Source organism: Dendropsophus ebraccatus, chromosome 2, assembly GCF_027789765.1.
Source record: "Dendropsophus ebraccatus isolate aDenEbr1 chromosome 2, aDenEbr1.pat, whole genome shotgun sequence".
NCBI classification, from domain to species: Eukaryota; Metazoa; Chordata; class Amphibia; order Anura; family Hylidae; genus Dendropsophus; species Dendropsophus ebraccatus.
This window is the reverse complement of record NC_091455.1, coordinates 162,180,487-162,468,844: the sequence shown is the minus strand read 5'-3', so window position 1 is coordinate 162,468,844 and position 288,358 is coordinate 162,180,487. Positions and strand designations below refer to the sequence as shown.

Sequence of the window (288,358 nt, the reverse complement as noted above, 5' to 3'; positions counted from 1 at the left end):
TTAAATTCTACTAACCTGCAGTTAGTTTTTTTTTTTTTTTAAAGGAACCAATCAGCATGATTGTGCTGATTAGGTTCCCAGCCTAATAAATATTGTATTGAGCCCCTCCTATTGTCTGGGGTTCCCTCTTTGGTAACTTCATATCCTGGCAAAATGTCTTTTAATGCGGCACGTAAGGCAGGGAGTGAGGTGACAACTAGTCATTTGGGCAGTGTCCGGCCTGTAACTAGTCACGGCTCTGGCTCTCTGTCAGCGTGCTCTACCTGGGTGATATACAGGCAAAGAAACCACTAACTGGCTTTTTTGTCATTTACCCCCGCAGAGTGTGCTGACAGAGAGCTGTGACTAGTTACAGGCCTGACACTGCCCAAATGACTAGTTGCAACCTCACTCTCTGCCTTACATGCCGCATTAAAATACTTTTTGCCAGGATATGAAGTTACCAAAGAAGGAACCCCAGACATGATACGGGGGCTCGTCACAATATCTATTAGGTGCTGCTGGGAACTTAATCAGCACAATTGTTCCCTGTAAGTCACCTATAACTTTTATGAGTGAAGTATGTTGTATAGATCAGGAACACCTTATCCATGAAGAGAAATTTAGGCTAAAAAGTTGATATTTGACTTGTCCTTTTAAGTTGTATGATAGTTCTGTCGAATATTTATAGTAAAACCAAGGGGACTTTAATAGGATACAGTTTTCAGACAGTTTATGCCCATTGACCATTCAGACTAAACACTTCTGGGCTGAATGCTCCTCACTCTTCTCCATTAATAATCATTGTTGGATCAGGCCTAGTGCCAGAATTTTGTGTAAGCAGCAAAGAAATTAGAGTCTCAATGTGAATTACATATGTCTACATGAAGGTGAAATGTTCCTTTCCACGCTTCCTCTTTCCTGTTTATGGGTAATCTTCTTATGTTTACACAGGTAGATTTGCTTCTATACTGTGCACACAGTTTAGATTTTTGAACCCACATGTGCTCAGAATATAGATGACAGTATTGCAGTTTTGAAATTGCATACTTATTATGGGAATTTTAAATGTTGTAAAAACTGTCAAGATGAAACGCGAAAGTTTTAGTAAAGAAAACAAAACTACTGTAAAAGCAGATTCCATATGAGATATGTATGCTAACATTTTATATACATAGTGTGCCTACATTGTCTAAAGTGTTTATAAGCCGTGCTGCCTGTAGGCAGAGGGTAAAAGCATGGTGCTATACAGTATCCTTCAGGACCACCGACCAATACGTTTGTAGAGCCACTGTGATGGGTAACACCCAGACACATGTTGTGGTTTTATAGGCCTTTACTGTGGAACATCACAACTCAACAGCAAGTGAGCTTCAGATATTCCCAGCTGGGAAGCACAAAGCTGAAAGAGAATGTCTGTCCTTGCTTAACTATTTGCCTTTGGTCTGTGGCTGCAAACAGTAGAGAACCGTGACAGTCCCTCTGAATCACAGCAGGACAGAAGGCGCATTCAGGCAGCCTTCAGAGCTTATAGGGATTGTTTCTCATGGATCTCTTGTACCAACTAATTCTATAGGGCATGCAGAGCATTTCCCAGCACCTCCTGAGCAGTAGGCCCCTCCTGCACTAGTGGTTTCTAATGCAACTGACCCTCCCATGCCCGATGAGAGTCCAGCTACTGTACTTTACAACCCTGCCTGTCACATAGGCTGTAGTAGTTTTCCTTCTAAAATCACTTGTTCTGCCTTTTCATTGGTTGCCACACTCTAGAAAACAAGGAAACTAATATTGCCTGCCTGTCAGAAAAACCCGATGATGCAGGTATTAAACCCAGGTACAATGGCAACCAGCCCCTGAACTATATGTTTGGACAGCAGTATTGCACAATTCTGTATAACATGATATACAATACAGATATAGAACTTAACATATTAGCACCAAAAAGCAGCACTTTACAATAGTTTCAATGAAGTAAGGATAGAAGCAAAAAAAGTGGAAGTCAGCACCTCAAATCAGGATAATGTTAGTCCCATGATACATTGGTTTGTTAGTAAGCACGAAGAGCTTCCTTTGGACTCCAAAGTAAATAAGTAAATATATATGTAAATGGAGTTTATCCATTTACATATATATTTACCTTGAAGTAAGGATAGCAGTGAGGTATAAATCCTGATCAAAATCCATGTTCAAATATGCCAAGAAGTTGCATTACACCGCTCATTTCTAACCTGCTGATAGCTCCCTATTGGACACAGGGCGCTGAGGATGAAGGCATGTCTCTAAGTCTGGGTTCACACTACGTTTCTGCAATTCGTTTTTGCAATCTGTTGTTTTTTTTTGCAAAAAAAACAGATGCATTTGCGTGAATCCATTTTGATCTGTTTTTCCGTTGACTTCCACCATAAAAAAAGGATCAAAACAATGCTTTTTTTTTATGTACACAAAAACGTAAAAGACCTATTTTTTTTAAGTCTGTTAAAAAAAACGGATACTTTTTTTCATCCATTTTTTATACTTTTGTTGCAAAAAATGGATGAATAAAAAACAGATTGCTAAAATGTAGTGTGAACCCAGCCTTACCTTCATCCTCAGTGCCATTCCCGTGCCTGCTCCACTCATACTCATTAGGGGAGGCGGTCTGGCCAGGGACCAGCACTATTGGGGCAGAAGCCCCCATCCCCAGTGCTCCATATGGCCTTACTGGACACAGGATTACACTACAAACTGCACACAGAGGATAAAGGTAAGATATTTACCTTCCTCCTCAACGCCCTATGCATCATAGGGAACTATCAGGTTAGATTCGTCTAATCTGGTGATAATTCCCCTTTAACCCATATATATATTAATGCACAAATTGTAGAAAAGTCAAGAGCATCAGCTGATCAGAATTTAAAAACACATTAATACTTACAGTATAAACTGCAATTAAAAATAATGTGTACAACTTAAAAACACATTTCATGTCCAAGCAGGAGACTTTGTCAGGTAGCATACCCACAATGCATCACAATACATGGCAGTTAAATACAACTGACTGGAGAAACGCCCTGAAAATAGGTGTTCCTATAGCTTAGGGCTATGGTTTAACATAAATGAATTCTCACATACATAAACAAATGGCATGTACACAATCTTTAATACCATTCTTTTTTTTTTTACTTTTAACTGACATGCTTTGCATTCTTGACTTTTTCTGCTGATATTAGGATCAGTACTAATATATAGCACAACCTAACCAGGTCAGTGGATAGTACCTGGATTATTTCAAAGAGTATATACCATCCATGGAAGTAAAAAAAAAAAAAAAAAAAAAAAAAACACTGCAAGAGTTGATTTTTTTTTTCTTTTCCAGTACTATTCGCTGTGTATATGACATAATAAATTTGTTATTGAGATAACATTTTATTAACGCTATCTGTGTTTGGTTATTAAGATGTCATATCACAGATGAATAAATTTATATATAAAACATACATAATACAGAATAATGCAAAAACCCATATTTGGTATCTACGTCTGGAAACCCAAACATAGCTCATATGAACCACTCTTATATGTGTATACAACAGAATACAGACTTCTATAAAAAAAAAAAAAGAAGTTTGACTTGTCCTTGAGGCTATGTTCCCAACATCTTTTGTAGGAACATAGCCTGAATATGTTTGTTTGTTTGTTTGTTTGTTTGTTTGTTTGTTTTGGCTTACCGAAAAATTATATTTGTATACTTTTGGAGCACAGAGTCTTCATCATCAGGTATTTGAGTTTGTAAGGCAATGATGTGTTGTAAAGAAGTATTCCAATATAACAAGTCCGGTAGAGATCTGACTCATCACAACAATCCTGATAAAGTACATGTAAGTCACGTCTAAAAGAGATACAGAAACTAGAAAAAGTGGGCATTCTGCACAACGTGCCATAAAATGTGTGCCCCCCCCCCCTTTTTACACCATTTTTAAAAACAAAAAATGTTGCAACTAGACTTTTTGTTTATTTGCGTCTCCTTTGTGAGTCTGGCTTTGGTCTGGCATGAGTCAAAAGCTTATAATGATGAAGAAAAGTCTGTGAACTAGCTGTCCTCCAGAAGAGAGAAAGTTGCTTCTCCAGTGCTTCCTATTGGAAAAAGCTACCTTTTTAGATCAATATCTGACCTTTTAAAGAGCCTTGAAGCATGACTGGAGATTATTAGTTAATCCAGAATGTCCTTTAAAATAAAGCATACCCATATATCAGTACAAAGAATGATGCTAGTTAGCAGTGTAAGAAGCCTTTGATGTGAGTCTGATGGAATATTGTATCTTCTGGGTAAAGCCCCTATTACACAGGGAGATCAGCAGGAGGAAGCGAGTACCAACCGGTCAGGTCAGCACCCGCTTGCTCCTCCTCCCCTGCTTGCTGTCGGCAATATTACACGTGGCATCAGCAAGCGGGTAAGTCTGGGGGGCGCAGGAAGTTGAGGATGGGGCCCATAGGAGATACGGTAGTATCGGGGGTAGTGTATTTGGTGGAATTTAGGGCTTTACATGTCAGTAACATCATTATGTTTTTAATATCTCAAAGTCAATTTATTTATTTATTATTTTTTTTTTTAGACTTCAATATTCACCATTACAGGGTCTATGTAGGAAATTCACCATTACAGGGTCTATGCAGGAAAAACGTCACAAATGCAGTAAAGGAGCAGTCTCTCCACTACACTCTCGCAAGGGTACAACTATAGTACTTGTATATCTGTATAGCACTTTTTTTTAGAGTTTTATTCTACACACATGCACGAGGTATATATTTGTGCCTTAGGAAAACACCTAAGTCATATACACTCTCGCAAGGGTGACAGTATAGTACTTGGATATCTGTATAGCACATTTTTGTTCTGTGCACCCTTTGTTCTGTGCACCCTCTCCTATGCCTAATCTATCTACCTATCTATCTTTCACCCTCTCTATTTTTCTCTCTCAATCACTATATGTTTCTCCTCTCCGCTTTCCTAATAATCTTTTTGTCTTTGCTTTTGTACAATATCTTCTCAGCATAGCAGCGTACAGCAGCAGCGTTTTGTCACTGACGAGCTCTGTGCACTGCTAACAGTCTCCTTCCTCTCTCTGTGCAGACTGCCTCATGCGGTCATGTGACCGCTCCTCTTAAAGTAGTACCGACGTCACACAGGGGGTGGGCTAGTGCAACATCCTTGCTGATTGGATGTGTTCCGGGCATCATGGGAAAGCGCTTTTCCCACCCAGAACACTTCTGCTTTCTAAAATGACGGCTGCCATTTTAGAAAGCAAGAAAAAAAAAAAATTCGGAGCGGACTTTCAAAAATTTGAATCCGACCAGACTCGTACTTCTAACATCTAAATCGGATCCCATACCGGCCGAACCAGTTCGCTTATCTCTAGAGATAACGCCCATCTGCTACCGCCACTCCTTTTACACAGATCTATGGCAGAAGATCATTGCTATCGTTGTTGTTTGTCTTTCAACATATTGAAAGACTTTAAAAGAGAACGATCAGCCGGCATCGTGCATGTCAGCGCATGTCCTTTTATTGCAAGTGAATATCGTTCAAATGGTCAATAATTGTTAAAAAAAACGGCCGATAACTGCTTCGTGTAACGGGACCTTTATACTACCATGCTTGAAACAAGAAATCTTATCAGCCAGGCAATGCTCTTTGGGATTAAGGATTAATGTCAATAAGATCTGCCTTTCTAGTGGCATCTATTTAAAGTGGTACCTACCCAGTAAGTTGGTGTAACATCTGATTATCAGCCAAGTAAGGGCCCTATTACACGGCATGAATATCCTGCAAAAAAAAAAAAATTGTTATATTTGAATGTGAACAATTGTTTTGTGGGAATGCAGGCCACAATTGAAAAATCGTTCGTGTGTCGTTGATTGCATCTTTTGAGCTGAACCTAAAATCATCAGTAATTGCTAATCATTTGCTGCAATTCCACATTCATTCGCTAATCGTCCCTTATAGCAATGATACCACAAAAAATGGACAGTTATCAAAGGTAGGTCCTTGGAGGTAGGTCCTTGGAGTCCAAGGAGTGGTCCTTGAGAAAGACTGGGAGGGTGAGGTGGAGGGGTCATTGTAGCATGTTGGACACTACCTTGCTGTATTAGTGTGGCTCACCAAGCACCATTGTGGAGGCAAATTAGCTCTTGATTGTCTATATATATTGGATGGATTCTACACAATCTTATTTATTGTATTATATTGCACTGGCATTTTAAAAAGTTTTCTAGTACAGCATTGATAATTTATTATGATATGTGTTTAGTCCCCATTGCCACATGATGAATGAATTATTGTGATCTTTGTGTTATGTTGCCCCTCCACGGTGTGTTTAAATGTTCTTTGTGTATATGTTGATTTTAGAGGATGTCTTGGAAACCATGGATAAATAAACTTTTTGATTAACTATACATTTTTTGGTGGTATCATTGCTATAAGGGTTCAGTTTTGTTTTACAGATGGAGTAACAGATTGTGGTAACAAACGTAACTAACGACTATTGTTCTATGTAATATGGTGAACGATTTCAGGTAGTTCTCGTTTGCAATCACTTATTGTTAATCATTAAAAAAAAACTCTTCATCTAATAGGAGCACTCCTATGGACAAAAATCCATATGAATATGTATGGGTTCAAATGTTTCTACAATGCATCCTTTAAAAACTACACTAAAAAGACCATTAAAAACACTTTACAAGTCTTAATGTGTTTACAGTATGTTGCCATTTTCATGGGCTTTTGTTTCATTTTGAAACAGCTTACTCTAAAGTTTCAGACTTTCCTGTGATGGTATTCTTTATTTATACGAATGAAGCCACTGTATAGAATATACATGTCTCTTTCCATGTTACTTAAAGCCAAATGTGAATTAGCACCATTATTTTTGGATTTGTAAGCTCACTGAATGCCTCTTTATATTAAAATGACAGTATGGGGCCTTAGATGTCATGGCGTGCCACTTGAAAAGATTAGGGGAAAAAAGTAACCTTTTCAATACATTGTTCACATCTGTATTCTCAGAAGGAGGTGAAATGCCAGGCAATATATTTAGTAACAGTAATGACATTAAATGTAACATCGAAGCACAGGACACCAATAGCGTATGTTCCCACAGCGTTTTTTTTCATCCATTTATAAATGATGACCGACATTTCATTGACTTCAATGTATTGCCTTGCAGTCAGTTAAATCATTGCAATAACGGACGACTTTTTGAATAGAAAAAGTGGACGCCTTTTCTCTTTTTTTTTTTTAAGTTGTTTACACATCTTATAAACCATACTTGCTCATTTGCTCACATTGTGAAAGTTGTTTGTTTAACAACACAATTATTTTCTAAGGTTTTTTTATTTTTATTCTATCCTAATACCCCTTTTTAAAGGCAATGTGGCTGATACAACAGGAAGATGCATAGACTGGGACTTCCTAATGTCTGTTTCCTAAAAGCTACTTTACACACATACATTTTCCAGCATTTTAAAATGTGTAGCGCATATGTAGGGAATGCTTTTACATGATCACTACTTGCTAAGTAATATTATATTAGAGAATGTTATTCCAAGAGAGGGAACTCCACTTTAGGTGGCTCGCATGGTTGCTGTAAAATGTGAGGAGGAAAAAAAACATTATATACAGTATATTTGCGCCATGCTTTGATATTTACATACAGTACTATGCAAAAGTTTTAAGCAGATATGGAAAAATGCTGTGATTGTTATCAGTTAACAAAATGCAAAGTGATTAAACAGAAGAGAATCTACGCCAGCTCACCGTGCCTGTGCATCCACCCCAGTCTATGCTCCATTCATTCTCTAATGGGCCCATGAACATTTCCAAGCCCTGAACAGGTGCAGTGAGCGCTCCATACATTATCCCCATTTTTGGGATCAGTGGGGGTCCTAGCTGTCAGACCCCTAGCAGTTAGCTGGGATGGAATACCCCTTTAAGAACTATCTTAGGCCTAAGGCCCGGTTTACATGTACCTTATACGCAGTGGATTTCACGCTGACATACTCGCAGCGGGTTTGTCATCCCGCTTCGAGTATGTCAAAATTAACGCCCTTAACCCTCGGGTTATACTTTACCACGCCCCCACCCCAGCTTGCTTCGGCAGCTCCCGGCGGCCCCTAGCGCTTAGCCAATCAGTGCGCTGCAGTGGGAGAAACACACTGATTGGCTGAGCAATGGGAGATGCCGGAAGCCCCCAAAGCAACCTAGAGCTGGGACCCGGTACAGTATGTTCCCGGGCCGCTGGGCATTAAAGTCACTCTGTACCCACAGTCTGTCCCCCCCAAACCACTTGTACCTTCAGATAGCTGCTTTTAATCCAAGATCTGTCCTGGTGTCCGTTCGGCAGGTGATGCAGTAATTCTCCTAAAAACAACTTTTAAACTTGCAGCGCTGTGTCTAACGGCCGGGGCTTACATTAGTATATGCATTAGGCTGGCACAACCTCTTCTTCCCTCCTCCCCACCCTCCTCATGATTAGGAATGCTCCAGGCAGATTGCTTCCTATTCCCCAGCTTTGTGCATAATGAACATGGACTGGATCATTAAGACACCTGTGCAAAGCTGAAACAGCAGTAAATGTTCCTGGATCATTCCTAATGCTGAGGAGGGAAGGAGAGGTGTGCCAGCCTAATGCATATACAAATGTAAGCCCCGGCCGTTAGACACAGCGCTGTAGGATTAAAAAAATTTTTAAAACAATAACTGCATCCCCTGCCGAACGAACTTTGACTCACATGTGGGATGACAATCCCGCTGCAAGTATGTCATCCCATTGATGGAAGAACGTGTGAACCTAGCCTGAAGAATAATGAGTCCTGGAACTAAATACATGGCCCCCACAAAGCTCTCATCTGAACAACATTGAATCTGTCTGGAATGACATGAAGAGACAGAGGATATGAGTGAGTCTGTATCCTGGATCTGTAGTTGGTCCTCCAAAATGTTTGGAACAAAATACGGTACCTTTAAAAAGTGTCCACGTTCCCTTGAAGAATTGGTGCTGTTTTGAGAGCTAAGGGCGGTCACAGCAAATATTGATTTGATTGGAATTCTCTTTGGTTCATTCGCTTTGTATTTTTTTTTTTTAATAATAAAACATTTTTAGAGCTTTCTTACTTTGCAGCATTTTCCCCCACACCTGCCTCAACCATTTGCACATTATATAAGCAGAAAACAGTTCAGCTGTGTAAGTATGTACAGCACAGTGGCTCAGATGTTGGCATTGAAGTGCTGATGTCCTGGGTTTGAATTTAGACAATGGTCTCATCTGCTTGGAGTTTGTATGTTCTAATTCAGTTTCCCCCCTACTCTCTAAAAGCATACAGATAAATGCATTTTGGATCTAGATTATGGTTGGCAGTGGAGATTAATGTGAATGCTGACATCCTCTGTACAGTGTCATGGAATAGCTCAGTGGATCAGTATTGTTCAGTTACTTTACTACTGAGTTGCTTTATTTAAATAGTTAAAAGCAAAACGTTTCCTGCCTTCCTGTTTGTAATGTTTCTGTACTACACCCACACCAGGTTGCATAGAAGTGAGTCATAGTACACACAGTAAATTTATAGCAGTTTCTGAGTTATTGTGTACTGGAAGGGAGGGAGGTGGTGGGTTATTTCATCATCTTGATGACACTTATGCAGTTCTTGACAAGATATAAACATCTCTTAGAATCCTATGGGAATTTGCCCTGTTATGAGTTAAGGCCCTATTACACAAAGCATGCACAATGTCGGCTGATCATTGTCTTTCAATGTCTTCCAACATGTTGAAAGACAAACGACCACAATAGCACTGATGTTCTGACATTGCTCCGTGTAATAAAAGCGGTGGCAGCAGACCGCCACTATCTTCTATGGGTTACCCTGATAGAACCAGCAACAAGCGGGGAAGTGAGGAGCAAGCGAGTGCAGATCTGACAGGTCGGCGCTCGCTTGCTCCTCCGTGTTATAGGGCCTTTAATAATTTGCTTTGTAATACTTTATCTATGGTCAATTCAGACTCATGGTTTCTAAAGTTCTTCAGCAAAATCCTCTGTGATGCTCTGTAGTGTCATTTTCTATGAATCTATATTCTTGCTGTGGATTTTCATTCCACAGTGAGAATTTAGCCCCTGCCTACTTAACCCACCATTGTCGGTCTAATACTTTACCTGTCCACGATCCTGGCCTTGAGGTTTTTTTTCTTTGTCTAATGATCACATAAATGAATCAGGTTCATATTGAGTACTTATTAGGAAGGGGCATAAAAAGCACACCATACCAACATATCATGTAATAGAGCCAGCAATCATGCAAACGGCTTGTCGCTCATTTCTGAAGTGCAAAAATCATTGGTTGTGATGCTTCCCTGCTAAATGGTCCTTTTAAATTTCCTATGTACTGTATGTGCGCGCGCACACACACACACACTCACACACACTCACACACACACACACACACACACAGTGTAATGATAATTTGCAAATCTGCAAATCATTTGTGTTAAACTCCTGGAATCTTGAGCTGGGATTATGAATCCTCTCCAAAATACTAGGTCTGGTAATAAGCTTTAACTCCAGAAAAGTGCCAAAAAATCATTTCCTGACTTGTTACTGCCAAAAACCCCTGTAACACAATATATAAAATGCTTCATGTATAAAAAATAATGAAGAAGTAGAGCTCACCCCAATAGGGTCCAGTCAGCAGTGTGGTGGTTAGTTGGGGGGTAGACTTCTTTTTGTCTCTTAATGAACTTTTATACATGAGTTCTTAACTATTTATTATCTGGAATTACATTTATGGCTAAGAAATCTTAAAATCTGTAAAAGCTGCGGGGTTTCATACTGTGTATAGGTAATCAATATATATATATCTGCTTTTTTGTACTAGCTCCTTTGTGGTTCTTGTTTATGTGGCTTATCACAGATTTGCAGCTGTATTCTAGAACAGCAGTGCATCATCCAGTGACCCTGGTATCACTCTCAGTTTGATGCAGTAGCTAACAGGAAATGTGAGACCAATATCAAATGTCACCAGAGATGTTTCTGTTACATTCACTTCATTAGTATACAGTTTCAGCGTGCTGACATTTAATTCCTTCACATTTATGTCTGTGCAGATCATCAAACTGTAATATTTAGTGCTTGGTGGAAAATATGTCTTTTCCCAGATTATGTTTATATTGCCTCATGGAAGTAGTAAATCAGGATTGCTTACGCACCATTTAACTCTCAGCGTGTGCGTTTTAACACCGCTTAAATAGAAATGTGACATTTACAGAGCAGAGAATATAAAATGCTAACTGTTCCCAGTCTTCACTGATCACTGTATTGTGAAATAAATCATAAGCTGTATCATCTTATTTGACTGTAATCTTGGCTTCGAAATGAGAAAATTTTGTGTTGATCATAAATAAATATGCTTAAGATTCTTAAAAAAAAAAAAAAGAAAATGCAAAAATATAATATTCAAGTAAAATGTAAAAATATAATATTCCAGTGTATGTGTGTATTTCAGATGGGTGACCAATGTAACTCAGACCATGGGTGTAACTATGGCCATAGCAGCTGCTTTAAGACAAGTGGGAGGGGATTCAATCTGATGCAGGAAAGTGGTTTAATGAGTAAAGCCCCTTTTACACGGGGTGACGAGAGGGAGCAAGCTCACTGCTGAAACTATTACTTGCATCTGCAGAGAGTAGGTAAGTGGAGGAGGGGGCTGTCCATGCTAGATCATCCGGGCAGCCCATAGACGATAGCTGCAGTCTGCTGCCGCGGCTCCTTTTACTCAGTGCAACGGCACCAGATTGCTGCCATCCTGATCGTTGATTTTTTAATGTGTTGAAAGACAACCTCATGCATGTCGGCTATTACACAAAGCGTTTTTCGGCTGTATACGGCCGATAATCGCTTTGTGTAATGGGGGCTTAACTCTATGAGTTAAAAAAGTTGTTGGCTTTCTGCTATAATATCTGACACCGCACAGCTCAGGGAAACCTAAACCTTCGCTAGCTTGGCGCGTGTGTGTGTGTGTGAAAGGAGTGGTGCAGTTCTAGTCACGCCTTTGAGTGGGAGCACTGCAGATGTTCAACTCTCTAATGTTATGTTAGTAACTACAGTTGGTTCTATTATGGATATCTGTAATAACACTTGAATAGATAATGCTGTTTGTGCAAATATGCTAATTTTGGATTGGGCAAAAGCTTGTTATAGTCACAAAGACCGCATTTAGTTAGCAGATATTGCCCTGTGTTATCGAGGCAGCGATCAGCCAAGCAGCTGATCTTCAAATGATTGCCATCTTTAAACATATTTTAAAAATCATCTGCACATCTCCCCATGTAATATGAGATGTAAGCAATTAGCGTTTGCTTTCAATAAGGGGTCGGGCCATGTAATACAGCCCGAAGGGTCCCCAGACATGTGCATATTTGTTCCTGTTAACTTATGAAAGTGTTAGACCAGAGTTGCAATCTACTGTATATAATAAAGGGATATTCCGGATTAAAACAAAATATATTTTTTTCAAATCAACTAGTACTTATCATCTGCTCTATGCCCTGCAGAAAGTGGTGTATTCTTTACAGTCTGACACTGTGCTCCCTTTGCCACCTCTGTCCATGTCAGGAACTGTCCAGAGCACTAGCAAATTCCCATAGAAAACTTCTAGTGCATTAGACAATTCCTGTAACAGACAGAGATGGCAGCACTGTGCACTTAGGAGCACTGCTGCAGCATCAAACCCACCCCCTCTATTGATTATCATTAGAAGGGGCAGGCGGGATCACGTGGCAGTGCCCCGGAGCGGAGTTTACAGCGCAGGACCGGTGCCGTGGAAGACAGTAACACACATACCTTCCTCCTCAGCGTCCATGGCGCTATAGGGGACTATCAGTAGGTTAGATTCATTAGGCATCTTGTGGCCATCATCTTTGTTTTTTTTTTAAATTCTTTATTTATAAACATTTTCAATTATTTTCTTTTTGTATACTGGTATCATTGCATATAACAGATAACAATGGGTAATGCAAATCGCATAACCGCAAAAACATATGCAAGCATAGTAATACAACAGCAATATAAGTGACAGAATGTCCAAAACAAGACACAACAGTAGGCTTCAAGCCAGCATAATCACCCTGGGTACATCGTAGGGTTCAAGAACCCCAGTTTTGAAGCCAAAACCAGTAAAGAAGAAGTGAGAAAGAAGAAGGGCAGAAAAGAATACAGAAAGGGGAGGGGAGCTAGGATAGGGGAGGAAGATGGAGAGGGGGTCAGCTGGGGAAAGGGAAGGGATAAATAAATAATAGAATAAGAAAACAACAATAATAATAATTTAAAAAAAAAAAAAAAAGGGGGGGGGGGAGCGGGGAGAACCACTGGACCGGAAACAAATAGTTTCAAATGATGTAAGCATGCGGGCAAAACCTGCAGCTTCCGGCAAGGCCCTCAGGAAATGTGATAATTGCCGCACTCTCCAGTCTCCCAAGGGGATCGGTGCCACAATGTCCATGAGCCCCCGTGGGGAGAGCCAACCGCCATTTTTGAGAAAGTCTTTCGCCCTATGTTTTCCCGCCTGGAGCCATAATTTAAAAGGGCCAGGCAAACCCCCAGGGGCGAATTGTGGGTTACCCAATATAGGGAAGAGGGGAGAAGGCCGGGGTGAAATGTCATCTCTTGGGAAGATAGACTGACACCTAAACAACGTCGGGCCTATGGTAGGATGTACCGTCATATCCCCCAGGTGTGATGGATGTATCCAGGGGAGGGACGTCAGGGGAGCATCTGAAAAGGTTTGTTCCAGGCGCACCCACTGTTTAGTAGCCGCATGCCTGTGCCAGTCCAGCACCCTCTGTAGGATAGAGGCCTCATAATAACTTTTGATATCTGGTAGGCCTATGCCACCTTTATTTTTCCCAACATACAGGAGTGTCCGCGAAATCCTGGCCGCCCCCCCCCCCCCGCCCATATGAATCTAGTTAAGTCCCTGGAAAGGAGACCGAAGAAGCGGTTAGGGATTTTAATCGGCAGGGTCTGGATCAGGTAAAGAATTCTGGGCAGAACATTCATTTTATAGATGGCACATCTGCCAAACCAAGTATACAGGCCTCTGGACCAGTTCCTTGTAGTGAAATATCTTGAATATATTTCCATAACTTATAATGCCTCTGCTTTGGAACATTTAGTATTTTGTACTTCTTTAACGCCTATACTTTGTGTGTGGCTAATAACAATTTTGCTAAAAAAAAAAAAAAGGAACAGAATCATTGACATTTTTAATTATCTCCTATTTTTTGCACAGATGATGGGAGCTTTATGCTAAACAAGCCTATGCCCACGTTATGTGCATTTTGTGATGTTTTAAATGCAACATGTACAGAAAGCAAAGGGAATTGCAAGACCACCTGTGACTCTGTGTCCTATTGTGAGAACGCTGATGAAGTTTGTGTTACCTTGTGGTAAGTATTGCTTTTTAATAGACAAACATATTTAGATATTTTTTATTCTACATGGCCAGATCATTCTCCGTTACAAGTGCTCAGCCACGATGTAGCAAGTTAAATAAAAATATTTTTGGACACATATTAGTGTGTCAACTAACCAGTTTGGGCTTTTGTATAGAAAAGCTAATTTCAACCATATTATTGTAATATATGTAATGTGTTTTGTGTGTGTTTTTTTTTAGGAGAAAGGAGGGTTCCAATGTAACAGAAGAAACTCTATGTCACAATCCCCTAGAATCTCTGTACGGACACATGTTAAATGATTTTAATTCCTCAACATGTCACATGAAAAGAAGGAGATCACATTTAGGAACTATGTTTGTGTGTGCTTGTAATGAAGATTTATGTAACCAGGAATTTACATTTGACAAAAGTAAGTTGGTCTTTTAAAGGGTTGTCCAAAATATGGTCTCCATGTAGATTAGATATAGAGAGGTGGTGGAAGCAAGCAAAACAGTAGTGCTAATGCACATAAGTTCAATGTGTATCCTTGTGTGCTTGTATCTTTGTAGGCTGAGATATACAGCTGTAATGCAATAAACCACTATTGCAATGCAATAGTTTTTGCACCCCACATATGGGAATTGTAGTGCCCTAGTTTGTGCACCCCACAGCTGGGAATTGCAGTACCCTAGTTTGTTTACCCCACCGCTGGGCATAGTTTGCTGCTCTAGTTTGTGCACACCACAGCTGAAAATTGCAGTGCCCTAGTTTGTGCACCCCACAGCTAAGAATATCACTGTCCTAGTTTGGGTACCCCACAGCTAAGAAAATCACTTTTCCACAGCTGGGAATTGCAGTGCCCTAGTTTGTGAATTGCACTTTTTGATACTGATTAGAGAGAAACTTCATGTTAGTCAGTTGTCTGTCGCCACCACGCACGTTTCTGTTGGCTATGGAAGCAATTTTGCACAGTAAACCAATTTGTATATATAGCCTAAAAAAAACTCCATCAAAAGCTAGGGCCTTATTACACAGAGCGATAATCTGCCGAATCAGATCATTACTCCATGTAATAAGACAATGATCAACTGATGGCAATGATCATTGGCTGATCGTGTCTTTAGGTCCTGACAGAAAATCATCGGCCACCGGGTGCGCATTGCTACGTGTAATAGTGATGCGTGGCCGACTGCTGATAACTGTGTCAAAAAAAGGAAAAGAAAAAATGACAGGCCGCTCAGCCAATCACCGGGACAGTGCTGCATGATTATCAGGCTGTATAAGGGCTCAGTAAGCGAGCTCTGATCTAGGAGTCATCAGTCCATGTAATAAGGCCCTTAGTTATTTTAGTAGTATAAATAGATTTTAGTGTTAAACCTAGTTAAACCAGTACTTTAAACTATACAATTTAACAGTGAGCTTCAAAGTACAGTTGTGTGAAGTCTATTCAACAGTGTTGTTTTTACTTTCAGGAGATCATCAGAAAACTATCTCAAGCCACAAAAGAAAAGAAAACAGTGAAAAACCATGGCAGAAATCAAAACCGTTTAAAAGTAATTTAACCCTTTTTTTTTTAAACTTTTGACATGTCACAAGAAAAGTGTAGGTCCAACTGAGCCTTGATAATCAGGAAAATGGGGAGCAGCAAGCAGTAGTGTGCTCCACTTGCCCACTGTCAGTCATCTCTATCTAGCGGCCCTATAGACTTATAATGGAGCCACATGGACAGAAAGTGGTGATTATTTTTAATGTGTTTTTTCTGTTTGTGTCTATTATGACTTTCCATTATTTTCCAGATGCAACCAGTCTTTCAAGTGATTCTAAAGGGGTTATAAAGGTGCCACAACTATGCAAATTTTGTGACAGCTTGCCTTCCCCGTGTAAGCTTAAAGAACCAAATTGTAAAAGCATTTGTCATATAACTTCAACGTGTGAAAACGTAGGTGAAGTGTGTGTGGCAATATGGTAAGGCTCCGGTTTTTTCCATCACTTAATCCTATTAGCCAATTGCATTTGTCTTGATTGTATCTGCGGATAGCTCTGGTTTAACCCCTTGCCTCCGCAGCCTGTTTTGGCCTTAATGACCAGGGCCTAATTTTTAAATCTGACCTGTCTCTCTTTATGTAGTGATAACTCTGCAGTTCTTTTAACTATCTTGGTTATTCTGAGACTGTTTTTTTGTGACATATTCCCCTTTATGTTTGTGGTATACTTTGGTTGATACACTCAGTAGTTTTTTGTAAAAAACACAACATTTGTGCAAAAATTCTTTATATTCAAAATTCTCTTTTTCTAAAAAAGATAGTCATATCACATAAACTAATTATTACTGCAACATTTACAACATGTCTGCTTTATGGTGACGTCATTTGGTGAACGTCCTATTACTTGTTAGGATGTTAGAGGGCTTCAAAATTTTGCAGCGATTTTTCACATTTTCAGGAAAATTTCAAATTCTCCTTTTTTGGGGGACTAGTTCAGTTCTGAAGTGGATTTGTGGGGCCTGTATGTTAGTTACCCCCATAAATCCATCCACTGTAAAAACTGCACCCCTCAAAGTATTCAATGTAACATTTTATAAGTTTATTAACCCTTTAGGTGTTTCACAGAAATTTAAGCAAGTTGGAGGGAAAATTTTAAATCTTATTTTTTTTTTACAGATATTCTATTTTAATCATTTTTTTCCTCTAACACAGCAAATACTAACTAACAAATGCAACTCAATATTTATTCCCCTTATTCCAGTGTTTCTAGAAATCCCCTATAAGTGGCCGCAGTGCTTCACCTGACTCAGGCCACAACCACAGGCTGCAGACATGACAGAGACCTGGGGAATTTTGGGGCCTTTTTTTATTTCAGGGATTTTTTAGCCATTATACCATGTGACAGAGGCCTTATGGTGCCAAAATATTTGTGTAAGACAAGTTGTTGTTTCCATCTGTACCATTCTGGTGGCCATGTGACACCCTGATCATTTTTTATGATTTTTTTAATGAGGTGGTACGATGAAAAAACACAATTTAGCAGCTGTTTTTCATCATTTTTTTGTACCTCGTTTATTACACGTTGCGTATGACAAGTTATTGTTATTCGTCAGATCGGTACGATTACAGTGATACCCATTTTATATAGCTTTTTTTTATAGTTTATGGCATTTATACTATAAAAACTGTTCATGTCTTGTATATTGTAAGAGCAGCAATATTTAAATTTTTTCGCCAATGGAGTTATGTGAGGACTTTTTTTTGCTGCATAAGCTGACGTTTTTAGTGATTCACCTTTTGGGTATATGTGATGTTTTGATAGCTTTTTTTTCTATATTTTTTAGGGGGAGGGATTAACAAATAATTGTCATTTTGGTTAGTTTTTCATTTATTTTTTTTATGGCGTTAATTGGGCGGGATAATTAATGTAATCGGTTAATAGGCAGGGTCATTACGGACGCGGCGATACCAAATAAGTGTACTTTATTTATAGGGGATCATTTATAAAGGGGGATGGGGAATGTGTATAATTATCTAATTTATTTATGTATTTATTTACTTACTTAATTATTTATTTAATTATTTATGTATTTATTTGTGTGTGTGTTTTTACTTTTACTTTTGCAGGTACTTATATAATGCAGTACAGCACCTGATCTGTGCTGTACTGCATTATATAGTGAATGGGCTGTCAGAGTTACACACTGACAGCTCATTTTAACGATCCGGTCCCTGCACTGTGCAGGGACCTGATCGTCACTAGCCATAGTAACCCAGACGCACCGGGATAGCATCTGGGTTACTATGGTAACCCCCGGGGGACGGGCTGGAAGCTCCGAGGGGGGGGCGCGGCTCCGGGGGTCGGCTCTGGGGGTGGGGGGGCTGGAAGCTCCATACGGGGGGCGCGGCTTCGGGGGGGGGGGCTTCTCAGGGGGAAGCTCCGGGCGGCGGGTGGTGGTGACTGCAAGCTCCGGCAGGAGCTGGGGGGGTTGTAAGCTGCGGGCGCGGGGACTGGAAGCTGGGGGCGGAGGGCGCGGGGACTGGAAGCGGGGGGCGGGGGCACTGGAAGCTCCGGGCGGGGGGCGGAGGGGCTGGAAGCTCCAGGCGGGGGGCTTGAAGATCCGGGCGGCGGGCTAGAGGCACTGGGAGCAGAAGGAGCTGCAAGGGGGGCTTGGGGAGCACATTAGTAGTGGCGGCAGGAGGAGGCAATGTGCCGCAGCCTCCTCCTGTCGCCCGATTGGTGAGGGAGACAGTAGATCTCCCCATAGACGCTGTGGTCACAATGACCTCAGCGTCTATGGGGTTAACTGCCCGGTGGGAGCACGGCTCCCCTCCGGGCAGTGGCAGCAGGGGGAGGCTGTGTGACCTGCCGAGGTTCGGGTTCGTGGCAGCAGACTCCCGCGGGCGGATCCAGCGGGAGGAACGCCTGGAAAACTGAGTAGAGATGTCAGAATGCAAAAAGGAGGTGACAGTGTCACTTTAACTTGCGGTTTGGTACTCAAAACAACGGCTTTTATTTTAAGTATCAAATAACAGCCGTAGAAAATCATTGTATAAACATAGACTAAAGGGGCATTTCGTCAATACAAAATTCTTTCTTTCTTTTTTTTTCCCTTTTCATTTCTTTCATAAAGTTCTATTACTTTGTAACTTTTATAACCTTTTTTTTTTAGTGTTTTCATTGACTGGCAGCAGTATGGGACTACATGGCCCCTCTACTGCCACCAGTGGCTGTATGGAGAATTGCAGGGCTTCAGAATCCATGGTCCTGGCACAGTGAGATATCATTTTTGCTGCTTCACTGTGCAGCTGCTGAAAAGCTACTGACAAAGGCTGCCTCCCCAGCATAGTGGTAGAAAATACATTTTTCTGCCACCAGGGCTTCTGAAGCCCTGCAGTTATAAAAGACATGTAAAAATAAATAAGGTTTTTATTTCCCTGGACTACCCCTTTAAGTTTGATTGCTTAATTATGATTTGTGATTCTAAGTTAGTTATATCAGCATTCTTAGTGTTACACAATACATCTTTTTAAGTTCAGTTCTAGCATTTGCTTTTTTTTTTATTCTAAGGAGGAACAACGGCACTCACGTAACTGAAGAAGTTCTGTGCCATGACCACACACAGCCTATATATGGTTACAAACTTGATGACTATAACAACAAAAAATGTATCATGAAAGAAAAAAAGGCAGCTAAAGGAACTATGTTCATGTGCTCCTGTGATGAAGAAGAATGTAATCATGAATTTATATGGACAATTGATACAGAAAGTGGTACGAACTTTACTAATATGTACAATGTGCTGTTATTTAATTTTTCTACAGTATATGTTAGCAGACGGCCAGTTCCCGACACGGGCAGGGCGTGTGGTCGGCCCCTTGCTGACGGCATCCCTGGCAACCGGGCCGACCTGGTGCAGGGAGCACGTAGACGGCATCCCTAGCTACCGAACGGCCGGGTTGCTAGGGGCGCGGCTGTGTCCTTTGATCTTTCCGGGAGTTTTTCACCCCCGGATGAGCTGCAGAGCTGTCTGGCGGCCGGTGGTCAGCCTGTGGTATTGCATCAGGAGCTGGATTCTCAGCCCCAATGACGCTGTGGGGCTGGGACTCCAGGCTCCATAAGTATCTTCCCCTGTTGTACTGCCCTGTCTGTGATTGAGCTTGAGTACCTGAGTGTATTCTTATATATAGGCTAAGTTAACACTATGTAAAATTTCATTAACTAACGGCTGTAGTTGCAGTTTTGCAACCACGGCCTTTATTTAATAAAATTGACGATAACATTTATCTCAGTCGAATACCGGACAGAGTGTATACACTCCGGCCGGTATTCCTTGCGGCCACAGAAAAAACTGACATGTCAGTTTTGTGCAGCATCTATTCATTATAGTAGCGGCCGCAAAACACTGACAGTTCAAACGATGTAAAGTGTGGTTCCAGACGGACTTTACATTGTCAGCTATGGGCAATCGGGATGCGGGCACACTGGAAAGTTCATCCGACGAGTACTGCAGTACTGGCCAGGATGAACTTTGCAAAAAACAGAAAAATCGCTACACCCATATACATGCCTGTAATGCAGGTCTGAACCTTCTCCTAGATACTGGCGTGGTATCGGAGGCGTCGCTAGTGCCCTGGAACTCACAGGGCTGGTCAAAAGGCAATGTCCAGAAAGTATTCCAGCGAGACAGCCATCCTTAATAAAACCCACTTTTATTTAGCTTGGACAAAAATAGAATAAAACATCCAACACATGGATAGTGCGACGCGTTTCGACGTTAGTACGTCTTAATCACTGATTAATCAGTGATTAAGACGTACTAACGTCGAAACGCGTCTCACTATCCATGTGTTGGATGTTTTATTCTATTTTTGTCCAAGCTAAATAAAAGTGGGTTTTATTAAGGATGGCTGTCTCGCTGGAATACTTTCTGGACATTGCAGGATGAACTTTACTGACACCGGCCGTTTTTTGACACGGCCGGGTCACAGAACAGCCGGTGTCTTACATAGTGTTAACCCAGCCATAGAGTGTATTCACTGTATGTCTCATCATGTATAGTACTCTACAAAGACCTAATTCGACCCTTATTTCGACATATCTGGAGGACATTTCAAAGTTCTACAGAAATGACAGCACCACTTTAACATCATAGTCCCATCAAGGTTTTTCCCTACAAAGTTTTTTTTGTATTGTCTATGTACTATATTCATGTGCAACAATGTTCTAAACATGAATAAAGTTAAAAAGTACTAAATATTTGATGCCTTTTTTTCCCCCCAGAAACTGAAGCATGGCCAGGCACAACATTTGTGGCACTGTCAAGTTTACTTCCCCCAGTTATGATTGCAGTAGCAGTGATTGGTATTTTTTATTGTTACCGCGTGTATAGGAAGAATAAGCTCAGCAAAAAGTGGGAAAATAACCAAAAATGTATGAGACACCCAAATATGGACTGCAGTGATGACTGTCGCATGATGATTGATGATGACCGATCGGACATAAGCTCTACCTGTGCCAACAACTTGAATCACAACACTGAGCTACTACCTATTGAACTAGACACTTTAGTTGGGAAAGGGCGTTTTGCAGAGGTGTATAAGGCCAAACTGAAACAAAATACTTCAGATCAATTTGAAACAGTAGCTGTTAAAATATTTCCTTATGAAGAATATGCATCCTGGAAAATGGAGAAAGAAATATTTTCTGACATAAATCTTAAACATGAAAATATTTTGCAGTTCTTGACAGCTGAAGAGAGAAAGACCGATGTTGGCAAACAGTACTGGCTGATCACAGCTTTCCATTCCAAAGGCAATTTACAAGAGTACTTATCAAGGCACATAATTAGTTGGGAGGACTTGTTACAGCTTGGTGGCTCTTTATCTCGTGGTGTGGCACATTTACATAGTGACCACACACCTTGTGGAAGACCAAAGACACCAATTGTTCATCGAGACTTGAAAAGTTCAAATATACTTGTTAAAAATGATCAAACCTGTTGTGTTTGTGACTTTGGGTTATCCCTATGGCTTGACCCATCTCTGTCAGTGGATGACCTTGCCAACAGTGGGCAGGTAGGTTAAATAAGTACAGTGTTTCCATATAGTGGATATTAGCATGACTTTTTAGCATGTATAAGATTTTTGTATAAAGGGGTATTCTGGTGCAAAACACCAGCTGTGAAAAAAAAACAACAACCAAAAAACCTAACCCGGTTTCCCACAACTCCTTTTGCAGCTGCTTTCCATCCCTACACTGCTTTTCTCTTCTCACTGCTTTAGAGATAAAATGCCAGACAAAGACTTGCCTATTAAGCCAATCACTGGCCAGTTAAGGCCGTTCACACTATGGAATTGTCACAGAAATTCCTTGCGGAACCCTCAGACATGTCTAGAGGTGCAGAGAGTGGAGGTGCTCGATCCCTCCCATTCAAACAGATAGAATGCAGGATTTAGCCAAGTCCCGCTGGGGGGGGGGGGAGGGGGTGTTCCGCACAGAATCTCAACGCCGATTCCGTAGTGTGAACGGGCCCTTATTGACTATTTCAGCAGGCCCTGCCAACACATTTTGTTTTGGAAGTAGGGGGACATGTGAGCAACAAGGTACTGGAAGGAGCCAAAATTGGATCTGTGGAGGACCAGGGTAGGTAGGTATCACTTGCATATTAGTTTAGGCAATTATTGCAGTGCTTGTATTTTTTTTTTTTTTTACCTGGTATGGTCTATCCTAAATGTTTGGAGACTACAGGAAAACCCTTTTAATGTATGTATGAATAGATGTATGCTCTTGGTGCCTAAGCACCTCTTAGTGGTAGCTGCATGATATTTTTATATCAATGTTAGTGATGAGCAAGCATGCTCGTCCGAGCTTGGTACTCGATCGAGAATTAGGGTACTCAATGGTACTCATTACTCGGACGAGCATTTGGAAGGCTCACTTGCTTCCTCACTCACTTTTAATGGTTCTCCGTGTGCTCACTGCCATGCTGTGTCTGCTATAATTTTTGGAAGGCTCACTGGCTACCGCTTCTACCTTGTTCACTCTGTCCTAACTGCCATGCTGTGTCAGGCTAAATTTTGGGGTGGTTCATCATATACTACCTCTGTTTTAGGCCAGGTTCAGACTATGTAAGTGTGTGCGGCTGTATTTGCGGCTGTAATTGTGCTGCGGTATTTTTGGTGGTTCATGCGTACGCTGGAAAGTATACGATATATGGCTGCACAGTGCACACTATGTATGAATCTACGGCCCTATCGTAAACGGACCCGTAAAAAAATTAACAAGACCATTGTTTGCAGCTGGAAACGCGGCCGTGGATTGACAGGCGGTCCGTACGGAGTACTTCAAAAATAGCCGGCAATGATGCCGAATGCTGATGCCTCTAATAGTTAATATATTAAATTAATAAAACACATTTTCTTTGTAATAAAGTCCCTTTTGTTGTTCAATAATTTAATTCTAATGAATCCATCATTTTGCAATTAAATATACTGTTAAAATAAATATATATATAAATAAATGTATATTTATATATATATTTATTTTTTGACAGTATATTTAATTGCACAATGATGGATTCGTTAGAATTAAATTATTGAATAACGAAATTGAATTTATTTCAACGAAAATGTGTTTTATTCATTAAATATTAATTAGTACAGGAAGCTCCATAAGCCGTTAATTCATATTGCCGGCAAAAGAGCATTCTGTACTAATCATCACTTTACTTTAATGAAAACATCAAATGTTTCTTCTAATTATGTTATCACAATAGCATTATTAGAAGAAACATTTAGAATTATATGTGCGCTCAGCTGATTGGCTGATCGGCTGAGCTCACATATAATTAGCGGGTCCGCAGCACAGTGACTTCATTGTGCTGCGGACCAGCGAAGAGGACACATCGGGGTGAGTATAGAGTTCTCCCCACCCCCTCCCCAGCACTGCACCCCTCCCAGCAAGGAAGGGGGGTCACTTAACCCCTTTCTTGCTGGGATGGGTGCAGTCTGACATCAGTCTGGCCCCCAAGGGGTTAAGGGGGATGCAATACATCCTCCCTTAACCCCTTGGGGGCCAGACTTTAAGCAGCGATCTGTAAAGATGCTGCATACTGTAAGGAGCACAACACCGCTCACAATGATGGGTGTTGTGCTCCTGTTTGTGTGTTTTTTGTGTGTTTCTCCCTTTTTGTTTTTCAGATATCGGTATCCTGGGGATTACGTCGGACTCCGTGGACTACGTCGATGACCAGCGGTTTTTTGTTGTTTTTTTTTTTTATAAAATGGTCAATGAGGGGTGTGGGGGTGTTTTTATTTGAATAAAAAAAAAATTAACTTGTGTCTTCTCTTTATTTCTTTACTTTATAGACTTAGTAGTGGAAGCCGTCTAATAGACGGAATCCATTACTAAGTTGGGGCCTAGTGTTAGCCGGTATAAAATGGCTAACACTAACCCCCCATTATTACCCCAGTACCCAATGCCACCAGGGGTACTGGGAAGAGCCGGGTGCCAGTGGTCCCGGAGCGTCAAAATTGGCACTCCTGGACCGGGCGGCAGCAGGCTGGTAAGATTTAGGCTGGGGAGGGCCACCCTCCCCACCCTGGTGTTACCAGGCTGCTGTCATTTGGTTTTTAACCCGGCTGGTTATAAAAATAGGGGGGACCCTATGCGTTTTTTTTTTTTTAAATAAATAAATAATTATAAAAAAACGCATAGGGTCCCCCCTATTTTTTAACCAGCCGGGTTAAAAACCAAACGACAGCAGCCTGGTAACACCAGGGTGGGAAGAGCCATTGGTTTAGGCCCTCCCCAGCCTAAATCTTACCAGCCTGCTGCCGCCCGGTCCAGGAGCGCCAATTTTGACGCTCCGGGACCACTGGCACCCGGCTCTTCCCAGTACACCTGGTGGCATTGGGTACTGGGGTAATAATGGGGGGTTAGTGTTAGCCATTTTATACCGGCTAACATTAGGCCCCAACTTAGTAATGGATTCCGTCTATTAGACGGCTTCCACTACTAAGTCTATAAAGTAAAGAAATAAAGAGAAGAAACAAGTTAAAAAAAATTTTTATTCAAATAAAAACACCCCCACACCCATCATTGATCATTTTATTAAAAAAAAACAAAAACCGCTGGTCATCGACGTAGTCCACGGAATCCAACGTAATCCCCAGGATACCGATATCTGAAAAACAAAAAAGGAGAAACACCCATCATTGTGAACGGTGTTGTGCTCCTTACAGTATGCAGCATCTTTACAGATTGCTGCTTACAGTCTGGCCCCCAAGGGGTTAAGGGAGGATGTATTGCATCCCCCTTAACCCCTTGGGGGCCAGACTGATGTCAGACTGCACCCATCCCAGCAAGGAAGGGGTTAAGTGACCCCCCCTTCCTTGCTGGGAGGGGTGCAGTGCTGGGGAGGGGGTGGGGAGAACTCTATACTCACCCTGATGTTTTCTCTTCGCTGGTCCGCAGCACAATGAAGTCACTGTGCTGCGGACCCGCTAATTATATGTGCGCTCAGCCAATCAGCTGAGCGCACATATCATTCTAAATGTTTCTTCTAATAATGCTATAGTGATAACATAATTAGAAGAAACATTTGATGTTTTCATTAAAGTAAAGTGATGATTAGTACAGAATGCTCTTTTGCCGGCAATATGAATTAACGGCTTATGGAGCTTCCTGTACTAATTAATATTTAATGAATAAAACACATTTTCGTTTAAATAAATTCAGTTTCGTTATTCAATAATTTAATTCTATCGAATCCATCATTGTGCAATTAAATATACTGTCAAAAAATAATTATATATATATATATAAATATACATTTATTTATATATATATATATATATATATATATATATATTTATTTTAACAGTATATTTAATTGCAAAATGATGGATTAGTTTAAATTTAATTATTGAACAACGAAAGGGACTTTATTACAACGAAAATGTGTTTTATTATTTTAATATATTAACCATGAGAGGCATCGGCATTAGTGCAGAGGATCGCAAACCCCGGTAATAGCAATTCATGTAAACTGTGTTCCCTGCTTTCCCAGATGCATCCAGAGGTGTTTGCATCACTTTCTTAAGATTTTATTTGTTATTTTTAGTTGAACCAGATTTCCAAGTAATTGACCGTATGTTTTGAGCCGCATGTCTATTTTTTCCCACGGCCGTAGTTTCATCCGCACATTTACAGCCGCATAAAAAATACAGCCGCACAGTTACATAGTGTGAACCTAGCCTTAACCAGGCTGTTGCACAGAATTAGGCATAATGGTGCCATTAGGCAGCCTCAGAGGCATGCATACATGCTGCCCCTGCTGTTTCCTGTCCATTTCCGTTGTGTTTTGATCAATTTCTGGGGTTGACAGGTTTTCACATGACCTTCCCTCTACCGATCTTGACTTCAATGGGGTTCGTTACTCGAAACGAGCACTCGTGTATCGGGAAATACTTGTCTCGAGGAACGAGCGCCCGAGCATTTTAGTACTTGCTCATCACTAATGAATGTCTATGCAGGGGATTTGGAACTCTGTATCAGAAAAAAAAAGCTATGACCATTATAAAGATATATAGAGAGACTGAATGTTTAAACTCTTTAGATAGCAAAAGCACAACAGTGTCTAACAGTAGATTTTCACTGTTTCTTAACCAACGTACTGAGGTCCATATTAATTCACGTCTCTTTAGCGGACTTTCTGTTGAAGTTCTCATTGCTTTTATCTACAGGTTGGGACTGCCAGATATATGGCCCCAGAGGTCCTTGAATCAAGAATTAATTTGGAGAACATGGAGTCATTTAAGCAAGCAGATGTGTATTCTATGGCTCTAGTCCTATGGGAAATCACATCCCGCTGTAATGCAATTGGAGGTAAGCGAAACGTGGATGAGTCTGTTGTGACTTTATTATTGTGGTGCAGCAGAGTACAAGTCACCATTCATCTGTGATGTGGAGAATAATGTAAATGTTAACAGTTCCTGATTATCCTACTTTCCTAAATACTTTGTTACTCAGAAGGAAGTGAATGTCTATGAAGCGTGAACTTTTCTAATAAACATTAGAATTGTATACAATTTGTCAAAAAAACTGCATTGAATCTAATGACTCAAATGGACCTGCAAAGTGCTTGAGTGTAGCTAGAAATTAAATTACAGCTATATAAATTTATGCAGAAATATTGCTTGAACCATTGCAGCATTATCCCGTCACCCAGCTTCTGTACTTATTTTCTGCTGTAGTGTCAGATAAGGTGAACTCAGGTAAATGCATTAGTAACCATGCCATGGCATACGGATGCAAATGAATATGCTTTGTATCTTACACAGCAAACCTTAAGATGCCCCTGCAGTGTCTTGATTTTCCTAAACAACATGAGTTAAATCTATCCTATTCCTTGGTATTTTCATTAGTCCTCAGCAGTAAAAGTACTGTATGAATATTTACCGGTACTCAATCCCCTTGAGGCTCTGATGCGTAAATTGCTCTGCTGCTAAACATTATTTAAAGGTTACAATAACAAACTACTTAAAAAGCTAGATTATTATTCAAATACTGCACTGAAATGGTATAATATGTGGATCTCCAAGGTGTCTGGACAATAACCACAAACTTTATTAGTCTGTTTGTCTTGTACAATCTTGTGGTGTCCGTTAACATACAGAATACAAAGATACTTGTAGCATGATTTAGGCTACATTCTTTTAACCCCTTATAAACATTTTTTGTTATTCATATATTATATAGTATATTTTTGTTGTCTATAGCTGTTGGTATGATACATTTTCTTAATGGCCTAGTTCTATACTGGGCCATTTCCCTGCTGTATGACCAAAAACATTTTTAGTACATGCTGGCTTAAATCTTATATATTTGTTTTTTTTTCCACTTATTCTAATAGTTTTTTTTTTCAGGGATACATAGGACTTTATTTTTGTCATTTCAGTTTTACATGAGTTTTTATTACTTTTTTATGTGTGGAAAGAGTAATAAAGAAAATATTTTTCTTTATTTATTTTTATAGTACACAGAGCTACAAAAATATTCCTTTACACTGTGCCTACCATAGGTTTCTGAAAAACACTTAAAGGACATTTCTATATACTATATATTTTTTTTGTTTTATTGATTTTCACTGTGACTGGGGACTACATTTTGCTAATCAAAAAGGGAAGGAATGATAATAAACCATTTATTCCTTATCAATGAGGAGTCTAGCTCTAACAGCTGGCTTCCCTCTCTCTCGGCTACATAATTTCAGAAACGCCCTTCAAAAGTCATGTTTCTTACCTTCATCATTTGGGCCTTTATCTTGTAGTTAAATTCCTGGACTAATTGGGCGATTTGGAGCACTGGGTGTAGAACTCCCGCCCACTCAGAGCATTGATGAGCCTGCCCGCCCCTCATAAATGAATATCAACAGTTCCCTTTGGGGCCAAATCGGTGTTTAGGGGATGGTAGTCCCACCTCCAGTGCTTAATTGGATAATTAACTACCTGTAAAATAGGCTGCAGTTTGTACAGATTGAGACAGCAGATTATTAAGTAGTGTGGGTGCACCCCAGGGAACTTGTCTGCCTTTCTTTTCACCTTGTATACAGCATATTTTTGTATATGCCACCTCCAGAAGATCTTGAATGACTTAATGGTTGGATGTTATTTGGATACTTTCAAGGAAATAATTCTTTAGAAGTAACCTTGTAATTCAAATGAGATGAGAAAGAGAAAAATAATGACAGCCATGGCATTGTTAAAACTTTTACATTAACTGTGTAATTCAATGTCATGACATAGTATTATTACTGCTATATAGACTGTGATATCAATATCAATTGTCCCCTCATGTGACTCATGTCTTTGTTTTGCTGTTGTGATACTAAAGTTTCCTTTGGGATCAATAAAATGTATTGTATTGTATTGTATATAGGGTCTCCATTCTTATTATAATAATTAGACATCAACTTGAAATCAAAGATTCCGTTTTTTTTAAATGACGAATTTCCGCTGTTTGTTCAAGTATACTTCTTTTATTGAAAGGTCAGTCATCAAATATCACAATAGCCAGCCATTTATTCTTTGATATTTCTGAACAGTAACATTTTTAAAAATTACACAAAGATGCATTTTGAGTCTTTTCAAATATATCTGACACAAAGGAAATCTAGCTTGGGAGTTGTTGTTTTTTTTTTTTTTTTTTTAATGAAAGCAAAAGATGTTTCACTGATTTCCTATGATGTTTTGCAAATAGATGACTCATTAAGTATATGGCCTTAAGAAGATTGTTGGTCAATAACAAATATCCAATTTATTTTTCAGATGTAAAGGACTATGAACCACCATTTGGCTCCAAGGTACGGGAGCATCCATGCGTTGAAAGCATGAAGGACAATGTTCTGAGAGACAGAGGTAGACCGGAAATTTCTAATAGCTGGTTAAATCACCAGGTAAGATTTTATCTTATGTTTTATACTGTATGTTGCTGTGATGCATTATCTTTGTAACATCAAAAACATTTGCTATAAGATACCAATTCATTACTTAAATATAAACTTATGTATAAATATACCTGTTTTTATATATTCCCTGGAGAGTATGTTCTGACAGGTCCATACAAGTTTAGCATACTGCTGCATGACAGGGCGTATCACCTGTCATTGAAGGGTTCTTGATGCTTGCACCCCCTGATTCCATAGCTGATTGTAATATTTGGAAACTATGCTGTACCTCATAGGGTGTGGTGGGGAGTTCATAGATGGGGAGTTCAAACCTAAGTTTGGCCCTGTATAAATGTGAAAAGCACAATAACTAAACATCTTGCAAACAAACATTGTTTTAAGTACACTGAGTACTTAAACATGAAGATATTTTTTATTTAAAGTTAAAAAAAAATTGATATATTATATATATATATATATATATATATATATATATATATATATATATATATATATATCAGTCTCCTTTCTGGGTACAACTTGACAAAAGTGCTGAAGTGGATGCCCAGGTGTGGTGAGTGGGCTGCCTCTGAGGCTGTGTTCTTACGTAGCCGTTAATAAGTGCTTAACTAACACTATTTTGCTGAGAATTGCGCAATTTGAGGCAAAATAGCTAATAAATGCTTATTTACCGCTATGTGTGAACATAGCCTCAACCTGCTGCATTTTCCTGTTCTACCATGAGCTGAAGCTAAAGCAGTTGCTAAAAGAAAGCTTAAAGCAACTCAGTACCCACAATCTGCCCCCCCCAACACCCCCAAAATCGCTTGTACCTTTGGATAACTGATTTCAATCCAAGATCTGTCCTGGGGTCTGTTCGGCAGGTGATGCCGTTATTGTCCAAAAAAACTACTTTTAAACTTGCAGCCCTTTGTCAAATTAGCATGGCCTAGAGTGTCTATTCCTTAGGCTTGCACCGCCCCTCCATCCCTCCTCCCCACCCTCTTCTCCATTAGGAATGGAGGCAGCATTTCTCCTTTTCATCACTTGTCTAAACACTGCACAGGTGCCTTAACAATGCAACACATGTGCAATGTTTAGACAGGTGATGATTAGGAGAAATCCTGCCTGAGGGCATTCCTAATGGTGTAGAGGGTGGGGAGGAGAAAGAGAGACACAATACAAGTCGAGGGCATAGATACTCTAGGCCCTGCTAATTTGACACAGGGCTGCAAGCTTAAAAGTTGCTTTTAGGATAATAACTGCATAACCTGCTGAGCGGACCCAGGAGAGATCTTGGATTAACCCCTTAACGACCGCGGGCGTATATTTACGCCCTGCGGTCGGTAAGGACGTTCAGAGCGGGGCCGCGCGGCGACCCCGCTCTCAACCGCGGCGGTCCCGGGTGCCGCTTGTAGCCCGGGACCGCCGGTATTAGCGGGCACGGTCCGATCGCCGTGCCCGCTAATACAGTAATCGGATGCAGCGGTCAAAGTTGACAGCTGCATCCGATTACCGGACGCAGCGTCATCCCTGGTGTCTAGTGGGGAGATCGCTCCTCCGGGATAACAGAGCGATCTCCGTAACTGAAGCCGGCCGGGGACCGCTCGGCACTCGTCCCCGGCTCGGCACTCGTTTACTTCCGGCTGCAGCAGCCGAAAGCAAACGAGTGCCTATCTCATGGATCTCTGCAGCATATCTATGCTGCAGAGATCTCAATGAGAGATCAGAGCACTTATACTAGAAGTCCCCTAGGGGGGCTTCTAGTATAAGTGTAAAAGTAAAAAAAAAAGTTTTGCTATTAATAAAAAGCCCCCTCCCCTAATAAAAGTCTGAATCACCCCCCTTTTCCCAGGTTATTAATAAAAGTAAATAAATAAATAAATAAACAAACATGTTTGCTATCGCCGCGTGCGTAATCGCCCAAACTATTAATTAATCACATTCCTGATCTCGCACGGTAAACTGCGTAAGCGCAAAAAAATCCCAAAGTGCAAAATTGCGCATTTTTGGTCGCATCAAATCCAGAAAAATGTTAATAAAAAGCGATCAAAAAGTCGTATATGCGCAATCAAGGTACTGATAGAAAGATCACATCATGGCGCAAAAAATGACACCTCACACAGCCCCATAGACCAAAGGATAAAAGCGCTATAAGCCTGGGAATGGAGCGATTTTAAAGAACGTATATTTGTAAACAATGGTTTTAATTTTTTACAGGCCATCAGATACAAGAAAAGTTATACATGTTACATATCGTTTTAATCGTAACGACTTGTGGAATATATATATATATATATATATATAACAAGTCAGTTTTACCCCAGGGCGAATGGTGTAAAAACACACATCCACTAAAAACTCAAAATGTGTTTTTTTTTTCAATTTCACCACACATTGAATTTTTTCCTGCTTTTGCAGTGTATTTTATGCAAAAATTCAGCCTGTCATTGCAAAGTACAATTAGTGGCGCAAAAAATAAGGGCTTATGTGGGTTTCTAGGTAAAAAAAAATGCAACTGCTATGGCCTTTTATGCACAAGGAGGAAAAAACAAAATCACAAAAATAAAAATTGCCCCGGTCCTTAAAGGGTCAAAAGCAGCTATCCACAGTTACAAGCGGTTTCCGGGGGGTCAGTTTGTGGGTACAGAGTCACTTTAATGGAGGTCTCCTATTCTAACAAGCAAACAAGAAACTGCATCAGTGCTGTCATGGCAATGGTATAGATGTGAAAAAACTTAGGAGGGCTATCTTTTTATCAACTTGGAAGAGAGATACGAGTATTTATACACGTGGCTTCTCTTTGCTGAGAAGGACAATGTCCAATGTCACAGACTGGGTCACACATATACCCTAGCAATAAAGCCCACAAACTGCCTATATGATAAAATGTGTATTAATAATAAAAAACAACAAGATCGATTTAAACATTTGCACTTGATTGCTTGCTTTAAAATGATGCAGTGTGTGTATTCCTGTAATTTGTGGGATTCCTACTTCAAATTCAGTCAATAGACAAATATATTTAGTTTTTGTTAAAGACTTGGGTGGTGATTAGACAAATCCTAATTTTACTATTTGATTGTGCCTCATATGTAAACAAAATGTAAATTCGTACATGAGCACTACTGGAAAATTTGCCATTCCAAAGCTTAGGTGGCCTAATATATTAAATAACTGTTGGGGTCAAACAGAGTTGAACACTTTTGTATCTTACAGTTAATTATCCTGGCTGAGTGTGCATGTGTCCTTCATGGGGATATGTACTACCCAACTGTGTGTCACAGATATCATAAAAATTAGGGAAATCTAGCAAGGGGCGTTTATACAGTGTAAAGTTATGTACCCATGGTGGTCTTATAATATTGATAGTCGCAAATAATGATCATGATCATTATTTGCGACCTTCAGTATTACGAGACAGCTGCATTCCCGAAGTGGAAGCATAGCTTTTTATGTTCCCAAAGTGGAAAAATAGCCTTACAATTTCACAATGTCACTTTGATAAACCTTTGGCAGGTTGAAGAAGCATGCCAAACGTTTTTCCGATTGTGTAGTCTTGGTTAAGGCTATGTTCCTATTTTCAGTAAAATATCAGGGAAGGCAGCCATCTTGTTAAATAGACAGCAGCTAAATATGATCATGATATCTATGTTACAAGATGTCCGCCTTCACTGATAATTTCCCAAAGTTGCCCTAAATGTATTCTCTCACGACTATGTGTCATGTCAATGGGAACACAGACACAGATAAATTATTAGGACCCCAATTAATCTTAACTTTGACATGTCTCTATGACACATTTAAAGACTTGAGCTTGAAACATTCCTGACACATTACATTTAGTAAACAACATTATTATTACATACTAGAGATGAGCGAACCGGGTTCGGGTTCGAGTCGATCCGAACCCGAAAGTTTGGTATTTGATTAGCTGGGGCTGCTGAACTTGGATAAAGCTCTAAGGTTGTCTAGAAAACATGGATACAGCCAATGACTATATCCATGTTTTCCACATAGCCTTAGGGCTTTATCCAAGTTCAGCAGCCACCGCTAATCAAATGGCAAAAGTTCGGGTTCAGATCGACTCGAACCCGAACCTGGTTCGCTCATCTCTATTACATACTCATCGGACCTAATGTGTTTTTAATCAAGACGGGTGGTGATTATCGATTGCCTTATATAAGGATGGCTTGGTTTGTGTTTGTAATGGTGAGCTGGATTAAATGAAGATATAAGCCAGTTAAATTCCAAATGCCTGATCTATATCTTCCTCCCATCCTCTATAGGGGGAGAGGAGGAAGGCCACCAAACATATTAAATGGTCAACTGGTCCCCTAAAACCAGCATGTTTGCCCATCAGTTGTATTGTTTTTATAGCTTGCTTTAGTTACGTTTCTGACAAATAGCAATAGCTTGTTTTATGATAATCTCCCTTTATGTACAAGTTTAGTAAAATAGTCCATTAGACACCATGTAAGTCATTTTACACTCTATTTATGATAAATATATTGTAATATCATGCTAGGTTAAAAGGACAAAACCTATTCTGCGATAGTGAACAATGATGTGTTTATAGAATTGGAGGTATTCATATAAGCATTGCATATGTGTCTGTATTAACTGGCATATCTTTTCTCAGGGTATTCAGCTAGTATGTGAAACCATCCAAGAATGTTGGGACCATGACCCAGAGGCCAGACTTACAGCCCAATGCGTAGCTGAGAGATTCCATGAGATAGAACATCTTGACAGAATCTACGAGAGAAGCTGCTCAGAAGAAAAAATACCAGAGGACTGCACAGAAAACACAAATAAATGAAATATACATTGCAGCGATGTTATCTTTTGTGGAAATATATCAGCGCTGTGATTGCAGCTGCGTAAATCACTTGGAAATCTATGCAATATGTCTTTCACTCCAGGATGAGTTGTTTAAAACTGGAGCAATATCCAACATGCTTTCCAGCTTGAAAGTTGACGTTGCCTTAGGGTGATAAGGGTCACTCGGACATTTTGTTCTTAAAATAGCCATACTTAATGTGCACTTTATCGACATTTGTATAAAACTACACATCGGCTTTAATATACAGACACATTGTCTAAAATAAGCCAAAAAGTTTATTACCAGGAAAATGCACAATGCATAGGAGAATTGATTTATTATGGATAAAGAAATATCTCAAAATAACTATTCAAAAAGTCAATACATAAGCTGTGGTTTTGTTTTTATGATTGTTTGTTGTATAAGAGACTGAATATTTTTATTTTTAGAGAAATCTTTTGTTATGTTTGAGCCACTACCTAGTAACTTTTTTTTTTTTAGGGAGATCTTTTACTTTGGGTTCTGTAATCAAATGTTATTATACCTATGAAACCAGGGATATCCAAAAGTTTATAGAGCATCTCCACTTTGAGAAACTGTTTGTGGGACTGCTCAATGCCAAATATGTCTAGGATATTTTTTTTTATATAAAAGTTACAAAAAAACCCTCAAAGAATCCATTATGCATAGCTAAGTAAAATACGTGAGATGTGTTTTCAAGAGGACTCTGGTTTATGCTCTTTCTATAGATTGATTTGCTGTCATTTTATTACAAATAACCAAGATGTTGATCACTGTTTAAGTATATCAATTGTGAGCACAAAGAAAGCACTGAAATACATGAATAAGGAACAACCTGCAAAAGTTACATTTTCATCGTCCATTTTTTTGTAGTTTTAGACTACTGTATTTTTTCATTATTGCATCATTGAATATTTATCTAGTGTTAATAGTTGCGTTTTGTTAAGTACTTGTTTTTATAAGAACTTCCTCAATGATATCCTTGTGTCTTCATACCAAACCATATATCTGCGCATTATGCACATGCTTTAAAAGAAAAAAAAATGCTCTCTTACATCTGTTTCTGTATCTCCCAAAGACTATAACAGAGAGGGCCTTCTTTCCCACGATCCTGTCTTCCCTGCAAATGGAGGACATGGGAACCCTGTTTTTAGGATCAGTGGTCACACCTTATCGATTTTCTTAAAGATGTTTTCCCAGAACTTTTTTTTTTTTTTTTGTCCATTTGAGGCCAAATAATGGTTATTATTGTACAAATGACAGCAGTCATTATAACAGCCGTTATTTGGCCTCAAACGGTTAAAAAAAAAAGACTTTGTGGGAACATAAATATGTATTAAGGGAAAAGCCTCTGAGTGCCTATTGTTCTAGACAGGAACACAAAGATCTGCTTTAATATTTAAGTGCACACAAAGACTGCATAATAAGAAAATATTTTATTCTAAGGCACTATCCTGCTAGATAAACAACATAAAATATTCAGCTGTTTTATTTTAGATATACATAGCTTTCCATTACATTTTACATCTTGCTTATGTGTATTCTGGAATACCTGCCATGCAGGTGGCTGTGGATAAGTACATTGATGTATGTTACAATTAGAGATGAGCGAACCGGGTTCGGGTTCGAGTCGATCCGAACCCGAACTTTCGGCATTTGATTAGCAGGGGCTGCTGAACTTGGATAAAGCTCCAAGGTTGTCTGGAAAACATGAATACAGCCAATGACTATATCTATGTTTTCCACATAGCAGGGTTTATCCAAGTTCAGCAGCCATCGCTAATCAAATGCTGAAAGTTCGGGTTCGAATCTACTCGAGCATGCTGGAGGTTCGCTCATCTCTAGTTACAATATTATAATAGGAGCAAAATACAGCGTTAACTAAAGAGAACATATTGTTATAATTAGCATCTGATATGTTGTATAAACAGAAGTCTGTGATCTTGGTCCAAAATTATTTCCAAAATGGTAAGGCAATAAGGTTTGTTTAAAAAAAAAATAATAATCTGAACATACACTTCGGGAACATAGCGGGGAAAGGCAGCTATCCCTGCTATGTTTCCATAATTGGAACATAACCCAATACAGTTTTTTTTCCCACACTTTTGAACAGAAAAGAAAACCTGGCTATAGTCCTAATTTTTAAAATATGACCGTATTTTTGCCTCAAAATGACGTCCTTCCAACAATGTGAACAAAAACAAGTGGACATGTTTGAACATAGTCGTAGACACAGGTCTTTTTTTTTAGTCTATCGTTAATATCAATGGCCACTTCCTTTTTGTCCATCATAAAGACTAACACAATTTTGGTCACTTTCATCAATGAAAGCAGTGAGACTTATTTATTCAGTATATATAATCGTTATGTGAGACTGGAAAAGAGCCTCAGTCTCTTCAAATTAAAAAAAAAATTGGTCAAACATTGCCCTATACATCATCTCACTTGACCTGACTGAATTGAATAGGAAGAATAGGTTATTAGTTATGCTATAATAGTCACCTCAGTTTTTAGATTTAGAGTGGTTGGACTTCCAGACCATCGATTGACAGATAAATTATTCTTTAATTCGTAACCGAAAACCTTCATGCTGCCCAATATAGTATATACTATAGCTAATGAGAAAAAATGGGGGTGTCCACTAAATGAGACTTATGCAAGGATTAAAACAAGCAAAAGAAACAAAAAACTATTGCTTAAAAATATAAATAAATGCATATATTTTAAATAAAGTGAAGTGCATTTAATTGAATGCATACACTACTACTAAAATACATTGATACCCTTTCTGTATAAAGAAATGTCTTTTTATATGCAGTAACAAAGATAATATAATAACCAAAAATATTTCATGTAAAAAAGTAAACAAGTTTATGTCACACAAACTAACAAAATATTGATAATAAATTATAATGTTATGCCGGATTTTTTTTATAAATGTGTTTCTATGTTGTTGTATTGATTAATAACATCAAGTAAGACAGCTTTAGGCTATGTTCCCACATTGCCCTTTTATGCAAAATAACGGCCATTGTTTTAAAAAAATAATAGCCGTTGTTTTACAATGACAGACGTCAATAATGATCATGATCATTATTAATAGCTGGCATTATCAAACGGCCATTATTTTGCCTGAAAAAGAATAATAAGGGATTGTTGCATAAAGAGGAACTCCATTTTTACATAATTACAGTATCAAAAGTTATGTATAAAATGCATAGAGGTAAATGTATGTGTAAAGGTGGTGTAATAGGAATCATGTAACTGAATCCATGTATAGGAGTAATGGCATCACATAAATTAAAATCATGGAAAAGGCATTATTTAGGTGTTGCAACCCACACTGGAAAGGCCTGGTATATTTTAATATGCTTTACCTTTGAAAATAAAATGCGAATGACAATCTATTGCAATTATTGTTTATTCTGTTATACTTAATTTGTTGAATCAGAATGCATTGTTGAAAGATATTAGAAGGTACAAAAGGAACAAAATACTCTTGGACATCTACAATTTAAAGGAGTTATTCTAGCTTAGAAAAACATGGCCATTCTTCCACTTTTGTCCTCTGTTTGGGTGTGGTTTTTCGGCTCAGGTCCATTGATGTAAGTGTAGCTGAAGTGTAATACCACATGCAACCAGAGCAGAGGTGGGAGCAGAGGTGGTGCTGTTTTTTCAAGAACGTAGCTGTGTTTTTTCTAATCCTGGATAACCCCTTTAAGAGTGTATCAGTGTTATATTATGGCACAGAATGGCTATGTTCACACAAAGTCTTTTCATCTCCGTTTAAAATTACGTCCGTCATTTTGAGTCTAAAATAACGGACGTTATTTAGCAGCCTGATCTCCCCTTAGTGCACTGACGGGTGTTTGTACATTATTCTAGTTTGGGGTTACTAATTGGCCTTTGGATGCGGCTTAATTGAAAAGTCCATTGAATTTAATAGTAAAAACTGAGACAGAACGGTGACAAACAGAAAACTGTGTGTGAACTACAAATAAAAAATGTCCGCTGTTTGCAAAAGACGCCCGAAAATAATGATCATGTTCATTATCTTGACGCCCGCTGCAAAAACGTCCATTATTCAATAAGCTGTGTGCATTGGACGTCTGTCTTCCCATTGACTTCAATGGATTGCACTGCAGTTAGTTAAATCTCGGCAAAAACAGACGTTATTTTAAATATGAAAATCGGACGCCTTTTAAATATTTTTGACGTTGTGTGAACATAGCCAATGACAGTATTATGTTGTATTGTCACTGTACGGATGTATTATGCAGACATGTATGGGACTATTATTTGGGCATTACTTAGGTATTATTAATCTTCATTCTTTTCTTTAAGGAACAATGAAGTCCCTTCATATAAAAAAAGCCAGATAAATACCACAAAGATATTTCCCAGAGTACAGCTGGTTTAAAAGATATGGACACCATTTTTTTAGTCACAGGTGTAAAGTTAAAGAAAACTGTCTTTATTTTCCTTTATGTATCACAGTGCATGTTGAACCATGTTAAACATTTGCCAATGATTGTTTTAACAATACCAATGATTTTTTTTCTTGGCTTAAAGGGGAACTATTAGCTGGTTAGACAAATGTAACCTGCTGATAGTTCCCTAGTGGGCATGGGGCGCTGAAGGTAAATTTATGTTTCTTACCTTCAGTGCCATTCCCGTACTGTTAGTCATGTCTGGTAAGCCGATAGGAGCGCTGCGGGCGTAGCTACCACCCCAGAGCACCTATCTGGGCAACCCCAGGGCCAGTCCCTTACTTTGATAATCATTAGAGGTACAGACCGGCACGTTAGATGAATCTCATATGCTGAGCTCTCTGGAGCGGAGCCCACCTGAACTAACAGTGTAGGACGAGTGTTATACTGACAAAAACATACTGACAAAAAATCTAAAATATATTGTCTAGTTCTAAACACAAAACATTATCTAGTAAGTGGAATTTTAACCGTAACAAAAACTTTAAAAAAAAAAGTTTATCCCATGAAAAAATGGTGTTTAATTCAAGAGTGAAAATAAATGTTTTATCCATAGCGAAAATTCCGTTTCTGCGTTCTCAACAGGATACGTTTGTACATCATATACTTTCTTTACGCACTTCCATATGCATGTATATGTGAAGAGGGATAAAACCCCACATAGAAATGTATAAAAATCCCTGTTTCTTGAAGGTGTAGTGCTATCTTTATCCCATTACATGTCCAGGCTTATGGAAGTGCATGACAAAATAATATGAAACACAATATTAAGATGTGTTTTTGGGAACAGTCGAGTAGAAATTCATGGGGAATTGCATCCCAAAGCAGTATTTATTATTGAGAGCTCTTCAACTGTGTGTGAGGGATTACTTTTTGTGCAGATCAGTGAAAGGAGTCAGGAGAAGCGAGCTGTGATAACTAGGTAGTTACTAAGGGAAATATGGCTGCTTCCTGGTCACATGAACACACCAGTGGCAGCTCACACAAAAAGATACCAGAGCTGCAGAGATGAAAAGTCAGATGATAGTAGAGAATGTCTGTTTTTACAAGGGGGTTGAAACTTTTTTTTTTTTTTTTACCTGGGATAACCCCTTTACTTAACTTGTGTCTGCAAACTAGGATTGCTTTTACATTCATAATAATAATCCTGTTTAGAATAACTACAATTTCCATACTTCATATATGTTTGGAAAACCATTTATAGTTCATATTCACTTTTCATGTTTTCATGTCATTTGATACTGTAATTGATATTCACCTGTAGCCAAAATCTATGATCTGTCTTCTTTCAGTTACCAGTAGAATCAGGATAGCAGTACCAGTAAAGTGCTTCATAGAGTGATACTTTATATGATGACAGACCTATCTACAGTATGATTTTGTTAGGCTTGCCGTACTATCTATTTACGCTCTATTACATTATGATAATCATAGTTCCTGAAAAGATCATATCCATTTGTACAGTAGTTGGAGGAAGATATCAAATTGTGGTCATATTAATAGTACACTTGGGGGTTTCTAACATTTATACTATGTCACTTTCTGCCTATAATTTTATGAAATAGTGTTCAGGTAATAAAATGGTATACAAAAGACAAAATCATTATGAGGATTTATCGAGTTAGGTTAGGTTCACACACAGTAAAACAAAAACCAAATATAGGTGTTTTTCTTATCTAATATTGAGCTACAATAAAAACCGGGGGGGAAATGTCCACCTATACCCATGCTGTAAAAATGAACATTTTTACTTTTACAATATGTGCACAAACAACTGTTTTTCATAGACTTTATTGTAACACATTATAAGATTTAACAAAAAGGCTGTATTTTTGTCTTTGCGGCTCACACCATCAAAATGCTGGCCATTTTTTGTGGATGAACGTCACTGATTAGCAAGTGGCCCCTGTTATTTTATAACAATGGCCATTATACAAATTTGAAATAACAAATAATAACCATTTTTTGCCATTTAATGAGGACCTTTCCTATTAAAACGACCATCATTTTGACAGTGTGTGAATATAGCCTACAGCCAACTTTCCCCACTATATTTCCGAAGCGAGAACATAGCCTAAGACTCCTTGATAGGTTTCCCCCTATGTCTGTGCAATCTAGTTTCTTGATTTCAAGGATCTTGAGAAGACATTTTAAAATTTGTACAGATTTTTTTTATTATTATTACCAAAGAAAATGTATATTTGTTTTAATTTTTTTTTTTTTTATGTCAGGATGTTTCTTTATGTGTAAGACATAGGAATGTGAACTATACCTGTATAAAAATATCACAATATTTAAGCACTTGTTCTTGTGTCAATGTGTATACATGTATATAAAATAAATACAACTATAAATTCATTGTTACTAGTTGTTTTGTCTTTTGTCTATATTCACACATTTGTTTTCTGACATATTTTTGGACAGCCATCATTTAGAGGCAGAAATAAATGACCACTGTCTAATGGGAAGTTAATAGCAGGTTAGAATATATTTATTGCACAATAGGAATAACCATAAAACTTAACATTTAATATAATTATAAGACTATGTTTACACAACGTCAAAAATATTGAAAAGGCGGCCGATTTTGATATTTTTTTTTTAAAAAGTAATTTTTTTCCGCGATTTTACTGACTGCAATGACAATGCATTGAAGTCAATGGGATGACGGACACAATGCACTGAATAACGGACCACGAACGTGATCATTATTTTCGGACTTCTTTTGCAAACAGCGGCCGTTTTTTATTAGTTGTTCACACACTGTTTTTCTTTTGTCACCGTTCCTTCTTCGTTTTTTACTATTAAACTCAATGGAGTTTTGAATTAAGCCACACCCAAAGGCCAATTAGTAACCCCAAACTAAAATAATGTGCAAACGCCAGTCATTGCACAAAGGGGAGGCCAGACAGCTAAATAACATCCATTATTTTAGACTGAAAATAGCTGACGGCATTTTAAACTGAGCTGAAAAAAACATTGTGTGAACATAGCCTTAAAATGAAAGCTCACCAATCAAAATACAGGAAAAAACAGAAAATGTGATACCATCACCATAAAAAAACACATGATACATTCTGTGCTAATAGCTAATGCAACAACTGAATGAAAGGACACCATGGATGGGGTCCAGGGACTCAAGTCTGTGCATAGGATGCGGTAGGTATGATATGGAGGGAGTGAAGTGATGTGATGTGGCTGGTTTCCTTAACTATTCTGCCATAGAGTTTGTCCTAAGAAAGGAGGACCCCGCTCTGCAACTAACCTTCAGTGGACATTAGTGACCTATTATTAAGGAGATATTTTACCCAAATGCACCTTAGCAATTTAAAATTAACTACCAGTGCAGATTGTTAAGGCAGAGGGTGAGTATATACTAAAGTATACAAAGAAGATGCCTATTCTGTGTCAAGATGATGAAGGTCCTAATAGATTTAAATGATAAAGGTATATCCTTGTTTAGCTATGTCAGGTAATAAAAGATAGTATGTACCCATAAGTCATTAGACATGCAATGCCTTGATAATTGATACAAACATGGAGTACATAGGAACACCCCCCCCCCCCCCCCCCCCCCCTCCAACATTACAAAGGACCATAATATGTCAAGGGGCTGAAGAGGAGGACTTAAACATCTACTGAGAAACGGGAGTAGGTGTGGCAACCGTGACATTACCCCCTCCTTTGTCCGCCTTTTTTTGCCTGCAGGAATTTCTTGATGAGAGCTTAATCCAGAGTGTTAATCCCAGGCTCCCAGGATGTCTCTTCAGAACCAAAACCCTTTTTTAACCAACCTGAAAGAACCTTCTTTATAGCCAAGATGTCTTTGACAGAGTGGATGACCACTGGCTTTAGGAGGGAGATGTGGAAGGCATTTGGCATGGAGGGAGGCAGACAGAGCTTGCTGGCCACTGAATTGATGCGTTTCAGCACCTTAAATGGTCCAAGAAACCAGGGGCCCAACTTGTAGCTTAGGATTGAGCCGCATGTACTGGTGGATAACCAGACTTTGTCACCTGGAGCAAAGCTTATGGCAAGTCTCCTCTTCTTTTCTGCCGGGGCCTTCAACTGACCAGAAGCATGCATCAGGGATTGGCATGTCTGTTCCCACATGGAAGCAAAGTCTTTGACCAGTTCAACCATGGCTGCTATCTCTGAGAAAGTTGACAGAGGCAACTGAGGAGGAGGATGTTGTCCATAGACAATAAAGAATAATGATATGCCAGTGGAACTTACAGTAAGTCCAGATGGTTATAGAAAAACTTTGCCCAAAAAAGCAAACTCGACCAGTTGGCTAGCAGGGGCAATTTCCCAGGACCTGATAAACTCTCTCTACTTGCCCATTGGTCTCAGGGTGGTAGACAGAAGAAAAGTCTATGTTCACATAGAGACGGGAATAGAAAGCATGCCAAAACCTGGAAGCAAACTGAGGTCCCCTATTGGAATTGGCAACCAGAAGATGGGTTGAAGAAAAATAATGACAAGATGAAGAGCGGAGGGCAAATCAGGGAAAGGCACAAAATGGGACATCTTGGAAAACCAGTCAGATGGTGTTGCCTGCTGAAGGAGGAAGGTTGGTGACAAAGTTCATGGCAATATACTCCCAAGGGTGATCTGGAATGGGCAAAGGCTGGAGCAGACAGGTTGTTTTTAAACAGGAAGCCTTGTTTTGGGCACAAGTGGTACAAGAAGTTCTTGGCCACCAGTAATGTCGGAAGATCAACTGCCTTGTCTTTTTGATACTGGGATGCCCAGCAATCAAGGAAGAATGACTTCATTACAGTATTCTCCTCCGAAGCGCTGGGCGCAAAGAGGTCTTGGCAGGAAGGACACTCTACACAATTGAGGCGACCACAGGAACCAGGTGTTCAGGAGGGATGATGTAACGAGGAGCTTCTTCTTGCTCCAGGACAACAGATGCCCATGAGAGAGCGATGGCTTTCACATTCTTTTCTGCCAGATGGAAGTGGATAACAAAGTCAAATCTAGAAAATAAGAGAGGCCATCTGTCTTGCCTGGGATTAAGACGTTGAGCCATTTGAAGATAAAGGAGTTTTTTATGATTCATATAGTTGTTAATTAGATGCTTCGCTCCTTCGAGGAGATGTTGTTAATTTCCCAGAGCCAACTTATTCACCAGTAGCTCACAATAACAGCTCACAGTAACTCTCCTATAGTGTATTTGCTCTCAGCTGGAGAAAAGGTCACATTTTCTAGTCCTCCCTGAAGAATCCTTTTGGGTGAGAACAGCTCTGACTCCCACAGAAGAAGCATCCACCTCCAAAGAGAACACGTGCAGCTGCACTTCTACAGACCTCCGTCGCCTTGTTTGTCTGGCATCTGCCATGTCCATTGTTGTGTACTATGTCCATTTTTCATCTCCGGTGAGTGCAACTCCTGTTCCTTCTATTTTGAATATTTTTGCATTGAACTTCACACCTCCTATAGTCTTTATCCGACAGCAGCTTGCCATTGATTACTGTGATGACACGTCATCTGTAGTGCCGCTATTTCCTACTCTTTGAGATTGGATTTGGACTTCTCTGTAATCTTGTTGAGGCTTCGGTAGTCAATGCTAGGCTGAAGGGACCCATCCTTCTTCTGTACAAAGAAGAAACCAGCGCCTGCTGGAGAGGTGGACTTGCGGATGAAGTCTTTCTACAGATTCTCTTTAATGTAGGCAGACATAGCTTCAGTTCAAGAGTGGATCAAGAGTGGATACACCCTACCACGAGGTCGGCGCCAGGAAAAAGGTCTATGGGGCAATCGTATGGTTGATGAAGTGGGAGCGTGTCAGCCTGCTTTTCGGAGAACATATCTGCAAAATCCTGGAAGTCCAGGCAATGGCTTGGAAGAGTCAGATGGTGGCAAAGATGACCTTCTGTGAGAGGTCTGCAGACAGCAGTAGAAGCAATCCAGACTGCGAATCTCCCCATTTTTCTAGTCAAGGCTAGGGAGGTCCTGGCTGGCATAGAGCTACCCAACCGGATTGCTAAAGAGGAGCAAGGCAATACATAGAAGGTGATCTCTTTGCAGCTAACAGAGGAGATGGTTAGTGGTTTTGCCAGTCGAACCTGCAGAAGTTGCCACTTTTGAACAAGGGAGGCATGGATGAAGTTGCCTGCTGAGGATACATACACATTTAGGAAAGCCTCTGCTACATTACCTAGGTGTGGGAGTTTCCCGGCCGCTGTGAATGCTGAGGGCTGTTGAGGCAGAAGTGGTCAGGGGTGGCACAATAGAGGCACAAGATCTGATCCTAATGGCCAGTTTTCTTTCTTCAGGTATAAGGCAAACCCTCTCTACTTGCATGGGATCAAGTCGTTAAAGGAGAATGGAAAGTTCTGGCTGGAAAGACCCTCCTTGAAGATGGCGACTAGGGTAGCATTAATTCAGTCAAGTTCGACAGCCAGCATGCAGAATTGTATTGCGTAGTCACCAATGAAAAAGTTTCCCTGTCACAAGTTGAGGAGGGCGGTCTCCCTGGCAGATGCTCAAGCTGGCTCTTTGCACACATACCGGAACTCCAATAGGAAGATCTGGAGATTAACAGTGACCAGACTATCCTGATCCCACAGTGGTGTTGCCCAGGCCAAGGCCTTCCACTCTAGAAGGATGATGACAAATGCCATCTTGGAACACTCTGTAGTGAATTGGTTGGCCATAAGTGCAATGTGCATGGTGCATTAGGAAAAAAGGCCTGAACATCTAGGGATCACCACCATATATGGAAGTCAGCGGAGAGTATATTCGGCCCCTGGGGAAAATGCTATCTGTAACGGAGGTGATGGAGGAGCTGGTGGAACTTGTTGAGCTGGAAAGAGCTACTACAACTGCTGTAGCTGCTGTGACTGCTGTGCAATCTGTTGGTTCTGCTGGGTGGCAGGCAGGCAGGCTGGAAAGCAGCTGGACCCACAGCTTGAACCAGGGTAGGAGTCAAGGGCTGGAACCACAGGCAGCAATCATGGGCAGGAAACACAGGCAGGAGAGCTGGGAGTACAAACTAAGGATTAGCATTCAGAAACTCTTATGGGGGGATCAGGACAGGGGCAGGAATTTATAGGGAAGTGCTTTGTGCAATTAACAAATTAAGGGCATACTGCCTCTTTAAATCTGCAAGAGCAGGCACGCATGTGCCCTAAAATGCGGAGACGTAGCAAGGAGAGGTAAGGCATCTTGAGGGCCCAAAGGGGAGGCAGCGTCTGGCCCCAATTTATGGGCTCTGGCATCCACTGAGACACAGGAGCAAGGCACAGCAACAGTCCAGTTATTTTTCTCCTTGGCCCAGGTAAGATGCTTCTGGCATTGACTATAAGTCATGAGTGGTTTGTCACTTGACATGAATGAAATGTGACACTTGTAATCCATGTCCTGGTTACCTATGTGTGTTGTGGCTCTTGAAGCACTGACTCCAGCAGCAGTTCACTCGCAATTTTTTTCATCTTTGGTCTTTTCCATTCTGTCAAGACTGCAGTTATACTGGTTGTGTTTTTTTTACCACACTTTTTTCTTCTACACAACTTTCCATTAATATGCTTTCATACAGCACTCTGTGAACAGACAGATTCTTTAGCAATGACCTTTTGGGGCTTACCCTCCTTGTGGAGTAGATACGACAAATAAACATTAGAAAAAAACAGGGGCACTATATTGTGTAGTAAAACAATGTATAAAATTTAAACATCAAACGACCATGAGTCAAACTAACCTGGTGGAGTTGTGCAATGATATAGGCACAACTCTATGGAGAGCAAACTGAGATGAATACAGCCAGACTATTGATCCTGGAGATTAGCAACTGTCATAATGTGATAGCCCAAATGTGCAAATAGAAATCTATAGATCATCCAGGTAGTCTTGGCGCAAACAAGTAGTGGGTACCATCAGAATCCAAATACTCAAAAGACGAGTTGAGAGTTTTTTTTGGATAATATTGTTTTCCCTAGTATTACTGACCTGCAGAGGGCGGAGCTGGATGCTCCCATTATGGTTATAGAGTTAAATAAAGCACTGGTTGCCATTACAGGTAATTTGGCCCTGGTGAGTGATGGCTTACCTTATGAAATTTACAGAGTCCATAAGGAGGTATTGTTGCTAGGGTTGCAGCAAGTAATAGAGGGGGCAGGGGAGGAAGGTAGTCTGCCCGCATCTATGGGGGATGCAACTATTGTGTTGTTGCAAAAAGTAGGGAAGGAGGTTGGGTCTTACAGGCTGATCTCATTGATTAATATAGATGCTAAATTATTTGCTAAAGTCCTGGCTATGAGTCTGCGTAAGATCATTGGGGAGTTAGTCCATGAGGACCAGTGTGGTTTTGTGCCCGGCTGGATGACCAGGTACAATATCAGGAGATTATTTGAGAACATGCAGGTAGCTGAGAAAGGAGGGTCCCACTCCATCCTGTCTTTAGATGCTGTTAAGGCATTAGACAGGGTGGCATGGGACTATCTAAGGAAAGTATTGAGGCGTTTTGGGATGGGGGAAGGATTTATTGGTATGGTGCGCCTCTTATACTCAGATCTAAGGGCTTCAGTTATGGTTAATGGCGTAATATCTGACTCCTTCAAGCACAGTAGAGGGACAAGGAAGGGTTGTCCCCTGTCCCCGCTCCTCTTTGCTCTTGGAGTGGAGTCCCTGGCAATAAAAATTAGAGCAGAGTCACAGATCGAGGGTTTTGGCGTAAGTGGAGGGGCAAATAAAATTTCCCTATACGCTGACGATCTGTTGCTGTTCCTTAAAGATCCAGATAACTCCATACCAGTTGTGATGAGCGTGGTACAAGATGTAGGTATATTTTAGGGGTTAAAAATTAATTGGAGAAAATCTGTGTTGATGCCATTGGAACAGGGAAGTCATCTATCCTTTTCACCGTAACGGGTATTGGGGGAGGGGGAAAGTTTTACTTATTTGGGGATAAATGTCTTGAGGAACATAGGGATTTTCACAACCTCAACACTATACGTTAAGTAAAAGAGTTAAAGAATAAGGTTAATAAGTGGCAAAATCTCCCGATTTCTCGAGCTGATAGAATAGTTCTCCTGAAATCTATTTGTCTGTCTAAACTTACAGATAGAGAATATGCTTTTTAAAAGAATCCGGATGAAGTTGGTGGGGTTGTGTCTCCCATTAGAAAGAGGGAGTTTAAATGTCCCAGATGTCAGCAAGTATTTTCTTGGTCGCAAATGTTTTGGCTGCTGAAATGGGAGAGCAGTAATTTTTAAAAAATGTTGGGGATGAGTAAAGATGGAGGGGAGAGAGATATTTTTTTCGTGTCCTGGAATCTGGATGGTTGGAAGAGAATGAATGGAAAGGATGTAGTATGGTGGTGTTATTGGTTAAAGTTTGGAAGGATTTGAAAAAGGTGCTTGGAATAGAGGGTTTGTTAGATTTTGCGCCCCTCTGGGACAATAGTAATCTTGGTGAAGTTAAAAAGATAGGGAGGCTAAAAGATCTGAAGGAAGCTGGAATAGTATGTCTGGAGGATGTTTGGGATATGCAGGGGAATAAAAGTTGGGAAAGGCTAAGGTGTGAATTTAATGTTGGGCAGAATGGATGGTTTGAGTATATAAGACTGAGACATGCTCTCCGGTAATGGTATTGACGGGGAGGTTTAAAGAGGATGTACCACCTGGTACATCCTCTTTAACCTGAACCCACGGTCCGTTTTCGGACCGCCACCCGGTTTCTGTGCACGGCGCCGTTCGATCCAGCGGTACCAGCCAGTGCTCAAGCACTGGAGGCCGGCCGGGCCGCCCCCAGTGGGAGGGAATTCCCTACCCTGTATGACACGGCTCGCTTAGAATGAATGAAGCCGCGTCATACAGGGGAGGGAATTCCCTCCCACTGGGGGCGGACCGGCCGACCTCCAGTGCTTCAGCACCGGCCGGTACTGCTGGATCGAACGGCGCCGTGCACAGGAACTGGGCGGCAGTCCGAAAAAACGGACCGCGGCACCGGCTTCCCCGTGCCGGCTCCGATCGATCCGTGGGTGTAGGTTAAAGAGGATGTACTGGGTGGTACATCCTCTTTAAAGTTTATGGGAATAACACCAAATAAGACAAGATAGGAAGGGAGCCCTATTCGGAAAAATGTATATCTAGGATTTATAAAAGCCTGGTGGATATGAATGTGAGTATGATGAATAGTAAACAAAAATGGGAGACAGAAATTGGGAAGGTAGGGGAAATTCAAATGTGGTGGTGATCTGTGGTGATCTGAGGAGAGTCTCGCCAGTGGGAAATCATAGGGTAATACAGTTTAATTTTATACATCGCCTATATTACACCCCCCATCTTTTTGGCCAAGATAGGGAAGAGGAAAGAGGATAGTTGCCCTAGATGTGACGCAAGGCAAGCGGGTCTTGGCCATATGATATGGGGGTGTGTGGAGTTAACCAAATTCAGGGAACAGGTATTTGTTAGAATCTTGGGGAAAGTTGGGGTGGATTTACAACAGTCAATAGAGTTGGGGGTTATGGGGATACTTCCGATATTAAGGTTCAAGAGAAAATTAAAAGGAAAATCATCCGGTATATATTCTACGCCAGATTACTAGTTTCTAGAAGATGGTTCTCTCCTAAGGGTCCGGCCATTGAAGAGTGGGAAGGTTGTGTTACAAAATTTGAGAGATTACGGGGGAAAGTTACTAGAAGGTAATATGGGATAGGAGTATTTTGGTTTATGTTTGCTTATTTGTATTTCTGCTCTCCTCTGAAAGTCCTCCCGGGAGGGGGGGGGGGTAAGAAATTAGGTGATGTATCATGGGGTATTGTAATATGTGATCTGTATTGTTTATTTTGTAAAATAAAATAAAAAGTTTAATAATCAAGTAGTGGGTACCAGATTCTCATAAGCAGATACTTTTATTTTTCAGGTACACACAAAAAATGCACCATTGTGCATGTGCAACGGGTTTCTTCACCACTCTTGCAGCTTCCTCAGGTTCATGGTGGAGTATGTCAATGACTTTCTTCTGGACAACTGTCAAGTCAGCAGTCTTCCTCATGATTGTCTACTGAACCAGACTAAGGGACCTTTTTAGACTCTTCTGAAGCCTTTGCAGATGTTTTGGGTTAATTATTCTAATTTTCTTAGATAATGAATTTTGTGTTTTCCTTGGCTTTAAGCCATAATCATTAACATAGATAAACATTAGAAAAAGTTCACTCTGTTTGTAATGACTCTATTTAATATAAATGTTTACTTTTTTAAACTGAATTACTGAAAAAAAAAAATAAAAAAAAAGTTTTTGCTGATATTCTTATTTATTGAGATGCACTTGTAGAACATACACAACTAATATATTTTGGGACAGTACTTCTTCAGTACTCGGATGCACGCCATTGCATAATATTTTGAGAAAAGCTTAAGAAGCTGTAGGAAATCTCCAATGCTTGTCCACTAGAAATGAGCGAGTAGTACTCAATCGAGCAGCTATTCGCTCAAATACTACACTATTTACCCGTTTTTGATCTAGCATTCGACCGAAAACACAATAAAAATGTATTTCTCCTCCCACCTTCCCTGGTGCCTTTTTTTAGCCAATAACTTTGTGTGACATGCCCTTGGAGAACGTTGGCACTGTGACAACAGCGTCTACATTCATTGGCTGGCTTACTCATGTGACCTCCAAAGTATAAGAATTTGGCTTTTCCTGTTCTTCAACAGATTCCGTCTTGAAGGTAGTCAGGGAGAGAGGCTGGAGCAGGGAGAGTGAGAATTTAGCTGATTGTAGCCAGGAAAGGCCCCAAAAGCCCCTGTTAGGGCCACAGTTTACACAGCACGGCATATATCTGCGGATAATCAGCAAATCAACCGGCTATCAGATTATCCTCACAGACAGGCAAGCAGCTGCTTCTCACTGTGAAAAATTAGGATGCAGTGTATCTACTTCCTTCTTCAGTGTAGGTGTTGCAGGTAGTTGAGTGGATAGATTTTGGAGTAGGGATAGTGAGGATTTTAGAAGATTGTAGGCAGGACACACCATAAAAGCTCTAATCAGGGCTTCTACACAGCACAGGCAGCATATAGCTGCTTCCTCCATTAAGAAAGCATAGACTGTCTAGCAGCATATCAGATAGTGACATAGACAGGCAGTCACGCAGTTTATAATCTTGCATACACTTGTGTAGGACTATTTTGTCCTAGTTAGTAATTGTCGCAGTAGTAAAACGCCTGTCACCTGTCACCTGCTGGCACACATAAATGTTAAGATATAGTATATACGCCTGTGTAGGCATAGCTGAACCAAAAAAAAGTGTTACAATTTTTTTTTGTGCTTTGCGTCTCATTGAAAGCAGTGAAACATCTGGCACCTGTCGCCATATAATGTATTTGGAGTGTATTTTTCAGAGCCTGTGATGGTGGTGTAATGCTGCTACTTGAGCGTGTTAAATACACCCAGGCATGCTTCCCATGCTGTCCCAGTTGCATTCCAGAGGTGTTTGCATCAATTTCTAAAGTGTCATTGTGGACTTGGAAACCTAAATTCGACCACTTCGAAAAAAGCATTATTCTTCCGTAGACTTTAATGGGATTCAATATTCAATCGAATAGTCAAACATTGCAGTCTGTTCAAATCGAATTTTGAGCTTTCGAATATTTCACTACTTGCTCATCTCTATTGTCCACTAAAGACGTTTTCTGTTCTTTTTTTTTTTTTGTAATGATATTGCAGATGAGGTGGTTTTATGTCCAAACTTAGAAGGACAACACATTGCTTATGGAAACAACAAAACATGGAAAATATGTCAAAAGAGGAACTTAGAATTACACTGTTTAACTATATTACAGTACCTGCACTGACTCTGGTTTACCCAGATCTCTATTCATAATTTCATGCTGTTCATTTTCTAAACAAGCTTCTTGGCACATGCCACCCTAGCTTATGGGACCTTCAAGATCGCCTTGGGTCAGTTTAGGAAGACCATTGAGCACTCGACATTTTATTTCGGTAAATGTTTCAACTTCTCATGACATACCAAGTCTGGAAACAGCTGGCCTCTCTTATTCCTTGTGGAAATGTATAAACTCATATCTCATTGTAGTAGACTCAAGTCCTTGCACAGTTTTGGGCTGCCTGCATTGATAGGACAGTGTCACAGTGTTAGGCGACTCATCATTGTGGACAGTACAACAAAAATCAGTACCTCCTTAGCCTAGCATTCTCACCGTATTTTGCAATAAATTCCTATTAAACCCAGTTTACAGATAATAAAAACCATATATCTTGGGAATGGGGGTGGGCTGGGGGTCAGTTTGTGGCAAGAAGGTAAAAATACCATTGGAATCAGCTGGATATCTATGATGTAGTAGAGTTTGGTGTATATTGTGCAAGCTGTAGAGCTGTGTGTGTATTTTGATGTAGCAGAGATGGGTGTACATGCTGAAGAAGAGGTGGGTGTGTATTGTGCACGGTGCAGAGCTGTGTATGTGTGGGTACAATTTACTGTCACAGAGAGTGAAAAAGTGTCCCTGTCATTTCAATAAACTTTGACCCCTTTACTTCTTTAGACCACCAGGGAAATTTAATTAGCATTACATTTTTTTTCCCCTGTTTTCAGTTGTCTAAACCAGGAGTGCGTCTTATAGTCAGTCTATATATAGTCTATATATAGTCTATATAGTCTTATAGAGTGTCTTATAAGTGAAAAATGCGGTATATATTTTGATTTTGGCCCTTTCTACAAAAACGACAGATTGTGTTAGTCACTGAACAACATATTCAGCTTACTTTCAGTAAAACAAAGATGTTGGAAATGTGTTGCATACATGAGGCCTTGTGTGTTAATTCCTAATAATAAATCATGAAACAAATTTTATTCTCTAATGAATATGATATTCAGATCAATCATGATCCTTCTGTAAGGATCATATTCCTGCACATAAGGTTCTGCATCAGTCCTTCATGGCACCAGAAGAAAGTTGCTGGTAATACACTGTACATCTCAGACATTTAATAACATTTAATAAACTTTCTTTAATCTTAAATCCAATAAAAACAAAGACTGTTATATCTTTTAGACTCTCTTACAAAACAACAAAACAACATTTGATATGTTTAAAGCAAAATCTATTCTGCTAAAGGGGATCACCATCACATTTCCTAATGGAATCATTCATTAGGGAATGTTTTGGATTAATGATGGTTAAGGACTACTTGGCAAGGCCAGCCACTATCAGCAGGTGACACATACAGATTTGTTGCATGTGATATTGATGTGTCACTCTCATCATTTAAACCCATCACAACCAGTTTCTTTTTAGTACCAGAACAGAAAGAATTGGCCTCTTCTTTTTATCTTGATTGGAGGTGGTGGCTGAGATTCTGCAGGCACCTTCATGTCTCCTTCATGTCAATATTCACGCTTCTATAAACAGCATCACAGAGGTCTACTGTTTACTTATCCCTTGTTTTCACAATTAGGAGTATGTTCACGCTATGGAATCCCGACGGAACACCCGTTGTGGATTTCACAGCTCGCACCCGCTAGTGGCCGCGCGCCTCTCCGCTGCTCCCATAAACAACATTCTATGGTTTGCCAGATTTCCTGTCCGCCCAAAGAATGAACCTGCTTATTCTTTGGGTGGATGGCATAATCTGGCCAATTACTGTATACAATGAAGCCTATGGAAGTAGCAGAGATGTGTACGGCTGCCAGCGGCCGCGAGTCGGTGTGAGCTGTGAGATCCATGTGTTCTGTTGGGATTCTGTAGTGTGCACATACCTTTATTGAGTAAGTATACTCCAGCCCCTACAGACCCTTAAAACATGGCAGTTCTGGCATCTATGTGCTAAGGTTTGTCTGTTATTCTAGCCATTTCTATAAAGAACAACTAATAATGCATAGTTAACAACAATACATTTAAACAAATGTATAAGGCATTGAAGCTTCATTTCTTATCAGGATAAAGGTACTTATAATTCAATTGAACTTGGGATACTCTGAGATAGATTTATAGTCCATAAAATTTATCTTGTGGCAGCCATGGGCCACCAAAAGTTCCATAGCTATAAAGGGAAGCATGGGATTTGGGGCCATGAATTAATTAAATAAATACAGTTCAGACTATATAATATTAGGAAATGAAATATGCTGCTAAAAGAAATAAATATATAAATGATAGATATACTTTAACGCCAATTTTTTTTTCTATATTATCACATATTCCTTCATAATAATCTACAACATAAATATATTGGTGTTTATAGAAAAAGTGCTTTCAAATAAATTATTATTATTATTATTATTATTATTATTATTATTATTATTATTATTATTATTAATAATTCTATTTTATTATTCCCAAGCTTAAGCATAATTTAAAGGTTGTATTTCTAATGAGAGGCCAACTTGTGCTCTTCCATAGCAGCAATGGTAGCAGTGACACACCTCACTTACCTACAGTAGGTGAGGAGTGAATATATTAATATCACATGCATATTAGACATACACATAAACTGTGAACCCTCTATAATGCTAGACCAAACTAGTTCACAAGCACAGTGCGGTTTGTTTTTAAAGCAGAACATGGTTATCCCTCATTTCACTCTCTATAGTATTTTCACAGTATTGATTGTTGCTTTACCAATTATGCGTGATTTACATGAAAAGTAATGACAGAAAACATTAATATTTGAGAAGATAGCAGTCTCGACTATGGTTGTTCAGTGTGAAATGCTGCAGTCTCTGACTTCAGAACCCAAGCAAAAGCAGCACGTTGTGCTGCTAGGCCACAGCTACAAGTCTCTGCCGAGTAGTTCAATCTCATCCAATACAAAATCCATGTCCTCGCGGCTGACTTGAGGGCTGATGATAATTTGACGGAAAAAATTGACTTTATCCCGGTGAGGCTGATATCCTATCATCATACTTCCTTTTTTCATCATTCTTTCTTTTATTGTAGGAGCGACCTAAACATAAAAAAAAATATATGAATACATTTATTTATAAAAATATATTTATTTATTTTTATTTACACAATAAAGCACAAAAATAAATAAACAAAAATGATGGAAACCGCAATCAAAACATTAAAGGGAAACTAACAGCCTAATGTTGTGCACTGGACATACACTAACGTTTTACCTTTAATCTGTCTGCTTCTTCATTTTAGCAAAAAAGACATTTTTTTATTCATTTACAATGTGCCTTTAACACTGCTGGTGTGCGACCTGGTGCAACGGCCTAACAAAGACCCCGACAAATTGACTGAGAAGCTGGTCTCCCACAGGCCTGAAATCCCCTCCAGGCACTCTGGAGTCCGCGCTTGCTTCAGGTGCTGCAGGTGCAGGTAGGCCACAACATGACGCTAGAGCACTTGTATGGGTTTTTAGCAGGCCTGTAAGAGACCTGTTTTTTAGTCAATTGGGGGGTGGGCAACGTGAGACAGTGGCAAATCAGGGCAGGCACCACCAGTTTCCAGACACATCTGTATCACAGGAATAAAAAGAATGGTAATCCATCGCAATTTATGCCTGGAAGCAATTTACCAACTATTTTCGTCTTCAGTTTTCCTTTAAATTCAATCATATTAAAGGGGTAGTGGTAGTGGTAGGGGTAGTGCGGCGGTAAAGAATTATTCACAGAATAACACACATTACAAAGTTATACAACTTTGTAATGTATGTTATGTCTGTGAATGGGCCCCTTCCCCGTGTCCCATCACTATACATACCTGTCACGTGCCGACTCGTCTCCAATCTTCAGTCAGTGATGTTGTCTTCCGACCGTCCTGAGTGCCGGATGCCCTCTGCCGCGTCATCGGCTGCTCAGCCGCGAATGGCTGAGCATAACTGTGCTCAGCCAATCGCGGCTGAGCATCTGATGAAGCTGAAGAGGGCGGCCGGCACTCGGGACAGTCGGAGGGATTCTGTCCGGCCGTCTGAAGACGACATCACTGACTGAAGATCGGAGACGAGTCGGCACGTGACAGGTATGTATAGCGCACCACACTTCCGGGTACACGGGTGGGGGTGGTGGGACACGGGGAAGGGGGCAATTTATAGACATAACATACATTACAAGGCTATGTTCACACTACGTATATTTGAGGCTGTATAGCAACCAAAACACAGTGGATTGAAAACACAGAAAGGATCTGTTAACATAATGTTGTAATTGAGTGGATGGCCGTCATTTAATGGCAAATATGTGCTGTTACTTTAAAACAACGGCTGTTGTATTGAAATAATGGAAGTTATTTATCGTTATATGGTGGCCATCCACTCAATTACAACATTATGTGAACAGAGCCTTTCTGTGTTTTTAATCCACTCCTGGTTTTGGTTGCTATGAGGACCTGACATGACGACCAAATACAGCCTCAAATATACATAATGTGAACCCAGCAAAATTGTATAACTTTGTAATGTGTGTTATTCTGTGAATAATTCTTTACCGCCGCACTACCCCTTTAATGATAACAGTTCTCTATATCTCCCTGTAAATACAATGTAGTGAAATAACACATTCATGTGAACAGAGCTTTATGGATACAGGGGAGATATAAGGAACCTGAAAACACATTGCAAAATTTTAAACATAGCCCGAGAGAAAACTTTATTTGAAACTGGATGCCCAAGCTGTAGGTGCCATCTTACCCCTTATAATTCCTAGGGAGGTGATAGATGAATAAGTGTATAAGAAGGAAATATCCTGCATTGCACAATCATGTTTTATTATCTAAGCAATGAGTCGGAGGTGAGTAATCCTTGGATTTCTATCTTAATGTCTGCACTATTTACTAAATGACTCATTAAGGAGAAGCATTGTGTGGAAGTCACGGCTTGCATATGTTTTATTATATGGAGTATTGACCAAAGTCAGGTTTATAGCTCAGCACGCTCAATAATCTAAAGACTTTCTCATTTAAGGTGGGCACATTTTGCTTCTTGTAATCACTGAAATAATAGTAAAACAAAATATATGCAGTTTCTTTTTTTACTTGAGAAAAAGTATTTGGCTATTTCCTGAAAAATACTGTCAAGAGATGAAGATACATTTGTCTGTCAATGATCTGTGAAGACTGTATTATATATGAGCTGTGCAGAGATAATATATGAGTGCCTAATGGCAGATAACATGTGTAAGTCAATATATAGAATCTTGGTTAAAAAAAAAATACATTAAGTTTTCAGATTTTCTTAACTCCTAGACTGATACATATTTTATAAATTGGGCCCTTTCTTGTAAGACCAAAACATTACTGAAGTTTCTCTTTTCAGGAAAACCATGATCAATTGACCATCAAAAATTCCTATACCTTTTAGAAGTATGGTAGTATAAGGCTGGGTTCACACTGCGTTTTTGCAGTTCGTTTAACGTATCTGTTTAATGGAAAAAAACAGATGAAAAAACAGATGAATTTGTGTGCATCCATTTTTTATTTAAAAAAAAAACGGATCAAACTGATCTTTTTTTTTTGCGTACACAAAAACATGACTGTCCATGTTTTTGTGTAGATTAAAAGTAACCATCGAAAAACGGATGCGGTGAATGGAGAGCAAAAACGCAGTGTGAACCCAGCCTAGCTGTGTGCTACTGTGAAAACATCTGTTTTAGCTTTAGTTACAGGCATGATGGGAATTGTAGTCTTTGCTGTTGAATGGTGAGAACCATTATATGTTTCCCCTCTAGGCTCTGCATTGCAAGCATGACAGAGAAATTAGCCCTGGGATTATGAAAAGAGATGGGAGGAAAACTTCAAACACCAGACCCTTCTGTGTTACCTGTCAAACCCATCACAATAACTTTTTTACTACTAAGATAGGAACAAGGATAGAATAATGTGAAGTCCTAGTCCTAAGTATTTTTTGGCATGCACTGAGCATAATGCTACCACTGCTTTTTGCTGGCATGGTAAGTGGAAAGAATTGTAACAACTAATTTAACTTTAATAGGGCTAATACAAGTTGGCAAAATATCATTGTTACCAGCATGCTGAGCTACTTTACAGAATGGCATAAGACAATATGGGTCCATTTGAAAAAATAGCTTCAGAGAAAAAGAAAAACAGCCCCCCCCTACCCTTGCCCCACCTATTATTGATTGACAGTCATCACTGAATCACAGCAGTCATTGGAGGAGGGGATGAGAGGTAGGGAAAGCACCAGGCATATCTATCTATCTATCTATCTATCTATCTATCTATCTATCTATCTATCTATCTATCTATCTATCTATCCATCCATCTATCTGTACTGTGTTCTCTGTTCAGATTTTCCAGTGATTTTTTTGAACCATTAGATATAATAGCTAGTTGGACTTGCAATTATAATGTCCTTTTAGTACTTTAGATTAAATAATATTTTACATATATAAAACATGGATATTAATGTACTAGTAATGAAAAGGCAGAAAAGAATACTATACTATACCATCTTTTACTGAGAAAAAAAAGGCCAAAAAATCTTTATAATTGTAAAATGTTGCAGAATTTATTATTTGGTACAGATTATTTTTTGTACACCATTATTACTATTATTATTCTCGTCATTTTAAAATTTGTTTTAAAAGTTTCTGTTCCAACATAATGTTAAAAACAGAGATGTTACATTTTTGTACAAATGACATTTTGCTGTTCCATAGTTGCAAGTGAATGTTCCTGCAAATAGAAATGATAGATTTCTAGCTATTGTCCCATAGTCTTGACAAGTTGTCACCTTTAACAGTAGTGGTGAACAACAGGCAGCTGCAAGGAGACATGTGGAGGTGGTGGAGGAGTTATTAGAAGAAATGTAATAAAAAAAAATAAAAAATAAAGAATATAAAAGAGCTAAAGGTCAACTAAAGCAACCAAAGTTTTTTTCTGCATGTAATCACTAAGGCTGTAATCCCAAATTGTGAATATTTTTTGTCACACAGGATATAAATTAAGCAAAGCTGCCACAAAGGCAAAGGATGAACTAAACTTTATAACACCACTACATTATTCTGATTCAGGGAGCTCATGATTAGAGATGATCGAACTGCTGAAAATCTTTGGTCTTATAGAACTCGAACCTTGTTGAACCTTCCACATTTGATTCCCGGTTCGTTGGGAAGGAGGAGACAGCCCGGGTACCGCCTGGAAGTTTGGGGATACAGCCTATTACCTAGGCTGAATTCCAGAATTGCAGGGGGTACCCGAGCTGTCTCCTTCTTCCCCACGGACTGGGAAGGCATTAACAATCAAATGCAGAAGGTTCAACAAGGTTCGAGTTCTATAGAACCTAAAATTTTCCGCTGTTTGATCATCTCTACTCATGACAACATGCAAATGTGTAGATGGGGTTGAGTTGAAATGTTCTTTGTAAACAGGGGGCTTTCTCCATGGGTACTTTGGATAGTGCATAGGAGTGTGGTCTTCTTAGTATCTCTTGGTAAGGTGGGGTGGTACTTTGTGGCCGACTTGTCCATGTGAAGGAAACAGGTTAGATGATCTATGTAAGAGAGGTATATAGGGTAAGACAATAGTCTCCTTAATGCAGGGGGGATATAAATTGAAATTTAGATTTATGTATCATGTAGATCTGTGGAACTAGAGCTGTAAGTATTTGACCTGATTCTCACCTCAGTCCGATCGGCCATTATACATGGTTGGAAGGGAAGGATGGAGTGAGTGGGAGAGTGTGGGGGGCCTCATGGTTGTGGGGTCGTGCACACCAGTATGGATGTGGAATAAGTAATGTATCTGCAAGCGACCTGACTGTTCTTGCTCGGAGCGTAGACGGTTGAAAGCAGAGCGTATAAAGATTAAGTGTGAATGAATTGGTTTAAACTCAGTTTGGTCAGACAACATAAGCAAGAGAATTAATAATATCATGTGCTAAGGGTAATATAATTTACTTTATATAGAATAAAAACTACAAAAAGAACTAGTGGTTTCCAGAAGGTGAGCCTGTCGTCCGTGGAGTCGTAATGATTTTAGACTGGCGAGGAGTACAGGAGAGGGGAGGAGACAGAGTAGATGTAGTGAAGCATAGTAAAGACAGTGATCAACAAAGGCCTAGGTTTCCCTTTAATGGCTTGGGTTGGAAATATAGTTAATGTTTTATCATAACCGTGCCATGGTCTTTTAAAACTTCTTTAAATGGTCATAAAATAAAATTTCAATAAATTCTTTAAAAAAAAAAGTTATAACACCATGTATAAAAATACACTCCTTATTATTACCTGCCATAATACATAAATGCAAGAACATTTCTGATTATTCTCCTTTTTTTAAGGATTGGACCATGCACTGCCCCGTGTGCTTAGGACGCTCAGTTCAATGACATGAAAATAACCATAAATCGCATCTAAGAAAAAGACATGTCATACAGAATCTCAGGTGTCCTAAGAGAGACAAAACTCGTGGGGATGAGTGGACCCCAACATGGACCTTCTTGATGTCTCTCATGGTGAATTTTTTTCTTTTACCTTTGTCCCTGCTTGTTTTGCTAATTTATACTTGATGTCATTCCATCCATTACATTCACAGGCACTGGCATCTTAATAGGGCTATGGAAATAGATATTTTACATTGAGGATTTGGTCCTATACTTGTTATGTCTGTGTGTTCTGGGTTTCGTTTATACTTTTATCGGCCTTTGGGTCCTACATAGTTTTAAGTGTTTTTATCAGTTTTTTTCAGTGCTTATGTTCTTATCATTAGCCAATAAAGAGGGGCTTTTTTGTAACTGTATCTATTATCTTGGTGTGCCAGTTTCTGTATGTCACATGTGTTTTTCTTAGATGCGATTTAAAGTAAACGTACTCTTAGGTACATTGCTTTTTTTTTTTTAACCTGAGTGGAGCAGTGCTGGTGTGGGGATGCCAAGGGCTCATCGGCCCCCAGTGGCAAAACCCCTCCCCTCTGTGACAAGGCTTCATTAGAATCAATGGAGCCAACTCATAGAGGGGAGGGAAGAACTTCACATTGGGAGCCAGCGGCCCGGCCTGTGCTCAGGTATAGACAGCACCATGTGCCGAAATCAGGCAGTAGGTCAATAACAGGACCCCGCCACCAGTCCATTAATGTAACAAGACCATAGTGATAAAATTAGTTGTACATTCACTTTCAGAACAAAACTTTTGACATGTGTCTAACTGTAAGGTCAGTTTCTCACAAGTGTAATACTGGCAATTTTCTGTGTCTGTATAATGGCTCTAAGCCCTGTTCTGTCTGCAGGCCTAATGACCCAAACTGAAAGCATCATGGAGATCTATTATAGTGATCTATGATGCTGTCAGTTTGGGCGATTAGACCTGCAGTCAGGATGGGGACAAACTTAAAAATTCCCTGACATTACTATGTTAATCCAGCCTAACTTGGATAACTAAACATAATAAGATAACTCCATTGCAGTGTACACCATTGCCATTTGTTTCAGTTGTGTGAAGATGATGACACTAAGCTAACCGACCTTTAGTAGACCTCCTGGGAAGATTATTAGTGGGAAGTATTTTTTTTCCTCTTTTCCATTGTTAAAACCAGGGGTGCATCTTATAGTCTTGCATCTTATAGACTGGCTGTAAGCCCTCACAGGAAGGGTAACCCTATGTACCAGTCTCTAATTTACTTTTTTTTATAGTTTTTCTTGATTTTATGTTACATTCTGTATGTTAACCCTTTGTAATATGTATACTGCTCTGGAATGAAGGGTACTTCACAATCAAATATTATTATTATTATTATTATTATTATTATTATTAACCCTTTGAGGACCAGGCCCAAAATGACCCAGTGGACCGCGCAAATTTTGATCTTAGTGTTTCCGTTTTTCCCTCCTCCCCTTCTAAGAGCTCTAGCACTTTCAGTTTTCTATCTACAAGCCATGTAAGTGCTTGTTTTTTACAGGAATAGTTGTACTGTGTAATGGCGTCTTTCATTTTACCATAACATGTATGATGGAATTCCAAATATATTATTTATGAAGATATAAATTGGTGAAATCGTAAAAAAGAATGCAATATGGTAACATTTGGGGGGGTTCCTGTGTCTACGTAATGCACTATATGGTAAAAGCGACATGATAACATTATTCTATAGGTCAGCCCGAACACAACCATATGCAGGTTTACGCAGATTCTCTAATGTTATATATATTTTTAAATGAAAACCTTTTTTTTTTTGGCAATTAATTATAAATAAAATGGGCCTATTTTGACACTTATATCAGAGTTATATTTTTACCTACGGGGCTGTATGGGGTGTCATTTTTTCCGCCATGATCTCTAGTTTTTATTAATACCATATTTGTGAAGATCGGACGTTTTGATCACTTTTTATTAATTTTTTTTTTATATAATGTAACATAAAATCGGTAATTCGCAATGACGCTTGTTATATTTTAATAGATCGGACAATTACGCACGCTACGGTATATTATATGTTTATTTGTTTATTTATTTTTATATGTTTTATTTATATAATGGGAAAGAGGGGTGATTTCGACTTTCATTGGGGGAGGGGTTTTGGGGTAGTGTGTTAGTGTCTTTAACTTTTTTTTTTTACACATTTGAAGTCCCTTTGGGGGACTTTTACATCCAGTACTTTGATTTCTACACTGATCATTGCTATGCCATAGGCATAGCATTGATCAGTGTTATCGGCGCTCTGCTCATTGAGCCTGCCTGTGCAGGCTTAGTGCAGCAGATCGCCGATCGGACCGCAGGGAGGCAGGTAAGAGACCTCCGGTGGTCCGTTTTACTGATCGGGACCCCCGCAGTCACACTGCGGGGGTCCCGATCGGTAAGTGACAGGGGACTCCCCCTGTCACTTACACTTAAACGCAGCGGTCGCGCCGGGAGGGGTTAAGTGTAAGGGGGAGCGGCGTTTAAGGGGTTAATGACACGCGGCAGCGTGATCGCTGCAGCGTGTCATTACCGGTGAGGTCCCGGCTGCTGATTGCAGCCGGCCCCCACCTGCTATGAAGCGCGCTCTGCTCCGGAGCACGCTTCATAGCCCAAGAAACACCCAGGGCGTACAGTTACGCCCTAGGTCGTCTGGGGACAGACTTCCATGGCGTAACTATACGCCCTGGGTCGTCTAAGGGTTAATAATAATAAAAACAGGTGTGTCTTGTAGTCCAAAAAAAATACTGAATGTTCATACTGTAGAAGGCACTGGGGCCTGCACTCACCAGCCAGGGGGCAGGTGAGAGAGAATAATGCCATGCAACCCTCTCCCCATTCTAGCAGATAGCAGCTCCTACTACACTTAGGGCCCTATTAAACAGAGCGATATTCTGCTGAATGAGGCAGATTTGGCAGATTATTGCTCCGTGTAAATAATAATAAAGACAATGCTCAGCCGTAAAAAAAAAAATATATATATTGGCTGATCCTTGTCATTTAAACCTGCTTAAAAATTGCTAGCAACCGGCCGTGCATCACTATGTGTAGTGGTGCACATCTGACATCTGACGGCTGTTGACTGTGTAAAAATAATAAAGTTTATACTTACCTATTGTCCCCCGTTGTGGTCCAATTTTCCGACTGTGTTTCCTGCTCACCTCTGACACCTCTGGCCCCATCTCTTCAGTGACAGGTCACTTAGCCAATCAATGGCCGCGCTACTATCCCATCCCAGCCAGTGATTGGCCTGTCACTAAAAAGATGGGTCCAGAAGGGTCAGTGGTGAGCAGGGAACACAGGCCAAAGATCTGTAAGTATAAATATATTTTTTCAAGCCGTGTATCAGCTGAGTGTCGATAAAGCAGATTGGCGCTCGCTTACTGTGAAGGGTCGGGCTATGTATTACGGCCCTTACAACCAGTGGCAACATTAAATCACTGTAGAGAAATATACTGTACAATGTGATGTGGATGGTAAAAAGCTAGCAGGGAGCTGCTTTTGCTACAATGGCTATATTCCAACAGTCCAGGACTTCTTTCGAATGTGGATACTTTCTATTACAGTCACTATCTTGGGACTACTAGCCTCTCTTTCTTTCTTTCTTTCTCACGATATATATATATATATATATATATATATATATATATATACACACATTTTTCAATATAAGAGAGAGGACTTGGAGGTGTTTAACTAGGTTACTGTTTCTGCCTGTTTCAGATGTTACTGAAGAAAAAGGACAAGTAATATTTTTGCGGTTGTGTAATTAACATGTTTGCCCAACAGCTTGTGATAATGACAGACATAAAGCATGTATCAGCAAGTGAATGATGTCAGGTGTTTCAAGTCTGAGATGAAGGAATGTAGCCCTGAAAAGGGTCATTATCATCATGTTTCAGCATGAATAGAAGAACATGAAAAAGTAGCAATTATAGCACATGCTAAATATACAAGCCCGGCAAAAGGAAATAGTGTCCAGAATGAATGACTGGCTGCAGTATAAACAGTTTTTCCATTCCTGGCTCCATGGGGCACATTTATTAAAATGTAGAGTTTTGATGGCAATTTTCCAATTGTGAATACGGTGCTACAAATACAGGACATGCACCATAGTAGATCTGTCCATCAAGACTAGAGGGCAGGCAGAAGCTGCCAGAGACTGCCACAATGATTCGTGGTTCAGGTAGCATGGAAGTGATGACAGGTTTCCCTTAAGATAGAAAAGGCACATTAATCCTGGGGCACCTAAACTAATAAAACGCTTGTATAAAAGACCCATTAAAGGAAACTGTCATACAATGACCTCTTACACTGTGAACATGTGTATTTCAGTATTGGTAGTCAGTGTGATGATGAACTAGTATTTCACCTGAGGAATTATAACAAAATTGCTGCAAATCAGATGGGGCTCCTGCACAGAAGGGTATCAACATTGGAAACAAAGTGACTTTTGCCATGACCTACTGTATGTCAAGCAATCTGGAAATTGGGCTCAATTTTGCTGGACTCACTTACTAGTGGTTGATATATGCCAAGAAAAATAAAGAAATAAAGAGAAAGAGATGCAGGCAGACAGTATAAAACAGTCTAGAAAGATGAGATTTTTGCGCTCTGGATAAGGGGAAGCTGTATCGATGACAATTGGGTAAGCCAATGGTTGCCCTAAGACTGAGGTACATAATGAACACTTGAAAAAGTTTTTAAAAATATGAAACAAGGAAAATTAAACTAAAAAATTGTTAGGGCACCTTCACACAGGAGGTATCGCATCTAAGGTCCTGGCAGTTCCTTGTGATTACATAATTGCAGCGGATCTTTCAGACTGCTGCCAGTATGTACAGTAAATGACCCACCCCCTTAACCCTTTAATTGGCTGCTGCTGTATACATTACCTGTCTTCAATCCTTGCTGCACGGGGTCTCGGCTTCCTGCTCTCCCGCCCAGCCAATCAGTGGCTGCAGCTGGGCAACACACTGATTGGCTGGGCAGGAGAGCAGGAAGCTGGGACCCCATGCAGCAAGGATTGAATACAGGTAATGTATACAGTGGCAGCCGATTAAGGGCTTAAGGGGGCGGCTGATTTACATACTGGCAGCGGTATGAAAGATCCGCTGCGAGTATGCAATCACAAGGAACTGGCAGGACCTTAGATTGTTGCAGATCTCGCTGCAAAACTCACTGCGATCCGTGCTGTGTGAAGGCACCCTTAAGGGTAATCTACAGTATAAGCAGGTAAAACAAATCCTAATAAAGGAAAGGAACAGGGAGGCTGCTGTAAATGAAGGTGTATGGAAAGCCCCGTCTTCCCTTAACCTGGGTGGATTTAAGGGGATAGAACTTTACATACTCGCATACTCGAATGAAAATTCCATAAACCCATACAAAATGACAGTACTGGGAATCATAGTAGATTTCGCTTTGGAACTTGTAGCTTGATATTTGATGTGATCCGGTACGTGTGAACCCACCCTTAGGCGGCAAAAAACATCCTTTTTTCAGTGCCTGATACAAAAAACAAACAAATATAACAGTCTCTCTACGACAGGGTATACTAGTCACCAGGGGCAGAAAGCACATTGCTGCGCAAAGCTAAAACAATTATAATCCTTAGTGGTGGGGTTGTTAAGGCTATGTTCACACAACGTTTTTTTTAGCTCTGTTTAAAATGACGTCCGTTATTTTGAGTCTAAAATAACGAACGTCATTTAGCTGTCTTGCCTTCCCTTTGTGCAATGACTGGTGTTTGCACATTATTTTAGTTTGGGGTTACTAATTGCTCTTTGGATGTGGCTTAAATGAAATGTCCATTGAATTTAATAGTAAAAATGGAGAAAGAATGGTGAGAAAAGAAAAACTGTGTGAAAAACTCTGTTTGCAAAGACATCCGAAAATAATGATCATGTTCATTATTTTGCCATCCGCGGTAAAAACGTCTGTTATTCAATGCATTGTGTGCATTAGACGTCCGTCTGCCCATTGACTGCAATGCATTGCCATTGCAGTCAGTTAAATTGCGTCAATGGACGTTATTTTAAATATCAAAAAGCCTTTTCTTTATTTTTAATGTTGTGTGAATATAGCCTTTAGCTGCAAAACATGACTAGGGAGTCCAGAGTCCAAATAGTTTCAGTTTCTGACATGCACAATAGTTAGAAATTGAATATCTGCTCTAATAATGGTAGTTTTTCTATTTATATTGATTTATATTTCAATATAAATCACTGTTCTTTCTCATTTCTCTGTTCTACATGTAGGGGTAACTCTGCAGTACAATAAACGTCACGTAAGCATCAGCTTTTTATTGCAAAACAACACAACATTGACCTTCGCTTCTAATCTCCATAAAACCATACCGCTGTTTATGCTCGCAAAGACTGTCATGGGAACCTTTGATATGTGCAACCTTATAATACTATTAAGGCGTCACAGTGATCTAACCTAGATACAGTATTGTGTGTGCTCACTGAATCTGTAGGCAATAAATACTTGGACCAGTTATTCAGCATGTGCTAATCTGTGACTTCGAAAAAGACATTTGTAATGTTTGGGTATAAAATTAGCTGCAGATACAGATTAGTTGCAGAGTTTTTCTTCTTATGCTAATTAGAAACAAATGCCATCATTTGTCAGTTGTCAACAGGGACAATGGAATTAGGAATTATCTGCAAGTCAAACATGTCTTCTCTTTTGGCTGCTGAATTGTGCAAGGCTGCTGGTGCTTTTCTTCTGCCTGCAGCACACAGAGTACTTTTCTATAGCAATACACAGAGGAAGACTTTGCCTCTCGCCCTCCTACCGCTTTGTACTCTTCAAGTAGAATAAACTTGCATGAAGAAACTACATCTACATTGCTAAGAGAGTTTATATAAACTTACAGAAATAGCATTTTTTATTTATGCATAAGCAAAGTAACAGTAGCTTATATATATAGTGCCAAAGTATTATGTTCTAACATAAAGGCTATGTTCACACATCGTCATATTTCAGTAAAGAACGGACGCTGATTAGAATGCAATTAGTGTCCGTTCTTTACTGCAGGGTTGGCATTGCATTAAAGTCAATGCAATGCCGCCCACTGTGTTCACACATTGTTATTTTAACGCCCATTCTTTAGAACGGACGTTAAAATAATGTACATGCGAATTATTTCCCGACGCTGTCCACCGAACAGCATCTGAAATAATAGCTGCGGCCACACTTTGCATTGAAGTGAATGGCTAATTGATTTGCGGGCACACCCGATTATGCCTGCAAGTCAAATGTAAAAAAAAGAATGTTCCTGCAGCTGATACAGAGGTATCATCTGCAGGAACGTCCTGCTACGTAACAGACGCTGTTAAATGTTGTGTGAACATAACCAAACAATGTAATCTAAATGCCCACTCACAACGTCAGCACAGTAAAAGGCTATGTTCACACAATGTTTTTTTCCTCTCCGTTTAAAATCACATCTGTCATGTTCGTTTCAGGTTATTCCACTGTTTGGCCGACCGTCAGTGTAATGGTGGCTGTTGATACATTATTCTAGTTTAGGTGGACTAATTGGACTTTGGGTGTGTCTTTAATTGAAAAGTCATTGAATCAAATTGTAAAAAAACGGTGAAAGGACGGTGAGAAAAGAAAAACTGTGGGGAAAACGGAAAAATAATGTCCGCTGTTTGCAATAGACGAGAATTGGCAAGAATAATTGACATGACCATTATTTTGATTTGGGCACAGACAATGTCTGTTATTTAATACACTGTGCACATTGGACGTTTGTCCTTCCATTACTTCAATGCATTGCACAGCAATAACGGAGTAACAGACGTCTTTTCATATAGAAAAAGCGGTTGCCTTTTCTCTTTTTTTGACGTTGTGTGAACATAGCCAAATTCTTACTTTCCCATATTTTCCCCAAGAAACAATACTGCTCACAGAGTACCATCTCACAAGCAGTGCCAGTATAGTGCCTAGATTCCCAGTTGTACAATATGATCATAGACTTTTGGCAGCTTGAACCTGCTACTATGGGAAGCTCAATACATCCTTGAAGGTAAGATAAAAAGTATCAATACATATATAGCTCCCCTAGTAATTGCTGTAGGAAATGGTTTAGGAGACCTCCTATCAATCCACCAGTGTAGATTGGGGGAGTATATAATACTAAGCATGTTATGATTGTTTTTAAACACATCCCAATTACATAAAAATGTTTTGCACATGTAGATCTGTTTCTAATAAAATACTTGACGTCCAGGCAGTTTCTCTACTTAGGCATCTGGACAGAATATATTTTCCCTTCCCTGACAAGTAATAGAACTTGTGACCTAGATGTGAATAATTGACTCTTTTGAGCAGCATTGTAAATAAACAAAATAAAATATGATAGGGCTACACAGCATAGATATGACAAATACATTATCTATTATAGATCATGATGCCCTGTGGACAATCAATGATCTATCAGCTTCATTGTGACTTCAGCAAAGTTTTGCTTTCAGACATGAAGCATTAGTAGTGATCAAAATGAGCAGTTATAGAGATATACTATTGTTAAGATAACTCATAATCTACTAATAAAATACACATTAGCCCCGGGGGTGAGGTGCAGTTGCCAGAAATATTTGGAACCACTTATCTCACACTATAGAAGATCAGTGGGGGGAAAAAACTGAAACAATTTCCAAAATTGTCAGCAAAGAGGAAACAAGGGGCAAACAGCTATGGCAATAGGTTAAGGTGGAGAATAGAATATAATTTGTATTCAAATTGAATCTGTGCCCATGCAGCTAAAATACTATTTATTAGATTAAGCACATTCATAACGGTGTTTGACAGAATTAAAGTGTACCTGTCGTTTGTAAAAACTGTTAACATCAAAAGTTTTGATTGGACGGGGTCTGAGTGTTTAGAAAAAAAAAAGTCAGGCTCATAATATAAGTCTATGGAGCCATACTCTTTTTTTTCTTATACACAGAGTCGGGAAAGGACACTCTGCAGTACAGTCTGCTCTCTGCTCGTTCTCACGATTAGTACGGGTCTGAACACTCCAGACCAATGAAAACTTTTGATGTCTCTATGATATGTCAAAAGTTTTTACAAATGACAGCTACACTTTAAAATCAGGCTGTGTTTCATCACACCACACTCCACAGTCAGACCATGTTTTCATGGACCCCAGTTCAGCTACACAGGGGTCTGAAAGAAAGAGTGTGAACCTCTAAAATATGCCTCCATTTTAGAGAAATCTATTATTTATACAATATGTTAGCTTGTGCCAAGTACATTATGTAAAGAAATGTTTTTTTCAGGCTAAATTCACACATAGTAGTATGGCCAGTGTTTCTGTCAGTATTTGTAGCCAAAATCAGGAGTGAAAAGGACAGGAGAAAATTATAATAGAAAGCTTTGCACAGTTTCCATGTTTTCAACCCACTTTTGGTTTTGGCTGAAAAAACACTGACCAAAATACTAACCAAATTCTGTGTGTGGACATAGCCTTAAGATGTGAAAAAGAAAAAACAAAACCGGGCGCAAAATATTAGTTAAAGGAAAAATAAACCGATAAATAAACCAATACAAGCAAATGTTAGAAATAAATCAAACTAATCAGGAAAATGGCTAATGCTCTATATAAGCCTTATGTTCTCCATAGTATACCGCAAGTCAATGTTAAAAAAAGGATGTTCCTGCAGCCAATATAGAGGTATTGTTGTTTACCCTTAGGTGCGGTATTATCATTTAGCGCCCAAATAACGGCCGTTGTTTCAAAACAACAGATTTTTTGGGGAATAATGGACGTTGGTTTGAAATAAAAACCCTTATTTGGGTGCAAAATTACTGCTGTCCAAATTACTGCTCAAAAAAGACGTTGTGTGGTCGTGGCCTTACTCTATATGTACTATGATTACTATGTGTTATTGTGACCTATATTTGTACTTAACACTATTAATAATTTACTGCCATGGTTTTTTGGGGTCTTTTTTTCTGCCCATTTATGACTTTTAGAACTGTCTTTTAAATTTTATTAATAACTACTTTAAAAAAAAAAATGAGTGAACTAATAAAAAGTACAATTTGGTCTAGTACTATTTGGATTTCTGCTATTGTCTGAGCGTCTGTCTTTTTTCTTTTTAGTTCGTTATTAGCCTCCTCTACATACTTCACTTCTGTGCATTCAGTGTGATTGGTATCTTTAAAATTTTAGCACTTGGACTCAGTGCACTTTAGAAACAGGAAACTCTTCAACTCATTAATTCCTGAGTAAAATATTGTGAATTTTGTATAACATTGCGTACACTGACATGTGCTCTTTAAATGATTTGTATCACAGTCATACATTTTTATAGATGCATTTTATTTGCCACGTTGTGGCTCATGTGATCCCAGAGAAACATTTTGACTAATTATCTTTAGAGGCTTGGAGAGATATTTGAAACCACAACTTCTGCTTCCATTTGATTGCTGCTCTTTTCCCAATGGAATGTATTTGCCAAGAAATCACAAGCAGTCATGGGGACTGTACATGAGCAGTTTTCTTCTGCTTTTAACTAAATAACTACTTCTCATTAGCATCAGGTTGCCCATACAAAATCCTATTAACATAGAAGATTGTATGCAGAATATCATCCATTTAGTCTTCTATATTATTCTTGTATATATTATTGTGCATATATACATATATTAAAGATGTATATATTATATATGATGTAATTAAATTATTATATCATATATGTTATATATGATGTAATTAAAACTATAAAACTGTATATATATATTTTTTTATCTATATGCTGTTATATGTTGATCGGGCTCTCTGCCACTCCAGCCCCACTGCTATGATAAAGCACTGCCACAGACACAGTGCTACTGATACAGAGCCCCTCCCCCCTTCCCCTTCCCCTTATTATGCAATAGAATATGCAGTACATAAGGGGAGGCTGACAGTAGAGCAGTAGTGCTCTGTGAACATAGTGAGCCCTGATTACTATCTCTAGTGGCTCTGCTAGTGGCTCTAGATATACTCCCTTAGGCTAGGTTCACACTGCGTTTTCAGCATCCGTTTAACGGATCCGTTTTTTTTAACGTCCAGAAAAATAGGGTCAGCAACGTTTTTTGGTCCGTTTTGGTCCGCCAAAAAAAACGGATCCGTTTTTTTTATAATGGAAGTCAATGGAAAAACGGATGCACACAAATGAATCCGTTTTTTGCAATCCGTTTTTCATGCGTTTTTTGAAAAAAACGGATGCGTTAAACGGATGCTGAAAACGCAGTGTGAACCTAGCCTTATCCACCAAGCCCCTGGTCCTTTGTCCTCTTAGCTAATTTCTTCAGAGACCAGGCAGTTAATGAGGGGGTTGGGGCCTGGTAACATTGGTGCAGCAGCTGTGAGGCATCAGGTTAGGTGAGCATACCTTCTCTTTTTTTTTTTTATACCCAAATAGCACCTTAAAGTATGATACAGACTTAAAACACAACTCTTTTATGATAAATAATCTGCTTTCTCAATGTAAAAATAATCAGTGTATCTCCCGGCCGGCTACGTCACAACCCAGCTGACCGATGCCCCACTCGGCCAATCAGAGACTGCACTGGTACAGGCAGCCTTGCAGTATCAGTTTAGGTTCTGTAGGACCAGCAATGATATAAGGTCCTTAACCTAGTGGGCAGCACAAGTGAACACTGATAATGTAGTGAAGAGGCCTCCTTTCCACCACCAACATCTCCTGGACAGAGATGAGAGCTTGTGACCCTTTTCTTCCAGCATCACCTGGGAAGAAGTAAGAGTTCCTGAACCTCCTCCAGTATCATCTAGGCTAGTCTAAGGGTGGTATTACACGGGCCGAGCAGGGCCCGATAATACCTGTAAACGAGCAGCCATTTGCTAGATCGTTGCTCGTTTACTGGGCATATTACACGGCCCGATAATCGTTTGACAAGAGCTGCAAGGACATCGTTACCGATGTCCTTGCAGCCCTTGCTAAACTGGCATACATTACCCATCCACGTTCCAGGGCTGCTCCTGCCGTCCGCTTCTCCCGGGGTCCCGTGCGCGCTCTAGCTTCACAGCTTCACGGGCGGCAGGAGCAGCCCTGGAACGTGGATGGGTAATGTATATCGTTAGTCGCCGGCCACGCACCGCTATTACACGCAGCGGTGCGCGGTCGGCGCCCGACAAAAATAGGGTCTAACCTATATCAACGATCAGCCGATGATCGTTGTCATCGGCGGATCGTTGCATTTATTACACGGAGCGATAAACTGCCAGGGCTGAAAACTGCCAGGTGGGGTAAGGTCTACTGCTCCGAGGAATTGTTGGTTTACTACAGGTGGAGTAGTATTTATTTCTGCAATGTCATGTTGGTTTTCTATAGATGGGGCAATATTTATTGCTCCAGTGCAGTGCTGGTTTACTGCTTGAGGAATAATACTTATTGTTGCACTTTGGTGCTGATTTGGCACTACTATGGTATATTATTTACAATACATAGCAGTATTTATGCAGTAATATGCCTTTGCTGGTGAGGCCCCAGCATCAACATTGATTTCCTGGTGAGGCCTGGGTACCAATGGTTTTAGGGGCCCTACTTTAAAGTGGTTGTCCAGCATTCGGTATCTTTTTATATATTGCTGCTAGTGCATATAAAACAATAAACATTTTATGCTTACCTCTTCGCTCTCCCTAGTGTCTTCTTCTGGGGACACTTGTGTCCACTGTTGACTGCAGAGCCTCCACTTTTTAGAAAAACTTGTCTCAGGAGATCACAGATAGATAAAAACTGAACTGGCACAGCTGATCCAACATACAGTCATGGCCAAAGTTTTGAGAATGACACAATTATTAATTTTTACAAAGTCTACTGCTTCAGTTTTTAAAATGGCAATTTTCATATACTCCAGAATGTTATAAAGAGTGATCAGCTTAACAGCAATTACTTGCAAAGTCAATATTTGCCTAGAAAATGAACTTTATCTCCCAAAACACATTTCAACATCATTGCAGCCCTGCCTTAAAAGGACCAGCTAACATCGTTTCAGTGACTGCTCCATTAACACAGGTGTGGGTGTTGATGAGGACAGGGCTGGAGATCAATCTGTTATGATTAGGTAAGAATGACACCACAGTCATTTTCTGTGATGAATCCCCTTTCCGATTGTTTGGGAAATCTGGAAAACAGCTTATTCGAAGAAGACGAGGTGAGCGCTACCACCAGTCTTGTCTCATGCCAACTGTAAAGCATCCTGAAACCATTCATGTGTGGGGTTGCTTCTCAGCCAAGGGAATCGGCTCTCTCACAGTCTTGCCTAAAAACACAGCTATGAATAAAGAATGGTACCAGAATTTTCTCCAAGAGCAGTTTGGTGATCAACAAAGCCTTTTCCAGCATGATGGAGCACCTTGCCATAAAGCAAAGGTTATAACTAAATGGCTCAGGGAACAAAACAGAGATTTTGGGTCCATGGCCTGGAAACTCATCAGATCTTAATCCCATTGAGAACTTGTGGTCAATTATCAAGAGACGGGTGGACAAACAAAAACCAACAAATTCTGACAAAATGCAAGATTGTGCAAGAATGGACTGCTATCAGTCAGGATTTGGTCCAGAAGTTGATTGAGAGCATGCCAGGGAGAATTGCCGAGGTCCTGAAGAAGAAGGATTAACACTGCAAATATTGACTTGCTACAATAACTCATTCTAACTGTCAATATAAGCTTTTGTTACTCATAGTATTAATGAAATTATATTTCTGTATGTGATAAAAACATCTGACAAACACACATAAAAACCAGAGGGCAGCAGATCATGTGAAAATATAATATTTGTGTCATTCTCAAAACTTTTGGCCATGACTGTATAATCAGGTTGAAGCTCTCAAGCTAGTGAACTCCTCACGTGAAAACACTAGTTCTAGGTGGTGCTCAGTCCCACTGGTGAGCTGGATGAAGCAGCTAGTCACTAGAGGTGAGCGAAATTTTCAAACGTTCGTTCCGACTGGACTTTTTTAAAAAGTTCGGTTCGAACGAATTTCGGATTTCTTCGGATTTAATAGTTTAAAGCATGATACGGGGGTGGTGTATTTGGTTGAATTTAGGGCTCTACATGTCAGTAACATCATTATCTTTTCAATATCTCAAAGTATTTTTTTTTTTTTTTAGACTTAAATATTCACCATTACAGGGTCTATGCAGGAAATTCACCATTACAGGGTCTATGCAGGAAAAAGGTCACAAATGCAGTGAAGGAGCAGTCTCTCCACTACACTCCAACTATGGTACTTGTACTTATCTGTATAGCACTTTTTTTTAGAGTTTTATTCTACACACATGCACAAGGTATATATTTGTGCCTCAGGAAAACACCTATGTCATATACACTGTCGCAAGGGTGACAGTATAGTACTTGTATATCTGTCTAGCACATTTTTGTTCTGTGCACCCTTTGCTCTCCTATGCCTAATCTATCAACCTATCTATCTTTCGCCCTCTCTATTTTTCTCTCTCAAATACTATATGTTTCTCCTCTCCGCTTTCCTAATAATCTTTTTGTCTTTGCTTTTGTACAATACCTTCTCAGTACAGCAGCGTGCAGCAGCAGCAGCAGCGTTTTGTCACTGACAAACTCTGTGCACTGCTAACATTCTCCTTCCTCTCTTTGTGCAGACTGCATGGTGCGGTCATGTGACCGCTCCTCTTAAAGCAATACCGACGTCACACAGGGGTGGGCTAGTGCAACATCCCTGCTGATTGGATGTGTTCCGGGCATCATGGGAAATCGCTTTTCCCACCCAGAACATTTCCTACTTTCTTAAATGGTGGCTGCCATTTTAGAAAGCAAGAAAAAAAAAAAAATTCGGAGCGGACTTTTGAAAAAATCCAAACTGGATGCCATACCGGCCGAACCGGTTCGCTCATCTCTACTAGTCACGTAAAACGGCCGTCGCTCATTATCTGTGAAACGCACTTTGTGTTGCCCTGCTGAATTTTTTGAATAAAGCATTGTTTTAATTCATCGGTAAGTGCTGTGATAACATCTTTTTTGGTTGAAACTCATCTCAGTAATGACAGCCTGCTCAGCCAATCACTGACTGAGAAGAGTGCCAGCCAGTAATTGTCGGGAGCTGGCACTCCCGAGACGAGTTTGTCTCAGAAGTGGTGGCTCTGCAGTCAGCAGGGGACACAGGCAACACTAGAGAAGAACACCAAAGGAGCGTGGAGAGGTCAGCATAGGATGTTTATTGTTTTATATGCCCTAGCAGCAGCATATTAAAAATGCCAATTGACGAACAACCCCTTCAAGTCATTTTCTGTCTCAGTCTTGATATATGCAGGTATAAGTGAATCAGATCACTAACGCTGTAGTTTACAGCTCAGAGAAACAGTTATGGCTAGGTGGTTTAGATCAAGTTTAGATCAAGTGCTCCTGATCAGTGCATTGTGATGGTCACCAACTCCTACACTACATTTTGTTAAAAGTAATTCAACTGCACTTAAAGTGCTTCAGATAGCAGGGTTAAAAGCAACCTATAAAAAGGTAATACCTGGAAATCATCCTCCATCTGATCTCCTGCTGAAAGCTCCTATAATGGCTTTTTTTTGCTATTCGAGTCAAAGCTTACATAACGCACATCCAAGACTTCAGTCCAAACAAAAGAGCAGCCATGTTAAATCATGTGCAGTTTTATTATTTTATGGTTTATATATTTTATATGTTACAATATTTATTACTTCACCAAGTGTCCTTGTGCAGTATATAAGTCTATTGCTGCGAAATGTCCCTTGCCCATCTCTAAAACAGGCCAAAAGCAGTTGTCATCCAAGAAATTCATTAATCCCTGGTTTGTGATTTAATAAATACTTGGAAACTGCTTTTGTACTCCTGTACAACTGCATAAGTTGTACATGTTATAACATCAATGTTGCTTTTTAAATGATGGGACTGGGAACATCAATATTTAAAGATATGATTATTTGATGCATTTGGAAAGCAAAAAGCTATACAGGCACTTTTCCAGATTCTCCCACCTACATAAACTGCTTTGCTGCTTTACTTGTATGAACATGTACAGAGTTTTTAATTATTCTGTATAAGAGGAAGCCAGACTCATGGGCTTAGTCTATCAGTTCAGGCAGAAACTAACATTTACACTACAATAACAATGTCATATAAAACTTTATGTTTCCCAGCTCAATCCCCTTAAATCTACAGTTCCATTAGCTAGAATAGTACAGTAGACTTGACTGATCTGCTTTAAATGAGGAGGCTTTGTGCTCCTTCTGCATGAAGAGGTCACCATGTATAGTTATCATCAATGGGAAATGCATTTTGAACAGTTTTGTAAAAAATTTTGAGGCAGCTTCCAATACTAAACTTCAAATGTTACTGTCAGCAGTGTCAGAGGAAATCATTCGAGTAGCTAATGACCTTTTTGTACGTTATATGGCTTGAGACGTTTTAGCCAGTCAGCCTGTTCATGAAAGGATCTGACTAAAAATGACAAGGTCTGATCTCTGTAAGTGTTCATTTCCCTCCTGGTGCTATTTTCTCTGATTCTGCCAGAAAATAATTACTTTAATTTTTCTCATTCTGTTAAGACAGACATTCTCCGCCTAATCAATGATCCATGTAAACTTCACTTTTACAAATGATTCCTGCTAAGTATATTCCAAATGCTTTCAAGTTTTAGGTTAAAAAAGACTAATCCCTGCATAAATGAATAGTAATAGCACTTTCTAATATATGTGTTTCTATTTATCACCATTTACAAGATATTAGTTTGTAGTCAGTGAAAGAGAAAAGGAGAAAGGATCATATGACCTGAGGAAACCTATAATGCCTTGAAAACAGGTCTCACAGTCAATCAAAAGGTGGGATAGGGGTCATAGCCATCATTAAAACCTCTATACATGGCTCCAGAAGCAATTTTAGAGACAGTAGGTGTTAGGAGAATATGGAACAATGATCAGTGAAGAACACAGATAGGAGTAGGCCCACTCAAATATAATAATTGTAGTTAACCATAGAGTATTCTACTCTTGTCCTGGTAGTGTGAAAACTGCTTAATTGTGAGTTAAGTGTGACTTTTATTTAGTTTATTTATTTATTTTGGGGGGGGGGGGGGGATTATGGTACACTAATTGCTGTGAAAAAGTATTGCATAAAAGTTTTGATGTCACTTTTGCTTGTAAAAAGCCACTATTTGGAAAAGGAAAGGATAATATGCTACGCTTGTACTCTGTTTTGATCATTGAGACGAAAAGATGGGCAAGGCCGGTGCTTGATAATAGATCAAAGCCGTGTGCGTGAACTGGGTAGCGGTTTAAAGAAAGGACTGTGGCACTGGCATCCCCACAGCGGTGCTGGTCAGTTCATGTAAAAAACAAAAAAAGCCATGTATTGGTGGTACATTTGCTTTTATCACCAATGTATTTTATGCCTTGTATTTAACTGAAACTGTGCTGTGGGTGGCTGATTTATTTCCAGATACAATTCTTTTCACTTAACACGAGCGATGCTGCTTTTATAACAAGCCATATGGAACATCCCTTTGCACTGAAGCTATGAAAATCGCCTTTGCCAGTAAATGTTTCACTTATTTGCTTGTCTGGAGCAAGTTGAAAACAGAGAAAGTGCTTGTTTTATATGCCCTTGGGAGCAATACTCAAAACATGTCCTCAGAAGACTCTTTAACTGGGCTGGAACATATGTGAATTTACTTCAAGATCAAACATCCTCTATTGTATCAGGGTTCTCTGAAGGATACTTCATGAAAAAAAGATTTGTCTTTACTAAAAATTCATGGTTGAATGTACTGTATCATAACTATCTCTCCTTTTATAGTATAATACTAGTTTAACAATGGCATGTTTGTCTACTGATGTTACCACATTGTTGACAAGAAATATTTTGTTGTACCGAATGACAAACACATTCTAGGAAAACTTCATTCTCTATGGCTTTTGCCTGCAGGCAAGTTACAATGTTGCTATGGTATGTTTCCAACCAATGTAACCAATGTCATTTGAGATTTTTCCTGTTAGGTCACTTTCATATAGTAATATTTATTATTTTGTCATCATTATGTATATGCCAAAACTAGGCCAAGCCAAGAAAAAAAAGCATGAAGGGAAGATTTGTACCGCTTTAGACCCATTCCTCGTTTTGGCTCACAAATACAGATGCAAAATTCTGACCACCCTGTTCATAGCTAAAAGTGGTCTTAAGGAAACAGGAGAAAGTCCCTGACTATTAATATGGCTATCATTTAAAACATGTGGGATAACACTTTTGATAAAAATTAAAGTTAAAAAACTTTGATTAAATGGTCAAGATATATGTAATTCCATAGAATTTAACTGCTCCCGTGTCGCCAACACATAGAACAAGCAGGTAAGCAACAACAAGAATAGCAATAAACACCTTATAAATAAAGTGACTGCGGTCCCAATATATCCTCTTTCGACTGCCGAATAGCAATTTTTATATGGATTAGATGCTAAGCCGTACACCTCCATACCTCACCCCCCTTAACCCACCCCTCCTTCTTTCTCTTCCCCTCCTTTCCCCCATTACCTCAGTTATGTTCACTGTGTTATACTGTTATATAGCATTCTTACTGTTTGCAATAAAACAAAAAATTACTATATTTTTATTATATTCATACAAAAATAGAGAAGATGAAAATACGTTGTCATAACCACTTCAAGCTTCCATAGAACCAACTTAAACCAAATACATATGTAGTCATTAACTTTGTGATACTATTCCTTTTATCCAGTGGAAATATGACATCCTTTATTAATATCAAAATGCTATGTTATATGTTATATGAAACCATCTTCTCTCCTTCAATAAACTTTAAATTTGTGAGAATCTAACTGGTTTATAGCATGATCCTTTCGCTTCCCATCACAATAATGAAGCCTCAGCCTTCGCTACACTTGTTGTCAAAATACTAGCAGTTCAACGGAGCAAAGTATGTGAACGCTAAGCCTAACCAGACTTTTAATTTATCGAATGATGCTTTTTTTCCTATTAAAAATGTTGAATTACTATATAACATAATAAGACTAATATAAAATTACTTGGCTATATCATGTTGAGGTTCATTGTGTCCCTCCCACATGTTCCCTCTGCTTGAGTGTATAACTCTAAGACTATACACTATTTTTATTGCATTTTGATGTATTCTATTATTTTAAACAAATGTATCATTAATACCCAATAAATGTGTCTAATGAAGCATAGACTGAATCTTTATTAGAGGTAATGTGACGGAAATCTGGAATAACTCCCTCTAAATTAAAGAGATTACTTTTAGAATTGGTAGCGCAAAGTTTGGCTATGTTCCCATAATGTAAAAGTAAGGGCAAACAACATCTATTGTTGTAAAACATATAGCCTTGCACTGAAAAAGTGTTACAATGCATTCAGATTTGCAGAGGCAGGTCCATATCTACATTTTAAATTGTCCATAACACATACGTATTGGTGCTATATAAGGGTATGTTCATATCTCGTTTTTAGCCACACGTCGGGCTACACGGCAGAAATCTGTGAAAAAAAGGATGCTGCCGTGCAGCCCGATGTGTGGCCGACGGCCAAATGACGGCCACATTGACTTTAATGAGCAGGACGGAGTCATTATGTGACTGTGTTCTGCTCATTTGCGGGACATACGCGGCTTTTGTGCAGGACTCAAAAGCGTAGTCGACCACGCTTTTGAGTCCTGCACAAAAGCCATGTACATCTCGCAAAGGAGCAGAACACAGTCACATAATGACTCCGTCCTTTTCATTAGAGTCAAGGTGGCCGTCATGTGGCCGTCGGCCACACGTCGGGCTGCACGGCAGCATCCTTTTTCCACTGATTTCTGCCGTGTAGCCCGATGTGCGGCTAAAAACGAGATATGAACATACCCTAACAAACATAAAAAAACAGTACTATGCTACACACATACTGTACAAGCATCCATTATATAATTATATTGCAAACGCACATAGAACTGCTATATTGCATATACTGTAGATGTAGCCAGACTTAACATGAGTTGTAGCCTGGGCTAACTTGATCACAATAACGCATTTAACTTGACTTTCTAATTGACTTAACATAGCTCCCTGACAGAATTGTCGTGTCAGAGATCAAGTTAACCCTGGCTAAAACTCATGTTAAGCCTGGCTACATACACACATACATACGTACATGCGTGACAGATAAGAACGCTATGGATCCAGCAATGTAGTGACAGTTTGTTTCCTTTTTTTCAGGAAGATAGTTTCTATTGTGCCAAAGTGATCATAGTAAAAAAATGAAAAAATTATTCGCGGACATCTTTTGCAAACAACAGACATTATGTTTTAGTTGTTCACACAGTTTACCTTTTGTTCACTGTCTTTACTATAAAACTCGATGAAATTTTCAATTAGAGACACACTCAACGGGCAATCAGTCCACCTAAACTAGAATAATGTACCAACAGCCATCACTGAAATGACACGCGTCCAAAATGCAAAACAAAGGGTTTAATTTTGAGCTTTTATCTTTTAAAAAACTGACAGGAAAAAACTTCATGGAACATCGCCTTAGGGTGAAAATAATAGTTGAGACTTTTATAAAACAATTAAAGGAGAAGTCTGGCCTTAGATAACTTTTGATAGACGGCAAGGGCAGGGGAGAGTGTATTTTACCCGCGACATGCAGCCTGATCGGCCCCTGAACCCCTACCAGAGAATGTACATCCCTGCTGATGGACATCACGCTCAGCCAATGAATGAAGTGGCCTCCCAGTGGCTGACTAGCTGAACGGCCAGTCCATCAGCCGGGTTGTGGCGTTGTCATTGCTGGAGATTCTGGAGCCCAGCAAGGGTCCTGGAGCCACGATCTAGGTGAGGTTGACGATAGAAGGTGAGTTGGGACCATTTGTTAATTCCCCCCCCCCCCCCCCATTTCCTGGAATTAAAAAAAAGAGTGGATGCAGGACTTCTTTAAACTTTGCACATGTATTTTGCATCTTACAAACTTACTAGACCATTTATTTTGAAACTAGAATAATCTCTGCTCTCTAGATGCCATTATTATTGTTGGCAGGATCACCCCTTCAATATTGGGAAATGAAGGTGCTCCTGCCAACAAAATGCAGTTACTGCCTTAGAAATAATGTTCTTTTTGTAGCAAATGCTTTTCCTCTTTGGCTCATAATTCTCACATGGACATTTGGCTCAGTTAAGGTATCTGTATTATAAGTGTTACACAAAAGTCTGAAAGTATAAAAAGGTGTTTTAAAGGGAATTTGTCTATAAATTACATTGTTTGAATGAATTTGAATCATGCCCATGGAGGCATAGTTACGGATGATTGTTCCCGCCAGCCGTGACTACTTCGTCAGATCACCACGATAATTAGATAAGTGTCATTTATATACGGTGTGGGAAATTTACGAAATTTTCAGAGGATATGAGTAAAGCTGATAGCAATCAGTTTTATGTATGGAAACAGTGCTAGAGTCTTTATTACACTGTATGTTTAAGTTCATGGACAATATGTGGTGATTGTTTCCTGTTAATATTGCAGACAGCCTTACAATGGCAGGTAAAACATATATATATTCTTCCCCTTCATGCACAATGACATCTGGACAGGTCACACAGTATGCCTAGAAACCTTTAGCAATTTAGTTTTTCACCTATGTCTTTTGTCTCCTTGCCTTCTACAGCTATAACATTAAATTTTTCCATTGACAGCAGGAACTTATTTTTTGTGGGACAAGTTGTACCTTTTAATGGCACCCTTCATTTTATCATAAAACCTTTTCATATCATTTCATATCATTTGGAGGGAACAAATGTAATAGCTAAATGTTTGCAATGTTATTCATTTATTTTTTTTCCAGTTTTTTTTTATGGCATGAAGCGTGCAGAATGAGTAAAGTTCCATTTAATTAGATCAGTCATTTCCACTCATTGAGATACAAATAGAGATGAGCAAACCGGGTTCGATCCGAACCCAAACTTTCGGCATTTGATTAGCGGGGTCTCCCAAACTTGGATAAAGCTCTAAGGTTGTCTGGAAAACATGGATACAGCCAATGACTATATCCATGTTTTCCACATAGCCTTAGGGCATTATCCAAGTTCAGCAGCCGCCGCTTATCAAATGCCGAAAGTTCTAGATACAAACTATGTTAATCTTTATCCACTTTTAAGTGTTTTTTTTTTTTATTAAAACAGACCAAAAACAAAGTATGTAAGGCTATGTTCACATAACGTCTTTTGAGCTCCGTTTAAAATTACATACGTTATTGTGAGTCCAAAATAACAAACATCAAATAGCTGCCTAGCCTTTCCTTAGTGCAATGATGACTGTTGGTACATTACTCTAGTTTGGGTTCACTAACTGGCCTTTGGTTGTGGCTTCATTGAAAAGTCCATTGAATTTAAAAGTAGAAACAAAGAGAGAACAGTGGAAATAGAAAAACTGTGTGTGAACGACTAATAAAAAACGTCCACTGTTTGCAAAAGACGTCCGAATCATGTTCATTATTTTGACGTCCGTGTTAAATATGAAAATCGGCTGCCTTTTCTCTATTTTTGGACATTGTGTGAACAAAGCCAAAAACATTAAAAAAAATTCTTAGCCAGAAAAAGAAGGGCTTTGCACTTAAAGCACGAGTATAAAATTTTTTTTGTTTGTTTTTTGTTAGCCTAGGTCATGATAATAATTTTTGCAATTTATTATAATAACGAAAAGTGAATGGTTTTGGAAATACATGCAGATGAATGTTCCCTCAGAGCTGTGTTTGGCTCTGAGCTATTTGTTCAAAACTGTCCTACATTCCTGAGAATCCGTCCTCTGCCTCAGCAGCAGCTTTGTACGGATTCTCAAATAGGTCCCCGCCCAAGTCCCGCCCCCCTCCCTTCATCTCTGTCCATCACTGTCATCATCCACTCTCATCATCCCCTCTCACTGTCATCCCATCTTACTGTCATCATCCACTGTCACTCTCATCCCATCTGACTGTCATCATCCACTCTCATCATCCTCTCTCATGATCCCTCTCACTCTCATCATCCCTCTTATTATGCCCACTCCACCCTCCCTCCACCTTGCCCCCTCATCACCTCTTACACACACACACACACCCCCGACCTTTCTTCTCCACCTCGCCACCTCTCTCCATCCCTCCTCCCCTCCTCATTCTCAAAAAAATTGCACACAAAAAAAAGTTGAAGGGGGAGAATTATTCAACACAGTGTAAAGTGAAACTGGCTCAGTTGCCCCCAGCAACCAAATCTGATTGGTTGCTAGGGGCAACTGAGCCAGTTTCACTTTACACCATGTCTGATAAATCTCCCCCGAAAAGTTTATACAATTCTCCTCCACTTGGTTTTATGTCAGTTAACCACCTTAAAGGGTTAATAAAGGTCCTATGGCTTGTTTTGAATTCTTTGAGGAGTAAAGTTTTAAAATTATGTGCTTTAGGGTGCATTCAAACACACTGGATCCACAGCAGATTTGCTGCAGATTTCATGCTGTGTTCAGTTATTTAGATCTAATCTGCTGCGGATCCGCTGTGATATGGTGTGTGTGAAGCTACCCTTATGGGGTTTCTAACACAATTCAGAAATAAACTAGTGCGGAGGGCGGGGCAGGGGAGGAGATAAGACGGGAGGGGAGGAGAGGGGAGACCACGCCCACTTTCTGTCAGCCAGGATAAAAATTCATTTATTCTTCAGAGCCAAACAACTAGTGATATCTCAGTGAGCGCATAAGCTATCAACACAGTTTATGGCTCTTTTTAAAGGGTAACGTGGACTTTTTATCTGAGAAATTTCATTAACTATAGTTACGCTTTAAGTTTTATAGCTATAAAATGACAGCCATAAAACTGTACTGAATGTGAAAAAACAGCACTTTTCAACAGGACTCCCTAGTCAAAAAAGCAATTAAAAGTAAAACCAAGATTTTTTGTTTGTGCACCAGAAAAGATTATAAATCTACATTTTCTAATGGGTTTCTTCAGTGGTGATAGGTCCTATGTGTTAATATATCCTATGGATACATCAGGTTTTTCTCAGTAGTTGGCTATGTAGTTGGTAATTAATTGTCTTATTTAACGCCATAAGTGTTTGAAAAGTGTCTGAAAGTCATCATAAATGTGGTACAGGCCATGTATTTTAGTGCACACAATCTTATTTACAAGAATTTAAAGTAACTCTGTGGGGGATCAAAGGATGGTAACAATTTTATCTATAAACTAACAATTGTTTGGTTAAGAAATTTGTAAATTTAAGCGCTTGCCTAGAAATTGGCACTATCACTCTCAGCAGAATTCCCTGAACAGTGCCAGCACTGTGCTCTTGTGTAAAGTCCACACATTTATAATTTGTGGTCCACAATAGGACAGACTGTAAAGAATACATTAAAGGGGTTATCCAGTGCTACAAAAACATGGCCACTCTCTTGTCTCCAGTTCAGCTGTGGTTTGCAATTAAGCGCCATTTACTTCAATGGAAATGAGTTTGAAACCACACCCAATCTGGAGACAAGAGAGGGGAAAAAGTGACCATGTTTTTGTAACGCTGGATAACCCCTTTAAAGTTTATGGGTCAGTGCACATAAGCCATGAATGCCACAGTATGTGGATCTGCCTGGAGTCCCAACTCCCTTTCACAAGTGGACAGTCAGTCTCTCGAATGGATGTGTGGAGGAAACCTTAGACTAAGGTTCTCAATAAGTTAAAACAATAGTTATCCTGTTCTAATTTGAGCACTCCCTTAGTTACTGTGATTGCACATATCTGAATAATTTTTATTTATGTAATTATCAATACTGTAATAAAATTTATATAACACTCAAAATCTGGTTCCCAAACCACACAAGCACTATGCATGCCATTAGCCAGCAAAAACAAACATTTAACGCTATATTAAAAGTATATGTTAAAATGATTTCTTAGTCATTGTATAACCTACTTTAGGTTAAGTAAGGAAAAAATGGAAACGTCTAGTCTGTCATTTTATATAATGTGCCGTTACCTCATATACCACAGAATGCTTCAGTGGTATCAAGCTGTGATAATCTGAACAGTTTAGATACCTCACTATAACAGATGGGAAAAGTGTTATTTTTATGGTCTTAATACAATTACTACACCAGAGTGTGTTCTCCAGTTACCTCACAATCATGTTTGGAAAAGTATTTTTTTTTTTAGTAATTTAACATAGCCACATGTTTCCAATTATTTTCAAATCAGCGTTATTATTTTTATTGTATATTCTGAACACATTTGGATTGGTTGTGTTTTAAAGGACCCTACACCACTGAGCTGAAGCAATATTGTAAGGAACAGTGGGGAAACAATGTGAAAGACTAATGAAAAAAAAGTTTATAAAGTTTACTTTAAAGAGGTACTGTCACAGTTTTTTTTTTTTTTTTAAACCTACAGGCGTTGTGATCAGCAGTTATGAATTATATTCTATTAGTGTATGTTTTCTACATTTAAATCAATATTATACACATGCCCACTAGGTGTCTCCCTTGCTTTCAAACTGTGGCCCATGCTCCCTCAGTGCTGGTCTTTTCTCTGTTCAAAAAAGAGACCAAACACAGGAAGGCCCAGGCCTTTGTGCAATCATAGACAAAGCTTAGCATTGATTGGCAGCCTTTCCTGAATGTACAGAGAGCAGGACAAGTCCTCACTGCATATGTGTAAAGCTGCTGCACGTCTACATTCAGTAGCAGAGAATCCTGGGAGTACTCGCATTATACAGTCAGCTCTCCTGTCACACAGCACCAAAACCTCTGTAACCACACAGTGACATTATACTGACTGAATTGTTGCATAAAAAAGAGCATTGTCTCCTGGGAAGCATGCAGAGTTATATATAGAGTTAGATATAATTAGCAAAAGTTAAGTGTTTGGTCTCTTTTTACATAGAGAAATGACCACAGCACAGAGGGAGCATGTACCAAAGTTTGGCTGTATGTATAACGTTAATTTAAACATGAACAGGATGGACGTAGATAAATGGATGGCTTCTAAAGGCGCTTGTAACCTTCAGGATCAATAGAAAGTGAACAGCAACTAAAATGGACAATGCGTTTCAAGGGACTTATTGGTGCCCTCTGCATCAGAAGGCACCAATAAGTCCCTTGAAACCACTCCTGCTGGCGGCAGCTCCCCATCTACTTTCATGCTGTATTTTGAGTCATGTCAAACAACACAACTGTTCCAGGGGAGCAATACAGAGAGGTTTGGATTCTTAATAAGTTTTTAAAGGATCTGACGGCACATGGAAGCACCCCTTTTTTAATTTATAACTACAAGCAAGTATATTGCAAAACTACTGTTCATTTCTTTAAAAAACATTTTTGTGACAGTGCCTCTTTAAGTTATGTTACTGATGGTACTTCTACATGTTACTGATTTACAAGTTGTATTCCATTTTTTTCCCCGCCATGTAGAAGACATTGTAATTATCCTTTTTCATGGCTTCACACTGCCATGATAACATGTACCAATCATATTTTTAGATCATGATTCATAAGGCTTAATCAATAATGCCGCCAGCTTGCATGAACGATCACTGGGTCATAAGTGTGGCCTATTGACTTGGCCAATTGGGTTAATATTTGTAAAAATGTCAATAACTACCAAGTGTGTAGGGCCTCTGTGTTAAAAAAAGATTCTGCCACTAACTGTCTGTGGCACTCTAGTTGGGTAATACTCCACACCCTTTTCACAGTAATAAAAAGAGATAGTACACCCTTTATCAATTCAGTGTTGTCATTTATCAGGGACTAAAAAAATGAAAATAAAATAAACCTGTTCTGAAAGGTTTTTATTGCATATCAATAATGTTCTGGTATAACGTGAGGTTAATCCATCCTAGGTGGTAGACAAGTATGATGTCTTTGGTCCCTCTCACATGTGGAGGTCTCTTGAACGGCATAATAGTTACATGGGATGTATTTCTCTTGGCCTCAGGGGAGGTTGCACCACAAAATTGCTGACCGCTTTTACCTAAGCCTTTCAGGCTACAAAGAGTCCAAGGGAGTCTACCCCTGCCCAAGAGGAGGTTTAGAGGACATGACACCACAGAACCACAATGTATTAAGTCACCTTTAACCCCCCTAGAGGCACTGCAATGTCCACCACATCATGACCTTCCTAGTTTCCACCTCTACTTTCTGCAGGAAGGCAATCTACTCCCTAGTATAAACACTAACATACAAATGGTGACACCCTTTCTAAAATGGTTTAAAGTTCCTGTCTACACATTACAGGGGCTTTCTGGACTCTGCAGGTACTCTAGTAAACGCCAGTCTTGCTAAATGTCCCCCAAAGTGTTAAATGTGGGGCACACTGTAACTCATGACACCAAAGCAAAGTATAAAATATGGATTTTGCTTCAGAAAAAAAAATCCTCTAAGGTAAAACAACTATCAATAAAATCAATACATTGATAATTATAATATATAGCTCTACAAAGAATTATTTATAGGCAAATGAATATGGCTGGCTACTGTTTACAGTTTTTTGTGATCTTGTTTAATAAAATGTATGAAAGAATTCCTTCTATCTAGTAATATTTTTCTGGTGTTCTGTATAGCACTTCATGTACCTTATGCTGTTGTGAGCTTCCTTGGAAATTAATGCACTAGATTTCAACACCATCTAGTGAACACATATGGAAACTGCATGCATTTTTCTAAAGCTCCCAATTCAATAAGCTTTAACCATTTAACCAATCTGACTACAGTTCCTAAAAGCTTAAACTCTTATAATTTTTGCATTATCATCGACATTGCATAATATAGGGCTGGAAAAATGTGAGTGAAGCTTCTGTGTCTCTGGGGACACCCAGGACCATGTGAATACAATACTGACATGGGTTATTGTAACTGCTATTTATTCTTGATCTTTAATTTTGTGTAATGAACTTAGTAAACCCAATATATCATCTAATAAAAAGCTATATGTATATTCTTTATTTTACCATTTGCCTATGCCCATTCAAAAATTGCATTATTAGTTGTATAGTTCAGTTATCACCATGCTGAATAAATGGTTTATGATCTCATAACCGTAAGCTGTATTTATTGTCACACTGTAACCTTGAGTCCAAGTCTAGTCCCATCAGTAATTGTTCTTTGTCAGATATTAATATTGAGTTTGCTACCCTCTCAATGCGAGTAGACACAGATGTCTATTTTGGATACTTTATCATCTGTTGTTATTTTATTTTGGCTGAAATTGCTGGCATTAAGAGTTGTTTCCCCTGTTATAGTTACTATATCACTGAGACTTTCTGGTACTCAGGAGGTATTTTTGTAGGAAGAGAGTAAATAAAAAAATATGCCATAGCTCTATTATAAGAAAAAAGAAAAGTACTATATTCCTGAAATCAGAAATTCAATCTAAACTACCAGGTTTATATCTTTAGAGTTCCTCGGGCAAAACTCTTTGACTTCAGAACAACACATTATTTTCTAAGGGAAATGCAGCTCAAAGTTCAAAGAAAAAGTACATTCAATACAAATTGGATTTTTATTTTTTTTTGCTTTCTGCTGACAGACCTCCATGGAATTAGAATTAATTTTAGTTAAATTTCCATAATTTTTCAATGTCAGATAAAATTAACCCCTGGATGCAACATTACCCCCCCCCCCCCTAGATGACTTACGCTTCATAGTGGGTGAAGATGGGTCCTCAAGCTGGGTCCTTACCATCAATGACAGCCAGCAGTGATCATGCTCCCACCTTTTATTTAGTCCTTAAACGCTGTTTTTATGGCATGATCAAAGTAACTGACAGTAGCTGCTCCTGTCACTTACCAATCTGGACCCCCACAATAGCATGCGCTATTGTCTGGTCTATCAAAATGTAACAATATTGTTCCAGCATAATGAACAGTATAAAAGAAAAAAGGAAGGTTTGCAAATTTTTTATTTCTCTCTTTCTCTCTATGTTAAAAATTGGTCCGATGTACAAAAATATGATACCAAGTAAAAGTAGAGCTAAAAATAACTTCAGTGAATAATTGTCACGAACATTAATTTGATGTAAAAAAAAATAAAATAAAATGTTTGCGACTATACTAATGTGGATAGGTGTTTTTTTAGTTCCAATATACTGTGTGTGTGATTCTTGGAAAATGCACACTGTCATAGTAAATTTGTAGTAAATAGGTTGCAAAAAAAGTTGCAAACAAAATCACCTGGTACTGACCAGACGTAAGCCTACACCAGTTTTGGCGACTTTTTAAAAAATAGCAAATGATAAATTGGGTGCAAATAATGCAAATTTTTCTAACAAATATTCGCCTGTCGAATACTGGTTCATAAATAGAAATAGAAGTTAGAGGACTGAGCAGTACATGGAAATCTGTAGCATTGCCCCAAGTGCACCAAAAGTCCTAATTTAGACATTAATAAAACACAGGAGTAATGAAAATGATGCTGAGCATAAAGGTAAGAAAATTATCTTAATCCCCAACATCCTCTTCTAACTTGCTGTTAATTTCCCTTTAAGAAACTTTTTAAATAGTCCAAAAGTTTACATTTTGTTGCTTTAGGATAGGCATTGGGGACCTTTGACCCTCCAGTTCTTGCAATCAACAATTCCAAGCATGCTGGCACAGCAAAAGACTATGAAAGTAGTTTTGCAAGTTGCTGTAGAATCTGCATGACTGAATTATATATAAAAAATGAATTAATGTCATGAATGTCAAGTATTTACTTCTAAGTTTTTTTTTTTAACACTTTGAGGACCAGGCCCAAATTGACCCAGTGGACCGCACAAATTTAGATTTTTGCGCTTTCGTTTTTTCCTACTACCCTTTTAAGAGCTCTAGCACTTTCAGTTTTCTATCTACAGGGCCATGTAAGGGCTTATTTTTTACAGAAGTAGTTGTACTTTGCTGTGTTCACACTACGTATATTTTAGTCAGTATATGTATATTTCAGTCAGTATATTTCAGTCAGTATTGCAACCAAAACCAGGAGTGGATTAAAAACACAGAAAGGCTCTGTTCACACAATGTTGAAATTGAGTGGATGGCCGCCATTTAATGGCAAATATTTGCTGTTATTTTAGAACAACGGCTGTTATATTGAAATTATGGCCGTTATTTACTGCTATATGGCGGCCATCCACTCAATTTCATCATTGTGTGGACAGAGCCTTTCTGTGTTTTTAATCCACTCCTGGTTTTGGTTGCAATACTGACTGAAATATACTGACTGAAATATACGTAGTGTGAACGCAGCCTAAGGCTCGGTTCACACGTTGTAAGAGTGCGGCTGTATGTGCGGCTGTAATTGTGCGGCGGTATTTTTGATGGTTCGTGTGTATGCTGGGAAGTATAGGATATGCGGCTGCACAGTGCACACTATCTCTGAATCTACGGCCCTATCGTAAACGGACCCGTAAAAAATGAACAAGACCATTGTTTGCGGCTGGACATGCGGCCGTGGATTGACAGGCGGTCCGTACGGAGTACTTCAAAAATAGCCGGCAATGATGCCGAATGCCGATGCCTCTAATAGTTAATATATTAAATGAATCAAAGACATTTTATTTGTAATCAAGACACTTTCGTTGATCAATAATTTATTTCTAACGAATCCATCATTTTGCAATTAAATATACTGTTAAAAAAAATAGATATATAAATAAATGTATATTTATCTATATATTTATTTTTGACAGTATATTGAATTGCACAATGATGGATTCGTTAGAATTAAATTATTGACCAACGAAACTGAATTTATTTCCAAGAAAATGTGTTTTATTCATTAAATATTAATTAGTACAGGAAGCTCTATAAGCCGTGAATTCATATGCCGGCAATAGAGCATTCTGTACTAATCATCACTTTACTTTAATGAAAACATCAAATGTTTCTTCTAATTATGTTATGACAATAACATTATTAGAAGAAACATTTAGAATTATATGTGCGCTCAGCTGATTGGCTGTTCGGCTGAGCGCACATATAATAAGCCGGTCCGCAGCACAGTGACTTCATTGTGCTGCGGACCAGCGAAGAGGACACATCGGGGTGAGTATAGAGCTCTCCCCACCCCCTCCCTGGCACTGCACCCCTCCCAGCAAGGAAGGGGGGGTCAGTTAACCCCTTCCTTGCTGGGATGGGTGCAGTCTGACATCAGTCTGGCCCCCCGGGGGTTAAGGGGGATGCAATACATCCTCCCTTAACCCCTTGGGGGTCAGACTGTAAGCAGCGATCTGTAAAGATGCTGCATACTGTAAGGAGCACAACACCGCTCACAATGATGGGTGTTGTGCTCCTGTTTGTGTTTTTTTTGTGTGTTTCTCCCTTTTTGTTTTTCAGATATCGGTATCCTGGGGATTACGTCGGATTCCATGGACTACGTCGATGACCAGCGGTTGTTCTTTGAATTTTTTAAATAAAATGGTCAATGAGGGGTGTGGGGGTGTTTTTATTTGAATAAAAAAAATTTTAAACTTGTGTCTTGTCTTTATTTCTTAACTTTTTAGACTTAGTAGTGGAAGCCGTCTAATAGACGGAATCCATTACTAAGTTGGGGCCTAGTGTTAGCCGGTATAAAATGGCTAACACTAACCCCCTATTATTATCCCAGTACCCAATGCCACCAGGGGTACTGGGAAGAGCCGGGTGCCAGTGGTCCCGGAGCGTCAAAATTGGCGCTCCTGGACCGGGCGGCAGCAGGCTGGTAAGATTTAGGCTGGGGAGGGCCTAAACCAATGGCTCTTCCCACCCTGGTGTTACCAGGCTGCTGTCGTTTAGTTTTTAACCCGGCTGGTTATAAAAATAGGGGGGACCCTATGCGTTTTTTTTTAATTATTTATTTATTTAAAAAAAAAAAACGCATAGGGTCCCCCCTATTTTTATAACCAGCCGGGTTAAAAACCAAACGACAGCAGCCTGGTAACACCAGGGTGGGAAGAGCCATTGGTTTAGGCCCTCCCCAGCCTAAATATTACCAGCCTGCTGCCGCCCGGTCCAGGAGCGCCAATTTTGACGCTCCGGGACCACTGGCACCCGGCTCTTCCCAGTACCCCTGGTGGCATTGGGTACTGGGGTAATAATAGGGGGTTAGTGTTAGCCATTTTATACCGGCTAACACTAGGCCCCAACTTAGTAATGGATTCCGTCTATTAGACGGCTTCCACTACTAAGTCTAAAAAGTTAAGAAATAAAGACAAGACACAAGTTTAAAAAAATTTTTATTCAAATAAAAACACCCCCACACCCCTCATTGACCATTTTATTTAAAAAATTCAAAGAACAACCGCTGGTCATCGACGTAGTCCATGGAATCCGACGTAATCCCCAGGATACCGATATCTGAAAAACAAAAAGGGAGAAACACACAAAAAAAACACAAACAGGAGCACAACACCCATCATTGTGAGCGGTGTTGTGCTCCTTACAGTATGCAGCATCTTTACAGATCGCTGCTTACAGTCTGACCCCCAAGGGGTTAAGGGAGGATGTATTGCATCCCCCTTAACCCCCGGGGGGCCAGACTGATGTCAGACTGCACCCATCCCAGCAAGGAAGGGGTTAACTGACCCCCCTTCCTTGCTGGGAGGGGTGCAGTGCTGGGGAGGGGGTGGGGAGAGCTCTATACTCACCCCGATGTGTCCTCTTCGCTGGTCCGCAGCACAATGAAGTCACTGTGCTGCGGACCGGCTTATTATATGTGCGCTCAGCCGAACAGCCAATCAGCTGAGCGCACATATAATTCTAAATGTTTCTTCTAATAATGTTATTGTCACAACATAATTAGAAGAAACATTTGATGTTTTGAGTAAAGTAAAGTGATGATTAGTACAGAATGCTCTATTGCCGGGAATATGAATTACCGGCTTATAGAGCTTCCTGTACTAATTAATATTTAATTAAGAAAACACATTTTCGTTTAAATAAATACAGTTTCTTTGTTCAATAATTTAATTCTAACGAATCCATCATTGTGCAATTCAATATACTGTCAAAAAATAAATATATATATAAATATACATTTATTTATATATATATTTATTTTAACAGTATATTTAATTGCAAAATGATGGAATCGTTTACATTTAATTATTGAACAATAAAAGGGACTTTATTAGACAGAAAATGTGTTTTATTAATTCAATATATTAACCATGAGAGACATCGGCTATAGTGCAGAGGATCGCAAACCCCGGTAATAGCAATTCATGTAAACTGTGTTCCCTGCTTTCCCAGATGCATCCAGAGGTGTTTGCATCACTTTCTTAACATTTTATTTGTTATTTTTAGTTGAACCAGATTTCCAAGTAAATGACCGTATGTTTTGAGCCGCATGTCTATTTTTTCCCACGGCAGTAGTTTCACCCGCACATTTACAGCCGCATAAAAAATACAGCCACACACTTACAGCGTGTGAACCCAGCCTAAAGGTGTCTTTCATTTTACCATAACACGTATGACGGAATCCCAAAGTTATTATTTATGAAGATATAAATAGGTGAAATCGTAAAAAAGAATGCAATATGGTAACGTTTGGGGGGTTCCTGTGTCTACGTAATGCACTATATGGTAAAAGCGACATGACACTATTATTCTATAGGTCAGCCTGAACACAACCATATGCAGGTTACACAGATTCTCTAATGTTATATATATTTTTTAATGAAATCCTTTTTTTTTTTGGCAATTAATTATTAATAAAATGGGGCTATTGTGACGCTTACAACAGTTTTATTTCTTCACCTACGGGGCTGTATGAGATGTCATTCTTTCCGCCATGATCTCTAGTTTTTATTAATACCATATTTGTGAAGATCTGACGTTTTGATCACTTTTTATAATTTTTTTTTATATATAATGTAACATAAAATCGGTAATCCGCAAACTTTATATTTTGATTGGCCAATAACGCAAGCTACGGTATATAATATGTTTATTTATTTTTATATGTTTCATTTATATAATGGGAAGGGGGGTTATTTTAACTTTTATTGAGGGAGGGGCTTTGGGGTACTGTAATAATGTTTTTAACTTTTTTCTACACATTTTAAGTCCCTTTGGGGGACTTTTACATACATTTTAGTGATTATTCACACCAATCACTGCTATGCCATAGGCATAGCATTGATCAGTGTGATAGGTGATCTGCTCATTGAGCCCCCCTGTGCAGGCTCAGTGAGCAGATTGCCGATTGGACTGCACGGAGGCAGGTGAGAGACCTCTGGCGGTCTGTTTTAACAATCAGGACCCCCACAGGGGGCCACGGCATTTAAGGAGTTAATGACACGCTGCAGCGCGATCGCTGCAGCCTGTCAGTAACGGTTAGGCGCCGGCTGCTCACTGCTCCCCTCCGTAGCGCGCTTCATAGCTCAGGACGTACCGGTACGCCCAAGGTCATCTGGGCACAGACTTCCAGGGCCTACCGGTACGTCCTTGGTTGTCTAAGGGTTAAAATTGTTTTTATAGAATTTTTACAAACATTTGTGCTAATGTTTTTAACAGTCTGTTTCCTATTCTGTGTCAGTGAAAAAAGTTGGACTCATAGGCTTAAATTATAAGTCCGACTCATCACGTGACATATAGACGGGAAAGAAACATGTCTGTGTCATGTCAAAAGTCTTTGTTTTATTACAACAGTAATACTTTATTGTTGTGGAGTTTGCAATTTTTTAAGTTTTTTTTTAAACACATTTTTCAGTGTACATGCCTAAATCAAAAGTCCATCATCTATGTATGCATATCTTAGTTTAGATTTATTTTATACTTAACATTTCAGTGCCATTATGCAGAAGGCCATAGGCCAACCAACCACCACACAACATTGTTATTGCTATTGTCTTCTAGTTTGACAGGAGTCTTGGACGTCTTTTGGATTTTCTTGTATAAGCAAAATACGGTATGTTACATATTCTTTTTAGAATAATTGGTTATGTTTTTCTAATTTTACAATTTATTAAGACATTTATTTCTTAACTTGTCTGACGAAGGGATCTTTTAAATCAAAGCACACAATTTTTTGTTGGCCAGTAAAGGTATAACTCCCAAAATAATTTGATCAAAAGTATTTACTACCACTATGTGTAATAGAAATGAATACTTCTGATAACAACCAGGCTGCTGGAAAGTGATATACTGTATCTACAGCATTATAGTAAAAGGTGACAGCAGTAGATAGAGAAGACAACAGAAGCTTGGCCTTACCTTCCCCTGTAAAATCCACAGAGGTCACAGAGCATGCATATTATACAAAAATAGGGTCTGGAAATTTTCATTGTGTATATATCCACATGGCTTGCTATAAAGCTTATGACTAAAATATGTTACAAAAAAAAACAACTCAGACGTGATTGCTTCCCTCTTAGTAATGTACTTAAAAAATAAAATAAAAAAATCATACAAGTTAGTAAAGCTAAAGATTCAAATAATCTAAGGTAAAAACAAAATGAAAGCAAGAAACTGTACAGTTTACTAAATGTAATATTTGTAAAACCTCTTTTTTTTCCTTTTATTCTCCTTGCTTGTATTCATCCTCATTTACCACATGGGGGAGTTAGAATCTTATTAAGCCCTAAACAACAACTCATTTTCTATTCTATTTTGTATAGTGTACATTTGAACTAAAGTAATAACAGATCCAAACCTATCTATGGAAATCTACTTAACACTTACCTGGTTTAGTCTTTGCCAATATTCTGGTCCCTTTTCCATTTTTTGTAAACTTGGTGGAATGTACCAAAAACAGACATTTGCATACTCTGGCTAAAAGAGAGAGAGAGAGAGAGAGAGAGAGAGAGAGAGAGAGAGAGAGAGAAACATATTAAAATGAAATAACACTGAATAAGGAAAAAAATAATACTCAGATGTTTATGCTTAGTTATTTAACCCTTTGAGGACCAAGCCCAAAATGACCCAGTGGACTGCGACAATTCAAATTTTTGTGTTTTTGTTTTTTCCTCCTTCCCTTTTAAGAGTTCTAGCACTTTCTACAGGGGCATGTAAGGGCTTGTATTTTACAGGAGTAGTTGTACTTTATAATATGGTAACTTTTGGGGGGTTCCTGTGTCTACGTAATGCACTATATGGTAAAAGCGACATGATAACATTATTCTATAGGTCAGTCCGAACACAACCACATGCAGGTTTACACAGATTTTTTCATGTTATATATATTTTTTTCATGAAATCCTTTTTTTTCCCAACTGATTATGAATAAAATGGGCCTATTGTGACACTTATAACGGTTTTATTTTTTGAACTACGGGGCTGTATGTGGTGTCATTTTTTCTGCCATGATCTCTTATTTTTATTAATACCATATTTGTGAATATCACTTTTTGTTAATTTTTTTTTTATCTATAATGTAACAAAAAATCGGTAATCCTGGCACTTTTTCCCCTCTTTTTGTCTATGCCATTCGCCGTTAGTGATGACAATTGTTATATTTTATTAGATCGCACAAGTACGTACGCTACAGTATATTATATGTCTGTTTATTTATTTATTTCTATATGTTTTTTTATATAATGAAAAAGGGATTGATTTAAACTTTTATTGGGGGAGGGGCTTTGGGATAGTTATAAAGACATTTTTATTTATTAATTTTTCTTACACATTTTAAGTCCCCTTAGGGGACTTTTACATACAATTATTAGATTATACACACTGATCATTGCTATGCCATAGGCATAGCATTGATGAGTGTGATAGGGGCTCTGCTGATTAAGCCTGCCTATGGCGGACTTAATCATCAGAGCGCCGATCGGACCACACAGAGAAAGGTGTGAGACCTCCGGCGGTCCACTAAAACGATCGGGACCCCCGCAGTCACACTGTCACTTACTCTTTAAAATGCCGCGTTCACTGCAGCCTTTCACTAACGGAGTGCGCTTCATAGCCCAGGACGTACTGGTATGCCCAGGGTACTCTGGGGACAGTGACCCATGGCCTACCGGTACGTCCTGGGTTGTCTAGGGGTTAATGCAAATGCGGACGTTCATATTTGTCTTATATTGTATATATAAACTGTGACCCAAATATGTAGTTTTTAACCCCTTAAGGACAGAGCCTGAAATGGCCTTAATGACAGAGACAAATTTTATGAATATGACCAGTGTCGCTTTATTCATTAATAACTTCGGGATGCTTTTACCTATCCGGCTGATTCTGAGATTGTTTTCTCAAGACATATTGTACTTTACATTTCTGGTAAATTGGAGTCGATACTCATAACAAATCTTTATGAAAAAAACCCAAATAATGTGAAAAAATGTGAAAAAATGCATTTTTCCAACTTTGAAACTTTTTTGCGTATACAGAAAGTGGTTATACCACATAAATTATATATTAAATAGCATTAGCAACATGTCTACTTTATGTTGGCGGCATTTATTAAACTATCTTTCATTTTTTTTAGACAATAGGGAGCTTAAAACATTAGCAGCAAATTTCCAAATTTTCAGTAAAATTTCAAAATCAGATATTTTTAGGGACCTGTTCAGGTTTAAAGTGTATTTGAGGGGCCTGTATGTTAGAAAGCCCCACAAAGCACCCCATTTCAGAAACTGCACCCCCACACTCTGAAAAAGCATATCCAGAAAGTGTTTTAACCCTTTAGGGGAGTCACAGAAATAAAAGCTAATTGTGTAAGGAATTTGAAATTTTTAATTTTCTGTGCAGAGATTTTATTGTAATCCAATATTTTCCATAATTATAAACCTATTACCAAAGAAATGCACCCCAATAATTATTGTCCCGTTTCTGCAGTTTATAGAAATACCCCACGTGACCCTATTGCGCTATTTGACGCAACCACAAGCCTTAGATATAAGGGAGCGCCTAGTGAATTTCAACGCCTCCGTTATATTTGGTCATTTTTGACCGTACCACTTCAGGTTGGCAGAGGCTCTGGGGTGCCAAAACCTAAAAAACACCCCTAAAGGGACACCATTTAGAAAACTACACCCCTCAAGGAATGTAACAAGGGGTGCGGTGAGCATCTGGACCCCATAGGTGCTTCACAGATTTTCCGAACAATATGGCGTGAAAAAAGAAAAATTTATTTTTTACACTAAAACGTTGTTCTAGCCTTCAATTTTTCATTTTCTTAAAGGGATAAGAGGCAAAAAAAGACACAAAATGTGTAGCACAGTTTCTCCCGAGTACGGAAATACCCCACATGTGGCGATAAAGTGCCAAGGGGGCGCAGGACGAGCCTCCAAAGGGAAGGAGCGCCAATTGGCTTTTGGAAGCTGAATTTCACTGAAAAGGATTTCAAGCGCCATGTCGCATTTACAGAGCCCTCATGCTGCCAAGACACTGGAAACCCCCCACAAGTGACCCCATTCTGGAAACTACACCCCTCAAGGAATCTAACAAGGGGGGCAGTAAGCATATGAACCCCACTGGTGACGGGCACAAATGTGGAACAATGTGACGTAAAAGTAAAAAATTTCATTTTTTCACTTTCATGGCACACATGTGCCCGTCATCAAGGGGTCTATATCCTCACTGCACCCCTTGTTAGATTCCCTGAGGGCTGCAGTTTCCAGAATGGGGTCACTTGTGGGGGGTTTCCAGTGTTTTGGCAGCACGAGGGCTCTCTAAATGCGACATGGCGTTCATCATCCATTCTAGCCAAATCCAACCTCCAAAATCCAAATGGCGCTCCTTCCCTTGGGAGGCTTGCCCTGCACCCACATGGCGCTTTATGTCCACATGTGGGGTATTTACAGACTCGGGGGAAATTGCTGTACACATTTTGTTTTCTTTTCCTCTTTTAACCCCTTGTGAAAATGATAAATTCAAGGCAAAACCAACATTATAGTGTAAAAAATGTAATATTTCATTTTCACGCCACATTGTTCCACATTTGTGCCCGTCACCAGTGGGGTGCATATGCTCACTAAACCCCTTGTTACATTCCTTGAGGGGTGCAGTTTCCATAATGGGGTCACTTGTGGGGGGTTTCAACTGTCTTGGCAACACAGGGGCCTTTTGAATGCAACATGGCCCCTCGAAATCCATTCCATCCAAATCCAGCCTTCAAAAACCAAATGGCGCTCCGTCCCTTCGGAGGCTTACCCTGCACCCGAATGGCGCTTTATGTACACATGTGGGGTATTTCCGTACTCAGGGGAAATTGCGCTACACATTTAATGTTTTTTTTTTATCTTTTAACCCCTTGTGAAAATGAAAAAATCATGACAAGATTAATGATTTAGAGTAAAAATTTTACAAAAATTACACTAAATGTTGGTCTAGCCTTGATTTTTTTCCATTTCCACAAGGGGTTAAAAAAGAAAATGAACACAAAACGTGTAGGGTAGTTTCCCCTGAGTACGAAAATACCCGACATGTGGGCATAATGTGCCATATGGGCACAGGGCAAGTCACCAAAGGGACAGAGCGCCATTTAGAGGCTGGAATGGAGGATAGAGGCCATGTCGCAATTACAAAGCTCCTGTGCTGCCAGGACAGTAGAAACCCCCGACAAGTGACCCCATTCTGGAAACTACACCCCATAAGGAATCTAACAAGGGGTGCAGTGAGGATATGGACCCCACTGGTGACGGGCACTTACGTAGAACATGTGCCGAGAAAATAAAAAATTCAATTTTTTTCATTTTCACGTCCCAAATGTGGTCATCACCAGGGGGCCATATCCCCGCTGCCCCCCCTTGTAAGATTCCATATGGGGTGTAGTTTCCAGAATGAGGTCACTTGTGGGGGGCTTCTACTGTCCTGGCCGCACAGAGGCTTTGTAATTGCATCATGGCATCCTCTAATGGGAATGGCGGCCATACCTACTTAGCTGGGGAAAAGGGACAATTCTAATTTATTTGGGGGTATTAGGCCAATTATTAGTTTATAAGGTTGGAAATGACAAGTGTCCATCAAACTCAACCTGTGTTGATCCAGAGGAAGGCAAAAACCCCTCGTGAGGCAGACGACAGTAGCCTCATCACAGGGGAAAAATTCCTTCCCGACTCCATAATGGCGATCAGAATAATCCCTGGATCAACGTGACCCCTGAAATAGGAATAAGGGACAGAATTTAGATAATGTAGAACCCCAGTGACGTGTGGTGCGCCTTGGAGCGATCCAGTATGCAGAGGCCCCTGTTACGCCACACTCTGCACTTCTTCTGGGGTCTCCCTTTCTCCAGTGTGGGGGACGTCACCTGGAAAATGTTGTCCTGGTGCGATCCGGGGTCCTTCATATCCAGAAGCGCTGGGTCCGCTCCATGGCTGCTAAATATTAGGGCTCTATTACTGCTTCTGATATGTTCGGATCGTGCCGGAAGCTACAGTAGCTCGGGCAGCGAGGGACCGGAAGAGGGGGTGCTGGTATAAAAGTTATCCCCGTACAGGTGGTGACCTTTATCCAGCAGTGGGAAGATCAGTTCCTGGACGATCTTCCCACTTGTTCCGAGGATAGGGGGGGAGTGGGCATCTGGGGGCATCTGGGGCTGGATTCGGGTGTCCCTTCCTACATACACTCTAAGGGTACGTGCACACTGCGGAATCGCGACAGATAACCCTTCGTGCATTCCGCAGTTGGCACCCACCGGCGGACTGATGCAGGCGCACGTCTCCGTCCGTGTCATAGACTCCATTCTATGCACGGGCGGATTCCACTCTCCGTCCAACGTGTTCATTCTTTGGATGGACGACGGAATCCGCCCATGCATAACATGGAGTCTATGACACGGGTGGAGACATGCGCCCGCATCAGTCCGCCGGCAGGTGCCAGCTGTGGAATGCACAAAGGGTTATCCTTCGCCATTCCGCAGTGTGCACGTACCCTAAATCTGTAAGAGTACCCAGAGGTACGCTCACACAGTTTGTAGAATTTCACGCCATACCGTCATCTCTTATTGGGACTGTACTGGCGGAAAAGACGTGTCTGGGGGGCAGCGTACGCTACGCTACCCCCAGACACGTCACTGGATGATGAGGATGAATGGAGGAAAGAAGGATCCCCCCCCCATTCATCCTCACTGGCTGTTTCGGTGTCGGAGGCAATAACGTATGCGTCCGACACCGAAAACACCCTGGGGGCCATCTTTATATGGGGACTAGTATATGGGGTATGTAGTGGTGTAGTGTCAAACTTTATTCCATGTTGTGTGGTGTAATGTAGTGTTTTTTACGTGTTTTTTTTACAGTAAGTATAAAAAAAAATACCTACGCCAACAAAGGAGTTGCTGATAAATGCCGTACTTATGTGCGGCACTTATAAGAAGACCGTGGCAGTAGAATATAGAAAAAGAAACACCCTACGCCAAAAAGGAGGAGTTGCTGATTCTACATTCTGAACATCCCTGTAGCTGCTGATAAGTGTATTACACATATCAGCCGCTAGAGGGCAGCAGAGTGCAAAATACGGAAAAAGCCGACACTGGAGCCTAAAATAGCCGAGAGAAGCCGAACGTGACGTCACGGAGGAAGCCGAAGACCCGAACGAAGACGAGGACGCCGCGAACCCGGAAGACGCCGATCAGGAGCCGGGGACAGGTGAGTAATGTACAAATACCTGCTCTGGACCCCTCGGCTACCTAGCTGAGGGGTCCAGGGCAGGTATTTACTATTTTGTGGGACTCTGATCGCCGTGCCACCGGCCCGATCGCCGTGAATGGCCGGCCGTTCACGGCGATCGGGCCGGTGGCACGGTGACCACCATTACTTTTTACAGTAATGGCGGTCGGTGCCGTCCTCAGACAGCACCGACCGCCATTTTTTTCCGGGTCATCGGGTCACGATGACCCGGAAAGGTTCCGATCGCCGCTATTGGCTGATCTGAATTGATCAGCCTATAGCGGCGATCGTAAGCACGGGGGGTGTTAACCACCCCCCGTGCCGTGAAGCTAAGATGGCCTGCTATGATTTATAGCAGGCCATCTTCCCCGACCGCTGTGTGTGAACACACAGCGATCGGGGAAACATCGGGTGTACCTATACGCCCGTTTGCGTTAAAGCCCACCCTGCGGGGGCGTATAGGTACGCCCGATGTCGTTAAGGGGTTAAATATAGAAGAAATAAGAGGAGATTAGGTAAAACATGTTTGTAATGTATATAATATTTAACTACTCTTTTACAAAGGATACATAATTAGAATCATTGATATCTAGTAGTCTTGGGTCACTGCAATAATAGATAGTATGAATTCTTCATACAGTATGTACAGTATATTAGAGAATTGCAAGACTACCAAGTCTGTAATATATGCTTTTTAATGGAATCAATCTTCTCCAGGAATATTGTGCTTCATCATATTATTGCATTAAAATTCTCTGCATGCCTCCACCAATAATGAATATTACTCTGGATTTTGCAGAGCTAGAAGTATTCTCACCCATTTTGATGGGGAAGTAAAAAAATGAAGTTTAATTTTAGTTTGCATTTGTGTCTATTGGATTCAGGGGATTCCTCAGGAGGTTCAGCTTTTATGAAAGTACACATAAAACATACATCTATTGTTAGAGTAGTTCTCCTTATGAGTGGGAGTAATCCAATAAAAGAATAGCCACAGGGAAATAAAATGGGTCCATTTAGAAGGGATACAGAGGTTAGAACTTCCTGTTTGTGGCACACTCCATCACATTGCATAATACTGTATGGAGAAATTCTGCCTTACAAACATTCCTTCTAAAAGAGAACCCAGAGGAACCATTTGACAACAGATAGGTTACCCAGGACAGGAACTCCATGGGAGAAATAAAATACTTATAAATGTATAAATAATTTCTTTCTTGGGTACATTCATATAGAAGTCAAAAATTCTGGATACATTTTAGTGGCCACAACAGGTACAGTATGACCTTAGTATTTTGCCCACTATTATGTAGAAGAGACAAGTAAAAGGGTGCAGCTGTTTTTACAATACATTGTTTCTAATGCTGGTCTGTACATGATGGAGCTGTATAGAAAGTATCTACATTATAACATATATGGTACATTATAACACATATGGTCATGATTATGGGGCTTGTCCCCAAAACGCGTAGACGTGCTGTTTTTAACATGGTTGTTTTTTAACATGCTTTGCAATAAAGATTTTTGGACATTTTAACTCCTTCACGTTTTTTTAAAGCTGTGCTTTCCTTCTACTTTTATGGACTGCATACTTGGGTGAACGGCCCATTTCTTATAACCTGCTCCTTACCAAGAGGGTTGCCGTTAATATTGGGACATATTCACACGGTGAGCTGACCTTGTTCTCTATTTTTTTGTATAACATATAGCGTATTATTTAAAAGAAAAAACTTATAAGAAAAAAATGCACAGTTTTATTAGATTTTATTAGAACTTATTTTGTGGTGACAAAGTGATTTTAACACCTTCACTACCATTATTGAAAACCTGAGAGTCCCCTCCATGGTGCACAGCTATTAAAGGGAACCACTCACCTCAAAAACGCATATCCAGCCTTAAAAAATGTGCTGTTAGACCACACAGCACACTTGCCACACATGTTTTCATAGCCTCCTTGCCTCCCCCTGTAAGCCGCAAAGTAATTTTATAAAACTGGCGCCCTGTATGCAAATTATCTCAGGTAGTCATCCGGGGGCGGTGTGCGGCTGGCAGGTAGTCACGGTCCCCTGGGCGTGATTCAAATGGCCGATTAGCTGTGAAGTCACTCGGGAACTGCGCATGTGCGGCGGTGTCAGAACATAGGCGCGCCGAAGTCGGGCACGGCGCGCCTACGTTCTGACACCGCTGCACATGCGCAGTACATCGGCTTCCGTCCCGGCTGTACTGCACCTGTGCAGAATAGCCTCGAACTCAGAGTGAGCCGGAGATCACTGAGTTTGAGGCTATTCCACGCAGGCGCAGTGCAGCCAGAATGGAAGCGGCTGTACTGCGCATGCGTGGTGGCGTCGGGCACGGCGCGCTCCCGAGTGATGTCACAGCTACTCGGCCATTTGAATCACACCCAAAGGGGCGTGATTACAGTGAAAGAACGCCCAGGGGACCATGACTACCTGCTAGCCGCACACCGCCCGGATGACTACCTGAGGTAATTTGCATACAGGGTGCCAGTTTTATAAAGTTACTTTGCGGTTTACACGGGGGAGGCAAGGAGGCTATGAAAACATGTGTGGCAAGTGTGCTGTGTGGTCCAACAGCACATTTCAAAAGCTGGATATGCGTTTTTGAGGTGATTGGTTCCCTTAATGTTCACACTCTATATCCGACCGGCCGTTCCGTGACTCTCTGCCCGGATGATCTTTCTGGCCGTAGTGTTCTGATGCGGGCGCATCAGCACGCGCCCGCATCAGATCTTGCCACAGCACACAATGAAGCAAGCGGCTGGAGCACTGATACGGGTTTTTTGCAGCCACAATTCACTGAATTGCGGGCGCAGAAAACTGACATGTCAGTTATTTCCGGTTCCGCATGGGGGGATGGGGGGATGTATATACGCTCTGGCCGGAATCCCATTAAAGTAGAGGCAGTGTTCACAGGCGCATAAAGTATGGCTGTTGTGGCCCTACTTTTATGTAGTGTGAACATAGCCTTAAAGTGCTTGGTTACTTATGTTGCATATTATGGGTACACAGGCACATCTTCACGGCAGCAAAAAATAAATAAAAAATGGATTGGAGATGTAGCACTGGAAGCTGATAGGGATCAAAATGGGGAGTTTTGTGAGTTCTGAAGCTCTGATAGGACATTGGCAGGGGGCCACAAGAGGGAGTATGAGCATTGTGATACGTTAAATAATAATGATGATGATGATGATGATAATAATAATAATAATATTAACAGCAATAATTTATATAGCACTAACAGATTATGGGGGTACATACATAAACAAAAATCAGACATTACAGAGAAACAAATGTAATTATCAAGCCAAACGTGAGGAGTGAAGGCCCTTCTCGTAAAACTTTACAGATAAAGCTGGAAACCAATAAAGAAGGAGACAACCCCATCTAATCTCCTTTTACATTTCTAAATTGCTATCTGTGTGTACTGTTAGAGGATGCATATTTTATTATATAATAATTAAAGAAAATTTCTGTCACACAATTATATAACCACAAGAGAGGTTAGCCTTGGGTGGGACATAGCATTGCTGATGGAAGGGTGAAGCCTGATCATGTATTCAACCAGGTCATTTAGGCTGGGTCTGGACACAAGGATGAACTTTATCGAGGGGAACCACAAATAGGGTGTTAATTAGTGATGAGCGAATACTGTTCGATCGAATCCAAATGGTCAAATAGATGTTTTTCACTAATCGAATACTTGTTCCCATAGACTTTAATGGGATCGAATATTCGATCGAATATTCAAATATTCGCGGGATATTCGTACGAATATCGAATATTCGAATATCTCACTATTCGCTCATCACTAGTGTTAATGGAGCCCCTGGGTTAATCCACTAATACTTTAAGTTAATTTACAAACATTGAGTAAGGGCCAGCAGATGAATGCAGCAATTTGACCAGAATGTATGCTTTAAGTTTTAACATACCTCCCAGAGAAGTTCAAATCCAACTCTTTTCTTAATTTCATTAGCCAGATATCTGTGAAAGAAAAGAAAAAGGTGTAAAAACCTTGCTTATTGTACCACATATGGCAATAGCTATATATATATATATATATATATATATATATATATATATATATATATATATTACAGTATATCTTTACAGTGTCCCTAGCTGTTTAAATGAGCCTAGCACTCCTAATCCCAATTTCATGGCATGTCACAGCAGACTTGGTCCTCCAATAACTCCTATAGGCTTGGCATGCCCGTTCACTCACACTGGGAGCCCCTTTTTTGCTCATTGTTATACCTGAGTTTGCCCAGTAATGAGCCAGTCTCCGGCACCTGAGCTGTCCGAGGCTGAACCATTAAGCAGAATGGGAATGACATACTTCACTAACAACCTGTCTGTGATTTCATAAAAATCCAGACTCTGAAGACTTTCGAGAATTTCGAGAAAACTGGTTTTCTGGTTAGGATAGTCCCAAATCCTGAAATTGACACATCTAACCCATTTTCCCAAGTGCACTTCCTGTAGTCTTGTAGTTACAAGAGACCAATACAGTAATTTTTAGTGTAGCAGAGCAACTCTAGGGTACTTTAGTGCAAACCTCATGATAATGTAGCATGCAGCAAAAACAATAGTATGCTGCAATGTGTATGGTTATCATTGTCTATTATATTTATATTTAAACCCTTTGCTAGACTTATAGGCAAACTTGCAGATTTGAGTTCAGAAATGCACAATGCCCAGTCAGCTATATACAGTTCAGAGAAGAAATTGTATAGACTCTTCAAATCTGGGGTTAATATCAGTAGGATGAGAGAGGAAGATTTTGGATCTGCTCTGCATGGTGAACATTTCAGTTCACTACGGCCGTTCACTATGGCCACAACAACCGTTGTTTAATTATTTTCGCGGCAGTACCGAACAACGCCCGTTGTTCAATACAGTGTTTAAGCAATGGCCGTTACCGTAGAGTTCAACACAGATCATTATTTTAAGACAATAATGGCCGTTGTTTAAATTAGCAACAACAGCCATTCTTGCCTTAAAGTCTACCTGTCACTTGTAAAAGCTTTGTATTCAGTGTTCAGACATGTACCGATCGAAAGAACAAGCGGGGAGGGGACCATACTTCAGCGCATCCACGCTCCACTCTGTGTAAGTTAAAAAGAGTGGGGCTTCATAGAGCCTAATTTTTTTTTAAACACAGAGCAGGAGTGAACCACACTGCAGCGCATCCTCTCCTGCTCGTTCTCCCAATCGGTGAGTGTTCAGTCCTGGACTGATCAAAACTTTTGACATGTCTCTATGACATTTCAAAAGTTTTTACGAACAACAGGTAAACTTTAAAAGATCATAGAAGAGTAGAATAATATGGTTGCTTTCTCCTGACCATCCCTTGTCCATGATTTACGTATGGTACAGCTCAGCCCCATTCTCTGGACTGGGACAGTCAATGAGTGGAGTGTGTGTGTATATATAACAGCTCAAAAAGAGAGAGGGAGCACTGAAATACCACATCCAGGATCTCAATGAATGAAATATTCCAGTTACAAATCTTTATTGATTACATGGTGGAATGGGTTGACAACAATAAAACGATAAACGATAAAATGATCAATGTAAATCAAAATGAATATCCCATTAAGGTTTGGATTTGTTTGGAATGATACAAATCAAAATGGAATCATCTTAAAATCAAAATGGAAAATCGAATTACAGGCTAATCAAACTTTAGTGGAAATGCCTCACGACAAGTAAATGAGGCTCAGTAGTGTAACCTTCACATGCCTGTATTACCTGCCTACAATGCCCACAAATCAAAAATGAAAAGTCTATCATAAATACCCACTGGAACACCAAAGAAATAAAGAAGAAACTATATATCTTTATTAACCCCTGAGGAAGTTCCCAGTGAGAAACGGAACGTGTGGAGAGCAGTGGACCCCAACATGGACCTTCTGACAATTTGGTGATATTTTGGTCATACCTGCCTTTGCTTGTTTTGCAAATCTTTTGGTAGTTTTTCTACCTCATCATCTTTGTTTACAGTAGGGGGCACAGTTATCACATCATATTCATTTGTTAGATTTTTGCTTGTCGGAGTGTCCTGGGGGCTCCCCTTGTTGTATTTTGTGTTTTTAACTGTTTATGTCCCAGTGTGATGTTTGTTACTTTGATTTATGTGAAATAAAGATAGATATTTTCTTCTTTATTTGTTTAGTGTGCCAGTGAGCCTTTCCTTTTCGTTTTGTTGGTACTATTCATATTCCTGTCATCTTCTAAGCACCCTGTAATTTTGGAGGTGCATAGCCTACATATTTTTCTCACTGCCCACAATGCCTGCGCTTTCTCCTGATGAGGTGGCTGATGTTCTCCTGAGGGGTCTCTTCCCAGACCTGGATTAAAGTGTGGACATTAGGCCCTCATGGCGTCTGTTTCTAACAGTTTGCACAGACACATGGATATTAGTGACCTGCTAGATGACATTTTGCAGGACTCTGGCACTGCTACTCCTGTTTCTTTTTGAAAAAAAGGAGGTAGCATTCCTGCTGCTGGGTTGTGGCCCTTCTACGCCCCCTCCACATCTCCTGGTGTACTGGTCTGTCATGATACTGCATCATAACTGGACAGGTTGATTTTACAATTGTATGATTGACTTGGAGTTTCATTGTGTTGATTAAGTGTTCCTTTTTTCTTAGCAGCTGTATATTAACATTTTGATTATTGAAGTCTGACTTTTACTTTATCCTCTAAATTTTGAGAATGAATAGAGCAAAACTCTTCTTGAGTGGTGTTACTAGCTTGGTGGGATGATGGGAAGCATTGCTGTGCACGAAAAACTGTACAGGAATTGCAATGCCTAAAGGACACCTGTCACTAGGTTTATGCTAGGTTTATGCCTAGATGAAGGTAGCATAAACTAGTGACAGAAATGCTGAATAGAACGGTGTGTTACTTATTTGCAGGAGAATGGGCTCTCTGCTGCATTACTTTCTCAGTCCAGTCCAGTGGGCAGAGGGAGCTGGTGCTCCTGAATATTAAGGACTACTGAGCACACACACATAATGGAGAGGACTAGTGTCCTCTTTATTGAGAAGAATATTTCTGAATTGACTGTGTAGAACAATAAAAGTGATACATCATTCTTTTCAGCTATTTTGTCACTTGGTTTATGTTATCCTTAGGGCCATATTAGACGGCCTGACATCTGCTAGACGGCTCAATAATCATGCAGTTAAGGCTGCACAGACATCCTTAGTAATGTCAGTGAAGCCCTTGCTTTAAACTGGTAAATTAATAAAGATGTTCTATACCTACCTGTCCACGGTCCACCTTTGTCCGCCTGACTATTCCCTGCTCACCAAAGCTGCCGCTCACACAAAGGAGCCTGTCTCTGAAGTGACAGGCTGGTCAGCTAATCACTGTGCTGTCCCATTTTCAGTGATGAGCAGCCTGTCACTTCAGAGACGGACTTGGAAGTGTGTGCAGCTGCTGCGATGAGTGGGGAAGCAGGGACAAGGCAACAGGACATCAGGGAGCACAAAGAGTAAGTATAATGTTTTTTATTTTACTTGACACTGTCATTAGCCCTTGGCGGCACATCACTAATACATGTACTGATGAGCAGTTGGCAACCAATTATTTTTAAACTTGCTCACAGACAATGATCAGCTGATCATCAGTTTCTCGGCCGATTGTTGTTTTATTACACAGCGTGATATCTGCCTGATTCTAACTGACTGGACAGATAAACGCCCGTGTAATAGCATAGGGCAGTATACACCTCCTGACAAAGTCTCTTTAACTGCCACTGTAAAGAATTTAGTCCGGTTGGCGGTCGCTGACCGACACGGTGTGGAGTTAGCGTAGGGACCCGTGTGGACCAGAGGACCTGCGCGGTGGTACACGGGGCAATATGGCTTGATCAATTCATATACAGACACTCTGGTGTTGATTTTTAATATAGGCCTAGCGGCATTAGTATCAGCCATAGATGGGATGTGCAGGCGTTCCATTCTCTCCAGTTCGTGTAAAGAATTTAGTGTTCCCAGCATCCATTTTATAGGAAACATCTTTTAGGAAGGCTTTATAATATAATTTAAAACATTCCTTTCAAGAATGTGCTATAAATGTTTCCTTGTGTGTTAGAAACTGTCTATTAATGGTGAAGTAGATCAGTATTGTTAGTGACACTAAAAAAATAAGCAAACTTCATTGTAATATAGTGAAATGCTGGTAACGTGTCTAGCATTGTAGGAGTATGAATCTCATTTAGTAACATTTTCTCATTTCTTCTATCAGATGCAGATAAGAATAACTAAGATTGAGTAGATAAAACATTGCGCTAATGAACTGACATTTCAAACAGACGCATGAAGGAGAAGAAAACAATAATGTCTGAATTTTCTCTTCAAAACTTGATATATTGACATCTGTAAGGATTCTCTTTTCAGATAGAATGGAGACCACAGTTTTTTTTTATTTGAACTTCTTTTCTATCATGTGAAAATGTAATTTTAAATAAAAGGGTTATTTAGCTAATGTTAAATGGAAATATGAGCTAAAGATATAATTATACAAAAATACAACGTGTCACCCATTAATATTGAACCTTGAGAGCAAATGTTCTGCAAAGATGGCATTTCACAAATGTTCTGCTATTAAATCTGCCAACATTTATAGTATACAGTTTATAGTACATGCAGGGTTGGGGGAAACATAATGAAATAGTATAGTTACCGGATCCCGTGCCTGTGCTGCACCACATTACCCGGCTCCCGTAACCCATTGGATGTAATTTTCTTCTGGATTCGGGGTTTAAGCTGGAATGGTGGGAGAAGGTGGGATATAGCTCGCTCAGCCAATCAGTGACTGGAGTGGAGTCCTGCCCCAGTCACTGACTGGATGAGTAGGACATCTGTCAGCCAAGGCGTGACATAGCAGGGGGGAGAGATGAAGAATGCCAGCGGGGGTCCAAGAGCAGGCCAGGCCCTGCATGGGCACAGGGAATGGTTAATATACGTTCCGTATTATGTTCCCCCATCCCCTGCCCAAACTGCTTTTTTTTCCCAGACAGACTTCTCTTTCAGATAACTCTATACGGTAGATAAGTATCACAATACTATGAAGAACAATGTGGTGAAAATAGCTGCAAGCAGAAGAAATCTTAAAACTACAATCCCAAAGTGTTACTGTTAATTTCCCTAACCTTTAACATGTCATTACAGATCAGAGTCAGTCTCTGCTAATACCCACTGCCAACCCGAAATACAGTTGGGGCATGGGGGGGGGGGGGGTGTACAGCAACATTCTTCCCATTCTTTACTCAGTTAGGGTCTATGGAGCAGTCAAGTCAGATGTCCTGGCTGGAACACTCTTCAGCCCACTCCCGCCACCTGTGTCTCTGCTATAGCTGTATCCAGGCATTTTTAGGTGGTCCCTGGGCAGTGTCCCCCTCTATCTCGTATGTTGCCTGTCTCTAGTAATAATAATAATAATAATAATAATAATAATAATTATTATTATTATTATTATTATTATTATTTTCATACAAGATGCCAAGAAGAATATTATTACCATTTTCCTCAAGATAAAATAAAGCAATCCAATATGTTGGCAGAAGTATTTAGTCCAAGTAAATTATTGTGCTCAGAAATGCAATGTTTTGGCTGGGTAACAGCCTTTATTAAACTGGATAAATGTTACACGGCTGAATTGTGTGTTTGTGAGCAAAACAACAGTACACTACTTCAACTAAGTACTTATTCTATGTGGTGCTGTCACTGACATATTGGAATACTTTGACTAGTAGGGGTGAGGTGTATGAAGACCCCCGAGGCAACATGCCCCAGGAGACACTGTTTCATGGGGAAAAAGTATGCATGTTTGGTCAAGTCCAACAGTAAGAGTCACCCATATGTAGCTCTTTGAGAGTTCTTGGTCTTCATCATTACAAAGCAGGTTGTTGGCTGTAGGTAAGCAAGAAATGGCAAAGATAGAAGGTCAAGACCAGACATGGTTTCTGTCTGCAATCTCTATACAGAATACAGCAGAATATCCCTTTTAACTTTACTCTGCCACTGTATGCCAATCACAAAAAAAAAATTACTGTGTATTATATATATTTTTTTTTACTTATGAAAATCAATGGGCTATGTACAGTATACAACAGTATCACATATGGTTGGCTACATCAGGTCCATATGTTCAGTGTATACGGCAGGTGAATCTGATGACTGATAGCTCAGCATGCTTATACTTGAACAAAAAGAAACATCTCTCTGAAAATTTGAACACTGCATTTATAAGCAGATCATTGAAATACAATCATATCCACATATGTTCAGAATTCTTCGTGAGCATCACATGAATGTTGTTTCCTTGTCCTTGACTCATTACGAAGCAGTAGAAATGCCAGTAAAATCCAAGGATTTTTAAATTGAGAAAAATGGACTCATTCCTCTCAAGCGTGACAGACATGAGATATATCTCCCTGATGGATCTTATAAATAAAGCTCAAACTAATAACCCATAATTGATGTAACTGTACCTTCACTGGGAAGACTTGAATGAATGAGTCAGTGAAAAAATGACACCTATGACAACTTTAACACCTCAGAGCTGGCCTTGTGCAGTGGAAAAGAACTGTCCTTAAGATATAAGGTCAGAAGACTAGCTCAGAAAGCCAAATCTATTTTCAGACTCTGAGGCACATTAGTTCTGTATCCTTCAAGTAATCCCCAATGTAATATATCAGCAAGACATAAGCAATTCAGCTAGCCAAAACAGCTGAAAACTTGGATAAAAGAAATCAAAAAATAAAACAGACACTTGACAGATACAATAAAACCTTATCAAATCTCATCATGACAATGGCCTTCAAAAGCAAATCAGAGCATTTTGTGTAGCGGCATCAGATAAGATCACCGCTATAAAAGCTCTGATGGATGTAATAATTTCATTAACGCTACAATTTGCTCTAGAAACAAACTAAAGTAATGACAGCGATATGTTAAAAGGTTCGAGCCAATAGACAAGTGGACAAGATGTAGCACCGCAAAGTGTTCACTAAAAGCCTTATCGGGGGATCTTGTTTTCAATTAGAGTTATAAAGGCGGAATGCTAGGTTGACTTTATTTATTACACTTTACTAATAAGGTAATGGATTGATGCAAAACCCAGCATAGGATAAATGAGTGTAATGTCAAGAACACTTAGCAATTGGAAAAGGAGGCAAGAAATAAAACACACAAAAGCTTGCTTATAGAAAATTGTGCGGCTTTATAAATCAAATGTTTCAAGTTGTAAATATAAAATAAAAAAAAATGTTACATTGAACTATAAATTTAGAGAACTGGGGTCCTATGTTACTCAAAAGATTTTTTTTTTTTTATATGATTGATCTGAATGTTTACAGGGTATAGTATATGCACAGTTCAGAGATATTTTACTACAGGTTTTAAAAAGCTGTCTTTTTTCTTAGTCTGTCCATCTATACATACAGTTGTCACCCAAATGCAATATTTGCATACTACAATGCATATACTAGACCACTGTAACGGCATTCAACAACAGTGCTACATACAGTCCAGATCTGCAGTACATCTGATTGGCTGGAAGATCCAACTGAATACCATGCTGATGAAACACCTGAATTACTGAAGTACAACTGTACATACACTGTGTGGATGCATGATATCACCTATCTACACTACTAAAATGCCACAATGTCTTTTGCTGAACTTTACTTGTGCAAGGATGAATCTATCTCTTGCACACTAACATTTTTATTTCATTTTTTTTTTGTTACTGGATGTGTATTGTACAGAAGCTCTAAAGAAGCTCCTGTACTCGGTATACTAAGTGATTTGCAGTTCCCAGCTGCTCTTTGTCTTTTATAGGACTTTTGTTTTTTATCTGCTTATTCAGGGTATGAGCCCTATTGTACACTGCCTTTACTTTGTCAGTAAAAGGCTATGTGGGGATTTATCAAACACAGTGTAAAGTGAAACTGGCTCAGTTGCCCCTAGCAACGAGACTCCACCTTTCATTTTCCAAAGAGCCTGTGAGGAATGAAAAGTTGAATCTGATTGGTTGCCAAGGGCAACTAAGCCAGTTTCACTTTACACCTTGTTTGATAAATCTCCCTCCATAGTTTACATAATGTTCACACAATCTTGAAATGACAGACTTCTTTGGGACAACAATCATGTAATGATAAGAGACTATTGTCTTTTGATAATTACAGCTGTAAATAATGTACGTGATGATTACTTGTGTACATCTTTGGACGTTATATGACGGCCATAAAAAAACGGCCATCATTTAATCTTTTAATTTAATTGCTGTCAGATGTTGTTTAGGCCAGGACACACATGGTACCTTTTATATATTTCTGTGAGTCTCTCATGTAGAAAAATTATTAATTTTTTTTTCAAGTACAAAAGAGTCAAAGAGCTTCTTAAGTGTGCCAAGCTGTTTTACCTCCTTACTCCCCCTCCCATACCTGATCCTGCTTGGGACTCAATCAAGCAGGAAGGAGGAGAGGGGAGACATTTCAGCTTGGTGCAGTTCAAGAGCTTGGAAAAGCTTTTTTGACTCTTTGTGCCAGAAAATAAGAGCATTTTTGAACATCATGGAAGCACAGATGGATTTATAAAAGGTACCATGTGTCTGACACTCTATAATAGTGTCAGCCATTTAGAATGTGAATCGGAGCTGACAGATTTCCTTTAAGCTCTGCAGCTGGTAACACTGTGTCTATCTATCTGTGTACCTTTTAAATTATTGGTGTCTTCTTTTGTGGCTGAATATGTCTGAATTCTCTAATCATTCTTCTCATGTCTTTTGCTTGTTTAAGATTTGCTTTTGTATCCTTTTCAGATAACACTTCAGATATTTATCACCTGTCTTTCAGTGAAATGTATGTAGTAATTTACTTTTTTTTTCTTTTTACTATTTCATAGAAACATAGAAAAAACTCAAACATGTGTCATCTTCAAATAGAAGCTATTTATGGTCTCATTCACTAGCACAGAGGAAAAGTCAAAAGATCATCTGCCTCTTCATTGAGATAATCAGCGAGGGTCTCCGAGGACAGATTGCCACAATAAAGTGATGAAACAAAAGAGAATATTGGTCAAGAAGTAATAAATGTTCTAGCACAGTATTTTATGGTTGTTACATCTGATTCTACAAAGAATTGTTTGGCTTGGCATATTATTCCCAATGATCTAAGACTTCTAGATAGAGTGAGACTTGATTTGAAGGAACATCTCTTTGCCTATAAGGTGTTATTTTGCATATTCTTTCTTCCCAGAATTCCCAGTGGAGCAGCAATGGTCTGTAAGTCTCCACACGTCTTTATGACAGACTCTCCTTAAGGAGAATTTGTAACCCTTCGACCCATCTGATTCTACAGTCATTCCCAAACTGATAATATGTTTGCAAGCCTATATTCATACAGAATGTTCTGGAGAGCATTGTAAGACATACAACAATGTCTATTTCAAACCTCAAAAATGCCAATTATTACTTCAGTCCCCCCCCCCCATTTAATTGTAAAGAATTTAATAACTGGCCCAGATTTACTGTTGCATATGTTCCTGAATTTCTATTACAATTCCATCAATAAAAAACAAAAAATGCATTATATGACTACCACCGCATTTACTAATCTGTTTAATGTAAAGGGGGTGGTGGCCTCGATATAAAAAAGGGGCATGGCTTCAGGTGAAAGGGCATGGCTCGAGGTGTACAATTAAAGGGGTACTCCAGTAATTGTTTTTTTTCTTGAAATCTTTTTATATTTTTCTTTCAAATATTTTAATTTTTTTTAGAAAGGTATATTGATTTGTAAATTACTTCTATTAAAAAATCTCCAGTATGTCCTGCAGGAATTCTTTCCAATGTGACACAGTTCTCTATGCTGACATCTCTGTCCAAGACAGGAATTATCCGGGGCAGTAGCAAATCCCCATAGAAAACCTCTGCTCCTATGGACAGTTTCTATCTCAGACAGAGATGTCAGCAGAGAGTACTGTTATCGACTGGAAAGAATACAGCATTTCCTGCAGGAAATACAGCAGCTGATAAGTATGGGAAAATGAGATTTTTTTTAAAGAGAAGTATATTACGAATGTATATAACTTTCTGACACCAGTTGATTTGAAAGAAAAACATTTTCGATAAAGTACCCCTTTAGGTCAACTTACGGTTGGTCTAAATTTAAACTATATCAGGGGAGTCAAACTCAGGCCCTCTAACTGTTGCAAAACTACAATTTCTATCATGCCTGGACAGCCAAAGCTTTACCTTGGGCTGTCCAGGCATCATAGGAATTCTAGTTTTGTAACAGCTGGAGGGCCTGAGTTTTACACCTGTCAACTAGATAGTCTTTAGGTGCACCAGATTTATCAATCAGCCTGACATATGATGCGTTTACACGAAGCGATAATTCGCCCAATTGATAGTTTAACGATTTTGAGGCAACGATTTGGTTTTTATAATGATCAGCGTTTAGACGAATAAATCGTTAGAAAAATCGTTAGAAAATTTGTAAGAAAAAACATAATTGCAATCGTTTTTAACCCTTTGAGGACCAGGCCCAAAATGACCCAGTGGACCGTGCAAATTTTGATCTTAGTGTTTCCGTTTTTCCCTCCTTCCCTTCTAAGAGCTCTAGCACTTTCAGTTTTTTTATCTACAAGGCCATGTAAGGGCTTATTTGTTACAGGAATAGTTGTACTTTGTAATGGCGTCTTTCATTTTACCATAACATGTATGATGGAATTCCAAATATATTATTTATGAAGATATAAATTGGTGAAATCGCAAAAAAGAATGCAATATGGTAACGTTTGGGGGGTTCCTGTGTCTACGTAATGCACTATATGGTAACAGCGACATGATACTATTATTCTATAGGTCAGCCCGAACACAACCATATGCAGGTTTACACAGATTCTCTAATGTTATATATTTTTTTTAAATGAAATCCTTCTTTTTGGCAATTAATTATAAATAAAATGGGCCTATTGTGACGCTTATAACGGTTTTATTTTTTCACCTACAGGGCTGTATGGGGTGTCATTTTTTCCGCCATGATCTCTAGTTTTTATTAATACCATATGTGTGAAGATCAGACGTTTTGATCACTTTTTATTAATTTTTTTTAATATATAATGTAACATAAAATCGGTAATCCGCGCACTTTTTTCCCTCTTTTCGTGTACGCCGTTTACCGTTCGCAATGACGCTTGTTATATTTTCATAGATCGGACAATTACGCACGCTACGGTATATTATATGTTTATTTGTTTATTTATTTTTATATGTTTTATTTATATAATGGGAAAGGGGGGTGATTTCAACTTTTATTGGGGGAGGGGTTTTGGGGTAGTGTGTTAGTGTTTATAACTTTTTTTTTTTTTACACATTTGAAGTCCCTTTGGGGGACTTGTACATAGATTAGTTTGATTTCTACACTGATGAATGCTATGCCATAGGCATAGCATTGATCAGTGTTATCGGCGATCTGCTCATTGAGCCTGACTGTGCAGGCTTAGTGCAGCAGATCGCCGATCGGACCGCAGGGAGGCAGGTAAGAGACCTCCGGCAGTCCGTTTTACCGATCGGGACGTGACAGGGGACTCCCCCTGTCACTTACACTTAAACGCCGCGGTCGCGGCGTTTAAGGAGTCAATGACACGCGGCAGCGCGATCGCTGCAGTGTGTCATTGCCGGTGAGGTCCCGGCTGCTGATTGCAGCCGGCCCCCACCTGCTGTGAAGCGCGCTCCGCTCCGGAGCACGCTTCATAGCGGGAGAAACACCCAGGGCGTACAGTTACGCCCTAGGTCGTCTGGGGACAGACTTCCATGGCGTAACTATACGCCCTGGGTCGTCTAGGGGTTAAGATCGCTTATGCCCATCTGTCACATAGGGTGAATTTTTGAAAGACTGTTTACACAAAGCGATCTGCGAATTTTTAGCGAACGATGAACGACGATTTGAGAACATGTTGAAAGATCAAAATGAACGATTTCTCGCTCTGCGCTTGATCGTTTGCTGTGTTTACAAGGAACAATTATCACTCAAATGCGATCGTTATTGCGATAATTCGAACGATAATCATTTGGTAAATATGCACTTCAAATCAGTTTGCACTGCTAAGCCCAGATAGACTACAGAATGAGACTACACCATTTTCAGTCTACCATATATCAAGTCTATTTAGGAGCTGGAGATACAACATGGGCAGGCAATTTTAATAAAATTGTTTGAAAAGTAGCTTTTTTTTAATACATTGAGACAAAAGTGATTGTAAAGGTGATACAGCCATTAAAGCAGTTGTATGGATTAAAAAAAAAAGATCTTCTTCCCCGGAAACAGTGCTTGAACAGGGAATTTAGTGCGATACCAGACACTACCCATAGAAATAAGTGGCACTTCCCAGTAAAATAAACCATTTTCCCTAACCTCATACCTCTTTTATTGCCAATTTGTAATCTCCTGCTGTCAATTCAGCTAGTCACAGAAGGAAAAACATATGCTTTGAGATGTTTTTGCTCCAAAGATATTAAAATAAGAGCAAATTACCCAGAAAAAATGTTTCTGCTTGTCTAAGAACAGAAATCACAATGGGATTATTTTGAATAACATAGCTGATTCTTTTATCAAAATATAGCAAGGATGATATGTTTAATAACAAAGATGTCATGTAGATGAAAGAAATATGAATATGATAATTGTACCTTACAGCAAATATTTAAGTATACTTTGTTCACACATGCTAAGTGATCCATCAGGCATGTCATATACATCAAATTAATGATGGTCCAGCAGCTGCACCTTCAATCAGAACCACAGTAATGACCTGGTAGAGACAGCGCTTATGTCCTATCATACATCATTTAAAATAAGTATACCTTAAAGCGGCACTATAAGCAGGTTCTTCCCAATGAGCCTACTGATATGCAACAGACCTTCTTTACCTGATAACTGCAGCACTGTTACCATTCTTCTCTTCTCCTCTGCATTATCTTCATATTCCCTAATTGCCCCTATGCTAATCAGCGGCTTAAGCGCATTTGTGGTGTCACCCGATGGCCTGGAGCACCAGCTTGGCCCGCCCATACACCCTCTCCTGTGCCGCCCCCCTCCTGTGTCGTTCAGTATGCATAGCTTTTCTTTAATTATTAATTTTAACACAACATACAGTGTAGAGGACGTAGACTGTCAGTTGTACGGTTCTCAACATGATGGAGATTAGTGGTGATTGCCTCTTGACAATTCACATACAACAACACTCCATAGACTGAAAAGAAAAGAGGTTACCCTTCTGGAGTATGTACCAGAGGCTTTCTCAAAAAGAAAACAAAAAAAAACACAGAAAACTAAAAACTGGTGAGAGTCTTATGCTTGATTAGCATGTATCATGCTAAAAACACCCTATATGAGAAGTCACGCATATGTAAGTAAGTATAGATATTGAGAGGGAGGTTTTGTAGATACAAGATATGTATTTTCTGATTACAAACCTACTTTAAGATGTACATGGGCAAACATGGTGAAGCTGCGCTGATGTATAATGAACAAGTTTTAATTGATTTATTTGAAACATTGTCTTACTTGGATAATGCTAGAGTGCGGTTCACTCTCTCTTCGAGTCCTATGGTCCCTAAAGCTTTCCACATCATCCAGAATTTGAATGCGTCGGCTCGTCTACTGCACTGAATAGACTTGTCCCCAGTGTCATATCGAACATCATAGAACTTATCCTGCTGGAAGAGATAGGAGGCTTCCGCTGAATGACATCTTTTTAGCAGGTCCTGAAAAAGATGAAGAAACAGACAATAAAACTCTACAGTGAATTGTATCTACTGTTCACTGATTATACTAGGAAAATGTCATCTTTTCAAAATTCAAGCAAAATTGTCTAATAACTGCATCATTATGCAATTAGTATTATACTGTATAATAGCACGAAAAAAATATATTTTCTGTTTAATATTTAGGGCATTATAAAGGCCATTGGAAACAAGGAAAACTTGTGTCATTTTTCTGACACCAATTCAAAAGTATTCTCTGATTTGTCATGATGCATGATAGAAGCTCACAAGCGGGGTCAAGTGAAGAGTCACAAGCGAGGTCAAGTAAGAAGGAACGGGGGGGGGGGGGGGTTACAGCATGCTGCATGCTGCACTTCAAGAACTTGGGAAAACTCTGACTCTTCATACTATAGAATGGAAAGCAATTTTTTTCTACATTCTGGAAGCACAGGCAGGTGTATGAAAGGTACCATGTGTTTTCCTAATCTGACAGCTATCTAACTGGAATGTGAATTGCGATTGACAGTTTCCTTTAATGAAGTGCAAATAAAGTGTAAATAACACTTAAATTAAAAGTAATAATAATCTAAGTCTTAAATCTAAGGGGGGCATTTATTAAGTCCGGCGTTTTTTACGCCGGACTTATAAATGCCCCCGCAGCTCCGGCCGCTGAGGACTGGAGTAGGTTTTCGGCGTACATTTGGGTGGAACGGATGGTAAATCACGCGGACTCTGAGTCCGCGCCCTCCGTTCCGCCCACTACACGGCCCCTTTCCGCCCCCCCTGGCGTACTCGGCGGAAAGTGCCGATTTGCGAATATTTTATTCGCAAATCGGCCATTTGCGAATAAAAAAATACGCAAATCGGCACATTTCGCAAAAAATCATCCGTTCGCCGGATGATACATGTGGCCCTAAGTCTCTAAGTATTAAAAGATTTAACCCTTAGAGGACCAGGTCAATTTCAATTTTTGTGTTTTTCCCTCCTTAATAATAATAATGATTTTATTTGTATAGCGCACACAGATTCCGCAGCACTTTACATAGTTCTGCCAATTATTGCTCCCTGTCCCCATTAGGGCTCACAATCTAAATTCACCTATCTGTATGTTTGTGCTTAAAAGGCCATAGCATCTGCGTTTTTTCACCTAGAAACCCACATGAGCCCTTATTTTTTGCGCCACTAATTGTACTTTGCAATGACAGGCAGAATTTTTTCATAAAGTACACTGCGAAACCAGAAAAAAATTCAATGTGTGGTGAAACAGAAAAAACAAACAAAACGCATTTGTTTCATTTTTTTTTTCTTTTACGCCATTCGCCCTGGGGTAAAACTGTCTTGTAATATATGTTCCTCAAGTCTGTACGATTACAATGATATGTAACATGTATAACTTTTATTGTATCTGATGGCCTGTAAAAAATTCAAACCATTTTTAACAAACATATTTTTGCACAAAAGGATAAGATGAAGTGCGGCAGCTCACCAAAAATCGGTTAAAAGATGCTTTATTTGGACATAAAAGGCATCAATAGCAGGTACTATCCACAAATAAACAGAGCGACGGCTGTTTAACGTATAAAACGCTTCTTCTCGGCTGGGGACAGTGCCAGCATTGTGTGAATCTATGTTAACAAATATATGTTCCTTAAAATCGCTCCATTCCCAGGCTTATAGTGCTTTTATCCTTTGGTCTATTGGGGCTGTGTGAGGTGTCATTCATTACACCATGATGTTTTCTTTATATCGGTACCTTGATTGCGCATATGCGACTTTTTGATCGCTTTTTATTACAATTTTTCTGGATTTGATGCGACCAAAAATGTGGGCGATTACGCACGCGGTGATACCAAACATGTTTGTTTATTTATTTATTTTATTTATAACATGGGAAAAGAGGGGTGATTCTGACTTTTATTAGGGGAGGGGGCTTTTTTTTATTAATAACAACACTTATTTTTTAACTTTTACACTTATACTAGAAGCCCTCCTGGAGCACTTCTAGTATAAGTACACTGATCTCTCATTGAGATCTATGCTGCATAGATATGCAGCATAGATCGATGAGATAGGCACTTTGATTGCTTCCGTCTGCTGGAGCCGGAAGCAATTGAGTGCCGAGCTGGAATCAGCGTTATTACGGCGTTGAGCCCGGACGGAAGAGGATGTGTGGATCGCTCCTCCGGGACAACACCAAGGATGGCTGCATTCAAGTAATCGGATGCAGCTATTAACTCCGATTACTTTATTAGTGGGCATGGCGATCGGACCATGCCCGCTAATAGCTGCGGCCCGGGCTACGAGCGGCACCCGGGAAAGCGGCGGTTAAGAGCGCTCCCGCTGCGCGGCCCCGCTCTGAACACATGGAGGCGGCCCTGTGCGTACATGTACGTCCAGGGTCGCCTAGGGGTTAAAGATAAAAAAAAGTTAAGTTTTAATATTAGTGGTCCCATAGACTATTGGATCCTTTAGTTGTTGCTGTTGTTAGTAACTAGTCATGGTGACAAAGGGGCTTTTGAAGAGTTGTTTGAAGAAAGAATTTCGAACACCATTATGCTGCCTCCATCAACCTGAACTGTTTAACCCCTTGCCGCAAAATGACGTTTCGGGAACGTCATGTAATGCAGGTAGTTCCTGCAAAATGACGTTCCCGGAACGTCATTCTTTCCCTGCCTCCCCCAGCTGTCCCTAACAACGATCGGCCAGCGGGAGGAGGCTGTGTCACACAGCCTCCTCCCGCTGCCTCTGCCCGGAGGGGAGCCGCGCTCTTCCCGGAAAGTTAACCCCATAGGCACCACAGTCCATGGGACCACAGTGTCTATGGGGAAGCCGGAGGGAAATCCGCTCCCTCCGACCCCCGCGAGTGATAGTTAAAAGCATCGCAGAGTTATCACTACATAAAGAGACAGGTCAGTTTGAAAAAAAGGCCAAAAGAGGCTGAAGAGGCAAAGGGTTAAATGTGACAGGAACAGGAATATGACATGTGACAAATTCTAACCCTGCCATCAACATGGTGCACCTCATGTTCATTTGTCTCATTTCCTACAGAGAAGCTCCATTGTGAGAGCACAGGTGTATTTAGTAAAGTGGAAGTTCATTGTATACTCCTTTTTAATAAGCTATATTCCCCACAGTTTGCATGCTTCCAGTATAAATCTAAATAAGGAGGAAGGTAACAGACAACGCTATAGACAGACAACTCATTTATGCTGGAGTTTTAACATAATTGCTGTCGCTAGTGTTTCTAATCACCAGGCCAAGTTTTGTGTAGGTGTGATAGATATAAATACGCTTACCCATTGTTCCTCTTTATCATACTTTTAGACCAGCTGTTGTTGCTGGCTTTAATGATCGCATAGTGTAGCGCCTGCTAACAGAAATGACAGAGCGCGCTACATTTTTCGTATCACTCCTAGTTTTATTAATAATGAGAAATGTTGCAAATCATATTGGGCTGTGATAGGAAATTTGTTCACTCGGCATAATGCAAACCAAACCAATCCCTGTAATGATTGCTATAGTCCCCTAAGAAATGCCATCTGTTTATGCCTATGCCTATGCTTTATGATATAAGTTGGCTGCTCTGTACGTTTCTGCTATAAAAGTTGACAGTATTTCAACAGTGCATTAACTACTGACAGTGGAAGAAAACACACACACACAAAAAAAAAAAATACAATCTTCTTCAAGTCGTAGACAAATTACATTGCATTGAAAGAAAGATAGATAACATTCAGATCTTAATCTAAAAATTAAAAGGTTAAACTATCACAATTGCTACTAATATATGACAATAATAATATATTTTATTTAACAAACGTATGCAGTTATGAATGGATTCAAATAATTCTACACATGTGTCTAACCTAGCTGAAGGGGAGCAGCTATAGGCCGGGTTCACCCACTGTATGACACTGGCCATTCTGTGACCCGGCTGAGTCACAGAACGGCCGGTGTCAGTGAAGATCATCCCAGCCGGTATTGCAGTGTCAGACGGATGAACTTCATTTATGTTGAATTGGGATGTGTGCACATTCGTGAGTGCCTGCATCCCAATTCACCTTAGAACACAATGGAAAGTGTGGCTAGAGCCGCACTTTCCATTGTGTGAGCTGACAGTTCTGTGTGGCTGCTATTAAATGAATCGCGGCTGCACAAACCTGACTCATTTTTCTTTGTGGCTGCTTGCAATACTATATGTATACACTCCGTCCAGAATTCTATTAATTTTCAATGCCAAGTATCTTTTGAATTAATCATGGCCGTTGTTGGCCAGGCTGCATTCCAGGACGTTTCTGCAGCCGATTTCTCTGTATCAGCTGCAGGAACTTTCTTTTTTTTTTTTACAATTGATTTGCAGGCACCATCAGGTATGCCCGCAAATCATTTAACCATTTACTTTAATGCAAAGTGCGGCCGCCGCTGCACTTTACATTATGTGCACAGCTGTTTTTCTGGACATTGTTCACTGAACAGCATCCGGAAATAATAGGCATGTACATTATTTTAACATCTGTTCTAAAGAACGAGTGTTAAAATAACAATGTCTAAACAAAGAGGGCGGCATTGCATTGACTACAATGCATGAGTTTGAGTCGAAACGTTGCTGTACGTGTATGGGTGAATAAATCATCACTTGTTTAACACTATTGGAGTGCCGTCCTCATCTATATTAATAAAAAAATCTAATGACTTGTAATGAAAAAAAAAAAAAAGCCGGAGAAAGAACACAAAATAAAAACCGCCTATCTACTAGACACTATGACAAAATAGGAAGTTTTGGGAACTTTTGTGGCGTTATTTCAGGTGTTTTTTGTAAGCTAAACAAAAGATGTGTCTGCTACAAGCCTTATGAATGTAGGTGGGGAGCCCTGGTATAGATTTTGCACTTGAGGCCAAGGGCATCAAGTTATTCCTGATGACAAGGAAGAAAACCTATTATGTTTCTGCAGTAAAACTTCCACATAAAGTTGTTTTTTTTCTAATGCAGGTCTCTTTAAATGAAAATTGTAAGTTCAGTCTTTTTGGAGTAGCTCGGCCCAGCATTATAGAAAGATATCTATAGAAAAAGAAAGACTTGAAAAGGCTGAGTGGCACTTTGACTAAGAGCCTGAAAATGAGAAAGCCTGTACTGATTATACGGAAGAACAGACTCGCTAAAGATAATGAATTCATACAAGTGAAGCTTTTTTTTTTTTTTTTTTTATTCCCACTGTGATAGTCACAGGTTGATCCAGGTAGAAAATTACTTTTTGACTGCAGAATTGCAGTTCTTTAAAAGACAGGTAAATCGATCAGTTTATCTTACAATGGAGTAAGCGTCATGGTTCCTTAAGCCAAAAAATTAAGTGGCAATAGTTCTATTCATTAAAACTACAACAAAATTGGTGAAGTGTGGAATTCTTTTATAAATAAACATGGGCCTAAAGCAGCAGCACAAACACAAATTAGAACGTCCAACTACAGAGCAGCAACATCTAAATTACTGCAGACACCAAGGCATTTATGTAATGAGAAAGAAAACCCTATGCACACACCCTTCTTTTTTTATAGGTCTGACGGTTAGGGAGAAGAAGTGGCAGTCTAGAGTCCACTTACATGGTGGGGCCTACTCATGGATCTGATACAGCCGGTTTTATATTGTTATTCCAAAGTGGTTCCTAACAGCTGATTTAGGGAACCAGGAAAAAGTTGACAAATACCATTTTATAACCATGCACTTTTACTTCTCTTTGTAGTTGGATATTAGTACGTAAGAATTTTACTGGGACAGTGAGTAATATAATTTATATCAGGAGTACAGTGTATGTAATGATTATGTTTTGGAGGACAATGGTTTTTCTGGGGGTACAGTACAAGGTATTCTTGGTTTTACAGTGCTTATTTTAGACTGCACAACTTGTTGCATCATTATATTAAAGTGGCAGAGAGAATAGAGCTCTTGCACTTAGCCTCTAATGGAGCTCACAATCTTATCCACCCTAAACAAATACATACTTTGGACCAAGGCTGAATTAAAGGGGTTATCTTGTCTCCAGTTCAGGTATGGTTTGCAATTAAGCTCCATTCAATTCAATGGAACTGAGCAGCAAAACCCCACCCAAGCTGGAGACAAGAGTCTCCATGTTTTTGTAGTGCTGGATAACCCCTTTAAGTTTGATAAAGGTGCTGGGCCTCTGAGACTGACACCCAATAGATGCCACACATGCATGTACTTTCAGCTAAGGTCTATGGGACTTGTGAAGTCAGTTAACCTAATGACCTTATAAGAAGATAACGGCGTTCATAAGAAGATCACATGCATGCATGACCATCTTTTCATTTTTTGGTAGCTTGATAGGATCACTGAATGGCCTATCATAATGCACTGAATCGATTTATTTGTTTTCTGTCTGTACAGGTTGCCTATGGCAGACTGTCGAAGCAGATCTACCAAAGTAGTCACAAGGCTTTGAACTGCCATGGTAATGGATCAGTCTATTGTAATCAGACCCTTATACCACCAATTGTGGCAGTGAATTTAGTCTCCTTCCTGTTTTTCATGTATGGATAGGCTGCAGTGCGCTGTCCTTATAAGGCTTCTTCTGACTGGATGACTGAATAGCCTAAAGGAATAGGGAGTGGTCGAAACCCTTTATATCTGCCACATCAGTCGTTATAATGTGACCCTGCCATGGGACATTTTCCAATGAATTTAACTAACCTAACAGATCTAATGCTGCGTTTACACTAAACGATAATTGGCCCGGTCGTACGATGTCGGAGTAACATTTTTTTTTCATAATGATCAGCGTTTAGACGGTACAATATATCGTACGGAAGATTCGTTTTGCGATCGTTTTGCGATCGCTTAAGCCTATCTCACACATTAATTAAATCGGCGAACGACTGTTCATACGGAACGATCTGCAAATTTTTTGCAAATGATCAACGACGATTTGGGAACATGTTCAAAGATCAAAATGAACGATATCACGCTCGTCGTTTGATCGTTCGATGCGTTTACACGTACGATTTTCGTTCGAATTTGATCGTTATCTCCCAAATTTGCACGATAATCGTTACGTTTAAGCGCACCATTAGTCTGATATCTCCAGTTAAAGATAATAAATATATCTTGGAGTGATAGGCACCAAATTCAATAAATGGTTCATTTCTTTTGAAATGATTAGTGCATTTTGAACTTTCCAACAATATGGAAATGTAATCTAAATCAGCTCAATGTGGATTTAGAAAAAATGCGGGAGAAAGGCCACAGATTTTACAACTAGTGTCAGGAACTTACCTGACTACGCTCCAGTGACATCTTCCCCTGCTGGAGTGCCTTCCTGGCTGGTGCTGTGTGACGTCACGGAGACCCGACGGCGTCCCTACCAGGGGCACTGCAGGCTCCAGTGATGCGCGACCGCTCGGCTGAGCAAAGTTACGCTTAGCTGAGCAGAGTTACGTTCAGGCTGAGTGGCAGACGCTACTGCGACCCAGCCTGCAGCTTCACATGTGCAATGTATCAGGACTCAGGAGTCTGGACCGATTGCGTTCTGGCCCGGGCTCCTGGTCCTGTATTTATAGACCCAGAGGTCAGTTCCTGGTCACTGGCTATTAAAGGGGTTGTCCAGCGAAATTTTCTTTCAAATAAAATGGTATCAAAAAGTTATATAGATTTGTAATTTACTTCTATTAAAAAATCTCAAGTCTGCTATGTCATGCAGGAAATGTTGTTTTATTTTCAGACTGACACAGTGCTCTCTGGTGACATCTCTGGCCAAAACAGGAACTCTTGTCACGTTTTTCTATGAATCCTAGAGCTAATAAGTATGGGAAGACTATAGATTTTTTAATAGAAGTAAATTACAAATCTACATAACTTTCTGGCACCAGTTGATTTGAAAGAAAAATATTTTTGCTGGACAACCCCTCTAAGGTTTATCCCCTTATCCCAGCTCGCCCTGTCTATTCCTGCAATCCACGTACCTAACTCCTCTGCTCCATTTACCTGTTTCCTGATCTTCCGCCTGACCTTTGACTATCCGTTTGATCTCCAACTTTGTACTGTGTTGCCTGTTTGGTTCTGACTTGGCTCCCTGACTCCTCTTTATCGTGCCTGTCTGTCTGCCTTGTTCTGTGTTGCACGTATCTAGTACAGGGAACGTCTTTGTGGTTGTCCACGGCTACCTATGGCCGATTGAGGCAAGTAGGTAGGGACACTGGGTGGGTTCAGAATAAGGGCACACTGTCTTGACTTGTTCTCACCTCCCTGTCTTGACAACTAGATTAGGTTAACATCACAATTTGGCCCGCTAGTAATCACTAGCTGACTATGATCTGGCCATAGAAGTAAATGGGGTAAGTGCCAGTCTGTGCACAGGTATGTTGGTGTGCAACTTTCACAGGGAGTCAATGTATTTGTGACTTGATTGGTACATTCATAATGTGAACCATGTGTGTGTGAGCTTGAGACCAAGAAAAACTAAACTAAATTCTCTTCAGAAATACTATAAAACATTAAATTATGGAACATTTATAATATACAGTACTTGCCACAATATAAAGAATTAGCATTAAGTGTTTTATGCCATGTTATGATTTAAAAAAAAAATAAATCAGAAACCAGTTATTAATTCCCTCCATAATGTATACACAGGGTATCACATGTTACTGTTAGGATTCTAGACCAGTTGTGTAAGAGATAAGAGCTTCTTTTCTATTATTGTGTTACTCATCTGACTATAGACTACAAATTACAGATGATCCTAATGTGAAATAAGTCCCAGACTTGGTTGTACCCTGCTGTGATAGAAATTGATGTCGGCATCTCTGTCACAGCAGAATGCACAAGAACTCTCTTGAATCTCTGCTATGTTTATTAGATACATTGTGCATTCAAACAAAAATTGGCTGATTTCATCAAACATGTAAAAGTGACTCTGTACCCACAATCTGACCCCCCAAATCCACTTGTACCTTCAGATAGCTGCTTTTAATCCAAGATCTGTCCTGGGGTCAGAAGGTAGTGCTGTTATTGTCCTAAAAAACAACTTTTAAACTTGCAGCCCTGTGTTGGATTGGCGTGGCCTAGAGTGTCTATGCATTAGGCTTACAGCGCCTCTTCGCCCCTCCTCCCTGCCCTCTTCATCATTAGGAATGCCACTGGCAGGATTTCCTATTCATCACCTGTGTGAACACTGCACATGTGCTGGATCGTTAAGGCACCTGTGCAGTGTTCAGACAAGTGAGGAATAGGAGAAATTCTGCCAGGGGCATTCCTAATGATGAGGAGGGTGGGGAGGAGGGACTGAGAGGCCGTGCAAGGAAAGGGCAAAGACACTCGAGGCCACGCCAATTTGACACAGGGCTGCAAGTTTAAAACTAGTTTTTTAGGACAATAACGGCATCATTTGCCGAATGGACCCCAGGACAGATCTTAGATTAAAAGCAGCTATCTGAAGGTACAAGCGGTTTGGGGAGGGCAGATTGTGGGTACAGAGTCACTTTAAGCCATTTCTATACATACACACATATATATGTGGATTTGGATTACTTTAGATTACTAGTATAAAATTGTTCCGGGACCATGCTTGTAATCCAAATCACTCATACCAAAACAAATTTTTCAAAAAGAAATCATTGAAATACAGACAATTGGTTCCAAACCCCTAAAATAATTATTTTATTTTCGGAATAACATGTAAAACAAATAAAACAAACATAAACAGCTGAATATGTGATATTATAAGTTACTGTACAGTATAGCAATCAGCATGTGAAGTATAATGCATAGTAAGTGCAATGATGCAGTTACGTAGTACAACAGCCTAGAATACAGAAGGCTTCGGTCAAAAGTCTGTGTGGTCACATGACTGGACTGCACCAATGGGCAAGGGGTGTGTGTTAAACATGGACCAATAAGAAAGTGAGAGTCACAGAGTTGTGCAGGAGGACAGTGACAGAAACTTCCTGGGTCAGAGTACAGTGCTGTAGACCCCACTATGCAGACCATGCCCACTGTGTGTGTGTGTGTGTGTTTGTATATATATATATATATATATATATATATATATCATAAAAATGAAAGTCTGTCTGTCTGTCCTCTATAGACGTTCCAAATGGTTCAGGCGTTCCAAACGCCTGAACCATTTGACCCCAAATTTGGCCCACAGATACATTGGGTGCCTGGGCAGGTTAGAGCGAAGGTCCCGTCCTTATCAGATGTACAGGAGGGGAGGGGGAAGAGCACCCCATAGAAATGAGAGCTTCCAGCAGAAACGGCAGTTGGAGGCCTAAGCAACCAATAGGATTACTACTTTCATTTTCACAGGGAGCTGAAATCTGATTTATTTCTAGGGCCAGCTGCCTCACAACAGATCCACAGAAATAATCACAGTAAGGGTACAAACACACTGGGCGAATCCACTGCGGATCCCTGCCCTGTGCACTCAATGGCAGACAAACTCACAGCAGGATGCACATTCCGCTGAAAGTTCGTCAGCAGCCCGCCCCGTTAACCCCCTGGCCACCAGAGCGTATACATCACCTGCTCCCCGCTCTGGCTTGCTTCGGGGCAAGCTGGAGCAAGGAGCAGGAGATGCATACGCTCCGGCGGCCGGGGGGTTAACATGGCAGGTTGCTGACGAACTCGCAGCAGGATGAGGCCCACTGCAGATTTGCCCAGTGTGTTTGTACCCTAACAGTGTACAGTGTATATACATTGTATACAGTAAGGGGCTTACCTGCTGGGTGGTGGGGTTAGGGAATGTATACAGCATGGGGTCTACCTAAAGGAGGGAGTGTATACAGCATGGGGGCTACTTGAAGGGGGGAGTGTATACAGCATGGGGGGCTACCTGAAGGGGGGAGTATATAACTATGAGGGCTACCTGCAGGGGGGAGTGTATACAGTATGGGGGGCAACCTGTGGTGGGGGGTTTATACAGTATGGGGGCTACCTACTGGGGGAAGTGTATACAGCATGGGGGCTACCTGCAGGGGGGAGTGTATACAGCATGAGGGCTACATGCAGAGGGGAGTTTGTACAGCATTAGGGCTACCTGAAGGGGGGAGTGTATACAGCATGGGGGCTATCTGCAAGGGGGGCAGTGTATACAGTATGGGGGATACCTGCAGGGGGAGTGTATGCAGTATAGGGGATACCTCTAAGGGGGAAGTGTTTACAGTATGGGGGCACGCTGCAGGGGTGAAGTGTATACAGTATGGGGGCTACCTGCGGGGGTGGAGTGTATACAGTATGGGGCAACCTGCAAGAAGGGGGAGTGTATACAGTATGGGGGCTACCTGCGGGGGTGGAGTGTATACATTATGGGGGCAACCTGCAAGAAGGGGGGAGTGTATAGCGTATGGGGGATACCTGCGGGGGTGGAGTGTATACAGTATAGGGACTACCTTCAAGGGGTGGGGGGTGGCGTGTACAGAGTATGGGGGTTACCTGCAAGTGGGGGGAATGAATAGAGTATGGGGGCTACCCGCAGGGGTGGGGGGTGTATACAGTATGGGGGCAACCTGCGGGGGTGGAGTGTATACAATATGGGGGCTACCTGAAGGGAGGGAGTGTATACAGTATATGAGGGCTACCTACAAGGGGGGGGGGGGTTACAGTATTAGAAACTTTGAAACCTCTTCTGTGTTGTCCTCACCAAGGCTGAAAGGTAGTGCCTAAGAGGGTCAGATTACTGGATGAGATGATGCAGGATTGTGTATGCACTTATTATTATAAGGTTTTCTACACTATACACTACAGGTATACAGGACCCCAGAACTATACACTACAGGTATACAGGACCTCCACCAACTATTTACTACAGGTATACAGGACCCCCAAACTATACACTACAGGTATACAGGACCTCCACCAACTCTATACTGCAAGTATATAGGACCCCCAAACTATACACTACAGGTATACATGACCTCCACCAGCTTTATACTACAGGTATACAGGACCTTTACTAACACTGTCAATGTTGTATATAACCAGGCTCAGCATAACACTACTAATGTTGTATACAACCAGGCTGTATATAAAACTGCCAATGTTGTATATAACCAGGCTGTATATTACACTGCCAATGTTGTTTATAACCAGGCTGTATATAACACTGCCAATGTTGTATATAACCAAACTCTGTATACAGTCTGATGACATGACATCTCAGTTTGGCTATTAGGTATTTAGGATGTTTAAAGTTTTTAATTTATTTCTAATGTACATTAGCTACAATTTACATAAACAGTGCAGAACTGTTGGGGTATATAGTGTATAAAGGGATATATAGGGCTCCTGGTGAATTATCCTTAAACAAAAAAAAACAAGGGCATAGATTTGCCACCTGGGTGACCTTGGAACAAATCTAATTAACACACTGACACTTTATACCCGGACAGCGCCGGGTACATTTTCTAATATATATATATATATATATATATATATATATATATATATATATATACAGTACAGACCAAAATTTTGGACACACCTTCTCATTTAAAGAGTTTTCTGTATTTTCATGACCATGAAAATTGTAGATTCACAATAAAGGCATCAAAACTACGAATTAACACATGTGGAATTATATACACAAAAAAGTGTGAAACAACTAAAACTATGTTTTATATTCTAAGTTCTTCAAAGTAGCTACCTTTTGCTGTAGTTACTGCTTTGCACTCTTGGCATTCTCTTGATGAGCTTCGAGCGGTAGTCACCTGAAATGGTTTTCCAACAGTCTTGAAGGAGTTTCCAGAGATGCTTAGCACTTGTTGGCCCTTTTGCCTTCACTCTGCGGTCCAGCTCACCCCAAACCATCTCGTAGCCTACGTCACTCTCCTTCTTCTTGGTCACATAGCCATTACACAGCCTGGAAATTTGTTTGGGGTCATTGTTCTGTTAAAAAAATGAATGATGGTCCTACTAAACGCAAACCGGATGGAATAGCATGCTGCTGCAAGATGCTGTGGTAGCCATGCTGGTTCAGTATGCCTTCAATTTTGAATAAATCCACAACAGTGTCACCAGCAAAGCACCCCCACACCATCACACCTCCTACACAATGCTTCACGGTGGGAACCAGGCATGTAGAGTCCATCTCTTTTCTGCGTCACACAAAGACAAGGTGGTTGAAACCAAAGATCTCAAATTTGGACTCGTCGGACCAAAGCAGAGATTTCCACTTGTATAATGTCCATTCCTTGTGTTCTTTAGCCCAAACAAGTATCTTCACTTGTTGCCTGTCCTTAGCAGTGGTTTACTAGCAGCTTTTTTACCATAAAGGCTGCTGCACACAGTCTCCTCTTACCAGTTGTTGTAGAGATGTGTCTGCTGCTAGAACTCTGTGAGGCATTGGCCTGGTCTCTAATTTGAGCTGCTGGTAACCTGCGATTTCTGAGGCTGGTGACTCGGATGAACTTCTCCTCCGCAGCAGAGGTGACTTTGGCTCTTCCTTTCCTGGGGCGGTCCTCATGTCAGCCAGTTTCTTTGTAGCGCTTGATGGTTTTTGCAACTGCACTTGGGGACACTTTCAAAGTTTTCCCAGTTTTTCGGACTGACTGACCTTAATTTCTTACAGTAATGAAGGCCACTCGTTTTTCTTTACTGCTTTTTTCTTGCCATAATAAAAAATCTAACAGTCTATTCAGTAGAACTATCAGCTGTGCATGCACGTGACTTCTGCACAACACAACTGATGTTCCCAACACCATTTATAGGGCAAGAAATCGCACTTATTACACCTGACAGGCCATACCTGTGAAGTTAAAACCATTTCAGGTGACTACTTCTTGAAGCTCATCAAGAGAATGCCAAGAATGTGCAAATCAGTAATCAAAGCAAAAGGTAGCTACTTTAAAGAACCTAGAATATAAGACATATTTTCAGTTATTTCACACGTTTTTGTAAAGTATCCAACACCACATGTGTTAATTCATAGTTTTGATGCCTTCAGAGTGAATCTACAATTTCCATAGTCATGAAAATACAGAAAACTCTTTGAAAGAGAAGGTATGTCCAAACTTTTGGTCTGTACTGTAATATATATATATATATATATATATATATATATTCCGCTTAAGGCTATGTTAACACAACATACGTTTTGCATAAATAACAGCTGTTGTCGCAATTTGCAACAAAACATACGTTGTATTTGAATAAATGGAAACCATCTGGCCGCAAGAAAAACGCTACGGCAGCACACTCTATTGTGTGTAATGGTAAATTGGGATGCAGGCACACATGGATGAGCCTGAATCCCAATTCAACAGAAATGAAGTTCATGCAGTACCGGCCGGGATGATCTTCTCTGACACCGGGCGTTCTGTGACAGAACGGCCAGGTCACAGAATGGCTGGTCTTATATGCCATGTAAACATGGCCTAAATCTTGGTCCATTCTGCAGTTTTCATTACAACAATATAATGTTTCATAGATATGAAAGTAAAAAAGTAAAACACTATTTTCTGCACAAGTATAATAATAATTACTTATACTTTTAAGTTGCTGGTTTCAGTAAAAAAAAAACTTTCACTAGTCTTATGCTATAACAATAGTGCAGGAAATTATGACAATAGTGCATTTATCTGTGTTCTGCTTGTACAGATTGCCTATGGCAGACTGTTAAAGCAGATCTACCAAAATACTGAACTGCCATGGCAATGGATCAGCCTATTGTGATTTATCAGTCTGCAGCCATAATGTCTCCTCTTCTGAACTTTCTTCCAAACTAATTTATGACCACGTCTTTGATCTGATCATAAATCAACTTAGAAGACTGTTCAGAAGTGAAGCGATAAGGAGGAGTAAAGGTCTGTCAGGTCAACGCTCACTTCCACCTCGTTCCCTGCTCGCCGCCGGTGCCATTACATGCACAGACAGCGAGCGTGGAGCAGCGGGAGGGGCCTCAGGGAGCAGTGGGAGAGGCTGCCCAGATGATTCTTAGATTGAAGTCATTGGCAGTCTGCTGATGCTGCTCCTATTACATGGAGAGAATTGTAGCAGACCACCTCTGACATGATCATGATTTTTCGAAAAACCACGTTAAGCCAACAATGTGCATGTCAGTTGATTGTGGTCTTTTAACATGTGCGATTACAACAAACAATTATCTTACAGAATGGCCGTTGGACATTTAACTATTGCCGGGGTACTGTACCAGTTTTATGGATTGCACTTTGCCAAAAAGTTTATGGTGCAAATAAAATAACACAAATTACCATATTAAGTGTAAAAAGATTCTCTCCTTGTCAGTACAAGAATATTCAGTCATGACAACCGTGGGGTTAATAGATTCTCTTCTACATTATACATATATTCTGAATTCAATAAATGAGTTGCACAAAAACAGAACCCGATATACTGGACAGTTTTCTAAAATTTCTAAGTATGACAGGTATTTTTGGGGAAAGTAGAGAGATTACTGAAGCAAATCACATCTTTTGGAGAAATAGATTTCTTGAAGCAAGCTTAACTAACTTTTGCAGAGGTCAGTGTATGTATTGACAAGGGCAGCAGAGTAGATTATGTGCCTGCATTTCAAATTTGCTTACGATTTTGTTCCACTGAAAACAAAATTATACAACTAAGATAGAGAATAATGTAAATATTTGGATTTGAGTCAACTTTTGAATATTAATATTGTCTAAAAAACTCTAATTTGATGCTTTATGTTTGAAAGCCAAAGAAGATAAAAACACAAAAGATTTTAAAGAAAGTAAAGTCATCCAGTATTTGTATCTATACTATGTAGTATCTACTATGCTTTCTATAGGATAGGATACTGTATGTGTACAAATGTGTATATGTATATATTTAACATTTTTTGCACCTTTATTTATTTTAAATCTTGCAATGACTTATGGGCCAATGGATTCCTGACCTTGTCATTTTGGATCTAAATTCTCAATTAGCACTTTCTAGGCCATTCTAAACCTAGGATAGACTTTGAAAATTCAAAAAAGTTTTAATCTAAGACAAACAAATAAATTGGCCAGCACAGGCTGAAATGCAGACTCAAAAACAGAAAAGTAAAGCAGCACACTACAAATGCTAAGATATGTGGATTTTCCATTCTAAGACAATTAAGAAGAAACCAAAGCCTGAAGCCAATGAACAAAGAAGAGGCAAAGCCATCTTTATACATTACATTTTAGACAGGAATAGACTGGAATTTTATTATGATCTTCCTTTGTATAAGCCCATTAAGAGGTAGCTTATCTGCTATAGATAGGTTGTCTCCAAAGTGATGAAGACACACACAGTGGAACACATTGTTAGCCTTTTAACTTAGCAATAAAGGTCATCTGTTTTATATAATGACTTCAAAGGTAGTCTATTATGGATGTCATATTCTGTATATTTAGTGAAGCCATTACAATATGGCACTAATCTTCCAAATACATAGAGATGTTTACATTCCTGAAAGCTCACATAAGTTGAACACAACTGCTATGAAAGTAACTTTTTTCATACCTCAGCCTATGAAGTGCTGACACAAGCCTAATTAGAAGAATAAATGTTCCCAGGATACAGTATATATATATATATATATATATATATATATATATATATATATATATATATATTGGCTGACATCTTTCAATAAACAAGATCCACCTTGGCCATTAGTGTGTTAATGTGGCTATAGTGTGTTAGTGTGGGCTATAAACTTTATAACTGTTAATTTGGAACAGACAGGCAGCACTCTTGTGGTACATCCTTATCAATAGATAATTAGAACTGCACACATGATAAATTAGTATGTACCATTCAACCACACTAAACTGACTTCAAAGAGGGATGGGCCCTACACTGTACACTGGTCTATCCTGGGCTAATACTATTCCACCGGACGATTATCGTTCAGATTATCGTTAAATCGTTCGAATCTAAACGATAATTGTTCGGTTGAAATGCAGTAACGATTAACGACCGAACGAGAAATCGTTGATCGCTTTATAAGGGCCCTATTCCACCGGACGATTATCGTTTTGCATAATCGTTAACGATTAACGATCTCAAACGACCGCTATTGCGAAAGACCTGAAAACGTTCACTCATTTCCATGGAACGATAATCGTTACTTATGATCGTATTTGCGATCGTTTCTTCTTCGCTATTTATTCGCTATTGCGTTCGTATCTATTGCGAACGACCGAACGATGTCTTATTCAATGCGAACAATTTACGAACGTTTTGCGAACGAGCAACGATAAAAATAGGTCCAGGTCTTATAAAGCAATCAACGATTTCTCGTTCGGTCGTTAATCGTTACTGCATTTCAACCGAACGATTATCGTTTAGATTCGAACGATTTAACGATATAATCTGAACGATAATCGTCCGGTGGAATAGGGCCCTCAGTATTATTCCAGGAGAGGTCAGTATACAGAATAGGGTCTGTCCCTCTAAGGTCACCTTATTACCCTATTTTTTCTATAGCAGTTTCAAAATTCTAAAATCACAATATCTATATTAACAACATATCTTAGCATTTGCATTGTGTTTTGTGTGTTAGTTTGGCATTAATAAAATTGTATTTTTGTTTATAGTATTTATATGTGTTTAACCCCCCCAATATGACGTCCAGGGACATCATGAAAAGCAGTGCCAGAACGCATCATGACGTCCCTGCCTTCTCTGCCTCCCCCCACTGTCACTATCAGAGATCGGGAAGCAGGAGGAGGCTGTGTCACACAGCCTCCCCCTGCTGCCACTGCCCGGAGGGGAGCTGTGTTCCCCCCTGGACAGTTAACCCCATAGGCGCCGCGGTTGTTGTGACCGAAGCGTCTATGAGGAGATCTGCTGTCTCCCTCGCCGATCGGGCGCAGGAGGAAGCTGCGGCACATTGCCTCCTCCTGCCGCCACTACTGATGTCCTCCCCAGGCCCCCCATGCAGCTCACCCCACTTCCCCCATCCTCCCCGTGCCTCCAGCCTTCCACTCAGGGCTTAGAGCGCCACCCCCGCCCCCGGAGATTTCAACCCAATCCCCCCCGCCGGGAGCTCCCCCCCCCCCCCCCGGGGCTTCCAGCAAGCCGGATCTCAGAGCCGCGCCTCCACCCCGGGTTAACATATTAACCCAGACGCCACCCAGTGCGTCTGGGTTACTATGGCTAGTGACGATCAGGTCCACGGACCGGATCGTTAGAATGACCTGTCAGTGTGTAACACTGACAGCCCATTCACTATATAATGCAGTACAGCACCGATCAGACACCGATCACACACAAATAAATAAATACATAAATAAATAATTGAATAAATAAATAATTAATTAATTAAATTAAGTAAATAAATATAAATAAATATAAATAAATATACGCATTCCCCATCCCCCTTTATAAATGATCCCCTATAAATAAGATACATATATTTGGTATCGCCGCATTCGTAATGACCCCGTCTATTAACCCGTTACATCAATTATCCCACCCGATGAACACTGTAAAAAAAATAAACAAAAACCTAATCAAAATGACAATTTTTTGTTAATCCCACCCCCTATAAAATATAGAAAAAAAGCTATCAAAACAACATATGTACCAAAAAGGAGTACCATTAAATATGTCAGCTTATGCCGCAAAATAAAATCCCCTACATAACTCCATTTGCAAAAAAAAAAACCTATTAACGCTGTTACAATATGCAAGACACAAACAGTATTTATAGCATAAATGTCATAAAATATAACATGGATATCACTGTAATCGTACCGACCTGACGAATAAAGATAACATGTCATATGTGAGGTATAGTTAATGGCGTACAAAAAAATGGTGAAATACAGCTGCTAAATTGTGTTTTTTATTCGTACCACCTCATTAAAAATTAAACAAATATTGATTAGGGTATCACACGTCCCCCAGAATGGTATCGATGGAAACGTCAACTTGTCTTACACAAATATTTTGGCACCGCAAGGCCTCGGTGACATGGTATAAAGGCTAAGAAAAACTGAAATAAAAAAGGCCCCAAAATTCGCCAGGTCTCTGTCATGTCTGCGGCCTGAGTCAGGTGACGCACTGCGGTCACATATGGGAGATTTCTAGAAACACTGGAATAAGTGGAATGAATAGTGAGTTCCATTTCTCAGTTAGTATTTGCTGTGTTAGAGGAAAAAATGGATTAAAATGGGATATCTGCCAAAATAATGAAAATTTAAAATTTCTCCTCCAACTTGCTTAAATCTCTGCGAAACACCTAAAGGGTTAATGCACTTATGAAATGCTACTTTGAATACTTTGAGGGGTGCAGTTTTTACAGTGGAGGGATTTATGGGGGTAACTAACATACAGGCCCCACAAATCCACTTCAGAACTGAACTAGTCCTAATAAAATCAGAATTTGACATTTTCCTGAAAATTTGAAAAATCGCTGCAAAATTTCAAATAATAATAATAATAATTTTTATTTATATAGCGCCAACAGATTCCGCAGCACTTTACAATTCTGGGGGTACATACATAGACAGAAATCAGACATTACAGAGATATACATATAATTATCCATACATGAGGAGTGAGGTCCCTGCTCGCATGCATGAGCTTACACACTATCAGGAGGGGGTGCGAGACAAAATGGCAGAGCGGCAAAGTGCATCATTGTTCTTGTGGTCCAGCCATCTTTATAAATAAGGCAGTGCAAGTAAGGGTGGGTGAGCCTGTCACCGGCCAATCCATGCATGCACAGGTCTAAGTGCTTAAATGCTTGGTGTGTGTGTGTGTGGGGGGGGGGGTCGGAGGGGGGGTTGGCTTTTAGGGTAGCAGTCAAAATTAGGGAACCTGGTAAGCCTGCTTGAACAGATGAGTTTTGAGGGCACGTTTGAAGCTTTGTGTATTAGAGGTAAGTCTGACAGTCTTGGGTAATGCATTCCATAGAACTGGTGCAGCTCGGGTAAAGTCCTGGAGACGGAAGTGAGAGGTGCGGATTAAGGTGGATGTTAGCCTTAAGTCGTTAGAGGAGCGTAAGGCATGGGTAGGGCGGTAGACAGAGATGAGGGAGGAGATATAGGGAGGTGCAGCACTGTGGAGAGCTTTATGGGTGAGCAGGAGGAGTTTGTATTGAATCCTGTGTTTAATAGGGAGCCAATGTAGTGACTGGCGCAGTGGGGAGGCATCTGTAAAGCGGCTGGACATGGAGATGAGCCTGGCCGCTGTATTAACAATGGACTGGAGAGAGGAGAGTTTAGAGGAAGGAAGGCCAATTAGTAAGGAATTGCAGTAATCTAGACGGGAATGAATAAGAGCGACAATGAGAGTTGTCAAAGCCCGCTAACATCCTAACAAGTAAAAGGACGTTCACCAAATGTCGTCACCATAAAGCAGACATGTTGTAGATGTTGCAGTAATAATTAGTTCATGTGACATGACCATCTTTCTTAGGAAAAGAGACTTTTGAATATAAAGGATTGTAAATTTTTCTAATTTTTGCGCAAATGTTGTGTTTTTAAAAAAAAACTACTGAGTGTATCAACCAAAGTATACCACAAACATAAAGAGGAATATAAAACAATCTCAAAATAATAGTTAAAAGCACCGCAAAGTTATAACTACATAAAGAGAGACAGGTCAGATTTGAAAAATAGGCCCTGGGCATTAAGGCCAAAACAGGCTGCGGAGGCAAGGGGTTAATCATTTGTTTGCTCTTTTCTCAAATATTACTCAACAAAACTCCTGATACATACCCTCATTATCTTATGCTTGAAATACTGCAGAATCCTCCTCTCTGGCCTTCCATCTAACAACCATTGCTCCTCTCCAGTCTATCCTCAACTCTGCTACCCAACCTTTTTACCTCTCCCCTCAATTTGTCTCTGCCTGTCCCCTCTGCCAATCCCTTCACTGTCCGATATCCCATTACCGTCCCTCACACAACATGTGATCCTCCCATGACATCCGTTTGTGCTCCCCCTTATTCATACCTCACACAATACCTTATTCATAGCTCCTCCAATCTTGTTTTGCAAGTTTCCCTCATACTCTGAAACTGATTACTGTCACATATCCAGCTCTCACTCACCATAATGACCATTAAGAGCAATCTGAAAACCCTACTCTTAAAACTAAAATAACTCAGCACCACACTGACAGCTGCCCCCCCCCCTTCCCCCCAAGAAAATGGACTTTTGATTGTTTTAAAACTTAAAAGGACTGACAGCTATTTCTCATTCTCTCCATTTGTTGGAGCAGAGCTTCTCCAGCCAATCACAGCACAACACATCATATACTCCTCCTTGCTATACCAAGACATTGTGCTGGTAATAGTACATAGCCTAGGGTAGCATTACACGGGCCCGTGGGGGCCCGATAATAACTGTAAACAAGCGCTGATCTGCTAGGTCGGCGCTTGTTTACTGGGCCTATTATACAGCCTGATAATCGTGTAACAGGGGGCTGCATGGACATCGTTACCGATGTCCTTGCAGCCCTTGCTTAAACTCTATACATTACCTATCCATGCTGCAGGGCTCCTCTTGCGCTTTGCTTCTCCCAGGGTCCCGCGCGCTGCAGCTTTAGAGCGGCCTGTTTGAGCTGTCAGGCCGCTCAGCCAATCACTTGCCGTGGCGGTCCCAGCCAGTGATTGGCTGAGTGGCCTGTCAGCTCAAACAGGCCGCTCTAAAGCTGCAGCGCGTGGGGCCCTGGGAGAAGCAAAGCGCAGGAGGAGCCCTGCAGCATGGATAGGTAATGTATAGAGTTTTGAAATTGTCAGCCGGCAGCTGCTCACAGCTATTACACGTTTCGATGTGCGGTTGGCGCCCGACAATTATAGGTCCAAACCTATATCAACGATTAGCCGATGATCGTTGTGATCAGCTGATCATTGTGTTTATTACATGGAGCGATAATTGGCCGGATAGGGTCATTTCATGTAATAGGGCCCTTACTCTATCATTGGATTTCTAAGTAAAGTAATCATAGCAGAATTTTGGCTATTAAATTTGAACTGAACTTCAGTGACAAAGTATAGTGTAAAACAACAGACTGTGGATTCTAAGCACGCTGCAGATTTAAGTTATTAAATTGCAATGAATTGAAATCTTGAACGATTTCTAAGTGAACAAGAAGACGATTTCTAAGTGAACAAGAAAGTACGGCCACCACGGCCGTATTTTACATTGTGTGAACAGCTTCCGGAAATAATAGGCTTGTTCATTATTTTAACGCCCGTTCTTTAAAATAACAAGGTGGGGACACAGCGGGCGGCATTGCATTAAATTCAATGCAATGCCACCCCTGCAGGAAAGAACGGATGCTGATTTCATTGCAATTAGCGTTCATACTTTTGAGAAAATAAACATGTTAACATAGCCTTTTAGTGCATTTTCACATTTTGCACAATCTAATGTGTACATAATGCTGTCTCTTTTTTATTATTATATCGTAATAATATTGTGCCTAATAATATTTGTGCCTACGTGATAACCACTTTCTTTATGCTTAAGTTTCAGGGTAATGTGGCGGTCACCTTGCTAGAGGGAGCTGTATATCATATTAGTCTACAAAATGATTTATACACTTCTTCTCTGTGTGGGAAGTAATATTTCAGCGTGTCATTCACTCACACAAATCTAAGAACAACACAGCACTAAGCAATGGAAGCAGACGCTTCCTAATAATAATAACACAGAGAAAAAGCATCTACAGTATGTTAGGCTTTGAAATCAAACATTACAACAGCGGCTAAGCTGTTACTTTATCCAATAATCCACAGGTACTGTGGGTAAACATTTTGTATAGTGTGTTTGTCCATACAAATATTTTTTACATTAATACATTAGAAAGCCCCTTGACACACTGTTCTGTATGTCCTATTTGATGAAGAGACCTTAGGCAAAACAAAAAGCTTCATCTTGTGCTACTCCTGACTCTTCTGGATTAAAAGGAATTTATTGAATCCATGCACTGGTTTGCAGTAGGTATGAGGTCTAGGCACTGATGTCACAACTCTGCAGAATGAATTCTAATCTTTTGTTCTTCAGAATTTTTCATAGCAATATAAAAAAACTTTTCATTTCATTCATTGGAACCTTCTACTCTGAACAAATACAAAGTAAAAAAATACATAAAAATAAAACAAAAAGTAAGAAATTCATGTCCATAGAGGTTACAGACCTAATTTTTATCTATATTAAACTAGTACATAATTTCCATATGCCAGCATATAGATACAAAAAACAGTTCACAACAGCACAAACCAAAAAATAGAATGAGGCGGGTGCCCGTCTCACCACTCCGGCCCAGGGGTGGTAGCAAATCCAAAAATGAGATGAGAAACAGCACATCCATGGAAAATGTGTGGTATTTTAATGACACACCAGTGTACGACGTTGCGGCTATGTAAGCCTTTCTCAAGCAGTGATACCACTTCTTGAGAAAGGCTTACATAGCTGAAACTTCGCACACTGGTGTGTCATTAAAATACCACTGATTTTCCTTCGATGTGCTGTCTCTCATCTCATTTTTAGCATATGGATACAGTTGCTTCAAAGATGCATACAGTATACATTATTATTTTTACTGAAAAGTCACTGAACTGTGAGACTTGGACACACATGACCACAGCGCCACAAAAGTTATGCACGGTATAAGCTAGCACTTTTACATAAGCTCCCCTATTGAAGAGGTGAAACATGAATCAAGGTGTTGCTGAATACATGGGATTCCAAGAGGTTGTGTCATGTCTGCGCCAGGTAATGTTATTTATGATATGTTTGTGACCATCAATGAGATGAATTATTAATAGTATTATCTTATCCTTTGGATTAGAAAACTAATAGTGTTTGTTTCATACTTTGGTGTGGGATATTTGGATTTATTCTGCTGTATGATTAACTGAAGACCCTTTCACACTGGGTCTTGGGCTCAAAATAGAAAGCACCAATCCCTGTGATCAGAACACATTTGTAGAACCTTTAGAAGAGTCAAGCAATTTATTGACTGGGCTGCACGACAAATCGCTTGATTGTTAGTGCAGCCGTTAAAACTTGTTATTATTGGCTGCATGTGCCCTAATACCTTGTTTTGACTGACTACACAAAATGTATTGGAATTCAGACAATTACAATATACTAAAAAATATTAGTTGAAAATAAAATAGGATAGAAAGATACTTATCTTATTTTCCCTTTGAGGGTGGGTTCACACTACGTATATTTCAGTCAGTATTGTGGTCCTCATATTGCAACCAAAACCAGGAGTGGATTGAAAACAAGAGAGGCTCTGTTCACACAATGTTGTAATTGAGTGAATGGTCGCCATTTAATGGCAAATATTTGCTGTTATTGTAAAACAATGGCTGTTATATTGAAATAATGGCAGTTCTTTACCGTTATATGGCGGCCATCCACTCAATTTCAACATTGTGTGGACAGAGCCTTTCTGTGTTTTTAATCCACTCCTGGTTTTGGTTGCAATATGAGGACCACAATACTGACTGAAATATAGGTAGTGTGAATCCAGCCTTAAACTGTTTTTGATATATTGCTTAAAAGGGTAACCCCATCTGAGCTTGTTATTCCCTATCCAAAGGTTAGGCTGGTTTGACTGCTGAGACTGCCACTGATCCCATGTACCTGGATGCAGTTACCCCGCACTGAATAGAGAGCTCCACTCATTGCAGGTCAATTGCATCCCCATTCTCAGGATCAGTTTGTGCCCTGCTGTTCAGACTCCTTGCCATCAGCTTGTTATCCCCCATCCTATAGATGACAGCTAACAAGCTGAAATGGTAACACCACTTTAAATACTCCTTTAATAGAATCTGTCAGCAGCTTTAAGCCATCTGCTGACAGCCATATACAGAGGTCAGCAGGGACCTTTAAGGGTGAATTCACATAGTTTTAGAGGCAAAATCAGAACAAAGAAGCAGTATTCCTTTATATTTCTGAGATATTTGAATCAAGTTTTAGCTTTAAATAAAAGAAAATTAATAAAAAAATGCAATAACTGCAATAACAAGTTGTGTGAATCTCCCCCAGCAACAACCTGCTGTTCCAATCTTACAACTTACACAAATTAAAAAACCACTGATTAATATGTTGGCCACTGGTCATTGAGTAATGTCCTGGCCATTGCAAGCATATAGGAGGCCAGCTCTTATGGTTAGGTGCATAGTGAGGTTTCCCTGCCCATCCTATCAGAGTCTGTTGACAAATCTGACATCCAACTAGGAGACCCTAGAGCTGTCAATCAGAGATGTGAGGAGGGACTGAGAAAGCACTCAATACAGAGATTTCAGGGCACCTGACTAGAAGAGATGAGCTCAGAAAACGCTGTTATATATACAGAAAACATGTCTCAACCCCAACCCTAGAAGTGCTGCACGGTGAGACTAGCACATAATAATTGTAGTGGCAAGGGATTGAGGAGGGAAATTACAAGATTTTTTTCTTCTTCTTCTATTACCTGCATTAGCAAATTATTGACAACAAAATAAAATCATTCCCCCAGAATACCCCTTAGTATGGTATCCAGAATACCCCTTAGTATGGTATGGCAACTTTAAAGCTAACAGAAAAATTCCTCCAAGCAGCAGGAGTCTACCAGTTTGATGCCTAAATGGGAATAACAATATAAAAAATGGAAAGACCACCACAATAAGGGTTAATTGTAAAGAAGAAAAAATTCCAGCTGCAAAATGCAAAAATCTTGTTCACAACTGTAAACAAGTCCTACCGCAGGCCTACATGCATCTAGCAGTATGGAGATCATGCGTTAATTTTTGTACAGTTTTTTTATGCTCTTAACTTAATTTTGATTTTTAGATTTTATTGAATGCTGATGGAATTTTTAATTCTTTACACTTGTTTTAAGGCCCAGTTGTCTGTGGGTGAGGATCCCTGCGTTTCCAATACCAGCACTTTACGCAGGAGGCTTGTGAGTTGACATACATGGGGAGCGGAAATACCCTTTGCTAAACTTAAAGGGTAAATTAATACCTAGGAGTTTTTTTTTTTTTTTTTTTTTTTATAAATTTCTGCTACTGCCCATATATCTGAATGAAGAAATCCATGCTCCTGCTACACATACATATTAATATTGAGCAGGTGCTGAAAGGCAAGTTGTAGATTTATAGAGAGACTCGAAAATGAAAATGTAAGATTACTGTGCAGGAGCAAACTCCCAAATAAATAAGGGAAATATTGGAATTGGGATATCTGAAAGGAGTTTTCTGAATGCTCTGTTTTCTTTTACACTTTGAAGTGGCGGCATAGACAGCAGTAAACCTGGAGCCTAGCATTTTAGTCAGGCAGCGAACCATGTCACAAATAAACAGTTCAATCTATCTAAATCTCAGTACAACTTTCCAAGAGTGATTGCACTCCTTACCTAAAGACAAGGGCAAGATTGGCTAACAAAGCTGTAGAAGCTACCAGATATTGCCGTTCGTCATAATCCTGCTTGGTTCCTCATGCTGTAATGTTAGCCACCATCTGCAGCTTTCTCGCTCTCTTGAAACGATAGTACGCCTAATGAGCAGTCAGCCTGCTTGGTGTCAGTGCAGCTTAAGAGCAAATATATCAAGGCATAACAAAGCTAAATGTGTTCCGGGGAGGAAGAAAACTGCAGCTTGCTGAAGAAACCATACACAATGTGATTGCTAGAGCAGCTAAATATATGGCGGCTGCCATGTGAATTGAGGAGAGCAAACTGTCAAGTGCTGCAATCAAGGTAACACTACTTTAGTACGTGCAGTATTTGGAGGCTGCTAAATGAGAAAATTTAATAAGCTTGATGTGAGCCACTAGCTTTAATGGACAATTCTATTTATTTTCTGCATTAGCAAATAACAAGTTGAAAGTGCCAGAATAATAAAAAATAGAAAAACATTTCATCTCATTACAACAAATCAAACTGATAGGTAAACATTGAAGACTCCAAATTACTTTGAAGGACTCTGACAGGAGAATGGAGCGGCAATGTGGCAGATGAAAATTACAAGGTTTCATGGTGTACTGTACCTTACAATGAGATGTGAGACAAGAGCTTATTATGTAGATATGAGTCGCACAGAACTAGGCAATTGTCATCTGGTAGTAAACAATTAATTTAACACAACGCTATCATGATAGGCAATAAAGGAAACAAATGCGTGCATGAAACCTTTCATTTCAAAACAATTGGAAAGTTGATTTATGCAATTCATGTTTCTGAATAGTGCAATTTCAGAGAGTCACTTGATGACTTGACATCATGAGGAAAGTTAAAGTGAAGTTAAAGGAAACAACACATTTACAGACCCTTAGGCTATGTTCAAACTATGTTCTTTTTATGTAAAGAACAGACACTGATTGCAATGGAATTAGTGGCCGTTCCTTACTGCAGGGGAGGAATTGCGCTGAAGTCGATGGTTAAAATAATGTACCTGCCTTTTATTTCCGGCTGGAAATAATAGCTGTACACACAATGTAAAATGCAGCAGCGGCCACACTTTACATTAAAGTGAATGGCTAATTGATTTGCAGGCACACCCGACGGTGCCCGCAAGTCAATGTTAAAAAGGTACATTCCTGTAGGCGATAAAGAGGTATCTGCTTGAGGAACGTCCTGAATGCAGCCCGGCGGCCGGCAGATTAACAACATCCGTTGTTATGCTTTGGACGCTGTTAAATGTAGTGTGAGCATAGCCTTAAAATGTAACAACATAAAAGAACATGTAACAATAGACTTGCTGTATAGAAATGTAGTGTAAAAATACTGTATGATATGGCCTAGACACTGAGATGTGAACTGTGGGAGGGAAAGAGCAGCATGTCAGGAGAAGCAAATGTTTGCCAAATGAATGCATTGCAATGAATGAAGTTTGCCAAATGAATGCATTGCAAAAAAATTTAATGTATTTTATTTTTTTATTTGGAAAAACCCCTTTAAGGGATTTACAGAAAGAGCAGCAGGCAGACGTGTGTTCTCCTATTGTGAGAGGGCCCAGAGGCAAGAGTTGCACCTTTAATAATTTACTGTGAATATTTTGTAGAAATATTTAGTCTCTTTAGCATAATGTGCAAAACAAAACCAAATTTATCACAGGTTTTGTGTTCCAAGTTTTATTTATTTATTCAATGCAAACAAACAAAGCTATTGACCTGAAGAAAGGTCCTTTTAAATATTAACAGTAGACTCACCATATTATCTTTCACCAGCAGGGCGCAGCACTGTATCCCGGCCATTAACATTTTATGAGGATTCCATGCCACTGAATCAGCCCTAGTAAGAAACAGATATTCCTGGTATGAAATTCAGTTCTTTTCAGTCAGATTTTTATAATTTTTTTTGTAATGTTAGAAGAAGGAATCTGCACAAACCTGCTGATACCATGTAACAGTTTCCTATACTTTCGAGACAATAGTGCTGATCCTCCCCAAGATGCCTACAAAATGTATATAAGTATTCATAAAATATAAAAAACATAATGACAATAAATACATATTAATTAGAGATAAGGGAACCAAACTTCCTGAACCGAGATTTCTTACGATTTTGGCTGTATGGGCTCAGTCTGCTCAGCCAATCACTGGCCACAGTGCTGTCTCGTCTCAGTCAGTCAGTGATTGGCTGAATGGGCTGTGACTCCTGAGATAAAAGTGACAGCGTTGTCTTAGTTAATGAATGGCTGTGTGGACTGTCAGTCCTGAGACGAGATTGACAGCCCACTTAGTCAATAATTGACTGAGTTGGGACAGTGGCTTGTCATCTCATTCAGGAAGTAGAGGTAGCTGCAATCAGCAGGGGACACTGGGGGATCAGGGGCATGTAGGCAGTAATAACCGAACTTGCCGAACCTGCACTGCAGATAGATGTATTACTTACATAAGTTTGTTCAGTCGTTCTCCTAATATGCAGGAGAATAGGATTCTTGCAACACCCCTTTCCCCACCCTCCAGCTGCTGATTGACAGTTGACTGTCTATACACGGCATGGATAGATAACTTCCAATCAGCAGTTGGTGGGTGGAGTTTTCTGCTTCTCATGAATAATGAGGACTACTGGGCCTTAGGCCATAATAGAACAGATCCCAAAAAATTCTTAGAGGGTCTTTCAATAACTTGCCCTTCAGTGTAGAGTTGATTAAGCTTCCTCTCCTGAAAAAATAAGCTTCCTGGATTACTAGCAGCCTCCTGCCACACTAAGAGCCCTATTACACGAAAAGTTTACCATGCGAAAACTCATTATATTGTCTAATTTAAGCAATAATCTTTCCATGTGTATGCAGGAAACGATCAAACGACTAATAAAAATTCCCTTGTATATCGCTGATCGCATGTTTTGAGCTTACCATAAAATCATTGTTAATTGTTTGCTAATCATTCATAAATTTTTCAATGTATTTACCCATCCTTTATTATTATGATTGATTGTATACTAGAGCATACAAACAATCATAACTAACGACTATCGTTCTGTGTATTATGGTAAAAGATTTCAGGTTGTTTGCAAAAGTGTTTGTTTGCCTCCATTTATAGTTAGTCAGAGAAAGCGAAAAATCACTTTGCCTGATAGGAGCCTAACTCAGTCCTTGGTGAGCGGGCTCCTAGTAATCTCCTCAATACCTCACAGCATGTAATCCCCTCTGATGATGACTCTTCCACAGCTAACCTTGAATTTCTGTCACTCCAGAGTTTTTATCTAAAGCTCATTTACATAGCGCTATCCACTTTCTAGATCTTTCTTTAATAACAGCTGTACTTCTCCCAGGAGGCAGTTGGTGGTGCTGTTGTCTTACTCCCTGAATATGGTGTGTGTGTATGTGTAAATGGTGACCTATCTGTACAGTATCTCAACTCATCTCTATAATACACAATTAAACAAATACATTTTAATAAATAATGTCAATAAAATATGTGCCCCAATATTTAAGTGTACCTGTAATTCAGGTGAAAATTAATTATAGTGCAGCCCTATACACATAGTTTTTCTTTATAAAGTATTGGCTTGAGTATTGGGCTACTCAAAAGTACTTAATACTTGAGCGAGTATTTGATGACAAAAAGCTTGTTGAAAGGCTGTTGAGCACAATTCATTACAGAAATGCAACCAGAAGATAATGCAGAGGATCTTGTCGCTGAGACGGAAGGTCTCTTTATGACAGGTACACTTTAAACCACCTAAGGGGTGGGAAGCAGGGAAAATGTACTTACAGCTCTGATAATCTATCAATTAACAGCTAAGCTTGGGCCGTTGTTGCTAATTGGCTGAATGTACTCCACTCAGCCAATCAGCAGCTGCAGTGGCGTCAATAGTGAAGACAGATAGGTATACTTTCTTTGTTCCACCCCCTACCAACAGAGCAGAGAGTTAAATACTCAAGTCTCCCATTGTTTTTACTGGGGCTCGTTACTCAAGTTGAGCATTTGAGTATTTTGTAAATAACTGTATAGAGTGGTAATAGCCCATGCCTCTGGCGGCTCATAACTATGTATTAGGAGAAAGAACATCCTCCTCTGTTTCAATAGCATCTGTAGCCAGGGTTAAACTCAGTGTCATAGAAAGTAATGTAGTTCTATGGGGCAGGGTCTTACACTATCTATGGGTGCTATGTAGATTTTTAATGTATATGGCAGATAAAATGCATGGTAAATAATGTGTGATAATCCTTAACAGAATTAACTTTAAAATAGTTGTGCACCCCGCCCACAAACACACACACACACACACACACACACACACCGAAGCTAAAATGAAGAGGGGCTGCTAGTTTCATAGAAGTCAGCTGGTCCAGAAATTATATGATTGGCCTATCAATGGAATGGCCACTGCATGATATTGCTGTTTGTTCCACTGTTTTTTATTTTTACATCAGAATATTTTGATGCACTATATTAAATTTTGTAACAAACAAACAAACAATTTTTGAGCAACTTACATCTACATGGAACCAAAGTTTATGCTTCTCGCAGATGTGTGCAATGTCATCTAAAGGATCAAATGCTCCTAACACTGTAGTGCCAGATGTGGCAGCAACAAGGAATGGCACAGCTCCCTGCAAAAACACAAACAAAAAAAAGCATACTGTACATACATTTTATTACTGGAGCAAAAACATACTTAACTGCTAGCAATCAATGCATCAATACAGTATCACAAGGGTGGCTAGTCCCAGTACCATCTATGCCTACTAGAAGCATAGTGGAATAATCTTTATTTCTATACCCTCCTAAATAAGCTGAGAGACTGTGTGCAGCCAAAAAGAGACGTTGTGGGAATATAGCCTAAAGCTAATGCTAGCCTAGAGTAAGGCTATGTTTCAACAAAAGGATATCATGGCCATCTTTTTGACAGCTGTCTTTTGTTAATGACGACCACAAATAATGATCTACTCATAAATGCCCGTCATTACCACTAAAACGGTGGTCGTCCATAAAGAATTTATGTAGTGGGAAAATAACCTAAGTGTGTAACAAAAGCTTTAATACCTACATCAGTAACTATGATGGGAGCTTCTTTTCCCATACCCTTTAAACATCCTGAGATCATGACCCTATTGAGTGCACAGAAACTTGTGTAATTTTCAGGAGGTCACCATGAGATGACATGATCCAACTGAAGGAAAGGAGTAAAGGGAATGTGTCGGCTGCAATTCATGTTCCAAATTGTTGACATTGTTCGATAGCTATTAGTACAAGGAGACACGTGTTACCTTTCACATTTCTGTCTGTGCTCCCAGAATGTAGAAAAATGCTTTTATTCTAAGGTCGAAGAGGCCTTCCCGACTTTACACCTTCTCATTTCCCCCCCATGTCAATCATGCGGGGGGGGGGAGCAAAGCCTTAGGGTACTACTACTATCTGGCCGATTATCGTTCTGTGTAATAAAGACAACGATCGTTGTCATCGGCTGATCGTTGATATAGGTTCTGACCTATAATTGTCGGGCGCCAACAGCGCACCGTTACGTGTAATATCGGTGCGCGGCCGGCGCTGACGATATGAAAAGAGGAATACATTACCTATCCAGGCTGCAGGGCTCCTCTTTCTCTGTGCTTCTCCCCGGGTCCCGCCAGCTCCAGCTTCACAGCGGCTTGTCTCAGCTGACGGGACCCGGGGAGAAGCACAGAGGAAGAGGAGCCCTGCAGCCTGGATAGGTATGTATACAATTTAAACAAGGGCTGCAAGGACATCGGTAACAATGTCCCTAAAGCTCTTGTTAAACGATTATTGGGCCGTGTAATAGGCTCAGTAAATGAGCGCTGATCTAGCAGATCGGCGCTCGTTTACAGGTATTATCGGGCCCCCATCGGCCCGTGTAATACCATCCTTATAGCTTGTAGCAGATCATAAGCATGGAAAAGCCTCTTTGACGTCATTACCAGAAAATAAACATTCTAGAAGAATGGCCGGTTAATGGATGTTGTCAGCAGTTTGGAAAATGAATTGCAGCTGACAGATTCCCTTTCAGACAGAAAGAAACAAGATGTTATGGGAACATAGCCTAAGGTGGCCTTTGAATATTGCTGCTTCTCCATGCTCATGTGTATAGGGTGAAAGGGAGACTGCTATTGACTATAACCACCTTTAGGTTATGTTCAAACACAGTAAAATAACACCAAAATACAGCCATAATTTTGAGGTAAAATAAAACAAGGCGTGAACAGGTTAAAAAAAATTGCAGTTTTTTTTTGTTGTTGTTTTTTTTAAAACAGATCATAAATAATGAGCATTTGGAGGTTGCAACAACTGCCATTGTTTATTAGCACTGCTTAAAGGGAACCTGTGACCCCCCCGTGACCCGACCGGATCCAGAAGCGGGACTCGGTGGGATCAGGTGAGTATAAGGGGCTGTAGGGGGGGTCGGGAGCCTGTCACCCTGGCACGGGGGGTGAGAGGTTCCCTTTAATTGCATGGCAGTGAATAGGACAACGGCCATAGTGTATACACACTGTATACACTTTGGTCGTTGTTCACTGCGGCAGCAGAAAATAATTGACAGTTCTATTTTCTATAGCCGCAGTTCGGTGAACTTCGGCTGTAGAAAATAGGCTGTGCTCACAGAGTAAAGTATGGCTCCCGGCCATACTTTACTGTATACTGTGTTCAATGGTAAATTGGATTGCATTCCAACTGAAATAAAATGATGTTCTTCAGGCTGATACTGCAGTAATGGCCAGGTGAACATGTAAGACAGCGGTCATTGTTTGACACAGCCATGTCAAACAACAGCCGCTATTCTTACACAGTGTGAACATGGCATTAAACTGTACTCAATTACACAATTTTACGAGTAAAGCTCCAAGTCTTAGGCTATGTTCAAGCACAGTATTTTGGTGTGTCTTAATTGAAAAGTCCATTGAATTTAATAGTAAAAAAGGAGAAAGAACAGTGGAAAAATAAAAACTGTGTGTGAACAACTAATAAAAAACGTCCTCTGTTTGCAAAAGATGTCCGAAAATAATGTTCATTATTCATGTTCATTATTTTGACGTCCGTGGTAAAAACATCCGTAAAAACGGATGTTTTTTTAAATACCAAAATTGGGCGCCTTTTCTTTAATTTTGACGTTGTGTGAACACAGCCAAATGACGGCCATCCAATCAATTTCAACAGTGTGTGAACATAGCCTTTCTGTGTCTTTAATTCACTCCTGGTTTTGGTTACAAAATACTGACCAAAATACTGAGCAAAAATACTGTGTATGAACATAGCCTTAGGCTATGTTAACACAATGTTTTTTTTAGCTCCGTTTAAAATGACGTCTATCATTTTGAGTCTAAAATAACGGACGTCATTTAGCTGTCTAGCCTTCCCTGCAATGACGGCTGTTGGTACATTATTCTAGTTTGGGTTTAATAATTGGCCTTTAGGTGTGGCCTAATTGAAAAGTCCATTGAATTTATTAGTAAAAACGGAGAAAGAATGGTGACAAAAGAAAAACTGTGTGAACCAGTAAGAAAAAACATCTGCTGTTTGCAAAAGCCATCCGAAAATAATTGTCATGATCATTATTTTGACGCCCGCTGCAATCATGTTCGTTATTCAATACAATTTGCATTGCATTGCAGTTAAATCGCTGCAAAAACAGACGTTATTACAAATCGCAAGAGCGACCGCCTTTTCTCTATTTTTGACGTTGTGTGAACATAGCCATAGGGTGGCTGGGGACCTTTTTGTTAGATTTGCAAAATAGCAGACTTTATTCTTCAACTTACTTCTTCTTTTGCTTTCTGTACTTTTTTCTCCAAATCTTCTGGTATCATTTTCCCTCTAAAAATAAACAAAAGTATTTTATGAATGAATGAATAATTAACTAATAAAAAGTTAAATGCATGTGACAAATAGTTAAACATTATTCCACTATGGTAAAGAAGAAGAAAGATGTCATAAAAGACAATAACTATGTTAAAAAAAAAAACTGTGAATCCAGAAATATAAAATAATTTTGCAAGATGAAACTGGAATAATGTCAGTTTTCTCAGGGATGGGAAAATAGAAAATATAGAGAAGTCATAGGTTTATATAAGATCATATAACGTAAGGATGTTATTAATGGTAAAGTCTGTAGAACACTAAAGACAATCATTTTTTCTTGACCACATGCACACAAATACACAGTATACTAATGAATCATTATAATGTTCTCCTTTATATGGTTGTCAGGCAGGGAATTTATCTAAAATATATGTCTGCAAATGAGTTTACCCGTGCAATTTTCTAGCAACGAAAAGGAAACTATGTAAAAGAGGCAGAAAAGAAATCAATGGAAATTGTTGTTTCTATTTTCAGCCTGCCTTGGAAAAATGAAATCTGACTGGTTGCCATGGGCAACACTCCCATACATGAATACATAGGTCTTCATGTGAGATGTGTATTCAACATAGTTAATGAGAACAATATACTGACAACCCGATGTTTTACGCTATTTGTTAACTTATAGCCTGTACTGCGTTGCATGGTGTCAGTATGGCTTGTATAGTACAGATTTGAGGTGGTTCATAGAGGCTCTGTCAATCTCTGCATGTACAGTATGGAGATCTTTAGATTTTTGGTGGAGACTTAAAAGAGAAATCCAGAGTAAATAAAAACTTTCAAGCAGACAGGGGCAAGGAGGAACATAATAAACAAGCCCCTACTTACGGCACCCCGTGCATCTGTACTGCTATTTCAATGCTCTAGGATCCCAGCCGGGCTCTGGGATCTCCTGCTTTAACGACATCACGACTTAGATGATGGATTGCCCACTGCAGTCACTGATTAAATGAATGGGCAATCCATCATTTAGATCAAGAATTTTCCCCCAAGTCATGACATCGGAACCCAGGAAAAAACTAATTCTATCAGGGATCCTGGAGCCTTTGGCCCGGAACTTCAGGGACACAAAACAAGGTATGTAGTCTATGTCCCCCCCCCCCCCTGTCCCAGCTTACAAGCAAATTATTATTTTTTGTGGACCACTCCTTCAAGACACCCATTCAAATTAGACTAAAGTAGATGAAAATAGATAATTTCTGCCAAAATGATAATTTTGCAAGTGAAATTTAACAATGAACAATCATTGTAGCTACCACGTGTCTGGAAAGAAGTCGACTGTGTTTAAAGGGAATGTGTCACCTAGATTTTCTTTTACTGATAGGAGTCAGATACTAAAACCTGTTCTTTTATTCTAATCTGTTTCTATTTTCTGACTGCAATTTTTTATTTTACTGTTTTTACATTGTTATGGGGGCTGCCATCTTGCCTAAACTGTTTTTAAAAGCGTTTGGTGCTTGCTTTACAGCAAGCCTCATGGACATAGAAAACAATAGACAGACTCTGTCCCCTTGAGATGAATTTAAAACATCACTGAGCGTGCTCTGTAGGGTCATTCCACAGGGAGCTGTTATTGTCTTCTCTATCTACTGGTGTTACATGTCTCTGCAATGCTGTACAGATCACGTTACAGCAGCCTTCTCTCATCATTACTGCAAGATATCAGGATTATTTTATAATCCTGATGGCAACATGAAAAATTTTGGGGGAAAAAAATCACCAAAAATTCTTTAAAAATATGTTTAACAAAACAATAATTATATATATATATATATATATATATATATATATATATATATATTCACACGATAGGTCCTTTTCTGGTGACACTTTCTCCTTAAAGAGAACCTGTCACCGGGGACGCGGGCACAGAGCCCGCCCGACCCCCCGGTGCAGCTCCCGGATACTTACCCTTTGCGATGAGTCCCGTTCCTGGAGCCGGTCCGGGGACGAAGATATGAGCGCCCGAAGCCGTGCACGCGCGCCGCTGAGATGAGTCCGACGCTCATAGAGAATGACGGAGCCGTCATTCTCTATGGGCTTCGGACTCATCTCTGCTCATTTGCATACAGCGCGCGCACGGCTTCGGGCGCTCATATCTTCGTCCCAGGACCAGCTCCAGGAACGGGACTCATCGCAAAGGGTAAGTATCCGGGAGCTGCACCGGGGGGTCGGGCGGGCTCTGTGCCCGCGTCCCCGGTGACAGGCTCCCTTTAAATGTTTTTACAGATAATTAGACAAAAGATTTTTTTGCCCAGGAGAGATCTTTTGTCTTTCTCAAAGTGTTACCAGAACATTCCTAAAAAGATGTTTATCTTTTATATTGACTAACATGGACTGAAATGTTTATGGCTGCTTTGTAAAACCGCTGTTTATCAGACGATTATTCCCTTAACCGTTGTTTAATTGTTAACCTACTTCTATCTAATGTGTATGACCAATGTGTATGACCACCTCTAAATGCAACTCCACAACGCAAAAGGAACAACACTGCTTTGTAAAATCTTGAAATATATTGAAACCAAAACTAAATAACAGAAATTTCAAATTACTATAAACAAAATGACAGACTACTCTTTCTACTAGGGATGGTCCAAACCTGCCGAGGTTCGGGTTCGTACGATCCCGAACTCTTGGCAATGATTCTCGCTGTCTGCCCGCTCCGTAGAAAGGGTGGATATAGCGGGAGGACCGCATGGAAAACTGGGATACAGCCATAGCCATAGGCTGTATCCCAGTTTTCCAGGTGGTCCTCCCACTGTATCCACCCGCTGCACAGAGCTGCCAGATAGCGGGAATCTGATGCCGAGCGTTTGGGTTCATACGAACCCGAACCTCGGCAGGTTTGGGCCATCCTTACTTTCTACCATAAAAGTTACATCTCAGTGTTTACTATTAGCACATTATTTTCTATAGTATGTACTTTACATTTTCTATTCTTCATCTAGATCTTAATGTCTCTTAATGTCAATTTTACAATCACAAGATAACATGCACGAGTGGACATTTAATTTAAATTAATTAAAATTACAGAAGATATAGAATATGTTTCCTTTTTTATAAAAAATAATTTCAAGGATATTGGGCACATGATTAACACCTGGAATGTGCACAGGGCTGTTCAAAGAGGAATAATGAGGAATATCGAAATGAATGAACGAGGCTACAGGAGAAAATAAATCAATAAAAATGTTCTACAAGTTCGTTCAAAAAAATAAATCTCTCTAAAAAACAAACAAACAAACACAAACAAACACACACACACACACAAAGAGATACTTCTAAGTCTAAATTCCACAAATACTGTATATCCAGGGAGATAAATGTGGCAAACAATTGGCCATACAAGCTCACGTACATTTGCTGGGATAACAATGTTGAATATAAGATTGAAGTCATAGCGGGAAGTTTCAGTAATTATTATAGAGATCACTATAATCTTAAGCAAAGCAATGCCAGCATAGATAACATGAAGAAAATATTACAGAGATCTCTAACGCAATAAAACTAGCATTACTCATAGAAAGATAAAGCAAATGAACATGGCCTTTACAGTAAAAGACAATAAAAAAGCAGTCTGAAGTACACATCACAGGAAAATCTCAGGCCATGTAGGCCCAAATATTATAACAAAACTTTCCCCAAATTGATGTAATGCTTAGACAACATTTTACAAGAATCACCATTCTAGAAGGAAATGAAACTTCCCACATCTACAATATACCAGGTGAATTTCGGCCAAATTTGCCAATTTTAGCAGTACTGGTTGATGTGTGGGGATTGTGTTGATGTGTAGGGATTTATTCCACACGGAAGATTTTAGTTGAAAATAGAATAGAGAAGTTGGACTTCAACTTGCTGAATCTGATTGGTCTTAGGGGAGATTCAGTAACTTGCAACCAGAGGTGAAAATCCATATACAGTATATGGGGGTCAACTCAAGACATTTTTTACATGTCACCTGGAAATCCAAAGTCCGATCAGACAAAAAAGGGGGAGGGGGGGGGGGGGAGAGAGAGATATTTGGACTACAGAGCTTTAAAGTCATAGAGAGGCAGCATACTATGACTGGACTATGGTATGTTATACCATCTAAGGCTGGGTTCACACGCTGTAACTGTGCGGCTGTTTTTTTTATGCGGCTGTAAATGTGCGGGTGAAACTCCGGCCGTGGGAAAAAATAGACATGCGGCTCAAAACATACGGTCATTTACTTGGAAATCTGGTTCAACTAAAAATGAGAAATAAAATGTTAAGAAAGTGATTGAAACACCTCTGGATGCATCTGGGAAAGCAGGGAACACAGTTTACATGAATTGCTATTACCGGGGTTTGCGATCCTCTGCAGTATGCCGATGTCTCTCATGGTTAATATATTGAATTAATAAAACACATTTTCTGTCTAATAAAGTCCCTTTTATTGTTCAATAATTAAATGTAAACGATTCCATCATTTTGCAATTAAATATACTGTTAAAATAAATATATATATAAATAAATGTATATTTATATATATATTTATTTTTTGACAGTATATTTAATTGCACAATGATGGATTCGTTAGAATTAAATTATTGAACAAAGAAACTGTATTTATTTCAACGAAAATGTGTTTTATTAATTAAATATTAATTAGTACAGGAAGCTCTATAAGCCGTTAATTCATATGCCGGCAATAGAGCATTCTGTACTAATCATCACTTTACTTTAATTAAAACATCAAATGTTTCTTCTAATTATGTTGTGACAATAGCATTATTAGAAGAAACATTTAGAATTATATGTGCGCTCAGCTGATTGGCTGTTCGGCTGAGCGCACATATAATGAGCCGGTCCGCAGCACAGTGACTTCATTGTGCTGCGGACCAGCGAAGAGGACACATCGGGACATCGGATGGTGAGTATAGAGCTCTCCCCACCCCCTCCCCGGCACTGCACCCCTCCCAGCAAGGAAGGGGGGTCACTTAACCCCTTCCTTGCTGGGATGGGTGCAGTCTGACATCAGTCTGGCCCCCAGGGGGTTAAGGGGGATGCAATACATCCTCCCTTAACCCCTTGGGGGTCAGACTGTAAGCAGCGATCTGTAAAGATGCTGCATACTGTAAGGAGCACAACACCGCTCACAATGATGGGTGTTGTGCTCCTGTTTGTGTGTTTTTTGTGTGTTTCTCCCTTTTTGTTTTTCAGATATCGGTATCCTGGGGATTACGTCGGATTCCATGGACTACGTCGATGACCAGCGGTTGTTCTTTGAATTTTTTTAATAAAATGGTCAATGAGGGTTGTGGGGGTGTTTTTATTTGAATAAAAAAATATTTTAAACTTGTGTCTTGTCTTTATTTCTTTACTTTATAGACTTAGTAGTGGAAGCCGTCTAATAGACGGAATCCATTACGAAGTTGGGGCCTAGTGTTAGCCGGTATAAAATGGCTAACACTAACCCCCTATTATTACCCCAGTACCCAATGCCACCAGGGGTACTGGGAAGAGCCGGGTGCCAGTGGTCCCGGAGCGTCAATATTGGCGCTCCTGGACCGGGCGGCAGCAGGCTGGTAAGATTTAGGCTGGGGAGGGCCTAAACCAATGGCTCTTCCCACCCTGGTGTTACCAGGCTGCTGTCGTTTGGTTTTTAACCCGGCTGGTTATAAAAATAGGGGGGACCCTATGCGTTTTTTTTAATTATTTATTTATTTTAAAAAAACCGCATAGGGTCCCCCCTATTTTTATAACCAGCCGGGTTAAAAACCAAACGACAGCAGCCTGGTAACACCAGGGTGGGAAGAGCCATTGGTTTAGGCCCTCCCCAGCCTAAATCTTACCAGCCTGCTGCCGCCCGGTCCAGGAGCGCCAATTTTGACGCTCCGGGACCACTGGCACCCGGCTCTTCCCAGTACCCCTGGTGGCATTGGGTACTGGGGTAATAATGGGGGGTTAGTGTTAGCCATTTTATACCGGCTAACACTAGGCCCCAACTTAGTAATGGATTCCGTCTATTAGACGGCTTCCACTACTAAGTCTATAAAGTAAAGAAATAAAGACAAGACACAAGTTTAAAATATTTTTTTATTCAAATAAAAACACCCCCACACCCCTCATTGACCATTTTATTAAAAAAATTCAAAGAACAACCGCTGGTCATCGACGTAGTCCATGGAATCCGACGTAATCCCCAGGATACCGATATCTGAAAAACAAAAAGGGAGAAACACACAAAAAACACACAAACAGGAGCACAACACCCATCATTGTGAGCGGTGTTGTGCTCCTTACAGTATGCAGCATCTTTACAGATCGCTGCTTACAGTCTGACCCCCAAGGGGTTAAGGGAGGATGTATTGCATCCCCCTTAACCCCCTGGGGGCCAGACTGATGTCAGACTGCACCCATCCCAGCAAGGAAGGGGTTAACTGACCCCCCCTTCCTTGCTGGGAGGGGTGCAGTGCCGGGGAGGGGGTGGGGAGAGCTCTATACTCACCATCCGATGTCCCGATGTGTCCTCTTCGCTGGTCCGCAGCACAATGAAGTCACTGTGCTGCGGACCGGCTCATTATATGTGCGCTCAGCCGATCAGCCAATCAGCTGAGCGCACATATAATTCTAAATGTTTCTTCTAATAATGCTATTGTCATAACATAATTAGAAGAAACATTTGATGTTTTAATTAAAGTAAAGTGATGATTAGTACAGAATGCTCTATTGCCGGGAATATGAATTACCGGCTTATAGAGCTTCCTGTACTAATTAATATTTAATGAATAAAACACATTTTCGTGGAAATAAATTCAGTTTCGTTGGTCAATAATTTAATTCTAACGAATCCATCATTGTGCAATTCAATATACTGTCAAAAATATAGATAAATATACATTTATTTATATATCTATTTTTTTTTAACAGTATATTTAATTGCAAAATGATGGATTCGTTAGAAATAAATTATTGACCAATGAAAGTGTCTTGATTACAAAGAAAATGTGTTTTAGTAATTTAATATATTAACTATTAGAGGCATCGGCATTCGGCATCATTGCCGGCTATTTTTGAAGTACTCCGTACGGACCGCCTGTCAATCCTCGGCCGCATGTTCAGCCGCAAACAATGGTCTTGTTCATTTTTTACGGGTCCGTTTACGATAGGGCCGTAGATTCAGACATAGTGTGCACTGTGCAGCCGCATATCCTATACTTCCAAGCATACACACGAACCACCAAAAATACCGCCGCACAATTACAGCCGCAAATACAGCCGCACTGTTACAACGTGTGAATAAAAGGTAATAAAGCATGAGTAGAAAAAAAACTGTAAAGGAAAGATTTAGGGCCCTTTTACATGGGCCGATTATCGCTAGTCAGTATTCCTTGGAAAGGTACCAGAGATCAGAGAGCAAACACCTGCTTATCTGTTGGTTTGATATCTTGTGGGTTTGTAAAAATCATTGCTGCAAACCTCTCTATGTAAAAAGATGTGTCGCCCATAGCAATGCATGTTTATGCTCACATGAAGGATACAGCAATTGTGTGGTCTGGACATTTGTCATGCCTTGTAAAGTTACTGGCCATGTAAGTATAATTTTATCAGTAGAAGTCTAAACTGATCTTTCTCAATCATGAAGGGAATCAATCACCAGATTGTGCTGATTTGGCTCCCAGCAGCACAGTATAGATCTACTTTCAGCGAGCAGTAAGAGGATGATTGACAGGCTGAGAGACCCAATTTTAGTGGCCTCTCTGCCAGTCAGTCATCCCCGTACTGCGCACTGGCACTCCCCACTATAGAAAACTGCCTTGTACCAACCCTTGATCTGGTATAAAGGGAGCTTGTCAATCCCTATTGCAGTCCAATAATCAAAAGGATACCAGAGATTGCAAAAATAGCAGCTTTACTTTTCCAAACATGAACGGTACAAACTATTCACCACTAGTGCATGTTCAGACCATACATAACACCCCACCCAGATGACTAGTTGCCCCTCTCCCGGCCTTGCGCAGTTCACACAGTGTCACAGAACGGCGGCTGTTTGTGAAGATCATCCCGGACGATACTGCAAGAGCGGTCAGATGATCTTTCTTTGTGCTAAATTGAGATGCGGGCGCATCCATGTGCGACAATAGAGCATGTGACCGGAGTTGCATGCTGCATTGTGTGACTTGTCAGGCTTGTGCGGCCGCTATTCAATGAATAGCAGCCGCACAAAACCAACATGTCAGCTTTTCATGCGGCAGCTAGGAATTCCAACCAGATTGTTCACTCCAGCCAGGATTCCCTCAACCTGCAGTGCACGTAAGTTTTAAATTAATCACAGCTGTTGTTGGGAATCTGCAACAACGGCCGTGATTAATTCAAAACATACTTAGTGTGAACATGGCCTAATAAAACATCTTTTTCCACTTTCTAAAGCTACTGCTGCAGCCGTGGCTGGTATGCTCTTCCAGCTGGACAGTAGATCTATGCTGTGCTGCTTGGAACTATATCAGCACAATAATGCTGATTGGTTCCCTTTAAAGACACAAATCTATCTTCCTTAAAGTGTCACTGTCATTATAACTTTCAAAATCTATATCAACAGTAGATGTAATATAAAGCAAGTTTGTAATTTACATTGATTTTTCTTTTTTTTTTTAGTTATCATGAAAAAATGGCACTTAGTGTTTTCTCAAAAAGTAAAAAAAAAGAAAGTCCTGTGTATCCCAGGCCATCTGAGCACTCACAGAGAAGGCAGTCATGTGATTGATGGACACATTCAGCTGTGACTCTCTGTACTGGGTGGAATTCCTGTGTTTAGTCTGTTTTTTTTCAACCGGCACAAGTCACAAAATCCGCCTTCAGGAGACTGGACCTGGATTTCTGGTAAGCTCAGCTTTGTTTTACAGGATGATAACCACAACAAAAATAATGAATGTAAATTGCAACTGATTCCAATATTGAAAATAATCTACATTAATAAATGAATGGTTGAATAATGTCTGTATGATAAGCAGATTACAAAATAAAGAAAAAGCTAGACCAGAGAAAGAAATGTGAACAATGTCCAAAAATAAGCATAATAACTTGGTAACTTGATAACTTGGATAAAATCTAGATACTCTTAACTCTGTTAACTGAAGCAATATCAAAGAAAAGGAAGGTACGTTTTATGAAAGGGAATGACATAGTTTATTTGATTGCTTGGGTTTCTTGAGCTTCTCTCCAGCTTAAAAAAAAATTCTGATTTAATTAGTTTCTTGTCTCTAGTGTTTTTTCTGAAATAGGAAAAAATTATGAGAGCCTTATTGGTGACAGGGTTGATGTGACTGGTGGCAATCTATGACAGTAATATTGAACATGTTGTTATTATATAATAAACATAAACTAAATAAATTAAATGTGTGCTATGTGTGCATGCAGCAATGCAGTATCTCGTATTACTGTTTTTTTCCTGTTGGGTGATCTTAATAAACCTCATGATGGTACAAATAACATACAGTACTTAATTCTCCAAGGTGTGTTTGTTTATAGGGAGACCCTTTATTTCTGCCACTTTTACCACCTTAGAAGAATCAGACTGGCCCACTAGGGAGGTGGAGAATTCCCCAGTGGGCCCTACTCTCCTGATGGGCCCTTAAACAGGAGGCAGGAGAGTTATTACTAAGGACCATCTTGCTGGTGTTTGGAAAGTAAAACACATTCTTTTTTTGGGGGGGATGGTAAGAGAAGTGCTACTTTCAACATTGACTGCTACATAGCCAAACATTATCTACCAAATAGTCTGTCTTATGTGATCTATATATTTATCTCATAGCTCAATGTGCACAGCACATTACTATAAATCAGATTTCTCTGTAATTATTTGTAGGTGAGGAACTTCTTTGAATTGCTTGTTAAGTTTTGAAAACCATTTTTCATATCCTCTTTCAGGTAGTAAAAATGGATTACAATGACCTAAATGACCTGTCCTGACAACCCATTGATTTAAATGATAACCATATAATTTTTTAATGGAATTTAAACACCTACCCTTGGGTACTTTACAGGGGGGAGGACCCTCTAAAGTTATGTTCCCATGTTCAAGTTGTTAATTGTATATCATAAATGGTAAACTTGAATAAAGGAAAGGCTAAGACTTTTTCCTTTTTGTATGAACATTGTGTTCAAAAATGAAAAACCTGACAGTGTAAACAAACCTTTAACAAATAAGGATTATCCAAAGTAAAGAACTCCTTTACGTCGTTCTCTTCTATGTAGTTATTTTCATATTGTGGCATACAAAACACTTAACAGTTACAGCTAATTCATGTGGGATAAATTGTATTTTAGAAATATTGTACCATTGACAAGCTATTTATTGTGTTTTGGCCATAAATAATAAATCACAATATTAATTACTTTGTTCTCAGTTAGTTTTATGAGTGCACATTTTTCTTATGTGCAGGACAAGATCCTTACTAAATGCTGGCGAGAAGACAGTTCTAGTCTCAGAGCCATGCTGCAAAACTATACTCAATGCATTATTAACATTATATAAGGCACATTAGGAACAGATATAACACACACTATATGACAGTACTCTGACATCTTTCGTAACAGTGCCAGTATCATGTCAATGGCTCTTAAAAATGATCTGTTGAACCCTGCCGTACAATGCCCAATTAAATCACTATGACGTTGAGGCCAATTTTAATTCAGTTTCTCAGAAGCTAATGATCACCTGTCATTTTGTCAGCATAAGACATAAATACAGAATGAAAGTTTTGCCATCAATTTCTGAGACATTAACTAAGGTCTGACAATCAATATGGCTGCACTTATCCTTTTCAATGCCACAAATTTACAAGCGTCTATTGGAGCATCTAAATGTGAGTTCTCTCATTCATCTAAGTTGAATGACTGTTTATTATAGTGCTTGTAAAAGCACTATATTGTAATCTGTATTCTTCTTCTTCTTCTTCCAGCCATTGTTCTGCAATTAATACAGCCCGAACCGTTGTGTGCACAGACGCCGTTCAAGATATTTACGTTTAAAGACCCCTAATTTCCCATAGAAAATAATGGCCCAATGGAAATAATGGCCACACTGTAAACACTAACAGCCAATCACAGCACATAAGCAAATAGCTGAAATATAGCAGCCAATAGAAATTCTAAGGTACCCAAGTTGCTTTTAAAGGGACAGACCCAAGTGGCTCTTAAAGGGACAGTACCCAAGTCGCTCTTAAAGGGACGTTACCCAAGTCGTGGGACGGTACCCAAGTCACTCTTAAAGGGATGGTACTCAAGTCGCTCTTAAAGGGATGATACCCAAGTCGCTCTTAAAGGGTCACTATTTAAGCTGGTCTACAAAGGATGGTAAGTTTCTTTTATAGGGACAATACTTAAGCTACTCAAAGTGTTGGCACCAAAGTCGCTCCTTAAGGGACTGTACCAAAGTTGCTCTTAAAGGGACTGTATCAAAGTTGCTCTTAAAGGGACTTACCAAAGTTACTCAAAAAGGGACGGTACCAAAGTTGCTCTGAAAGGGACTTACCAAAGTTACTCTTTGATGATCATCAGTGATGTCAACGATGATGTCGATAAAGTTATCATTGTTGTCAATTATTGTCATCAGTGATGTCAACGATAATGTTGTCGATAAAGTTATCATTGTTGTCAATGATTGTCATCAGTGATGTCATTGATGATGTCATTGATGATGTCATAAAAGATGTCATTGATGATGTCATCACTACTCGATGTCATTGATGATGTAATCAATGATGTCATCAGTGATGTCAACAATGATGTTGTCTATAAATTTGTCATTGTTGTCAATGATTGTCATCAGTGATGTCATTGATGATGTCATTGATGATGTAAGCGTTGATGTCATTGATGATGTCATCAGTGATGTAATCAGTACTTGATGATGTCATCAATGATGTAATTTGTGATGTCACCAGTGATGTTGTCAATAAAGTTAGCATTGTTGTCAATGATTGTCATCAGTGATGTCATTGATGATGTAATCAGTGATGTCATTGATGATGTCATTCAGGACGTAATCAAGGATGTCATCAGTGATGCCAATGATGATGTTGTCGTTAAAGTTTTCATTGTTGTCAATCATTGTCATCAGTGATGTCATTGATGATGTCATCAATGATGTCATCACTATTTAATGATGTCATCAGTGATGTCAAAGATGATGTTGTCGATAAAGTTATCATTGTTTTCAATGATTGTCCTCAGTGATGTCATTGATGATATAATCGAAGATGTCATCGATGATGTCATCACTATTCAATGATGTAATCGATGATGTCATCAGTGATGTCAAAGATGATGTTGTCGATAAAGTTATCATTGTTGTCAATCATTGTCATCAGTGATGTCATCGATGATGTCATCGAAGATGTCATTGATGTTGTCATTAATGTTGTCATTGATGATGTCATCAGTGATGTCATCAGTACTCAATGTTGTCATCAATGATGTAATTGGTGATGTCAACTGTGATGTTGTCGATAGTTATTATTGTTGTCAAAGATTGTTATCAGTGATGTCGCCAATGATGTCTACGATTGTACTATTAATGATGTCATTATAGTGCTTGAAAAAGCACTATATTGAAATCCGTATTCTTCTTCTTCTTCCAGCCACTGTTCTCCGATTAATACACCCCGAACCGCTTTGCGCACAGACTCTGTTCTAAATGCGTTTCAAAGCACTCGGCGATGACAGGTGTGCTATCTGTTTTTGGATTCAATCGGAATTGTTGTTTTTAAGAAAAACACATAAAAAAAAAACCTAATGTCGCCGTGCGGCATTGCTTTGAACACCCGTAGGCGGCTCTGGACGTACAGGTATGCCCAGGGTCATCTAGGGGTTAAAGGGACGGTAGCCAAGTTGTTGTTAAAGGGACGGACCAAAGTCTCTCTTAAAGGGACATTACCCAAGTCACTCTTAAAGGGACGATACTCAAGTCGCTCTTAAAGGGACAGTACCCAAGTTGCTCTTAAAAAGACAGACCCAAGTCGCTCTTAAAGGCACATTACCCAAGTCGGACCAATTTCGATTTTTGCATTTTCGTTTTTACTCCTTGTGCTCAAAAGGCCATAGCAGTTGCATTTTCTCACCTACAAACCCACATGAGCCCTTATTTTTTGCGCCACCTATTGTAGTTTGCCATGACCGGCTGTATTTTTTCATAAAATACACTGCAAAACCAGAAAAAAAATAAATGTGTGGTGAAAGTATTTGGGGGATGCTCCAGGCAGATTGCCTCCTATTCCCCACCTGTGGCAGCCCGGCACATGGGCTAGATTGTTAAGGACTTGTGCAATGTTCAGCATGGAGAAAATGTTTCAGTGGCATTCCTAATGCTGAAGAAGGTGGGGAAGAGGGACGGGGGGTGGTGCAAAGTTAGGGCACAGGTACTCCCATTTGGCATGGGCTTCAAATTTAAAAGTATTTTTTTAGGACAATAACTGCATCACCTGCAACGGACCACAGGACAGATCTTGGATTTAAAGTAGCTTTTCGAAGGTACAAGTGGTTTGGGGGGGGGGGGTCAGATGTGGGTACAGAGTCGCTTTAAAGAGACTGTTCCATAGTCGCTCTTAACGGGAGGGTATCAAGGGTTAAAGTTTCTCTTAAAGGGAAGTCACTGTTAAAAGGGTGCTCTTTTCAAGCACTATGTATTTCCTTGGAAATGCAAATATAGTTTCACATATTATACGGAGTTCGGATGGGTTCACAGTATGGCTGCAACCATTTTTACTATGTGTTTTTGGCATATGTTCTTTTCCTTTTAACTCATATTTAAGACAGACTGTAGATTTCCATCCATTTAACATATGCAGTACCCTTAGAAAGAAAAAGATGGCAAAACAGACCCTACAGTATGCCATGCTGCAGATTATATTATCCATTGACTTACATTATTAAAAAAATCATGTTTTTCTGTGTGTGAAAATTATACTTAAAGGAGAAGTTTGGTGATTTCACAGCCAGCAGGGGCGAATATAAGAAACAGTTATTACTTACCTCTCCCCGTGCCTGCAAAGTTCCTGTTCAAAGTTTCTAGGACCCCTGCATTTCCCCTGAGTTATGATGACAAATGTCTGTCCCAGCTGATAGATTGCGCACTCAGCCAATCAGTTACTACAGTGGTGTCCCACCCCAGTCACTGACTGGCTGAGCTGGCAGTCCATCAACCGAGTCGTGATGCCGGCTGTGGTGGAGATCCCGGAGGGGTTCCCTGAGTGGCAATCCAGCACTGCTTCGGCACAGGGAGAGGTGAGTTGTCATTGTTTTTGTTTTCCCCTGTGTCTGCTGGATGAAAAAGTTTAAAAATTTCCAGACTTCTCCTTTTCTAATAAAAATAGATGACAAACAAACTTAGTGTAAACCCAGCCTTAGCTGTTGGCTTAAAAGAATATTTAGTTGACAGCTATGTCTCCCAATCTCCCCATACACATGAACAGTTGGCAAGGTCGGAAAGTCAGATCTTAGAAAAAGAGAGAGGAATAGTAAACTGTTGCCAGCAGTTTACTATTGACAGCTTTTGTAATAGCTTATTTCTCTGAGAACAAAAGATAGGGGTAGTCAAAAATTGGGTTGTCTTCATATACTTTAGACAGAAGATCAGCCCTAACATCCCCAAAGTTGACAGGTTTACGAGTAATCATTGAGATAGGAAGTGATGTCATTTAACAAAGGTAGATATACTGTAAATGTAATTTGGAGCTGAAGGGTACATCATACCAAAAAATCATTACCACCTATGATATTGTATGATGTATCTGTCACATTCTATAGGTACTGTGTCATATTGTTGTTGCATTCAGGCTTTATAGTTACCATACCTATCTATATCTTAGTGAGCCACCCATAATTTTTTGAAAAGCTTGGTATAGAACAGGTTAACATTAAACATTTCCCACTTTTAGCAAACATTTATATTGTTTTGTTGAGTAGGTGATCATTTCTACACTTTGAATATCCTTCTACACAACTTCTGGAAAACAAAACTATATCTCTTTTTGACAAATGTTTTCAGAGGAGTCAATGATAATTGAAAATGCAAACTACAATCCAACTCCCATTCTTTTTGAGGAAAGTATCTGTCACGAATATGCTTATAAAGCATGTGAATGACACTTTGTAAAATTGAAAGCACTTTGTATAATTAAAAAATGAAAGTTTAAATTACATATCCACTTACTGATCATCAGCCTTAACAAAATACACATTGTGTGTGCCAATACCAAGGAAAGCAGCTGCCTTCTTCATGGAGTAGTGACACTGTTGAAAACAAAATAATGACTGTACATACAGATGGAAAATTAACAGAAAAATTTCAGTTTGTCTAATATAAAGTAAAGGATTAGACATGCTAAAATATTTGGAAAAAGCAAATATACATATCATACAATTATAGGAAGTTCATGTATTATTCAATTATTTAGAGGCAAGGCAATGTGTAATGATGAAATATAAGACGCATACATTAAACTAGATTCTCCTAGTCCAATTAAATCCCAACACTCCAAATAATTGTGATCAAAGGGGTATTCCCATCTGGGACAGTTATGGCATATCCATAGGATATGGCAGGAGGACAGTCCACAAGATATGTCATAATGCCTCTAGATATGGGTTCCACCTATATAACCTGCATCTAATATTAGATTGCCCCTATTCAACCTGGTTGAAGTTGCCATAGGTGCTTGGGAAGCCAACAACTGCTAAGGTGGCTGTTGTAAGCATTGTGAGTAAATCTTATTGAATGAGAGTTATGGAAGAAGCAGGCCCTGTATTTTACTTCCCAACCACACTCGGCAGACACAAGTATGCCTGAAGAGTTCAAGGAGCTCTTCTTTCTGGGGAGAACACCTGTTTAAGGGTGAAGTCACACATGGAAGATTTGCTGAAATTTCAGAGACTAAAAATCCCTTCATTTTTATTTGAATGGGGATATTTTAGATAAATAGTACAAAAATGTATGCAGTAAATATTTTATGTGTAAATATACCCTTAAAATACATTTTTAAAATAATGTTAAATAAAATAAAAGTGAAGCAAAGTTAATTAAAGCACAAGTTGCTGATATTATTATTATTATTATTATTATTATATTAGTGTTGAGCGGACCCGAACTGTTCGGGTTCGGCAACAGTCTTCGTAACCGAATGCTCAGCATTTGACTCCCAGCGGCTGCCATCTTAGGGCTTTCAGGAGAACAAGGATACAGCCTATGGCTATGTTCCCACAATTTACTTTGTCAGGAAACAACTGCCTTTCTTTAAAAAAAAAGGTTGTTCTTTTCTATCTGCGAGGATTTTCAAGTCAATGAAAACAAATGCCAAACAGCCGTTGTTAGTATGTCATGTGAACATAGCTTGTGATTGTATCCATGTTTTACAGGCTTCCTAGGGCGGCATCCAACTTGTCCAGACTTTGGGAGTCAAATGCCGAGAGTCTGGGTTCAAAAATTAGATTATTAACCCTTTTACTCTGATCTCCATAATGCAGGTTTCTAGGGTCCCTTTAGGAGTTTTCCAGCATTAGAAAGAAGAGTCTGCTTTTTCCTAAAAACAGTGCTGCCATGGTGATCGACTTGTCTGGTATTACAGCTTATCTCTATTCCACTAAATAAAGGTTTAGCTACCGTACCAGCCAAAGAGTGGCTCTGTTTGTAAGGGGGGTGGGTGGGGTATGTGGGGGGGGGGGGGGAAACATCCTTCATTTAATCCTGGAAATTTCTTAACATACAATTTTTTTTGTTTTATGTTTAATATCACAAATATAAAACTACATATTGCATACATGCGTACATAGTTATTATGTATACAACAAATATTTTCTATTTGGCAAAATACCAATACTATTGACATCTCTCTGCATCTATTGGGTAAGACTTTCTGCTCCGATAGCCCTAGCACACACATAATTCTGTATTACTGCGATGGGAGTTGTAGTTTTGCAACAGCTGGAGAGCCAAGATTCCCTACCCCTGTTCCAGAGGTTCTCTGGTTCCCTCCCACATGCCAATAAAATAAATTCACGCCCTTCAATAAAATCAGCCCTATGTTGCAAGATAGGGAAAATAGATTGTGGTCCCCAATGGGGACACATAATGAGTAATAATCTGTGTTTAGTGCTGAGTAATTCGTATGCACAATATAAACAGGATATAAATTACATCCAGCATCTAGTGAGAAATAAGATGAGAATTATTTCCTTTACAGGATCCCAAGGAGCTCATGACAGCACTTATTACCTGAGAACTAAGCATACAGCAATGGTAAAGAGGCCACTTGTATAATTACCATCAAAGAAGGGAGGGATAAGAAGTAAGTGGAACAAGAGGTCAATAGGTGTGGGATTCAGGATTAAGCATAATGTATGGATTTATGAAACAAAATTGCTTTGTAGTTATTTTTTTATATACTGAAGAAAAACTTAAAAAAGTATCTCATACCAGATATACATCTATTCACATGGGCTAGTTTAAATATTTTTAAGCAAGTCTAATCCCCAATGATCTACGTTCTGGGCTCCCCAAAGTCTATAGATTATTGTATTCTCTAGATAAGCCAATATGGTTTGTAATAAATTGGTCTCTCCAGATTTGTCATAGAGCAAAATGGAAAAAAAATGTTAATTACTAAGGGATTGTTTGCCGAGGTTTTGTTTTAATTCTCTCCCAAATGATTCTCTAAAGCATTTTTCACAATCAAAAAAATCAATCTCTTTAAATTCCTCTGACTAGGCTGTTAGCTGCATGAAATATTTAATACCACTGCCATGCAACCACTGGCATTTTCTAAATTACCACTTAAATAATAAATCTCCCTTTTTCTTAACTTCTTGTTGTTTCTTTTCTCTATGCCTGTGCTCCCGTTATCCACTTTTATTCAAATGGAAGGAACAGAAAAATGTATTTCATTTACATGAAAGGAATAATATATGTATTAAATTGAATATATCAATAGAATTCTAACATAATTTTTTTACTATTGTTAAAGTGGAAAGAATATTTAGATTTTTTTTCTTAAATTATTAAATTACATTATTACATTTATTATTAAATATCTGATAAGTTTTGTTTTTACCTACTAAACTCCTATATTTTCGGGAAATAGTGTCACATGATTTCCACTATCTAGCAGAAATTGGGAAATAGGATTTATAAACCCCTTCACTTCAGCAATCCATATATATACATTCCTACTGCACATACCCCATACAGTAGGAATCTATATATACATTCTTGTCTGAAGGGGCTGTAGATGTGTGTGGGACCGCTGCAGTGAGAGCGGTCCCGCACACATCAGTGTGTCCAAGGCAGGAGGTAATGACGAACAGCTGCAATCCGGCAGCAGCGTTTAAGGTACTCAGTGACAGAACAAGCTTCTGTCGCTGAGTGATTGGCACCCCTGCAGCAATGCTGCTGGGGTCCCAATCGCTTGTGCTGATGGGCGGGGGTAATCCACTTACCTCCGTCCTGTCGGTTCGGCCATCTATGTATAGAATCTGCTCTCAGGCAAGCTCTATACATTGATCGGCGATAGCATTGATCAGTACAGGTATATGCAATGTATTGATTGCATGTTTTAAAGTGAAAGTATAAAAAAAGTGTAATTAAAAAAGTTTTAAAAGTATTTAAAAAAAAAACTTATATCCCCCCAATAAAAGTTTAAAATACCCCCTTGCCCATTATAAAAATAAAAATATTTAAAAATAAATGAATAAATAAACATATTATATATTGTAGCGTGCAGAATTGTCTAATCTATTAAAATATAAATATTGTTCCAGCATGGTGAACCTCTTAAATGGAAAAAAAACAAAACTGATTGCTGATTTTATAAAATTATAAATCAGAATTTTTTTTTATAAAAAGCGCTAAAAGATTTTCTGTTACACCAATATGATATTAATAAACTACAGATCATGGCACAAAAAATTACACCCAAACTATGGCTCTTAGAAGGCGGGGAGGAACATTGCATTAATCTGACCCGGATATCCGGGCATCAATGGGATCTGTCTTGAAGGGGTTAAGAAGAGAAGATATAGGATTAAGGAGATCACAAATATGAATTTTTCCTATATAGTCTATATATGCACCACTGCTTAGTATTGTACGGGAGCTGGTAGAGCATACCTTTCACTCACTCATACAGGGCACCCTGGGAGGCATTATTTGGGGCTAGGATGAGGCAAGGTAAGGAAAAAGTGGTTAATACACAAGAAAAGTGCATGGCAAAATCTGCACAGATGACATATAGACAACGACTCCAAGAAATTCAGCCTGTAAGGCAGTAGATGTAATTGCACTGTGACCACTTATACAGTTTTCAGAGCCTATATAGCTCGAATCACCAGTATACCTATGAACATTGTATGGGTGGATATTGGGCTGTGTATAGTGGTGATATTAGTATGGTGGAATTATCTTGTAACTATATGGTGGTAATGGTAGCAGTCATGGTGTGGTGGAATTATTTGTTCCTTTATATACAGGTTATATTGGTAATATTGGTCTGTGTATAGAGGTATGATCCCAAACCTTGAATAAATCCTGTTTGTGACCCTGGTGAGTAGTGATGTATAAACTATACACTTTGCCATTAATTCATGGGCAGGGTATGAGCTTTGCCCCAAGTGTTACGAACCCATGGTAAGTGTTGGGCCCTTTTCTTGGGCAATTTATGTGACAAAATATGGCTATCACTTGGTAAATATTTTGTCACATCCCAAAATTAAAATAGCTCAATTTGGTGCTACCGCTTTTCTTGTACCAATATATATATATATATATATATATATATATATGATAATATGATATATATATATATATATATATATATATATATAAAATGGTGAAAAAAGAGCCAAAAATATCCTAAAAGCAAATAAACTTTTGTGAGAAACCAATATCATTGCCAGGAAAACAGCCAAACACTATTAACAGGCCCCCAATATAATGACAAAACTCTGGGAAGCAGACCCAAAGGTGACCCTTAGATGTTCATGTGAGTCCACCACAAGGCAGAATTGAGTTGGCTTCTGGCCACTTGTGGTAGCCAAGTGTAATATCAGAATAATGGTGCAAAAATGTAGGTTGCAGACCTTTTTTGATGCGCAAAGTAAGAGCCTCAAAGTGAGCAAGCCTAATAGTTTATTCTAATATTTGACTATGCCATAAACGTCTGTCTGGACACCCCTATGAAGTGGTTGTCCCATCTGAATAACTCCTTCTTAGATTGAAGCTGCCACAGTTGTTTTCTTCATGGAGCTCCAGTGAAAGAAGGATCAACCAATGCTGAAGCCACTTGTGGGTAATACTCTTCTGTGATGTCCAAATTTATTTATTTTTTGTTTGTTATATAAATTGGTGTTGTATAGTTGGAACGACCCCTTTAAGAAGAAAGGTAAATAAATACAAATCTGGAAAGATTTTGAAACTACATAGATTGCAGCATAAATTTGATCTTGACATAGTCATGATGGCTTAGTCATTTTGTTTTCTATTTATAGCAACATCTAAGAGGTTAAACCCTTATAGGCAGGTGTGTACTGTATAACACAGCTGGCATCTGTCGTGCATGGAGCTCAGCCGCTGCCTGCGTTTGACATATATGTGTTAAATGTCAATAGGGATTTAAATAATTAAACTATATAATTTACAATGAACTTAAAGCCCTATGGTAAATACTGCACATGTGACATTTTCCATGATAATATAAGAACAACTCAACGCTGCCTGAATAGGTCTTTGATTAGTTTTCTGCTCCTGTCTGATTTTCCAGATACATTGCAATAAATGTTATAATGCCATGAGGGGTTTTGTGACCTTTTAAAGTAATTCTAGAACAATTAATATCAATGTCCAACAAAGTAGACAAACTTAAGGCAAACAACTATATAACATTGAGATGTAACTTTTTATAGTTTATTTTTTATTTGGTAAATAATTGGTCGGTTTAAATCCCTTTCAAGCTATGTCCTATAAAAACAAGCTATAACATACTCATGCGCAAATGACAAGCCAATCAACCCATGTACAGTTTTAATGAGAGTTCATTAGGGTTTAATTTTATTCGCACTCCATTCTCTTGTCTTTCTGAGGAAAGCCAAACATAAACAAAGGGATGCAAAGCTTAGCAACAGAATCTGTTGGCACTAAACAAATAAATGTTATTATTATTATTATTATTATTATTATTATTATTATTGTTATTATTATTATTATTATTATTATTTTCTGTTCCTTCACTCTTGTTATCACTAGGAGTTTCTGAACTAGGACCCCCGGATGAAACCATCTGACATGTCACTATGGCATATTGAAGATGGCTAATTGTTCCAGAGAATTCTTAAAGGACAACTCCGGCCAAAAGTATTTTTTGATATGTTATTACTTATGAAAAGTTAGACAAATTTCTAATATACACTAATTATGGGAAATGCACATAAAGTGCTGTTTCCCTCAATTTAGGGGGCGTGATTAAGTGGTGCTTCGACCGTGAAGCCCCTACCAGTTATCCCAATCACAGATGATAAAACATCACTTTTTACTGGAACAAGCATCATGACTTTTGATATAAAATGAGGTATAAAAACTGCTAAATTTACCCTTTACACCTGTGTAGAGCAGTCAGAATACAAAAAGGGGGTGACAGTGTCACTTTAATGTTTGATAAATCTCCTCCATGTCTTTACTCATAATTCTTGTATTTTTGTGTATTACCTTTGCCTAGATTGCTCATTTAAAAGGTAATGTAAATGACGATATTGACTGTTCATTGAAATGAACACTTAACCAGTATCTATCATTTAAAAAAGTGTACATGACTCCAAGTACTGTGTCCTACTACATCCCTTCAGAAGTGCCATCAGCCCCGTCCACAGCGCTTAGGACGGGGCTGGTGGCACTTGTAGTGTGGCTGCCCCCTCTCTCTTCCCTCCCCCTCCACTCCACAGGACAGTAGACCCCAGACCAGCCACCCACCCCCCCTAAAAACACTTGTAGTGCTGCTCCCGCCCCCCCCCCCCTGCGCGACAGCAGACCTCAGACCAGCGGACCCCTCCCCCCCAAGGACCCCCATAGCTTACCCCTGCACAGCCTCTTCCCCCGGTGCCCCATCCTCCTGTGCTGCGGCATCTCCCCGCTCTGTCTCTCTTCTTTCCCAGCCACTGTACGGGAGACAGAGTGGGGAGATAGCCCCCCCCCCCAGTAGATTGGCCCACACCAATGGCTGCTGAGGGGCGTGGCCTATGTGGCGATGACAACACAGAGGGGGCATGGCTAAGTGGCACTTCGGCCTTGAAGCCCCGCCCAGGTATCCCAATCCCAGATGATAAAAGATAACTTTTTACTGGAACAAGCATTATGACTAGAGATGAGCGAACCTCGAGCATGCTCGAGTCCATTTGAACCCGATCATTTTGCATTTGATTAGCGTTGGCTGCTGAAGTTGAATAAAGCTCTAAGGTTGTCTAAAAAACATGGATACAGCCAATGACTATGTCCATGTTTTTTACATAGCCTTAGGGCTTTATCCAAGTTCAGCAGCCACCGCTAATTTAATGCCGAACAATCGGGTTCGGATGGACTCGAGCATGCTCCAGGTTCGCTCATCTCTAATTGTGACGTATGATAGAAAATGAGGTATGAAAACTGCTAAATTTACCCATTACACCTGTGTAAAGAAGTCAGAATGCAAAAATGGGGGGACAGTATCACTAAGTAAAGTGAAACTGGCTCAGTTGCCCCTAGCAACCAATCAGATACCACTTTTCATTCCTCACAGACTCTTTGGGAAATGAAAGATGGAATATGATTGGTTGCTAGGGGCAACTGAGCCAGTTTCACTTTACACCATGTTTGATAAATCTCACCCATAGTACTCAAAGAACACACAAAAAAAGTCCTTTGTCATGCAGAACCTTCTCTAGGCTTAGCATGCTGTGTTAGTTTTGACTGGAGTTCTGTTTTGAAAATTAGGGTTAAGGCCAGTGCTGTTTAAGGCCAGGTTGTATGACCGGCCGGATAAACTTAATTTCTTTTGAATTGGAGTGTGGGCGCATTCGGATGTTCCAGTTAACCATTGCAAACAATGTAAAGTGCGTCCGGAGCCGCATTTTACATTGTCTGCACTGTCAAAAAATAGCAGCCGCACAAAATTGACAAGTCAGTTTTTTTGTGCGGCTTCATGAAATCCCAGCCAGAGTGTATACACACTGTATACACACTGAGATCAATGTGATCGGCCGCTGTAATTAAATAATGGCCATTGTTGCAAACCTGTAACAGCGGCCAATGTTTAATGAAAATTAACGTGAGCGAACTTAGCCTAAATGTGTTTTATGTATGCTTACCTTTCTAAAAAAAAAAAAAATCTAATTTTTAAATTAAAGCATACTTTATCTCATTGGAAAAAAAAAATACTGTATATTCACCACCATATTCTGACCACTACATTTTTTCACTATGTAGTTTTCTTCTCCGAAGCTGTCTCAGGCTCATTTTCTGTGTTGTGATATTTAGTTTTCAATCATTTGTATTGATATGACTTTCTGATCACTTTTTATTAAATTTCTTCTGGTTTGTCAGAAAACAGTAATTTTGATGTTAGTTTATTTTTTATACCATTAACGTTACCATTTACATTTTTTTTATTTAGAAATTGGGAAAAGGGTGACTTTAATTGGGAGGGTTTTCATAAGGGCCCTATTAGACCAACAGATTATCAGATTATTAACAGATTATTATTTTTTAATCCAAAACCAGGAATGAATTTGAAAAGAGGAGCAATCTCCTTTATGACCTGTTCTCTGCTTATAGTCCATTCCTGGCTTTGAGTAATTTGGCCCTAAAATATATATTTTTTTTCTTTTTCAACACTTTGTTAGCCCCCTTGGGATCTATCATAAGCAATCACTGATTGCTTACACAGCATGCATGCTATGTTATTTGTGATCTTCCATATACTATACTACTACTACTACTACTACTCTTGTCTTCTCAGGGCAGCCACCAAGGTCCTTAGGCTACTTTTTTTAACCAATTAGCAACCTGAAATTACATCAGACACTAGACACCAGGATGCAATACAAAAGCACTGTAAATGCAGCCACCCCTATTGGCAACAACATTTAAACAGTTAACTTACTGTCATCAGGGTAATCTCATTACCAGTAGGTGTCAGCAACAGATAGCAGCTGGTACCTGTCTTTTATGGCATAGGCTTGGTTTTCCGAACACCCGCACCATACTCCCATACCCGACCTTTAACATACAAGTACATCATAGATCAGGAAGGGGTTAGTAAAGGTCACGGTGGTCAAGAGGTTGCCATATCATATGTCCAGATGCTGTTTAAAGCTAAGGGTTAACCTTGGTGGGTTGTACAGTAAGAGCCCGAGAAGTTCCCTTGAAAATGAATCCCCTTAAATATTAAGATATTTTGCAATATACTTAGAGTGGGTTAACACATATCTGGCATAGATTTTCTCTGGCATTCAGTGTTCAATCCAGGGATTTAACAGGCGGCCGTAGGTCTGGTACAGAGACCCATGCAGTTCTAGAGGGGACCCCAGGAGGAATGCATCCAGCTTGTTTCGAACTGGGGTGGCTCTAGATCACCAAACATATGGTAAAGAACCCTTACAGATTAATTTTCTAATTTAAGTGACAACAAATGTGAAGCCTATAGAACTAAAGAATTCCAGAAAAAAAAAACTTTACTGTTAATGTGCTATAGATGTAACAGGACTTAAAGGGGTAGTCCACCCAAAAAAATTTTCTTTCAAATCAACTGGTGCCATAAAGTGCCAGAGATTTGTAATTCACTTCTATTAAAAAATCTTAAAGTGTCACTGTCGTGAAATTTTTTTTTGCAGAAATCAATAGTCCAGGCGATTTTAAGAAACTTTGTAATTGGGTTTATTATCCGAAAAATGCATTTTTATCATGAAAAATCAGTTTGAAGCTCTCCCCCCTGTCTTCATTGTTCTCCTATGGAGAGAGCTAAAGAAAAGACCAAAACAGGACAACAAAGAGTTAATCTACAAATATCTCACCCGTTATCTTCTGTGACAGCCACCACTGACCTGTCTGAGCTCAGATTACAGCTGTCACCCAGCTCCGTGCCTGTAATCCTCTGTTATCTGCTTTCTGCTGCCGGCTAACTCCCTCCTTCCTCCTCCCCCCTCCCCTCTCCCTAGAGCAGACAGGGGACGTCTCCTGCAACAAGTCACAATTTTCAGATTTTTCAGAGTGGATGAAAAAGAGGAAGGAGGGGGGGACCTGGGAAAAGGCTTTTTACATGCAGATAATGGCAGATTTAGCTAATAAACCCAATTACAAAGTTTCTTAAAATCGCCTGGACTATTGATTTCTGCAAAAAAAAAAAATACGACAGTGACTCTTTAAGTCTTCCAGTACTTATCAGCTGCTGTGTGTCCAGCAGGAAGTGGTGTTTTCTTTCCAGTCTGACGCAGTGCTGTCTGCTGCCACCTCTGTCCATGTCAGGAACTGTCCAGAGCAGTAGCAAATCCCCATAGAAAACCTCTCCTGCTCTCTAGACTGGAAATAATACAACTTCCTGTTGGGTATACAGCAGCTGATAAGTACTGGAAGGCTTGAGATTTTTTAATAGAAGTAAATTACAAATCTCTGGCACTTCATGGCAGCAGTTGATTTGAAAGAAAATTTTTTTTGGTGGACTACCCCTTTAAGGCCTATCAAATGTGTTAGTACAGTTAGGGAGATTTATCAAACATGGTGTAAAGTGAAACTGGCTCAGTTGCCCCTAGCAACCAATCAGATTGCACCTTTAATTTTCTAAAGAGTTTGTGAGGTAAGAAAGGTGGAATCTGATTGGTTGCTAGGGGCAACTGAGCCAGCTTTACTTTACGCCATGTTTGATAAATCTCCCCCAATGTGTCAGGTATAAATACGTTGTACTAGATTAGACAAAGGGTTCCTTTGTCATTGAAAGTGTCACTCATGTCCAAAGACCATGCCATTACAGATAAACTCAATCCCTTTTGAATAGGATTAGACTGCAATGCCCAAAACAATATATAGCCAAGATTGGCATTTATGTTTTTTTTTTAAACCTCATACAACCTGATTGCAGTGAAGCCTGCTGCATTACATAAATGGTGAACATTATCACTATGTACAGCAATGCATTTCTCCTTCCTCTATATTTACTGTACTGTATATATTTCCTTCATTTCTAGGCTATGTTCCCGCTACAAGAACGGCAAAGGGATCATGAACATTATTTACGGCCGTCATTATCAATAGGCGGACATCTTTTCCTGCAAGAATGCTGTAGCGGGAATATAGCCTAACTGTGTTATCTTAAACAGAATACCTGTCGGAATATGTCCCTAGTATTTCATAAACTATAGTTATTTTCTAATTTTCTTTGTCTAAGGTGAATCTCATACCTCTTCTGAAGCAAACATGACAAGCCGGGGAACACTTGACAGTCCATGTTCCTTTATACCAGGACAATACTTGTACCTCGCTAAATTTACAGCATACATATTGGATACTGAGCCACCTGGAGAATAGATAGAAATTAGTTTACATGGGTAAATGCATAGAGGTTACAAGCTGATTTTATTTCTATACAGTATTAGTTTACTGTCAGGGAAGCAATTTCTTCTTATTCCAAGCATGCAGGACAAATATAATAGAGACTACTTTATCTATGTATTTGTGATATTATAGAAGTAACTTAGAAGTAGCCAACCTAATATGATCAATTTATTAGTACTAAAGAAGAGAATCAAAATCAGTGTTGCAATGAGGTATCAGAATCCAGAAAGTCATATCTGGTGGTAGGTACTCAGCAATATGCCAATAATATTAATCTGCTGATAGAAAACGAGGAGAAAGCTGTCTCTGATGATGTGCTACTTAGCTAGCAAAGTATAGTATAAATGCAAATGCACGTACATAATTCACATGAAGAGCTGGCTTATTACAGTGGGAGATATCTTGCGTATATATCACATTGCCTCTTAAAGATGGCCTATGGATCATGAAATAAAGCTCTCCACTAAAAAAAGAGCTCAACAATATCAAACTCTACTTTGGCGCTTGAAGATGCAGTGTACTATTGAAAAATGTCCAGCTTGATTTAAAGTAGTTTTTGTCATGAAGCAAAGCTTATAAAATCATGTGTGCAGAACATACTGTACATATATGTAAGGGAGAATAAATGTGCTTTTTAGTAAAATAGCTTACATCTCTATACTGTCCTCCCCCCCCCCCCCCCCCATGGTTTTAATAAGTTCCCCTTTCCTCTCTAAACTGAGATCCCGATGTTGCAATAGAACACACTTTCCCACAATCCTTCTCGCTTGCAGGCTAAAGGGCTTTTTACGCAGGCCAATTATCGTAAAAAAAAATTGGTAAATCATTTAAATTTTAGAGATAATCTTCTGGTGTAAATGATGAAACGATGAATGAAAATTTGTTCGTATGTCGTTGATCGCATCTTTTGAGCTGACCTTAAAATCATTGTTAATAGTTTAAAAGTCTTCGGTTATGTTCCCACAAGGTTTTTCCCTGTCTGTTTTTGAAAAGAAAAATAAGCCTATGGTTGAAATTTATTAAGGGTTTTGCGCCTATTTTTAGGTGAAAAATTGGATTTTCACTCATTTTTGGTCTCAGTTCTATTTATGAACCATTATTCGATGGGTAAATATTTTTTAGATGTGACAAACAGGTGCAGGCATACATCTGGTCAGTACCAGGTGAATATGCTTGCACAATTCTTGCATTTTTGCGACTTTTTCTGCGACTTTTAACTTAGATGCATTTTTTATAGCAGTGCTACATCGCTACATTTTAATGAATCAGTCACAAGATATTGGAAGAAAATATACACCAATCCTCATTAGAATAGTTGCACACATTAGACTCCTTAGTAAATGTCCCCCTATATGTCTCAAATAGGACAGTATTAAGAGATGCTTGTATATTTCAAATATGCCTAATTTTACATCATGAATCAGTTTAGGCCCAGCTTTATTAAAAGGAACCTGTCACCCCCCGTGCCGGGGCAGAGCCCGACCAACCCCCCGCTAGAGACCCTTAAACTTACCCCGAAGAACGAAGTCCCACTCCTGGAGCCACTCCTGCTGCTGGGATATCACCATCGGAAGCCCGGCACGCGTGCATCAGAGATGAGTCCGATGCCCATAGAGAATTAATGGAGCCGTCATTGTTAATGAGCATCGGACTCATCTCTGATGCGTGTGCACCGGGCTTCCGACGGTGATATTTCGGCAGCAGGAGTGGCTCCAGAAGCGGGACTTCGTTCTCTGGGGTAAGTATAAGCGTCTCTAGCAGGGGGTTGGCCGGGCTCTGCCCGCCACGGAGGGTGACAGGTTTCCAGGTTGACAAAAGTTTTGTGATTCACAATAAACATAAAAAGTGAACTACCTGGGCTAAATATACCATCGCCTTCCTTCCAACCTAGAAATTCCATCATCTTTAACAGGACTGCCTCCTCAGTAAGTATAAATACAGGGGATACTTCATATGTATACCTAAATAAAAAGAACACAAAACACAAAAATTTACATTGCAAGAACTAGAATAACAGTTTAGCTTTTATTGATGGAAGTGCATTAGTAAATCATCCCCACTGTGTTGACATTGCAGCTAAAAATAGGGAAAAGCAACAATATCCTAAGTTTCGTTGTTTCTTTTATGAAAGCAGAACCTTTTTTCTAATTTCATACAAATACTCTAAAGCTCTGCATCAAACAATGAATGAATGAATGAATGAATGAGTGCATGAATGAATGAATGAATGAATGAATGAATGAATGATTACTTTCTGCTACCAATTATACCCCATCATCTACCTGTGTAACAAGGCTTATTTAGTTACTGGTCATGAAAAAGCGATATTTACCCAAAATCTTAATACAATTACTTGCATTCTTTATATTTTATATAAGAAACATGTTCACTCCCTCTATGGATCGGCGCATCCATTTAATTGCTATTAAAAAATAATACTACTTACACACTTGGGTTCAAAGCTTCAGTAATAAAACGTCCCGCTAAAGAGTAATGATCCATTCCACCATACAACTGATTGAAGAATCTTGGATGACCTTAAAGGAAGAGAAATGCATGAGCTGCCAAGTAAATGACTAAGGTTATATAGATATATTGTAGTAAAAGAGACACATGCTAGCTAGATTGCTATGTATGTTATAAGTTGAGGCTCACATATCACTGAAGGCATAGGACAACTAGCGAATAAATAATCATGTTGTTTCAAACTGCCTGTCATGGTTTATGAAGTGTAGTTAGTTTTTACAGTATATCATTTAGGCCTGCACTCATCCAATACAGTGAAACGTCAGTTTTCTTGTTCTTTAAGCAGTCTATATTCTCTAAAAGCTATGAGTATGCTTAACCCTTTCTTGACCTTAAGCCATTGACCTTGTAGGATCAGGATGTGATCAGCATGTGATCATTTGATAGTTCAGACTATTATCACACAGTTATACCAAATATGCTTTTCTTTTTATTCAACTTTTTATTATAAGGATGATGGGAAAAGGTGGTGGCTTGACTTTTTAGTAGTGGATTTATATACATGTATACATTTTCAAAATGTTTCTTTACCCTTTTAGGCTGGGTTCACACTACGTATATTTCAGTCAGTATTGTGGTCCTCATATTGCAACCAAAACCAGGAGTGGATTAAAAACACAGAAAGGCTCTGTCCACACAATGTTGAAATTGAGTGGATGGCCGCCATATAACAGTAAATAACTGCCATTATTTCAACATAACAGCCGTTGTTTTAAAATAACAGCAAATATTTGCCATGAAATGGCCGCCATCTAATTAATTTCAACATTGTGTGAACAGAGCCTTTCTGTGTTTTCAATCCACTCCTGGTTTTGGTTGCAATATGAGGACCACAATACTGACTGAAATATACGTAGTGTGAACCCAGTCTCAAAATTTTTCTAGGAAACTATTATAAGCAATGATTCTATTTCACAGTGATGTATTAGATCGACAGTCTGCTGGGAGACTGTAGCAGCAAATCAGTCCCAGCAAATATTAAAGGGAAAATGTCACCCCCCGTGCCAGGATGAAGGCCGCCCGACCCCTAGCTAGAGCCCCGGATACTTACCCCATCTCGCCAAGTCCTGCTCCTGGAACCGTTCCCGGGACGGTGGGGTGACAGGTTCCCTTTAAGGCCTAGCAGAGGCCTCTGGCTACTTGACAACCGTTACTGATTGATGCATCTAAACAGTTAAATGGCCAGCATTATACTTACATTTCTAATGTAAGTCATTAACAATGGGTCTCAGCTGTAGATTGTAGCTAGCATGTGTGGAGTATGGCATGAGCTTAGCATTATACTTCCTCGCCCATCCCATGCCATAACTGGGGTAAAAGATTCTTTGGCCAATCTTTAAATAATTATTTAATAATTCTGGGACATTTTTTTATATTTTTATGTTGTGCCATTACTTATTCTTGCTAGAAATGTATAACTAAATAGTCAATATGGGTCTTATTAAAGGAGGTATATATCCTTGCACTGTCTAGCACTGGTTGCACCCAGTTGACAATTTACACAGCTTTAAAAAAAGATGTCCCGGAATTGGGATTTTATAGGGAATACAGGTATTTACTAAATGAGACATGTTAGAAGAAGCCACAGGTTCTCTTCAAAAATAATGAAAAGTCAGGTTGCAGGGGAAAAAATTATATGTGCCATCAAAATAGTTACATGGATGTACAGAATGGTGAAAATTGCTTGGATATGGTAATTGTAAACCATATGACATATATGACAAAGGCCAATGTGTCTGTGTGGAAACTTGTGTTATTCACTGTACTTTATATTGTTGCAATAAAAAAGATTGGTTTCTTGGGATGCTGGACATCTTACTATTTGCCATCAAATCATAAGCACTGACTTGTGCATTAGGTCTCAACATCATTGTACTGGCTGGCTGTTATATAAAGATGATTACTAAGGCCCTTTTTAGGAGCTTGACAGCATGCTACATTGGGCAAGAAGTTTTGGCAGGTTGATATAGCAAAACATGCATGTAAACCAATAGGTATGTCATGTGTATGTCTGCTTAATTTACAATATTTCCTGATTTGCATCACAGTGAATATATGTCATGCTCTATGACATAATATATTTATATCAGACAGTGTATATACTTTTTTGGTGCAATATCTACATAGGTGTATAGAGGCCCTTTTCCAGCAACTATCACTCCAGTGTTCTAATGGTACAATGTGTTTGCTCATTGGCTCAGAAGACTAATTGATGATTAGAAAACCCTTGTGCAATCATGTTCACTCATCTGAAAACAGTCTAGCTCGTTACAGAAGCTACAAAACTTACCTTCCTTTGAACAGATTGCGTTTCTAGAGCATCACATTTGTGGGGTCAATTAAACGCTCAAAATGGCCAGAAAAAGAGAACTTTCATCTGAAACTCGACAGTCTATTCTTGTTCTAAGGGCCCTATTCCACCAACAGATCTGACAACAGATTATCTGCCAAAGATTTGAAGCCAAACTCAGGAACAGACTATAGACAGAGAACAGGTCATAAAGGAAAGACTGGATTTCTCCTCTTTTCAAATCCACTCCTGGGTTTGGCTTTAAATCTTTGGCAGATAATCTGTCGTCAGATCTGTTGGTGGAATAGGGCCTTTAGAAATGTAGGCTATTCAATGCGAGAAATTGCTAAGAAATTAAAGATTTCCTACAACGGTGTGTACTACTCCCTTCAGAGGACAGCACAAACAGGCTCTAACCAGAGTAGAAAAAGAAGTGGGAGGCCGCGTTGCACAACTAAGCAAGAAGATAAGCACATTAGAGTCTCTAGTTTGAGAAACAAGACGCCTCACAGGTCCCCAACTGGCATCTTCATTAAATAGTACCCGCAAAACACCAGTGTCAACATCTACAGTAAAGAGGCGGCTGCGGGATTTTGGGCTTCGGGGCAGAGTGGCAAAGAAAAAGCCATATCTGAGACTGGCCAATAAAAGAAAAAGATTAAGATGGGCAAAAGAACACAGACATTGGACAGAGGAAGACTGGAAAAAAGTGTTGTGAATGGATGAATCCAAGTTTGAGGTGTTTGGATGACAAAAAAGAACGTTTGTGAGACGCAGAACAAATGAAAAAATGCTGGAAGAATGCCTGACGCCATCTGTTAAGCATGGTGGAGGTAATGTGATTGCCTGGGGTTGCTTTGGTGCTGGTAAGGTGGGAGGTTTGTACAGGGTAAAAGGGATTCTGAATAAGGAAGGCTATCACTCAATTTTGCAACGCCATGCTATACCCAGTGGACAGTGCTTGATTGGGGCCAATTTCATCCTACAACAGGACAATGACCCTAAACACACCTCCAAATTGTGCAAGAACTATTTACAGCAGAAGCAGGCAGCTGGTATTCTATTGGTGATGGAGTGGCCAGCGCAGTCACCAGATCTGAACCCCATTGAGCTGTTGTGGGAGCAGCTTGACCGTATGGTACGCCAGAAGTGCCCATCCAACCAATCCAACTTGTGGGAGCTGCTTCTAGAAGCGTGGGGTGCAATTTCTCCAGCTTTCCTCAACAGATTAATAGCTAGAATGCCAAAGGTGTGCAATGCTGTAATTGCTGCAAAAGGAGGATTCTTTGATGAAAGCAAAGTTTGATGTAAAAACAATGTTATTTCAAATACAAATCATTATTTCTAACCTTGTCCATGTCTTGACTCTATTCATTTCACAACGTATGGTGGTGAATAAGTGTGACTTTTCATAGATAACACTAAATTGTTTGGGTAACCCCAAACTTTTGAACGGTAGTGTGTGTATATATATATATATATATATATATATATATATATATATATATAAATAATTTTTTTTTTTCTTTTTTTTTTTTTCTTTCCCTGTTTCAAAAAAAAAAAAAACTGCCATTAGCCAAACAATCTTCAACATCAGTGATATCTATCAAATCTCTCTCTCTTTTTTTTTTGTAATGGTAATATAAGGCTGTAGTGGGAACAAATTCTATTATCTTATACAATGATAATCTGAATGGCTGACTACATTTTAGTTTGTACAGGATATAAAAGTGAGAAGGAAATGGAAGAGTTTCAGCAAAGCTCATGAATTTGCAGCTTTCATTACAGCGGTTTGTAATAGCCTTTGAAGATTGAATGCATTCAAATATAAATACAGATTCTCGTGTTTTCAATTAACCTTGTCACTTTAAATACGTGCGACTCAGATTAGCTTTCATCTATGTCACCCTGGCCATCCACCACAGGGTCAGCTTTCCCCATTAGCAAAGGACTTAGTGAGTCAACAGCATTAAATCAAAAGGATTGTTTGCCAATTCATTGTCATTATTTGTAAGAAAATGAGAAAACAATTCCCTCACATAAACAAGCAAATAAAACGTGTCTTTATCGTAAAACTGGCACTACCCAACCTCTTTGGCCTTAGTGAACTTTACCATGGCACCGAAATCACAATCCAAAAAAACAAATATTCATCATTATATGCCTCATCCTTTATTATTCATTATGTATATTATGTACTGTATATGATGACTTCATGTTTCATTAAAGGAAATCTGTCAGCTCTATATCATGCTCAGAGCTGCAGTCATTTACAGACAGCTGATATGGAGATTAAACAAATGATACCTGTTTGCCATGATACTGATGGCTTCTTGCAAAAATAAAATCATGTTTTTCTTCTAAAGGGCCTATTCCAGGGGTCGTTTAGAGAAGCAAACGAGCGCTCTCAGCGCTCGTTTGCTCCTCGTTCCCCGCTCGCTGCCAACGCTATTCAACGCGGCTACAGCAAGCGGGTGAGTGCGGGAGGGGGCGGCGGGGAGCTGCCAGGGGACAGCCCATAGGATATAGCAGCGTCTGCTGCCGACGCTCCTATTCAATGGAGCGACGGCAGCAGATCGCTGCTATATCAGTCGCTTGTTTTTCAACATGTTGAAAAACAAGCGACTGCAACGATCAGCCGACATGAACGATGTCGGCTGATCGTTGCACTCTATTCCACGGGACAATTATCGTCCGTAGCGGCTGATATCGGCTGAATACGGACAATAATCGTTCCGTGGAATAGGGCCTTAAGCTAAAGTTGTAGATGCTGTGCTGAGCATCAGTATGCAAACCCCTTTCCTCTCCCACGTCTCCTTGCCCTGCATAGCTGACGTAAAGGGTTTGGCTTCTAGCACTAAGCCTTGTATGTCAATGATGCAGAGCAGTAAGAGAAGTGCAGGAAGGAGGAGGTGTGCATGCTGCAGCTCAGCACAGCGTCTATGATTTTCTGATTTTATAAGGGTCCATTAAGTCCAACCTATATTGTATATTACGGAATACACGGAGGGGGGGGGGTTACTAAGACTATGCAATTATTAGTTCAAACAGACTGTAATGCTTATGCCTTGGTGCAGTCCTTGGCTTGTGGTATATGGCAGAGAGTGCGCTTTTAGTCATTATTTTGCAATTGCATTCTATCTTTTATTTGTACTTCTCGGAACACTGTCTGAATACAGTTTAATTCCTTCTGCTCTGCTGATTGAATTCTTACCACATCTATCTTTTCCCTCTTGGTTCCATCTGGCCTCTTAACAGTTAACCTCTCTTTTGCTTTGGTGATTGACATCTGGTCTTTCCATTTACCCTGTGCTGTGTCTGTTTCTGTTTGTGGGTGGTCCAATCATGTCCTGGACTGGGCCCATAACCTCCTACAAAGTGTCACACAGTCCTTCACTCCACACTGGTTATTAGTCTTAAAGTGCCACTTCAGACCAGAAAGTGGCTGGAGACTGGGGGCCGAAGCAGTGTGATGCAAGCCCCAGCACTGTAAGTGGACGTCGTTGTTTTCACCCACCTCCTCTCTGGCAATACTGAATAAAGGCCCCCCCGCCCAAAGTACCCCTTTAAGGGTAAAGGAACACAGTGAAACCTAAGCAAAAAACATAGTATGAACTTAGCCAGAGGCTACACTGTGACTTTTAATAAGGCTACTTGGCTACTTTGGGCTACTACGAGAAAATCACTGATACATAGGTTGAAGGTAAGTATTATACCCCCACCTGTCAGGGAAAGGGATCAGGTCCCGATCACTCATTGACAGGTACTTCTCCTGTCACTGACTCTCTTCAATGCCTTAATTGCTATAGATCGAAGTGTTTAAAGGGTTAATGACAGGCAGCTGGGTGATTCCTGTCATTATGCCTGACTCCTGGGACACTAATGTGTGTGGAGCTACTCACACTGAAGCCGCCCTGTATGAATTAAAACCTCTTTACAGTCAGGAACTGTTCTTACTGCACAGGGCATGAGCAGTAGGAATAAATACAGTATATGTATTGTGGATGTGAAGGGGTTGGGTAATGGCTATAGTCCACAAGTTTGCATACAACTCAATGTATTGCTGTGAATCACAGCTGTAAACCAATTTTTAGTGCTGCAAAAAATCAGTGTAATTCTTGTGAAAACCTGGTACAGGTCTGCATACCTACAGTACATCCACAGGAGAAAGCTGTACATGATATATGAGAAGAGAGAGTTTTTTTTTCAAACAATATTCTGCAGTACTGGATAAATTAAATGAAAACAATGTATGGTGTAGCAAAGTGCAATGTGCTGATGTTTTATTTCATCTCTTACTGCCCATAGGCATAAATTATAATTTCACATATTCACTCATTCTTCTTCCCTTGTCACATACACATCATCACTTGTCACTCAAAACTCATCTCTTATCGTTCATCACTCATGGCTCGTTGCTGATGGCACATGACATGCTACTTATCAGTAATCATTCTTCGTACTTAGCAAATCAGATACACTTTCCATTCGGATAATAATGTCAGAGCCTGATATATAAAAGCAGAGTCACTGGGGGAATTTATTAATGATTTCACTGGAAAAATAGCACAAAAAAGTCTCAAATATTTGCACAGTGCCCTCAAAAATATGTGCAAGACACAGAAAAAGTCATAAATTTATGCACAAATAAGCAATGGCACTTTTGGGTATGTTCACACGTAGCACATAGGCTGAGGTTTTTGCACAAAGATGAAAGTAAACAGTGAGATTTAGGCTATGTTGATACTGTATAATGTCTTATTTTGGATGTATTTTGGCTGTCTTTTCAGACGGCCATGATCTTGACATGAAAATACGGCCATGTTAAGCAAATAATACCCATATTTTTTATAATAATAATGTTATCAAACATGGTGTAAAGTAGAATTGGCCCAGTTGCCCCTAGCAACCAATCAGATTCCATCATTCCACCTTTAATTTTTCAAGGAATCTGTGAAGAATGAAAAGTGAAATCTGATTGGTTGCTAGGGGCAACTGGCAACTGGCTAATTCTACTTTTACACCTGTTTGATAAATCTCCCCCATTGTGTGAGCATAGTCTTAATATGCTATTTATTCTTTCTTTATAAGACACAGAATAAAATCTGCAATTAAATTGTCAGCATCAGATCTACAACACTGTGTGCATATTTTATGCGGCAAGACTCATGTATTACACTCTATGGATTTTACCCTCAGATTTGTGTGAAAGCTGCAGTTTATTCTGGGACATATAACAAATGAAATATCAAATTAATGGTGAAAATTTTCATGAATTAAACAAGTTTTTTTTTTTTTTTTTTTTAAATATATCTGTCTCCAGAAAATGGGTGGGAAGAAAGAATAATACATTTGCAGAGTAAACAGCTGCCCCATCAGCTAAAGAGAAATAAAGCAGTGCACCCCTCTCTCTTCTGCCTCCCCCCATGTAACAGATTGATTCTCGGCAGTACAACAACAAGAGCATCACAGTGTCTCATTAGTGAAGTTAATAAAGCCTGTCATTGCTTCAGGGGCAGTGTTAAAGATAGCATGCCTAAATCCCTCATGCTGACAGACCAACATTTCTTATAAGTTCACTTCCTCTGATAATTTGCTAACACAGGTTGTATGAAGGTGACAAATCCCTGCTTCACTGCTCAAAAACATTACACTCTGTTCACAAAAATAACCTGCCCAAAAATTTCTGATATTTGTTTTTTTTTTTAAATGGGTTATCTGGGCTCTCCTCATAGCTCAATATAGTCCAACATATGTGCCATGAGATGACTGGATTAGAAAAAACAAAAACTCTGTTAGGAAATATAGATGATATCTGTGTCTGTATATGGGTACCATGTAGTCGTGATGGGAATTGCAGCCTGTAAATCTAGATGCTAAATTTTATTACATTTATTTAAGAAGAAAAAAAGAACTCAAGGATATGTAGTATAAGGATATAGTAGTACATCATACTATAAAGAAAGTCTACACAATACACAGTGAAGGTTAGGATTCTGGTGATGGCTATAGTATCACAGTTGTGATAACTGGTACAGAATTCAGAATATATAGTTAGGCTGGGTTCACACTACGTATATTTCAGTCAGTATTGAGGTCCTCATATTGCAACCAAAACCAGGAGTGGATTGAAAACACAGAAAGACATTATGGGAGATTTATCAAACTGGTGCAAAGTAGAATTGTCTTAGTTGCCCCTAGCAACCAATCAGATTCCACTTTTCATTCCTTACAGATTCTTTAAAAAATGAAATGTGGAATCTGATTGGTTGTTAGGGGCAACTAAGACAATTCTGCTTTACACCAGTGGCCGCACATCGCTATTACATGTAGTGATGCGTGTCCGACACCTGATTTTAGGTCAGGGCCTAAAGAAACGATCAGCCGAAGGAGTGATAATCGGCTAAATTGGCCCGATATGGCTGATTATCGCTCCGCATAATAGGGCCCTTAGTCTTAGATCATTGGCAGAACATGAAGCACAGGTAGGGGGGTAGACAGAGAGGCTTAGTTAGATGTATGTCAAGCTGCCGCCACCTCCTCCAGAATGATTGATTGCTGTATACATATCTGTGTTGTCAGTTTCCAGGGTTGCACAAGGTATACAAGGATCGATTTGTCATGCTGTGTAAAGGTCGACAAGTCACTAAATGTACAAGGACCCTAATAATTTAACACCTCACTTAAATACTATAGTTGGAAAGGAATAGCGGATTAGAACAGGTGTCAATACAAGTGATAGCTTATGATTTCATAATGAGCAGTGTTAAATGCACTGTACTTTTAGGCTATGTTCACACGCTGTATAAACAATGTCTGTTCCCCTGTGAACAGTTGTGTAATTCTACCTACAACCGGAATTAATTATCATGTCCATGTGACATGCCCATTTTTATTATATTTTTTTGTTTCATGACAATATCCAGGATTAGAAGAACATGACAGCTTTTTGATTTTCCAAAAAAAAAGTTGCCTTGCCTACCTTAAGGTTATGTGTTGCATTGTAACTCAACTACATTTAGGCCTGAGTTAGGACCTGTGGACAGTGGCATCATTTTTAAGAAAACAGACATGTTTTTCTAATCCTTTAAAGAGCTGACCACTCCTCTCTTTCCCTTTACAATGGATCACCGGATTATCTCTCAGACCTGTTGTAGTATTCGGATTGGTCTGTGCCTGTCCTGCACGTAACAGCAGTGTTTTTTCTTGTCTCTTAGGAAATCATAGACGCTCTATAGCACTTTTCACTGGACTAGGCTGATAATCATACACTATGTGGGTTCAGAAGCCTATGTCATAATGATCTAATGCTGGGGCTAGTTCTTAACCCTTATGTGTCATGGATAAGACCTGTTTTTAAACCCTCTTTACCAGAAGTCACAGCAACTAGGTAGTATGCAAGGACCTTAAACGGGTATTCCCCCCAAGAGCAAAAAAAATGAAATGCCCCCAAACCTAGCTGGTCTTACTCGCCAAGTCCCCCTGAGTATTTTGAGCCCTCTCCCGTCTTTCTAGCTGCTGCTGTTCCCGAGAAAAAGTTTTTTTTTTTCTAAAAGCCGACTATATCCAATATGGTGCCAGCCAGGAAACTAAATTTCCCAGCATGCAGTGCTTCTCACTGCTTGCCGGGACCTGTCACCACATCACTATATATCATGTCACACAGTTTCTGATTTGAACCGATAGCAGCTTGCTGGGACCTGCAGTTTTACAAAATATATCAAGTCACAGAGCTTCTGTAGAACTATAGGTCCCAGCAAGCTGCCATCCATCCAAATCAGAAACTGTGTGACCTGATATATTGTGATTTGGACTGATAGCAGCTTGCTGGGACCTGAAGTTCTACAGAAGTTCTGAGACCTGATATATTGTGTAGAACTACAGGTCCCAGCAAGCTGCTATCCATCCACATCACAATATATCAGGTCACAGATGTTGATGGATAGCAGGATCACGGGGGTCGGCCGGGAAAAGGCAGCGGGGTTGGGGGGGGGGTCTCATTTGCGATTGCTGGTAAAGTATATTTAAGCCCCAGGGGTGGGGAACTGGTACGAGTCAGCGGCACAGGTGGGGCCAGGAGGCGGCTGACAGTGCGATGGGGGAGTGCCGTATATGTATGCCCCGGGAACTGGTGCGGGTGAGCGGCAGCGGCGTTGTGCGGCACAGGAGCAGCCAAGACGGGGCTGACAGCGGGATTAGGGGGTGCAGGAGCGATCACCGGGAGTGAATCATAGGTATACCCCGGGGTGGGGTACTGGTGCAGGAGAGCGGCGGCGACGCACACGGGGCGAGCGGATTCTGGTTGCGGCACAGAGCACAGGAGCGGACAGAACGGGGCTGACAGGAGCAGGCACCGCTGGGAGACTGGTGTGGGGGGCGGAGCCGCTGGCTATGCGCTATGTGTGGAGACATGAGTCTCCGGGATTGCTGAGAGCTGTGGTGCCCCAGCAGCAGGAGGAGGGCAGTGTCATCTGCTGGGGAAGGGGTGGCTCTGCCAGGACGGGTGACGGCGGGAGGTGAGGGAGGTGATCGTGGCCCCGCTGTGATGTGTCGGGCCCCGGGATCCCCTCTCAAGCAGATCACAGCCTGGTTCTCACGGCGGGGAAGCCGTCCAATGCCGCTTCCCCCTGCGCCTGGCGGCTAGCATCGGGTGGGCTACGGGGGGGGGGGGGGGGGGGGGGAGATGGATGCCGCTGGCGGCCAGCATCGGGTGAGTTGCGGGGGGTCGTGAGGAGGTCTGCCACTGGGTGAGCTGCGGGGGGGGGGGGTGTTGTCTGCTTTCAGAGAGGTAGACATTGAACAGCAGCAGCTGCTGTCACCGTCTATGTCCTCCCTCACTTCAGATTCGCTGGGTTAGAAGCACTAACCCGGCCCATTGAAGAGAAGGAGGACACGTGATGCCGTCTCGGAAGGTCGGGGCCAGGAGCAGGGAGCGTGTCGGGTTGGACTGAGGTCTGATGATTCTATGCAATCTGTGGGGGTGAATGCAGCTAGATAACAGCAAAACTGTGCAGAATCCATAATAACTTTATATTGGAAAGATGGAAAGCTACGGGTGGGCAGCGTATTAATGCAAAAATAATTTTGGGGGGAATACCCCTTTAATCAATTCAGACACTCTGCATTTAGTCCACTGAATTTTGGGCTTAATCCAAATCAATAATCAAATCAGAAATACATTTTATGATTTATGGAAAACCTGCAGAAATTAATTTCAGATCTTTCTCTCATAACTAGTATAAGGACATGCCCCTGACAGGTAACACCCAGTTGTCTAACTAGTTTAATTTCCAATAGGAATAACAGATTAATGGTACAACACAGAGCTATAAGAAAAAAAAAGTTTATAGATTAATTGTTTCATAATCAGTGCAAGTATAGTGGTGCCTTGGATTACGAGCATAATTTGTTCCGGGACAATGTTTGCAATCCGAATAACTCTTAAACCAAAGCAAATTTTCCCATAGGAAATCATATAAATGCAGACAATTGGTTTCACGCCACAAAAATAACAATTTTCTATTCTGAATAACATGTAAAACAAATGAAAAAAAAAACATTTAAAAACAGCTGAATATGTGATAATGTGATAAATTACTGTACAGTATAGCAATCAGCATGTGGAGTATAATGTATAGTAAGAGCATAAACCTGAAAACAGCAACAGTTTGTAGATACAGGATGGAACTGCAGATCCCCATAATGCAGTAGCATAGTACAACAGGCTAGCATAGAGAAGCAGGGCTGCTATCAGAGGTCTGTGTGGTCACCTGACAGCAATGGGGAAGGGGTGTGTGTTTAGCATGGACCAATCAGGAAGTGAGAATAACAGGGCTGTGCAGGAGGACAGTGACAGAAACTTTTCTATACAGCAGTGTGAATGGCTGATTGTAAGTGGAGGAACATAATAGCAGCAGTGTGAATGGCTGAGTGTAAGTGCAGGCACATTATAGCAGGAATGGAGAGGAGGGGAAACACAAAGGCTGACAGATACTGAAGGGAGCATGAAGAAATGAGCAGGACAGATGTGGGCACAGTATAGAAACACTCTCTGTCCAGGAGCTATGAAGAGATTACCTCCACAGTCCTGTCCCCTGATGCAAGCCACAGTGAGGGTGATGTCCTGGATCAGAGTACAGGGCTGTAAACTATGCTATGCAGACCAAGCCTCTCCCACCCAGTACAGGGAGCTCTTAAACCAAGTTACAATTTTGAAGAACTGTGAGCTCTTCTTGCAAAACGCTGTCAATCCAAGTTAATCTTAAAGGGGTTGTCCAGCAAAAATCTTTTTCTTTCAAATTAACTGGTGTCAGAAAGTTACATAGGTTTGTAATTTACTTCTATTAAAACAAATCTCAAGTCTTCCCACACTTATTAGCTCCTGTATGTCCTGCAGAAAATGTTGTTTTGTTGTTTTGTCGACACAGTGCTCTCTGTTGACATCTCTGGCCGAGACAGGAACTGTCCAAAGCAGGAGAGGTTTTCTATGGGGATTCATAGAAAACCGAGACAGAGTTTCTGTAGGTAGCAGCAGAGAGCACTGTGTCAGACTGAAAATAAAGCAACATTTCCTGCATGACATACAGTAGCTAATACATATGGGAAGACTTGAGATTTTTTTAATAGAAGTAAATTACAAATCTATATTACTTTCTGATATCAGCTGATTTGAAAAAAAAAAAAAAAAATCACAGGATAGCCCTTTAAACTGAGGTACCACTGTATTTACTAAAACAGGCATGTCAGGAAAAGCCTCAGGTACTCTTTTAGACCAACAAGCTCAATATTCAGTACATTTACAGCTTGATATCTTACTTGTTTTGACGCTGTATTTGATAGCATTCTGGCAAAGTTGAAATAATTTCTGATGAGGTTCCCCAGTGTCTTTTATATTCACATCTAGAAGTTTCTTGAGTTGTTCAGGATCTTTCCATTCACAGACCTATAAGAGTAATGAGAATAAGCTGTACTATCACATTATGCTTGTTGACATAAGTAGCAGCCTTTAGTTTTACTCACAACCTTTGGTAAATACTTTATACGTTATTTACACCCTTGGGTCTAAGTGAGATTGCCGATGCAGTTAGCTCACCCTCTCCATGGTCCAGGCAGCTCTAGTATTTCTAGTACATCCAGTTTGAACAGTATGCAGTAAGAGTATTGTTAGTACACCTTGTTTTTTTTTATTGAAAATCCTGTAGAAGTTTAAACAGATCACTAAACAAAAGAAGGATTGCATAGGTAGTTTACAGCATAGGGAACTACTGAATATGTAATCAATAGTTTGTTCATTGAGCGGATCACACATTTCTGCAATATTCACATAATGTATGACAAAGGCCGTTGTTTGATACGGCCTTTGTTGGCAGTTTTAGACAATGGCAACTGTTTTACATGTTCATCTGACCGATACTACATTATTGGCCAGTTGAACACTATTTTTAAATCATGGGTGTGTCTGGAAATCAATTAACCATTGATTTCCAGGCACAGTACAGCTGTCATGACAGCCACACAGTGTGTGAACTGTCAATTATTTGCAGCGGCTGTTTCCGAACATTGACATTTACATTGTCAATTATTTGTGTGGCTGTAGCAAACAGCGGCCGTTGTTCAATATACTGTGAGAACAATGGCCACTGTTTGCTCTTTTTTCAATGCTGCTCATTATTGTAAGACAAGAATGGACATTATTTTATTTGCTAACAACAGATGTTTTATCATAAAAAGTATGTAGTGTGAACATGGCCTAAAAGGGAATCTGTCAAATGAAATTCACTTTCCAAACTGCTGACACTGTTAGATAGGTGTTAGAAGACAGAAGACACATTGTAAATGTTCTTCCATAATTTTTCATCACAATGGGGGGGGGGGGGGTTTAGGGTTAGGGTTGGGGAATGGAACCCTGTTCAGATCTGTTCAGACACTCAGCTGTCCCATCATGTCTGTGAAATGATAAAAACCTAATTGAAAACCAACCATGCGCTGTGGCTCCTGTTTAGGTAGTTTGGGTTCCTGGCAGTGTGGGAACCTCGTCATGCGCGTACTCCCGTGTGTGTACATTACCTTTGTTTACAAATGCTGAAGCCGGTAGAATCTGATTCTATTTTTACAAGACCACGCCTCATAGAAGGGATCAGAGGACCGATGGAGTCTGTGATTATCAGTTGGGTTGTAGTACGCTATATGATACAAGATTATGTTATGCATATAAAATGTTATACATTCTGATGTTATAATTGTTGTGGTTACTATGGTTATATTTACATATAGGCGAGCATTGTATTGGATGTGGAAGGTGCGTCTTAGTACTAATCATTCTATGTATAACACATGTATATCTTTTTGTGAACCAATCAGCACTCTACATTTTGTATTTAAGAAATCCGTTTTTGTAATTAAGAAATACGTTTGTATTTAAGAAATCAGTTTGGCACTTTTTGTTTATGCTTGACAAAGGCAGATGCATCCGCCAAAATGTTGCATATTGATGGTGGATAGAATAAAAAACATCACTGGATGCTATTCTGAGCCCCTTTGTCTTCGCTGCAACCCTACTTGCATAGGTGTTATTGATGGTGATGGATCTTGTAGCTTTCTCCCGGGGGCAACTCCCTAATACTGTTGTCTAGAGTAAGGGCCAGCGTCATTATTTGACTTACTTGGGTAAATCCTGGGCACCCAGCACCTCTATGGGCCCAGTCGGCTTGCCCCGAACATTTTTGGCCCCTACCAGTGTGTTCTCCTCTCCCTTTTTCTGCCTGATCCAGATGTACCCTGTAGCCCCCTCATTTGCCATTTACCTGTGTCCCAGAGATCAATGTTTGTTATGTTTTTTCCTTACTTGGTTTTTTGCTTATTGTATTAGCATTGTAAATTGTGATACTGATCAGTGAATTTTATGACCCTCTGGAATCCAGATCTGGGACCTTCTACACTCTCCAGAGGTGTCATCTTCACCTGGTAATATGGACCCACCCTGTCCCACACTAACTGATGTGACACAGGAGGTGGGAGCAGAGCAGGTGAGTTCAGGGTGTCTCTGTGTAGGGCAGATAAAGACTTAGCTGGACACAAGGCCTCGCTGTGTTGCTGTGCATTTGATATGTGACGTGTCCATCGCAATGGAATAAAGAACTTAATTGAAGAAAAGACTAACGGCTCAGTGCCTGTCTCCAGTGGTCACGAGTCCCTTTCGTGACAGTGAGTTCTGTGTGTCTCTGTGTGGGTCAGATGAAGATTTGGCTGAACAAAAGGAGAGTAAGCTGCGGCGCTCTTCCTCACTATGTTGCTGTGTATTTGATATGCTAAGTTTCCATTGCATTGGAATAAAGAATCTAATTGAAGAGAAGACTAACTGCTCAGTGTCTGTCTCTCTTGGTCACAAGTACTTCTTGTGACAGTACAGAGAATGCAGGGAGCATCCGGTGCAGGCAGTGTCTCTGTACCAGTGTCATCCGCACAACAAGTGTCCTACCAGCCAGACACTGACTGAGGTGAGACACGGCTTTGGCCAGTAAGAAAGGCATTTTTTTGGAAGGGTGATATCTTACCAAAATGATGCCATGATGAGCAGGGACTGGGCACATTAATGCAGCAGCTGCAGGTGATTGGGTAGATGAGCATCACTGAGCAATTTTACTAATTTTCACCCCCAGAAAACTTCTTTGAAAAGCCTTACCAAATATATCAATTTTATGTAAAATTTGGGCCAGATTAATCAACAGGACACTTACTCTGGTTGAAAAAATGTTTAAAGGGGTGTTTTAGAGAGTAAAGGTTTTTTTTTATCATTGTTTTGTTAATACATTGCTTTGATAAAGTTTTATTACATTGTTAGGCCATGTTCCCACTGTATAAGTTTCGTAATAATCACAACCATTGTAACAATGGCCGTGATTACTACAGGACTTACGTAGTGGGACCTTCTAAGGAATCCCGTCCAGAGTGTATACACATAGTATACACTCCGGACGGGATCCCTAGCGGTGCTGCAAGAGACTGACATGTATTCAATAAATAGCAGCCACAAAAAACCTTGTCAGTTCATACAAAGTCAGTTCACTCCATTGTGTACAGCAGGGAATTCGGATGGGGGCGCGCACGGGTGCACTCGCATCATAATTAAGTGGCGGATGATTTTCTCAGACAGTGGCCAGGTCACTGAATGGCCGGTGTCTTACCACATGTGAACATAGCCTAATATAATATCATCTAAATGAATGTATACTTTTTTCTCTATATATAAACTTCTTTTACATGGCAGCAGCAAAGGTTGATACAGGCTCCTTCTGCTGTCACCAGTGTGTGTTGGAAACTGCAGGCCTTCTAATAAACCCTTCTCAGACCCCTATTCTGATCAAGCACTGCTGCACAGAGCTATTGATCCAGAGCAGGGTTCCTTCTCCACCCCCCTGTTGGTGGCAGTTACTGCCACTCAACTGCAGTTGACATATAAAGTAAAAATATACATTTATTTTACTATATTACAAAGTACACACAGTCTCCAGCTTTATTCTTTAGCTTAATTTAGCTCAAAAATCATATTCTTGCAGAATTTACTCAAAAAAGTAAATACTTTTAGAAAAATGTGTCCCTGTGTTACGTCTATGTTTTATAAAACAAACTTTATATAATGTGTATTGTATTTTATAACAATAAACAAGCCTAAAGGCAAAGCAGCCAAACTCCAGACCACAGCCAAACATCTGATATTTAATTTGTTAATTAATAAACTATAAAAGCAGAAACTATTAAACAAATATAGCTGTGCACACCATTAGGAATACAAGATGTGTTCTATAATAAAATCCTCATCTGAACAATATTTTCTTCACTCCCTGCAATGTTGGGCAGAATTAGATAAAATTTTCTCCTTTATCATGGATTTTTGAAACATTTATTATGGCTCATTTAGCACACATAGTGGCAAAAATGTATGCAACTTATCCATCCTTCTGCTGTTTTACACAGAACCATTAAGCAAGCTAGTAAACTGTAAAAGCTTGCCTGGAGCAAGCCAAAGAGCATAGCAAGAAAATCACTATGTGCGAATGGAAAGTAATTGATGATGATTGAACAAGATTGTAAACTATAAACTGCAAAAAAATTGCTTACTTGAGTCTACTTAGTAGGTGTAAATGGTGTACTGTCAGAATTAATCAGCAATTTATTTTAAAGGGGTTGTAAAATAGCAGCCGTGTCACAAATATGTGGGTGGCTGGTGTGAGGCATACCTGGCTTTTAAAGTAATAGCCATGTTCAGATGTGTTCTTCTTAAGGGTATTGCTAGCAGGTCATGATAATATAGTCAATTTGTATTATAAGAAATTGTAATCCTTAATTAAATTCAAGAAAGAATGGACATATCTGTATGTTATAAGCTTCACTTCAGTGGGTTACAGCCAAAGAGTAATATCCTAGCATCTCTTTAGCATTAGTTAAAGCGTAACTATAATTTAAGTAGCCAAAAAATAAAATACCTCAAATAAAAAGCCCACGTGTTACCCTTTAAAAAGAGCCCTAAACTGTGTTGATAGTGTGTGCGCTTGCTGAGATATCACCAGTTATTTGGCTCAGAAGAATAAATGAATTTTGCTTCTGGCTGACTGAAAGTGGGCATGGCCTATCCCTCATCTCCCTGGCTGGGTCCCTCCATTCACTAAGCAGCACCTTAGCAGATGGTATCACACACAGTGGTATCAGATACAGAGCCCCAGCATACAGTATGACACAGTAAGATTAGATGCAGAGCCCCAGCAGATCGTATCACACACAGTGGGATCAGATAGAGCCCCAACATACAGTATCACACAGTAAGATTAGATACAGAGCCCCAGCAGATGGTATCACACACAGAGGGATTAGATACAGTCATCTGCTCTCATAACACTGTAGGATAATGTCAGCCATGGAGGTGGGGCACCTGCTGCAGACATCTGATGGTGAATGTTATATGTTCTATGGAAGGACTACAGCTGTGTTGTCCTGGGACTTGTAGTCCTCCCCAGGGCCGGCCTTGGGGTCGATGGCGCCCTGTGCAAAACTTTATTTTGGTGCCCCCGCCCCCCTCGTTGATACCCCTGAATAGTGAGATAGACTAAATCTTACAGCTTCCTATCCCTCCAGACATCTCCCACAATAAAACCACAAACGAGTTGGGAGGCTGTAGTATTTAGCTATGATAGACTAAATCCTACTACAACGAGCGCCAACCCCTGACTGTTATGTATGTGACCTTTTCATCACTTTTAGATTTTTTGGGGGGATGTGATTTGGCCTTTTTGCGATTACACCATTTACCGTGCAAGATCAGGAATGTGATCATTTTATAGTTCAGATAATAACACTTCAGATATCAGAGTATGCTGGGGTAGAAGTTATGCACTGTTTCAGCTGTTATGGTATGCGCAGGATAGTAGTTATGCACGGTTTAAAGGGTTTATCCAGCGCTTCAAATACACGGCCACTTTTCCCCCTCTCTTTTCTCCAGTTCAGGTATGTTTTCAATTAAGCTCCATTTACTTCAATGGAACACTGTTTGAAACCCCACCCAATCTGGAGAGAGGGGAAAAAGTGGCCATGTTTTTGTAGCGCTGAATAACCCCTTTAAGCTATAAGGGTATGCTGGGGGCAATAGTTATGCACTGTTTTAGCTGTTGGGGCAGTAGTTATGCACTGTTTCAGCTGTTGGGGCATGCTGGGGCAGTAGTTATGCACTGTTTTAGTTGTTGGGGTATGTTGGGGCAGTAGTTATGCACTGTTTCAGCTATGAGGATGCTAGGGGAGTAGTTATGCACTGTTTTAGCTGTCGGAGTATGATGGGAGTAGTAGTTATACACTATTTCAGCTGTCGGGGTATGATGGGGGTAGTAGTTATGCACTGCTTTATAACATTATGGACAATTCTCTTTTTAAATCTTTTTATTTTACAAAAAAACTCCAAGAAGCAAGGAGAGGTGAGATGTCAGTGTCTGTATATACTGAGACAGTGCATGTATACACAGCACCAGGGTCAGAACAGTGTACATGAAGTGTACATGAAGTAGATTGCCACAGACTCTGCACTGTCAGAGGGAGAGAAAGAAAAATAAGATAGATACAGCAGGGGCAGAGTATTCCGGATGCTGCATCAATTGCTGAGGAGAAGAGAGGAGGCACATGGCTGGGCAGAGGTCACAGGTCAGCACACTGCCCGGCCGGGAAGCACCGCCTGTGCTAAAGGGATTAGCTGCCACACACAGCTGATGACCTGTCCAGCAAACAGTTCAGCAGGCTGCATTGTGGCTAGAAGAGAGTGAGTATCCCACCCGCGGTGGGTGCCAGGGGGCGGGACTTGTCGGCAGAGGGACGGGGCTTACTGGGACAAACCCGGAACATTAATCTGCAGGGTCCCTGGCACCTCTGTCTTCAGGAGCGCCCCAAACCAACCCCTATGCAAGGATGGCAGGCGGCCAGCTAGGGGGGCGCTCTGACAGACAGAACATATCTCTGCCAGACCAGTTAGGTGTACAGCTGACTGTCTGCCAGAGCGCCCCCCAGCTGGCCAGGAGTGATGCACCCACACCCCTAAGGCCGACCCTGGTCCTCCCCTCAGTGACTCACCCACTCTCCCTCATGCAGTACATTGGAGTCATGGCTGACACATCCCTCCTGGTTGAAGCACTGAGTAATTATCCCTCCATCCAGCTCCTCCCCTGCGCTGCTCCTCACATAACACCCTCAGCTCTGCTAAGTGACCTCTTTGAGGGGAGGGTGTGAGAACGTGCTGCTAGGAGGAGGGGGAGGAGGTTTTGTTTTTGTCTGTGTCAGGGCTGTTATCTGATGCTGCTGTCAGAGTCCATACAATTAGGAAGGATTTCCAGGGAGGGGCGTGTCCAGCAGGATTGCAGAAATAACACAGAAGCAGACAGAGAGCTGACAGGACATTCAGCTTCATGTATTTAAAAATAACTGTTCATTTTAGCTTATTAATGTATATTGCAAAAATTCTTATCATGACCTAAGCTAACTAAAACTGAATGGTGAAATTATTTTATAGTTACACTTTAAGGTCCCAGTACACATTAGAGAAAAGCTGACTGGACTGACTACAGTGTATCTTTTGCGTATGTGGGCAGAGAAAACAAGAATCTGTCATGCTGTATTACATCCTTTAGGGATAAGTTACTGCCGGAGGTGTATTCCAGCAATTCACTCCCATCTTCCCACTGAAAACACTTCAATACTTGGCTAAGCTACACATGGATGTGGGAGATACTTAGGAATAGCCATGGATACCACTTCTCTTTCCAAATCTTTTAGCTTCTTTAGGAATAGGAATCTAGTTCAATAATTACCATAACCCTGTTTATTTTGTTAATGTAAATACAAAAATCATATTTATTACTATTTTAAAATAATCTACTTCCCAATCTCCAAATATCTACGTGGACTTCACCAGGTTTTGCCTATGTCTTAGTCCAACTTTTTCCCATCTAGATAATATCAGTCAATCAGTCTGTTAAAAGCAGCATTGCAGTTGTTCTCACTTTGGCTGTGGTTTTTCAGCTCAATTCCACTGAAGTGAATGGTGCTGAATTGCATTTCCACATTCACTGTCGGGACAGGGGTGGTGCTGTTTTTGCAAGAAAGTAGCTGTGCTTTTTCTAACCCTGGATAAACTCCTTACTAGATTTTGTCTACTATTGTGAAGGGAACTGCCAAGTAGGGCAATTCACTAGAATGCTGCCATGTTGCAGGTCCTTAAACATTGAGTTATTAGGAGCTTCATTGCACAAGGGACAATCTGAAGAAGCATCTGTCTGTTTTGGATAATTAGTAGAGGTCCCAATACAAATCGTATACGCTCCGGCCGGGATGCCAAGCAGTGCCACAAAGAACTGACATGTCAGTTTTCTGCGGCCGTAATTCAGTGAATTGCGGTCGCAGAAAGACCTGTTAGTTCACACAATGAAGCGAGCAGCTTCGGCCATTCACACTGAGCAAAATCGGCGGAGCTCTCCACTGAGGAATCCCACCATGCTCAGTGTCCTGCAATGAGTGAATGGGAGGGTGCGTGCGTCCACTCTCTGTTTAAAGAAATGACATGTCAATTCTTTGAGCAGAGAGGGGAGGAAGCGGACAAACGCGCGCTCTCCCATTCACTCACTGCAGGACACTGAGCATGGCAGAATTCTGCTGCTTATGGTCAGTGTGAATGGAGGCATTAGTCTATGCAGGCTATCTTCTGCAGTGAGTTGGAATATGTGCTTAGCCAGGGAGGTTACCGCAAAGTTGTTTGTTTGCCCTGGGAGAATCTAGTAATCAAGAGGGGGGGGGGGGGGGGGGGGGTCCCAGCACCCCAAACAAACAAAACTTTTGACAAAGCCTATTAAACTTTGTTGCAGTAGGTTGAAATAATAATTTTACCTTTTCAGTTACATCAGTTGCCTTATATACAACTTCATTCATCAATATCCTAAAAACTTCTTCCACAAATTTTTCTCCAGAACCACTGTCAATTATTGGTCCATTCAGTACAACACCTTCTACAAGTACCGCATTCTTCTTCATCCCCTTTGTGTCCTGTGGACTTGTATCACCTGAAAAGCAAAATGATCTCAATTAAAAATAACACCACAGAATAAAATATGTAGGGAATTGTATACAACACTAATAAAAATAAAGTAAACTACGTCTGCAAAGTAATATCAGTATTATGCCTTTTATTAGTCTGTGGGGGCACTATCTTGTCTAATGCATGCCAGTTCAATGGAAATTTACAACCTTAATCTCTGGAAATCAATGCAAGCAGAAATGAGTAATCATAAGTGTAGACAACATCATAAGAGTATGTGTCATAATCTAGCAATTGTTAGCTCAAGACAGTTTTATACTTGATTTGTATTTTTTATAAAATAGAGTTATAAATTTAAAGGCTATAATAGTTTCATATCTGCATTTATAGGTGATTTTCAAAAAATTTACAATACTTTACTTTTTAGAGATGAATTCTGTTTGCTGACTACTTCAATAAAGCTATGTTCCCACAACGTCTTTTCAGTTAAAATAATGGCTGTTATTTTATAATGGCGGTCATAATAATGATCATAATTAATATTAACGGTTAATATTATGAAACAATGGCTGCTTTTTTTGCACCTAAAAACATAGCCTAAAACTGCAATTTGACATGATGTCAGGGCTATCCATGGCCACTTTTTCTTCTGCCTTAGGAAGCAGATTTTCTGGGGCAGCAAATTTTTCCTTGTCATTTTAATTAAGTCATCTTTGACTTAACTAAAATGACTGCAGCCACCCAAGGATGCACTGGCCCTAGCCCCCTTCCACCCTTTCTACATACTGGCAGTCTTCTTTATTTGCTGCATGCACCACAGTCAGCCACAGCGGAGTGTCCCTGTCATGTCGGGGCCCTGCCTCCGCCCCGGTGAGCACTGCTGTCCTGCAGTTCGGTAACTATTCTCCTGCACAGAGAAGGGGGTGATCTAGTGTGTGTGGGGGGGAGGCTGCAGCATTTAGTGTACTGTCACTATTAGGAGGCCTCAGCAAAAGCACTGGGAGAGAAGGGTGGACAGGGGGAAGAGGGGAGGGGTTTTCTGCACTTTGATCTTTGCCAGAAAGGCTAGGATCGGCCCTGGAGCTATTTTACCCATAAAGCACAGAAAACACATTTTATAGGCATGAGGCCTGTGTATGAGCCTTAGTAAATGCTAACTAGTAATGTATCCAATAACACAGGCACAGCCTAGGAAGTTGTTTCCATACAATTCAGTGCTAAATGTTTGGATATTTTCTAAACATCTATGGCATCAATTCTTAGAAGGCACAAACACTGTAACATAATTGCAAAAAAAAAAAAAAAAAAAAAAAAAAAAAAAAAAAAGTTAAAGGGTTTTTTTGGCATACATTTATTGTATTGAGTCAGTCTGAATTAAAATGATAGCCATTACTGGGTCCCCACTGACTTCCTAATCCCACTCTGACACAGAAAATTGCCACCCAGCCATTCACAGGCAATAGTGGGTGAGCATTTTCTTGTGTCCAGGAAGTGAAGACCAGCATAGATCTAGTAAAGATCAGAATGGCCATAGCAGGGGATTGTACAGATGACTAACCTTTTAGTGACTAATAACCCTCTTATATTAACACTATAACACATTTATATGCACATCTGGCAGAATGGAAAGCTGTATCAGGATTTAAAGCATTATATAGGATGAAGTAATGAAGGTTGGGGGAAGGGGTTGTCATTTTAAACCTTAAAATAGACCCCCATGCTCTTGTATCCCCAGAATTCACATTCTTTGTTGTATGATTATAATACCTAATCTGTCAACTTTTTAAAAGTATTTTTTGACTGCATGAAAGGAGTAAAAATCCTAATTCCTATCTGTATTACGTGTAAACATGTGTCAGTACAGCCAAGCTGTAACGCTATAATGCCTCTCTGAGACCATTTAATCACACACCATTAACCCCTTCATCACCTGTGATTTTTATAAGTCTGCATCTTAGACAGGAAGATCTGATTGAATTATAGTGTGAAGCCCCACAGATTGTACAGATGCTGGGACAAGACCAGTTTCATTTATTTCGTATTTAACAACTTGAGAAGTAGTGTTAAATTGTGCAGAGAAATATGGAGACAGCCAAGTGCAGTCATACTCTGGAACTTCAATTATGTAATGTAGGATTAGGAGCACTGATACATTATCAAAAAGAAATGGGCTAAGCCAGGGATTTGGGATTAACAACAGCAAGGTGAGTTCAGATGTTTAATTCTTTTTAACAGCATTAAAATAAAGGGCACTATGTAAGAAGATCATGCGAAGGAGATGTGCTACTGATAAGGACAGCTCGACGGGAAAACAAAAGCAATGTGGCATATTATACAGTTTATTTTGTCATTTGACTGCGCTTAATTTTAATGCAGCAAAATAAAATTCTGTGCACAAATCACCTGACCAAAATCTGAACAAAATGTTGCCCAATAACTAACCTTATTTCATTTATTTTCAAATATATGGGAGTAACAATGTGTTTTCACAGCACCATTGTTTTTCCCCAAAAAATCATTCTAGCTTGTTCCCTTCATCATTCCAAACACACTGCTCAGAATATTTCTCAAGATGCCATTTTTGTATTCCACACAGTGCCGATTACATTCACAAATTGAGTATTGAATATATATATATATATATATATATATATATATATATATATATATATATATATTTGTAATTAGACAATACAGACCTATTTTTCTTTGTATAGAGAATGCAGAAATATTCTAGATGACAGGTGCTCTGACTGCCTTACTCTAATCGAATTTTAGTCTATGTATAATAGTTCATACCAACAGCAATTTAAATTTTCAGTCTTTGGGATGACAACAAATAACCTATCATGCACATATCAACTAGTATTGCAAAACAAAGAGATGAAATCTGATAGAAAACAAAATGAATTGAGATTTATCCATTGACTGTAACAGGATTATTAAAGGAGGACTTTGAGGAGGTTGATGATATGAAATTATAAAAGGCTTTTTGACAACTCATAATACAATCCCCAAAGGAAATATGTAAACCAAGCTGTTCTTACATCACTCCCATACCCCTACCCAAAATTAAAAAAAAAATTCTAAATTGCTACTACCAACTTTAAAGGACAACTCCCACGAATTTTTTTTTTTAGCTTATTTAACACACATTACAAAGTTATATAACTTTGTAATGTGGTTAAATACCCGGTCTGGCCCCCTTCCCCCACTTTCGGACCCCCGACCCCCCCGCCCGGAAGTTAAAGAATATATACATTACCTATTACGATCGTCACGGTCCTCTTCTCCCGGGCGGCATCTGGTGACGACGACGTCAGAGCCGGGGGGCGGTCCGGGTCTTCTTCCTCCTCGGCGTCTTCATAGAGAGTGAATGGGACGGAAAAGGCTGCTGGTGCACATGCGCACCAGCAGCCTTTTCATTGGCTGGAGCGCATCACATGGCTTCCAGCTTCGTCAGCCCTGATTGGCTGAGGTTGCTGGAAGCCATGTGATGCGCTCCAGCCAATGAAACGGCTGTCGGTGCGCAAGCGCACTGGCGGGCGAATGGAGTGGCGATCGTCACCGGAGGGATGGTGAGTATGGTGTCTGTGTGTGTCTGTGTTTTTTTTTTGGGGGGGGTACCGCGGGAGTTGTCCTTTAAGTAAAGTAGTTCAGTTTGAAAAAAAAAAAAAGAAGTCACAGGTCATGGCTGTCAACAGCCATTTGGTTAGCACTAGAAATAAGCGAACTTCGAGCACGCTCAAGTTAGTCCGAACCCGAGTGTGAGACATTTGATTACTGGTGGCTTCTGAAGTTACATGCAGCCCTAAGGATGCCTGGAAAACATAGATACATTTTTTGACGTTGGGTAAACATAGCCTATGGCTGTAAATTGCTAGGAAAGACATTCTGCTGGATGGCATACAGCAGCATGTTTTTTTTACCATCCACTAATTATCCATTTTTCTTCCTGTGGGGTGTGTTCACACCTACCAAATTCCCACTGGATTTCACACAGTCTATAAACTTTTTATTGGCAGTTGGTTAAAAATAATAAACAGCCAATGCTTAGCCCTAGTGTGCTCATGCTTTAGACTCTGGGTCCTGGCTCATTGACAGCCCGGTCCGTTAATTACTGAGCTGTCCTGTGGCAGCCAGTGATTGGCTGAGGGCTGTCAGTGAGCCGGGACTCAGAGACTGAAGCAGGAGTGTGGTGGGGGATTCTGAACAGGTAAGCATTGGCTGCTTATTATTTTTAACCTCACATTAAATAGTTAAACAAGGCTGTCTCGCAGTGGAATGAAAATCTGCTGTGAGAATGCAGGGTCATAGACTATAATGGTATTGAGTCCTAATGGTACTGAGTGAACCCAGCCCAAGAACAACACCATCAAAAGGTTAGATAAAGTATAGATAAAGGGCAGATTTTTTTTAGCTTATTTAACACACATTACAAAGTTATATAACTTTGTAATGTGGTTAAATACCCGGTCTGGCCCCCTTCCCCCACTTTCGGACCCCCGACCCCCCCGCCCGGAAGTTAAAGAATATATACATTACCTATTACGATCGTCACGGTCCTCTTCTCCCGGGCGGCATCTGGTGACGACGACGTCAGAGCCGGGGGGCGGTCCGGGTCTTCTTCCTCCTCGGCGTCTTCATAGAGAGTGAATGGGACGGAAAAGGCTGCTGGTGCACATGCGCACCAGCAGCCTTTTCATTGGCTGGAGCGCATCACATGGCTTCCAGCTTCGTCAGCCCTGATTGGCTGAGGTTGCTGGAAGCCATGTGATGCGCTCCAGCCAATGAAACGGCTGTCGGTGCGCAAGCGCACTGGCGGGCGAATGGAGTGGCGATCGTCACCGGAGGGATGGTGAGTATGGTGTCTGTGTGTGTCTGTGTTTTTTTTTGGGGGGGGGGTCCCGCGGGAGTTGTCCTTTAAGTAAAGTAGTTCAGTTTGAAAAAAAAAAAAAGAAGTCACAGGTCATGGCTGTCAACAGCCATTTGGTTAGCACTAGAAATAAGCGAACTTCGAGCACGCTCAAGTTAGTCCGAACCCGAGTGTGAGACATTTGATTACTGGTGGCTTCTGAAGTTACATGCAGCCCTAAGGATGCCTGGAAAACATAGATACATTTTTTGACGTTGGGTAAACATAGCCTATGGCTGTAAATTGCTAGGAAAGACATTCTGCTGGATGGCATACAGCAGCATGTTTTTTTTACCATCCACTAATTATCCATTTTTCTTCCTGTGGGGTGTGTTCACACCTACCAAATTCCCACTGGATTTCACACAGTCTATAAACTTTTTATTGGCAGTTGGTTAAAAATAATAAACAGCCAATGCTTAGCCCTAGTGTGCTCATGCTTTAGACTCTGGGTCCTGGCTCACTGACAGCCCGGTCCGTTAATTACTGAGCTGTCCTGTGGCAGCCAGTGATTGGCTGAGGGCTGTCAGTGAGCCGGGACTCAGAGACTGAAGCAGGAGTGTGGTGGGGGATTCTGAACAGGTAAGCATTGGCTGCTTATTATTTTTAACCTCACATTAAATAGTTAAACAAGGCTGTCTCGCAGTGGAATGAAAATCTGCTGTGAGAATGCAGGGTCATAGACTATAATGGTATTGAGTCCTAATGGTACTGAGTGAACCCAGCCCAAGAACAACACCATCAAAAGGTTAGATAAAGTATAGATAAAGGGCAGATTATCTTTCTCTTTGTTTTTCTATTCACTTTTAGGCAGGGAGAGGCAGATTGCTGCTAATAACAATAATGATCTTTAGCGGCCATGTATATTATAAGATGGCCTCCTTTCTCTAATATGTTCCCGAAGAGGGAACATAGCCTTAATTTGGGGGGGAAAATGGCACAAGTAAGCATGTGTAATGTGATTGCAACACAGAATCACTGTCTAATAGAATGCCATTGTATCATCCCCATCCAACTAAAAACTTTTTTTAAAACATTCTGATAATAATATACAAGTTGACAATGAATTGCAAATTAAGCTGTCATTGAATCTGTTGACAGACCATTGAGAAATTACAAGTTCCCATAAACAACCAACTACTTTTACTACCTCCACTTTCCCCTTATCTATTGTATACTGTATATATTTTGATTTTGTCAGCTCTGAAAAAAAATAGTCTTATGTTTTATTGTAATAAAAACAGAGATATTAAAATAAAAAATATGTGTATTTATGGCATAGCAAATCACAATGGGGCTTCATGAATATTGCATAATACATTAATGAATCTGTCTTGAGCCATAGTTCTCGGACTTCCAGTTGCTGCAGTATTTCTCAATAGTAAATGACAACCACTGGGAGCTTCCTTATTTGCCTTTAGTCTTTTTTTGTGCTTTTTCCCATTTCCCAATCCAACTCACTCTAATAGATTGAACTTGTATGCAGTCTTAGTAAATCCTAGAACTACAGTCTATAAGGCTGTACAAGCTCACAAGGCCCCTGACCTAAATGACCTAGCGCTAACATTGCTGAAAATCTTACATTTCACTCTGAATAATAAGTAAAGGGCAATGTAAACATAAGCTGCAAGATTAATAATGGCAATTTTATGAATTTTAATATATCTAAATCCACAGTCTCATATCAGAACACTTAACCAGAAAATGAATTTTCTTATCGAATAGATTACATAGCAAAAGTAAATATACAAGCCCAAGCTACTTCCAACCCCTCTCAGCAGTTTAATATACTTTAATTATTATAATTGTTATAGGAATTCTTCTGTTGGGTATAGTATAATTATTAGTCTAGGAAGCTCATGTTCTCAGTTTGATTTTCCCTTGCAGTTATCCATAGCTATTTCACGACAGCCCAATATTTAGCAGATAGCACTGTTTCTCTGTGTCTATCATCCATTTACTTTTGGATAAAATTCAATTCTGTATCTTATTTGACCTTATTTTTGCATGCCTGTCAGGCACGGGTGCCAACTTTTTTCCTGAGAACTGATTATTTCTCATAGCCTAAGGTACTGTCAAAAAACCAACGCACACAAGTGCTTTCATCTCAATTCCCTTGAAGCAGCAATGCTAATCACATGACCATTTATAGACTGGGGCATGAGAAGGTAGCACTACTGAAGACAAAAACATGTCACTCATACTCTTCTTATAAGACAAACTGCATCAATGGTTACAAATATGAAACCAAGAGCCCCCAATGGGAATCATCATGTTTTCTTAACATAGATAGTTGTGTATCTATATTAGAGATACACACTCTGAATGTGCAGGTTAAAATAACCCCAATGTATCTCATCTGTTATCATTTATTCATGGGAGAGGGAGGCGGGTAACTGGTTATGCAACCAGAATTGTGATTTGTAACATGTACTTGATTGACCTGAACACTCACACTATTAAAAAAATGTGAATACTGTGTGTGTGTGTGTGTGTGTGTGTCTGTCTGTGTCTGTGTCAGTGCTTGGCTGAGTGGGCTGCCACTCTCCAGACAAGAGTGACAGCCTGCTCAGTCAATCAAATTGGGGGCGGCGAAAATTAATCCTTTTTTCGCAATGAAAAATTAAAAGGAAACCTATGCCGCATTTGCGCTGGCATAGGTTTCACCTCGTGTGCAGACTGGTGTGCACAGAATTTATGTACAGGCAGTGCGCCTCTACATAAATCTGCGAAGCATTGGTGCTCTGGGGGACAGTCATACCTAATAAATGTCCCCCTATATTTAGATCAAATAACAGACCACACCATGTCCATATTACATCCACACAGTGACTACATATTACCACCATACTCTTACTAAATAAAACCCAGTATTACCAAGGCCCATATCACTAGCATATTACTACATTATGTTCACAATACAAGGGACACCATGAACACAAACTACTGGTTAACACCACCATGCTTCTACTAAATTAAAAAAAAAAAACTACACTGTGTGTGACCTGACGAAGGGCGTTCTGGTGGGTAAGAGAGCTGCACAGTTTCTTTGTACGGTGTGTCTGTTTTCCAGCCTTGTATTTCCACTTTTAGGCTCGATTCACACGTTGTAAGAGTGCGGCTGTATTTGCGGCTGTAATTGTGCGGCGGTATTTTTGGTGGTTCGTGTGTATGCTTGGAAGTGTAGGATATGCGGCTGCACAGTGCACACTATCTCTGAATCTACGGCCCTATCGTAAACGGACCCGTAAAAAATGAACAAGACCATTGTTTGCGGCTGAACATGCGGCCGAGGATTGACAGGCGGTCCGTACGGAGTACTTCAAAAATAGCCGGCAATGATGCCGAATGCCGATGCCTCTAATAGTTAATATATTAAATTAATCAAACACATTTTCTTTGTAATCAAGACACTTTCGTTGATCAATAATTTATTTCTAACGAATCCATCATTTTGCAATTAAATATACTGTTAAAAAAAATAGATATATAAATAAATGTATATTTATCTATATATTTATTTTTTGACAGTATATTGAATTGCACAATGAAGGATTCGTTAGAATTAAATTATTGACCAACGAAACTGAATTTATTTGAACGAAAATGTGTTTTCTTAATTAAATATTAATTAGTACAGGAAGCTCTATAAGCCGTTAATTCATATGCCGGCAATAGAGCATTCTGTACTAATCATCACTTTACTTTAATGAAAACATCAAATGTTTCTTCTAATTATGTTATGACAATAGCATTATTAGAAGAAACATTTAGAATTATATGTGCGCTCAGCTGATTGGCTGTTCGGCTGAGCGCACATATAATGAGCCGGTCCGCAGTACAGTGACTTCATTGTGTTGCGGACCAGCGAAGAGGACACATCGGTGTGAGTATAGAGCTCTCCCCACCCCCTCCCCAGCACTGCACCCCTCCCAGCAAGGAAGGGGGGTCACTTAACCCCTTCCTTGCTGGGATGGGTGCAGTCTGACATCAGTCTGGCCCCCAAGGGGTTAAGGGGGATGCAATACATCCTCCCTTAACCCCTTGGGGGCCAGACTGTAAGCAGCGATCTGTAATGATGCTGCATACTGTAAGGAGCACAACACCGCTCACAATGATGGGTGTTGTGCTCCTGTTTGTGTGTTTTTTGTGTGTTTCTCCCTTTTTGTTTTTCAGATATCGGTATCCTGGGGATTACGTCAGATTCCTTGGACTACGTCGATGACCAGCGGTTGTTCTTTGAATTTTTTTTAATAAAATGGTCAATGAGGGGTGTGGGGGTGTTTTTATTTGAATAAAAAAATTTGTAAACTTGTGTCTTGTCTTTATTTCTTTACTTTATAGACTTAGTAGTGGAAGCCGTCTAATAGACGGAATCCATTACTAAGTTGGGGCCTAGTGTTAGCCGGTATAAAATGGCTAACACTAACCCCCTATTATTACCCCAGTACCCAATGCCACCAGGGGTACTGGGAAGTGCCGGGTGCCAGTGGTCCCGGAGCGTCAATATTGGCGCTCCTGGACCGGGCGGCAGCAGGCTGGTAAGATTTAGGCTGGGGAGGGCCTAAACCAATGGCTCTTCCCACCCTGGTGTTACCAGGCTGCTGTCGTTTGGTTTTTAACCCGGCTGGTTATAAAAATGGGGGGACCCTATGCGTTTTTTTAATTATTTATTTATTTTAAAAAAACGCATAGGGTCCCCCCTATTTTTATAACCAGCCGGGTTAAAAACCAAACGACAGCAGCCTGGTAACACCAGGGTGGGAAGAGCCATTGTTTTAGGCCCTCCCCAGCCTAAATCTTACCAGCCTGCTGCCGCCCGGTCCAGGAGCGCCAATTTTGACGCTCCGGGACCACTGGCACCCGGCTCTTCCCAGTACCCCTGGTGGCATTGGGTACTGGGGTAATAATAGGGGGTTAGTGTTAGCCATTTTATACCGGCTAACACTAGGCCCCAACTTAGTAATGGATTCCGTCTATTTGACGGCTTCCACTACTAAGTCTATAAATAAAGAAATAAAGACAAGACACAAGTTTAAAAATTTTTTTATTCAAATAAAAACACCCCCACACCCCTCATTGACCATTTTATTAAAAAAAATTCAAAGAACAACCGCTGGTCATCGACGTAGTCCATGGAATCCGACGTAATCCCCAGGATACCGATATCTGAAAAACAAAAAGGGAGAAACACACAAAAAACACACAAACAGGAGCACAACACCCATCATTGTGAGCGGTGTTGTGCACCTTACAGTATGCAGCATCTTTACAGATCGCTGCTTACAGTCTGGCCCCCGAGGGGTTAAGGGAGGATGTATCGTATCCCCCTTAACCCCCTGGGGGCCAGACTGATGTCAGACTGCACCCATCCCAGCAAGGAAGGGGTTAAGTGACCCCCCTTCCTTGCTGGGAGGGGTGCAGTGCCGGGGAGGCGGTGGGGAGAGCTCTATACTCACCCCGATGTGTCCTCTTCGCTGGTCCGCAGTACAATGAAGTCACTGTACTGCGGACCGGCTCATTATATGTGCGCTCAGCCGAACAGCCAATCAGCTGAGCGCACATATAATTCTAAATGTTTCTTCTAATAATGCTATTGTCATAACATAATTAGAAGAAACATTTGATGTTTTAATTAAAGTTAAGTGATGATTAGTACAGAATGCTCTATTGCCGGCATATGAATTAACGACTTATAGAGCTTCCTGTACTAATTAATATTTAATTAAGAAAACACATTTTCGTTTAAATAAATACAGTTTCTTTGTTCAATAATTTAATTCTAACGAATCCATCATTGTGCAATTAAATATACTGTCAAAAAATAAATATATATATAAATATACATTTATTTATATATATATTTATTTTAACAGTATATTTAATTGCAAAATGATGGAATCGTTTACATTTAATTATTGAACAATAAAAGGGACTTTATTACAAAGAAAATGTGTTTTATTAATTCAATATATTAACCATGAGAGACATCGGCTATAGTGCAGAGGATCGCAAACCCCGGTAATAGCGATTCATGTAAACTGTGTTCCCTGCTTTCCCAGATGCATCCAGAGGTGTTTGCATCACTTTCTTAACATTTTATTTGTTATTTTTAGTTGAACCAGATTTCCAAGTAAATGACCGTATGTTTTGAGCCGCATGTCTATTTTTTCCCACGGCAGTAGTTTCACCCGCACATTTACAGCCGCATAAAAAATACAGCCGCACAGTTACAGCGTGTGAACCCAGCCTTAGGCTGCGTTCACACTACATATATTTCAGTCAGTATATTTTAGTCAGTATTGCAACCAAAACCAGGAGTGGATTAAAAACACAGAAAGGATCTGTTCACACAATGTTGAAATTGAGTGGATGGCCGCCATATAACAGTAACTAACTGCCATTATTTCAATATAACAGCCGTTGTTATAAAATAACAGCTGTTGTGTGAACAGATCCTTTCTGTGTTTTTAATCCACTTCTGGTTTTGGTTGCAATATGAGGACCACAATACTGACTGAAATATACGTAGTGTGAACCCAGCCATAGGCTTACAGCTATCATTATGCATGGTGTATGCCTAGCTATAGCTAGTGTTTTTCCACTTGCACTTGCACTTTACTGGGTTTCATTTTCTAGACTGCTATTCATACACCTGTATATTTTCCTTTTACCTCTGTCTTGTTATGTGGCTCGGAATATATTAGACGCAATTCACACACATTTTGCCTTCGATATTGTTTATTTTAGCACTATGCATATAGCAACTTGATATATATAAAATTCGTTGGTCAAAGTGCGTGTTTGACAAATTTTTACTTATGCAGACTATGCAGTCTCTCCTCCCATGCTGTGTTGTTTATCTTGCTTCCATATTTTAAACTATAATTATAATGTACATTATATGTGATTTTTTTTTTCCTGCATTTGATAAACTTTGTGATATGTTTTTCTAAAATTATCTGTGTGGCTCATGTGTTGTTGTTTTTTGTGGATTATTTGATTCTGTGACACATTTTTAAGTGATTGTTCGAAGGACCCGTTTGGGTTGGTTAGCAATATTTATGGTGTTGGTTGACTTTGTATGACCTAGAAGGGGGTAAGAATGAAGAACAGGCAGACAGTAACTCTCTGCTTCATTACCAGAAAGCATCAGCATCCGGTGACTATGGGGCAAGAAGTGGGAGCCACAAGGAATATGGCCGTCCTAACCACCTATATTACCATACACCAGTGTGCACATTAGTTTATGGGCCAATACAGCAGAATTCAGCTTAAATGAATGCATTGACTAATGCATAGTTGAGTATATTAGTGTTATAGTTATTGTTTACTTAACCTTTTTTTTTTTTAAGTTCTAGTTATCTTTTTTTCAACTTTCAACTTTTTTCAATTTTCAACTCATATTGATTATGAGGTGAAGCTGATATATATGCCATTTTGTCATTAATAATTACATAACTGAATGAATTATATTGATATGATTTAAAATAACAGATTAGTTTAAAATAGATGGTAAATGTGCAATCTGTATTTACTTTTCTTTGACATTTACAGTGTGTGACAAAGCCAACAGGCAAGGCACGATTCTCATTCTAGTGTGGCTATATGATTCGCTGCAGACGGCATTACCATTCCTGAAATCTTGCCAGGAAGACGACTGACATATTTAGTATACTTTTTATTACATTACACCAGGCAATACGCCAAGCCGATAAATTAATAGAGCTTTGCATTAAATGTTTATAGATTTTGTATCATATTGTTGTAACACTATTCTGGGCATACTGCCAAAATAAAGTTTCCTTCTAAGACGTGTGTCTTACTCTAAAAAATATTTTACCAGTGGTGAAGGGTGAGGAATGTGCAAGGAATCGAAGCTTTCCTTGTATCTTATAGTTTCCTCCTATAGTAACCAAAGGGTCAAGTAAGACAGGTCCCTATGTGATAAATTAAAGGACTAGATAGAAAGACTGGTTGTTCTTCATATTATTAGATCATTACTAATAGAATGGGTTAATTCTGATTGAGATGCTAAAACCCCATTTTAATGCTCATCTCATCTCTAAATGTAAAATATTTTTAACATACATAATATCATGTATATTTTGTAACTTATTTACTGCAAACTCCTTTCCTTAAGAATAAACAATTATCAAAGAATATTTGTCTCATTTGGAAACCATAGAGTCATCTACCATGTAATCTGTGTCAAAACACAAAGATTTTTTTTTTTCCTCCATGATCATATTAGTGCCTGTTAAAGGGATATTCCGGCTGCCGAGGGGACAAGACGCACATCTCTGGAGCTGCGGCTACAGGAGCGCTACTTTCACTTTGATACCGCAATTATAGCAACTACTGTATTCTGCCTCTGACACCTGTGCCGTCTCTTTAAAGGGATATTCCAAGAAAAATTAACTTTTCCTCTATCCACAGGAACCCACTGGCGATCTCCATATCACCCCCCCCCCCCCCCGGATTCTTATGAATAGAGCGACAGGTACGACACAAGACCTACGGCTCTATTCATTGCTATGGAGGCAGTGGCGGATTATAATATGGGCTGTTTTAGCGGGCCCACGCCACGCCGCCCACATTATAATCCGCCACTGTACTGTCCCCCGGCTGATGCGCGGCTGCCAGGGGTGTCCCGTCCTATCCCCGGCAGCGCGCGCATCAGAGAGCTCCCCGTGCGACTGTGGCTGTGACTTACGGCGCACGGGGAGTTCTCTGATGTGCGCGCTGCCGGGGATAGGACAGGACACCTCCGGCTGATGTGCGGCTGCCGGAAGAGGAAGAGGGGTACCAGCTATAAGGGAGGGGGAGAGGGGGGACCAGCTATAAGGGGGGGAAGAGGGGTACCAGCTATAAGGGGGGGGGAAGGGGGGAGGACCAGCTATAAGGGGGAAGAGGGGCACCATCTATAAGGGGGAAGAGGGGGACCAGCTATAAGGGGGGAAGAGGGGGACCAACTATAAGTGGGGGGAAGAGGTGGACCATCTATAAGGAGGGAAGAGGGTGACCATCTATAAGGGGGGAAGAGGGGGACCATCTATAAGGGGGGGAAGAGGGTGACCATCTATAAGGGGGGAAGAGGGGGACCATCTATAAGGGGGGAAGAGGGAAGAGGGGGACCATCTATAAGGAGGAAAGAGGGGGACCATCTATAAGGGGGAAGAGGGGGACCACCTCCTATAGGATTAGCACCCTTCTCTCCTGACATCCTCTGTGCTGCTGTGACCTCCCCTATAAGATCCACAACCTCCTCTCCTGACATCCTCTGTGCTGCTGTGACCTCCCCTATAAGATCAGCACCCTCCTCTCCTGACATCCTCTGTGCAGCAAGGGACCAAACATTATGTTTATTGGGGCCATCAGGGAGGGGAGGCAGGCAGTGTTTATTGGGGACCGCATAGGGGGGGGGTTAGGCAGTAGTGTATTATAATGTGGGTGGATTGAACGGGGGGCAAGGTTGGGTGGACAGCCCGGGGCCCAGGGTACATTAATTCCGCCACTGTATGGAGGTGCCAGAGAGAGCAGAGGAGGCACTCTTCTGGCTTATTTGGCTCTTTCCAAAGGCTCTATTCATTCCTATGGAAATGGCTGAGAGAGCCAAGTAAAGCTCTTTTCTGGCTTACTTGGCTCTTTCTGGCACCTCCACAGAAATGAATAGAGCTGCGGGTCACGTGCCGTACCCGTGGTTCTATTCATAACAGAGAAGCTGGGGGCTGATACGGAGATGGTCAGGGGGTTCCTGTGGATAGAGGACAAGTGAATTTTTCTTAGAATATCCCTTTAACTACTAGTGCAATCTTGGTGTCAGTCATTATAATCCATAAAATTGCAATTTTGGGAAAAGCGGTAGTCTAAGACTATGTGAGCTCCTGAAATTGGCTATGTTCACACAACGTCAAAAATATTAAAAAGTCATCCGATTTCCATATTGAAAAAACTTCAGTTTTTGCCGAGATTTAACTGACTGCAATGGCAATGCATTGAAGTCAATGGGAAGACTTACGTCAGATGCACACAGTGTATTGAATATTGGACGTTCTTGCCGTGGGCGTCAAAAAAATGAACATGATCATTATTTTCGGACATTTTTTGCAAACAGCTGATGTTTTTTATTAGTAGTTCACACACAGTTTTTCTTTTTCCACCGTTCTTTCTCCTTTTTTACTATTAAATTCAATGGACTTTTCAATTAAGCCACACCCAAAGGCCTATTAGTAACCCAAACTAAAATAATGTGCAAACATCAGTCATTGCACTAACCTGAGGCCAGACAGCTAAATGATGTGAGTTATATCACACTCAAAACAACAGAAGTCATTTTAAACGGAGCTGAACCTAAACGGAGATCCAGAACCTAAAGACTAGCCATGGAGTAATAGATTTTATTTTATAATCCCCACAAATTATAACATACCCCACAATACTGTAGAACCCAGGCAGCCATAAGCAGCCTGTTGTTTGTTCCATAACTGTTGCACCTAGCATGTTACTTTTGTTTCTCTAAGGACAATGAACTTTTTGGTACATTTGAAATTTGTCTGTCACATTGATGTGCATTCTGGTGCATCAACGGAGAATAAAACCCTATTGATCAACCCCTAAAGACAGTAGAATTAATTCACTTGGTTAGATCTTTAGGATACTTTAATATGGCTTGTCATAGTTTGTTATGTTGACACCTTGATTAAAATTTTCCTCTATTGGCCAAATATTGTTAAAGCATTTTGAAAGAAATGCTCTTATTCATTGGCAAATTAACTAAAGAATATCTGTTGTCAATACAATCAATGCACATTCTCTCTGGATCTGACAAGCACTTTTACTTCCATTTTTATTTATATACTTAAGCTCTATACACAACTAAATTGATAAATAAAATATGTTTTTCTACTAAGCCTCATTCTAATACTCTTGGAAAATTCTGGGTGCAAAAACCCATTTGGCACTGTTCAATTACTTGTAATTATGCAGGACTGAAGTCCTGGGTTTAAAGCTGAGCAAGGACAACAGGAGTTCATGTAAAACCATGTAAAACCTTGGCCACACAATAGCTATTGCAAAAAATGCATTTCAATGCTTAGGTTATATCTAGCATTAGTTAACCTGTCAAACTGTTAAGGTTTGGCAACATTCTCCATACATCGATGAATCCATGTTTTCTAGGATTCCCTAGGGACAGCTACAGGGAATCAAATGCTGAGTGTTTAAGTTCAGCAAACGTTGCTGAACCCCAACAGTTTGACAGGTCCGCTCAACACTAGTTATATAGGAGAAGATTTATCAAACAGATTCCCCTAGCAACCAATCAGATTCCACTTTTTATTCCTTACAGACTCTTTGGAAAATGAGTTCAAATTTAATGTATATTTATTACTCTGACTTTCTGGGCTGAGGATAAAGGCAGAAAAAAAAGCATTATAAAAAAACATAACAGCAGTTTAGAGTCTTATATATATATATTAACACTAGGTATATATATATATATATATATATATATATATATATATATATATATACAGTATATTACAATTATAACCAGTGAAACATAGATAACTAGAAACAACCTGTTTGCCTTACACCATAAGAGTCAATGTAAACATTTCTTTCGGTTTCATGAGGATAAGAATGTGTATGTTAAGTATAAAAACACAACCACAATGTGAGCCTAGCCTTACTTATATATACTTTATTTCAACTCTGCCTGATAACCAATTACTTTTGCTACCCTGTCCTTCTGTGCAGTCTGGACACCGCTCCTGTTCATAACACGGCTGCACATGACGGGACTTGGGACCGAATAGGTGGGATTTTACATATATGAATAATGCTGCACATCTGAAAGTAAATGTAAGTTAAAGCGAATGTGCCATCAGGTACATTAGCTTTAAGTGTTGCACATGAATAGAACGATGCCGGCGCAGGGAAGGCAGTGATGTGGTCCTTTTTTGAACCGCGGCCCGGTTCCAGCGCACGGCACCTGTCTATTACCAAGCACTCGCCAGCCCACCTCCAGTGGAAGGAAACCCCCACCCCTCTGTGACGCGGCTCTTTTAGAATCTATGGAGCCACGTCATAGAGGGGTGGGTTACCTTTCACCGGGGGGGGGGGGGGGGCAGGCGGGTCCATCTCCACTGCTTCAGCCGTGCACGGCAATAGGGTCCTGTTAAAAAAAAAGACAGTGACACCAGCTTCCCCATACCGGCGCCATTCTATTCATGTGCAACACTTAAAGCAAATGTACCTGAGGGTACATTCACTTTAAGCATCAAAATACTTTTCTGTCAATAAGTAGAATGTAGCCAATCTCTTTTGAGATATTTTCTTGGTTTGCATTAGTAAGATGAACAACTGAGCCATTTTACACTTACCAAGTACAATTTCTTGCTTTTCCCGGGAAGGATGGATAGGGAAGAGTACTAACGTCAATCAATGTAAGTCAATGTTAAATGCCAGCACATCCCATTACAATATAAACAGTGGTCAAATTCTGTGTCAGCAGGTGGCAAAAATGTCCAGCAGAGTGCTGTGACTACAATTACTACTAGCTATTAGCTCAGAACATATATTTATCCTAGAGACCCATTTTTAGGGTATTTCCTGGATATTCTGTGAAAGTTGGTATAGCTGTAATAATGATTGGAATTATACATGTAAGTGGGTCCCCACCGCTCTAAGATTATAGGCTTGCATCACAACCTGAAGCTTAATAGGTTGTGTTAAATGGTTATAAAGAGAAAAATAAATAAATAAAAGGATTTGTGAAATTAAAAAACAACAAAAATACAAATAACCTGCCTAAGATGTTCTATAATAGAGCAAATTAAAAGGTTTATAACGCTAATGACTTGCTGGAAACACTTGCACTATATAAATTATAGTGATACAATTAAGTATACAGTAGATTCTTGCAAAGAATGCCTTAAGTAAATGTCCTGGAAAATGGATGCTCTGACCTTAGCATTAACTGGTAATTGTGTAACAAAAGGAGATGCAAAATCAGCTTAAAATAGGGCAAATGAATTGCTTGGCACTGGGGCCATTAGCACCTTGTACTCCTGAGAACGCACATTAACAATGGCTTAGGAATTCTAATAATAAATGTATATTCACAAGCTGAAGATTTGTTGCAGAAACGTCTGTGGCGGTTCCATTTGCAAAGTGGTTGCGGAAATCTATGGACATGCTGCAGAAATTAACCCTATTTAGAGGTGCTGCCCGAACCCGATTTTGCTTTGCTAAAATCTCTTCCTTAAATCTGCTGCATGTAAATTCACCCAAACTTCAGTTTGCTCTGATATTAAAAGATAGAAGAATTATTTTTCCAAAAATTGCTGAATGGGGCACACATTTTTTACAACTGCATTTTAATTCGAGATGAGCGAACCGGGTTCGAGGTTCGAGTTGATCCGAACCCGAACGTTCGGTATTTGATTAGCTGAGGCTGCTGAACTTGGATAAAGCTCTATGGTTGTCTGGAAAGCATGGATACAGCCAATGGCTATATCCATAATTTCCACATAGCCTTAGGGCTTTATCCAACTTCAGCAGCCACCGCTAATCAAATGCCGAAAGTTCGGGTTCGGATCGACTCGAGCTTGCTCGAGGTTCGCTCATATCTAATTTTAATTTCCTGTAGAAAACATTCTTCGGGTTTACCTATTTAAGTGACACTTAAAGGTTATGAACACTTTTACACCTTTAACTTTACACCTTTCTTTTTTTTTTTTTTTTTTAATATTGATTTGTTTCCTGAATGAAAAAGTAGTTCCTAATCTATCTTTAATAGAAATTTACTATCATTTGGCTGCTTATCAGAGAAAGAAAATTTAGATTTGACTCTATGCTCTATTATGCTTTATGCTCTATTAATGTTGATTCTTAGGTTTGGCAAATTCTGCCATCTCCTTGAAGAATAAACCCGCTTATTCTTCAGGGAGACGGCAAAATCTGCCAAACCATAGAATGAAGCCTATGGGACCAGCAGAGAAGCACGGGGTGAGTTGCGGAATGGTGGGTGATCTGCTGGGATTCCGTAGTGTGGATGTAACGAAAATGATGAAAAAGTGTGGAGCCAAAAGTGGCTGTTAGATTTTGCAAGGAAAAAATTATCTTGGTGGTCTGGGCTATATGGAGAGGATGACAAAAAAAATCACTATTGTTAGAAATGAGAAAGTCACTGAAGAGGAAATTATTGGTCTGTGTTTAGTGGTTTGATTCAGAAGCACCATGATAGTTCATTATCCAATCATTTTTTAGTGGTTGTATAAGGTTTGTGTTATACATGCGGGTGAGCTGAATCCATGTGCATCATATACATGTTCATATTCATAGGGGAGTGCACAAAATAGGGGAAGGTGCATTATATTGATATAATATGTAGTAGAACAGTCTATGTGCACCCCTGTTATGAACTCAAGCACAAAAATTATCCTATACTGAATGTAACTTACTGTGGTCATCTTGATTTTAAGTAGTAGTTGATGTTACATTGTTATTGTGGATTTCATTGGATTTGATCCATTTGGTGAATAAACAAGGAACATTGTGAAGTGGGAGACTTACACACCTACTGATAAAGTCTAGCATTTTGTAATTTCCCCTGTGGTGGTGCTGCTGGAAAATTGAACACTTGCTTTTAGATTCAGCCACACATTACATCTAATAACTGAAGGTTCCAGCAGCAGAATCATCATAAAACACTACAAATAAAAAAGGATTTTCCAAAGCCAGCAACCCCTTTTAATAATCCAGATTATATACAGTATATCATTTATTGTAGTGACTTTTACTATAATATTAACAACCAGACCAATTTTGGTCTTAAAGGGGTTGGTGCTGGAAATAACTGAAGGCTCAGACTGGCTTTAAAATAAAATGTAAGCTATACTCCCTGATGATTAGAGCTTCAGCCAATCACTGTCACAATAACTGTTGTGTCTAGTGAGTGACTCATTACTTGTGTGTGTCACTATGGGTAGCCATATGCTCGGATCATCAACTACTGTAACTTACTTATTAAAATGTAATCTGCCAGATTGCTGGGAGTGCAGCTTTTTCCATAGTGAAGTACAACATAGCTAAACGCTGGAAATAATATCAGATGAAAGAAGAAAAAGCTATTGAACTCTGGAGTCTGCCACTCACAGCTATTGATTGCAACAAGCTACTGTACTTGGTGTGAAATGTGATATACAATTGGCGGCAGGGGAATGCTATAACACAACAATCTAATGGACTATGATCTGTCATATTGATATTTAAAAGTATTCGGTTTAAGTGATTGTTACTTTATATTTAAGGCACAGGACACTGTGATAACAAGTAGATATATTCACATAAATATATGACCTATTTGTACAATTTGTGCAAGGAACTGAAGCGAGTCCTATTCACCTAAATAGAGGTCTAGTGTAGTTTCAGAGTGCTGAGGATCAGAGGAGCTGCAGAGATTAATCAGGGCTGCAGTCCCTTTATTCTAAGGATTGGTTAGGGTCCCTAAGGTCAGACCCTTGCTGATAGTAAAGTGCTGTCATATCCTAGACAGTTTAGGGTTTAAAAAAAAAATAGGATTTGATCAGAGGAAACACAGGGAGGGTTAAATGGCATTATATGAAAAATGAAGTTATATCTTACTTTTTCATGTCTATGGCTAGTGGTGTGAGGGATTTTGTTGATATACCTTTAAGAGTGCCTTCACACCTACCGACTCGCAGCGTTAATAACGCTGCGAGTCGGATAGGTCCTGGCAGATCACTGTCAGTACATACACGCAGCGGTCTGAACGACCGCTACGTATATGTAAATCTGCCGGCCGCTTAACCCCTTCTGATGCCGGCCGCCTACAGCTCCGCTCTGTATACATTACCTGTCCTCGCTCCACGGGGTCCCGGCGTCCTGCTCTCCCGCCCGGCCAATCAGTGGTTGCAGCACGGCAACACACTGATTGGCCGGGCGCGAGAGCAGGACGCCGGGACCCCGTGGAGCGAGGATGTATGTATACAGAGCGGGAGGCAGCCGGCATCAGAAGGGGTTAAGCGGCCCGCAGATTTACATACACGCAGCGGTCGTTCAGACCACTGCGTGTATGTAATGACAGCAATCTGCCAGGACCTAGCCGACTCGCAGCGTTATTAACGCTGCGAGTCGGTAGGTGTGAAGGCACCCTAAAGGGGTAATTCACCCAAAAAGAGTCCAGCATAAAGTGGTGTATTCTTTACAGTATGACACACTGTTTTCTGCTGTTACCTCTGTCCATGTCAGGAACTGTCCAGAGCAAATCCCCATAGGAAACCTCTCTTGCTCTCAAGACTGGAAAGAATACACCACTTCCTGCAGGACATACAGCAGCTGATAAGTACTGGCAAACTAGATTTTTTTTCTTCATAGAAGTAAATTAAAAGTATCTGGCATTTTCTGGAGCAAGTTGATTTGAAAATTTATTTTATTTTATTATTGGAGATGAGCTTGGATAAAGCTCTAAGGTTGTCTGGAAAACATGGATACAGCCAATGACTATATCCATGATTTCCACATAGCCTTAGGACTTTGTCCAAGTTCAGCAGCCACCGCTAATCAAATGCTGAAAGTCCGGGTTCGGATCGACTCGAGCATGCTCGAGGGTCGCTCATCTCTATTTATTATATATATATATATATATATTTTTTGCTGAACTACCCATTTAATGGTAGCCTGAAAAGAAGCAGCCCTGGATGGCACTTATTTATATTTGATATGCTTGGGATTCATCCAAGATATGGTGATTTCTTCCCTTTTAATGAAGAAAATGGTTGGAGTTGTTCTTCCTTGAGCTGTACCGGTTAAGAAGTTCAAAAGTGAACAGAGACAGTATTTATATGGATCCAATATCAAAGCAACAAGGACTTAAAAAATACTTGAACAAATCATTCTCATAACCACCGAAGTGATACAGTATCATCAGGATGGAATGGGGGCGGGAGATGTTGTGCAGGGCCCCCTCTCTAAGAGGGATTCACAACAGTTATAGGACCACAGTCACTTGCCAGTATAGATGGGAGACATGCACAAAATCACTGCATTTGTGCCAATAATTTGCACAACTAGCAGGAAAAGCACAGTGACTGTGTAAATTCAGCTAATATTTTCTTTTTACACTGCCCACTGAAATATTATCTGTGAGGACCAGTGATATCATTATCACAAAGGAGGAAGTAATAGGGAAAGCAAAATATGAAAGATGGAGTCCAGAGGAACAGTATATAGGTGATAGAGGGGGCCATGGGAACAGTATACATATATATGAAAGAGGGACTATGGAGCAGTATATTGGGAAAAAGGGACCATAGGGAGTAGTACAGTATATAGGGGCTGTGGGAGTATAAGGGGGGCATGTGAAAAGGACTATAGGGAGTAGTTTGGAGAGGAGGGGTTTTTGGTCTGATATGGAAATTCTTCCTAAGATTCAACCTTATCGCATATCCATGGGATGCATAATAAAGATATGATTAATGTGTGATTACTTGTTTTTCAGCAATCACAAGAAGAGGGGTTGCTTACATTTTAAGGGCATGTGTGACTCAAAATTTCACCTGGGAAACAAGAGACCCCTGTTTCCTGTGATTACTTGGAGCCCTGATGGTCAGACCCTTACCAATCAGATACTTACAGTATCCCCTATCCTGTTGATCACTAGAACACTAGAAGATATGTTCAGCTGACAGAGGCCTGATCAACACTATGGGGGTGCTCTTAAAAGTCTCACCGGACCGTGGAGCACACAACTAACTGCACTCCAACATCGCCGAGGAGCAGGGGCGTAGCTAGGGGTTCAGCCTAGGGGGGGGCGAGTGAGTCTAAGTGGGCCCCCAACCATTGTTACCCATAGGAAATCTCAGCAGGTGACACGGATTTCTGAATAATAAAGGAAATATTCTTCTACATTTCTTATAGTGAATAAGGATACAGAGCCGTGTAAGAGGCTTCTACATCTGAAATATAGAACCACAAAAAAAGTAAAAGGGCTTAAGATTAGAAAAATATAGCTGCCTTCTTCCACAGACAGCACCACTCTTGTCCTCAGTTTGTGTGTGGTATTCGACTAAAGTGAATAGTGCCAAGTTGTGATACCACACACAACCTAAGAGCAGGGGTGGCGCTGTTTTTGGAAGAAAACAAATATGCTGTTTTTCTTTTAATTCTAGAGAACCCTTTTATCTATCTATCTATCTATCTATCTATCTCACTATCTATCTATCTATCTATCTCACTATCTATCTATCTATCTCCTATTTATCTATCTATCTATCTATCTATCTATCTCCTATCTATCTATCTATCTATCTATCTATCATCATCTATCTATCTATCTATCTATCTATCTCCTATTTATCTATCTATCTATCTCTCTATCATCTATCTATCTATCTATCATCTATCTATCATCTATCTATCTATCTATCTATCATCTATCTATCTATCTATCTATCTCCTGTCTATCTCCTATTTATCTATCTATCTATCTATCTATCTATCTATCTCACTATTTATCTATCTATCTATCTATCTATCTATCTATCTATCTCCTATCTATCTATCTATCTCCTATCTATCTATCTCCTATCTATCTATCTCTCTCTCTATCTATCTCTCTATCTATCTCCTATCTATCTATCTCCTATCTATCTATCTATCTCCTATCTATCTCTCTATCTCCTATCTATCTATCTATCTATCTATCTGATAAGTACTGGAAGACTTGAGATTTTGAAACAGAGGTAATTTACAAATCTATATAAGTTTCTGAAACCAGTTAATTTTAAAAAATAAAAATTGCTGGAGTACCCCTTTAACTTACTTTAGCATAAGGTGTATAGATACCTGCATTTGCAACTACATGATGGAGCAGGTACAGCAAGGGGGTCAAATGTGTTGGGGGCGCTTGTGAAAATGTGGTAAGGGCTAAGCAGTAGAGGGAGGGAGAGCGTTCACCATGGTAAGAGCTCTAAAAAAGGGACACAAGTTAGCATGGCCTCTGAGAGAGTGTGGTGCTGCATGAGGAGGAAGGCTAGGGATCAGAGAGGATGTGGGGGGAAGGAAGGGGGGCTTTCATGAAGATTGGGGTTACTTGGAAGAAGCAGTGTGTGAATTACGGCATAGAGCGGTGTTCTACCAAATACAAAAACATCATTCAGTCACTCACAGAAGGCGGCTTCTCTGCATGGATTGCGATTTTTTTTTTTTTTTTTATATTCAAGGTTGTTCACTTTTCCTTTGGTCTCCATCTGGCCCCGGCCATCATGAAGACTTTTCCGACCATGACTTGTTTCCACAGGATCTGCTAGAGAGACATTTTAGGCTCCTCGCTCCAGCATTATCCTCATCTCTATACAAACTCCCCTGTAGTGTAGCCCCCTCTATGCAGCCTCTGTGTAGTATAGGCCTCTCTGTGGTATTGCCCCCCCTCTCTGCGGTGTAGGCTTCTCTATAGTATTGCCCCCCTGTGTGTAGTCCACTCCTCTCCTCCTCTGTTTAGTACAGACTAGGGATGGTCGTACGAACCCGAACCATCTGCAATGATTACCGATGTCTTCCCGCTCCGTGCAGCGGGCGGATCCAGCGGGAGGAACACCTGGAAAACTGGGATACAGCCATAGCCATAGGCTGTATCCCAGTTTTCCAGGCGGTCCTCCTGCTGCACGGAGCGGGCAGACAGCGGGAATCCGATGCCGAGCGTTCGGGTTCAGCCGAACCCGAACCTCGGCGGGTTCGGACCATCCCTAGTACAGACCCTTGTGCAGTCTCCATCATACTGAGTACTATTGCTGGAAAAGCTGGGTGACCTCCATCATACTGACTACAGGATACTGGGAAAGCTGTGTGACTTCCATTATAAAATGATGGGAAAGCTGGGTGACCTCCATCATACTAAGTACAAGATGCTGGAAAGCTGGGTGACCTCCATTACACACTGACATACAGGATGCTGGGAAAGCTGGGTGGCCTCCATGACACTGACGACAGGATACTGGGAAAGCTTTATGACCTCCATTATGCTGACTACAGGACACTGGGAAAGCTGGGTGACCTCCATTATGCTGACTACAGGACACTGGGAAAGCTGGGTGACCTCCATTACACACTGACTACAGCAAGGATGTCACACTCAGTCCCTCCAGCTGTTGCAAGTCAGAGCTGTATATATATATATATATATATATCCTGCCGGTCACTTATCACTTATATATCCTGCTGCTCACTTGGTCATATATATATATATATATATATATATATATATATATATATATATATATATATATATATTACACATACCGTATATAAACAGCAGTGACCAAGTGAGCAGCAGGAGACATATACTGTGTGTGTGTGTATATATATATATATATACAGTATATCTCCTCCTGATCATTTGGTCAGTGGGGTGGGTATGTGGTTCTGTCTGTCTGTCTGTGTGTTGTCACTCCTCTCACAGTCCTCACTCAGTACCTGACATCTTCCAGCACTCGGCAGCCTCACTCCCTGTCAGAGCTGCTGCTGGACGTCTTCAGTCTCTCCCTGGCAGCCATAGACGGTGAGGATCCCTCCAGCTGCTGGTCCCTCCCCTCCCCCTCATACCAGCTCTGTAGGACAGTGAGGGGGAGGGGCCAGCAGCAGCAGCGTGTGAGGAAGAAGCAGGAAGATGCAGGGAGAAGATCCAGCCCTGGCCGGGCTCTGCATCCGACAGCTGAGCGGGCCCCTCAGGAGCGGGGGCCCGCTATTGTCAGGTGCTGTTGCCTTCTTGGGGGCCCGCTATTGTCAGGTGCTGTTGCCTTCTTGGGGGCCCCGGCCACTACAGACATGTGTTAAGGCTGTCTGCAAAAGCAATAGCTTTTGCAGACAGCATTAACAGTCTGAGACCTCAGTGGGCCCCTGCCTGAGTGGGCCCGGGGGCGACCGCCCCCTTTGCCCCCACCAAATTTCGCCACTGCCAAGGAGGAAGGTAAAAGACATACGTACCTTTCTTCTCAGCGTCTTCTATGCAATAGGAGGCCATCAGCAAGTTAGATTAGATAAGGTTCTATAACCTTATTTGATGGGCCAACAAATGGCAGAACTGAGTGCTAATCTGGTAGTTTGGCACATTTCAGGAGCTTTTTATATGACCTACTCATTGTGCATGCAGGGTCATTGTCATTGCTGGCTGCTTATGCCCATTTATACTGGGTGATTTGTGGCCCAATAAACAAGTTTTTGCAATTACTTCAACACTATGATCAGCTGACAGACAAGCATGTTCTTGTTCACTGGCCCTTTTACTTGGGTGAATTATAGGGTACAAACCTTTATACAAACAGTTATTCGGCAACTAAATGTAAAAGACCCTTTAGTTGCTTTAATTTCACAGGTGGGTGCTATAAGCAGTATATACTGATTATATATACTGTATATATCTTAAAATTAAGTTTGTCTTTTAGCACAGCTCATCATGGTTTCACATTTCAAGGAATTTCAAACCATGGCTTTTCAAGGAAGCAGGTAGGTGACACATTCAGCTGCACTGTATCTGTTTATATAGAATTTTGGCTAGTGACATGTAGTTAACAGTAAGCACCCAGAAAGATGACATATGACTGACTGCAGGAAGCACTGAAGCGGATCTGTGCAATCAGTCAGTTTTGCCCTTAACTGATCTGGCGAGGAACCTCTGTGCCCTCTCTATCCTGCAGTAAAGTCAGTCCTGACACTTCCTAGTCTTCTGTGTGTACTTATCTATTTCATCTTTCTTCTAAGGAGCTCAGATATTCCTACCCGTGTCTGCCTTTTCATTCATACTCTGATTTCTGTATTACAAGTACATTACAAGTTACTTATGGCAGCAGCACTGTATAAATACCTTTTTGTAGTATTCAGGGATTCAAAGGCTGCAATATATATCCTCTATTATTCACATTGCATGCATAAAATCAATGTAATAAAAGTTGAGTTAAAGTAATCCTGACGTTTATACAGTTCAATTTTATTCAATACTGGATAATGTGCTTTATATATTTTGAAGTTGTCCTCAAAATGCCATGTTTTATAAATTGATCACATCTACTAAATGGAATGCACTGCAGTTTTTGTCATTGAATGGACTGCTCTCCCAGTATTGCAGCCACTTATTAATGTCATCAGTCATGAGTGATTGAAAGCATAAAATATAACTTTGCTGCAAGCATGTCTTTACTATTCTCATACAGTATATTATGTTCCCAATATTTTTCTCATAAAGTTATAAGGATAGATGACATTAGTCTCCTGGGATGTAAATACTCCCTCAATCTTTCTTGTATGTGCATTTAAAGGAGAAATCCCATGGAAGTATGAAAATTGCAGGCAGGGTGGTGGGGGCAGGAGAATAATAAACAACTGAACACACCCATCCTCGTGCTTGAGATGTGCCACGGCCACGTCACGTTCACATCAGCGGGTGACTTGCAGCTCTGCTAGCTGCAATGTTACATCTCCAGCTGAGTGATCACCTTCTTAGCCAATCAGTGACTGGGGCGAGACACTGCTTTTAATCCAAGATCTGTCCTGCGGTCCGTTCGGCAGGTGATGCAGTTATTGTCCTAAAAACAACTTTTAAACTGGCAGCCCTGTGCCCAACGGGAGTGGCCTAGATTGTGTATGCATTAGGCAGGCACAACCTCTCTGTCCCTCCTCCCCGCCCTCCTCATCATTAGGAATGCTCCAGGCAGATTGTCTCCTATTCATTAGCTGTGTGAATACTGAACATGGGCTGGATCGTTAATCACCTGTGCAATGTTCAGACAGGAGTAAATGTTTCAGTGGCATTCCTAATAATGAAGAGGGTGGGAAGAAGGGACGGAGGGGTGGTGCAAAGTTAGGGCACAGATACTCCCTTTGGACATGGGCCGGAAATTCAAAAGTATTTTTTAGGACAATAACTGCATCACCTGTCGAATGGACCCCAGGACAGATCTTGGATTAAAAGCAGCTATCTGAAGGTACAACTGGTTGGGGGGGAGGGGGGGGGGGTCAGATTGTGGGAACAGAGTCACTTTAAACAGTTTGTGGAGCTAAACAAGCTTCCTCACTACACCATATAAAAGTTGGCCAAAAATGTTAAGAATCATAGTATTTGATGGATTCACTAGAGTAATCTCCTGCTAATAGACCATATGTTCAAGGGGTATTCCAAGATAAAATAGCTTGTCCCCTATCCACATAATGTAATCTCACTAGAGCTCTATACAATCTCCCTCTTCCTACTATCTAGCTATACAGCCTACCAAACAATTATCTTTGCCTACCACCTGGATGCACTGGTGACTTTAAGACTGTCAGAAATCATTGCCCTTAAATCCTTCTCTTGTGAAGTCTTTGCCAACACAGAGCTGCCAGTATGATAGAGGATTTCTATTTAAAATGTATTGTGCTTTGAAAAAAAAAATCATAAAAAATGCTATAACCAAATGTGAAATCACATTCACCTAAGATATAAATACATGCAGTTACCCTTAAAATCCTTATAATACCTAGATTTTTTTAATCTGTCTCAGACAAAAATTAGATCAATAATTGTCTCAAACAAATAGCAATCACAGCTAAGCTTTTATTTCTCAGAATGAAAGGAGTTTTATGGCATAACAGTTAGGCTTACCCAGTAAAACAAGCAAAAAGTAATACATCCTTGGTGCAAAATCTAAAACAACTCACCACACTCCTGTGTAGTCATCAGACCAGCCTTTCTTACTTTACTCACCACCAAATATTTTGCTATCATTTGTAGACTGGAGACTTTGTAGTCGTCATCACACACACACACACACACACACACACACACACACACACGTCCTTCAACATACAATATTAATTAGTTCCAGGATGACCATTGTATCATTGCATGTTGAGACTATGTGTATACGCTCCGGCCGGGATCCCATAGACAGCAAGGTAACGTATATTTTCGTAATAATCACGGCCGTTCTACAACTGGTTTTATGAAAATATACATTGTGTAAACATATCCTCACACTGTACTGTAGGGAGGGGATACTAGACAGCCAGTCACTACATCCACTTCGGTAATACTGGGATTTAACCAGTAAAATGTCCATTTTCATTGGTCGTTCATGTCGTTTTTTTTACATATGCCACAGATCCTAATATTATTGCATGTTGAGTCAAGTTACAATAGTCCAAAAAGGAACATTGTATGTTGAAAATATTGTATTTTGAGGCCAATGTAAGTTGAGGGATCACTGTGTGTGTGTGTGTGTGTGTACACATATATATATATATATATATATATATATATATATATATATATACAGTGGTACCTTGGTTTAGGAGTAACTTGGTTTAAGAGCATTGCTTTGGTTTAAGAGCTCCCTGTACTGGGTGGGAGGGGGAGTGGGGGAGAGGCATAATCTGCATAGCGGGGTCTACAGCCCTGTATTCTGACCCAGGAAGACTCTCTCACCTTCCAAATCATGGCAGAGCCACTTCAGGCTGCATGTATGTGCCCACATCTGTCCTGCTCATCATCCTCTCCATTACTGTACAGTAACTTATAATATCACATATTCTGCTGTTTCTGAATGTTTGTTTAATTTTTTTTACATGTTATTCAGAATAATAAATCATTTTTTTTGGGGGGGTGGAACCAATTTGCTGCATTTCTATGATTTCTTATGGGAAAATTTGCTTTGGTTTAAAGCGACTCTGTATCCACAATCTGACCCCCCCCCCCCCCCCAAACCACTTGTTCCTTCGGATAGCTGCTTTTAATCCAAGATCTGTCTTGGGGTCGGTTCGGCAGGTGATGCAGTTATTCTCCTAAAAACAACTTTTAATTCTGCAGCGCTGTGTCTAACGGCCTGGGCTTACATTTGTATATCCATTAGGCTGGCACCACCTCTCCGTCCTTCCTCCCCATCCTCCTCATCATTAGGAATGATCCAGGAACATTTACTGCTGTTTGAGCTTTGCACTGTTGTCTTATCGATCCAGCCCATGTTCATTATGCACACAGGTGGGGAATAGGAAGCAATCTGCCTGGGGCATTCCTAATGATGAGGAGGGCGGGAAGGAGGGACAGAGGTTGTGCCAGCCTAATTCATATACAAATGTAAGCCCCGGCCGTTAGACACAGCACTGCGGGATTAAAAGTTGTTTTTAGGAGAATAACTGCATCACCTGCCGAACGGACGCCAGGACAGATCTTGGATTAAAAGCAGCTATCTGAAGGTACAAGCGTTTTGATGGAGTCAGATTGTGGGTACAGAGTCGCTTTAAGAGTGAATTTGGATTACAAGCACAGTCCCGAAACAAATTATGCTCGTAATCCAAGGCACCACTGTATGTATATATATATATATATTACAGAACAAAAGTTTGGGCACATCTTCTCATTCAAACAGTTTTCTGTATTTTCATGAACATTGTAGATTGCAGCAGCATGCTATTCCATCCATTTTTCGTTTAGTTGGACCATCATTTATTTTTCAACAAGACAATGACCCCAAACACACCTCCAGGCTGTGTAAGGGCTATTTCACCAAGAAGGAGAGTAATGATGTGCTACGCCAGATGACCTGGCCTCCACAGTCACCAGACCTGAACCCAATCAAGATGGTTTGGGGTGAGCTGGACCCCAGAGTGAAGGCAAAAGGGCCAACAAGTGCTAAGCATCTCTGGGAACTCCTTTAAGAATGTTGGAAGACCATTTTTGGGGTCATTGTCTTGTTGAAAACTAAATGATGGTCAAACTAAATGAAAAACGGATGCAATAGCATGCTGCTGCAATCTACAATGTTCATGAAAATACAGAAAACGATGAAAAAAGAAAAACTGTGTGTGAACACCTAAAAAATAAAGTGGCTTTTTGCAAAAGAAATTCGAAAATAATTGACATGCTCATTATTTTGACATCCGCTCAGATAACATCCGTCATTTTATACACTGTGCGCATTGGATGTCCATCCTTCCATGACAAACTGACTACAGATTAAAAAAAAAAAAAAAGACCCTATATAAACAACTCACAAAAAGTTAGGGAAATTTTGCTTGTGAGTGAAATTTCAGGATGAACCTAAAATGTACTTTAAGGGTGCCTTCACACTTACCGGATCCGCAGCGGATCCTCACGCTGCGGATTCACAGCGAGATCCACTGCGGATCCGGTACCATTAACCCTAATGATAGCACATACCTGCAGCGGGATTGACATCCCGCTGTGAGTATGAGCTTTAAACCCCTGGCGCCCGCAGCCCCACCACATCCCCGCCTCCTGCAGCTCCGCCGCTGCCCCCATCAGCCCCGGCGCCCGCATCCCCAATCGCCGCCCGCATGCATCCCGATCATCCCCAATCGCCGCCCGCACGCATCCCCGATCATCCCCGCAGCCAACACGCATCCCCGATCGCCGCCCGCACGCATCCCGATCATCCCCAATCGCCGCCCGCACGCATCCCCGATCATCCCCAATCGCCACCCACACGCATCCCCAATCATCCCCGCAGCCAGCACGCATCCCCGATCGCCGCCTGCAGGGGGTTAAAGCTCATACTCACAGCGGGATGTCAATCCCGCTGCTGGTATTTGCTATCATTAAGGTGAATGGTACCGGATGCGCAGTGGATCTCGCTCCGAATCCGCAGCGTGAGGATCCGCTGCGGATCCGATAAGTGTGAAGGCACCCTAAAGGGGTTATCCAGTGCTACAAAAACATGGCCACTTTCCCCCTACTGTTGTCTCCAGTTTGGGTGGGGTTTTGAAACTCAGTTCCATTGAAGTAAAAAAAAGCAGTAGGGGGAAAAGTGGCCATGTTTTTGTAGCGCTGGATAACCCCTTTAATCCTTACAGATGAAACTAATGTGACATTCTTTAAACTTTTGAATGTTACATGTACAACTGTTCAATGTTTCAATATTATTTGCATAACCTAACAAAGCGCTTGTTAGGTGGTGACAAGTGGTGGTGTTACAGTGTGAACAGGTGTGTCTAGTCAATACAGAACTGCCCTACACTTTGTGAAGGGTTCAGTGACAAGCCCAAATTACTGACAGTGTACCTGTCGTTATAATGTTCAAACTCTAAATCAACACTAGATGTGAAATAAAGCAAGTTTGCAATGTCCATTCATTTTTCTTGTTGCTATCATGCTGTAAAATAAAGCTGATCTTTGCCAGAAATCCAGGTCCAGTCTCCTGAAGGCAGATTTTTAGACCTAGGCTGGTTGAAAAAACAGACTAAACACATGAAGGCTGGCCAGTACAGAGTTTCACAGCTAAATGTGTCCATCAATCACATGACTGTCTTCTTTGAGTGCTCAGATGGCCCCAGAAACACTGGACTTCCTGTTTTTTGACTCTTTAAAAACAAAACACAGGAAGTGCCGTGTTTTCCCATAATAACTAAATAAAATAATACATTTATATTGCAAACTTGCATTATTTCACATCTACTGCTGATTTAGGTTTTAAAAGTTAAAAAGACAGTGACACTTTAAATAACATAATTAATGCAGTCATTTTGCCTCTGCAGGCCTAATTTCATCAGCATGTGTGACAATTCTCCAGCTCATTGAGTTTGCATCATTAGTGAATAGTTGCTGAACACTGGGGTACCTCAAATGGAATGGCCTGCACTTTCCCCAGACCTGAATCCCATAGAAAACCTATGAAATCTGGTGAATCGCCATGTAGTGGCTTGTAACTCAATGCCCGTGAATCTCAGAAACCCCAAGGCTGCCCTTCAAGAAGATTGGTATGCCATACTTCAGCAGACAATAAGTCTTTTTGTGAACAGCTTGAGACGTCATCGCCAAGCTGTAACTGAAGGGCACATGACAAGTTATTGAGACACTGCCTTTTTTGCTGGGGCATACCCACCACTGTCATGTGCTTTTGTTTTAATAAATTGTTTAAGGTGAGGAAATCACTATTGCATGCTACTACTTTAAAGCCCTACTTTTTAATGAGATAATATCACTCTGGACTTCTTATATTTCCCATACAATTCACCCACAAGCCATATAGCCACTTATGGAACCTGTCACTTAATTAGTTTTTAGACTGGAACCAGACATTGGAACTGGTTATTTTTTTCTAGTGCCACCCCCTTTAAATTTTCTTGTACGTTATTATAGGTACTTCCATATTGCATCAGTTTCTGCTCTGCTCTATCCTCTTAATAGCATTTAGAGGTATGATTTACAGCAGTCACATGAAACATAGGAAACAAATTACTTGAGGGGACTTATTGGCTTCTACAGGAGAGTGTTCTTGGCATGTTCTATGACTTGGGCAGTGCACTCAGCACTACCCAGGTCATCGAACATGCCAAGAACTTTGCACAGAAATTAAATACTTGTACAATAAATACAATTTCACATACTGTATTTCACCTCTACAGGGTAAGGTTTAATGATGACAACCTAAAGTGTACTTCTAGTGCTTTTATCAGAAATGACTACCAAGCAAGACTGTGTATTTTTGTAATGTACGTTTATTTAGATTTTTTTTAAAGGCCCAGGGGCTATTCTTCCTGCTCTTTGGCTCATACAAGAGACCCAGCACCATGCAAGTCCATTGTGTTAGAACTCTCACTAGAGATGGGAGCTATGGAGATGGAAAGGTTCCACAGTATGTGGTTTTCAGAGCAGAGAGAGCGGCACTCGGAATTCTATTTTGGTGTCAAATGCAAAATAGATGTACATTACATATGTACATTACAGAAGCACTAGAAATACCCTTTAAGGGTACTTGTACATATTATATTTGCAATCTGACACACACAATTAACGATAACTGTGAGATGTAACTGGGTCTTCCACCTTTAAACAGTGACATGTCTAGATGCAACAACAGTTAGCAGTAATTGTATGCACTGGATGAGACCACGGTTGCAAATTGGGCAGAAATTATTTTTAATAAGATTAGATTTAAAGGGATTTTCAAGACAAATACACAAATGTCTTCACTCTTAAAGGGGTACTTCGAGCTGGGGGGTATTTTGGAGGATCGCCGGGGAGGGGGTGGAAATTGAAGCCGGAAATTGAAGCTGAATGGCAGAGCCTTGAGACGTCACATCTCATGCGGCAGCTCTGATCAGGAAGCGGCCGCTGGATGGGAGTACCGGGCGGCGCGATCCGGCCACCGACACTGGAATGGGGGAGGTAAGTGACCTCCGGCTTCAATTTCCACCCCCTCCCTGGCGATCCTCCAGAAAAAAACCCGGCCTGGATTACCCCTTTAGCCCCAGACCCTTTGAAATCATCAATCAATAATGCACTGCAACCTATTTAACATAGCTATAGGATCCAGAGGCCCTTTGCAAAAAAAAGCACCCCCGTCCCCTTGCTCATGTGTGAGTTATAACTGTTAAGTTCCCGTCACTTTAATGAAACTGGGATGCAAAGCCACATATAAACAAAACGCAGTGATCCTTAACTGTATTGAGCCTGTACCTCTAACAGTGCTTGTGCCACGCAAATGATAAATCCCAACCGCTTGTAAAGACAGCGCAGACACACTGACATGGTAGCCTAGAACAAGAAGCTTTGCCATGTCAGTGCATCTGCGCCAATTGGAATCCCTCCGCTACATTCACAGTTTTGTAACCAGGGCTGAATAGGAGAAATCTGGCTTGGGGGGTGGGGCAAGAGGAAGAAGGAGGAGAGGCATTGTAGGCCTAGGACATGGACGTCCTACACAATATTTCTTTAACACCACTTCTGAAGAATACAAGATTGTTTTTAACCCCAACCACGGCACCAGGCAGATTTTGAATGTCACGACCGGGAAGGATTTACTATCGGCAAATGAACATGTGCTATAGGAAAATGCTCTCTCTGTTTTTCTTCAATAAACTTTGTACAGTCATGCTTCAAAGACAAAATCTTTGTAAACTTACTATACATTACAACATATGTAGCAAATTCAATAATTCAATAGCAAAAATGTAAACCTCAGAAACGTGTAACACTTTCTCTTATAATAGCTACAAACTTGCCACTGGAGGCTAAAATCAGAAAGAGAGACACCTCAGGGTTATAAAACTTAGTTCCCAGCTATGAATACTTGACCTCAATATTAACCCTTGACTCAGCAGTGACAATTTGATCTGACAGCTTAGGAGCTATGTGCTGCATACAAGCATCTGGGGAAGTGGGTCAAATGTTTTCATTCATTTCTTAAACCTTTCTAGAACATTATAGAACTTTTCTCTGCTTTCCCTGGCTATGCTTATACATTCATTGCACCTTTAAAATACTTATAATAATACAAATGCATGCAGTTTTCAAGGGGATTTTAGTTTTGCACCCGGCATACAGGTTACTGGCATGAAAGTCAGCACTTTGTTAAAGTTAGCTCTTAGCTGTCATTCAGACATGATTCTTCTCAGTAACATCTCATGCAAATCCTAATGAGAAGTTCTAAGCACGAATGGAAAGCAGTAAAAATGCATACAATAACCAAGCGGTTTTAGGCACGCTATTGAGAAAACAAATGATTCCTAATGTCATTGTGAAAACAAACTTATACAAGGATATAAGCTGCTGCATGCTGCCTAATGAACTGATGCTGGAAGGATAGAGAGAAGCACAGTCTGTTACCCTCCATCTGCCCGGCAGAGTGTATATTCTGGCTGCTGATCATTGTGGCCTCTGGACGTTGAAGGTGACTTCTGCTTGCTTCGCCTTAGGGCTCCCCAAATGATATCCCGGTCCCAGGGGAAATCACTGCGGGTGTTCAGTGCACAAGTGAATAATTTACAGGTGTCTGGTGTCAGTGTCCCTGTCTCCACCCTGGCTTTGCTCTGTCCTGCGGCTGCAGCTGCTGCCTCAGAGCTTCTCTCCAATAGCAAAGCAGGGCATCTATTAATACAAATACCAGCTGGCCCTTATCCAGTCTTTACAGAATGAAAGAATAAAAAAGCTCAGACCAGATGGTCAGAAGGGAGGGGCAGTACTTAAAGCTGTAATGCACACAGCACTGACCCATGCTAGATTGACAAGTTGTTACATTGGAATTCCTGCAATGTAGCGACTCAATTCCAGTACTTACAAATGTAGTAACTTCATTTTAATACTAAAAGAACTAATATATATAATAGATATACTGAGAGAATGTGTAAAGACGCAGATTTCTATTATACAGTACAGTGGCTTTGCACTGGCATTTTTTATTTTTTTTACACAAATGTCTCTACTTTGCATTACATGAGCTGTTATATCATTCTACAATTACAATGTTACATATTATTTTGCACTGAACTTGAGCTGTATACTTAGTAGATCTTGTATGATAGATAGTGTAAGTACTATAATTTATATGTAATGAGGCATGTATTTTGAAAACTATTATAGGTATAGGAGACTTACAGGAGACTTACTAGATGATCAGACAGTGCATAGAGCAGTTTTCAGAAGTGCCTGGTGTACGTACTGATTTTTTATGTTTTGTTTTACACATCATAAGTTCTTAAAGGTAAACCCCTTACATAAAATCCCTATTGGCCGAGAAATAACCAAAAAACTACATAAAAAAAAAAATATTGTAGCTATTGGAATGCATCGAAGAAAAAAAATGTATATAAAGTCAGATTTTTAGAACTTTTCATAACCAGAAATATGGTTCTCTAGCTGTTATATAACCAACCAGCAGATGACTGCGCCCAGTCTGTGAAGTTTATGCAATGTATTTATAACTTCACCTCTGTGTCATCTCTGTACTGTACATATTCAAAGGCCTGTCCTGTTTTAACTGATCTTCAATCTAACCCCTTGACATTCTGCCCTTGGAATAACATTCTACTGCTGAGTGAATCAAAATGTTCACCTGACACCTGTCAATCATTCTGTATTTGTCTTTGGGAAGGGGTTGGGTTACAATAGACTTCTGTGGAATTTTTTTTTTTTTTACAAAAGGGAATTGGACTGATTAACCCTTTCAGGACAGGTCCAGATAGTGACTTGAGGACCAGAGCACATTTTTTAAATCTGACCAGTTTCAATTTTGAGCTATAACTTATCTTTGCAATTCTGAGACTGTTTTCTCGTGACATATTGTATGTTAGGTTAGTGGTAAAATTCGGCCGATATCTGCAATTGAGTGAAAACTGCCCACATTTCATGACAAAAGCAGTTTTCAAATTTTTTTTTTAATTATCTGCAGCCACTGTGCGGGTTTAGTTATGTGATAAATTTATTGCCAGTGTCATTATGTACACTGCAATACTGAATATGTGTACTTTTTTATTTATTTCTTTTTCTACATTTATTATTGATTTGGGGCCATGGGTATTTTCTGTGTTGTGTACTTTATTTATTAATTTTTTTATTTGTGTATGTTTTGTTTACTTTTGTACTTTATTTTACTGTCCCATTATTGGGACATCACTATTTGATTGCCTGATTACAGGGACATTACACACATACATACACATACATATCTGAATTGCATTGTAATGTGCCTGTAATAGGCCTTGGGGCTAAGCCTGATCAGTCACTATAGTTATGACACAGGAGACTTCAGGGAAGCATTCTGGTGTCATAGCAACCGTCGGGGCTTCTGCACAGCCCCAATGGGAAAATAGTGAAGATTCTTTCTCTATTCTACGCTATAGGTGCTGAGATTGGCCTGATCACAGCACCTATAGGGTTAACTGCCAGGATCCTTGCTTGGCACGGGTTGTGGTAGATACGGCTGCCCGGCTATCACTGACAGCCGAGACCCGCCGCGGCATGGCACTGGTGCAGCTCCTGTGCCCATTTCATCCTAGGACGTAACTGTAGATCCTCGAGCGGTAACTCACCACAAAAAAGGACGTAGTTACACTAGGTCCTTAGTCCTGAACAGGTTAATATTACTGGTTTCCTAATCACTTTGTTTATATAGCCATATGCTATCTATCTATCTATCTATCTATCTATCTAGCTAGCTAGCTAGCTAGCTAGCTATCCAGATTTATTGCAGACATTTCTGTGACTGGCCCTCTCATGTGAATGGGGCACATAGAATTCTTGCTGCTAAAACAATCCATTTCAGATTAATGGAACAGATTTTTCAGTTGTATAATTTATTACAGCAAATTCTGCAGCAATCTCTGCTACATATGAACATATTCTTATAAATGTTTCAGCTTTGGGATAATTGACTACTTGAAATAACAGTGACCAACAGACGCATTCTAACTCAGTAATATAATATGCTATCATTCTTCATACAGATGTCACATTTAGATGCCATGTCATCTTTTCAGCCAAGCATCTGTGAGAACAATGATCATCAATCACTTTGTCATCTGAATATTTGCTATTATGATCAGCACACTACATAAAGGGAACTGTGGAAATTATGGTTTCAGTATTAGGAATAACAGCAGTGACATATACTGTATTGCATGCATGAGGATATACAGTAGCTATTTCAAGGTCAAAACTGAGGTGATGTTAAATGTGTTCCATTATGATCAGAAGATAGGCAGCATGAGCAAAATGGCACATTTGTTTAGATTTATTCTTTTGATTAAAGAGTTTTATTTATATCAATGGAAAATGTACATCTTGCACCAAACTCTAGATACTGCTGTGTTTGTAAAAGACACTGATGGTATTTAGTGTTGCACTTTACAATTATCTTTTTTCATATTACTTGCTTAGGTTTTAGCCTCCTGGGAAGTGATTTTGCCCCCTTGTCAGTGATTGTGCCCCTTAGCGCCCCAATTAGGCGTAAAGGAGTATTCCGGATGGGAGCCTTTTTTAATATAGCGGTACTTTGGATTACGAGCATAATTCATTCGGGGTCTGTGCTTGTAATCCAAATCACTCTCAAACCAAAGCAAATTTTCCCATAAGAAATCATTGAAATGCAGACAAATGGTTCCAGACCGCCAAAAATAATGATTTTTTATTCTAAATAACAGGTTAAACAAATGAAACAAACAGTAAGAAAGCTGGATATGTCACAAGTTACTGAAGAGTATAGCAATCAGCATGTGGAGTATAATGTATAGTAAGTGCATAAACCTGAAAAAACATCAGCAGTTTGTAGATACAGGATGGAACTGCAGATCCCCATAATGCTGTAGTGTAGTACAACAGGCTAGAATCAGGGCTGCTGTCAGAGGTCTGTGTGGTCACATGACAGCACTGGGAAGGGACGTGTGTTCCGCATGGACCAATCAGGAAGTGAGAATCACAGAGCTGTGCAGGAGGACAGTGCTGAATAGAAAAGCTTCTGTCAGTGTGTATAGCTGAGAGTAAGTGCAGGCACATCATAGCAGCAGTGTGTATGGTTGAGTGTGGCACATTATAGCAGGAATGGAGAGGATGGGAAACACAAGGGATGACAGAGACTGTGAGAGGAAATGAGCAGGGTATAGGGTGAGCACAGTATAGCAGCACTCTCTTTCCAGGGAGAGAGGAGTTACAGCTATGGCAAGATTACTTCAACAGTCCTGTCCCCTGATGCAGGCCCCAGCCTGAAGTGGATTTGCTATTATTTTAAAGGTGCGAGAGACTTCCTGGGTCAGTGTACAGTGCTGTAGACCCCGCTATGCAGACCATGCCCCTTTCCCTCTCCTCCTCCCACCCAGTACAGGGAGCTCCTAAACTAAAGCAATGGTCTTAAACCAAGTTACAATTTTGAAAAACTGTGAGCTCTTCCTGCAAAACGTTCTCAATTCAAATTACTCTTAAACCAAGGTACCACTGCATATATGCCTTAGGATAGGTTGTTTGAAAACCATAAAGTGCAAATAATAAAATTCCCTCCCTGGTGCCAACAGTATTTTGCCAATCCACCCGCTGTTTGGCAGTTTCCGGGACCTGCCCGCCCAGCCAATCAGAGACTGCATCAACTTTTTTTTTTTTAAAAAAGGGCTCCCGCCTGGAGTGCGCCTTAAGGCTATGTTCACACTACGTAAGTTTCCGGCCGTAGCGCGTTCCGTGAATAAGCGGCCGGAGACTTACGTAGTTTGCGTACAATGAAAAGTATACGATGTACGGCTGCACAGTTCACACTACGTACAAACTTACGCCCGGATCGTACGCGGTGCCGTAAAAAATGAACCAGACCATTGTTTGAGGACGAAAATGCCGTAACTTACGCCCGAAGCGTTACATGCGGTCCCATATGTAGTGGTGATTTCTTCATTTTTGCAGCTTTTTGTGCCAATCCAAAAGGTTCTGTTGGGTGTCTGGGGCTAGGCGAAGCTTTCCAAGTAAAAGACCGCTGTCAGATCGCTACGTAGGGCGCTCGGGAAGCGTAAGTAGACTACAGGCGTAAGTTCGCGGTCCGTATGTAGCCGGCCGCAAGTAGTGTAAATCTCTGGCCGGAGTTTACCGCGTATATGTCCAGGCGCAAAAATATGCGGCCGGACATATACGCAGTGTGGACATAGCCTTAAGCAGCGGCTTATTCTAGTGTACAGTAAGGGAGGAAGCTGGTGACCCTCTGCTCTGCTGTAGGTTTTTAATTGTATCCATGTTCTAAGGACACAGATACAGTCAAAACTGGTGCTCTTCTGGGCCACCAGGCCCCCTTAGAGACTGTATGCCCCATAATTAAGCCTCTTTCGATAGAACAAGGTTTGCCAGAAATCAGTCGGTGTGCCCTATTGCGAAATCAAAGGCTTACAAAGGTATATAGGAGACCCTTCAACAGGAGTCCTGTTATAATCCTATAGAAAACAAAAACATACAGTGTTATGGCCCTGTGTATGGCTCATTAACTATGAAATATATATATATATATATATATATATATATATATATATACTACAGTACTTTACTGTATGCATATGTGTTACAAAAGCATAAATTATAGTAATTTTGCTGTTTCTACCTCTCTAACACCCTAGATCACTGGTGCATATTATAACATTATGCAATAGTCCCATTCAACAGGGGAAAATACAAACTACAGATGACTTCATGCATATTCTGATTTTATAACCAACTTGCCAGGCATAAAGATGGCATTTACAGTAAATCTTCCCAATTATTTAGTAATTAGACAATAGACTTTAAGTTTAGTTAATAAACTGTGGATATTTCTATGTATTTTTAATTCTGTTGAGCTTGCAGGACAGAATAACTTCTCCCTCATTTCTATTTCTGACAGCTGTCTCTGAGTTTTCCTTCTTTTACTATGCTGGCTTCAAGCCGACATGAACCCTTTGACTCTCCCTTTTGCTACAGAATGAAATTGAACAGTAGATCATTCATGCTCCTTTTCACCAGATATTCTTCCGTTTCAGAAGGTTTGAAGTATACAGTATACACTTTTCTCTGCTAGAATAATAAAAATAACTCAATTTTTTTTAAGTACAAACAAAACATTTACTTAAATCTGACTTGTTACTCTCATATAGTACACTATGATTGCTGTATAATGTTATACACTCGTCAGTTTTTGGGTTTTTTCCAAATCTATTTTAATAAATTAGTTTAAAAAATTACTTCTGATTAAGGATGGTACGAACCTCTTATGTACCCGGACTCTCAGCAAAGATTCCCGCTGTCTTAAACCTCTGTGCAGAGGGTGTATACAGCGGGAGAACCGCCTGGAAAACCGGGATACAGCCACAGCCATAGGCTGTATCCCAGTTTTCCAGGCGGTCTTCCCGTTTTATCCACCCTCTCCACGGAGGTTTAAGACAGGGGGAATCATTGCCGAGAGTCTGGGTTCGTACAAACCCGAACCTCGGCAGGTTCAGACCATCCCTACTTCTGATGTCTTTAACATTTATTAGAGAAGTATACAAAGATACACAAATCTTAGGCCACATTCACACACCTATAGGCATCCAAATTAGTACAGGCCCTTTCATTCAAAATAGGAGATCTCTAATAGAGGATCCCCAATACTGACCTGTAATACATATGGTTGTGTGTGTATGCGGATATAGAACCAAATGGGTGCTTATTCTGTCCTCGTTTGTCGATACACAGAATAAGCGGATGTTTGAAAGGAGCTTAAATTACTACTTAGCTCATGTATCCATGTGATCTAATATAAAAAGTATTACAAGTTAACTACAAGTATTATAAAATTTAGACTAACAGAGGAGACTCTATGTTAAGGAAAAATTTCATTGCACTGATCCCCTCCTTCTCCACATTTTATGCTTTGCAGCCAATCTGTTTCATGTCTGCTCATATGTCTGAATGAAATAGAGCTATGATATTTAATAGATTCCACTCACTGGAAAAGGTGAACGGTGTCGGCACTACAAGCTCTCCCCCTCCGCTTCATTACATATTGCTAGTTTAGGTGGACTGATTGTCCTTTGGTTGTGTCTTTAATTGAAGAGCCCATTGAATTTAATAGTAAAGACGGTAAAAGGATAGAGAAAAAAGAATAACTGTGTGTGAACAAGTAAAAAATAGTGAGTGCCTGTTGTTTTCAAAAGACATCCGTGAATAATTGCCATGATCATTATTTTGACATCAAAGGAGGTCATTTAAAAAAAGATTGGATGCTTTTTTTCTTTACTTTTTTTTTTGTTAGTGTGAACATAGCCAAAAACACAAAGGGGGAAACTTATGTCAGTCTAAGATAAAGCCCAATTCCCAAGCCACAATACAAACCAATACAATGTTTTGAAGAAGAAAAAAAATATCCGCAGAAGAGCTCACTTATAGATAATTAAATATATACGATACCAGATATCACAGTGCCCCCTCTAGAAGTGGAAAAAAAAATAGTAGTCCTACTGTTCATCATTATTGAGCAGAGTATTCAGTATACAGGGATATTTCCACCTGCTGATTCTCCTGGAGAATGCAGCTACACCATATGAGTTTGTCTTCGACCAATGGACGTACATCAGACAAGCAATGGCTGCACGTAACCCTTAGGCTTTGTTCCTTGAATTAGACGATTATTAGTGTCTAATTCCATGAGTGTTTATGTAGGATGAAATTTATTGCTAGCTTTTGAAGAATTATTTTGTGATGTTGCAATGCACGAGCTTGTATATATTTTAGTAATAGAAAAGAAAATAGTTACCAGTAAGTCCTTGTTATAATGCGTACTTCTGTCACTTAGGATTTAGAGCTTTGCCAGATCTTATATCACTCTGTAGACTGAATGATGTAGTAAGAATGACATGGTCAATATGGGAGGAAAAGTAGGTAAAAGGTGGAGCAATGATATCAGGGAGCTGCACCTTATGAAAGGAGTAGGTTTGTAAACATGGGTGGAAAGTATTGATTTTAGTGCAGGTGAATGTAGTAGAATGAGCTCAATACGTGCAAAGTTGAAATTAATTTGGCCTGTGTACATGTGTGGTCATTTATTCCTGACAATCAGATATGCTGATATAATGGCATATTGGGGAGATTTATCAAACATGGTGTAAAGTGAAACTGGCTCAGTTGCCCCTAGCAACCAATCAGATTCCACCTTTCATTTTCAAAAGAGTCTGTGAGGAATGAAAGGTGGAATCTGATTGGTTGCTAGGGGCAACTGAGCCAGTTTTACTTTACACCATGTTTTATAAATCTTCCCCTTCGTCTTTAATTACATTGATTTTCATCAACTATTAGCCTACCTGACCACATAGCTGTAGTGGCAAATTCTCCATTGCTGAAAATCTGCAACATTTCTGCAGCATGTGGCTGTTCCCTCAAAAGTTCCTAAATTTATTTTACAAGGAGTCTTTTTCAGTGATAGTAATAAGAAACTGACATGGAGTCTCAAAGGGACCTAGACTAAAGATGACATCCTTCCCTTACATTCTGTGGACTGAATTGAAGAGGGGATGAAGGAGTTCAGTAAAAAAAAAAAAAAGTGGCTGCAGAATTAAGCTAAACAGTCTTTGGGTGGGTTCACTTATAATGGAAGTGCAGGGGATTTCCCGCTGTAAGTGCGCAGAGAAATCTGCTGTGAGTCCCCTCCTGTCATTGAAATTATGGGAGTCCAATGCACACAGTGTATAAAATGATGGACATTACGTGGACGTCCAAATAATGATTATGTCAATTATTTTCGGACGTCTATTGCAAACAGCGGGCGTTCTTTTGTAGTTGTTCACACACAATTTTACTTTTTTCACCGTCCTTTCACCATTTTCACTATTAAAGTGTCACTGTCAATTTATTTATTTATTTTTTTGCAGAAATCAATAGTCCAGGCAATTTTAAGAAACTTTGTAATTAGGTTTATTAGGCAAATATGCCATTATCTGCATTTAAAAAGACTTTCTCCAGTCCCCCCCCCCCCCTCTCTCATCCACTGCTCATTATTAGGAAATTGTTTGACTGTTTTACATCAGTGGGATCCTGTCTGTGCTATGGAGAGGGGAGGGAAGAGGAGGGAGATTAGTGAGCAGCAGAGAGCAGAGAACAAACAATTACACAGCAGGGAGCCGCTGAAAGCCCCTATTCATAGGTCAGAGAGGTCAGTGCTGAGGACAGAGGAGAGAGTCTGGTGATGTAGCTGGAAATTAACTCTTTGTTGTCCTGTTTAGGTGCCTTATCTCCCTCCACCCCTCCACTCTTCATAGAGAACAATGAAGACAGAGGGGGGGGGGGAGCTTCAAACTTCTTTTTCATGATAGAAATGCATTTTTCGGATAATAAACCCAATTACAAAGTTTCTTAAAATCGCCTGTACTATTGATTTCTGTAAAAGCACTTAAAGGGGTAGTGCGGTGCTAAACATTTATTCACAAAATAACACACATTACAAAGTTATACAACTTTGTAATGTGTGTTATGTATATTAATGGCCCCCTTCTCTGTGTTACCCACCACCCATGCTAGACCCGGAAGTGTTGGTGCATTATATACTTTACCTCATTCCTGTGGACCCCCGTCCGTCATCTTGTGACAATGACATCATCTTCGGGAGGCCGGCCGAACCACTCCATCCGTCCCTCATGCCGGCCCCCCTTTTCTGCGTCACCAGCTGCTCAGCCGCGATTGGCTGAGAACAGTTATGCTCAGCCAATCGCGGCTGAGCAACTGATGACATGGCAAAGAAGGGCCAACATGAGGGACGGATGGAGCGGTTCGGCCGGCCTCCCGAAGACAACGTCATTGTCACAAGATGACAGATGGGGGTCGACACAAATGCAGTAAGTATAATGCACCACACTTCCAGGGCGGGGGGGGGGGGAACACGTGAAAGGGGGCCATTCACATACATAACACACACCCAAAGGGCAGTCAGTCCACCTGAACTAGAATGATGTACCAACAGCCGTCATTGCACTGACGGGCAGACAAACAGTGAAATGACGGACGTAATTTCAAACTCAAAATGACAGGTGTTATTTTAAACAATGAGGAAAGAACATAGTGTAAACATACTGTAGCCTAAACATTACAGGTGTTTTAAGCAGGCTTAGAACAGTCTCTGTGGCAGGGCCGCTTCTAGAGGCGCACAGGGGGGCTTATTACTATGGGTGGGGGAGGACAGGGGGGCTTATTACTATGGGTGGGGGAGCACAGGGGGGCTTACTATTATGTGTGGGGAGCACAGGGGGGCATACTATTATGGATGGGGGAGCACAGGGGGGTTACTACTATGGGTGGGGGAGCACAGGGGGGCTTACTACTATGGGTGGGGGAGCACAGGGGGGCTTACTACTATGGGTGGGGGAGCACAGGGAGGCTTATTACTATGGGTGGGGGAGCACAGGGGGGCTTATTACTATGGGTGGGGGAGCACAGGGGGGCTTATTACTATGGGTGGGGGAGCACAGGGGGGCTTATTACTATGGGTGGGGGAGCACAGGGGGGCTTTTTACTCTGGGTGAGGGCGCACAGGGGGGTTTATTGCTATGGGTGGGGGAGCACAAGGGGGCTTATTGCTATGGGTAGGGGAGCACGATGGGCTTATTACTATGGGTGGGGGAGTACAGGGGGGCTTATTGCTATGGGTGGGGGAGCACAGGGGGTCTTATTGCTATGGGTGGGGGAGCACCGGGGGCTTATTACCATGGGTGGGGAGTACAGGAGGGCTTATTACTATGGGTGGGGGGAGCACAGGGGGGCTTATTACTATGGGTGGGGGAGCACAGGGGGGCTTATTCCTATGGGGGAGCACAGGGGGGCTTATTACTATAGGTGGGGGAGCACAGGGGGGCTTATTGCTATGGGTGGGGGAGCACAGGGGGGCTTATTGCTATGGGTGGGGGAGCACAAGGGGCTTATTACTATGGGTGGGGGAGTACAAGGGGGCTTATTGCAATGGGTGGGGGAGCACAGGGGGTCTTATTGCTATGGGTGGGGGAGCACCGGGGGCTTATTACCATGGGTGGGGGAGTACAGGAGGGCTTATTACTATGGGTGGGGGGAGCACAGGGGGGCTTATTACTATGGGTGGGGGAGCACAGGGGGGGTTATTACTATGGGTGGGGGAGCACAGGGGGGCTTATTACTATAGGTGGGGGAGCACAGGGGGGCTTATTGCTATGGTTGGGGGAGCACAGGGGGGCTTATTGCTATGGGTGGGGGAGCACGGGGGGCTTATTACTATGGGCGGGGGAGTACAGGGGGGCTTTTTACTATGGGTGGGGGAGCACAGGGGGGCTTATTACTCTGGGTGGGGGAGCACAGGGGGGCTTATTACTATGGGGGAAGAGCACGGGGAGTATTACTATGGGGACTGCACAGGTGGGTTTATTACTATATGTGAACAAACCATGGGGGGGATTATTACTATGGGGGAGCACAGGGAGGATTAATACTATGGGGGGGGCACAGGGAGATTATTACTATATGGAGGCACAGCAGGGGATCCTACATACAGGGGGCAACTCACATACCTACTGACTTTACTACACAAGACACAAAAGAAGTGGAAGCTGTAAAAGTGCGGAACCTAAGATGTTTGTCTGGTAGGTTCACAAGAGATGAATTGTTGCTGCAAGAAATCATCATAGTGGGCTGGGCCAGATGGAGAGGAAAAGGGAAAGTGATGCCTCAGATTAAAGAAGACATCGCCTGTGAGTCACTGAACTGCTTTTTTTTTTTTTTTTTTTGGGGGGGGGGGGGGGGGGGCGCTTTTAGCAGGATTCGCCCTATAGTCAAAATTACCTAGAAACGGTGTATAAAGATGAAACCAGACTTCAGAAAAAAATTGCGATAAACAAGTATCTCTTGTACTTGTTTATCGCAATTTTTTTTCGGAAGTCTGGTTTCATTTTTATACATCTGGGCTAATCTATCCCTAAGTATACCAGTCTATCAGAGGGTCAACACCCTAGATCTGTTGTGAAGTGCCTATTTCATATGTGTAGAACACTTGTTTTAATAAATTTTTTACTTTTAATGCATATCTAATAAAAGTTAGATTTTATATGTGATTCTGGGAAATTAAATATAATTTACACGTATTTGGACCGTGGTTATTGCACGCCCATACAAGGTGGTGCATCTGTGATTTTACCTAGAAACGGTCCTGCTCTGTGGTTCCATGACAGAATAATTTTATAGTACTGGCTTATTTAGACAGAATATGTTATAAGATAAGGAATGTTTTATCAAAGCTAGAGTGCTAAGTTTATGAAAGACTGAAGTTTAAGGGTGCTCTTACCTATGACAATACTGCCAATAGCTGCCATGTGTGATCCTGCATTTCAAGTTACGCTTAGTCTCACCAGACAGTAGGAACTCCAGTTGTTGCCCACAAGGCATGGCTAGTAGAGATGAGTGAACCTGCCAAGGTTCGGGCTCGTATGAACCTGAATTCTCTGCGTCTGATTCCCGCTGTCTGCCCGCTCCGTGGAGAGGGTGGTTACAGCCTGAGGACCGCCTGGAAAACTGAGATACAGCCATAGCCATAGGCTGTATCCCAGTTTTCTAGGCGGTCCTCAGGCTGTATCCACCCTCTCCACGGAGCGGGCAGCCAGTGGGAATCAGATGCCGAGAGTTCAGGTTCATACAAAACCGAACCTCGGCAGGTTCGCTCATCTCTAATAGCTGGCTGCTGCTACTAATGTTAATTTTGGGTAGCACATAGACTTGGCACTATTTGAAATGGAAAGTCCATGTGTTGCCTGCAATGGAAGATCACATGTGGTAGCTGCGAGTCAGTGTCACAGCATGTAAGACCATCCTTAAGTAATTACAGTCATTGTTGATCAACATTATGCAAAAGTGGGCACATCGTAAAAGCCATATGGCCTTTCAATAGAAGTGTCTCAGGTCTGGGTGGGCCAATTTTTATTTTTGGCAACCAGGTCTGAGCACTGCACACTGCACACTCTACCATGTACATGTGCCCAGTAGTAGGCAGGAGCAAAGCGATTCTGGCGAAGTCAGATTTGCAGCGAATCCGGGGATAAATTCACTTTGCATTGCGAAGTGTATTTCACCTGATTCGCTTCAAAAATTCGTTATATGGTTACTCTATTATTAATAATCCCTTTCTCCCATAGAATAAGGTAAAAATCACTATTCAGCAGCTCTGTGTAGTCCTAGCCCCTCCCCCTGTACACAGTGGTAGTGATACAGTCCCAGAGGGGCCTGTGATACCACAGTGGTTCTTCGGGGATGATGAATGTCTGCAGCAGGTCCTCCAGGAGATCCACAGAGCCTGTAAGGTACAGGAGCCCTGTTACAGAGAGCAGACTCGCACTGCAGCTGACCTTATGTATCAGCAGTTCTGCAAAGAGCGGATGGACTGTGAGCGGGAGATCCGCCAGAGACTATGTGAGATCACTGAGAAGGAAGCTCGTCCCTTGCTGCTGCAGGGGACTGTACGAGAGTTCAGCCGTGACCAGGGGTATGGCTTCATAGAGGACAATAATGACTTCCAAATGGTACTTTGTTAACCAGGCCTCAGTGAAGCGTTGTGAGCTGCCAGAGCTTATGCATACCCTGTTCCCGGGAGGGGCCCCGAGGTTGGTGTGACCAGAATATCACCCCCACCTTACAGCAGTATGGAGGACGACTCGTCTGAGGAGCCACAAAGGCCCTTCATAGCCCTCTGTGAGACTCCGGTAGGGCTGCGCTTGCTACTGCTGCCACCCTCACGCTCTGACAGGAGAGCCTCCAGGTCCAGCACATCTGAAGCAGCGCCAACGGTTCCGATCCTAGCGCCTCTTTCCCCTCTGGCTCCAGCAGCAGCTGCAGAGGCAGCTCCAACGGTTCCGGTTCCAGCGCCACTCTCTCCTCTCTGCCTCCAGCAGCAGCTGCAGAAGCAGCTCCAACGGTTCCGGTCCCAGAGGCTCCACCAGTTCCAGCGGTTCCCATAGCCGTTACAGGGGCGGCCATCAAGGTACCAACCGCACCAGCAGAGGACACCTTGGTGGTTGAGTAGCCAGAGCCTGCAGTGTCCACTGTCCTGGTCCACCAACCCTCCCGGAGTCCGGGATGTTGCCACCACCACCGCTGTGGAGGGGAATGCCACCTGGCATCTGCACCTGGCGCCGGGAGTGAAGGTGCTCAGTGGTTTTGGCACTGCCACCAAAGTGGAGAAAGCTGTGTCCACAATGCCTGCGGGGGTTTTGGCCAAGTCCTCCACCCCAGCGGGAGCAAAAGCAGTGGCACGGCTTCCAGCCTTTCCACCACTCCCACCAGGAGGAGAGCGACCACCCTTGTCCAGTGCCAAGGGCAGAGCCGCCTTCTTGACTCTTTACCAGAGACAATTGCGCTGAGTTACTGAGATACGGTTTAACCACTTAGGGGCAGAACTGCCCAAGTTATATGTAGCTCAAGGACTACAGTGTAAAAAATGTTTACAGTACCATTTAAGAAATGTGCCTGGCATCTGCCATGATTTCCAAGTCTGCTTTTAAAGAGTTTTATATTAATTGCAATGTTTTATTTAAGTAAAAGTGCCTGGTTCTTAAACCATGTAATGTGTTTATTTCACCATATTGCATTAACTTGCTATTGTTTGGGGGGGGGGGGGTAACAATCTGGGGGTCTGAAACAGTTGACACATCACAAACTTTAGTCCAGTCAGTGCTGAATGCTTTTAACTGACCATAGTCGCTTTATTTGTTAGTCCAAGAAAAAACATAAGACATAAGCAACACTTTGCAAATGAAGTAAAACCTAGGCCATCTAGCCACTGACTGTACTACACAGCTTCCCTAGCTGTCACTTCTGAGCCCACTACTCAACACTACCAGATCCACTGGTCTCACCAAGACTTCTTGGCTGCAGCTCCCACAGGCCTAGTACTGCCTGTGTTCTCCCACCCTGGGAGTCTTCACCTGGGAAGCTTTGAAGTCTCTGATAGAGCTCCACCAGGTGGGATTCAGAGCCTCATCAGCTCTTAGTTAGGAGTGGAGTATATGGACCAGGAGCTCCGCTTCTTACAGCCACACCATGCCACATTTTTTGTTTATTTTATGTTATTTTTTGTTTTTGTTATGTTTTGTTGGGGTTTAGTGTGTTAAAAAGACACACATCTGCCATGGACTGCCCATTCCAGTGTTCGACCTTCACCAAGAGACTACCTTCACCTCATTGTGCTTGTGCATGGTTCCTCTGCTCCTTCCCAGGACTGAAAGATCTCCTGAAGAAGCACCGGACCGAGGTAGGGAACAGGACAAGACAGTGAGCCCTAGCCACTAGAACCTACCTTCTGTCCCTACCTACTTGCCTCAATGGCCCTAAACAGCCGCGGACAACCACAATGGCAGTCCCTACACTGATAAAGTGCAACACAGAACAGGACAGACAAAACAAACACAATAAGCCAGAGTAGACAATCCGTGTGAGCAACATCGGGTGGCAAAAGTACAAAATCAAGATCCAAAAGAGTAGTCAAAGTCAGGCGGTAAGGTCAGGGCAGGCAGCAAAGTCAGGGAAGTCAGGAAACAAAGCCAAAGGTCAGAAATACACAGACAATGGCAGAGGTAAAAGCTTTAGCATAGTATAACTGCAGGGAAATGAGCTAGCTGATATTTATCTGGGATCAGGGACTTGGTCCGGAAGCTGATTGGATCAGCCTTGATCTTAGCACCCAGCTCAGCTGGACAGGCCTAAAGAGGGATTAATCCCAGCACTGCCAGAGTGTAACAGGCAATGCAGGTGTGGCTGGGAAGCTAAGATAGCATTCAGAAAGATAGTGCAAATAAAAAAACAACCATAGGATCAGCGCTTCCTCGGTCGCCCAGCACGGACCGAGGAGAGCAAAGTCACATTCTTGGCACCTCTAGGGCTAAAACCAGTGGCGTAGCTACCGTGGTCACGGCCCTCCACGGAGGGGGGCCCCCAGGGCCCCGCGAGGCCCTTCCGATCAATCACTCTTGTGACCGCAAGCATTGTTTTGCTTGCGGTCACAAGAGTCCGGCTCCGTCTTCCCCCGGCTGCTGCGCGGCTGCCGGGGGTGTCGCGTCTTATCCCCTGCAGCGCGCGCATCCCAGAGCTCCCTGCCCGCCTTGGGCCCTGACTTCCGGTTCCGGCGCGCAGGGAGCTCTGGGATGCGCGCGCTGCCGGGGATAAGACGCGACAACCCCGGCAGCCGCGCAGCAGCCGGGGACAGACCAGGAGGAGTGAGGATCAGTTTAGTTTAGTTTTTTGTTTTTTTTTATCAGCCTGCAGGGTGGGGGGAAAGAGGGGGCCATCTATGAGGGTGGGGGGGAGATGGGGCCATCTATGAGGGTGGGGGAAAGAGGGGGGCATCTATGAGGGTGGGGGGAAAGAGGGGGCCATCTATGAGGGTGGGGGAGAAAGAGGGGGGCATCTATTTGGGTGGGGGGAAAGGGGACCATCTATGAGGGTGGGGGGAAGAGGGGGGAATCTATGAGGGTGGGGGGGAAAGAGGGGGGCATCTATGAGGGTGGGGGGAAGGGGACCATCTATGAGGGTGGGGGGGAAAGAGGGGGGCATCTATGAGGGTGGGGGGAAGGGGACCATCTATGAGGGTGGGGGGAAAGAGGGGGGCATCTATGAGGGTGGGGGGGAAAGAGGTACCATGTATAAGGGAGGGGGGAAGGGGACCATCTATGAGGGTGGGGGGGAGGGGGCATCTATGAGGGTGGGGGGGGAGAGGGGGGCATCTATGAGGGTGGGGGGGAGAGGGGGGCATCTATGAGGGTGGGGGGAAAGAGGGGGGCATCTATGAGGGTGGGGGGAAGAGGGGCCATCTATGAGGGTGGGGGGGGAGATGGGGCCATCTATGAGGGTGGGGGGGGGGAGATGGGGCCATCTCTGAGGGTGGGGAGGAAATGGGACCATCTATGAGGGTGGGGGGAAAGAGGAACCATCTATAAGGGAGGGTGGGGGGAGAGGGGGGCATCTATAAGGGGGAGAGGGGGGCCTCTATAAGGGAGGGAGAGGGGGACATCTATAAGGGAGGGGGGGAAAGGGACCATCTATAAGGGAGGGGGGAAAGGGGACCATCTATAAGGGAGCGTGGTGGGGGGAGAGGGGGCCATCTATAAGGGAGGGTGGGGGGAGAGGGGACCATCCATAAGGGAGGGTGGGAGAGAGGGGGCCATCTATAAGGGAGGGGGTAGAGGAGGCCATCTATAAGGGAGGGGGTAGAGGAGGCCATCTATAAGGGAGGGGGTAGAGGGGGCCATCTGTATGGAGGGGGGAGAGGAGGCCTTCTATAAGGGAGGGTGGGGGGAGAGGGGGCCATCTATAAGGAGGGCAACATGGGGGGAGAGGGGCCATCTATTTGGGGGGGCAACATAGGGGGAGAGGGAGTACACAGAGGGGGGCATATATTATTAGGGGGTCACATAGAGTCAGGGCTACCCACTAAATGAGGGTGTAAAGGGGCCAATACAGATGTGCAGTGTGTATAGAGATGAGGATGGTGCCAGAGTGAGGAGACTAATATGTCTGTCTGGCAGATTCTGTGGATTTGTGGCTCGGAAAAGTTCTCATAATGGCCCAGGGCAGATGGAGAAGATGAAAAGGAAAGATTCCTTATGTTCTGTGTTTGTTTCGGAAAGCTGAAAACAGCCTAAGCACAGGAGTTATGGAATTTGTCTATTTCCCATTAACTTCACCGTAATACCCATATCCATGTGAAAGTCCATGTGAGTGAAGCAAATTGCTCTACTCCCTTATTTAGGCTGTTTACAGTTTCCCAATCCCCACCAGCAGCTGAAAACGTCTAGAGTGGTCCAAAAAGTTGGGAATACCCTTATAAACTCTTATTTATTAAATTACTCAAACCCTTAATTAGTAACACTTGCTAAAGTAATTCCTAGTTTGTAGTCTGTTGGTAAGAAAGTCACAGAAAGTTACTAAGGTTCTTTACTGGCTGGCAGGAAAACTCTAGTTTTCAGAAAACTTTGCAGTTTTGTGTCTAGCAGCCTTTCCTCTTTGCCAGCTTTCACTGTCTTACTGAAATATCTGTGTGCTATACTGAAAGGCAGCCAACAACTACATAACTTGGCCCTGAATCTCCTGTCTCTGGCTGCTGCTTGATTCGTGACTGCCAACATTTCAAACAATTTAACTGCCCCTTTACCATTGATATGTATTTCACAATTGGGTTTCCTTACAGACTTTCCCAGACGTAACCTAGCAAAAGGTCATGTTGGCAACATTACTCGGTAGAGTAACTGGGTGACTCCATTGTCTTGAATTCTCTATTCTTTATTGTCTTCAAATGAGCCATTTAATCTGTCTAATAGTGCTTAACCATAGTTGTGGCAAGTAAATAAATGATAAAATAATACATTCTTTCCCAAACAAAAATCTAATTAATTTATTTTTTTTTTTTTTATTAAATGTTAAATAGTCTTTAAAATATCCCTGTGAGGCCCCCTTCACATGTCCCGAAAAGCTGCCCGGATTTCTTATGAAGAAATCCATAGGATTTCATTAGTCATGGACACCCTTCAGGATTTTTCCTGAAGAGTGTCCATTCCGGAAAATAGGTCAGGATTTTATAGATCCTGTCCTATTTTCGTCTGGATGCCCCAACACGGATGCCCCAATAGAAGTCTATATAAGCGCCGGTGTTCTGCACGCTTTCCTGATGATGATTAGGAAAGCATCCAGAATTCCAGATTTGTTGCAGCAGTATTCCCTCTAAGCTGCGTGAGGTGCGACCCCACATCTTAAAGGAAGGCCCCACCGGGTGAGACAGGCAAGCCCACCCACCCCCCCAAACCTCACTGTGCAATGATTGAGATGTGCCACGCCCCCCCCTGTCCTGCACCAAGCATCCCCTAACTCCCTACCCTCCAGACATCACTGTGCAGTGTTGAGTGCCCCTCACGTGCCCCCCATCTCACCCTGCAATGATCAGCGCCCATGGAGCTCAATAGAGTAGCACCCTTTGCACCCCTGCTTGTCCCTCCCGGCTGTTGCACCCCAGGGCACAGCTCTCCGATGTGCTGCTCCCTGATGGGGGTGATGACCTGGAGGAGCTCAGTGAGGTAAGGGCAGCAGGGAGTTGCTTAAAGTTGTCTGAGATTATAGAATCCGGGATGGGGGGGGGGGTCCAGGGCTGCTGCATCATTACATATCCCAGCATGGCTACGGCACAACTATAACTCTCAGCATGTCAGATGCACAACTACAACTCCCAGCATGGCTGATGCATAACTACAAATCCCAGCATGGTTCCAGATGTCCGGGAATGATAGGAGCTGTAATTTTGCAACAACTGGGAAATCCCATGGTGAGGAATAGGATGCATGGAGGTCTGTAAGGATGTAATGAGAGTTGTGGTTTTGAATCAGGTTAGGGAAATAATCCCTGTAAATCTCCTGACCTCAGCTCCATCCGACAGGGACTGACAGGGACATGTGAAGGGCCTAAGTGATGAAACATGCAGATTATGCAAAATGTGTGTTTAAAATAGATTATAACAGATCAATTACAAATTATACTAAACCATCGCCCACAATGCTTTATATCAGTCTGGGTTATTGTTCCTGCTTGATAACATGCTAATTACAGTATATATATTTGCGGTGATAATGTCACAATGCAAACGCCATAATATTAAAAATCACTTTGAGATGTCATCAGGCATGTAAAAAATTATTGCTAAGAGCAGGTTTCACTGCTAAGACCCGCTGTGATCAGGAGTTACTGGCATTATTTTTTATGATAGTGACTCTTTAATGGCTAAATAATTCTAAATAATTCTAAATAATTCACCCCTCAAACAGTGTAACCTTTTTATTTTTCCATAGGCTTATCCATATGAGGGCTAATTTTTTGCAGGTCAAGAAGTACTTTTTATTGGTACCATTGAGGAATACATATAACCCTTTGTTTTTGTTGTTGTTATTTTACTTTTAGCCCTTATTTATTTACTGCGTTAACTGTGCAGGATATATAATAAAATAATTTTTAATGCTCAGTTTATTTGTTTTATGTTAAAAAAGGGATGTAAAGGAAAAATTATACTCAGGCCTGCTATGGAGACCCATCAGCACCAGAGATCATGTCACCTGGAATCTGATAAGTAAGTACAGTGCAGCATACATTTTACATGTAGCAGTCAGATTATGTAAAGGGTTAATCTACCAGAACGGGAAGCCACCTTATTCCACTATAAAAATTCAGTGGGATAGAATACGTTCCCTTCATGACCACTGTAAAAAGGCATATTGGTGGTCATTAAGGGGTTAATATTAGCAAAAATAACAGCAATGAATAATAATAATTATAATGTAACAAACAAAGCAAATATTCTTTTTTTTCCCCAAAAACTTTTTACACCATTTGGCCATGTTCACATGGCGTATGAGACCGGCTGTTCTGTGACCCGACCGTGTCACAGATGCCCAGTATCAAAAGAAGATAATCTGTGCCCGTATTGCAGTATCGGGTGGATGATCTTCATTTCTGATTAATTGGAATGCGGGTGCCTCCGTGTGCGCCTGCATCCCAATTCGCTGCTGCACACAATGGAGTGTGCGGCCGCAGAAAACTGACATGTCAGTTTTTCGCATAGCCGGATGGAATACCTGCCGGAGCGTATGTTATGTGTGTGCACTCCAGCCTGGAAGCCATTTATTCAAATTCAACATATGTTTTGCATAAATTATGGCCGTTGCTACAAATTACAATTACAGCCGTGATTTATGTTTATGTTGTGTGAACATGGCCTTATACTGCAACATAGGAACAATTCATCAGTTTTTGGATTGTTCTGCCCTTACATACAGTAGCAAATATTAGTGTTTAACCAATGATTATGATGTGTTGCCTATGCAATGGTAACAATAAAAAACATCCTGCCATAAAAGAAATCTGCATATCCCTATAATTAGTTTGGCTAGCATGGCGGTGTAGTATGTCCAAGGGACGTTGGATCCAAAGACTGTATAAGGTTAAAGAAAGGAGTGAAAAGTGGTAGTGAAGAAATATGTGCTGGACCTCTGAGCGTTGATACCTCTGTATGTGGATAATATATAAAACATTCAGAAGCTTAAGAATAGCTTTCCTATGCAACTTCTCACAGATTTTCTGTACAGGAGTACAAGCCTACAACCTAGTTGTACTATGTAGCATACTCAGTCAGTTACAACGGAATCACAATCAATAACTAAATGTACAGTAAACCCTGACACTATAAGGGGTGATTTAGCAGCAAAGGTAGCAGCCTCCTAGACTCAGAAGTGTTTGTAAAGAACACAGAAGCTAATGGCAATCCAAAAGAAATGGCTTAAATAAATGCAGAAATGAAAGGAATTACATTTTACCCCATACATAGAGCACCACTTTACTTCTTCAACTCTAACTAACCATCATGAGCAAATCATGCCCTTCGAGATGCCTTCTCTGACAGACCACCTATCTGTCTCTAACAGGTCCACAGATACAGGACACAAACTGCTCCTGTGAATTATCTTACTCAAGAGCTGCTCGGGGGTGGGTGCGGTCAAATCCTTTTCAACTTTGCTTTCAAGCTGCTCTCTGTTGCCCTCTAGTGTCAGATCATTAGAATGCATTTAGAATAATTAAAAAAAAAAGATATTCTATAAGTTCAAGATCTTCAACTAACCAGAGTTAATAATAGTATAATAGTATGTAGTGAAGTACAGGGCATAATCAGGGCATTATATAATATAATTATCAGATAATCAGGGCATGATATATATATATATATATATATATATATATATATATATATATATATATATAACCATAAATCATGGAATCACGTGAGACCATTCCTCTGTTTATAAATAATGTGCTCCTTATTTCCATGCGATCCACATTTATAATTAAACTTCTCAAACCTGCTTCAACAGCATGTTTTTTGTATAGTGGTAAAAATTTTAATCATTTTCAATTTTCTGTTTCACTGTAGCGTAGATTTCATTAAAAGGTAAAAAAATATATTCGTGATTAAATGAGAAAGTGTTATGGACTTAGAGTTTAGTATATTGTATGGATGTATATGAGTTAATTAATTACTAGGTTTATTTATATGTATTGCGTATGCTATTATTGTTTGATTTTTTTCTTAATTTATACTTTGCTTTTTGTACTTTAATGCTACTTACGGCCAGAATAAATGATCATGATCATTAATTTTGGCCGAAGATAGTGTTAAACAACAGCTGTTCATGCGGAATGACCATTGTTTATACACTATGGGCCTTACAAGTACAGTAAATAACTAAATAAATAATTAAATAAATATACAGAGAACGCTTTGGCAAAAAATACCAGCACACATACACATGCAAAAAAAATATAAATAAAATCCCGCCCAAAATACCCACTCATAGTATATTATTTGTATACTTTGGCTTTTAACAGATTGTTGGTGCAGATTTCACACCCATCCACAATCCCTTACAATTTGAAGTTAAATACACATAGTAAAAAAAAATCTGCCTGGACCCTGCTGTGAAAACAACACTGGAGCACAAACTGTACCCCAGAAAAAGACTACAGACACAGAGTTCTGACACATTGTAAGGCCGGGTTTACATATGTCCGGCGGTGCGGCGGCGTTTCCATCCGGCGCAGGAGAAAAGCGCCGGAGGGAAACGCATCTTTGAACTGATCCCATTGTTTTCAATGGGATCGTTCAAAATGTGCGGCGGGAAATAGTGGCCGCCGCATCGCCGGACCGTCGGTGCGTTAGGACGCATCTTGCAGCGTCCTGGCGGACCGCCGCTCCGGTGATGCGGCGCCGCACCAATACAATCGAATAGAGCGCCGGATGCCTCGCCGGGCAGGACGCATGTCGTTCGGCTTGGCATCCGGCGTTCAGTCAAATAGTACACAAAATAAACACATCTCTCCCCCTGTGTGCTCTCCCCCTCCCCTATAGTCCCCCCTTGGTCCCCCAGTAGTATATCACCCCCCCTGTTTCTCCTCCAGTAGTATATAGCCCCCCTGTTGCCCCCCCCAGTAATATTTAGCTTCCCTGTGTGCTCTCCCCCAATTAGTATACAGCATTGCTGTGCGCTCTCCCCCAATAGTATATAGCCCCCCATGTGCGCTATCCCCCTCCCATATAGCCCCCCTGTGCGCTCTCCCCCTCCCATATAGCCCCCCTGTGCGCTCTCCCCCTCCCATATAGCCCCCCTGTGCGCTCTCCCCCTCCCATATAGCCCCCCTGTGTGCTCTCCCCTTGTAGTATATAGCCCCCCTGTGAGCTCCCCCAATTAGTATATAGCCCCCGTGCGCTCCCCCGCAAATCCCATTGAAAATGACAGGAAAACATACTGGGGAAAAAAATGTCAACTGATGAGCGCAACTTGTGACAACTGATGACAACTGATGGAAACTGATGGCAACTGATGGTTTTTAATGAAAAGACGGATAGAAAAACTGATGACAACTGATGCATTTTTGGCATCAGTTGTGACATCAGTTGTGGTCAGTTTTTAGGCAAAAAACGCAACTGATGCCAACTGATATATGTAAACCCAGCCTAAGAACTCCAGCAGCTGTATAAGCAACATCTGGTCAGTTTCTGAGAAGCAGTGAAAAAGTGAAGCATTACGAGTATTATACTTTTTATTGTATGACTGTTAAGCTTGGACAATCCCTTCATCTGTGTTTTCTGAATATACCGCAGTATGGAGTCTTTATCTGTGCTTTTAGCATTGCAAAACTCTTTAGCTTTTGTGTTTCAATCAAGTTCCGATTATCCTATGATGACACACATTCTAGAAGCTCTTTTATAATTTAAGGTTTTTTTTTGTTTTGTTTTTTGCAAGCTTTATCTGGACTTTGCTTTTCAAACTGATTTTTCTGGAATCCAATGCATTTAAAGGCCATGTTCACATAGCGTAAGAGACCGGCCAGTCTCTGAAAAGATCATCCCAGCTGGTACTGCAGTACCAGGCAGATGATCTTTCACGCTGCAGAGTTCTGATGCGGGCACATCCGTACGCGCCAGCATCAGAACACTTCACAGCACACTATGAAGCTTTCGGCCCAAACCGCTCGCTCCACAGTGTGCACTGACATGGTTTTCTGCGGCTGCTATTGGCTGACAGTTCTTTGTGGCGCCGCGAGATTCCCCGGCTGGAGCGTATACTATGTGTATACGCTCCGGCCGGGACCCCATAGACAGCAAGCCAACACATTTTTTCATATTAACCACGGCCGTTGTTGCAATCGGCAACAACAGCCGTAGAAATACGAAAAAATACGCTGTGTGAACATAGCCAAAGATTGTATGAGTGCAGAAGCTGCTCAAGGTTACTTAGGCCTTGTTTTTAATTAACTGAGTTTAATTAAGAATAATAAGTGCCCTTCCTAAACTTTTTCTTGAATAAAACATATCCTTAAATACTTGATCAAGATTAAAAAAAAAAAAAAAAGTTTATGAAAGTCATCTATCACCATGGGCTCTAATGTTAACCCCTTATTGACCGACCTATTTTGGGCCATAATGACCAAGCCATTTTCATCCATTTTTTCATTGCCGCCTTCCAAGAGTCGCAGCATTGTTTCTTTGTTCTTTGCCCACATAGCCAGATTAATTTTTTTGCAGGACAACTTTAACTTTTTAATGTCACCATTTTCAGGTTCATAAAACCTTGCTTGTACTAAATGAATAGGACCATAGCTTAGTGCCACTGCACATCTATTTTCATCTTCACCCCAGTTTGTTTAGCTTTTGTTTCAACTTTTTTATTTGTTTGTTTTCTTTAGTTTTGGTATTATCTTTTCATACATTTTACCCTATCCTTCCCTCCCCTAAAGATTCTGGCCAACCAAGTTGAAATAGGGTTTAACAGGGTTAGATAATGATAGCCTTCATTAGGGACAATGTCCTGACAGTCCTTGTGGAAGAAGAGGTAGTGTTACATCAACCAGTTACATCACCATGATGCTGTTTAGGTAGCATTTTCATGGTGATAGGTTCCATTTAAGCCACAGTCGACATGGGTGGTTGGTGAGGGGATTATCCCTAAAGTTCCCACTAATGTAAATAAAAGCTTCTGTACCTGACCAAGTAAAAAAGAAGTGTTCCTGGTGCATACTAGCTGACAAAAGAACAAAATACTGTCTCTTACCTGTCATATTGCATGACTTATTACTATAAGTATCTCTGTCTCTTAAGCTAGCCACAAAGATTAACTATCTGTTGCCCAAACCTCTGCCCCATATAAACCAGATAGCTCTCAGTCAAGCTACCTCAATGCACATTATACAGACGTTAGCTAGATCCTAATGGTGCTACATAAGCAGGCTGCTCCTATACACTTCATGATGTTCCCCAACAATTGACTCAGAAGTCACATGTGGCTTTTGGGCTGAATGTTTGTGGCTCCCCAGAAAATTGTAACTTTAATGGCAATGGCACTAATGTGCCCTGGTGGCGCCTGTGATATCATAGGATTCTTAAAACCACTTGGGAGACAAACTCATATATCTGGTAATTGCTCTTCGGATAAGAACCATATGACTTGGTTATCATTTCAAAATCTTTTCTAGTGCAGCTCAGTATAACCTGTCACAACGGAAAGTGAATTCTGACCAAGAAAAAGTTATAAACTTCTCCAATGAGATTTGTTGGATCCTGTCACAATTAACAGGTTCAGCAACATACAGGGCCGTATTTACCATTAGGCACCCGTAATTCGTGCCTAGGGTAGCACCTTGCAGGGGGCAGCACCAGGGAGCAGCGGGAAGGAAACAACTTTTTATTTTTTTATTTTTTTAGTCTCCCACCTCCCGTTCAGAATTGCCAGTAAATCTGATTTCTTTTTGAAGGGGAGGGGGAGGGGGTATGGTGGAATTAGTCAGGCCTTGTATGACGGTGGTATCCAGTCACAGTATGGCGGTATTGGTCAGGTCTGGTGTGACGGTGGTAAATGTGACGCCTGGAGCTATTACCTACAAATCTATCAGTCCTGTGGTGAGAATTCCATCAGACAATATGCAGACTGCTCTAGTCATTGATTCATTGTGGAAATTTGTTTATGTTTTAAGCCGTTAAAAACCATGAAAAACACGATCCAGACAATGTTTCTACATGTATGTAACCACTCTCCTCCATGCTCCCCAAGATGGGACGTCTTCAGGTTTAGTTCCTAGGGCAGCAACATACCTTCCAATACATTTGGTCAGCTTGACTTCAAAGGATTGTTCTACTTGTATTTTCAGATCAATAATTTTCTTTTTCGGATATTACTGACTCCCATTAGGGCTATCAAAGAAAAATACAATACAAAGCAGCTTACTTGATTTATTAGCATTTTTAATCTTTTAGTATTTGAAATTAAAAAAAGCTATTTCTAAAAGAAATACCCTTAAACTTAATTTCTTGATTTGTTCTCCAGACAGATAATTATACACTTGGACTCTGAATTCATACATAGTAAATTGAAAATCCCTGACCAGAAGTGATCAATACATACAGATATTGTAATACTAATATGTCATTATCTCTGAAACTTTTTAATTACTTATAAGATTCAGTTATATAATCGGCAAATTATAGACCATTGTTCTGAGACATACGATAAACATCTTTTGTATATAACTCTTAGACTAGAACAATCAATGTGTAATTATTTTTAGTGAAATGTTTTGCTATTAATCATAATGATAATGCTATGACTGCTCCATGCATAATGCATTACAGTCTTGCAGCACTATATCTATATAATTTATGATAGAAACAAGATTAATATCAGTTATTATGGTGGCAGATTGGCCAATATTTATAATACAGTACAAAAAGCAGAAGAACAACTCTCGCACTCGCCTGTTCGGCGTCCAGGCCGGAAGAAGGGGACATTCCCCGAAAACAGCCATTCCCAGGTAAACGCGCCTGCACCTTTCCACCTTGTCCCCACCCTGCTATTGATCTGCAATAAAGTTAGAAGATGTTGAACAGGTGAGTGCGAGAGATGTTCTTCTGCTTCTTGTTCATTATCTGCTACCTCTCCCTCTGAGCACCACCGCGGACATCTTGATAAACTGCGCATATTCCGATCTAATCAGCGGCCTGAATGAGAAATTATACAGGTTGCAGTGCCGGCTAGCTGTACTTTCCGTGATACATTTATAATATAGTTTATAATATAGTCTGTTATATAACTTAGATTTTTATAGATTCTATTGCAAACAATGGCCAGGCATAATTTTACAGAAACATAGTTTGCTGTACAAACTTTCTGTAATTTACTATTTTTATATTATTAAAGTAAACAAAATACATTTTCAAATTTTAACAATTTCATATAGGTGACACACACACACACACACACACACACACACACACAAGCATATTCATTTTATCCGGTATACTGCCCATGCTATACAGTACCTCTTTGCGGCCTTATGGCTCTTGTGTACAAACAGACAAGAGGTTTCTTTGTTAAATTCTGTATATCTTTGGCATAAAAAAAATGTGTTCCATTTTTCGCCAGATAAAGCTTCTAGGGGAGACAATATGTCCTAATGCCATGCCATATGGTCTACTGAAGTAGAGAGATGAAGGGACTATGAGTACCGCTATATAGATTTTATTCACACACCTCACACAGATTTTAAGTGTCCAAGGTAATAATTCACCTTGTACAGCATATTCAGCTGTCCTGGCACAGGATACGGGCAGAGCAGTATACCCTTCTGGGTTACTGGATTGTATCTCTGGTTTCAGGGGGCACTAGAATAAAAATGATTTGATGTTGGGGTACTTGAGGTTAATTTTGCCTCTCAGGGCACTGACAAAACATAGTAATCACTGAACTCAAGGAGAACAGCGAAAAAAATTCCAATGAAGTACTCAATCAAGAGTCTCCACTGATTCCACCCAAAATTTAAATATGCAAAACAAGAATCTGTGGAGCCTCAGTTACGAGTCTCAAAACACGGGATAGCCAGATATCTCTAGCCTGTTGCCAACGGGGTGCCTCCATGATGGGGAGAGCACCACACCACCCTGATAAATAACCCCTTAAGTCCAACTCGGTTGCAAGTATTGGAACATAGACAGGGAAACAACAGGGTGGCCCCTTTTGTCAAAGTCTAACTCAAGGTGTGAGCATTGCGATCATGACAAGGGCTTGCAAAGGCAGGCCTCCACCAACAGACAGCCGTTTCGCGGTATTTGCCCCTCGTCAGTGTGGGGTAGGATTCTGGCTAGTTAGGCAATGACAAATCAACCAACAAAACTGTAACGCCTGGAGTAGTGGATCCACTGGACCGTCACTAGCGATGGCACTAACCTCACCAGGGAGCGGAGTCTAAGGGGCCGCTGGTTTTCACCAGAGCCCGCCGCAAGGCGGGATGGACTTGCTGCGGCAGGCGACCCCCAGGTCGCTACCCCTGGCTTGGTTGCTAGTGACGGCAGGCGAGGCGTGGCAGGAGCAGTAGGCAGGAGATGGTGCTGGCAGAGGTCTGTAGGCGTAACCACAGGTGACAGGCTGAACACAGGAGCAATAGTGTAACAGAGGAGCAGGAACCAGGAACAAGGACTAGGGACCAGGTAGCGGACAGGAATCAGGAACAAGGACTAGGGACCAGGTAGCGGACAGGAATCAGGAACAACAGGGAGCTGGGCCAAACGCTATGGGAAGCATGTAGTGGCTCCAACACCTGGAAGGGGACAGGGCTGGAACTTATAGGGGAGTGATTAACATACAAGCCAATAAGGAGCGCACTGCCCCTTTAAATCCGAGACAGCCGGTGCGCGTGCCCTAGGAGGCGGGTGAGGTGAGGCGCCCCCCGAGGCCGAAGCAACAGCAGCGCCGGGTCCCTGCATATGGACACCGGCTGCTGCAGAAGTGGGAGAGAGGGTGCGGCGGCGGTCCGGAGCACGGGACGCCGCCGTGGCCCTAACAGTACCCCCCCCTTTGGCCTCCCCCTCTTTCTGGTCTGCAAGAATTCCTTGATGAGATCCCGATCCAGGATATTAGATTCGGGTTCCCAGGATCTCTCCTCAGGACCAAAACCTCTCCAGTCCACTAGGAAGAAACGTCTTCCTCTGACAGTTTTCATTGCTAGGATGTCTTCAACAATGTATACGTCGTCAGAGACAGCTTGTGGAGTAGAGGACGAAGTTTTACTGGAGAATTGGTTGAGGATCACTGGCTTCAAGAGGGAGACATGGAAGGAGTTCGGGATTCGCATAGTAGGGGGTAGACGGAGTTTGTAGGTGACTGGGTTAATGCGTTTTAGCACTGAGAAAGGACCAAGAAATCGAGGACCCAACTTGTAGCTGGGAATCTTGAGACGGACATACTTGGCCGAGAGCCAGACTTTGTCTCCTGGGAGAAAGTTTGTGGCAGGTCTCCTCTTCTTATCTGCCTGGTCCTTCATTCGTTCAGAGGCTTTGAGTAAGGACTGTCGAGTCTGTTCCCAGATCAACTGAAGGTCAGAGATCAATTCCTCCACGGCAGGAACCTCAGATGATGGAGAGAGAGGCAGAGGAGGATGAGGGTGATGCCCGTAGACCACATAGAAAGGAGACTTGCCTGTGGAACTCGAGTCCAGATGATTATAAGAAAACTCTGCCCATGGAAGTAGATCGGACCAGTTGTCTTGGCGGCTGGAAACAAAATGACGTAGGTACTTACCCAGGATCTGATTGACTCTCTCCACTTGCCCGTTGGTCTGGGGATGATAGGCAGACGAGAAGTCCAGCTTCACTTGGAGCTGCGAGCAGAGGGCACGCCAAAACTTGGAGACAAATTGAGAGCCTCGGTCGGACACAATGTGAAGAGGAAGTCCATGCAGGCAGAAGATGTGTCGGAAGAACAACTGAGCCAGACGGGGAGCAGAGGGTAGTCCAGGAAGGGCCACGAAGTAAGCCATTTTAGAGAAGCGGTCAGTCACCACCCAAACGACTGTATTGCCCGTGGATGGAGGTAGGTCCGTGATGAATTCCATCCCTATGTGGTGCCAGGGACGGTCCGGGACTGGCAAGGGCAAAAGTAGGCCGGCAGGTCTTTGACGGGGTGACTTGTTCCTGGCACAGACTGCGCAGGAAGCCACAAAGTCCTTGACATCCTGAAGGAGATTGGGCCACCAGTAGTGACGGGAGATCAATTGCCCGGTCTTTTGAGCTCCCGGATGCCCGGCCACCAAAGAGGAATGACCCCACTTCAAGATGCGTTTTCGGAGTGCGGGGCGCACATAAGTCTTACCGGGAGGCAGACTCTGCAGAGTAGAAGTGGCAACTGGTACCAGGCGACCAGGAGGTATTATGTGACGAGGGGATTCCTCTTGCCCCATAACATCGGATGCTCGGGATAATGCATCGGCTTTTATATTCTTCTCGGCTGGACGGAAATGAATAGTAAAGTTGAACCGTGAGAATAAGAGGGACCACCTGGCCTGCCGGGGATTGAGGCGTTGAGCCGATTGGAGGTAGAGGAGGTTCTTGTGGTCTGTGTAGATGTTAACGGGGTGTCTAGCCCCCTCTAGGAGATGACGCCACTCCTCCAGTGCCAACTTAATAGCCAGGGGTTCACGGTCTCCAATCGTATAGTTCCTCTCGGCAGGGGAGAAAAGAACCCGCAGGTTCGGGTCTTGCCTGATGTGTCCCTTTGCGAGAGGATGGCTCCTGCGCCCACAGAAGATGCATCGACTTCAAGAGAAAATGGCTTGGAGACATTCGGACGGACTAGAGCAGGAGCAGAGGCAAAGGCATACTTTAGGCTATTGAAGCCTTGTTCGGCCTCTGGAGGCCAACGTCTGGGATTAGCCTTCTTCTTGGTGAGAGCCACTATGGGTGCGACCAGGGTAGAGAAGTGAGGGATGAACTGCCGATAGTAGTTGGCAAATCCAAGGAAACGTTGGACAGCTCTAAGTCCCACAGGACGTGGCCACTGGAGAACAGCTGAGAGCTTGGCTGGATCCATCTGTAGGCCCTGGTCGGAGACAATGTATCCAAGAAACGGCAGGCTGCGCTGATGGAAAACGCACTTCTCCAGCTTGGCATACAAATGGTTGGCCCGTAGTCTTCGTAGAACCTGCCGTACATTGGACACGTGGGTCTGCTGGTCGTGGGAGAAGACCAGGATATTGTCAAGATAGACAATGACGCAGACATAGAGGAGATCGCGGAATATATCATTCACGAATTCCTGGAAGACCGCTGGGGCGTTGCATAGGCCGAATGGCATGACCAGATATTCGTAGTGCCCATCTCTGGTGTTGAAAGCGGTCTTCCATTCGTCTCCTTCACGAATACGGATCAAGTTATACGCTCCCCTGAGATCCAGCTTGGAGAAGATCCTAGCTCCACGGAGACGGTCGAATAGTTCGGGGATATCGGTTCTTGACAGTCACCTTATTTAAGCCCCGGTAGTCTATGCATGGGCGGAGGGAACCGTCCTTCTTCTGCACAAAGAAAAATCCAGCGCCAGCGGGAGACGTGGATTTACGGATGAAGCCCTTCTGTAAGTTCTCCCGGATGAAGGAGGACATGGCTTCAGTCTCGGGCACAGAGAGAGGGTAAACTCGACCACGTGGAGGAGAAGTTCCTGGAAGAAGATCTATAGGGCAATCATAGGGCCGATGAGGTGGTAGAGAGTCCGCCTCCTTGGTCGAGAAGTGGGAGAGAGGGTGCGGCGGCGGTCCGGAGCATGGGACGCCGCCGTGGCCCTAACAAAAACACAGTGATCACTGAACTCAAGGAGAACACCAAAAATCATTCCAATGAAGTACTCAATCAAGAGTCTCCACTTATGCCCCCAAAAATTTAAATATGCAAAACAAGAGTCCATGGCGCCTCAGTTACGAGTCTCAAAACACAGGACAGCCAGATATCTCTAGCCTGTTGCCAACAGGGTGCCTCCATGATGGGGAGAGCACCACACCACCCTGATAAATAACCCCTTAAGTCCCACTCGGTTGCGAGTATTGGAACATAGACAGGGAAACAACAGGGTGGCCCCTTTTGTCAATGTCTTACTCAAGGTGCGAGTATTGCGATCATGACAAGGGCTTGCAAAGGCAGGCCTCCACCCACAGACAGCTATTTCGCGTTATTTGCCCCTCGTCAGTGTGGGGTAGGATTCTGGCTAGTTGGGGCAATGACAAATCAACCAACAAAACACAGTAATCACTGAACTCAAGGAGAACAGCGAAAAAAATTCTACAGGCTAGAGATATCTGCCTATCCCTTGTTTTGAGACTCGTAACTGAGGCTCCACGGACTCTTGTTTTGCATACTCTCAGGGCACTGGTCAAATCTGCTGTATACTTGTAATAAAGTCACTATAAGAGGGACTACACAAAGTGGGGAATCTATAAGGGGAAATACACAGAGGGGGCCATCTATAAGGGGGACTGCACAGAAGGGGCCATCTATAAGGGGATTAAACAGAGGGGGCAACTATAAGGAGGGCAACACTTGGGGGGCATCTATAAGGGAGAATAAACAGAGGGGGGCATCTATAAAGGGCATTTATCAGGGAGACTACACAAAAGGCAGCCATCTATAAGGGGCACTAAACAGAGGGGAGAACTACACAGAAGAGAGCAATCTGTAAGGGGGCTACACAGAGTGGGGGCATCTATGTGGGACACAACACAGAGGCTAGCCATCTATAAGGGATTCTGCAGTTTTATTGTCGCCAAATGATTTGCTCCACAAAGGGGCCTACTGAGACCCTGACGCCCAAGGGCCCACAAAAACCTGGAGCTGCCCCTGTATGTGACCACTGTGATTTCTGTACATTATTACTAGAAACCCTCAATCTAACAATGGTGGACTTTCACCAGAGCATCTTTGCTGGATAAGCACTGCTTTGTTTTGTTGTTGTCACTTGCTGTGTTTTTTTTTTTTTTCTCTTTTTGAAACAATGAAGAAGCAGAGAATACCAACCAACATTACCAATAATACCAATATACAAGAGACAATAATACCACCAAATGAAGTAGGAAAAAAACTCACTTCCCCTCACTCCTATGCTGAACACCTGCTACTCTTTCAGCTAGCCTAGTCAGCCTAGTGCAAATGGAGTGATGATGTCATCACACAGCCTGCTCTAAGATGCAACATGCTTTGAAAGTTGGAATCCTTTGTAGTCTGCAGCCTTAAAGTGACTTTGTACCCACAATCTGACCCCCCATCCCCCCCCCCCAAAAAAAAAAAAAAAAAACTCCTGTACCTTCAGATAGCTACTTTTCAATCAAGATCTGTCCTGGGGTCCATTCGGCAGGTGATGTGGTTATTGTCCTAAAAAACAACTTTTAATCTTGCTGCCCCGTGCCCAACGGCCGGGGCTTAGAATGTCTATGCACTAGGCTGGCACCACCCCTCCGTTCCTCCTCCGCACCCTCTTCATTATTAGGAATGCCACTGGAACATTTTCTCCTGTCTGAACATTGCACAGGTGCCAACGATCCAGACCATGTTTAATATTCACACAGTTCACAGGTCATGAATAGTAGACAATCTGCCTGGAGCATTCCTAATGATGAGGAGGGCGGGGAGGAGGGACAGAGAGCTTGTGCCAGCCTAATGCATAGGCATTTTAAGCCCCTGCTGTTGGGCACGGGGCTGCCAGTTTAAAAGTTGTTTTTTAGGACAATAACTGCATCACCTGCTGAACTGACCCCAGCACAGATCTTGGATTAAAAGCAGCTATCCAAAGGTACAAGCGGTTTGGGGGGGGGGGGGAGGGGTCAGATTGTGGGTACAGAGTCGCTTTTAGGGTATAAACCCAAACACCGTATACGCAGCATATTTACTGCTGCAATACGCAGAAGATACGCAGCAGATTAGAACTAAATAACTGAACACAGCATCAAATCTGCATGTATCTGCTGCGTATACGGTGGGTGTGTTTGTACCCTAAAGGAGTCTGTGGCCTACAAGTGAGGATGATGGGCCAAAAAGCTGGCGGCTCTCTACTCCATCATGGGAAAATTTAGCTTACCTGGCCATCTGCCACTGGAATAGAAAGTGTTACATTATTGTGAAAGTTAAATGACTGGATCTTCAGACATAGACACTTTATTAAAACGTTTTGTCCGTTTTTTACAGTACATTTGCAGATTAAAAAAAAAAGACCACAAATAATGCCAAATTACTGAGTAGTCGTTCCACTCAAAGATTTAGGATTTCTGACTGTCACAGTAGGGAGAACTGTGATGGCCTTTTCCCTACTGTGTATTGTAATGTATTTGCATCTTGCAAAACGGTATTGTAGAAGTTAATTGGGAAGCGGTATGTATAGCTGTTCTTAAATAATGAAGAATGGCCTCTAGTAGTACCATGAATTTATTGTGAATTTATTTTACAGGAATATATACCGCAATGTGAAACTCTCTCTGTAGGATAAGATTTAGTATATACAACTTTACTGCAAAACTATTCTCAGTCAGAAGTGACCTTTATTAAACTACAAGGTCAAAACTAAATCCTGACACTGAAACAATTTGTGTTTATCTGTCTGTATATCTGAATGCCGTGTTATTGCCAAGAAAGTCTATTTCTCTCTTCCCCATGTTTCTTTCCGTCATTGCTTCTTATTGTTCTTAATACATAGTTTTTTAAAAGCAATGATACGAAAATGGTTTTCCACCAGCTCAGGCAGCTCATCGTCTTGTAAAGTATGTATTGATTACAGTGTGTCAAATACATTACTGTCTTTACAGTTTGATTCATATTTGGTTTCCAGCCCAGAAAACAGAGCCATATCGTGAACAATTGGCTGGAGATTCATACCAGCATATAAATCTTGTCAAGGTTTGAACACCTATCTTTTCTTTAAATGTGATTTAGAGAATTCATCTTTAGACTATTCTATCTACAGGGAAGACACTGTAAATAAGATTTCTTTATTGCAAATCATCACTACAGTGCAGTAGGTCAGTGCAGTAGGCTATACTTTTGCATGAATAAGCAAATGTCATGGAAGAAATCCTTATATATAGTCAGCAAGTTCAGAGAAGAGACAATGTGCACTTTTCTGCACTGCAGTTAAATCCATTAGAGAGTCTGTCTGATAGCTAACCGCGTCTTATTGCAGAGCTACTAGCATTCAGGAGTAAACTGAATCGTATTAGTTTGTAAAGTGTGTGAATGGTAGTATGTATTAAGTGACATGTAAATGTATTCCCTATTGGTCACATTTATAAGTTTGCAACTAGACAGCATTGCAGCATGAAAGACTATAAGCAGAAAATGGAAGCAGGAAGTTAGCATGTGTGTGTGGCCAAGGCCACACAAAAGACAGAGGCCCCCTATGCTCATAGATATGATGATCTATAAAATTCTACCCAAACTATATGTATTGCTGCATACTAATTGTCTTGTAGCTAACCTATTCAACTATAGCACTAGACAAAAGTTTGCATGATTTTTATTGGCTTTTTGTTTGTGTTTTTTTTTTGTTTTGTTTTGTTTTTTTTTCAATTCAGATTCATATTGACCACATGAAAACTCTAAAGGAACACACATGGAATTTTTCTTCTTTGTTATGTTGGTTTCCATACAGTAGTTAGTTATATTAAACTACTGTTCTAATTCACAATACTCTACTAACAAAAGAGAAATAATAATCCATCATTACTTGAGGGCATAAAGGTCAATTAGGAAAATTGATTAAACTTTGAAGGCTTTCTCAAGTGCAGTTGTGAAAAGTATGAAGCGCTATCTTGAAATTAGCTCTCATGAAGACTGCCCGGGTAAAGGAACACTAAGAGTTACCTGCTGAAGATTTACCCACATGCAAACTGAAGGAAAAGGTGAGATGGAGTCACCTTTCATACTGTTGGTAATTTATTAAAAACTCCAGGCACACATAACCAGTATATCTATAACCTGCATTATACAGAAACATACCATCCCTTCTGGTTTATGCTTAGTGTAATCATAATTTGTTTTTCAGGACAAAGACTGCAAATCAACTATGGGTTATGTAAAAACTATTGTGTTTGAAGGAGACAAGCTCCTGACATTACAGCCCTTTTTTAAGATGGCCACTGCGACACTACCAATCCTTGTGCGCTGGAATTAATCACATTGGATTATTCCAGACATTGAGCCCAGTCTGGTGAGGCGTGTACTACTTTTTTCTACTATTGCTTGTGCTGCTACTTTGTATTATGTAAAAACTATTGACCAAGGAGAGTGAAGTAACACTAATTTGAAAGACATGGGGGCACATGCTTTATTGATTTTGCACTACTATTTTGGCTAATAATGAGATTTTGCGTAAGGACCAATTCACACAGAGTTAAACTGGTGGAATTCCGCCGTGGAGCCCTTTGTTTCTCTGGGAACTCCTTCAAAGCTTTTGGAAAACTATTCTGGGTGACCTCATGAAGCTGATTGAGAGAATATTAATATTGTATTAGTGTACAAAGTTGTCATAAAAGCAAAACATATGTCTTTAACACTTTTATTATTTAATGTATTTTTCTTTATAGTTTTTGTGTCTTCAATATGAATGTACAATGTAGGGAAAAAATCTGTAACATCTAAGAAAAACCAGTAACAGAATACTCACCGGGGGTCATTTATCAAGACTGGGCCATTTGTATGCTAGTCTAAAATAAAGCCTCGCCCCCTTTTACCTAGCAGGATTTCCTAAGAGGCGAAATCAGCCGTGCCGCCAGCTGAGGGGCGTGAGGTCCCGACCGCGCCAAGAGGAACTATGGACGGTGTCGGCGCGCTACGAGCAACCGACAGGACCGGTTTCCAGGGACGCAGTTGGTGCATCCAGGGGGGCGTCTGTGTGCTGCTGTAGTGCAGGATGCAAAGCCCCTGACAACATTGCTGTTAAAATATGCTTTATCAACAACCATACATATGAGGGCAAGGCCATGCACCAGAGGAACAGGAGGGTGAGAGAGAAAAAAGGAGAACATAGAAGTAGTGTCAAACAGAAACCTGTACATTTATTCTGAGAACCAGGTCTTATAATATTTAAGCCCTTTATGATGCAGAATATGTTCAGTTTTGAATTTTCACAGGCACACACACACATATACACTGGTGCACACACAAATTCTTTATTTACCATACACTTTCTACTCCTTTAGTTCAGTTTTTCTTTTGTTGTGACTCTTGAGGACCTTTCATGTAATTTAGTCATGTGATGCTCGGCAAAGGCAGTCACATGATGCTTTTGAAATCTTTCATGAGCAGCATGAGCCCTGAGCTCGGCAATGTTCGGAAGCCCCATAATCACATAGGGCTGTGCTCTATTCTTTTTTGGGTAAAATTCTTCTTTGTCCACAGTGATCAGACACTACTGATCAGCATATTCTATTTCCTGTGAATAAGAGGTAATTTTTCAAGTTAGGAATACCCCTTTAAAAACATCGTAATATTCTCATAGCATTCAATTTTTTATATGGATTCTTATGATTAGAGATGAGCGAGCATGCTCGTCCAAACTTGGTACTAGTTTGAGTATAAGGGTACTCAATGGTACTCGGATGAGCATCTCGCGATACTCAACACAATGGCATCTTCCTGCATTTTTGGCGGCTTTTTCTCAGCCAATCATTATGCAGGATAGGCTTTGGGAGCTTATAGCATCACGTAGGAGCCCTACATGTCGATAGCAGTGATTGGCTGGCCAGAACAGATGACCTGGGCATATAAGAATCAGGTCCCACGATGCTCGCTTCAGACGCAGGCTGGAAGAGATTAGGGAGAGAGCTGCTGTCAGGGAGAGTGTTAGGGTGGGAATAATAGTTTCTGTTAGGCAGGAATCATCCACAAAGAACCTAACAGTCCTTCTAAGGGCTACAACTACATTTTTTTTGCTACTCTTGGCTGCTGGCTGGAACTTGTAGTGCAGCTACCACCATCTTGGCTGCACACTGTGCAGAGCGACTGGTGCCAGAAAGGGGACAGCACGTGGTCCACAAAGTGGGCAAAGAAATTGCCCAAAGTCCTCCCAGTATTCATTTTTGCTTCTGCTGTACCTTGGCTTGCTGGGATCTGTAGTGCAGCTACACCTATCCTGGCTGTGCAGTGTGCAGTGTAATGGGTGCTCTAAAACAAAAAGCACCTGGTACCTGGTACACAGAGACTCCATAGACTACACCAAAAGTCCTCCCAGTTGCACCTAGTTGTGTGTTTTCCTAACATGTGCCGGCACATGTGCCTTGCTTATCTTGGTCTGGGTCAGCAAAACTGTATTGAGGGGCAACACCCGGCTGTTGCCCATAATTTTCTGAGGTTTTCAAGCAACCTTCCCTGTGCAGAGCTTTGGTCCATTGCAAAAATGCTCGAGTTTCCTACTGACTTCAATGGGGTTCCTTAGTTGAAATATAATATTGGGAAATATTTGTCTCGAGTATCGAACACCCGAGCATTTTAGCTTTGGCTCATCTCTACTTATGATCCTAGTCAAACCAAATATTCTGTTTCTTATTATTAGTAAAGATACTAAGGGGCACATCCACTAAAAAACTGATGGTTAAAGGTTGGAGTGCTATGTGATACCTAACATTCTTATAAGAAAAAAATTCACTATGCGTTTAATAAAATATGTGCAGTGAATTTTGAAATCTTTTGGAGTGCTGTTGAATTCTTTTACATGAATATATAACATCACTGGGGGAAATTGTAAATCAGATATTCTTGGAAAGCATCATTAAGTATTCACCAGTGTTCTATTGATATTCATGAAATTTTATTGCTAATAGGTAAAAGGTTGAATCAAAGGGTATCTACCTTACCTTTGTGTCTTCTTGCTTATATTGCCTTAGTAACATTCTCCTGTCTTGCCTCTTCAGCTTCTTCTTATGCCTTTCAAACGTTCTCCTTGGGTATTTTCGCAACACATAATGTTCAAGCACTCATCCCTTACTTTTTTCCCAGTCCCACTCCTCCCAGCGTTAAAAAATTAATTATAGGGTAGGGAATAAAAAAAGATTCTTAGGAAGATTATTTCTATAAAACAATTTATTATAGATCAAGTTATTTCTACCCATTGACTTGACATAAGATAGGTCACCATGGTATCTTGTGTTACTAAATAAAGAGATTAGCATTAGTGGTCTCTCTGCCTGTCAATCATTCCCACACTGCGCACTGACAGGCAGAGAGTCGTTACTAGTCAAGGGCAGCTGATTGGTTTTATTCAATACATGTTTTCCTTGACGCTGATTGGTTTCCTTTAATACAGAATTAGCATGTGTCAGTGTGACATTGGACAACATAGTGGTATCTCATCAGTATACAGTAGGTCCTATGTCACATTAGCACAGTCACTGCCTGTACCCCTTTAATTTGGTTCTATACTCTTATACAAACTATCCACATTCAGAGAAAAAAAAATAGTCATTAGGTGTGTCAATTAGTTTTTTTGTTCCCCACAATATTTGTAGTTCTTCCTACATAGCTAAACTTTAATTGCGTATTTTCTCAAGATTTCAAGAATGTTTTCCAAAGCATGGAACCAAGATCAATGCCCTATTGGAAGGGGAAAAAACATTATTACATTTTGCATCATTTACATATACAGCTTATGTATTATGGACAAGTATTTTGATTTTATGCATAACATAAACTGTATGGTCTCCATCCAAGAATCTGTGTATCTTTGTATCTCATAATTGTCTCCTAATCTCTTCACATACCTACAGGAACATGATCACAGTGCACTGCCTGCTGGTGTGACTACAGACCAGGGAGCACTAGCAACCCTGCTGAGGGTTTCAACTCTAGTCTTAGACAAATTAGATTCAAGTGAAAAACCTTTTATTCTCCAGTTACTAGCTGCATATAATGTATATATATCTTCATCAGAGCTGTTTTTATCAGTAGATAAATAACAATTAACGGCTGTTGTTTGCGTAATTACGCTGTTTTTTTACGTAGTGTAAAGATGGCCTGATTCAGATTTAAATAGTAAACCATTTAAAGTGCATTGTGGCATTTACCATAGAAACATGTGCAAGCAGATACATCTAGATACTCTGCTAATTCTTCCCTTGCCCGCAGTCACATATACTGTACGGTATGTCTTATGGGTCCATGTGCTGCCTTATAGCAGTAAAGCCAGATTATATTTGTTTTACTGCTATAAGGCAGCACATGGACCCAGAAGACATACCGTATATGTGACTGCGGGCAAGGGAAGAATTAGCAGAGCATCTAGGTGTATCTGCTTGCACATGTATCTATGGTAAATGATCTAGACCAGTGTTTCTTAAACTTTTTCTACTGAAGCCTCACCCAACAGACAAAATGATGCCTGAGCCTTACCAGACTGACCAAGAGGATGCCTAAGCCTCACCATCTATGGTGGAAGTCTATGCAAATATAAAAACTATTGCTCAGTCTACCCTTCATTTGTCTTCTAATCTCTGTATAACATTAAATAAGTAGAAAATTAGTCAATAATGAGATTATCACAGCCAGGGAAAGGACTGCGCAGCTTATAGTCCCATTGGTAAAATTTGCCTCCCCTGCTGTCCCTCACCAACAACTACGGGGCGCCTCACTGGTGAGTCCCTCTTCACAGTTTGAGAAGCACTGATCTAGACTATGTCTGCCAGAACTCATTCACTATATGTAATTAATAGCACTTGTCCTTTGGATGCAGGAGCACACAGGTATGCCCGCATCCAAATTCTCTTTTTTTTTTTTTTAATAAACATTTTATTATTGCAGTACAGTGACAGCATTAGTACAGGAATTACAAGCTGATTACAGATCAACTGCATTTATCAAATACAGTGACATGACAAGGGGTACGTCGTCGCGCACCAGTCATAGAAAGAAGCTGTCCCGAAGTACCCTAAAACAAATCATCAAAACTAGAAAAACGTTCCCATATGAATAGAAAGTATAAAATATGAAGTATAAAGTATAAAGTATGAAGAATAAAGAATAAAGACCTGCTATGAGTTGCTTGTAATATATGCACAGTGCACAGAACCATCCAGCGTCTCAGGGAAAACAAAAGGAGTGATTGTGTAATCACAATTGTGAAATAATCAGAGATCATGGGAATACTGATTTGACATGGAGATATTGAAAAGGTAAGAACAGGTGAAAGGTCCCATGCGGAAATACACAAAAATGAAGGCGGAGACAGACCAAAAAACGTGGAGAGATGAGATGAGACCGAGCGACCCCTTACTATGTCTAGGTAAGTATAACATCAGAGTTTCAAGACTCCCAGGGTACCTTTAATATCTTCCGCACAATACCAGCCGGTGAGTCTGAAATGTTGCATCAGTTGTACTCTTTCTGTTTGTGAGAGTGTATTTTCCACAAACTTCCTCCACTTCCTGAAAAAATGTTTCGTAGAAATGTTTCGTTGTTTTCAGGGTGTGGAGTAGTTCCCAGTGTAGCGTTTCTTTAAGGGCCTTAATAAGTTCCTCTATTGGGGGGAGAGTTGGTTGCAACCACTGTCGCAGAATACTCTGCAGAGCCAATAGAAGGGTTAGATGGACCCCTTTGTGCGCTACTAGGCTGTCAGTAGATTCTCCATCAGGGGAGTTCGGAATGTAGTGGAATAACATACTCAGTGGGTCCATAGGTAGGTTATAATGCCATATATGGGCTGAAAGGTCTCGTACCCGTCTCCAATATGATTGAGTATCCGGGCAGGTCCATATAGCGTGAAATAAGTCCGCTGTCGGTAGCTTACATTTAGGACAGTGGGGTGTATAGGGTGTGGAGAGGGCATGATTTTGAAAGTTAAAGGCATATATTGCTTTATGGATCAACTTCAGGTGTGATTCACGTAAGCGTTCATTTGGGGTAGCCGATTTCACAGAAGATAGTCCCTTAAGGATTCTCAAACCTACGTCTTCCCCGGACAAATTAGGTGTCCACCGTCTCATAGTTTTATCTATAAGGCTCTGGGAAGTGTGCTCGATGAAGAGAGAGTATATGTATGAAAGGGGGAGGTGAGTGGCAGAAGGGGCCAGTAACTGGTCAAAGTGGGCTGGCTTTTCTGCCTGAGGGAGGCTTTTAACTCTAGCTGTACTATAGCTGCAGATTTGTAAGTATTGCCACTGCTGTGAGGCGGGGAGACTATGTCTGTCGGAGAGGGTCTGCCAAGGCAAGTATGTGCCCGTTAAGGGATCTAGTAGGTGCTCTATAGTACATATTTGTGTGGTTTTCCACGCCAGGAAAAAGGGGTTATTATCGCCTTGTGGAAAGGCAGGGTTATGCCAGAGAGGGAAGAATTTGGACAATTTATATGGAAGATGGTAAAGCTTACGTATGGCTCTCCATGCAGCTACTGTGTCTCTGAGCAACACGCAGATGCGGAGGTGTGATGGAGTCTCTTTGTATATTGTGTGGAGCAAAGCCGGAAGGGCCCAGGGGGCCGCTATTTTTGACTCTAGGCTCAGGTTAGAGAAATAGCTGGTGTTTAAAATCCAGTCTCTCGCGTGGCGGAACAAGGCCGCCAAGTTGTATAATCTTATGTTTGGTAGTTTAACACCCGCCTGATGTGCCGGGAGACACAGTGTAGAGGAGGCGATACGCACCTTTCTATTTTGCCAGATGAATTTGTTAAAAATAGATATGAGCTTTTTTACGTCAGAGTGTTTTAGTAGGAGGGGAACTGTCTGGATGGGATAGAGTATTTTTGGAAAACTCAGAGACAGGGGGAGAGATGTCCATCTACGGAGTTCGTGTTCTATTTTATGGATGAGGGGAGGGTAGTTTAAATCGTAGAGTGAGTTTGGGGTTCTACCAATTTTTATACCTAGGTAAGTCATACTACGTTTAACTACCGTTACAAGAGGGGGCGTGGGGAGGCCAGCAGAGGTAGGGGTTAAGTACAGCAGTTGGCATTTGGTCGCATTTATCTTATACCCTGTAAAAGTTCCATAGTATTTCAGGGTATCAAGGACTTTTGTAGTATGAAGCTCCAGGAAAAGGAGAACATCGTCAGCGAAGCAGGCGGCTTTAACTTCCTTTGCACCCACTTGGATACCCTGGAATACTGTGGAAGAGATGAGGTGGCGGGCCAATGGCTCCATGGCAAGATTGAATAGCAACGGGGATAGCGGGCAGCCTTGCCTCGTCCCTTTCTGAAGAGGGAAAACGGGGGACAAAAAGCCCGGGGTATGGATCCTAGCTACTGGAGAGGTATAGATTGCGGTGATAAAATCCCTAAAAGGACCCACGTTCCCAAACTTGTCTAGGGACAGATCCAGCCACTCCCAGCTTACGTTATCAAAAGCTTTTTCAGCATCTATTGCGAGCAAAGCTGGGGAGTGGCTGGAGTAACCCCTTTTTGAGACCGCATCTTGAACTGCTAGGACCATACGTAGGTTTGCAACCGCAGATCGGCCTTTCACAAAGCCGACCTGATGCTGTCCTATTAAGGCAGGGAGAGTCAGTGCTAGGCGGTTAGCCATTAGTTTGGACAGGATTTTCAAATCGGCATTGATCAAGGATATCGGGCGATAGGAGCTAGGTAGGGCAGGGTCTTTGCCCTGTTTATAGATAACCTTGATCAATGCCAGATTTCCTGTAGGCATCATTGTTTTATGCTGTATAATGTCATTAAATACTTTTAGAAGGGATGGGGTAATTTCCGCAACTAGGGTTTTATAAAATTCATTGGTATATCCGTCAGCACCCGGTGCTTTATGGTTAGGGAGATTTTTAATGACGGAAGCAATTTCTTCCGTAGTGATAGGGGCATTTAAAGATGTTAGAGCCTCCTCACTCAATCGAGGGAGCTGTAGCTGTTCTAGAAAATGTTGCCCTTCTGTCCGCTGTAGTGGCTGGGCCGTGTATAGATTTTTATAATAGGTCTGTAGGATGTCTGAGATTTTTTTTGGATGAGTATGTTTCATACCCCCGCTGTCCGTTAGTTCTTTTATGTATGACCATTTCCTCCTGCCCTTGGCCAGATTGGCCAAGAGGGATCCCGATTTGTTTCCAAACCGGTACAGTTTGGTGAGCTGCTGGTCTCTATAAAAGTTATCTAATCTTTCCTGGGCCTCCTCAAACCCCTGTCTCGCTGTCACCCAGTTTAGTTTGGTTTGTTCAGAGGGATTATTTATGAAAAGTGTATATGCCTGTCGTAGGGTTGTAGTCAGTTTGTCGTAGTTATCTTTAGCTTTCCTTTTCATGGCTGAGGTGTGCGCTATTATCCTTCCTCTCACTACTGTTTTCGCCGCTTCCCAATGTAAGACCGGTGGGGTGTCTGACTGAGGGTTATTTCCAACGTATTCTAGCCACCAATGTTTGACTAGTTGTTTAAAGTCCTCATCGGCCGCTAGAGAGGCCGGATATCTCCAGATGATATCTGTTCCCTTCGGGTGTTCCCTTCTAAAGGAGATACTAATTGGAGAATGATCTGAGATCACTAGGTCATGGATTGTCGCATTCTCTACCTTGCCTAGCAAGGCTTGAGATGTAAGAAGATAGTCCAATCTGGCCCATGACATACTGGCATGGGAGTAATGGGAGTACTCTCTTCCCTCCGGGAACAGATATCTCCAGACATCTACTAAGCCAGTGTCTTTAGTGAAGCCAGCGAGAGTCTTGTCCTTCCCTTTCCCAATCTTAGGGGCCTGTGTCCGTTTCCTATCCTCGTCATCTGAAAGTACTAAATTAAAATCTCCACCCAGTACTTTTAACGGTTCTACATCAGCAAGTATTTTTGTGCGTAGGGAATCAAAAAAAGTTGATTGTTTAGAGTTTGGGGCATAAATATTATAGACCGAAAGACGCCCAGCTGGGGTGTTCATGACTAAGTGTATAAGTCTCCCCTGGTCGTCTACGGTTGTGTTCAAGATTGTGTGTTCCAGTTGTTTATGTAATAAAACCACTACACCCCCTTTGCCAGTTACTGCCGGGGAGGGGGGGAAGGGGAGGGGGGGAAGGGGGGGGAAGAAAGAGGGAGAAAGGGGGGGTAAATATAGAGGAAGAATATGAGCGGTGTCCATTTGCCATGGGGACTTAAGTCTCCATTAACCATCGGAGGATAGGGGTAGGAATAACTGTCCCGGAGAAAAAGCGGTTAAGCGCTGGGATACCAGTTCTTTTCACGAGGTGACTTCCATGGTTGGGTCTTTGGGCGGTGATTCCGTTCTGCGACGCTTGGAGTTATCCGCTGGTGATTGGTGAGAATCGCTATGTTTCTCAAGGAATGCTTGGGCCTCTTCCGGCGAGCGGTAGATTCTAGTCAAGCCGTCTTGCTGAAAAATCTTGAGCACCGCAGGGAACAGCAGGGTGAACCGTATCTGCTTACGAATTAGAGCCGAACAGATGGGGGAGAAGGCTTTTCGGAGTTTCACCACCTCGGCCGAATAGTCATTAAAAAGCAAAATCTTATGGCCTCTTAGTGTGATCTCTGTATTAGCTCTTTTAAATGACTGAAGCAGCAAGGTTTTATCCGCGTAATTGAGGTATTTTGCGATAACCTGCCGCGGCTTAGCATCTGTACGTTGCTTACTAGCAGGTTGCTGTTGTGGCGGGGGACCAATCCGGTGCGCCCTCTCTACCGTAACTGCTACATTCAGTCCAAGAGATAGAGGCAGATCTTTGGAGCATATTTCCATCAATTGTGATGGCAGTATAGACTCTGGGAGACCAATGATACGTAGGTTGCTCCGGCGGGAGCGATTCTTGAGGTCATCAGTCTTTTCCCTAAGAAAAGAGTTCTGCCGCAGGGTTCTCTGTACCTGGTTTTTCATGGTGAACAATTCATCCTCCAATACATTCACCCGGTCTTGTAGTTCCACTATTTGTGAGGAGTGCTGTTTCAGTTCCCCTTTCAGCTGTGTCAGGGATTCAGCTGCTGTGGTTCCTAGTGAGGATTTTAGGTCCGGAGCTAATATCTTGGCGACTTCTATGGCTAGCGCCTTGCATGTGAGGTTAAGGCCGGGAAGCAGCGGGTCTCCATCCGGTCCCAGTAAGCACTCACTCAAAGGTGTGTGTGGAAGGTCTTCCTCCTCTTCCTCAGTCAGGCGCTCCGCTAGATTGGAGTTTGTAGCTGTGCGAGGCTGAGGCATCGGCGCCATTTTGTCCTTCACCTTCTCCTTCGCCGGGGATTGTTTTGTCTGGGAGGACGTGCTCGGCTCCGGTTCCCCTCCGCGCCGAACAAACTTGTCCATCGGTTCCCGTTACACTGAGGGTACCGATGGGGATCTCACAGACCCGGTTAGTGGCAGATATTAGCGCGGGGGCAGCTTTTACAAGCAGGACGGCTCGGAGCTCAGCTAAGGTGCTGCCATCAGGCGTGCAACGGAACCGGAAGCCCGCATCCAAATTCAGCAGAAGTGAAGATCATCTGGCCGGTACTGCAGTACCAGCTGGGATAATCTTCTCTGACACTGGCCGTTCTGTGCCCCGGCTGAGTCACAGAACAGCCGGGGTCTTACGCCATGTGAACATGGCCTTTAAGTGAATCTGTCCGCTGTAATTCCAAGCTGCTGACATCGTTAGGTAGCTGTTAAGTCAAGGAGACACATGGTACCTTTCATATATCTGTCTGTGCTTTCATAACATAGAAAAATGCTTTTATTTATCGTTAGTGCAAAGAATCTAAGAAGCTCCCAAAGTTGCAAGTGTTGAGGTCTGTAGCACATCTTCACTTTCCTCTCCCATCCCTACCTAATTGTCAATCTGCTGGAAGCTGAGCAATGACTGACAAATAAGCAGGGTCAGGGATAGGAGGGGCGTGAGTGGGCATTACATCTTGCACCAGTTGAGGAGCTTGGGATAGCCTTTTCGACTTTTTGCATTGAAGAATTAAGACATTTTGCTATATTCTGGAAACACAAATACATATATGAAAGGTATCATGTTTCTCTTTGACCTAACATTAACATTAATACACCCACCAGCTGGGAGTGTCCTGGGAGTGGTGACTTCCAGAGGGTGACCCTGACCAGTCCCAGAGCCAGCATCCCCCAGAGTCTGCTCCTTCCACCAGAGGGCACGAGCATGGGCGCCACTTATCAGGCATCTGACACTTTATCTGCCAGCAGGGACATGGCTGAATGTTACTGTTCACATGGAGTGGTGTTCTGTGTCACATTACAATAGGAACTGGCACAGTGACTGCATTTGGTGAATGGGCTATAGATCACTAGTTATATACTCTGCGGTGCCGCCCAAAATCTTTTGGGGCTAGGCTTTATTCATTCAGGGCTTGGGTCTCAGATAATTATGCCTAGATACGCCATTAAGTCTCTGTACTTCTAATGTGACTGTGAGAAAAAGCAGGTTTTAAGGAAACATGATCCAACAAACACAATCACTGAGCTCAGGGAGATCAGTGAAAAAAATCCAATTTGGTACTCATCCAAGAATCTCCATTGATACATTGCCCCCTATAAAATTTTAATATGTAAAAAGGGGGTCAGTGGAGCCTCAGTTGTGTGTCCCAAGACATGGGGATAGCCAGACATCCCTCCAGGGAAGGAAACCTGTTGCTAAGGGGTGCCTCCCAGTGGGGAGATCACAAAACCACCCTGATACATAACCCCTTAAGTCTTACATATTCAAGGGAATATGAACTATGAAGATTGAAATCATCATTTTGTCTGTTGGGTGAGGCTTCAGTAGAACAAGTTTAAGAAACCCTGGTCTAGATCATTTACCATAGATACATGTGCAAGCAGATACATCTAGATGCTCTGCTAATTCTTCCCTTGCCCGCAGTCACATATACGGTATGTCTTCTGGGTCCATGTGCTGCCTTATAGCAGTAAAGCCAGTTTATATTTGCCACAATGCACTAGAAATAGTTTACTATTTAAATCTGAATCAGGCCATGTTTACACTACGTAAAAAACACCGTCATTACGCAAACAACTGTGGTAAATCTACAATAACAGAATTTAAACACGCCTGGAATAAACATACATCTATCCTAAGATAATAAGAAAGAACATACTAAAAGGGCTGACTAGATGGACCCGGTGGTCTTTTTCTGCCAACAATCTTCTATGTTTCTATGTTTCTAACAGCTACCTAACAGTCATATATTTGAAAATATATCCCTTTCAATGATGTAAGGCAAACACACCAATCCAAAGGTGCCTTCCCCTGTGCACATGTAAACTGGAATCCTCAAAATTAATCGCACACACTCATACACACACACACACACACTTGTATACTTTATTATGATTTATACTCTAATCATGAAGGGGTTAAAAAGCACATTTTTGCCACATAAAAACACATCACTTATAATAGCTGTAATAATTTAGGAGTTTCAGTGCGTTTCGTTTAAGGTTTAGTTCGGAAGAACCCAAACTTTCCATCAAAGTTTGAGAAATCTGCTGAACTGAACTATTGTTTGCTCATCTCTAGATGAATGTTTTTGCCCTTGTACATGGTCCCTTAGATAAGGCACTTGTTATATTGTATTATTATACAAATATTATGTATTAATTTACATATTAATAGTGATACTGAATATAAATCCTTGGCAAACTGCACTTTGTAACTTCTTGATAAAGATCTCTTGGAGGCTGAAACATTGCATGCGCTTGTGAGAATAAAAGAATTCTGTTTTTCTGACAAATGGAGCACTGGGTATTTTTCATCTTTATGACCTGTTGAGGTGTCTAAAGGACCAGGATATTTTACCGCTCTGCACCGCCTCTGATTTATGTTTACTTGGACTGTGGTTG

General features: G+C 40.7%; 2 protein-coding genes across 6 annotated transcripts in view; one reads left to right on the top strand and one right to left on the bottom strand.

Annotated features, from left to right (window-relative positions):
* TGFBR2 (transforming growth factor beta receptor 2) overlaps window positions 1–37,623 on the top strand; it is a 59,795-nt gene extending 22,172 nt beyond the window's left edge. The window contains exons 2-11 of one of the 2 annotated variants that reach the window (XR_011361728.1): window positions 14,293–14,449; window positions 14,677–14,867; window positions 15,910–15,990; window positions 16,234–16,402; window positions 19,493–19,695; window positions 21,206–21,999; window positions 26,671–26,812; window positions 29,254–29,381; window positions 34,015–36,501; window positions 36,741–37,623. Coding sequence is in view for 1 of the 2 variants with exons in the window: in XM_069958636.1 (XP_069814737.1) it covers window positions 14,293–14,449; window positions 14,677–14,867; window positions 15,910–15,990; window positions 16,234–16,402; window positions 19,493–19,695; window positions 21,206–21,999; window positions 26,671–26,812; window positions 29,254–29,381; window positions 34,015–34,194 (2,045 nt within the window). In the remaining variant the exon portion in view is untranslated. Of the gene's footprint in view, window positions 1–14,292; window positions 14,450–14,676; window positions 14,868–15,909; window positions 15,991–16,233; window positions 16,403–19,492; window positions 19,696–21,205; window positions 22,000–26,670; window positions 26,813–29,253; window positions 29,382–34,014 lie in introns of both variants that reach the window. The other variant, XM_069958636.1, reaches the window with a different exon arrangement.
* A 14,903-nt stretch (window positions 37,624–52,526) lies between these two features.
* On the bottom strand, window positions 52,527–247,567 carry GADL1 (glutamate decarboxylase like 1). 4 transcript variants are annotated; one of them, XM_069960402.1, is made up of 15 exons: window positions 247,494–247,567; window positions 204,410–204,582; window positions 195,815–195,941; window positions 182,630–182,720; window positions 182,038–182,144; window positions 180,030–180,145; window positions 168,778–168,857; window positions 153,503–153,557; window positions 150,224–150,340; window positions 147,666–147,730; window positions 147,486–147,567; window positions 119,167–119,366; window positions 105,512–105,563; window positions 95,696–95,785; window positions 52,527–54,620 (listed from the first exon to the last, which is right to left on the bottom strand). In XM_069960402.1, exons 2-15 carry the CDS (start codon window positions 204,551–204,553, stop codon window positions 54,447–54,449), a joined length of 1,500 nt encoding a protein of 499 aa, XP_069816503.1. In that variant the 5' UTR covers window positions 204,554–204,582; window positions 247,494–247,567; the 3' UTR covers window positions 52,527–54,446. The 4 variants fall into 4 exon arrangements, with proteins under 4 accessions (XP_069816503.1, XP_069816502.1, XP_069816504.1 ...); XM_069960401.1 differs by lacking the exon at window positions 247,494–247,567 and adding an exon at window positions 240,092–240,301; XM_069960403.1 differs by lacking the exons at window positions 168,778–168,857; window positions 182,630–182,720; window positions 195,815–195,941; window positions 204,410–204,582; window positions 247,494–247,567 and having other exon boundaries at window positions 52,530–54,620; window positions 182,038–182,126.
* Between the last annotated feature and the right edge of the window lie 40,791 nt (window positions 247,568–288,358).

Excerpts from the sequence above, each read along its gene's own strand:
- GADL1 (XM_069960401.1), bottom strand. The coding sequence starts at position 240,134 with ATGATCAGCAGCCAGAATATACACTCTGCCGGGCAGATGGAGG. Across the intron at positions 182,721-195,814 it reads CAAATACAGCGTCAAAACAA|GTCATCCAAGATTCTTCAAT; the intron begins GTAAGATATCAA and ends TCTTCCTTTAAG. Across the intron at positions 119,367-147,485 it reads TGCTGGTGAAAGATAATATG|GACCTGCTAAAAAGATGTCA; the intron begins GTGAGTCTACTG and ends CATCTTTTTCAG.